This window comes from Crotalus tigris, unplaced genomic scaffold, assembly GCF_016545835.1.
Source record: "Crotalus tigris isolate CLP2741 ecotype Arizona unplaced genomic scaffold, ASM1654583v1 scf7180000019411.436016, whole genome shotgun sequence".
Lineage (NCBI taxonomy): Eukaryota > Metazoa > Chordata > Lepidosauria > Squamata > Viperidae > Crotalus > Crotalus tigris.
In genome coordinates this window covers 1-288,358 of record NW_024097524.1, presented here as the reverse complement: position 1 = coordinate 288,358, position 288,358 = coordinate 1, and the positions used below count along the sequence as shown (strand labels likewise).

Genomic DNA, 288,358 nt, shown 5'->3' with positions numbered 1-288,358 from the left:
TCGTTATAAATTCAACTGGCGGTAAACTTCAGGTTTTTGCCCACTTAAACAACGCTGATGCCCACTTCAACATCAATCTCTTTCCTGCCAAACACGAAAGAGATAAGCCTCAAGGAAAGGGCCACAGTATGAGATTTGCGGGAGGGGCAGGGGACTGTTAGGTGCACATTCGAAGGCGGAACACAGCAGGCCAACGGCAACTAAGAAGCTGGGAAAGCTCAACGGGTGAGCCATAACCAACTAGGAGCACAGCGAATTGGAAGTGAAGAAACGTTGCACAAAGAAGGAACGCGGCATTCGGTAGTCGGCGCGCAAAAAAGGTTGAGATTAGGGCCTAAAGGAAGAAAAGGAAGAGGCCGCGCTGCTGAGTGCCTCTTGGAGTTTTGTAATGCTCTAGAAAAGCGGGCCGAAGGTGATGCAGTGTTAATTGCCGGCTGCCGGCAAAGACGACGACGCCGCCACATTGCGTCGCCGGCCTTCGTGAGGGGCCTACAATGGAAAAGGAGAAGCGGCCGCGGCGCGAAAAGACAGGCGTTCTTATGTCCCCCTCCCTTTTTCCCCTCCGCCGATTCAGAATACCCGAAACAACACCCCGCCACTCTGCCAACAGCACGCTCAACCTCACTTGACCCGGTTCAGCCTCGCTGCGCCACAACCTGGGACTGGGCCTGCTATGTCCGTCTTACTTTCATGACGTCTCGTAACCTGTGGCTCTCTGACCGTCTTCGTCCCCTACCTTCCCACACAGAGAAGAGGATTCCCGCCCCTCCCGCCGCTGCTCACCCCCCACATCGCTCGTCCTGCAGTCAGACAATCATCCAGACAGGCCCCGGCTCCTTCGTCCATCCACACTCGCGAGCCCGCCTCTTCCGGATCCGCCACCGTAGAACTAGCGTCATCCGCCTTGTTGGCTCGGCTTTATTTCCTAAACGGGTCGCGATCGTGGCCCCTCCTCAGATGCTTTCTATGTGCCCTTCCCCACGTCCAGCCAATTGTTAATTGTTCCGGATTACTTTCGTTGCCATAAGTGAATGGGCGAATAAGGAAAGAGTTAATTTGTTCCTTAATTGGACTGATTCCCTTTTCCAGATGAACCGCGAGAGATATGCGCAGCCATTAAATCTTGTTGCTTAAACTCCTTATGCCCATTTATCTCTTTGCTCTCATCAATAATTAAACCGGTTTAAGCCGGAATAAAGCACCCAATTTCAATAAGGCCCATCATCTAATTAGAGCACTCTTGAAGCTGAGACAAGCCAAATAACCCCGTTTACATCGATTAGAGCATAGCCTGTCCAAAATCTGTTTAAATCGTGAAGATAGAAAAACAAAACATTTCTGTTACTCTTCAATTATCTTTGTAAATATTGGGTACTCTGCCAGTATTTTTAATTGTTAGTTTCCAAACGCAGTACTTTGGGGATATATTAATAAATGCTACGTACTTAGTATGGCTGGCTATTCAGGAACGTTCCAGGGTACAGACCTGGCATGCTAAGGGCCACTAGACTTTCAATTCCTCAATAAAGCATTATCTCTTATTTTTAACAAAATAAGGACAATCTTCAGGCACCTTTTGAGGCAAACATTACAGATGCCCGTAGGAATTTTTCCCAGAGAGGAAGTAATAGCAGTAGTACGTTTTTATATAAGATTGTTTTAAAACAGGTAAGTTTAGATGGTTCTTCAAGGGCTAGAAAAATAAAGAGATCAGGCAACCATAACTTGCTCGGTTCTTACCTGATAATAAATGTGGAGTTTTGAATTACCAATTCATTGAATGAAGGAAATGGGATGTTGGATTAGCAAGATTTAAGATTCAAGTACCAAATATTCATAACGGACAGTGTAATTGTTTTCCCTAAACCTGTTTCATAAGTTTTTTACTGTGTATGTTGCCTGCAAACTCAGGCATCCGAGTTTGGGTGGAGTTGATAAGAATTTGATCCCTGAATTTGAGAAGATAACTTTTATCCTTACAAAGAGGCGTTTTGTCCAAAAATATAAATCACTACAATTCAGGCAAAGCAAAAAGCATTTATTAAGGAATATTAAGTATTTTTATAGGGTACACAAATAAATGATACACACATTTGATATATGTGATACATCAGAAAGCAAGTGATCAAACAATAAAAGACATTAATTACATGTGACACTTGAACAATAGAAAATATTCATTCTAGATAGCGTTCCCCAAGTGACAGATTTAAAGATTACATTACAGTTTCCCATCTGGGTTTATATCTTAAAACTTGCAAGCTTATTCATCTCTATTGTTTAGTGCTGAAACTGTGAGTTCTCACATACCAAAAGAAATGGCTTTGGCAAAGAAGAAAAAAACATGATTTTCTGAAATTAAAAATAAAGGCCTAAACTGTCATGTTAAAAGTGCTAATATCATCTTTTACAATGCTGTTAATGAAGAATTCCTGATAACAATCCCCTCATTTGGTTCTAAAATTATTTATACTGTGTTTCCCTAAAAATAAAACCTGGTCTTACATTTTTTTGACACCATAAAACACATTAAGGCTTATTTTATGGGAAACATGGGATGATCAGCCTGGCCGGGCTACCCACCCCTCAGCGCATGCACAAGAGGCAGCGAGCGCCCAGATGCCAATGGTGTCTGGTAGCAGTCACAGCTTACCAGCCCCTTGGCACAGCACAGGTAAATCAGAGCATGGAGGTGTAGGCGGAGGGAAGCAGGTGATCTGGATGCGCAGTGCGGCCATCTGGCTCGTGGGAGGCTTGTGGCAGCACCAGCAGAGGCACAAGGGGGGGGGGAAGCAGGCAATCCCGACCTGTCACCCACTCCGTTCCACCATTTCTTTGCTTCCCTGTGTCCGTGCCAGGGCAGGTGATCCCGACACATCTCCCACTCCATCCCATCGTCTCTTGGCTTGCCTGTGATCACACTGGGGCAGGTAGCCTTACAGCACAATGGGATTAAAAGTATTCAGTTCACAATGTTCATAAACATTCTTTTTTTAAAAAAAAACAAATTTTATTGTTTTTTTAATTAATACAAAATGCTCAAGACACACCATGGGGCTAGGTTAATCAAAAATCTAAAAACAAAACATATATAAGTAATTCAGTCAATGCATCAAATATTCCCTCTCTATTTCCCTCAAATAGCTTATATATTTAAACTAGTCTATTTCTACCTTAAATTTCTATTAATCCTAAACCTGTTTTAAATCTTTATGCAATTACAAGACCATAATCAAATTTAACTTCAAATACACACATCAGTTCAGGTATCTCTTCTAAATATGTCCTAATTCTTTAATTTCATCATAGATCTTATTTATTTCTTCTTCCACAAATCTCTCCCAGTTAAAATAAACATTAATTTATCCTATACATATCTAATCCATCAATCCATCAATTTTTTTGTTAATAAAATAATAACAACCTTAAATCATTTGAGTCCCTTAGATAAGGATCTATTTTCATCCAATTAATTATAAAACCTAATATCATCCATATTATCAAAGAGAACACATCATCTTATTAAAATCACATTCAATTAACTATTAATTCAATCCCGATCTAAAACATCTCTTCATTTTCCTTCTTCCCATTATATAGTAATTTTCATACATTAATCACCCATTTTTTCTTATTTCTATTCAAAAACCTAATCCTTAACTTAGTCCATAATTCTAAAATGCCATATTTCCAATATATATAATTTTAAATTTCTCTTTTCAGTTTTATTCTAGGCTTTTTTTTCTGCCAAGCAGGTTTCCACAACAATACTTCCCTTCCAACCGGTAAATCTCTCTTTGTTGCTTGTAGGGTTATTTGAGGCAGTAATAAGCTTCCTGTTGTCTGGACTGGACCTCCATTTCTCTTATTCTTGAAGCCTCGCTGCATTAAAGGTTCAAACAAAGGTTCTTTGTTTTTTCTGGTCCTCACAAATATAGATAAAATGCTTGTAGGATGAAATAAGTTCCTCTGTATCCTCAATGAAGTCATCTTTTAATGTATTTTTGGTTTGTAGAATAGTCAGGCATAATCTGAAAATTACTTTTAAAATTTGAATCTGTGATTCTTAGTTCTGTGGTGATCTCTTTCATTGTAACAAATTCCTCTTTAATTTCCTTTAATTCCTCTTCTGGTATGTTTTGGTTTATAGCATAAACAGATGTAATCTGAAGATCAGTTTGAAAGTTTGGAGTAGCATCAACTCTTCATTCTGTAGTAATCCTTTTCCTTATAGCACATATTTTTTCAGAAACCTCATAAATCTTTTCCAGTATAAGCTTGCAATTTAAATGAGAATGGAGTTTCTCCATTTTAAAAGTAATCAAAGAAAGTATTTTCATTATTATTATTATTATTATTATTATGGATCATTGCAGTCAGCCAGATGTTCAGACTGGATTTGGCATTTTGTCTACCTGTCGAGTCCTTACCCAGGACTTGGATAGGCAGATGTGGATGTTTGATGGTATTACAGATATCGTCGCAGGATGGAAGCAGTTCCTAGTAAGGCCACCTTTTGCAATTGACTAATAGTGAATTTGTCAATGCCAATGGTGTTCAAGTGGTGCTCCAATTGTTTTGGGATTGCACCCAAGGAGCTATTATTATTATTATGGATCATCGCATAGTCAGCCAGATGTTCAGACTGGATTTGGCATTTTGTCTACCTATCGAGTCCTTACCCAGGACCTGGGATAGGCAGATGTGGATGTTTGATGGTATTACAGATATCTTCGCAAGATGGAAGCAGTTCCCAGTAAGGCCGCCTTTTGCAATTGACTAATAGTGAATTTGTCAATGTCAATGGTGTTCAAGTGGTGTTCCAGTTGTTTTGGGATTGCACCCAAGGAGCCTATTACTATTGGTACTACCCTTGCTTGCTTTTGCCACAGTCTTTCTATTTGTAGGTCTTTGTATTTTTTTATCTTCTCCAGTTCTTTCTCGTCTATTCTGCTGTCTCCAGGCACTGCCACGTCCACTATCCAGACTTTTTTGTCTTTCTTATCGACAAAAAAGGGGTGTTATGTTGCAGGTGCTTGTCTGTTTGAATTCTGAAGTCCCAGAGCAGTTTAATTTTATCATTTTCTATGACTTTCTCTATTTTATGATCCCACCAGTTTTTGCTTACAGGCAAATGATATTTTTTGCAGATCTTCCAATGCACCATTGTTGCTACTTTGTCATGCCGCTGCTTGTAGTCAGTCTGTGCAATCTTCTTGCAACAGTTTACCAGGTGGTCCACTGTTTCTTCAGCTTCTTTGCATAGGCGGCACTTACTGTCTGTTGCTGTCTTCTCAATTTTGACTTTGTATGCATTTGTCCTTAAGGCTTGGTCTTGTGCAGCCAGAATTAGTCCCTCGGTCTCTTTCTTCAATTTTCCTGCTCTTAGCCATTGCCAGGTTTTATTATTATCTGCTTTCCCAGCTATTTTTTTCATGTATTGGCCATGTAGTGCTTTGTCTTCCCATGCCTCTATTCTGTTCTTCATTTGGTCTTTCTTGTAGGCCAGTTTGGTCTCTCCAGTAGTTAGTAAGCCTTCCTGATATACTAATTTCAGTGCATCTTCATCATTGTTCTTCAGATATTCTTCCAAAGCCATTTTTTCTTCTTCAACCATCTGATATACTTGTAGCATTCCACGCCCACCTATTTGCCTTGGTAGATAAAGTCTATCAATGTCACTGCGTGGATGAAGGGCATGATTCATTGTCATTATTTTTCTGGTCTTCCTATCCATTGCTTTTAGTTCTGCTTGAATCCAGTCCACTATTCCAGCTGTGTACCTAATGACTGGGATTGCCCAGGTGTTGATTGCCTTTATGGTATTTCCTCCATTGAGTTTGGACTTTAAGATCTTCTTCACTCTCTTGATGTATTCACCTCTAATCTTTTTCTTGACTTCAGTGTGCTTGATGTTGTCAGCTTGAAGGATACCCAAGTATTTGTAGTACTCTTCCTCATCCAGACTCTTAATGTTATTTTCGTGGGGCATCTTGATTCCTTCAGTTTTGACTATTTTTCCTTGTTTGATAGTAAGTGTGGCACATTTGTCCAAGCCAAACTCCATTATTGTTGTTGTTGTTGTTATTATTATTATTATTATTATTATTATTATTATTTAATGAGGGCTGTAATTAAACAGTGTCCACCCCCTTAGTTCCCACATCTGCTCCAGCTTATCTCTTCCAGGAATATTTTGAAGGTCAGATTTCAATCCAAAAAATAGTTGCAACATTAGCTTTTCATCACTAGATGTCCATAGTAAATAAAAAAGAAACTTTTCCAGACACCATTTTTTTCCTTTTTTTTTTCTCTTAAAGGAAAGAGTGGAGAAAGAAATATTCTTCCAATGTTAGCTCTTAATAAAATTCAAAAGAGCGTTTTTTTGGGGGGGGTTGTTTTTTTCTATATCCCAAAATGAGTAAAAATAAAGTATAATCTTTAAGTTTTTATTCTCAACGCCTCTCTTCCCACACATACAGAAGCCGCCCTTTCCAAATGGGGAAATAATTCCAACCAAGTTTTTTCAGGCAAAAAAAAAACCAAATAAGGGAAAGAGAGGGGCTAAAGGGGTCTCACCCAGATCCTCCATGGTGGGTCTAATATCATTTAGCTGTAATTGTGACTTCGGCTGGTGCAGCAGGATGATCGGCCCTCTTGCAGGACGATTGTTGCTCCGTTGGCCCTAAGGAAATAGCTGGAGCCACGGGAAAAGCTGCCGCTCTCCTGCAGCCACCAGCAAGCCTCCTTCTTAGTGGTTGCCCCTCCAGGGCAACTTTTGACCCACTGGGGGGTCTACCGATGCAGAAAACCCATCCGGGTTGGAGATGTCCCCAGATGTGACCCACGTCGCTGCATACCGGAACCAGAAGTCCAAAGTTCATAAAGATTCTTTTTAAAGTTCATCAGGCAAGTTCCAAGCGTCTTAACAATCTTCACCTGTACAGAATCAGTGTCACAGGGGCCATGAAAAGACTATCCGGTTTATTGTAGCCCCAAAGATGACTGAGGCAATGATATTGGGATTGTCATGGATGAAAAAAATGAAATCCATCAATTGACTGGCAAAGCAACAAGTGGTGGCTAAAGATTAAATATGAGAAAGGACTGGGTGGAAAAGCCATCGAAGGTTAGGTGAGCAAGATCAGTTATGAAAGTGAAAGAAGAGACAATCAGCATGTTAGCTGAGATCACTTTAGTAGAGCCAAGTATTCCAAAGGTGGAAGTCTTTAGCGAGTGGGAGTCAGATGCGCTGCCTCCTCATCGCTCCACAGACTGTGCCATTGAGTTGCTACCTGGGGCAAAAGATATACTCCATAACCCTAGGGGAGATGGAGGAACTTTGAGCCTTTATGGAAAAAAATTTAACGAGGGGCTTCATCTAGCCAGCAAAATCCAAGGTGGCAACACCAATGCTCTTTAAGGAGAAAAACATGGATTGCTGAGATTGTGCATGGATTTTAGGGGGATTAATGGTGTGTGCATGGAGAATATGTACCCCTCTTCCTCATGACAGACATGCTGGGGCACCTGTCCAAGGGGAAGGTATTCACCAAGTTGGATTTAAGAGAGATGTATTATTGGGTGAGGATCAGAAAGGGAGATGAAGGAAGACTGCTTTTAACTGCCCCTTAAGATGCTACCAGTTCAGGGTGATGCCTTTTGGACTGCAGACAATGCCAGCAGTATTCATGTAGCTGATTAACGAAGTGCTGCATGATCACCTGTACAAGAGGATGCTGGTTTACTTGAATTATATCCTCATCTATTCAGAGACAATGAAAGAGTACTTGAAATGACCATGTTTCTACGAAAATAAAACCTGGTCTTTTTTTTTTGCCTTCAAAAAAGGCATCAGGTCTTATTTTCAGGGCGGGGGCTTTTCCACTCAACTCACGGTGGTGACACTGACAGCCCTGTCCAGCTGGCCCACTTCTGCAACTGAAGGAACAGCTTCATTCTGCAGGTGAGAATGGAGCTCTGGCTTGTATTTTGAAGTCAGAGGCCTTCTGGAAAGGCCTCTCCAGCCAAGAACCGAGCTATGGATTGAATCCATAGCTCGATTCTTGGCTCAAGAGGCCTTCAGGAAAGGCCTCTGACAAAATACGGGCCAGAGCTTCATTGTCAGCTGCAGAATGAAGCTGCTCCTTCAGCTGCAGAAGAAGTGGGCCAGCGAGGCAAGGCAAATGTCGATCCATGCGAGGCCTTGCTACAATTGTAAGCTCCACTCCCATCCCACCCTACCTTGATTTTTAGGCATGCGCCTCACCCCAGAACTAGGGCTTATTTTTGGGGTAGGGCTTATATTAGGTCCACCCCCAAAAATCAGGCTAGGGCTTATTTTTGAGTAGGTCTTTCGGGGAAACATGGTAATGAGGGAAGTGCTGCAGAAGCTACTGAGAGCCAAATTCTATGCTAAACTATCCAAGTGCAACATCCATAAAAGTAGCTTGGACTATATCAAGCTACTATATCAAGCTACCACATATCAAGCAAGGGGGTGGAAATGGGCCCTGGAAAAGTGAAAGCTATATTAGAGTGGAAACCCCCATGAACTCAGAGGCAACTACAGAGCTTTCTGGGGTTTGCCAACTTCTACCAACAATTCATCCCCTCCTTTGCACAGATAGCTTTGCCTATTTCAGAGCTGTTAAAGATGGGAGGGGGAAGCCTGAAGACCAAGGCGAGCCAGCCGCTCAACTGGACTATGGACTGTCAAGAGCTTTTGAAAAACGTAAGCAACTTTTTGCGACTGAGCCAACCCTTAAGCACCCAGACCCAATAATGCCCTATGTAATCCAAGCAGACGTAGCGATGTAGCCATGGGGATGGTCCTTCTACAAAAGAATTTAGAAGGGAAGCTCCAGCCATGTGCCTACACCTCTCACAAGTTAAATGACACCGAGAGGCACTGGGCAGTATGGGGAAAGGATGCTTATGCGGTCTGTTACTTACCTGGAGGCAGTTCTTGGAGGGTAGTAAAATCTCTTTCAAGGTGTGGATGGACCACAAGAATTTGGAAGCCCTGAAGATCTAAAGAGGTCCAATGGACTCAGTACTTCTATCAATTTAATTTTACTCTTTAGTATCTGCCAGGGAAAAGATCCAGGAATGAATTATTTAACTTGATCATTCTCTCAGGGCAGCTAGCAGTGCAAGGCTTTATGAGGCTAGTTCTGCCGTCTCCCCCTCAGCTAGCTGATAATGAAGTCACCCAAAAGCTGAAAGAGGCCCTGGAGGGAGATGAATGGATTAGGAACCATAAAGGGGACATGATGATGATGAAAGAGGATCTGTGTAAGAACCCACCCCACTTTGCATCTTAAGAAGACAGAACTCTTGGAATATTTCTTCCAACAGGCATCATTTATTAACATAAAATGGTTGCAGGTGTTCTAGACAGGACCTGGGATCCAAGCCCTACGGTTCAAGGTTTTAAGAGGTTCCCAGCAGCCCCACCCACCCCACCATCTTTCCAGCAATAATCCCAGGCGTTACATTTCCACCCCCTTTTTCCTCATTACTGGTGGAAGGGAGACTTCAGAGAGGAATGGATGAAAGCTGATGGCCCCATTGTTATGATTTAGTCCTTTTGGTGGTATCCACATTCAATCCCTTTGAAGTTGTCTGAAGGAAGTGAGGGCCATAAAACCCCTTTGTTCACCTCTCTTCCCCTTCATCGTATGACAGAATTCAGAGAGGGCAGAAATGGGGTTTTCCATAGTCAATAACTAGAGATTAAATATAATTGGATTCTGACATCCTGCCCCCTTAAAAATAAGATAGATCCACCTGAAAGAAAACAAAACAGGTATAAAAGTTAGTCAGGCTTGTTAGGATACTCTGTGTGAAACTTCTTTAATAGCTTCGGGGCTCTGACATGACGTTTATGGACCCACTCGTTTTGTGAGACAGGGAGGTGTTTCCATGCAACTAGGTACTGAGTCGTTCCATAATATCTCCTAGAGTCTAGGATTTCCTTTATTTCGTTCGCCTTCCACCATGAATGGAGGTGGTGGTGGGGGGATTTTTGGCTGTAACGATGACTGATGCTCTCTTTTCAGCAAGCTGCAATGAAAAATTGGATTTTTGGGTAATTCTAATTCTACTGTTACTGGGTTTATGATTCTTTTAATTAGAAAAGACCCTATATATTTTGATCCAAGTTTTTTACAGGGTTGTAGGGACTTTAGGTATTTTGTAGATAAGTACATCATTTCTCCTATAATGAATGGTGTAAGCTCAACCCTTTTTTAAATCGGCTTGTGCTTTGTATGCCTGCCTAGCTTCATCTATTGCTTTTCTAACTATTGGCCAGGTGTTTTGTAATTGTTCCATCCATTCTTTCAGTGATGGGATCCCTGGTTCGTTTGGAATTAATTGTGACAACTTTGACTGTTGGCTATTTGAAAAGGAGTGTAACCTGTGCTGGAGTGGACTGCATTATTGTAGGCAACTTCTGCAAAAGGGAGTAGGTCCGTCCAATTTGTTTGCTGGAAATTAATAAAACATCTTAAATATTGCTCAAGTACTGAGTGATAGCGTTCTGTTTGTCTGTCCAACTGAGGGTGATGGCTAGATGTCAGTCCCTGAGTGGTCCCTAAGAGGGATAAAAATTCCTTCCAAAATGCAGACGTAAATTGCTCTCCCCTATCAGAGATGATGCATTAGGGTGCCCCATGCAATCTGTAAATGTGCTGGATGAAAAGTTTCGCTAAGGCTTTTGTGGTGGGAATCTTTTGGCAAGGGATAAAGTGCACCTGTTTGGAAAACAAGTCCATGACCGTCCAGACAACAGTATTCCCATTGCTTTCTGATAATTCCACTATAAAATCCATGGCTATTTCCCTCCAGGGGACTGAGGGATTTGCCACTGTTTGTAATAGTCCGGGCAATTTCCCTTGCAACCTCTTTGCAGTTGCACACTTTGGGCAGCTGGCCCCGTAACTTTCTATGTCCTTTTTTATGGATGGCCACCAAAATTGCTGTTTGATTAAGTGTAATGTTTTTACAAATCCAAAATGCCCTGCTGATTTTGTGTCGTGGCAAAGCTGCATGAATGTGACTCTTTGGATTGTTGGTATATATAACTTTTCCCCCACCCAAGGCAGCCCATCTCTCATTGTGCAAACATTTTTTTTTCTGGAACCATTCATCTGTTTCCAAACTTTTCCAGAATTCAATTCCGGTTTGGCTGCCCAGCTGTGGTTTTAATTTAGCTTGGGCTCTGGTGGTTATTGGCGCTGCCAGTTGTGATTCTACTATCATCGGTTTAGAGTCTGTGGCTCGCGTGCTGTTATATTGGGGCATGCGAGATAGTGCATCTGCCAGGAAGTTCTCCCCCCCCCCGGCAAATGCTTGAGCATAAATTGGAACTGGTGAAAATGCTGGGACCAGCGGGCTTGCTTGGGGTTGAGCTTCCTGGGTGTTTTCAGGGCTTCAAAATTTTTGTGGTCAGTCCACACTTGGAAGGGGATTTTGTTGCCTTCAAGGAACTGGCGCCACGTGAGTAATGACCAACGTATCCCGTATGCCTCTTTCTCCCATACAGGCCAGCGCTGTTCTGTTTCCGTGAGTTTCTTGGATGTATATGCACAGGGTTGCAATATCCATCATTTTCTTGTAATAGTACAGCCCCCACTGCCACATCACTTGCATTTACCTGTATTATGAAGGGCTTATCCATGTCTGGGTGCCTCAGTACTGGTTCAGCAGAGAAAAGTCTCTTTAATCTCTCAAACGCTGCTCGGCACTCCATTGTCCATGTTAGTGGCTGAGGTTTTACTGAGGATGCTCCCTTCGTTTTTAGTAAGTTTTTGAGGGGCAGGGCTATCTGGGCAAATGAGGGGATGAATTGGCAGAAAAAGTTTGTGAAGCCCAGGAAACTTTGCAGTTGCTTTCTTGTGCGGGGTGATGCCCATTCTAATACTGCTCTGACCATCTCTGGGTCCATTTCAATGCCCTGTGGGGATATGCAATAACCTAGGTAGACCATCCTTTCCTGGTGGAATTTGCATTTCGAGAGTTTGGCATATAGGTGGGCAACTCGCAGTTACTTTAAAACTGCTCTGACTAGGTTGACATGTTCCTCTTTTGATTTGGTGAAGATAAGAATATCGTCTAAGTAAACTCCCTTAAATAGGTGCTCCCTTAGAACGTCATTGATTAATCGCATAAATACTGCGGGGGCCCCTTGTAATCCAAATGGCAAGACTTTGAATTGGTAGCACCCCATGGGGCAGTTAAATGCAGTCTTCCATTTATCCCCTTCCTTAATTCTTACACGATAGTAAGCTTCCCTTAGATCTAGTTTAGAAAAAAAAATCCCTTTCAAGAGGTGTGACAACATGTCCTTCATAAGGGGCAGAGGGTATAGGTTGCTTTCACTGATTGTATTCAGGGCACTATAATCCACACATAAGTGTAGAGAGCCATCCTTCTCTCTAAAGAGGACTGGGGCAGCCACTTTAGGCTTGGCTGGCTCAAAGAACCCCCTTTCTAGGTTTTTCTTTATTAATCTTTCCATTTCCTCCTTCTCCTTTGGGCTCATGGAGTATAATCTGGGCTTCGGGAGTTTTGCCCCAGGCTTGAATTCAATGGCACAGTCTGTGGGTCGGTGGGGGGGAGCTCATCCACCCTCTCCTCACTGAAAACCTCAGCAAGGTCTCTGTATTCCTCTGGTTTTTCTGGTAGTCTCTTTTCCTCTCCCATGGATGCTTTGTCTGTTCTTGATTCTGGTAGGCCCCCTTAGGATTTTAAGTCCATAGGGTTCCCCTTCAGGAATTTGATTTCTGCCGTCCTCCAATTCACCCAGGGGTTCCATTTTTTTTAACCATTCCATCCCTAGGATCATTGGGCATTCCATGCCTGGGGTCACCACAAACATTATGTCTTCCTCATATTTGCCCAGGGAGAGATGTATTGGTAAAGTGGCTAGGGTAGCTGGCACCCCCCCTGCTATGGACCCATCTAACTGGCCAAATGAGATTGGTTGTTCCAGTCTCCTAGACAGAATGCCCAGATTCCCCACTAGCGTCGGGCTAATGAGGCAGCGGATGCAGCCAGAGTCTATTAAGGCTTTCACCTCCACAGCTTCGGGCAAGGGGGGAATTAATATAGTCACTGTCTTGAGGATGGGTGTGATGTGTCCACTTACCAGGAGTTCGCCCTCTGAGCTGTTGTCTGAGGCATCCACCAGCCCTGTGGTGTAGGCTGGTGTTCTTTCCCCCTGATGAGCAGAGGTGGGGGATTCCACTGCCTCCTCCATTCTCATGGCAGGTTCTTTTGGCTTAGCTGGAGACTTTCCGGATTTTCTGGCCGGTGATCTGTCTGGGTTGTGCTGGGGGGCTTTTGAGTGGCATTCTACAGCCCGATGCCCTTCTCTCCTGCACTTGAAACACCCCATTTGCTTCTTGGCCGTACCCGATGGTTTCACTGGTTCGCGTGTCAACTCAGGCGGTAAGCGGCTCCATTGTTTTCTTCGGCGGTGCCTCTTCAATATGTCAATCTCTGCTTCCTCTGCCAAGACTGTACCATTCCTCAAGTTGATGTGGGTCCCCTCAGGGCAGGCAAGCGTCATATAGGTCATAATTTAGTCCGCCTTTGAAATGGCTAAGGAGGATGTCAATGGCCCAGAATTCTTGCATATATTCGGCTAACGGGCGTTTGCCTTGACTCATTGTTTTTATCCTTTCGTGGGCTTTGCGATCAGCCAGGGGGTCCTCAAATCACCTTCTCAGAGAGGACATGAAACGGTTGAAGTCATTGAGCTCTGGGGCATTGGAGTCATGCAAGTTCACGACCCATTCTGCGGCCAGCCCGTCCAGGGCAGATTGCACGATCCGGATATGGGCTTTGTCGCTGGGGATGTCCCGCCCGTATTTCTCCATGAGGACTTGGGTTAGGAAAAACCCCAAGCATGTTGGCTCCCCCTTGAATTTCAAGTCCAGTGGCGGGAGTCTTTGAATGGACCGGTGCCTTTGTTGTCGGTGGTAGTATCTTCCATCCAGATCGCCATCTGTGGGTTGGCGGGGAGTGGGGATCAGTAGATTTCCCCGGGGCTCAGGTTCCACTTCCCCCTCGGTGACTCTCCCTTTGTGGCTTCAGGAGCTGGGGCGGCCGTAGGGCTCAGAATTCTCCTCTCCTAGGGAGCTGAGAGTTCTCTTCATCAGGTCGATAGCTTTCTCTAGGATCCAGCCCGAGTACGGTGCCCAGCTCCCTTCCTCTTCACTTGCGTGCAGGGATTTCTCCATCTCCTGCTTCCATTCTGGTTGGTTGGCCCCCTGTCTCAGGGTCACCTTTCTTGATTTCTTTTCCCACTCGCCTTTCTTTCCAACGCCCATTGACCACTGAGGTTTGTGGTCCCGTGTCTCCATGACCTCTTCTTCTGAGGAATCTGACCTCTCAGATCCCGACATCTGGCAGGATTTCAGTTGGGGCAGCGGCTCCCTTTCCGGCGAGTTTTCTCCCTTGCTTGCTCCATAGTCTGACATGGTAATTTTTGCAAAGTCCCCCAGCAAGGTTCTCCCTTCCAGGTGGACTAATTCTGCAGGTCCTGTCTAATGTAAGGACCCACCCCACTTAAGAAGACAGAACTCTTGGAATGTTTCTTCCAACACGCATCCTTTATTAAGAGAAAATGGTTGCAGGCATTCTAGACAGGACCTGGGGCCCAAGCCCTATGGTTCAAGGTTTTAAGGGGTCCCCAGCAGCCCCACCCCACCCCACCATCTTTCCAGCAACAATCTCAGGCATTACATTTCCACCCCCTTTTTCCTCACTGCCGGTGGAAGGGAGACTTCAGAGGAGAGTAGATGAAAGCTGATGGGCCCTTTTGTTATGGTTAGTCCTTTTGGTGGTATCCACATTCACTCTCTTTTGAAGTTGTACCGAAGGAAATGAGGGCCATAAAACCCCTTTGTTCACCCCCCTTCCCCTTCATTGTATGACAGAATCCAGAGAGGGCAGAAATGGGATTTTCCATAGTCGATAAGTAGAGATGAAATATAATTGGATTCTGACAGTCTGGCTTGGAAGGGTTTCAAACAGTACATGCCGCTTTACCTAAGAACCCAAATTTTGCAAAGGTGTCACGATGTGAAGCCAACTGGCCATTTTGGGTTTTTGAAGATTCTCCATCTAGCCAGGAGGCAATTTTGATGGCCCAAGATGAATAAAGACTTAGAGAATTACGTTGCACGGTGCCTGACCTGCGCTTCTATGAGGAGACTGCCAGGAAAGCCTCCTGGATTGTTGCAGCTGGTGGCTAACGCTCACTACCCATGGGAAGAGATAGCCATGGACTTCATTGTGGAACTGCCTGAGAGTTCTGGGAATACCATAATCTGGACTATGGTTGACCTGTTTTCGAAGCAAGCACATTTTGAGGCATGCCCAAAGATCGCATCAGCTTGGATCTTAGCCACATTGTTTCTGCAACATATAAATAGGCTGCATGGAGTCCCAAGGTCCATCATATCTGACCAGGGGGTGCAGTTTACCGCAAAGTTCTGGCAGGAATTTATCAAATTAATAGGGTCCTCACAGGGACTTAGTTCTGGGTTCCATCCAAGTACTAATGGGGGCAGAGAAAGCCAACTGAGATGGGTGCTCTTAACTTGCAGGCAATTCCTTGAGGGGAGTAAAATCCCATTTGAGGCTTTGAAACACCCCCCCCCGCAATCTTTCCCCCAAGCGAATACAGTGGGCTCAGTATTTTTACCGATTTGACTTTGAGTTGAAGTACATTCCAGGGAGGAAGAATTTCCTAGTGGATATCTTGTCCTGCATGCCTCACTATAAAAGTAATTGAGAGATGGTGGTGAAGTCCATCATTCCCACGAGGCAGTGAATGGCGTAAGCCATCACCAGTGATAAGAGAAGAAAAGACGCTCACCTCCTACATATGCTTTTATCCAGCAACTAAAACTGGAGCTACAAACTGATGCATGGTTTGGGGCTCATCAGAGAGAGCTAACCCTAAGGGAGGAATTGGCATGGAAGGGGGACAAGCTGTATGCCCCAGACAACTTGCAGCTACATGTTTTGCAACATAGCCACGATGCCAAGCAAGCGAGTCACTTTGGATTTCTAAAGATTTTGCATTTAGCCAACCATCAGTTCTGGTGGCCAAAAATGAAAAAGGACATTGAGAGCTATGAGAAAAGCTGTGCTTGTATGCACAGATAGCAAGAGAATGCCAGGGAAGAGCCTGGGGTTGCTTCAGCAAGTTGTCAACCGACCAGATCCTGGGAGGAGATAGCCATGGACTTCAGCATGGAACTACTAGTGAATGGGGGGAACACTGTGATTTGGACTGTCATGGACCTGTTTTCTAAGCAAGCCCATCCAAGTATGGATGGGGCCACAGAACAAGTCAATGCAGTGGTGGTACAATACCTGCATTGTTATGTAAACTACCAGCAAACTAAATGGGCAGGACTCCTACCATTCGTTGAGGTGGCATATAATAATGCAGTATACATTAGCACAGGGCTAGAATTCACACCTATGCCAGAATACCCTCAGGAGCCTCCGTCCTCGGGCACTTTAGCCGAGTAGGTAGATTTGTTCTAAAATGTCTGGAGCAATGCAAAGAAAGACTTAGACAAAGCAACCAAGAGTCAGAAGAAACAGGCAGATAAAAGGTGAACTCCGCAAAGGCTATTCTTTGTAGGAAATAAAAATGTATCTATCTGCAAAATATCTGAAGTTGAAACTATCTTGCAAAAAGCTAGTCCGAAGTACATAGGGCCTTTTCCAATTGGTCATCACTCCGGTCACAGTAGAGGTAAAGCGCCCCAGAATATTGGGTAAAGTACATCCGGTGTTCCATTGCAGCGTGCTGAAACTTTTTCAGGGCTCTAGGATGAGGCTAGTTGATAAAGAAGTCCCCAGCTCAATAATAGTGTATGTGTGAAGGGGGAGACACATTATGAAGTCAACAAGGGGAAGTTGCAGTATCTAATGCAGTGGAAGGGCTATCCGATAGCGGAGGCTAGATGGACAAAAGCTCATAACAGATCGCTTAATAGAGAAGTTCCATAATAAATATCCCTGGAAACTGGGGCCCTCATAACAGAAGTAATGTGTACTTATTGTTTTTAAGGTTCCTTCTGATTTCTAGAGGCCATCCTGTCAAACATCAAAGAAACATTATTCTGCTTCAGCCATTATTCTTTCTTAGCTTGTCTACAGATGCAGGGGGGAGGGGGATGTTTGGAGTGCTCAGCACACCTGTAAATGGTCCAGTCTGGGAACCAAGGTCATGGGAGAACTGTTTGGCTGGGAACTGAAGATTTTCCTCATAACAAATGTCTGACACTTAATTGGGGAATGTGACCTGCACTATCAGAGGCGAAAAGAGGTATGACACTTTTAATGTATTATTCTGGTGCCATTTTCATATTCTGGTTTCTCTCTGCTTTTGGACATGTCAGGTAAAAGAAATGCATGCTTTATGCATAGATTTCCTTAACATCGTTCATTTTCCCCCATTTCAATTATCCTTCCCAATCCCTGCAATTCAAAATCAGCTTTCCTTGGATGCACATCCAACAAAGAACAACTGCTTCAAATACACACCTGTAATCTTTTGTCTCCAATTATAATGTAACATAAGACCCACCTCTATCATAATGTTCAGTAGGAAAAATTGTAGGTTCATTAATGAGTTCTTTTCCTTCCCACAGGGTCTAGGACACAGGTCGGCAACCTGCGGCTCCGGAGCCGCATGTGGCTCTTTGAGCCTTCCATGCGGCTCCCAGCCTCCTCTGCCATTTTGCAGAGACAGAGACAGAGAAAGGCACTTGCGCTTCCCTTCTCTCTCTCTCTCTCTCTCTCTCTCTCTCTCTCTCTCTCTCTGTGTGTGTGTGTGTGTGTGTAAAAAAAAAGAGAGTGGACTCATGATGTTCTCCAAAAGCTGAAAAACTTATTGGGCAGACCTCCTCCCTTTGCTGCGTCTCTGCAGGAAGCAGGAAGCAGGAAGGGCAGGAGAGAGCTAGCTAGCCCAGCTATGCTGGCTCAGGAATTCTGGGAGTTGAAGTCCATGAGTCATAAAAGAGCCAGGGTTGCCTACCCCTGAGCTTGTTGGAGAACAGTTTGAAGCCATCTTGCCAGGTGAGCAGAAGATTGGAGGGGGGGGGAGAAAGAGAGAGGAGGGGAGAAAGAGAGAGAGAGAAAGAGAGAGGGAGAGAGAGAAAGAGAGAGAGAGGAAAGAGAGAGAGAAAGAAAGAAAGTGGGGGAAAAGGACTGTCAGACCAAGGGCAGAAAGAGAGAGAGATGTATGTATGCATGCACGCACACACACACACACACACACACACACACACACACACACACACACACATATTGGTAAAAAAGGATATATGCAGTGTTATCTTCATTTTAGATATCAAAAGGGTTTTGCGGCTCCCAGTGTTTTGTTTTCGGTGGGAAATGGGTCCAAGTGGCTCTTTGAGTGTTTTGGGTTTCCTACCCCTGGTCTAGGACAACTTACTGCTGCCAGGTGGATATGGCCAGCTGGACTGCGTGCTGGGTCAGCACAGAGAATGGATCTAGCTCAGTGGTTCTCAACCTGTGGGTCGGGACCCCATTTGGGGTCGAATGACCATTTCACGGGGGTCGCCAAACAACGCAGTCCGCCATTTTTTTCCCCTTTTCCTTAGCTGTGCTATTCCCTTTTATTCTATTGGCTTTTGAAAGCCAATAGAATAGACTGTCTTGAATAGAGTCTAATTCTATTGGCTTTCAAAAGCCAATAGGAATTGTCCAGGCTGTCTCTGCCCTGCCGAGCCCGCCAAAAGTCCCATTCTGCAAACGGTGCTGCACCAGTTGAGTAGTCCTCGACTTACGACCAGTTGAGTAGTCCTCGACTTATGACCGGTTGGGGGTCGCGGCATTAAAAAGGTTGAGAACTACTGATCTAGCTGGATCAATGCAGATGACTTGGCACAGATGGCTCAGCACAGCCAGCTTGGCACGAAGGGTGCACATGGCCAAGTGGGCACAGCTTGGTCAGCACATAACAAGTCACCCCAGCCAACTGGATGTGGGGGGAATTTGGCGCCCCACCAGAAGAACACCTTCATATGCTAGCTGACAGGATGTGGGGACAAGGACATTTTGTGATGAGGGGAATCATCGCTGTGGGACAATCAAACCAAATGGGCAGGGAAGAGACATTTCCTCCCCCACCAGAAAAGACATTGTCCCATTCTGGGCCCAAGGTGCAGTGGGCTTGTGGAGCTCATAATTAGAGCTGGCTTATCCCAGCAAATGTCTTCCCAACTCCCAGGATGGTAAGCCTAGCCTGGCAAGTACCTGGGCTGCACACCATGGTGAGCCTCCATCCACTTCCAGATTGTGGACCTGCTGCTGCCATTCTGGGGATGACTGCTCGAGATGTCAGCCAGAGAGCTCCATGAATGGGTTGTCCCTCTACCTGCAGCATCTCCTACAAAGAAACAACAACCCATGTATTCCTTGTCTTGAGACAGAGAGAAGGAGGTGCTCCCCCAGTTGCATAAATGTTTGTGCTTTCCTTCCCCTGATATTTATGATTTCAATAAATACTCCCTTCTCCATTTTCCAAATTGAGGGGTTTCCTTTCAAAGTTTGAGAGATGGGTTCATAATACTGCACAAAGGGAAGAATGAAGAAACACATTGAGCATGTGAGGATGCTGAGTTCTGAATGTGAATTCTACATTTATTTTCATAAATCCACAGAACTGGGGAAGGAGAAAGAGAAAAAGAGAAGGAAGGGAAAGGCGAAAAAGAGGAGGAGGAAACACCCTCCAATTGCACAAAGCCTCCATTCTCATTTTTTAAATGAGTTTCCTTTCAAAGTTTGGGGAATGTGTTGACAATACTGCACAAGGGGAAGAGTGGAGAAACTGCATTGAGCATGTGAGGATGCTGAATGTTGAATGCTGAATGTGAGTTCTATATTGCTGAATGCTGAATGTGAATTCTACATTTAGTAAAATGTAGTTGATCATAAATAAACTTGAGAATCTTACAACTTTTGAATACACTGTGTTTGGCTATACATTAAACTTATGATTACCTGAGTGTAAGAAAATGGAATATTGTAGGAAAATAGCATCAGGGCGATAGGTTACAGCATGAATCAAATGGTCTATAACTGAGGCAGTGTACTGCTCAGAGTTGTACTGATCATAAATCTTTCACAACTTTAGTTCTAACTAGATGTGTCATTATGCTGTAAGACTTTAATATACTGTTATCTGAAAGTAAGCCATATTGAATTTAATGTGTTTATTTCAGAGTAGATATGCCTAGAGTTTTCTTTTGTTATTAATTGTGATTTGTAGATGAAAAGGATGGTACAGGGGGAACTTCCGGTGGTGTAGTGCTGGCGATGGTGGCTACTTTGTAGCCGTCCTCCTGAGACAGCGTTAAAACCGCTGAGAACAGCAGGCATCAGCTGTTCCGCGGTTTGAAACCTCCTTCCCGGGCCAAGGGAGGGAGGGGGAGTTTCACCCTGAATAGTGGTTGAGCCTCTGAGATCCCCAAAGGAGTTTCTTTTGGGGTGAAAGGAGTGCTCCCACAGAGTTCAGGGTGTCTCCGCTTCTCAGGTGCCTTTGTCCCTTGTTGTTTGGGACAAAGCAAGACACCGCTCCCACCTCCGCGTTTAAAGAGAACTGGTGAGTTATTTAAAAAGCGGACAGAGCTGATTAGAGGATTTTATTTTTTGATTTTACTTGGATTTTAAGTTTGGATTTCAAGTATAAAGAGTTACTTTCATTTTCCTTTTTTTCCCTTTGTTGAGAGGGAAAGTAAAATGGCGATTTGAAGTTTTTTCTTTTAAGGAGACGGAATGGATTGTGTCTATTTAATTATTATTATTTTTTTTCTTTTCCTATTTCTCTTTTTCTTATTACAATGATTTTTTTTGAAGGAGGATTTGGGTTTTTGGAGTTAATCTCCCTCTCTTTTATTTAACTCTTTTTTTCTTTTTTTTTTTATTTTTTAAGAAGGAGGAAAGAGGAAAATATTTTTTTTTCTTTTAAGATGGCTTCAAAACCCCCAGTAATTTCTACAATTCCTAAGGTGGTTTCTTCTTCGGTGATATTACCAGTGCAACAACCTAAATCAATATTATTACCCTCTTCTTCTGTATAGTCACTAACGGTAAAAGATTTGCAAGATGTAATGGGAAATGCTATATCTCAAATTAGGGGAGAACTGAAAGAGATTTTAGTGGAAAATAACAGGATCTTGAGGCAAGATATAGTTTTGGCTTTAAAAGGACTTGCCTCTGTTGTTGAAAAGTTGGATTTTCGTGTTGAAGAAGTTGCAGATAAAGTGGAGGTCTTGGAGGGAAAATTTGATGGCATGGAAAAAAAGATGGAAAATTTTCAAGATGAGATTCTTATGTTTCAATATAGAGAGATGGAATTCGCTTTAAGAATCAGAGGCTTGAGTGAACATCTGCAAGGAGATCTGAGAGAGATGGTTGCAAATGATTTTGCTGTGATTTTGGACAGAGAAAAAGAGGAAATATTCAGAGAAATTGAAAAAATATTTAGAGTTAACTCTTGGGTTGCAAAGCAAAGAAATCTGCCAAGAGATGTGGTAATTTACTTTGGGAAAAGATCCCTACGCAGTGAAATTATGCAAGTTTTTTATAATAAGAGGTTTCAGATTGCAGCACAAGATGTTATAATTTTAAAGGAGATTCCATCTAAAATTTTAAGAAGAAGAAAGGAGTTTGCTTTTTTAGCAGATGAACTTAAAAAGAGGCAGATGCCGTTCAGATGGGATATCCCGATTGGAATAGTGGTGAGCTATGCGAGGACATGTTATAGACTTAATACTGTTTTTAAAGCAAAGGAGTTTTATACTTCGGTCCTGGGAGCATGCTCATCGTCACCTATAACGTTTAAAGTCTTGGAAGAGAAGAAGGTAGAATTGCAGCCTGAAGAAGCTGTATTGATGAAAGTTGGAAAATCACAGACTGAGGGGTCTCAACAAGTGGAGATGAAGGAGCAGAGAATGACTCGGGCAGCATATAAACACAAGGAAGAGGAACAACAGAAGAAGGAGGTTAAGGATGTTTTACAAGAATTTGTTTCTGAGTCTGTGGGAGAAGCAAGACCTAAGAGTTCTTTGGCACAATTTTCAATGGTAGATCTTCAAGCAGTTTTTTCGAGGTTACTGGTTAAGAGAGATGGGTAAAGAATGTACAGATTGCTTCAAAGTTATTTATAGTCCATTGCGGATGGAACTGATCATTGGAAAAGAGGAGAGAAGATTATGGAGAATGAAAACTTTAGATAAGAAGTATATGTTTAGAAATTCAATGAGCATTTAAAGGAATGTTTTGTTTTAAATATGTATAAGGGAATTTCAATGGTACAATTAATGTTTATATGTGTATTTTGGATTGTGATGATAAAGAAAGAGGGATAAATTTTATATAATATATGTATGATATTAGGGAGATTGAATGAAAATTTTAGATAAGTAGTGCATGTTTAGAAACTTAAGGAGCATTTAAAGGAATATTTTGTTTTAAATACGTATAAGGGAATTTTAATGGTACAAACAATGTTTATATATGTGTTTTTGATGGTGATAATAAAGAAAGATGGATAAACTTTATATAATATAGGTATGATAATGGAAAATATTGTTTAGCTTTTTGAATAATTTATACTTAAAGTTTATAATATTTTAATGGTGGATTAGATTCTAACTAATTCACTTTATATGCAACATGATATTTTGTAATGTTATTAACTTAGAGAGATGATTGGTTTATTAATTGTGAAAGAAACGGAAGTTTTGAATTATAGATATGGATAAATTTTATACAATATAAGTATGATATAAGAGAATACCATCTAGCTTTTGAATAATTTACATTTAATTTTCCTCTTTCTGTTCTTTATATATAATGGAGTTAAAGTATTTTACAATTTGTTTATTGATTGTAATTATATTTGTTTAAGGTTTATTTGGGTTTAAAAAAATTTTTTTCTTTCTTTTTCTTTTTTTTCTTTTAAGTTCTAGTTAAGCCTGTATTCAGCTCTGGGAAGATTGGGGAAGGGTTTTGGGGTGGGTTGGGAGGGACTGGGGAAGGGGATTTTACTGCAAAAATTTTAAAAATTTTCAATTAAAAAAAAAAAGATGGTACAGGAGAAGTGAGGTATTATTTTACATTATGGACCATGAATTAAAGGAGAAACACTGTTACATCACCCGTCTTACTGTATTTGCAGATTGTTGTGCAGTGGCTATATTTTAAGCTGTTAATTCCCTTTTAGGGAAGAGCTAACATCAAAAGCTCATGTCTGGATCCTGTGATCAATCAATGCATTTTACTGACAAAGTTTCAAGATTATTTAAGTTTTTACTTCATATGGGCAGGATCCTTCCAGGTATATACAGAAGCCAGGAAAGATAAGGTTCTGATTGGCAGTGACAACATTCTAGAAAATATTCTATCCATTTCATTGAGAGTTATAGGCCCAAAAGAACTCAGATAAACAAGCAAGAAAATATCATGGTAATCATTCTAGAGTCTAGACCCTGTTGACACGGAATCACACTTAAGAAATCTCTGACTTTGCCAGTGAAATGCTCTGTAATTTATTCCAATTGACTTTATTACCGTAATTGCTTCAGTGATGGGAATAATAGAGAGCAGCGTGATGGTTACATCTTTATGTCATGCCACAGGGGCTGATCATCTGCCCACTTTTATTTTACAATTACATGAACCTTTTGGGAAAAGTCATACAATGGTTTGGTGTTCAGTATCATCAATATGCTAATAGTATCCATCTTTGTGTTGCTACCAAATTGGTGGAAGTGGCCAGACTGGTGATGCCATTGTCTTGGTGCCTGGAGGCTGTAAGGATCTAGATAACAATCTTAAACTGAATGCTAGCAAAATGGAATTCTTGTTTGTCTGCAAAAGTTCTATATCTTTTCCAGTGATAGCATTACTCATAAAGGAACTAGTTTGCTCCCTCTAGAGCAGGGGTGTCAAACTGGTGATCTGCAGGCCAGATGCGTCATGTGTAGGCCATGCCCACCCTAGTTCCGCAAAGGCAAAAAATATAATATGTCATGATACATCACGTGATGCGATCAAGTTTGACACCTGTGTTCTAGAACAAAGATCACCAACCTTTGTCAGTTGGCAGACTGGAGGAAAAAGGAGGGGGAAGCAATTTACATGTGTGCATGCATGCGCATACGGGGCAGAGAATACATGCGTGCCACAAATTGGGCGGGGCTAGCACCCACATGATACTAGCCCTGCCCTGTTCCTGCGTGACGCAGCACCTTGTTTCTGCACCCCACATGCAGCGGTGACTCCTTTCCGCACCCCGAGGTATGGCAGCGGCAGCCTGTTTTCATGCCCTGAGGCATGGCGGTAGTGGCCCGTTTTTACGCTCTACGGCGTGGCAGTAGTGGCCCATTTTTGGGCCCAGCTGTGCTAGTGCAAGGGGGGGAACCTATGTTCTAGAGCAACAGATGAACTCAGCAATCAGGAGGAACTTTGCCCAGTTTCAGCTGGTTTTCTATCTGGAATTGGAGGACCTTGCTGTAGTGATTCATGGCCTTATCTTTTCCTATTACTGTAACATGCTATGCTTGGAACTACATTTGGAGACCCCTGAGAGGCTGCAGGTGATTTAGAGCGCTTAGGTCATATTCTTATCAACATCGTTGTGGGAATGCACTATACCAGTACTGTCAGATTGTAAAGGACTGCAAAAAGAAAATTCTGATGGACAAACAATAACTTTGTCTTGCTCAGCCAATTTGGTCTACAGTGGAGAAGCTACTAGTGAGTCCTCATTCTGGGGAAGTAATACGGGCAGGAATTCAGTATTGCTGCTTTTCAATAGTTATTTTGGTCCTTTAGTAAAGTCTCCCAATGAACACCTAGTTGGCTCTCATTCTATTACCATCTAGAACAGTGGTTCTCAACCTGTGGGTCGGGACCTCATTTGGGGTCGAACGACCATTTCACGGGGGTCACCAAACAATGCAGTCTGCCATTTTTCCCCCCTTTTCTTTGGCCACACCCCTGGCACCCGGTGATGTATAAGTAGTTGGGGGTCACCACAACATGGGGAACTGTATTATGGGGTCGCGGCATTAGAAAGGTTGAGAACCACTGATCTAGAAGCAGTTCAAAACTAAGCTTCATTGGAAGGCATTTGGGACTATGGTTTTAATGTGAATGTGTTACAATTTGTCATTGTTACTTAATGTTATTCTTTTTCAATTTGATATGTCCTTTTATTTGTATATATTTATTGTATAATGCTTGTTGTGTATTTCATTGTGTAAACCACTGGCAGTCCTTTGATTTCAGTGGTCTATACATTGAAACAAATATACACAAGACAACATTGTCTTTCCTTATTTTAACCAGTCTGGGTGGGTGCCTGCTCCTAGTATCTGGTTCACTTGTGCTGGTAGGCATTCATGAACTGCTGTTATCCCCTAATAAAAGTTTCCTTTTGAGACAATGCCTGTTTCAAGAGTTCTGCTTTCTTGTGTGATTAGCTGAGGTGGTCCTTACAAATCGGCATACATTAAAATGAAATTTTGTTGCATACAGCTCTCAAAGGGTCACCACTTCCAATATACACTACATAAATATGACAAAAATAAATAAATAAATACAGAATTATGCATGTGCCCACATAAATGACACAGAGAAAGAACAGTCTAGTTCAGATTAGGTATACAAGTGCATGGCGAGAAAAACGAATCTTGCGAGTTTACCAGATGGATGACATAGGGAACAAAGCTATTACAGAATTGGATAGTCCCGCTAGAAATACTTCAAAACCTCCTCCCAGAGGGGAGCAACAGACCATAAAGTGGGTGTGTGGAGTCTCTAACAATGCTTTGAGCTCCAGGCACATAGCTTTTCTGCCATATGTTCTTCCAAATCTATTCAGTTTCTGCTGTTGTTGGTTCAAATGTTACAGTGTTGTTGCACTGCACCTTGGATGGTTATTTGGAGAGCAAGGCATTTCTCTTCATGACCTCTGCTTCTCTACTGTACCTTAGCCTTCTGGCCAGTATTCTAAGTTTTGTTTAGTAGTCTCTTGGGCTTCAGATGAAGTTGGACCCTTGTATTTTTTTTTCAGTAGCCAAGCCTTATTCCCAACTTTTACACCCTTCTGTATTTTTAGCAATTGACTAACCTCTCTCCAAGTTGATGACTTTCACTTCTAACTTCATTTTACACATAGGAGTGCGGGTAGTGGGGTGGTATGTATTGCTGTTCTTCTTGATTGTGTAGTCAAACATCTCCAAAATTATAGCAACTATAATGTATATCACCTTGTTATTTGAATTACGGTGGTAATAGGGATTGTCGTGAAAGCTATATTGGCATTTTCTAGTATACTGTTTGGTATTTCTCCACTGAACCTTGGTAACAGGCTTTGAGGGTTAATTTTATCTAGTTTATCTATGATCTTATGCCTCATTTCAGCAGTTGTTCTCTATAATGGAGAGAGTAATGACATGCCAACTTCAGGTATTGACTACACACCCAATTATTTTTCTGGGTCTTCTTTATTCTGGGATGTAATGCATAGTTGGTCTTTCTCAACTTGTGAGAGAGTTTCCTTTCCACTGTATTGAAGCATTGGGAAAATTTTCGTCATTTAGTGTGGATATAGGTCTTCTGTCCATCCATAGTTCCCTCATACATTTAATATATCTCTTCTCATTAGTGACTTCTGGGTTAGATGTGGTGTGACCGGCCCAGGAAAACAGGGCTTCATTTTTCACATCTGATTTCGCTCTGCTGGGGATCCTAAAAAGGGTCTAAAGTTGCCCCAGAGAGGTGATGAAGAAGAAGGGGACCCTCGTTGATCGCAGAGGGGCAGTGGCCCTTCCGTTTGATCCAAGGAAGCCCTTCAAACTGGCAGAAGAAAGACTGGCCACATTTATGTGGCCTACCAGAAGCCACCAACAACCCAAGATAAGCACTAACTAGCAACCTCTGAACAACACAGATGGAACTGGATGAGAACGATCCTCTCTTTAAAATTTTAAAACCTCTTCCTTGAAAAAAAAATACCAAAGCAAAGAATCCCCCAGATGATAGACAGAAGAGGAATTTCCACCCCATTCTCTCAGGAAAAGAGAAGCGGTGAATAACTTTCTTTGGGGGAAAATTAGAGAAAACTACAAGATTAATTTGGATTTAATATAGAGGCATAGCTTTGACAAATTTGGGGACTAAAAGTATTTTTAAGATTTTCTTTTCAAAAAGATATTTGGAAAGTTGGTGAAATAGGATTGGATTTAAAAGCTGGGAGATCGATGGTAACGACATCTAGTGGCTTTACAATTTATTATGCTTAAAGAAAATTTGGCATGAAGCCTGGGCATAGATAAGGCCCTTTGTGGTTCCTGGAAACTTTCACTTTTGCAGAATTGCAGCTGAGTAAAGGGGGGGGGGAATCCTTGGGCTGCTTTATCTGTATGAAGGAGACAATAAACCATTCTAAATTGGCCAGCCTGGATTACAAATATTGTCTGACTTTTAGTTTCAAGAATTGTCAAGAAATATTAAGAAACAGTGGGAAAGTTGCTTCTGGACTATTTCTCTTTGGAAGAAACATGGACAACCAACAAGAAAATGTAAAGGGACTTCAGAAAGAAATTCTTTCCATGATGAAATCAATTCAAGAGACAATTGTTTTAAATTATGAGAAGACTAAAAATAATTTAAATAACATAAATGAGCAACTCTCCAACTTAAACTTACAAGCAAAAAATGTTCAGAAAATGACCATAAAGAATGAACTAGCAACTCAGAAACCAGAAGAAAAAAAAAAAGGAAACTGACATAAAGATAGAGGATTCGAAAGAAGAAATCAACAGATAGGCACAGATAAATAAAAATTTGGAAGACCCAGATATAACCCCAGAAATGGGAAAGATATTTTATTTTTCAAAACTTCAGATCATATTTGAGGACAAGGAAGAAGAATTGATAGAATGGATGACAGAGCTAATAGGATAAATGCTGAAAACTGGGGAACAAGAAACTAAAAGAGAAACTGAAGAAGAAAGAAAATAGAGGCTGTTTAATGAATATAAATGGATTAAAATGTTTTTAAAAAACATTTTAATTAAATTGTCTTTTTTATTCTAAATAATATATACAGAAACAGAGGGAGAAATACTTAGTGACCTAAATGCACTGACTTGCAAAGTTATTTGGCAAAGGAAGAAAGCTAGAGTAAGACTGAAGAAAATAGAGGTCCTAACTAATTAGATGAGGTATTATACCATCTAATGCAGAGATCCCCAACCCCTAGTCTGCAGACTGGCACCGGGCTGCAGCATGCCAGCAACTGGGCCACATAAATAAGTGAAGCCCCATCCATGGGATGCAGGCAGCACACAAAACAATGCCCTCTCTGGTCAATGGAAAAATCTTTCTCCACAGAGCCAGTCCCCTGTGCCCAAAAGGTTGGGGGCCTCTGATCTAAAGGATGTTTGAATATGATTAAAAGAATAGACAATTGTTAGAAATAAAAGAACTATTATAAATTAGAAAGATGTGATTTATAACTAGGAAAACATAATTTTCTATAAGATAGGAAATATGAAAATACTAAGAGGATTGGTACAAGGAAAGCTTTTAGTTACCCAAATGTAATTAATTATGAGAAAAGTGATCATTGATAAAGTTATTTTGAATATTGATGGGAAATTAAAGTTAAAAAAAGAGAAAAAAACAGGATATGGATTGGATAAGGGAACTCTGATTGCAAATACATTTGAGATATGTTTTAGCCAGAGAAGATATTATAAACTGGTATTATTGACACTATCACTATGTATAACATTAGAAACATGTGATGAAGATGTTTATATTTAATTGTATAGATATTAATAGCAGTAAGAATTATACTTGCATAGGGCTTCTGGTTTTGTACAGTAATGCAAGTAGCCAAGGGATCGTGGGGCTCTGCACCCTACGGCCAATTCTTTTCTGTTTGGGGACCTTAAATGGGCCAAAAGTCACTCTGAAGAGGCAGCAAAGAAGGAAGGAAGCCCTCCAGAAAGGCTAGCATCACTCCAGAGTCTAGCCCAGGGGTCTGCAAACTTAAACACTCAAGCAGCCACTTGAACCCGTTTCCCAGAGAAAACAAAACACTGGGAGCCGCAAAACCTGTGCACACCTGCACGAGAGAGGGGGAGCTTGATTGAAGAGTTTAATTAAAAAGAAATAGAGGCTGCTGTGCATGAGTTCTCTCTCTCTCTCTTTCCTCTCCCTCTCTTTCTCTCTCACTCTCTTTCTTTCCCTCTCTCTCTCTCTCTCTCTCTCTCTCTCTCTCTCTCTCTCTCTCTTTCTGTCTATTCATTCATTAATCCTGTCCAACTGCCTGCACGCACCCACACAAACAAGTTTTTCTATCTTGCTCTCGCGAGAATTGAGAGGAGGAGGAACCAGCCCAAACGGAATGGGACAAATGAACATGGCTGCCTTAAGACGCCTGCTGCATCTCAGGCACCCCACTATGGCTGACATACCATAGACATTCTTATTCAACTGGGTCTCCCCTGGCGCTTCTCTCCTGCCCTCTTCCTTCACTCAGTGTGTGTTTTGTGTGTGTGTGTGTGTGTGTGTGTGTGTGTGTGTGTGTGAGAGAGAGAGAGAGAGAGAGAGAGAGAGAGAGAGAGAGAGAGAGATAGCAAGAGGCACTTGTGCTTCCCTTTTTTATCTCTCTCTCCCTCCCTCCCTTGGTCCCGCCCTGAAGTCGCACTTGGAAGCAGTTGATGTTTTGGTTCCTGAGCAGCAGCAGTGCCCGGTGTTCCCACCCCCTCTGTGAGTTTTCATGCTAGGCTTTGGGTCATGATTACAGCCCCATGCTTTCTGCTGTAAGAAGTATTCAGTGCAGAGGAGGAGGAGGAGCAGGAGGAGGAGACACCCAGAGCTCAGCAATGGCAGAAGCAGCAATGGAGTTGAGCTACCTTGGCAAAGCAGACTTGCTGAGAACCTTACTGGTGGTGGCGGCGGTGGCAAAGCTTTCCTCCATGCCATTCCCCCTTCAGACCCTTTGTGCCAAGCCAAGCGTCTATCCATCAAAGTCTTGAAAATGCTCATGGCATGAACTGGACAAATTTTGCACCCCGAATAAGGGGGGGCGTTCTTTGGGGGGGGGTTGAATCTTTTGTAGAGCACTTGCTTCAGTTCAACAACTCTCTCTACCCCACCTTACCCCACTTTGATTCCTGACCCTGTCCAGACTTTGGGCAATTGCAATTGCCGGGCAGTGCGATGCTGGGGGCAGGTTGGCTGAGCAATGAAAGCTCTCAGGGCATCACCAGGATGGTCTTCCCACCAGCTCTAAACCTTGGTGGAGGAAACAAGCTTTCCATTTTGCAAACCTTCCTCTGCTTTGCACCAGCATTCTCCATGCTAAATAGGTTGCTCAGTTGTTCCAGTGGAATTTGCACATTTAATTGGCAGGGCTCATTCCTGCCCCCTCTGCCCCCAACCTCCCCCCCCGGCTTGTTGATTTATGGAAGAAGATTTACCATCCAAGAGATGGTAATCTGAAACTGAGCATCTTTTTGTGTGTGTGTGTGTGTGTGTGTGTGTGTGTGTGTGTGTGTGTGTGTTAGAGAGAGACAGAGACAGAGAGGCACTTGCGCCCCCCCCTCTCTCTGTCTCTCTCTCTCTCATTGGCACTAAGATCTAGTCACAAGCATGTCCTGAGCAGAAGCTGGCTACCTCTGTCGTGTTTATTGCTTTTATATTCCTTGTTACATGCACAAGCTTCTTTAATCATTCAGTGATTGACAATTGTTTATTCATTGTACAATTCTTTCATCTAACCAACTATTTTCCAGTTACATATTATATGGTCAACAACTAGATAAGGATCAAAGTAGAAGGAACTAACAAAGACAGGAAGATAGAAGAAGGAACTAAGTCTGTTATCTATTTCAGTACATGAGGCATTAAGTCAGAGGGGACTCCGGACCCTTTACCGGCAAGTGGGGCCAATGGTAACACCGACTGAGGATTGCAGGGGCTGCGCTCCCTCAGGGCTGTGGCTTGCTGGAGGGCTGGCTTGCCCAGTGGAGGGTCCGGTGGGCTGCTCCCAGGAGGGATCCCGGGGCTGCCCCATGTGGCTCCCTGACCACGTGCACCTCGGATAGGGCCAGCCTGGGAAAGGGATTTCCTGGCCACACTTCTCGGAGGGAGCGGGGAGTCTGGTCACTGGCTGGCCAGGTGAGCAGAAGATTGGAGAGAGAGAGAGAGAGAGAGAGAGAGAGAGAGAGAGAGAGAGGCGAAGCGCAAGTGCCTCTCTCTGTCTCCGTCTCTCTGAAAATGGTAGAGGGGGACTTGAGCCTGGAGCTGCAGGAGAAGGCTGAAAGAGCCACATGCTGCTCCAGAGCCATGGGTTGCTGACCCATGGTCTAGCCCAAGCTACAAGCAGCTGAAGTCAAAAACCACTAAGTCAAGCTTGATAGTAAAAAATGTGTTTGGAACAGGGTAAGAATATTGATTCTCTCTTCTACCTGATTGATTTCCTGAAAGAAAAACACCTCAAGAAGCAAAAATCCTCTGAAAGTGAGAGGAGGGGGATTTTTGCTCTACCCTCCCACACACGGAAATGGCGAATTAAATTTGATGAATTTCGGCCATGGTGATGAATAATCTCACTCAATGGTTCATGTATGGTAGATATTAAACAAGAGAAGAAAGAGTCTCAAGCTCTGTGGGACACCATCAGCAAGTGGTTGGGTACTGAATCTCACATTCCCTACCAACATCGATTGGGACCAATTTTGGTGTCTAAAACTGTCACCCAGTCCCAACACACATGATTGGCCCCAAAAGATATCATGACTGATGGTACTGAAGACACTGAGAGATCAAGGAGAGTCAGAAAGCTTGCACTACCCTCATCCTGCTCCCACCAGAGATCATGCATGAGTGCAACCAAGGTTGTTGAATAGCCAGGCCTGAATTCTAACTGAAAGACATTCAAGAAATCTGTTTCATTCAGGATCCCCTGGAGCTGTTGAGCAACCACATTTTCTACCACTTTTCCCAAAAAGGGAAGATGGAAGACTGGATAAAAATTGTCTAGGTAGGTGAAGTCAAGTGAGGACAAATCAGAGCCTCCTTAAAAAGTTCCAGGCATGTCCTGTCTTGAAGTGAGAAATTTATCATTGCATGAATCCACCTGCTGGTCATTATCCTGGAGGCTTTCATCAGCCAGGAGGGACAAGGGTCTAATTGAAGATGGTTGCATTATCAGTGCAGAGAACCCTGTCCACTTGTTTAGGTCCAGCAAAGTCAAATCACTCCTAAATTACTTGGCAAGACAGAATCCTAAACATCTTATAAGATTAGCACGTCGCAATGCTTCTAACTGGGATTAAATCCAAGTGATTTTATACAATAGGCGTTCATCAAATTCTCCTCCTTGGCCCTGAAGATGATTATTGAGTCTCCTGGCCTAGAAGGGGGATTTTATATGCCAAAATAATGGTTGATAATAAGAGCAGATTCAAATTATTTTTTTTGTTAAGGGTTATTTCTTGCATTTTGTTTCCTGATAAACAGAATATATTCAACAAATAGGCAATCAAGCCTGATGTGCCCTCTAAATTCATTTCTAAAGATTATCAGTCAGGGTCAGAGCAGGGAATGCTTAAAGCTTTACATTGCAAAAGACCTGGCTACTTAATGGAATATCTATCTCCTATAATATTTCATATATATATAAAATCAATAAAATATATTTTTATATATAATATATTTTATTGATTTTTTACAATAACAATCTTTAGCGCTTAATAAACAGTGTGTTGTCTGGGTTCATATATTTAAAAACAATCAATAATAATTTCTATAATTCCATAATCAATAATTAGTTAATGATATTTCTTTGATCTTCTCTTCTTCCAGTAATATTCTCCTTTGTGAACATTAAGCAAATATATTTTTTAATATTTTAGATGTAAACATTTTTCTTGTGTTTGCATAAATAACAGTAACATCCACTTATAACATCTTTTCTGATTGGCTTATGTTTCAATTGTATTGATAAAAGTCATCTTATTAAGTCACTATGTGTCCTGTTTCAAGATTCTTATTTAACCTTAATTTCCCCTCAGTATTCAGACCATTGTTATCAGTCATAATTTTCTCAAAATTAATTACCTTTAAATATCCAAACTTTTCATTCACATACACCATCCCAATAGTTTTACATCTCATATATTATAAAAATATTATACTACTTATATATCTTATCCCTCTTACTGTAAGGCCCTTTTATATTCAAAATTTATCTGTTCTTTTAACCATATTCAAACAAGAGTTTAATCATATAGTACTCCATCTGGTCTCTTAAATATAACTCTAGCCTTCTTTTGCCATGTAGCTTTCTGCTTGCCAGGGAATTGTTCCTGTATTTTTGTGAATATTGTTGGGAATAGGAAAGACAAGTTAAGTAGAATGTAGGTTTTTTGTTTTCCAAATTCTAATGATTCTTGTGGCAGCTCTATAATCCATTTTGTTAGATCTTCTTTCTTAACCTTAAATTTGTTTTGAAGATCTGAAAGATAAAATATCTTTTTCGTTTTCATTGTTGTGGCAAAATCTTACAAATTTTCTTTTGTTTGTATTAAGCTGTAGTTCTCTTCATTTGTAGCTTCCCCACTTTCCTCTGGTTTATGTTCTGTTATCTGATTTGTTTGTTCATTCTTTATTGTTATTTTTTGAGAGTTTTTTAATTGTAAGTTTAGGTTGGAGATGTGCTCATTTATATCATCAAAGATGTTTTTAATCTCATCGTGGTTTGAAACATGACAAATTGTCATTTGAATCTGTCGCAGCATTACCTACATTTCCTCCTGGAAAGTATTTGCCTTGTCTTGGAATATTGCTTCTGCAGATACCCGATGTTGCAGGCTGGGGCCTTTAGAAGGGAATGTTAGGTGTGGTGTCCTGTCACTTTTAGTTAGGTATGCAACATCCATTTTGTCTCCCCCCCCCCTCCAGATAGTCTTTTACCAGTACCATAGTCTCTGTAATTAGCTTGGTTAAACCAGCCAATTTTAAAATCCAAACAATTAAATCTTATGTAGTTCTTATCTTTATATATGGTTTTTGTAATCCAATGTGTTGCCAATTGTCAAAGCACCATCGAAGGCAGTACTTTATAACAATTCTTCCGTTCAGGGGTCTTACAATTATCAATCAAATCAGTCAAAATTGCAATCCAGAATATTTAGCCACCTAAGAGTTTTCCAGTAAATTCCCCCCAAGAAGATTAGCCAAAAGTCAAAGTTTTTTTCTCTGCAAACAGTTCTTGAGTTTACAAATCACAGCTCAGTAAATATTTATAATCCCTGAAGGTCAGCAGTTTTTAAAACAAATGTAATTCTCACTCTGTAGTAGATAGCTCAGTTTATTTTCTTTCCTCTGTACAGCTGTTTTTTATTTGACTAAAAGTCACTGAGGTTCAAAAGAACAAGTTTTTCTTTATTTCTGGATGTCTTGCCAATTTCTGAGTCAATGCAGCTATAGTTTTATATTCTAATCCTCCACTAGATATCAGTAGTTATTCATTTTCCAACTTTTAAGACTAAGAATTATTTTCTTATAATTTTATCAATTCTCTTTGAGATGTGAAATCTTAATAGTTTTCATAACTTTTAGATTTATTCAGACTGTAGTATTATTAACTTCATTTCAATGTATTTCTGTCCCCCATAAACATTAAGTCGCTGCTTCTGCCTACCTGATCCCCTACCTTCTTACTTTTGGAGGATTTTTTGCTTCTTGGAGATCTTACAAAATAGCAGAGAGAAGATCGATATTCTCACCCAGTTCTAAGCACGCTGTTCACAGTTGTTCTGGTTAGTGCTTTTGGACTTCAGCTGCTGGTAGCTTGGGCTAGTCAATGAGGTGTGGCTAGTCTTTCTCCTGTTGGGTTGGAGGGCTTCCCCCAGATCAAATGGATTGACTACTATCATTCCGTGATAAGCGGGGGAGGCCCTCCTTTGTTGCCTCTCGGGGGTGACTAAATCATATCCCTGATGAATATACAGTAGAGGTGACAAATAGATTTAAGGAATTAGATCTGATAGACAGAGTGCTTGAAGAACTATGGATGGAGGTTCACAACATTGTACAAGAGGTAGCAACTAAAACCATCCCAAATAAAAAGAAATGCAAGAAAGCAAAATGGCTGGCTGAGGAAGCTTTGCAAATAGCTGTGGAAAGAAGGGAAGTAAAAGGCAAGGGAGAAAGAGAAAGATACTGTAAGGACCCACCCCACTTTGCATCTTAAGAAGACAGAACTCTTGGAATAATTCTTCCAACAGGAATCCTTTATTAAGAGAAAATGGTTGCAGGCATGCTATACAGGACTTGGGGTTCAAGCTCTCCCATTCAAGGTTTTAAGGGGTTCCCCAGTAGTCCCACCCAATCAACCCCCCTTCCAGTGATAGTTTCAAGTATCACAATTCCATCCCCTTTCTTCTTTCTTCCGTCTGTATGGAGACTTCAGATAACTACATGAAAGGCAAATACCCTTCTTTGTTACAATAAACACACATTCAGCATTCAGCTCTTTGAAGTGTACTGAAGGAAGTGAGGGCCATAAAGCCCCTTTGTTCTCCCCCTTCTCTCCCTCTGATGGCAGAATCCAGAGAAGGCAGAATTGGGAGCTTCTATATCTGATAATTAAAGATGAAATATAATTGGATTCTGACAGATACACACAATTGAATGAAGAATTCCAGAGAACAGCTAGAAGAGATAAGAATGCCCTCTTAAATGAACAGTGCGAAGAAATAGAAGAAAACAATAGAATAGGGAGGACCAGAGATCTCTTCAAGAAAATTGGAGATATGAAGGGAACATTTCATGCAAAGATGGGCATGATAAAGGACCAAAATGGCAGGGACCTAGCAGAAGCAGAAGAGATTAAGAAGAGGTGGCAAAATTACACAGAAGAACAATACAAAAACGAGCTTAGCATCCCTGATAACCACAATGGGGTGGTCACTGACCTCGAGCCAGACATCCTAGAATGTGAATGGGCCTTAGGAAATCTGAGCAACAACAAAGTTAGTGGAGGTGACAGTGTTCCAGCTGAGTTATTTCAAAATCTTAAAAGACAATGCAATAAAAGTGTTAGACTCAATTTGCCAACAAATTTGGAAAACTCAACAGTGGCCACAGGATTGGAAAAGGTCTACATTCCAATTCCAAAGAAAGGCAATGCCAAAGGATGTTCAAACTATCGCACCATTGCACTCATTTCACATGCAAGTAAAGTTATGCTTAAAATCCTACAAGTTAGACTACAGCAGCATGTGGATTGAGAACTTCCAGAAGTACAGGCAGGATTTCGAAGAGGCAGAGGAACTAGAGATCAAATTGCCAACATACGCTGGATCACGGAGAAAGCTAAAGAGTTCCAGAAAAACATCTACTTCTGCTTCGTTGACTATGCTAAAGCCTTTGATTGTGTGGATCACAACAAATTGTGGCAAGTTCTTAAAGAGATGGGAGTACCAGTCCATCTTATTTGTCCCTTGAGAAATCTATATGCGGGTCAAGAAGCAACAGTGCGAGCTGGACACGGAACCACTGATTGGTTCAAAATTGGGAAAGGAGTCTGGCAAGCCTGTATTCTGTCAACCCACCTATTTAACTTATATGCAGAGCACATCATGAGAAAGGCAAGGCTAGATGAATCAAAAGTTGGAATTAAGATTGTCGGGAGAAATATCAACAACCTAAGATATGCAGATGATACCACTCTAATGGCAGAAAGTGAAGAGGAACTAAAGAGCCTCTTGATGCGGGTGAAGAAGGAGAGTGCAAAAGTTGGCTTGAAACTCAACATTAAGAAAACCAAGATCATGGCATCCGGCCCTCTCAATTCCTGGCAAATAGATGGGGAAGAAATGGAGGTAGTGACAGATTTTATCTTCTTGGGCTCCAAGATAACTGCAGATGGGGACTGCAGCCAGGAAATTAAAAGACGCTTGCTCCTGTGGAGGAAAGCTATGGCAAATCTAGACAGCATACTAAAAAGCAGAGATATCACCATGCCAACAAAAATATGTATAGTCAAGGCCATGGTTTTCCCAGTTGCAATGTATGGCTGTGAAAGTTGGACCATAAGAAAGGCTGAGTGCCAAAGAATTGAGGCCTTTGAACTATAGTGCTGGAGAACACTCCTGCGAGTCCCCTGGACTGCAAGGCGATCAAACCGATCAGTCCTAGAGGAGGTCAACCCTGACTGCTCTTTGGAAGGCCAGATCCTGAAGTTGAAACACAAATACTTTGGCCACCTAATGAGAAGGAAGGACTCACTGGAGAAGAGCCTAATGTTGGGAAAGATTGAGGGCAATAGAAGAAGGGGATGACAGAGAATGAGGTGGCTGGATGGAGTCACTGAAGCAATAGGCGTGAGCTTAAATGGACTCCAGAAGATGGTAGAGGACAGGAAGGTCTGGAGGAATGTTGTCCATGAGGTCGCGATGGGTTGGACACGACTTCGCAACTAACAACAACAGGGTCCCCTGGTAGGGCAAAAACAATCATGGGATATGGAGCTCCGCAATCCCTCAGTCGCATCGTTATGATGCAAGAGCAGAAGTTCCTCCTATAATATTTCTCTGGCCATAGAGTTAATGCAGTCTGGGTTCTATTGATTAACCAATGTCATCGATGGCAACCTTGAAAGTGCAGCTTCTCTATAGAAGTGCTTGGCTCTTGGAATGAGATTCCCTCTAATCTAGATGACCTCCACACTGCTGTTGGTTGGAAGAATGTTGAAGACATGGCTGTTCATTAAGTTGTTTGGTGAAGAAGATTGGGATTCTTGCTTTATTTCCTTCCAGTCTGTCCTTTTGTCATTGTTTATCTATTTTTTTCTTTTTAGCTGGTTTTATTATAATGTCTTTATTTTGACTATGTGAGGCACTGAAAGTTGTTGAAAGTTGGGTGTCATACAATTTAAATAAAAAAATAAAGGAATGTTCTAATTTTTAAACCTAAAAGAATTACAGAATATTATGTAGAATACTGAATAAAACAAAGATCAAACTGGTGTGCTATACATGCCTAGCAATTTCTTTGCTGACCAAATTAAAAAACTTACCCCTAAATAAATAAGGGAATTCTAATAAAGCAGAAGTAATACATGTAGATGTTGCATTGCCTGATACAATATTATATTTCTGATTACAAGACAGCATAATAGTGGTCTCTATTGAGATCAGGAGTAGCACATTGAATAAATAAATAAATAAAACAAGAAAAAAATGGCATGTAGGAATTGTCAGTGAATTGTTTCAAATGATGACTTGGTTTGAAATTCTGTTTTCAACAGATTTGAATTTTAAAATATACTGTATTTTTGTATGTTAATTCTAAATATAATGGTTAAAAGCAGTTGATATAATATTTTCTATGCACATTGATCAATTTTAACTACATTTAACATTGTAGTTAATTATAAATTTTATTGCATCTATTCATTATATAGAAAGTACCAGTCTACAACACAGTCCTTTCAGCAGTTCCAAGAAGGCTCATGTCAGGTCCGCATACTGTAGATCCCTATCAGGATGCTGCCTTTCTGGTGGTGGTGGTGGTGGTGGTGGTGGGAAACCTCAAGTCTTTCTGTGATGTATCCATTTTACTTTGTTCCTCTTTTGCTTTGATGTATTTTCCTTGGAAATGGGAGGGGGAAGGGATGAGCCTGAGGCCATTTGCTTTGTCTCGTCTCTGGACAACTAAGGTCGTGGCTCCTGAGAACAATTTCTTATCACCATCTCAGTTTGGAGTTCTCACAACACCTTCATACCTCTGGATTGGGCAGTTGGGAGGGGTCTGAACAATGGGAATTTAATCTAATGTTTTTGCGTGGGAATTTTACATCATGCCTGTCTTCTCTACAATCACTATCTCTCCATAAAAGATCCTTTTGAAATGCTGCTTGTTTCAAGAGTTTGACTTTCTTGAGGGAATAGCTGAAGTGAGACCTTACACCTATTTGCCTTACTCAGCTGACCCTGACAACACAAATAAACCTCCAAGTGGCCTCAATGATTCTCTAAAAATGCAAATTGTTGTGTTCTGGGCCTGATGAGGAAACTCAGCAGGCCCAGAATTGTTGCAAATGGTCCCGGGCATTCTAAAAGCTGCCCAGGACCAGACAGAGTGGCGCCAGCCTTGTGCGCATGCGCAAGGCGTGAAGAAAGAAGAACTCTTATTGGTTCATGCTGTCCGGGGTTCAAGCCCTATAAAAAGGCCTGCGTGCCTTTTGTGCTTTGCTTGGAGTTGGAATAGGAGAATAAAGCATTGATTATTGCCACCATGTCTCTTCATCATTCAAAGTGAACGGAGAACTCAACACTGGCAACGAAGGTGGGATCCTTTGCAAGCTGAAAAAAAAAAGTTTTAAGGACTCATCAAAAAGTCCTGAAGAGGGGAAGACGGCATCTGAATCAGTGTCCCAGCGTGCCAGTATAGCGTCGCTGGAGAGTGAGCTCGGCTACAAGACCCTTTCCCCAATAGAAGTTTGCAGAGGAGCGAGTGGCGAAGGTTGTAAACTAGAGGATGGCGAAGATTGGCCGCTTATCTGATTTTTGATGTCTCACACCCTGAGAGATGGGCTTCATACATAACACGGGTTGAGAATTACTTCAGAGCAAATCAGATAAGAGAAGACAGCCTGAAGGCAGAAACTCTTTTGTGGGCCTGTGGACAAGAAGCTTTTGACATCGCAGAAAATCTGGTGGCCCCTGGTCCTCTGGAGTCAGTAACATATGCTGATTTAAAGAAAATGTTGAAGGAACACTTTCAGCCATCATTGCTTGGAGGCACGTGTTCCAGCAGAGAGACCAAAGGCCGGGTGAATCTGCTGCGGACTTTATTGCGGCATTAAGGCAAGCAGCCAGACCTTGTGAGTTCAAGGATCTGGAAGAGAGGCTGTGAGATTGCTTCGTATGTGGTTTGAGGAGCAGAGACTTACAGCAGAAGATTTTCGCAAAAGAAGATGTCTCTTTCCAAGATGCCCTGCGAGAGGTGACAGCTGAGGAAGCAGTAGGCAGGGCTGTGAAGGCCTTACGGCCCACCAGGAACTCTCCAGAAACAGCTATAGTCCATCAAGAGGACACTCGAGAAGAATCGGAAGCGGATCCTGAAGAAGAGGTGGATAAGCTTCACCAGTCAACTGGAAAGAGGCAGAAGGAACATCCGGACAGGGTCCCAGCATCTCTTCAATGCTTTGGGTGCGAAGGACACCACAAGTGATTTTGAAGGTTCTCTAGATGTGATGGTTGTTGGGGGTGAACGCACGAGTCTTATTGGACTTGATTGGTTCGAGACCCTGGGAATCCAGGTCACGGGGCTGCACCATTTGCAAACATTAAGTCTTGCAGAAGTCTGCAAGGAATTTGCAGATGTGTTTAGCTCAGAGTTAGGGGCCCCCAATTTCACTACGATTAGATCCAAACATCACGCCCATCAGGGTTAAACCTAGGAGGGTACCTTTTGCCCTCAAAGGCAAGATAGATGCTGAACTGGACAAATTGCTCCAGCAGGGCATTCTAGTCCATGGGACATTCCCATAGTAACGTCTCTAAAGGCTAATGGGGAAATACATATATGTGCAGACTACAAGTGTACACTGAATAAGGCATTGCAACAGCACGCTTATCCAGTCCCTGTTGTAAGCCACATCCTGACTTCCCTCAAGGGGGGGGGGTGCATTTTTGTGAAACTTCACCTGGCACAGGCCTATCAACAGGTACCTGTTGATGAGGCAGCTGCAGAGGCCCAGACTATTGTAACTCACAGAGGGGCATTCAAGGTCAAGAGACTACAATTTGGGGTAAACGTAGCCCCTGGCATATTCCAATGTGTCATGGAGAGCACACTTAGAGGTATTCCTGGGGTCTGTCCCTACTTTGATGACGTCCTCATTGCTGGGGAGTCATCTCAAAATTTAGCAGAAAGATTAAGGGCTGTCTTGCTTCGTTTTAAAAAAGCAGGCCTTAAGCTAAAGCAGGATAAATGCAAGATAGGAGTCACTTCCACTGACTTCTTAGGTTTCAGGATTGATGCCCAAGGCATTCACCCTGCTGAAGTTAAACTACAAGCTATTCAACAGGACCCAAGCCCCAAGTCCAAGAGTGAGCTGCAAGCCTTCTTGGGGCTATTAAATTTTTACCATGCATTTCTCCCACATAAAGCTGCAGTGGCAGAGCCGTTACATAGGCTCTTAGACAAGCAGGCTCCTTGGCAGTGGACTAAAGTCCATGACAAGAGCTTCAATGAGATTAAGTCTTTGCTCACTTCTAATGCTGTTTTAGCACATTTCAATGAGCAACTGCATGTTTGCATCGCATGTGATGCATCTCTTTATGGGGTGGGAGCAGTACTTAGCCATCTGAAGGCTGATGGGACACAAGTCCCTTTGGCCTATTATTCAAGGACTCTGTCATCTGCAGAATGGAATTATGCTCAGATTGACAGAGAAGCCTTGGCCATAGTAGCTGGCATAAAGAAATTTCATGAGTTCTTATATGGCCGCCATTTCATGGTCTATACAGCCTCTGCTAGGGTTATTTACTACTAACAAACAGACTCCACATATCATTTCTCCTTGTATGCTGAAATGGTCCATTTTCCTGTTAGCATATGACTACACTCTAGTTCACAAACCTGGAAAAGAAATGGGCCATGCAGATGGCCTAAGCAGATTGCCTTTAACTCAGGAAGAAGCAGACCGCTCCTGCCATAAATATTCTTTTCATTCAGGAGTTGCCTGAATCTCCCTTCAATGCTAGGGACGTGGCTGCTGAAACTGCCACTGATCACACGCTTGCATGCGTGCTGACATGGGTGTTGTCAGGATGGCCTGACTCGTGTTCAGATGCGACATTTCAAAATTTTTGGCAAAGGAGACGTGCACTGTCTACTTTTAATGCGTGCCTTTTATGGGGTAGCAGGGTAGTCATTCCAGCCTCATTGAGGTCTAGAATCTTGATCTCTCTGCATGAGGGACATCCAACGATAGTCAGGATGAAAGCGCTTGTGCGCAGCCATCTTTGGTGGCCTGGACTCGATAAAGCCATCGAGGCCCAGGTGCACGGGTGCCAAGTGTGCCAACAGTCTCGGCCTGAAATGCCTCAGGCACCAGTTCATAGGTGGGAGGAAACTCAAACCCCATGGTCTAGGGTGCATATAGATTACGCTGGGCCCTTTCAGGGGCAATTCTTCCTGGTTGTGGTTGATAACCATTCCAAGTGGCTAGAGATTGTTCCTGTTTCCTCCACTACTACTGCCAGGACCATCCAGGTACTGAGAGGAATTTTTGCATCACACAGTCTTCCAGATGTTCTGGTTTCAGATAATGGCCTTCAATTTACCTCTTCTGAGTTCCAGGCTTTTCTTCAGGCCAACCTGAGCTGGTATGCGCCATCGGCTCCTTTCCATCCATTCTCCAATGGACTGGCAGAGAGAATGGTGCGCACCACCAAAGATGCCCTCAAGAAACTGACTTACGGTAACTGGCATCATAGGTTAGCTGACTTTCTTCTTGCACACTGCACCACATCTTGCACGTCCACAGGGAAGAGCCCAGATGAACTCCGCTGGGGTCGCAGACTCATTACTAAATTGGACAGGTTGCACCCAGACTGGGTGGCTTCACAGGTGTCACATCCGCAGGCACCAAGGAGACTACAGTTGGGTGATCCAGTCTGGGCTAGGAACTACGCTCCTGGTCATCTGTGGGTTCCTGCTATCATCTGTAAGATCTCTGGACCTCTATCATATGAAGTGACCTTAGGAGATGGCTGCGTCCTGTGGTGTCACATCGATCAACTGTGTTGGGACTTCCGATGGTGACATCAGGGTGGTGTGGAGGAAAGGAGACAACCTCTGTCACCTACCTCTGATTTTTCCATGTTTGGAGACCCTTTGGGGGTGTGGGGAAGTCTGGAGGACAGCGCGTGAGAAAGGGGGATGCCGGAGGAATAACGAGGCGAAAGGCGATCTCCCGTTAGGACGAAGGAAACCTCCTAAATTCAACATGGAAACTTCTGCCATCAGCTGATGGCGGATCTGAGGCCCTGATAAAGCCACAGATGATGCGGAAGCAAGAAGAATTCTAACAGATGGTGCTAAGTAGTAAGCTCTAATAGCCTATAATATTTCTAATAGTAAAGAATATGAGGAGAGTCTAACAAGATTTAAGTGTCTATTAGGACGGGCGTTGAAAGGAAGCTCAATCGGTGAGGGAATCCTCAACGCAAGCAGCGACCTGGTGGGGGAGCTGTGAGTCGATAGATCTAAAGAACCAGAAGATTAAATAATAGAAGGAAGACACAAAGAAAGATAGTGTATTAAATCTGTGAGCTCAGAAGACGAAGAGATTTGAGGAAGAAGCTGGGAGCTGAGAGATCGTGATAAAGTTGAAGCTGGTAGAGCCTGTGGATCGAGAGAACTGGATAGAGAAGATTGTGAGTTGAAAGAAAATGGTGGTTTAGAAAGAACGAAGCAGCGATCAAAAAGCGGTTGGAGAAAAGCTTGAGACAAACCTGATGGCTCTGAAGATCGGGAAACTCAAGTAAGGTGCTGCCAGTTATGGAAAAGTGTGGTCTGCTGTAAAAATCCGAAGGTGGAAAGAGAGATCAAGAGGACACGATACCAAAGGAAAGTGAAAGAACGGACTGAGGTTGGAAGGAAAACCTGGAGCTTGAGAGATCCCACTCAAAAGAAACAAGGAAGGAGATGAGAGTGAAGGAGCGGAGTGACGATTGGATAAAGTGACAGGAGATGAAGCTGAAAAAGATGGGCTGACACTGAGAAAGACAAGGCTGGAAGATTTATAGCTTGACAGGGATGGTGCTTTTAATTAAGACAGTGTGAACGGAAGGGAAGGAGACAATGGAAGACGATGTTGGGAGTATCAGGAGAGTAGACGAGGTTTGAGAAGAGATAAAAATGGACTATATAACTGGTGGCTTCGGGTGGATCTGCCGCGCGATGGTGGCTACTTTGTAGCCATCCTCCTGAATAAGTGTAAGAATCGCTATGAACAGCAGACATCAGCTGTTCAGTGGTTCAAAACCCCCTCCCGGGCAAAGGGGGGGAGAGAGTTGTCTGAATAGTGGTAGAGCCTCTTATGCACCCCCCAAGTTTTTTTGGGGGAGGGGGGGTGAAAAGAGTGCTCCCACGGAGTTCAGACTGTCTCCGCTTCCCAGTTGCTTTTGTCCTTAGGGACAAAACGAGCCGCTGCAACCACCTCCGTGATTAAAGTGAACTGGTGAGTTTTTTTTTATAAACGGACAGAGCTGAGTAGAGGATTTAGTTTTTGCTTTCTTTGATTTATTTGGATTTTAAGTTTCAAGACTTGTTTTTACTTTTATACTCCCTCTTTTTATTTTTTTTCCCCTTTGTTGAAAGGGAAAGTAAAATGGCGATCGGCAAGCCTCTCGGTGGTTTTTTTTTTTTTTGGAAGCTAGAATGGTGACCGGCAGGCTTTTTGGTGTTTCTTTTTTTCCCTTTCCTTTTTTCTTTTTTGTTTTTTTTTATGATTGGAATGGAGTGTTAGCATTATTATTTTTGTTTAATTTTCGTGTTTTGTTTTTTGTACTTTTCGGTATTTTTAAAAAATGGAATGGATTTTTTCTATTTAATTTTTTTTTCTTCTCTTTTTTCTTTTTTTTGGGACTCCTTTCTTTTTAAACGTAAAGAAAAGGAGGTTGAGGAAGCTTCACAGGTATTGGTTCCTGAGACTTGTGCAACATATAAATGTAAAGAAAAAGTAACATATAAATGTAAAGAGAAAGACCAACAGAAGAAGGAGGTTGAGGAAACTTCACAGGTATTGGTTCCTGAGTTTGTGGGAGAACTAGGAGTTACAAATTTTTTGGAGGGACCTTCAAGGGCAGATTTTAATGCATTTCTTTCGATGCTTATGGGCAAGAGAGACTGATAAGGATTGTGTTTATAGTGGACGCAACCGGCTATTGGACAGAAGATTATGGAGACTGAATGAAAATTTTAGATAAGAAGTTTAAGTTTAAGTATTTTGTTTAGGTATTTCGAAGATTATTGAGATTGCGGGAGAAGTAAGATTTATAATGTTTTTGAAAAATGTCTTAAGTAATGTTTAAATATGTGTTCTGGGATAATAATATAAGTATGACATGAAAAGGTTTAGAGTATATTATAAAATGATGGATAATAATATAAATGATATGAAAAGAGTCTAGAGTATACCATAGTTTGTTTAAAGATTGGTTTTGTTTTTTATTATTATTATTATTATTATTATTATTATTATTCTTAAGAGAAGTTAATTTGTTTAATTAAATTTTAGATAAGAAGTTTAAATATAAGTATTTAGTTTAATTAATTAAATGAGTATCCAGTCCTAATGGTATAATGAATGTTTATATGCTTATTTTTGTGTTTTAGAGTAAAGAAAGAGGGAGATTAGATTAGATTTTATAGTGTAGGTATAGATATTTAAAGAAAGTAATGTTTAAATTGGTGTTTTGGTGATTCTTTATAGAATGATGGGTAATAATATAACTACAATATTAGAAAAGATTTAGAGTATACCATAATATGTGTCTAAAGCTTGTAATTATTATCTTTTAGAGAAGACAATTTGTTTAATTTAAGGTATTTAGATTTGTTCAGGATTTATATGTGTTTTAAGTTTTTTTATCTCTTATCTTTTTTGAAAAATTTTAATTAAGCCTGTACTCAGCTCTGGGAAGGTTGAGGGAGGGTATGGGAGGTTTGGGGAGAAGGGGGAGGGTATGGGAGGGTGGGGGGTTTGGGGAAGGGATTTATTTTGTAAAATTCAAAAACTTTCAATAAAAAAATGGACTATATAACTGTGAAAAATTGTTGGTTAAATAAGTAAGAAAGAATAAGAAAGTGAAGAAAGTTTGTGAAGGTAGAGAGAGGTTGGAGTAATTGGGGTAGTGGAGGAAAGTTCAGAGAAGTTGAGGAAAGAGAAGTTTAAAATTAAAATAAAGTTAATTAAGCTTTTGGTTAATTAAAGGAATATTTAGAACTCTAGAGAAGTAGGAGATAATTATGGCAACATTGAGGACAGGAAAAAAAACGGTATCAAGTTTAACATTGACACCTTCATCCCCACCTGGCCAAAGATCAATAGAAGGAATGTTTGGCACAGATAAACAAAATGCAATAGCTAATATGCAAACTATGCAATCTACACTCCTCCGTATCCAAGAAACAATGTTAAAAATGCAAGAGACTATATCGAAAAATCATGTGGAAATGAGAGGTGATATAAATAAATTGGACAATAGAATTGAAATGATACAACAAATGATGGAAAAAAATGAAGCAAGAATTCAATCAGTAGAAGTGGGATTAGATAATGTTGTGAAAAAAGTTGACATATTAGACACAGAAATGATAGCTTCCAATAAAAAAATGGAGGAAGCAATTATTTATTTGGAAATGGATAAGGCGGCATTTTATCTACACTTGCAAAATGTGATAGAGGAGACGGAAGAAGATCTGGGGGATATTATGGCAGATTTGATTTCTGATGCATTGCAAAGGGACAAGCAAGAAATTCTAAAAGAGATAGATGAAACATATAGAATTCAGACAAATTATGCTAGACATAATAGACTCCCATGAGAGGTACACATTAGGTTTGCCAGAAAAAGGGTGAGAGATATAATTTATAAAATTACAAGGGAAGAGCCAATGATCAATAAAGGTGTAGAAATACAAACTTTAAAACAGATACCGAAAAGGATAAGAGATCGAAGAAGGGATTATAGATTCCTCAGTTCCTATTTAATGAAAAAAGTATACCCTTTAGATCAGTGGTTCTCAACCTTCCTAATGCCGTGACCCTTTAATACAGTTCCTCATGTTGTGGTGACGCCCAGCCATAAAATTATTTTTGTTGCTACTTCATAACTGTAATTTTGCTACTGTTATGAATCGTAATGTAAATATCTGATATGCAGGGTGTATTTTTATTGTTACGAATTGAACATAATTAAAGCATAGTGATTAATCACAAAAACAATATAGCAATGCTCGCTGGAGAAGCTTACTCTTCCTTGCTCAAAAATGTTGGGAGGGAGGGAAGGGGAAGGAAGGAAGGAAGATTGAAGGGGAAAGGAAGGAATGGAGAAGGAAGGAGATTGAAGGGGAGGAAGGAAGGAAGGAGAAAGAGATTGAAGGGGAAGGGATGGAGATGGGAAGGAAGGAAGGAAGGAAGATTGAAGGGGAAAGGAAGGAGATGGAGAAGGAAGGAGATTGAAGGGGAAGGAAGGAAGGAAGGAAGGAAGGAAGGAAGGAAGGAAGGAAGGAAGGAAGGAAGGAAGGAAGGAGAGAGATTGAAGGGGAAGGGATGGAGATGGAAGGAAGGAAGGAAGATTGAAGGGGAAAGGAAGGCGATGGAGAAGGAAGGAGATTGAAGGGGAAAGGAAGGAAGGAGAAAGAGATTGAAGGGGAAGGGATGGAGATGGAAGGAAGGAAGGAAGGAAGATTGAAGGGGAAAGGAAGGAGATGGAGAAGGAAGGAGATTGAAGGGGAAAGGAAGGAGATGGAGAAGGAAGGAGATTGAAGGGGAAAGGAAGGAAGGAAGGAGAGAGAGATTGAAGGGGAAGGGATGGAGATGGAAGGAAGAAAGGAAGATTGAAGGGGAAAGGAAGGAGATGGAGAAGGAAGGAGATTGAAGGGGGAAGGAACGAAGGGAGAGAGAATGAAGGGATGGAGATGGAGATGGAAGGAAGGAAGGAAGATTGAAGGGGAAATAAAGGAGATGGAGAAGGAAGGAGATTGAAGGGGAAAGGAAGGAAGGAGAAAGATTGAAAGAGAAGGGATGGAGACGGAAGGAAGGAGATGGAGAAGGGATTGAAGGGGAAAGGAAGGAGATGGAGAAGGAAGGAGATTGAAGGGGAAAGGAAGGAAGGAAGGAAGGAAGGAAGGAAGGAAGGAAGGAGACAGAGATTGAAGGGGAAGGGATGGAGATGGAGATGGAAGGAAGGAAGGAAGATTGAAGGGAAAGGAAGAAGATGGAGAAGGAAGGTGATTGAAGGGGGAAGGAAGGAAGGAAGGAAGGAAGGAAGGAAAGAAGGAGAGATTGAAGGGGAAGGGAAGGAGATGGATGGATGGAAGGAAGGATTGATCTTTGGAGAGTCATGTTTTCCCAGATGGTGATGAACTGCAACTCCCAGCATTCCCCACTCTTCCACAGTGCTTTTTAGGGCTTCTGGGGATGGTAGTCCAGTAAGGTCTGGAGACACATATAGATGCCCTAGCAGGGAAAATTGGCCGGGTAATTGCTGCGGCTTTACGTGGAGCTCCTGAAAATCACTTTAACCAATTTTCCCTGGTTCAGCAAAGGCAACAAGTAATAAAACAAGCAACAGGTACCAGTAATAAAATAGCCCAAATTGTCCTTTCCAGTGCAGATGAAAAGAACCAGGGAAAGGGAAATTGCATCTGCCTCTTTGACCAATGGGAGGAGAAGCGGTAGGAAAAGCGCTGCATTTTGGCCTGGACACACAGCCTTGCCCACAGGCAAGGACGCACAAGCAGCTCCGCATAATTGTCTGAGGAGGGGGGAGGCTCTGGCGCACAGCCTGGCGGACAGCCAAGCAGCGGCACCTCCGGGGCCTCGGAAGCCGCGCGGAGGATCCGCGTGCCTCAGAGCTGCTGGCCGCCCTCTCACACCTGCCAACCTGGAGCCCCCCATCCTCATCCTGGCACCTCTTGCCCTCTCCCAGCTGCCCCCAGGACCTGCCTGCCCCTCCAGCCTCCTGTGCCATCGCAGCGGTGGGGTCACGGGAGCCCCTTTCCACGCTGCACAGCCCTTTACTGCCACGACCCTTCCCTGACTCATTGCATGCAAGGGGTGTGGCCAGAGCACCAGCTCCCACTCAGAAGGCACCACTTCTCCCCTCCCGGCCCGGCCGGCTGGCCTCTGACGCACATATGGGCATCACCTCCACCTTGCCCTCTTCCCCACCACCTGGCCGCTTCCGAGGCCCGGAGCCCAGCGAGCCAGGAAGGAGATGCTCTTGCCCACCAGCCCCAGAACCGCGTCGGGCACCAGAGGGCCGAGGCGGCCTCCGACGGCAAGGGAGGCGGGCCGGATGGCAGGGGGAGGTACCGGCGCAGCATGGAGGGCAGCCAGGGGTGGAGCACGGCTGGGCAACCAGGAGGCGTGGGGACCAGTTTGGTGCCTCAGGTTAGCTAGCGGCAGCAGTGGAGCAGCCCAGAGGCAGTGCCAGAAGTGGCCCAGATTTGGTTCGGCTTGGCCTGGCTGCCCACGCAGCTGAGCCGGCCCGGGGCAATGTCGGGGGCAAGTGCGATGGTGCTGTGGCAGCAGGAGCAGGTGCTGTCGGAGAAGGGTGCCCTGGAGGCGGAGGAGCCGGTGGAGGAGGAGGGCAGCTGTGGTGGCCGGATAGAGGAGCGGTGTCTTGGTTTCTAAGGTGACCCCTGTGAAAACGTCGTTCGACCCCCAAAAGGGTCGTGACCCACAGGTTGAGAACTTCTGCTTTAGATGGTTAATTCCAGAAGGAGTGTTGATAACATGGAGAGAGAGGAAGATTAAAATAGATAATCTAGAGAAAGACTGGGAATTTTTTGATCAATTGGAAGGAACTGAGGAAGAGAATAGTAGTAAGGAAGAATTGGAATCCAAAAGCCAGGAAGACCGACAACAAGAAGTTAGGGAAAGAGAACGAGGAACAGAAAGTAAGGGAGAAAACGGACAGAGGGAGGAGAAAGGAACAGGCCCTAGAACAAGAAAAGCTCACAAGTAAAACACACAAGTAGAAAATAGAAAAGGAAATTAGGTTATTATCTATTAATATTAATGGATTAAATGCACCAGTAAAGAGAAAACAAATATTAACAAAACTAGCCAAACAACACATAGACATTGTCTGCTTACAAGAAGTACATATTAAACAGCAACCTAAGAAATATTTAGAGTTTCCCAAATTAGGATCACTATATACAGCATTAGCTGAACAAAAGCAAAGAGGAATAGCAGTTTATATTAAAAAAGAGATAAATGCAAACTTAAAATATCAAGATACAGATGGAAGGGTATTGATAATAGAAATACAAAGTGAACAGAAAACCTGGTTGTTAGTAAGTAATATATGCACTGAATGAGAATCAATATGATTTTTATTATAAATTACATGAGAAATTGGTAGAATTGGGTCATTTATATAGTTGTATTGTGGGTGATTATAATGCGGTGGTGGATGCAAAAAAAGATTACATTAGTGATAAGAAAAATAAAAAGAAAAGGAAAATATTACCAAAGACCTTCTTTGATCTGGCACATGAACTTAATCTATCGGATCAGTGGAGAAAGAGAAATCAAGGGGGAAAAAGGATATACATTCTTTTCAAACCCACATAAGTCATGGTCTCGAATAGATATGGTATGGGTAAATGAAGAATTGGGACAGGATACAGAGACTATAGAAATAAAACCAAATGTATGGGCAGATCATAATCTGCTGGAAATAGTTTGGAAAGGTCGTGAAAAAGTAAGAAAAAGATGGGTAATGAATTCTTATATTTTGAAGGAAAAAGAATTTATTGTACAGACTAAAAGGGAAATGGTCTTTAAAGAAAACACACAAAAAAATAAACATCAGTACAAATTATTTGGGACACAGTGAAGGCGTATTTAAGGAGGCTAGCAATAGCTTATATACAGGAGGAGATTAAAAAATTTGAATCCAAACTACAAAAAGAGCCCCAGGATGAATCAATTAAAATGGGAATGGCATTAGCCAAACATAAATTAAATGTGTTGGAGCAAGAAGAAAGAGTTAAAGAATTGAAATTAGCAAAACAAAATTTTTTTGAACATGCAAATAAACCTGGGAGATGGCTTTCTTACAAATTAAAAAAAGAGAAAGAGGGAAAAATAATTCAGGAACTTTATGATAGAAATGGAGAGTTACAATATAAAATGGACAAAAGAAAGAAATAATTCAAACCTACTTTGAGTCATTATATAAAAAAGATGAAATAGACGGGGAAAAGATTAAACAATATTTGAAAGTTAATGATCTGCCAGAATTAAAAGAAGGACAAAGATATATACTGAATGGGAAAATAACAGCTATGGAATTAAAAAGGGCGGTGCAAAAACAAAAAAAAATAATAAGACCCCGGGACCGGATGGCCTTCAGGGGAGCTATATAAAATCTTCCACGAAGATTTTGAAAAGATATTACTAGAGGTGTATAATGATGTGTTGGAGAAATCTAATCTACCAGACTCCTGGATAGATGCCATCATATCTCTTATCCCAAAAGAAGGCACAGACCCCAAACAGATTAAAAACTATAGGCCAATCTCGTTGCTAAATACGGATTACAAAATTTTTACTAATATAATGGCTGAAAGATTAAAGTTAATTTTACAAAATATAATACATCCAAGCCAAAATGTTTTTTTACCCCAAAGACAAATCAGAAACAATATTAGAACGGTGTTAAATGTCCTAGAGTATTACGAAATACATTTAGGAAAACAGGCAGCTTTGATTTTTTTTAGACACGCAGAAAGCATTTGATAGCCTCAATTGGCAATTTATGTTCCAACAGATTGAGGATATGAAATTTGGTGAGAAATTTAGTAACATAATAAAGGCAATATATAGAACACAGAGAGCTAGTGTGATAATCAATGAAGAGAATACAAAAAGTTTTGAAATAAACAAAGGGATAAGACAGGGATGCCCAATTTCACCTTTACTTTTCATTTTGACGCTTGAAGTATTATTAGTTCAAATTAGAGCAAATAAAGAAATAAAAGGAGTACAGGTCAAAGTAGAGTAATATAAGTTACAGGCATTCGCTGATGATCTGGTTTTCTTTACTGAGGAACCTATAGAGAGAGGAAATATTCTTATGGGTGAAATAGAAAAATTTGAAATGGCAGGATTAAAAATTAACAGAGAAAAGACTAAATGTTAGCAAAAAATTTAACTGATAAACAAAAAAGAAAATTGGAAGAGAATTTGGGATTACAAGTAGCAAAAAAGATTAAATATTTAGGAATTTGGATAACCTCAAGGTGTTCCTCAATAAAAGAAGACAATTATACAAAATTGATATTAAAAATGAAACAAGATCTTGAGACTTGAGGGAATTTCCAATTATCATTATTAGGCAGAATCGCGTTGACTAAAATGAATATTCTACCAAGATTATTGTATTTATTTCAAACAATTCCAATAAAATTAGAGAAAGCTTTTTTTAAAGAATTGGATAAAATAATAAATAAATTTATTTGGGCAGGCAAAAAATCTAGGATAAATACCAAAGCATTACAAGACAATAAGAGTAGAGGTGGTCTTGGACTCCCTAAATGGGAAATCTATTATTATGCGGCAGGATTATTATGGATTAAAGACTAGATAAACTTGGATAATGAAAGGATATTAATGATTGAAGGACATGATCTACATGCAGGTTGGCATGAATTTCTATGGGGGAAACAGAAGAAAACATCAACATATTTCCAGCAACATCAGATAAGAGGAGCATTGATCAGGATATGGGAAAAAATAAAAAAAAAGACACTATGGGAAAATTTCAAATTGGTTCTCGCCGATGGAGGCAGTGATTCATCCCAATACATTAGAGAAAGAAAAGATAGGTATAAAGAATTACTGGATAACCGAGGAAATCTCAAGTCAAGAGAAGAGTTGGAGGAACAAAGAATACCCATAGATTGGTGGCCGTATTTACAAATTCAATCTAGATACAATAGGGATAGGAAAGAACATGGAATTAGTCAGACCCCACACCAACTTGATAAAATTCTAATAAGTAAGGAAGGAAAACTATTATCAAAAATTTATAAATACTTATTAAAGATAGAGTTAGAGGAAGAAATAGTGAAGGGGCCAATGATAGCGTGGGCACAAAATGTGGGGCGAAATATAAATTTAGAAGAATGGGAAAGATTATGGAACATAAATTGCAAATTGACTCTATCAACTGCATATAGAGAGAATCAATATAAAATGATTTACAGATGGCATTTAACACCGATGAGATTGGCTAAAATGTATAAAAACATAGACCCGAAGTGTTGGAAATGTAAAATCAGAAAAGGAACATTTTATCACATGTGGTGGCTGTGCCCCAAGCAAAAAATTATTGGGAACGAATAAGAGATTGGATACAGGAGATAATTGAGATACAAATGGATTTCAAACCAAAGTTATTTCTTTTGGGCATAATAAATTTAAAGATGGAAAAACAACTCCAACACATCATTATACACATATTGATTGCAGCTCATATAGCATATGCTCAATGTTGGAAGGGTGAAAATATTCCCACAAATGATATAATTATATACAAAATCTTGGAATGCGCAGAAATAAACAAACTTATGTTAGAATTAAAAGACAAGGAGGCGACAGAATTTTATGAAATTTGGAATAAATGTTATAATTGGCTAGAACAGAGAAAGAAAAAGACATAATTATTGATGTACATAAAATGTAAATAAGATGTAAAGAATGCTTAAAATGTAGAGTACTGTTCTGTGAAAAGAAAAGATTTATGTTTATGTATTTTAAGTTTGTTTTGGTGTATGGTATATGGTGAAAAATAATAAAAAATTAAAAGTTGAGATCAACTGCATTGGCGGTTGTCCCTTGTGGATTCCACCCCTGCCTCTGCTCTTGGGGGGGGAGGGGGCCCAGGAATTAAGTCGCACTTCAGGTCAACCTCCTGAGACACAATTTCACACTTCAGGGCAACCTCCCGAGACACAATCTCACCGTTCCTGGGACATACCGCAGGTCGCTAGGGATTTCCCGGGGGAGGTGCAAGGACATCCTCAAAGTTCAGCTATTGCGCCGAACAGGGAGTCATGCGTATCCACAAGAGCTCCAAACAGGAATTCACCTGAGGCGGGGTTTGCCATGGAGGCAGCTCCTGACTCTGGCACCTCGGCCACAGGGGATTGGGAGTATTGGGGCATACCTGCAATGCAGGTCACGTCCGAGACTGGTCATGGGCTCGAGGGACTAAGTTTCCTGGAGCCATCCAGAGTAGTTGGGGAATCCTCAGCCAATTCAGAGGGTTGGGGAATTTCAGCTGCTCTCACGGGGAGAGCTCTTGCAATTCTGCCAGCACGCCTCACCAGGAGCCACCTGCAAAACGTGTGCATAAAAGTCCTGGTCTAGCGAGCTCAACAGATGGGCCAGTAGGCCAGGCGCCCTTAAGAACAAGTCCTGGTCTGCCTAGCCGGGCAGGTGAGCTGACAGGCTAGGCACTCTCCCTAACCTTGCATAGGTCACAATGGCTAAGGCCCCTCCTAAGCATCTAGGTGAATATGTGAGGTCAGTAAAAGGGACCTTACAGGTCTAGGTTGAGGAGATGTGATCTTTGCGGGGTAGAAGATAGACACACAAATTCCATATTAGAAAGTGGGTTGGTTGACTAACTCTGTTAGTAGAAGAAGGGTGTCTGCATGGGAGCAAACTATTATTTTCTTTTGATTTATTTTATTATGATTGTAAAGAAATTGGAATTGTATGTGTTCTATCCAGGAGGAGGGATGTTGTGTCCTGGGCCTGATGAGGAAACGCAGCAGGCCCAGAATTGTTGCAAATGGTCTGGGGGATTCTAAAAGCTGCCCGGGACCAGACAGAGCGGCGCCACCTTTGTGCACATGTGCAAGGCACGAAGAAAGAAGAATTCTTATTGGTTCACGCTGTCTGGGGTTCAAGCCCTATAAAAAGGCCTGCATGCCTTTTGTACTTTGCTTGGAGTTGGAGTAGGAGAATAAAGCATTGATTATTGCCACCATGTCTCTTTGTTGGAATATTCATGAGCAGGAAGAGTCATGTGGTAACTCAGTCAGCCAATGTGAAGAAAGTCCTATTGAGTCTATGCAAAAGGTATTGAGTTAGAAGCTGAATTTTCAGTCTCAGGTTTGTCTCTGTATCTTGCTGTAAGAAGTCTTCATTTGTGCTATGTTGCTGTAAAGAAGAATATATGGTATTGTAAATATTTTGATATAAATATAAAGAAGTTATTTTGAATCAGCTAAATGCGGTCAACTGTGAGAGCTTCTGACTTATTTTTTCACCAGTAGAGAAATTAAAATTGTCTAACAGGTTATGGGCCCAAAGCTTATTAAGGACTGCATTGTAATTTAAATCTGGAAGAAATTGCCTGTGTTTAGAAAGTATAAGAACAAGACAGAATTAGCAGAATGGCTGCAATGGAATTTAAGGAAAGCTCTGTGCCTTGTTTGGGCTAGAAGAATTACATTATATGGGCTGCTAAAATGGAATGTTTGCTCAAGGCTAAAGAGCTGTGATATATTGTAGAAAATCCAACACAAGTGTTTGCAGCTGCTGATCAGAAAAGTCATGATCAAGCAATGGCTTATCTCATCTTGAATTTAGATGATGAACAATTTCTAAATGTTGCAATTTAAAGACTGCAAAGGAGATTTGGTTGAAGTTGAGAGCTGTGCACATGAATGTTTCTGCATGCAATATAGTGCAATTATCAAGAAAACTTTACAGGGCCTGTTTGCAACCAGATGAATCTGTGGAACAGCATTTAAATAAAATGCAAAGTTTATTTTTGGACTTAGAACAATGTGGGATTAAATTCCTTGAGTCCCAGAAGGTTTTATTAGTGTTGAACAGTTTAGATAAAACCTGGGACACAGTTTCTGCGATATTTGAGTGTAAAGAAGAGCAAGACTTAAATTTTGAGGCTTTAAAGGCATGTTTGCTTAATGAAGAACAAAAGCAACATTTTAGAAGCAGCCACTAGGAGGTGAAATTCCTGAGGAGGGAGTCCAGACTGCAAGTCTCCGAAGAAGAAACATTTTGCAAGCAGAGGGCTCAACAAGAAAAGAATTGCTACATTTGTGGAGCAAACACATATCTGAAAAGGAACTGTTTGCAGAGGAACAATTTGCAGCAAAGGATATTTGTGCAAGCAAAAAGAGACTGATTTACAAAAGGAACATTTTGGTGTTGAAAAAAATTGCTATAGCAACAACAGAAACAAGTGGCTAATAGATAGTGGGGCAAGTCAAACAATTGTTAATGATTCTGAATTATTTTGCAGGTTTGTTCCAGTAACACAAGAAGCTGTTGCTTTGGTAAATGGCCAGAAAGCAAAAGTCATCAGAAGAGGCGATGTAAAAATTCCATATTTGGAATCAAAGTTTACCAATGTGCTTTGTGTACCTGAGATGGAACATAATTTGTTAAGTGTGTCTAATTTAGACAAACAAGGTTTTGAGGTCATTTTTGTAAATGGGAAGTGTCTCATCAAAAGGAATGGGAATATTTGTGCAGAAGGCATAAAGGAAGATAATCTATATGTATTGTAGGGACAAAAGGTTCAATGTTCCCATATATTTAAGAATGCTGCACAGCATGATTCGTGTGTTCATCTATTACATAGAAGACTTGGCCATGCAAGCTTTAAAGTTTTGCAGCAAATGCAAGATTTTGCAGAAGGGCTAAATTTGAAGGGATGCAAAACATATTTGGACTGTGCAGTATGCAAAGCACCGAAGTCAAAGGCATTCCCAGTTAGTAAATATAGCACAAGACAAACAAAAAGAGCTCTAGAGCTGGTCCATGCAGATCTGGTGGGACCTATGCAAGCCAGTTTGGGAGGAGCAAAATATGCACTGGTAATTGTTGATGATTATAGCAGGTATTCGTTTTGCTACTTGCTTAGAGGTAAGTCAGAGGTGCTACAACAGTTCAAACAGTGGGTCAGTTTTGTAGAGAGAAGGTACAGACAACAAGTGTGTCAGTTGCAAACTGACAGAGGTATTGAATTTATGTCAACTAAATTCCAACAATGGTTGGGGCAGTTGGGGATAAGACACAGACATACAAATCCTTACACAGCAGCAGAGAACGGTGTAGCTGAAAGAAGGAATGATGTTTTGCAAACAATGAAAGATTCATTATTAGAGGATTCTGATATGAGTAGGTCATATTGGGGAGAAGCCATATTGACTGCCAATTATATAGTTAACAGGCTGTGGAGTTCCTCCATTAATAATACTCCATATGCCATTCTATATGGGAGAAAGCCATCACTGACACATTTGAGAATTTTTGGAAGTACTACATGAGTATATATTCCAAAAGCAATCAGAAGAAAGGGACAGCAAAAGGCAAGAAAGCTCAGGTTTGTGGGCTATGAGCCAGGGTCAAAAGGATATCGCTTTAGCGATGGAAGTAAAAGAATTGTAATTTCAAGGTCTCCTAATTTTGCAGAACAAAATTGGGACAGAATTAATGCAAATTCTGGGTATGTCTCACTTAATGACAGTGATCTATTTAATGACAATAACTCATCTAATGATAAAAAATTGATGATTGAAGATGTCAATGTTCAGGGAGGAGAGGCTGAATAAGACATGAAACCAGAAAGACTTGAGACACAGGAGCAGTTAATACCACGTAGGTCAGAGCGATGTAATAAAGGAATTCCAACTGACAGGTATTCTGCCAGCAAGGTAAAGGTTTGCAATGTGTGGTATGAGCCAAGAAGTTATAAGGAAGTGTTGGCATTATCAAAAGCTGAACAAGAAAGATGGAAGGAGGCCATGGATAAAGAGAAGAAATCCATGGGAGACCATGAAGTATTTAAATCAGTGACTTTGCCACAGGGAACCAAAGCTGTGGGTTGTAAGTGGGTATATAATGAAAAAGGTGGTTATATTCTCAGTGAAAGAAGAAAAATTGAGCAGTTATTGGAGAAATATAATATGAAAGATTGCAATACTGCTCCCACACTCATGAGTATGGATTTTTATAATAGTTTAAGTGTGGACAAAGGTGAAACCTGTGATCAAGAGATATATCACTCAGCAATAGGGCGTTTGTTATATCTATCACAGTGGTCCAGACCAGACATAGCTTGTGCAGTAATCATTTTGAGTCATTTTACTGCTGCACCTACAAAGTTACATTGGATGGGTGTAAAAAGGGTTCTCAGATATTTAAAGGGAATTATAAATTTGGGTCTTCAAATACAGATTACTGAGGAATTGAAATTGAAGTGTTATGTTGATAGTGACTATGCAAATGACATAAACACAAGGAAATCAAATTCTGGGATTATTATATTGTTTGGAGGACTCTGATTGGATGGAAGTCCAGAAAACAAACAACTGTTGCTATTTCAACAGCAGAAGCAGAGTTTATTGCTTTATCTGAATTGTGTTCTGAAGTAACATGGTATGTACAGTTGTTGCAAGATTTAAATATTAATGTAAAAGAATCTGTAAAGGTATTTGAAGACAATGCTGTCTGTATAAAAATGGCAACTGGTGACAGGGTGAAGAACAGAAGTAAACATGTAGACATTAAGTATTGTAATGTCAGGGAAACTGTAAAAGGAAAATTGATTAGTTTACATAATTGTTCTTCTGAGGATAATTTGGCAAACATGATGACTAAACCATTGGGTAGTGTTCACTATGGAGAATGTATTAAGTCAATAGGTCTGATGTCTCTTCCTGTCATGAAGGGAGGAGTGTTGGAATATTCATGAGCAGGAAGAGTCATGTGGTAACTCAGTCAGCCAATGTGAAGAAAGTGCTACTGAGTCTGTGCAAAAGGTATTGAGTTAGAAGCTGAATTTTCAGTCTCAGGTTTGTCTCTGTGTCTCTCTGTAAGAAGTCTTCATTTGTGCCATGTTGCTATAAAGAAGAATGTATGGTATTGTAAATATTTTGATATAAATATAAAGAAGTTATTTTGAATCAGCTAAATGCAGTCAACTTTGAGAGCTTCTGATTTATTTTTTCACCAATAGAGAAATTAAAATTCTCTAACACTCTTCATCATTTGCAAGTGAATGGAGAACTCAACACAAATGACTAGTTGTCTGCAAAAAATATAAATCCTTACATTCCCTACATCCAGTCAAAGCTGAAGACATTTCTTGGATGAGAAGCAAAACATCTTCAAAGAAAAACAAGAAAATCCATTTGCCTCTTGGAAAAGCACCCTTGGGACGTTACATTGGAAATGTGGAAAACATGAAGGGTAATTTTTATCCCATATGGTGGACTTGTAAAAGAGCTAGAAAATTCTGAACCCAAATACATACAATGATATAAATAACTTTAAAGATTAAAATTAAGTTGAAAACAAAAAAAATTCATTGGAGTTTATGAATAGTTAACTAAAAAAGGCTCATAGAAGATGTTTTTTTTAACCTAATAGCATTTATTTCTTTAATCTTTATGAGCAGCAGCTAATGAAATAAAGCACTAACAAGGAAATCTGCAGTACAATCAAAATCATAGCAAATATATTATTGACATTCTTAAATGTTGCAAAAACAAAGAAAAAGAGCCATATTACTGTGGAGCCCAGAGCCTGGCCTTGCATAAATAATTCATTTCTCAAGTGATTTTAGAAGCAGAGAACCTGATTTCCTACTTGCAGTCTTGTTGCTGAGAAAAAAGTTATCTCTGTTTAAGCAGCAAATATCCAACTTAGCACAACTTGATATACTGTAGTACTATCAAAAGAGGAGTAAGGCAGACCTGTATTCTTCTCCTTTAATTTAACTTTCATTTTGGACCAGCCCACGTTGACTAAAGATGCCAAGTGAGTTAGAGAGCGGTAACAAATAAAAACACAGTCTACTAGTTCAGCTGAGGATCTGAAAGATATAGAAAAATATTTAGCATAAGAAACCTTGCATCAGAAATCAAGGCATTAATTCTTGCTGATGTGAAAATAACTTTTCCTGATCTGAACAATTCAGATTTTCAGAACTGAATCAATAGCTGTGCTAACTGGGAATTCTGGAAAGTGAAGTCAATATATCTGGGCTGGGGGGGGAAATACAAAAAAAGCTGTGTCAAGTCCCCAAAAGAAATGTATTGTTTCCCTCTTTATATTTTCCCTGCCTTTGTAACCAATTTTTGGGGCCTATTATTCTGTTGGGAGGGAGAATACTTCACACTGTCTTGCCATTTCCCCCTAGGACAGTGGTTCTCAACCTGTGGGTCGGGACCCCATTTGGGGTCGAATGACCATTTCACGGGGGTCGCCAAACCACGCTCTCCGCCATTTTCCCCCTTTTCCCTAGTTGTCCTACTCCCTCTTATTGGTGGCCACACCCACTTGGCCACACCCCTGGGGGTCACCACAACACGGGGAACTGTATTATAGGGTCACGGCATTAGAAAGGTTGAGAACCACTGCCCTAGGAGAAGGAATGCATCTCCCTTATCTAGGAGATGGTTGGGGCTTGGAGACAGAGGAAACGAAAGTGAGAGAGATACCAATGGAGCCAGTTACCAAAACATTATGCCACTTGTGGATTGACTGGAATTCAAATGGACCCTGGGACTCTGGGGGGAGGAGTAATAATATTGCTTTTAATATACTGCTTGTGTTAGTTTTTCTCCAGATCTCGCCTTGTTTTCCCTGCTATCATTAGACCCTAATAAAAGTTCCTTTTGAAACAATGCCTGTTTCAAGAGTTCTGCTTTCTTGGGAGGCTTATATGAGTAGGTCCTTACAAGCTGAGATGATATGGCAAAAGATTAAATGGATGGGACTTCCATTTCCTTATAATTTGTCAGTCGAATGGAGTTGAGAAATTGCCTAACCTATACACTGTATTGCCAATTGTGGAAGTTGCCTTGGAAAGAAAGGTTTGAATAAAATATCTGAATTTTGAAATTGTAGAGATAGGGGCCAGGTAGAGGTCGTGAGCAGCAAACTGCCCCTCCAAAGCCTGTGTGCCTCTTCTCTCTACATTATCTCATCCCTTCACATCACCATGGCAATGTGGGAAAATACCCCAGGCAGGTACAATGATCTCACCTGCCTGATATCAGCTAGCTTACACCAACAGGATGTTGCAACAAACTACACCCTGTTTTGGGTCTCTGGCTTTCTATCCTTAAGGATTGGTAAGGAGTTTAACCAATGAAATGCTATTGCTACGCTATTGCCATGTTAAACTTTTGCTGCTTGGAAAACTGTATAAAAAGAATAAACGCTGTGAAGGCGGTCAGCCATATTTGCACCCTGCAATGACTGAGCACTGATTACTACAGCTGGCTGCCTGAACAGGGAAGTTTGGGATCCCCTCCAGGGAAGAGCAATAATCAACATACTTACCATCGTCTGGAATAGACCCCTAAGTGCACTTTCGTCTTCTGAGACCCGTCAGTGGTAAGTATGGGTCGCAAGTTATCTCAGCACCAGCAGAAACAGGCACAGGAACTCAGATTCCTGTTACATAAATCAGGCGTGACAGAGCCTGAAGCAGATGTAAGGAAGCTGGTGAATGAGGTAGGGAAACATTGCCCTTCGGAAAGATAGGACATACTTTACATCTTGAACCTTGGGCTTCAGTACAGACATCGATGGTATTCAGTGCCATCAGGCAGTGGAAAAATATGGCTCAGATGCTTCAGAAGGGCAGCAGTTAACTACCAGCCCCCCTTTTGATTACAACCAAGTAAAATTTATTCCTCATAAAGCATCTTTAACTGGATTTCCAGCTCTTTCTGAAGAAGCTAATTCTTTTGCTTCTTCCCAGACATCATATACCCCCACAAAGAAAATATTAGAGGAACTATCTTGAAGTAGAAAAAAATAATAAGGGGAATCATCAGAGTAATTTAAAGACATAAATTAACTCAAAATGTACTCCTCTGCAATGTGTTTTGAACAATTGGAATGTTTTGAAACTTCATGTGGCTGTTAAGTTTAACCCTGTCAGACAATGTCTGGTGGTGCTTTGTGTTGATGTGTATTGTATTGTGTGTGTGTGTGTGTGTGTGTGGCCACTCAGAACATTATGCTTGGGCTTGGAATGGTGAGAAAAATAGGAGATGATTAAGGGCCCTATTAAAAAAACCACTTTTGGCTGAAATCACCTCATGATTTTTCTCGCTTCTTGCAGGACAAGTCATATCTTTACATAAATGTTGTCTTAATACTATTTGTGTATATATGTTTGTCTGTGTTGTTCTGTGTTATTTCCAAGACTTGGAAGAGGGTCAAAACCCTCGCTGATAACAACATACCAAAAGGCCTTATTAAAAATAAATGGTTTGCCTGGAGAAAAGTATGAAATGAAATATTTATACGTGGAATTGTTTATGCAAGCAGTTAGCATGAATGAATTAATTTGTTGATACCTAAGTGTGTGTTAGCCCTCAAACCCCACCCCCCGCCCACTCTCTCCCAGGCTGTGAAAGAAATAGTAAGTGTTTGCATGAGAAGAGTTTCATGGAAGATGTGTGAGAGAATTTATGGAAAATACATATGAAGGAGAGAAAACTATTTTTTTGGTGGTGAGATTTTTTTTCCTGTCTCTTTCGTCTCTTCGATGGCTGTGTTGCTTCAGAGCAAGAGAGATAGAAAGAAGAAAGGGGAGCTGTTTGTTTAATTTTTTTCCCTCTGCTTAGAATTGCGATTTGAGAAGGGTGGAATGAATCTGAAATTTGATACCCACTCTTGCAGTTTTGGCTTGCAAATTTTTTACTCGAAAGAGGAAACAGTAATTATTGGACAATATTTTTTTGGGGGGGGGGAAATTGTTGAGTTTAAATTGTTTTGTTAGACCTAGATATCCAACAACCAAAAGAACTGACTCTGAATTGTTTTGCTTAGATTTGTAAATGTTTCACTTATTTTTTGGAAATTTGTTTCCATCTGAATGGAATTTGATAAATTGGATGCCCACTCTCAGGCAAAGTTTGCATTTACTGTGCCTGCAGTGAATCATTCAGAACCTAATAAATGTTATCACTGGACAGTTTTGCCACAAGGAATACTAAACAGTCCCACATTATGTCAGCTTTATGTGCTGCAACATTGGCTCCTTTTCACAAACGCAAAGATACAATCTAATTGGCTTTCAGAAATAAAAAATGATTTAGGATTGTAAGTTGCCCCAGAAAAAATACAGTTGCATTCTCCCTATCTTTATTTAGAGCATAAAATGTTGCAATCTTATTCTGCCCCAGCTTTTCCTCATTTGAGCCTACCCCAAATTATTTCATTGATCAATTTACAACAATTATTAGGCACCCTTAATTGGGTTCACCCATATTTTTCTTTGCCTACAAATTTGCTCAGTCCACTATTTGTTTTATTGACCAAAGGAAAACAACCTGGAGATCTCATTGTGGTTCCACCTGTAGCACTTACCACAGTTGCACAAATTAATGACATCTTGAATATTCAATTTGTGGACAGAATTCCATATAAAAATTGTCAGTAACACTTTTGATTTTTCCTACTAATAAATTATCTACTGGAGTATTAACTGTGATAGAAGTGCAAAAAATATATTGTATTGAATGACTTTACTTACCCCACACCCCATCTCAAAATGTTTTATTTTTTATCAAGGTGGTTGCTGAAATAATAACCTTAGGACGCACACGAGCTTGCCATCAAAATGGAACGGATTTAATTAATATTGTTCTTCCTATTTCAAAATCTGATTTTCAATTTTGTTTTCAAGAATAACTTATCTTTTCAGTGTGCTTTAACTGACTATATAGGCTGTATTTCATATCATATGCCTAAAGATCCTTGACTTGCTTGTTTAATGACTTTTTCCTTTCCTGTCTGCTCACTACTTTCTCCTCCCTTGCCACAAGTTCCTATTGTTTTTCCTGATGGAGAGAGAACGAGAGGAGCAATTGCTTACAAGGATCCTCATGATGATACCTGGAAAGTGTCCTACACTGCAATGCAGTCCTCACCACCACGCTCAGAATTAGCTGCTGCTATCTTGGCTTTTCACACCTTTTCTCAACAGCCTTTTAACTTAATCTCTGATTCTCATTATGTGTGTCAATTTATTTTTAATCTTCCAGGTGCTTATATCATGCCCAGAATCGACCCCAATCTTATGACTTTGTTTTTCCCTTGACAATAGTTGCTATAAGACTGAAAACATTTATAATTTTATTTCTCATATACGCAGTCACTCCTCCCTTCCTGGGCCTAACTTTGTTTATGTCTTTCTAATCCCTGTGGTTTTACCTCTAATTAACTATGACAAATGGATGTTACCCATGTTCTCTTTTTGGCTTCCTGGAAATATATTCATTTATCTATTGATACCTATTCAGGAACAATTTCCCCCACCTCTACAAGGGGAAACAGCTTCATATGTTATTTTTCATCTTTTTTTGGCCGTTACAGCCATAGGTAAGCCCTCTTCCTTAAAAACTGATAATGGGCCAGCCTATTCTTCAGTGGCCTTTTTGCAATTTTGCACAACCTGGAATATTGTTTTTATTCATGGTCTTCCCTATAATTCCATGGGTCAAGCCATCGTGGAACGTGCTAATCGGTCCTTTAAGAACTGCCTTCACAAACAAATAAAAAAGGACGGATCTAGGGTACCCAATTTGTCGTGGGTAATACAACAGATTCAAAAAATATTATTTACATTACACCAATTGAATATTTCCATTCAAAATTCAGCTGCTTATCAGAGACACTTTCAACAGAAAACAAGCTTGTCTCCACCTCTGATATATTATCGGGCATTACCAGACAAAGCATGGTTGGGACTGGTCCCTCTGATCACTTGGGGGCAAGGCTATGCTGCTGTGCTTACTCCTACAGGATCTTTGTGGATTCCAGCACATTACGTTCACCCAGTCAGGGATGTCGTGGCACCAGTCCCTGGACCTGGTCCCAGAAATGGCAAGGGTGACACTACAGATCGCACAGCAACCAATCCGATCCTGACATGCCAGTTGGCCAGTGATGTGCGGAGATGTAGAGAACTTGAACGCCAAAGCACAGACAGTGCTGCAGCAGCAGCAAGTAGAGCAAACCCCCGAGAACCTGTGCGCTGCCATTTTTGCGGTTTTAACTGCAAATTCCTTATCCATCATTTGTTTGTGTCTGATCGTTAACATTTGCCCTTTGGCAACAGCAGCTGTCATTCCACCCAAACAATCATTTGAGCAACGAATGAAGCAAAATCTAACATCACACAAAATGATGTCTTTTGTTTATCTGTGGCATATGACATGGAAAATTTGCTTTCTATATGTTTAGTCCTTGTTTGCACCCCTTTTGCAATAATTCAAAACTTCACTGACTATAGCACAATTTCAATGGGAACTTTAACTATAAGGCTATATCTAGCTGGGGGGTTACTGCTTATTATCCACCCCCGGATGCTATTGCTTTGCACACCCCGGTGGTAGCTATCCCTGCAAATATAACATGTGCAAAAATAGTTAATTGTACTTCTTTAAGTTAAAAACCTCACTGTCATCGCATTAGCTCACCTGTTTTAAACTGCACAGCTTTTGAAGAGACTTCCTTTCATTTTGGACATGTTTGGCTACTGCAAAGATGGTTTTTTACATGTGGCCAAGAAACTTTTAATTATATTCCTGCTAAGATTTGAGAAGCACAATGTTGCCTCAGCCGGCTGATTCCTGTTTTGCTTTCCAAACAAGTTCACTCGAACCGTTCTCGATGTGAAGTCACGCTAGACAGCACTTGTGACTCTGAGACAACCTTACTTAATAAAGCAGAATATGCAGCATTGGCTATGTCTCTAGTGGGTGTGCCAGGACTTTCATGCTCACCTCAACATTAATGCTATTGCCTGTAATTTAGCAAAAACAATTAATTCTACTTTTTCAGCTATGTTAGCAATCAACCATGAGCTGCAAGATTTGAGAAAAGCTATCTTGCAAAATCACTTTTATCAATTATTTGCTTCTACATCAGCATTTGGGTTGTGAAAGTTTTGAGGGGATGTGTTGTTTCAATATTTCTGATAATTCACGAACCATCCAGCACCAGATTAATATTTTACATAATTTGGCCTCTGATCTGAAAATTGATACTTTAGGATCTTGGTGGGAAAGCCTTTGGGCTTGGTTGCCCACAGGATTACTGGGAAATATCCTACGCTATTTGGTCATAAATTGTACTATTTTGATTGGTGGATGTTGTTTTGTTCAAGTATATTCCTTTCTTTTGCAATATATGTATCAGAGCTTTTAACCCCAAATTCTCTCCCACATTGCATCAAGGTCAAGTTTTGGCCCTATATAAACAACTGCAAGGATGTTCCTCTCCTGATTATGATCCTTTTACTAGACAATGTTTCATCTAACAAAACAAAAAAGAGTGAGATGTAGAGATAGGGGCCAGGTAGAGGTCGTGAGCAGCAAAGTGCCCCTCCAAAGCCTGTGTGCCTCTTCTCTCTACATTATCTCATCCCTTCACATCACCATGGCAATGTGGGAAAATATCCCAGGCTGGTACAATGACCTCACCTGCCTGATATCAGCTAGCTTACACCAACAGGATGTTGCAACAAACTGCACCCTGTTTTGGGCCTCTGGCTTTCTATCCTTAAGGATTGGTAAGGAATTTAACCAATGAAATGCTATTGCTATGCTATTGCCATGTTAAACTTTTGCTGCTTGTAAAACTGTATAAAAAGAATAAACGCTGCGAAGGCGGTCAGCCATATTTGCACCCTGCAATGACTGAGCACTGATTATTACATAAAATGCTAAACTGATTAAAAGTCATAATGGAAAAAGAAGGGGTTTAGGAAGAGACATCAACACCATGGCACTAACTTCAAAATTTTGGGCATGATCAGGAGATCTATGCCCCTTTCCTTTTTAAATATCTTTGTCAACTCTACAATGAGCATGTCTGCAGCCATTTTTTCTTCTCATTCTAGGTTGCCACATCGAACAGAGAGAAGGGGGTTGCCCAGGTGCTTCATTAGTCAAAATAATCTTCTGTCCGGTGGGAACCAAGGTCATCTAATGCTCCTGGGATCAAGGTCTGGAGGTTGCATAAAAAATCCCGACAAATAAGTATATTGCAGAACATAATTGCTTGCATAGTTTTGTGGGTAGGACATTAAACTTTGTAATTGGGTAATTGCTATTTGTGTATTCAGACTTGGTTTCACTTTTGACCGTGCTGATACTTTGTACTTAATAAACATGTTCTTTGAGGAATTTTTAAGCCTTGGATTTCTACTTTATTCATTTTTATCTGTCGGAACCATGACAATCTGCAAGGCAATTAAAAAGTTGTGAGGTTTTAATCATCCAGTCACACCCACCATTTGTTTCTGGAGCCGCAGATGCCAATGGGGCTTCAGATCTGTGATACAACCACCCAGCATCCTTAGGGAGCTCATTTGGTGCCAGAGGTATTTTTGAAAATAAAGTTAATGCTGGAGGGCTGGTGTTATGCCTTGCAGCAGGTCAGATTTCCTTTAAAAAATTGTTACATTATATAGTCACCCAAGTGAAGGGAGAGCCTTATGGGTACCAAGAGAACATCTGTAAGTTCAGTGTTGTACCTGCATGCCAAAAGAAGGAATTGAATAGAGAATTGGTGCCATAGATAAGGATAAGGGACATCTGTTTTCAGAAAAAAAAGTCCATAAAGTTCCTAATAAACTGAAAAAAGAAGAGAAAAGAAATTGAGAAAGAAAATTTATGAGGGTGACATTGTGTTAATAAATAGTGAGACTATTCAGAGGTCCTTTCATAATTTTTATACTAACATATAAAAACAGGAAGTGAATTAGGAGATGATAGATGATTATCTATGAAAACAATTCCAAAATTTGCACAAGTCCGAAGATAAACAATGAATGAACCTATAACAACTTTTGAAATATCAGATGCCATTAAAAAGGCAGGTAAAGCAGCAGGACTTTGGAATTAGTATTATAAGTGTTTTGGGGACCAGCTTTTACAGCCATTTAAAGCTGTAGTGCATTCTACCTTGCATGGATCTGTGATGCCAACATTCTTGGAAGGAAGCCAATATTGCTTTACTGCCAAAAGAAGGTCTGGACACTTTTTAACCAAAATTTATAGACCAGTTTCATTGTTAAAAATGATATACTTTTTATTGTAATATTGGCTGAAACACTGAAGAAGGTTTTACAAATTCTTATTCACGAGGATCAGCCTGGATTTTTGCTGAAAAGGACAATATGAGAACTATCTTGGATGTTAGTAAATATTCACAATATCTTACTTAATGAGAAGCAAATGACATTAATATTTTTGGACATGGAGTAAACTTTTGAACAATTTAAATTGGATCTTTATGTTTAAAGTTTTGCAAGATGTAGACTGCGGTGATAACTTTATTCAAGGGATAAAGTTGATACAAATCAGTAGGCTTATATTATTTTTAATGGAGATTTGACAAAGTCATGTGAGATTCAAAATGCTCCAAGAAAAGAATGTCCTTTATCTCTGTTACTTTTTACTGTAGTTTTGAAAGTTTTTACTAGTGATATTAGACAAGATAAGAAAACATTGAGTTTGAAGATTAAAAAAGAAACATACAGATTGAGAACTTTCGCTGATAACCTAATTTTGATTTTACAAGACCCAAAAATGAATTGGAATATTTAGTGAAGAAACTAAATGATTTTGATGCACTGGCTGGTTTTAAGATAAACAAAAACAAAAATTAAGAACATAAATAAGAAAGTCAGGTTTTAAAGTGGATAAAAAGATCAAATATTTTGGAGGTATATTAATTAATACAAATTCTAAGTTATTTCAAGACAATTATGTGATTGTTTGAAATGACATTAAAAAAGACCTATTAAGGTACAGCTATCTTTGTTGGAAAAAAATTATATAATTAAGATGTATGTTTTTATTCCAGATGTTATCCATATTGATCACAAATGTTCCATTTAAGCAATAGCAAAAAGATATTTCTAAGTTTATATAGTAAAAACCCTCAAGAATTAAATATAAATTGTTTTAGGCTGCTACAGAAAGTAGAAGATTGATCTACCAAATATAAACATATATTTTTACATTTGCTTTTGGTTTGGATGAAGAAAGGGTGACCTTGAAGAATAAGAGGGTATTAGATTGGAGAACCATGATTTGAGATTTGTTTGGTATGATAAAGCCAAAGTGAATACAGATTTTAAGAATAATTTTGTTAAGTTTGTTTATTTGTGTCAGAAGCATCACAATTAAAATAAGGCATACTATACAAGAGTGGTGGCGAACCTATGGCACGCATGCCAGAGGTGGCACTTGGAACCCTCACTGTGGGCACATATGCCATCGCCCCAGCCCCACCTCCCTCATAGCCCCCTCCTCACCAGCATCCCCCTGGAGGAGAGTCGCCCCCTGGCATGGCCCGCACGGAGCAGCGCAGCCAAGGACATAGCCAAGCAGTAGGGACAAGACTCTGCCCTCGTGTCCCATAGCATGAAGATGATGCTGCAGGGTGTGGATGGAGGGCGTGGCTGCTATGGCACTGCAGGGCTGCCTGGGCGATCTGCTGCAGCAGGCCATGGAGGCAGTGTGTGGCCCTGCAGGTGGTCAGGGCAGGGGGCAGGCAGGGGTGGAGCAGGCAGGGTGGGATACGGAGTGGGGGTGGGGGCGGTTTTGGGGCACTGGGCCGCTAAAAGATTTGCCATCAATGGTATAGGTAGTACCTTGCTCAATAGTAGTAACTGTGAGAGGGATCTTGAAGTCCTAGTGGACAATCTCTTAAATATGAGCTAGCCGTGTGCTGTAGCTACCAAAAAAGCCAACACAGTGCTGGGCTGCATTAACAGAGGGATAGAATCAAGATCATGTGAAGTGTTAATTCCACACTTGGAATACTGCATCCAGTTTTGGTCACCATGATTTAAAAAAGATGTTGAGACTCTAGAAAGAGTGCAAAGAAGAGCAACAAAGATGATTAGGGGACTGGAGGCTAAAACATATAAAGAACGGTTGCTGGAATTGGATATGTCTAGTTTAATGAAGAGAAGGACGAGGGGGGACATGATAGCAGTGTTCCAATATCTCAGGGGCTGCCCCAAAGAAGAGGGAGTCAAGCTATTCTCCAAAGCACCTGAAGGCAGGACAAGAAGCAATGGATGGAAACGAACTAAAGAGAGAAGCAACCTAGAACTAAGGAGAAATTTCCTGACAGTTAGAATAAATAACCAGTGGAACAACCTGCCTCCAGAAGTGGTGAATGCTCCAACACTGGAAGTTTTTAAGTAGAGACTGGACAGCCATTTGTCTGAAATGGTATAGGGCAATGGTGGCGAATCTATGGCATGTGTGCCACAGATGGCACACATGCTACAGGTGGCACGCAGAGCCCTCTTGGGGCATGCGCACCATCACCCCAGTCCTAGTCCTTCAGCTGGGTTTTATAAAACCTTTTCGCTTTAGGCCTCTGCCGCTGTGTGCAAAAAAAAAAAAAAAAGGTTCAATCAATCACTCAATTTCAACTTCTTGTGAAAAAAAAAGATCTCGCAAAGTTGGAATTGATTGATTGAACTTTTTAGTCCCACCCAGTCTGCCATTACCACGGCAGCCACGCTCTCCTAATGGGCCACACCCACCCAATGGGCCATGCCCACCCGGCACCCAACAATACATAAGTGGGTTTTGGGTTGCAGTTTGGGCACTTGGTCTCTAAAAGGTTCGCCATCACTGCTATACAACATAAAATTTAAAATATAAGATTAAAATATGTAGATGTTAAACCAATCTTGCTCACAAACTAGCAACATTAATTGTGTTCTGTCATGCTGCCATGGGGTCTTCAAATGTACACTGATCAGGACACAAGGGACAGATATAAATATGTGCTGTTGTTTGCATGTTACCATAATCACAAATGGCAGAAGTCACCAGATAGCTTCATTTGTTTAGAGTGTCTCTGGATCTGTTGTTTCTGTGCACAATCTATTCAATGATTTCCATATTTTCCAGTTTTTGCCAGACCCAGATACCAACTTTTCCATTGGTTTTGTGAGAGGACAGCACCCCCCAAGAAAGAAATATTTGGGGAATGTTAAATAAGCAGAATATTATATTTCCCCAAAGGATCTGAAAGGCAGAAAAGCAGGCCCAGTTTTTCTTAATAGCCCCAAGCAGAAGCTAGGCAGAGGCCAGGTCTGTAGAAATGCAGATTTGATAATCCTATTCAGAAAGGTTGGAGTCAGGAAGCTTGGAGCTGATGAGATTAGAAAGACAAAGACCCCTAAAATTTACATCCCCCACCCAAACTCTAAAAACATGACCTTTAGGACATAATAGGATTAACCCACCACCATCAGAATACCAAAAGGACATGCTCAAAAGCTCAAGTCAAAGTTCATGCCATAGGAACAGGAAACAATTCCAAATACAAAAGCTCAAGAAGGTATAAAAACCCACCACTCTCAGCTACATGTGGTCAACTTTCCCAGAGCCACATTTCTGTTTGGCTCTGTTCTTCAATAAACTACAATCTTCTTTCTAAAGCAGTCTTCATTTTGTTTATTCCCGGCTTGGACTGGACCCCATTGAAGATTTTTCTTTCAACAGTTTCATCCAGCATTGGTTCTTTGTTGCTTTCCATAGGTCCATTCTGCTTTCAATTTTTTCAAAGTATTCTGTCGATCTAAGAAACTTTTTCCTGGATTTTAATCTCTGATGAGCTGGTGGTAGGCCATAGAGCAGGAATGTCAAACTCACGACATCATGAGATGTCGCGTGATGTATCGTGAATTTTCCCCATTGCCGGCAATGGGTGCAGTTTCGGTATGACACATCTGCCGGCAATGGAGTGGGTGCAGTTTCAGCATGACACATCTGGCCTGTGAGCCGGCAGTTTGACATGCCTGCCATAGAGAGATTACCTAGATATAGATGATCTAAGTTTGTCTCTATATGCTTCTTCTTCTTTGCAAATAGCAGATGGGGCAATGTTGGCTAGGTGGTAGATGTTACTAGTGAGATAGCTTTAAAGCATCCAGTAATAATTCTGCTAGCTTCATTTAGAACATCTATTTTCCCAGCATGTATGCTGATTTATCTCTGACTGGGCAGGCATATTCGCCCAGTCAATGAGTCAAAGCTGCTGTTTTAAGGACCTTTATTTTGTACCCCAGGTCAAACCCCAGGGAGAGCTCATTAATTTCCTGAGGATGTTGTTTCATCCACTGACCTTCAGTTTAATGTTGGTACAGCATTTCTTATATGTTAGGGTCCTATCTAGAGTGACCCCTAAATATTTAGGGCTGTAGCAATATTCTAATAATGTCCCTGTCCTGCTTATTGTGAAAATGAAAGGCACGTATCTGAGTTTTTGCTGGATTTGGTCTTAACTGGTTATTATAATAATATTGATGCAGCTGTACCTGGGCTTCAATTAAATGTTGTTCCATCTCCTCAAATGTTTCTTAAATGCAGACAGGCCCTTGATGTTTACTGAAATTATACTAATCTGTGGACCAGAAAAGCTGCTTTGTGGGATACACATATTGTCACAGCTAGAAATGAGCACCTCACTATGCTTTGCGTACTACTAGATTGAATGGATTTTCTTTTCTTTTTTCTTTTTTGTAAGTGTGCCATCCTAAGATTCTGAATTAAATACAAACAAGGCTTTCTTCTAAAATACTTTTTTGGTTGTTATCCAAGAAGGTTTTTTTTAAGCCATGAGTAAGCAGAGATGGCAAAACTGTTTTGATTAAAAAGAAGAATTTAGATAGTTTTTTTTTCCATTTGGAAACCACTTTTGTACTTTTTGCATCATACTGAAAAAAAGGAAACTTTGATTCTAGGTGTTGACGATTAGAATGATTTTGTTATTTTAGAAATAGCTTGAAATATTATGAAGTGTAAAGGAAAAGGTTGAGAGTGTATTTTTCTGTGCTTTTTTTGCATTTTATGGTACTGAAAAAAGTTGGAAGTTACAAACTTTTTTCTTTTAGCACTTCTTCCTTCTTTTCTCTTAATTCTCTAACTTTTGTTTTTTGTATTATATTTTTTTATTGAAACTTAATAAAAATATTATGGCAACCAATTTTAACTTTCTTTTTAAGAAAAGATAAAACACCACCACAGAACATGCTCAATCTGACAAGGCTCCTTTAATGTACTTTTACATATATCAGATAAGGCCTTACAGAGTTACACTCTTTAGAAATTTACAAACCATTCCCCTAAAAGAGACATATTTTTAAATTATTCTTGTGTACTGAAGTAGGCATGATTATTATAGCATAATAGAACAAACATTTTATAGAAGACATGCCCAGAACTGGAGGAATCCAAGATATCTAATATTCTTAAATCTAGTTGTATGAAGAGGCCACATTCTGATAGATAAAAAGGCATAAATTTTGCACAATGTGAATTTATTCCCTTAAAGAAAAGAACTAATCAGATCTTTTATTGAAGAATGCTGAAAACATGGGGTTTGAGATAAGTTTTTCCTTTTTTAAAAAAATCTGTGAGATCTTGAGTTAATTTTTTTTTAATTCTTTATCAGCTCTTCATGGCAGTATCATTGAAAAACCAACTGAATCTCAAACATTTCTGGAAAATTAAGCTAATGTGTTAAATGTGTTCATTATTCTATGTTCATCAGAGTTAAGAGACTCCATGCACAATTGATCCAAATCTACTTCAACATATGTATCATCTGATTAATATACAGTCCATGTTATAGCTAGTAGATGACAGAATTCTAAAAATCCCACCATTGTTCTGAAAATACTGGACAAAAGAGAAAATCAAAAGGCTAAAAGAGGGCAAGTAAAAAGGCTACTGAAATGGAAAACTTTTGCTGCCTGAAAACTCATTCAGAAAAATACTTATTTCAAGTATAGACTACTGCTCATTTTAACTCAACCCCAGTAAATTCTTATCTAACAAGAGTTCTATGCAAATAGTGATGCTAAGCAAAGATTAAAAGCACCTTAGCCTCACAAAATTCCAGTTCATTATGAAAAGGAACTATAGAATGAATGTGTAGAATGAATGCCTGAGAAAGCTTCTATAATGAATCTACTACACCTGAATCCTGGATTGTGACACTACCTCTGCACTAGACATAAGGTTATCTTATTTCTGGATTCCTCAGAAAGGTAGTCTGAGGGGCAGGCATTAACTTAAAAAGGAAAAGACTGAGTTTAAAGAAAAATTCAGAACATGCAAATTGCTGGTGCATGAGCAAGCTTGCCTTCTCAAAGAAAATATTTCCCATGTAGCCTAGAATTGATGGTCTGGTCTGCAGCTATTTTGTACTTCTAAATAACTATGATTAGTCAATGTGCAAAATAAAAAGCTAGAACAGAACAATGCAAAGGACACTTATAAACATTTCCATAAAAATATCTATACATTTAGCAATAAAATGGAAGCCAGCATATTTGCAGTCTTCCTTCTCTACCAACACTTTGTCCTAATTATTTTCATTACCAAAAAACTAATAAAAGTTTCTGTGTATTTTTGAATGAAATGAAGTGGTTTAGCATGCATTATCATCTTTCCTGGAAGGATTTATTTTGCATAAAATATTCAGCAGGAGTTGACCATTTTTCACTAAGTTTTACACCTGAAGAAACTCAACATCTAAAACTTTTTTCCCCTTTCTCAATAAATGAAATTCCAGTTTAGTCTAATAGTTGAAGCTACAGTCTAGAAACAGGGAGATTGTGAGTTCTTGTCCTGCTTTAGGCATGAAAGATGGTTGAGTGATCTTGTGCCAATTACTCTCTCTCAGCCCAGCCCACCTCAAAGGGTTGTTGTGGAGGAGAAAATTGGAGGAGGAAGTAATATTAAATATGCTTTTTACAAAAATAATAAATAAAACAAATCCCCATTTTATGATCACATTCCATCTACAATTTGTGAGAGTTTAGAACAGGGTGTCTAGGGATTATCTTATTTGGTGCTTCAACAGTCTGGGTTATTTTTGTAGTGACCTACCCATTGTCACCTAGTGTTGTTCTTCATTCAGCTGTCCAAAGTCCTCCCATTCTGTCCACAGAACTACTTTTAGTTTGTTTTTGACAATAAATGACATACTAAGCATGTTAATCTTGAACTTTCAGATGAACAGATAGTGTCTGACTATATTGATCTTCTGCTCAGGAGGTGAAGGCAAAGTGGGTTCTGAGATTTAGCATCAGGCACTCATGATACATGCATTCCACTTGATATAAAAAGATCAATGGCCCTAAAATCCCATTTACCAGAACATCCTAACTTTGCCAAATTAGGACATGATGTTAATATAGTACAGTGCATTTTCTCCCATTTCCATAGTCATTTTAAAGAAATGATTGATTATATAAAATCAACACTGTAAAAATACCCGATTCCTGATCTTACCAAGTTTTACAGAGAAAAAATCATTGTCTATGTGATTATCACTCTTAGTGCCTTCCCCCCCCCCTTTTTCTTTTAGGCTTAATTGCCTATTTTTTTCCTATTTTCCTTTTCTTCAAAGAGGAGGTAGAGGTGTTATCACTGATTTAAAAGGCATTATTTCCCTTAAGAAACTCAGAGGTTTGTGATGGTATAAAAGAATGGTCACTTAGGAATCCTTCCTTTCCCCCTGCCCAAAATCTAAAATATTCACAAAATGTTACATGCATAATTACTAGCACAGATGGAAGTTTAGGAATAATTACTATACTTTAAACAGAATTATAATGTGCACTGCTCTGTTGTATTTGTTTCAGTTGCCCCTGTTACATTTATTTCCTATTTATCAGCTTGGGAGATTTTATAGTAGGTGATTTCATTTTTCTAATTGTTTCCTCCTAATCTCTAATGCAGAATTAGTTTCCCAGCAATATTTGTAATGGAGCCAGTGCCATAAAACAGTTTATAATAAAAAGTAAATAAAAAGTAAAAAGGAGAAGACTGACTAGGTTAAGGCTGGGACAGTTCATACTTTTTTAAAGACATAATCTACAGAAAGCATTTATTGCCATAACTTAAATAACTCCCACAGTGCTACGGACATGCATCTTAATTCATTGTTTGACTCCATCTTTTTCTGTTCCTGTTCCACTGAAGTCAGTAGTCCAGCCATGTGTCTTCAGTAGATGTGCTAATAGATATCACTATGGCCATTCCTGGCTTTTACCAGGTTTTCATAGGTGATATATGGATGTTACCAAGTATATTTTGCAATCACAAATAGAAATCTTCCTCTCACTTTGTAATGTTTGTATAAATTTTTAAAAATGTGCATAAAATGGATTAATGTGAATCACATTCCAGTTTAGTAATGCTTGGGACATAGATAGATGTGATCTTTCAAATATGTGAAGCAGGCACACACATGTATAATTTAGCTATAAAATTATAGCTGTCCTTTTTGATATTCAGGATTAAAATGAGGGATAGAAAAGCCATAAAAGCTAGGTCAGTTCCTGTTCTCAGCTTTATAGAAATGGAGCAATTTGTTTCAATCTACTCATTCTCTATTCTCTGTGCCTACTTGAACAAAATAAAACAAAACAAAATTAGTCACCTAAATGTGTTATAACTATGTCAGAAGCAGTTGAAATTTCTAAAGATAAGTAAACAAGTATGTGCAGAAGACATATGTGTGTCTTAACTGATCACATAAGTGGGCTGTACCATATCTTATTGTTAAAGGAGGCAATGTGTCAGTGAGTAGTAAGAATATCAGTGGTTGATAATTCTCTGTAACTACCAGATCATCATATGCTAGTGGTGGCAAACCTATGGCACACGTGCCAGAGGCGGTACTCAGAGCCTCTCTGTGGGCACGCATGCTGTTGCTCCAGCCCCACCTCCCCCTGCAGCCCCCTCCTCACCAGTATCCTCCCTGAAGGAGAGTTGCTCCCCAGTGTGGATGATGTGGAGCAGCACAACCAAGCAAATGGCAGCCAGGCAGCGGGTGCAAGACTCCACTCTCATGCCCTGTCACGCACAGATGATGCGTGGAGTGTGGAGGGCGTAGCCACCATGGCGCTGCTGGGCCACCTGGGCGATCTGCTGCGAGCCGTGGAAGTGGTGAGTGGCCCTGTGGGTGGGCGGGGTGGGGGGTGGGGCAGTTTTTGGGCACTCAGTCTCTAAAAGGTTTGCCATCACTGCCATATGCTGTGGCAAGACATAGCAGCTCAAGTGCCATCCCTCATAGACATCATTAGAACCTCTCCCACCCAGTGTTATACTGAAATATGGTACCAATAGCTGTGGTTGTTTTTTGTCCTAAACCCAAAGTTACTCAGTGAACTTCAAGACATAGCAGTACATTTTAGATTTTTCAGTGCCATCTATTCTTGATGTTCATCAAAAAGGCATTTTAATAACTTAGTAATGCAACAGTCAATTTATAATAGCTATAATAGCTATTTGTGGACAATTTTTACCTCAGAGCTAAAAGCTCTGTGAAAATATCATATATTGTGAATAAGGGAAAAATTGATCATGCTAATGTTATCTGTAAATTTTGGTAGTACAGATGGTTGGATCTAACTAGATAATTTGGACATTTGCTTGTTTAGTAGGGAACTAAACATGTAACTTATTAGACTAAATCACAGAAAGGAAAAGATGGCCACATCACCACAACAATAATTCTCCTTTTACTGTGCTATAACATACTAAAACTGACTAAATAAGAATTTAGAAATAGTAAATATGCTAAATGTGGAATTTAGCATGTTTATTTTAGCTCACGTATGTGAATGTTTGCTGCTGAACTACAATTCCGATAAGCTGACTTTTGTTAATTTTGTTACAGCTGCTGAAAATTGCTTTTGAGATGTTGCTATTCCTCCATAAAGGGTTCTAGGCAAACTGATCTCCATCTGGTGTACTCACTATGCAGTTGTGACTATATAATTATATAGGAGCCAGTTTGGTTTAGTGCAGAGGTAGGCACGTTGGCTCTTTTATGACTCGTGGACTTCAAATCCCAGAATTCCTGAGCCAGCATGGCTGGCTCAGAAATTCTGGGAGTTGAAGTCCGTGAGTCATAAAAGAGCCAAGGTTGCCTACCCCTGGTTTAGTGGTTAAGGCAGGCATGTCAAACTGTCAGCCGGCGGGCCAGATGCGTAACGACAAAACCGCACCCATCCCATTGCTGACAATGTGGAAAAAGTCATGATACATCATGTGATGTCATGTGATGTCGTGAGTTTGATATGCCTGGGTTAAGGCATCAGGCTAGAAAGCAAGAGACTGTGACTTCAAGTCCTGCCTTAACTATGAAAACCAATTGAGCGAACTTGGACCAATTACTCTCTTTCAGATCAAATCACCTCGTAGGATTATTGTTGTGGTTGGCAAAATAGAAGGAGGAAGATGTGGATTCTAAAAGGAATAAAAGGCAGGATATAAACAAACAAATAAATAAATAAATAATAAAAATATCATCATTGCTATTATCATCACCATTACTGTGGCTTTATATGTGAATGTGTTTTGTATTGTTTAGGTGACATTATGGTCAGATAATTATTACAACAGACTGCAATTATTTCACTAGTCTTTTTTTGTTGAAGGAGAATATTATAAAGAATTAATGTAACAAAACAATAAACCCTCACATATGATAAAGACTTTTAAAAGTCTCAAAAATATAGAAAAGAAATATTAGAAAAGTCATTAACATTATATATCTATCAAATTGTAAGTGTTTACATAAAACATATTTGTTGATTGTTCTCTTCACATCCATTTTTAACATGGTAGTCTATGCTTTGTGAGAGCCATGCTGGTTAGCGGAATGCTAAAACAATAAAGGGAGCTGGCATAATGGCTGCTATTCTCACAAAGGCACTGATGGCTTTCTAAAACTGAGGAACATCCCTCGCTCATTGGATGGAAAAAGGCAGACTGGCAGACAGATCTACAGGCATGTATAACATTTCTAACCCCTCCAATTTGCAAGAGTGTTGAAATATGGAAGTAATTTTATTCGGTCTCCTATACATTCCCCCCCCCAAAAAAACTATAGACTCAGATAAAAGAGAATAGGATTTTTTAGTATGTTGAACTACAGTTAATTTGGATTACCAATATTTCTCAAGAAGATGATATAGAAATGTTTCAAAGCTATGCATACCAAAATAGTGAGCAGATATATTACATGGATTCACAGACATATGCGTGAACCTTATCACCATTCATTTTCTTAAAATACATGATAAGCAAGAGACTATACAATTGTATTATGTTCACTGGGTGCAAAGTACAATTCTACAAAGACTGCTAGAGAAGGACTTTCTTGATCAACAATGGCATTTTTTAAAAAAGCCACCATATTGAATTAGATTCATACTAGTTTAACAGCTATGAAACTCCTCCAAGAAACCCAGGAAATTGTAGTTCAGTGAACTTGCTTTTGCAAAATTATAATTATGTATCAACAATTATGTTTTGCTGATTAAACCAATTAGAAATTGATTAACATTTGTTGTATAAAAGTAATCTCCTTTGTCATAATTTGATAATCCAAAATGGCCCAGTTTATGTTCAATTTATAAGAAAGCTCATACCAAAATATTAGATCTGGTTCAATTCTTTCACATACTGTAACTATATCTGCTAAAACATAGATGCATGTGACTTGTGAGAATTGGTTCCAGAGCTTTCTCTTTCAGGGATATGTACATTTCAATTCAGCAATGTGACTCTTATCCCTGAATAACAGATTCAACAAACCTGCCCATAAGAAAAAGTCATGCTTTGGAATATGTAATTCTGAGCTCTCTGGTGACAGGATTATTCAGTCCTTTCATTTTTGCTTTTCCACTAAAGCAGCAGTTCCAACCAGGGGTGCTTGCACCCCCTGGGGGTGTGAGACGATATTGCAGGGGGTGCAAAAACTTGAGTTTTCAAAATTATAGTCTATATGCATAATTTGTTGCAGTTATTTTGAACTTTTGTAAGGGGTGTGAAAATATATCAGAAGTGTTCTAGGGGTGCGGGGTATAGAAAAGGTTGGGAACCACTGTACTAAAGGGAAAATTGTTTCAAAAATCTATTTCAAATCAGGATTTATGAAGATTTAAAGAACAAAAAAAGCATGTATTGTGTATTAAATTTGTTTGTTAAATAGTAATATGCCTATAATGTTGTGAATTTATGAGAATCCATTTTCAATGAACATATAAATGTGGTTCTAATTCCCTAGAATGTATTTATGTACCTACATAAATCAGTTATGTCACAAGTGGAACAAATGTCACATGGTGATCTCAGGTCAGAAGAGTTGTAACAGAGCTACAGCAAGGAAATTAATAAGGCTTTTTGTGCATTAATGTGTGCCTTTCTGACAACAAGAATGAAAATAACAGTATGTCTTCATTACTCACAATATTATTATATATACCCAAATCAGGTGGAGATTTCAAAATGCTAACAGATTGATGGCCTGTCAAAAATATGGAAATCTGGTTTTATCCCAGGCATGTCTTGAAGCCTGAGTTCTTGCTTTCTGAAGGGCCATTTATTGTAAGTAGGTTTTTAAGATAATTTCATAGTTATGGCTTCTCCCAAAGAGAATAATTCTGTGAGCTGTCCCCATAGATTGACAGCCACTGAAATATTATTTTCTATGAAATTTGTAATTCAGTAATGTTGGAGATTACTGTGGGACAAAAGCTTTCTGTGAAACGCCAATATTCTTATTCTCAGAAAATGGAGCAATGCTGTTTATTGGCACTTTGTATCTTATTTCAGATAGGAAATGAGACTAACATGTTTACATCAATAAAAAAACGATATACTTGGGATTCCTGGCTTTTTCAAACAATTACAGAGAATTCTGAGAATTTATAAAGCCATTTGAAAGTACCCTGCAATCTAATACTTTTAATGTTCAAATCAAATCAAATGACAATGTATGTTTCAATTATTATCACATCCTTTTTAGAACATGATATTAAAAGGCTAGACAAGAATGCTCCTAGCCTTCAAAAACAGAAATCTTATTGTTTAGAGAGAAATATTTGTATTCTAAAGGGATTAAAAAACACAGAAAAGTGATCCTTGTAGTGATAGGTATTTTTAAACAACTCTAAGCACAGATAGACAACAATATTTATTGGCAATGGTGAACTGCTTAAATTACTGAACTGCTTGGATTATTTTCTTGGATTGAATGTGTACAAAAAGGGCAAATCAAGATAAATCAATATTCTTTTCTGCTTGCTTGGGTTTGCAGTCTCAGTGTTTGTCTGTCATTTGCACTTTGAGTTGTGCTGATCTCCTCCTTTTTAAAATTAGATGTGCTCAAGAGTCCATTAGAGAGCTTGTTGAAAAAAATGTTCCGCAACCCCATCCCAATCCCTGCTGTTTCCTCCTCCCATCTCATTTTAGATAAGCCACTCTTTTTTGCTCTCATCAATGGTTTCTGTAAAATTGGGATCATTGTTCATAATAGCGGCATCTGCACTCTCAGCAGATTCTGCCCCCTTGGCTTCATTGGTATGGTAGGTTCCCTTGTGGCGGAACATATATCGAATGAGGAACACCAGGGTGCAGAGAATGGTGAAGATCACAACAGCAATAATACCTAAGAGAAATGTGAGAGTTTAACAAATTAAAAATAAGGGGGGAAGAAAAATTCATTCAATAATATATTGTAATTAAACATACTTGCAGTTATTTTTCAAACATTTTTGCTAAATTTGACATTGCTAAAATATTTATTTTGTCAAGCCACCTTATGAAACCATTTAGTAAGAAAAATCTCACCAATGAGATTTAATTATTTTTATTAATAAATTAATATATTTTAAGCTGCAATTAGACAAAATGTATATGATTTTGTGGTTCAGATATACTTTAATAATTTCTTTATTTCACACACTGAGAATTATGTTCATTGTGCAATATTAATATTTTGATATAACCAATCCAGTTCTTTATATGTCAGCCACCTTCCTGTAACATTAGAAAAGATGGATTATGCTGAAAACAATGACTTTAACTGCTCATGCTGTCAACTGCCCACCACCTCAGTCTGAAAATTGTCATACTGAGGCACTAGAAAGTCCACTAGCAGTTACCACAACATGAAACCAATAGGCCCAATTGTTCTGGATAGTTCTCATTCAGAATGAGGCATAATGGGAAAGGTAATAATTGCATTTCATCATTGCAACCTTTTTTTTTATTTCTCATACAAATCTCCATAGTCATCTTGCCTCATCCTGAAAGGCCTCTTGATGAATTGTAATCATAATGCCATACATTTGAAGTTGCATGCATGCACATATCTGTGTATGTAGGGGGAAAGAGAAAGAATGTGGTGATTAATGAGCTAAACTATGATCACAGAAATTAGAAAGACAAATGTCAGATGAGATAGGAATATTGTGTTTATATATCAGCACAACTTTAATTATATTTATTATTAAACTTATATTTCACCCATCAAAACCAGGGGTAAATCTACGTAGCTTACAATTATGAAAAATCAGAAGATAAAACATTAAAGCATTGAACAATAAATATTAATAGTAACACAGAGTTAAAATTGACAAGAAGGGAAGGAAGGGAACAAAATGCATATGGGGAGGAGATGGAGTCTTATCTTAGTCCATTAATCAGCTCCAGAATGACATATCCCCATTAGACCCTAGACCAGTTGGCAGAGTCCTTCAGGCCCTTTCAGAAGACCAAAAGTGTGGGTACAGATATCATCTCAGATGGCACCAGGTTCCAGAGGATGGCAGCCACAGCAGAAAACATTCTTCTTCTGAACCCCAACAGCCACAATTCTTTGACCAACTGGCTCTCCAGCATGCAGCTTTTGTGATGCAGGTAGATGGGCCAATACCATTGCGGTGAGATAATTCCTCAGAAAACCTGGACTCATACCATGAAGGGTTTTAAAGGTAAGAACCAACACATTGAATTGGACCCAGAAGTTAAATCAATGTAGTTTGTGGAACAGCGGTGTAACATTAACTACCCCAGTGTCTCTAAGAATTGTTTGTGTTACTGTATTTTGCACCAGTTATAGCTTCTGAATATTTTGGAATAGTCGAAGCAGGAGATGACCAGGCTTTGAGTGACTGAGCACAAGGATTGCTGATTCAGGAAAGTGCATAACCGGCACACAAGTAAAGTTTAATCTACTCTACCGGCTGCCTTTGTATGGGGAAATGGATACTATCAAGAAATGGGACTTAATGGAGGAACATTAAATAACCACCATACAGATGGACGAATAGGATAGAATTTCCATCCTAAATTAGATTATATTATTGTTAACCTGGAATTACAAATTGTAGATTAGACAAAAGCAAGGCAATATTTGTTATTAACATTCCTTCTGCTTGATTTAAGTATTCTATTTTTTTCTTTAATTGATTTTAGATTCTGATATTACTGTTTTGTCCCAAATTAGTTTTACATATGCCTAATGAAAACAATCTCTGGACCTGTTTGTTTGCTCTCATTCTTTGTTTAGCTTCTCTTTAAGCATGAAGATAAATTTGTTCAAAGCAATGTATGAAAAGGTAAAGGATCTGAATCTGAGACTGTATTATTGGTTGAAATTGGCTTATTGCTGAGTATACTTTGCAGAAACATTCTAACTTGAGACAAGCTAGCAAAAATCAGTCATGAGGTTTATCCATATGGACACTACATTCTTTTGGCAAATGAGGTTAAATATTCTGTTATATTTTTACTTAGTAATCAAAATGAATTCATTATGTTATTTAATTTTTTACCTCTCAGTTTAATCACAAATAATTGTTCATCAGCACCTTATATACAGAAAGTCTCCCTAGCATGGTGACTGATAGTGGCTTAGTAAATTCGTTAAGTGAATTTACATAGTTCCTAATTCTAACCCAGCATCTTAATTATTAGATTATACTTGAATATTATGAAAAGAATGTTCACATATTATGATCACTCAAAGAAGTTATAAAATTTTCCAAAATAATTTGATCAACCTTAGGTAACTATGTACTCATACTGAAACTTATATTAAACTAACTGAATATACTTATTATCAGTTCATATATATATAATATATATATATATACTGCTTCCTTACCTCCAATAATTGCTGAATTTCTGTTAACACCACTTCCTATTACTTGACCATTATAAGGAAGTTCAGCACCTGATGTAAAGTGAAGCATAACATTTAGGTTCTATTATTTTCAAAGTTTGTATCAATCTAGACCAAAACTAAAATTAAGATAACCTTGAATATTAATACTGTAATACTCAATATTAGAAGCATAAAAGAAATAGAAATATGAAATAACAAAGTTTCTAGTATGGCATTAGATGCCAGAAGGCCAGAATGAACTCAGTCAATCCATAGGAAATTCCCAAAGGGAGGGTCTCAATTTTGCAATAAACTTACTGGGCAGTAGAATGTCCTTACTTCCATGTGGACTGCCAGTCATTCCAAGTCACTACAGGTTTTAAGGAAGACCATAGGTTAATAGCAAGCTCAATGACAGACACTAGTAACTAAAGGTATATAGATAAGAGAACATTGAATTATAGATGAGTTGGAAAATGCATACTTCCGTTCAGGATTTTTGTTCATAGAACACACCGGAACAGAGTTCCGGCACCTTTTTTTGATGGATTTTCCAGAGTTGCGATCTTTTCCTATTGTTGCCCTTCCTATCCTTGTTTGTTTTTGAAAATGCCCTGCTGGTGGTACAGTTTGAGCGGGGTCCCGTCTGGTGCTGTCTGCCTCCTCTAGGAGGAACCATGAGGCACCAGAGCTCCAGAGCCAGAGTGTGGCTTGATTGGCTGGGTCGGATGATGTGTTGTGGAAGCTGATGGTGGCGGTGGGAGATACATAAACATGGAGGCCATCTTTCACGAGAGGGTGAGTGAACCTTTTGCTTTCCCTTACAGAAGATGGGGTGTGAGATTAAAAAGAGGTGAAGTGAGAAGAAAGAAAGGTGGCTGGTGTGGAAGCTTGACCAACAGCGAAACTTTGCTGCTTCAGTTCCTTGGGTAGTTCAAAGGCTGGGATGTCTTCAAAAATCTCTTTTTAGTCTTTTATACTTTAAATTCAAACTGCAGAGTTTGAATATAATAAGAATAAAGAATAAGAATAAAGCCAATGTCTTGTGATTTGGAGGTATTATTAATAATAAAATATATTAATTATGTATTGGTCAGATGTAAAGATAGACCTACAGTATGAGGTTTAATCAGATCTATTTATTAAATTGGGTTTAACTTAAAGATAAATTAAAAGTAATCTGTTCACTGACAAAGTTTCAACTTTAATTTGTTTCAAGTCAATATCTGTATTAAACTCCAAATGTAAATTTTTCCACCTTGTTTGACAACTTCTTAAAAATAATTCAATCTTTTGCAAGCAACTAAATTTTATTTATTGGGCCAATTTCATTCCACATAGAAAACTAACGTTTCCACTCATTAAACTAAATGGGTATGCTAGTGATAAATGTCACAAAAGATTAATAAAATGCCTTCTTGTAATTTAAAGCCACACAGTGCATGGTAACATTAATAGTATTAACTTACCTTGAACAAAATCCTAGTCGTTTAGATACACTAAAAATTGAAGGGGTTGTTTTTCAACTACAAAGGTAAACCTTGTAGGATAGGCAAGGTGAGTTATATGACGTGTATGAGTCCTGGCACCTTTTCTTTTTTTTTTTTTTAACAAAAAAAGCACTGCTTCCATTGCTTAATGCTAGAGTTACTTTCCTTAAAAAATCTGCATAAAGCAAATTTGTATGAAGCATAACCTTGAGCCAATAGAAAAAAAAAATGATCAGATTTGGTTTCAATAACTGTAACTCAAATATATTGACAAATGTACTCATTTATATTTAGAGCTTTATTCTTACACTCTATAGTACTTAAACATTTCCTTCTTTGTTTGGTGTTCTATGTACATTACACTTATCCCATCCTTTGTATAGTTAGATTTCTAATGTATATATTTATCATGTGAGACAGAATGCAGAATGCCTCTTACATTTTTACCAGAATTCTTTAGTAGAATACTATGAATTTTATTAGCATTCTTCATTATATTGCACATAACTTAAAACTGGTTGTTGGACTGAGGGTTCTTTTTTTTAAAAAATATATATATATTATTGGGTTTTTTTCATATCACCATTAATATTTGGTAAACAGTCTGTTGTCTAGGTTTATATTTTCAAATAATCAATAACATTTAATTTTTATGGTTCCATATTCCACATAGTATTTTTCCTTGATTTTCTCTTCTTCCAATAATATTCTCTTTTATCAACCTTAAATTAGAACATTTCTTGGTAATTCTTTTTTAAAAACAAAATTAAATGTCTACAAATATCCTCCACTTCATTATTAAGCTTCTTTTCTAATTAATAATCTAGATCACCTTGTCATAGATCCTGTTTTAGAGTTCTCATTTAAATTTATTTTCCTCACAATATTCAAAAGAAAGCATTTTTACTTGTTAAAACTTTTTTAGAGTTAATTACACTTATATATTGAAATTTTTTTCCTCATATGAACCACCCCAACACTTACATTTTTCATATCTTGAAATAAAAAGAAAGGACAGAAATAATATACTATCTTAAAAAAAAACTCATATCTCTCTTAAACTAAAATACCTTAATAATCAATGTTTCATTTTTAAAAACATGTTCAAATCTTCAAAATCCATTATATTTAAATATTTAATACATTTCCCTCATAAATCTTCTGACACATTTTTATATTTCACATATCATAGGCAAAAATACTGTATTGCTTAAGAATCCTATCCCTCCTAAGCTGAGATTCATTTGTATTCAAAATGTTATTTCTTTAACCATATTAAAACAAGTGTTTAATTTTTAAATATTCCATCAAACGAATCCCATCATCTAATTTCTTAATTCTGACTTTAGCCCCCCCCTTTTTTTGCCAAACATTTTTCCTAGTCAGTATGTTCCATTGAACACACTGGTTTTGTAGATGTTGTTGTCAGTACAAAAGCTAAGTCAGTTAAAGTGTTTTTGTAAAATATTCCTCAGAAATCTTTTTTCTTTTTTTCTTTCTTAGTTTCTCCCATCACCTTTTTTCTCTCAAATTCTTGAATTCTTGATGTATAGGTTGTTTTTTCCATGTCCAGTATTTCCTGGAAGTTTATAATAATAATAATAATAATAATAATAATTGTTGTGTCCTGAGCCTACAAAGGCAGGCTCGGGACGTTGCAATGGTCCCAGGCAGTTGCAAGCTGCCCGGGACCAGACTGGCTGGCGCCAGTGCCCGCGCACATGTGCGAGGCACGCTGCACGCCTAAATGTTGCTTTTTGGCCCGGGGATTGTCTTTAAGAGAGGCTGAGAGGTTTGTTCTGCTCAGAGTTGTAACAGGGGCTACTGAAGAGCAATAAAGAGTTCCTGAAACCACAGAATGTCTCGCGCCGTCATTGCCATTCACCGAGGACTCAATACTGGCGACGAAGGTGGATGGCCTTACAATTACACAAAGAATTGTAAGCTTACCTGGAGTCCTGAGACAGCGAGGAAACGGCGTTAAATTCAGCAACTGCCTGCCAATACAGCTTTATTGGAGGTAAGCTGGCTGATAGACCCTTCCTGTTTTACTGAAGATGGCAAAGATAGGGAAACTTTCTGAGTTTGATGTTACACATCCAGATAGATGGGAGTCTTATGTGGCCCGAGCAGAAAATTATTTCAGAGTTAATCAAGTAAGAGAAGATGGCTTAAAGGCCACCACCCTACTGTGTGTTTGTGGTCAAGATGCATTTGAAATCGCTGAAAATTTAGTAGCCCCTGCACCTCTTGAATCTGTTACCTACACAGATTTAAAGAAATTATTAAAAGAGCATTTTCAACCCAAGTTATCTGTTATTGCTTGGAGACATACTTTTGTACAGAGGGATCAATGGGCTGGCGAATCAGCTAAAGAATACATTGCTGCATTAAGAAGAGCAGCTAAGCATCGTGAGTTTAAAGACTTAGAGGAAAGGCTGAGAGACAGATTTGTATGTGGACTGAGAAACAGAGATGTGCAGCAAAGACTTTTCGCTGAAGAGGACATATCGTTCCAAGATGCCTTGAGAGAGGTTACTGCAGAAGAGGCAGCAAGTGGGGCAATCAAGAATATGAGGCCTATCAGAAGTACTCCAGAAGCTGTTTCCGTGCACCACGAGGGAGTCCAAGGAAGCTCGGAAGAGGAACCTGATGAAGAAGTAGATCATCTCTACCCATCCAAAGAAAGGAAGCAGAGGGAAGGCAAAGAAAGGTCTTCACCTGTACCCAAGTGCTTCGGGTGTGGAGGTCGCCACAAGAGGACCGACTGCAAGTTCCGTTCTGCAATCTGTAGAGCATGTGGGAAGCAAGGCCACATAGCAGCTGTGTGTCTGGGCCGTCAGAGGGTACAACCCCGAGAAGAATTGCGCCTGAAAGGTACCAGGGTCCCCGGCCAAAACAGGATGGGTTTCTGTGCTTCACGAAGAAGCATTTATAGGACAGGCACACACAAGCCACTTAAAAAGAAATTGTCACTTAAGGTGAAGTTGCAAGGGATTCCATTGGTCATGGAACTAGACACTGGGTCTGCAGTTTCAATCATTTCCATTCACACATTCAGAAAGATTTGTTCTGGTTGTGGTTTTCAGGCCAAGCTTAGGCCTTCTAATATAGTGCTAACAGACTTCCAAAACTCCAAGTGTGTGTTAAGGGGGAGGCCACCCTTAACGTGCAGTATAAGGATTTTGAAGGTCCATTAGATGTATTGATAATGGGGGGTGAGCGCACGAGTCTCATAGGACTCGATTGGTTTGAGGCCTTGGGAATACAAGTTACAGGGCTCAATAGCATGCAAACAGTAGATTTACAGGAAGTCTGCAAAGAATTTGCGGATGTTTTCAGCCCACAGCTGGGCACATACAAAGGGCCCCCAGTCTCTTTGAAGTTGGACCCCACTGTCACTCCTATCAGAGTAAAAGCAAGAAGGGTGCCTTTTGCTTTAAAAGGGAAAATTGATGCTGAATTGGACAAATTAATTCAGCAAGGAATCTTAGAACCTGTTGACTCCAGTCCTTGGGAAACTCCCATAGTTACGCCTCTTAAGGCTAATGGGGACATTCGCATCTGTGCAGATTACAAATGCACTCTCAATAAGGCATTGCAACAACATGCTACCCTGTACCTGTAGTCAGCCATATTCTGGCCTCCCTCAAGGGGGGACGTGTTTTTGCAAAGCTTGACTTAGCACAGGCTTATCAACAGCTGCCTGTTGATGAAGCTGCTGCTGTAGCACAAACCATTGTAACTCATAGGGGGGCATTCAAAGTTAAGAGACTACAATTTGGAGTAAATGTAGCTCCTGGAATTTTCCAAAGTGTAATGGAAAATACTTTGAGGGGCATAACAGGGGTTTGCCCCTATTTGATGATGTCTTAATTGCTGGAGACTCCACCCAAAATCTAGCTGAGAGATTGAGGGCTGTCCTGCTGCGGTTCCGGAAAACAGGACTCAAGCTTAAAAAGGACAAATGTAAAATTGGGGTGCCTTCTACAGATTTTCTGGGATTCAAAATTGATGCCAATGGGATTCATCCTGCTGAGTCCAAATTAAAAGCTATCTTGCAAGCTCCTAGACCTAAGTCCAAAGCTGAACTGCAAGCTTTTCTGGGACTTTTGAATTTTTATAATTCATTCATTCCTAATAAGGCTAATGTAGCTGAATCACTTCATAGGCTTCTGGACAAACAGGCAGTGTGGCAGTGGTCACAGGCACATGAAGCAAGCTTCAATGAGGTTAAGGCCTTACTAACGTCCAACAATGTGCTTGCACACTTCAATGAAACTCTTCCTGTGTGCATCGCTTGCGATGCTTCTCCTTATGGAGTAGGAGCAGTAATCAGTCATCTCAAACCAGATGGAACTCAGGTTCCTGTTGCATATTACTCCAGAACATTGTTCTCTGCTGAAAGGAATTATGCCCAGATAGACAGGGAGGCCCTAGCTGTTGTTGCTGGAATTAAAAAATTCCATGATTTTTTTGTATGGCAGACGTTTCATGGTCTACACTGATCATAAGCCTTTGTTGGGGTTGTTTACCACTAACAAACAGACTCCCCACATCATCTCCCCCAGGATGCTCAGATGGTCAATATTCCTGTCAGCTTATGACTTTTCTCTAATTCACAAACCTGGCAAGGAAATGGGCCATGCTGATGGCCTCAGTAGATTACCCTTACAAGTAGTAGAGGCTGATCCTGTCCCGGCAATCAACCATCCTTTCAATTCAGGCACTGCCTGAATCACCTCTAAACGCCAGGGATGTGGCTGCTGAATCAGCCACGGATCTCACACTTTCTCGTGTCTTATCCTGGGTTTTGTCTGGTTGGCCAGAGAGTTGTCCAGGTACTGAGTTGCAGAGTTTCTGGCTGAAAAGGAACGAGTTATCCACTTTCCAGGGTTGTCTGCTGTAGGGCAGCAGAGTTGTCATTCCTATCTCAATGAGGTCTAGGGTCTTAGGTTCCCTTCACGGGAGTCATCCTGGCATTGTACGAATGAAGGTGCTTGCACACAGCCATTTATGGTGGCCTGGGTTAGACAAGGAAATTGAGGCTAAGGTGCACGCTTGCCACCTTTGTCAGTGCTCACGCCCAGAAATGCGTCAGGCTCTTGTGCATAGATGGAAAGAAATACAATCTCCATGGTCTAGGGTGCACATCGATTATGCTGGGCCCTTTCAGGGTCAATTCTTCTTGGTCCTGGTTGATAGCTATTCAAAATGGCTTAAGGTTGTACCTGTCTCTTCCGTCACCACTGCAAAGACTATCCAAGTACTGAGGGGGATTTTTTGCTGCACATGGGCTTCCGGATGTTTTGGTGTCTGACAATGGCCCTCAATTCACTTCTTCCGAATTCCAAGCTTTCTTACAGGCCAACATGATTCGTCACGCCACCTCTGCGCCCTTCTACCCTTCCACCAATGGGATGGCTGAACGGATGGTCCGCATCACCAAGGATGCTTTAAAGAAACTGACCTATGGGGACTGGCATCATAGGTTGGCTGACTTCCTCCTTGCTTACCGCACTACACCTTCCACTTCTATGGGGAGAAGCCCAGCTGAACTTCGCTGGGGGCGCAAACTGATTACTAAACTTGACCGGTTGTACCCGGACAGACTGCCTCCTAGGGGTACACAACCCAGGGCACCGAGGCAACTGCAAGTGGGTGCCCCTGTATGGACCCGTAACTACGGGCCAGGTCACTTGTGGGTTTCTGCTCTAGTTTGCAAGGTTACAGGTCCTTTGTCCTATGAGGTCTCATTGGATGACGGTCGTATCCTGTGACGGCATATCAACCAGCTGCGTACAAGACTGGACTTACCTTCAGAGACTCCTGGTTCTTTTCCAGGGGGGGAGGGGGACCCCTACAGGCAAAGGGAGGGGTGTTGGCAGCAACCAGGCCCCAACAGAGAGGCCACAGATGGCCTATCACAAGATTCCGCGAGTGTTCCGAACAGGAATTCAGGGGAACCAGCTAGCGCACAGGCTACAGTGCATACTCCAGCCAGGGAGTCACCCCGGGGGCATAATATTACACACTTACACCTTTCAGCACTCCAGTCAGGGAGAATAACCGGGAGCATCCTAATAACTCAAACATTGCAAGAGAGCTGGCACACAATCAACGCAATTGGCCCAACATCGCCACCATCCCCAGAAAAGGACACTTCCACAGGGAAGTGATAGAAGGGCCAAATCCAGATCCTGAACCCTCTGGCTCAACGGAGGGGGCAATTGAGTTTTGGGACAGTACTGAAATTACAGACAGTCCTACTATGGAACTGGGGAGGAAGGCAGCCACATGCTAGGTCCAGTGTGGGCTCGAGAGGCTTTTCAGAGTTGCCCAACAGTGGCAGCCTTCTAGAGGGGACAGAACGCCTGCAACTAGGCAGGTCAACCAGGTTAGAGAGAAAGCATCTGACGAGCCCGGTGGGCAAGCAAGCAGGCCAGGCAACGGGGCATGGTCCACGGGGGCCACCAGGTCTGAGAAAGGGGGTGAACCTATAGCCTCCTCTGGACAAGGTGTACCTGGGAATTATCAGGGCCTACGCAGATCACAGAGAGATAAGAGGTCTCCCAAATATCTTGAAGATTTTATAACTCTGCTGGCCAAGCAGAAACAGTAAGAGGGTGTTTCTGTGGAAGCCAGAAAAGGGGACACTGGGGAATTAATCCCCAGAACAATAGCATGGTACCATTGAGCAAGGGTGGACACACCACGCTCGTGTTGAGGTTGCGTGAAATTATTCATGTAGTCTTAGGCGGGGGGGAAGGGGTGTTGTGTCCTGAGCCTGCAAAGGCAGGCTTGGGACGTTGCAATGGTCCCGGGCAGTTGCAAGCTGCCCGGGACCAGACTGGCTGGCGCCAGCGCCCGCACTCATGCATGAGGTGCGCCGCACACCTAAATGTTGCTTTTTGGCCCGGGGATTGTCTTTAAGAGAGGCTGAGAGGTTTGTTCTGCTCAGAGTTGTAACGGGGGCTACTGAAGAGCAATAAAGAGTTCCTGAAATCACAGAATGTCTCGTGCCATCATTGCCATTCACCGAGAACTCAACAATAACAACAACAACAACAACAACAACAACAACAACAACAAAGTTGGAGGGACCTTGGAGGTTATCAAGTCTAACCCCTTGCTCAGGCAGGTAACCCTATACTATTTCGGACAAATGGCTGTCCAGTTTCTTCGTAAAAACTTCCAGTGTTGGTGCATTCACCGCTTCTGGAGGCAGGTTGTTCCACTGGCTAATTGTTCTGTCAGGAAGTTTCTCCTTAATTCTATGTTGCTTCTCTCTTTGGTTAGTTTCCATCCATTGCTTCTTGTCCTGCCTTCAGGCGCTTTGGAAAATAGCTTGACTCCCTCTTCTTTGTGGCAGCCCCTGAGATGTTGGAACACTGCTATCATGTCCCCCCTTGTCCTTCTCTTCATTAAAGTAGTCATACCCAATTCCAGTAACCGTTCCTTATATGTTTTAGCCTCCAGTCTCCTAATCATCTTTGTTGCTCTTCTCTGCACTCTTTCTAGAGTCTCAATATCTTTTTTACATCATGGTGACCAAAACTGGATGCAGTATTCCAATGTGGCCTTACTAAGGCATTGTAAAGTGGTATTAATACTTCACGTGATCTTGATTCTATCCCTCTGTTAAAGCAGCCTAGCACTGTGTTGGCTTTTTTGGAACCTGAAGCATACTGCTAGCTCATATTTAAATGATTGTCCACTAGGACTCCGAAATCCCTCTCACAGTTACTACTATTGAGCAAGGTATCCCCTATACTATACTTGTACATTTGGTTTTTCTTGCCTAAATGTAGAACTTTACTTTTTTCACCATTGAATTTTATTTTTTTAGATAGCACCTAATGTTCAAGTCTGTCCAGATCCTCCTGTATCCTAAGCCTATCTTCTGAAGTGTTGGTTATTCCTGCCAGCTTGGTGTCGTCTGCAAATTTGATGAGTTCCCCATTTATTCCTCGTCCAAATTGTTGATGAAGATGTTGAACAGCACTGGGCCCAGAACAGAGCCCTGGGGCACCCCACTACACACTTCCCTCCATGTAAATGCAGTTCCATTGAGGACCACATGCTGAGTAGGGCCGGTCAGCCAGCTACGGATCCATCTGGTGGCGATGCTGTCTAACCCGCATTTTTCTATCTTATCAATTAATACATTGTGATCTACTTTGTCAAATGTCTTACTGAAATCCAAGTAAATTATATCCACAGCATTCTTCTGGTCCACTAATTTTGTCACTTGGTCAAAGAATGCAATAAAATTTGTCTGGCATGATCTGTTTTTGACAAACCTGTGTTGGCTTTTAGTAATGACTTTGTTTGCCTGTAGGTGTTCGCTGATTCGTTGTTTGATTATCTTTTCCAGAATCTTCCCAGGTATTGAGGTCAGGCTGATAGGTCTGTAATTTCCTGGATCCATTTTTTTCCTTTTTTGAAAATGGGAACTACATCAGGTGTTTTCCAGTCCTCTGGTAGTTCCTTAGTGCTCCAGGATCTTTGAAAAATATAGTTCAGTGGTTCTGAGATCACATCTGCCAGTTCCTTGAGAACCTTGGGGTGTAATCCATCTGATACTGGTGATTTGAACTCGTCTAGGCTGGACAGGTGCTCACTTACCATTTTCTTGCCTATCTTAACTTGTGTTTCTACTCTGTTTTTTATGGCACTATTTTTGATAGGTTGGTCTGTTTTTTCCCTTTGTGTATAGACAGTTGCAAAAAACAAGTTAAATAGTTCTGTTTTCTCCCTGTTGCTTGTCACCTTCTTGCCACTTTCACCCACTAATGGACCAATCGTTTCCTTCACTTTTTTCTTGTTTTTTACATGTTGAAAGAAGGTGTTTTTTTTTGTTATTTTTGACTTTGGTTGCAAGCCTTAGTTCATTTTGAGCCTTAGCTTTCTTCACTTCATCTTTGCAGACTCGGGCTATTTGCTGATATTTTGACTTAGTTATGTGTCCCTCTTTCCACTTTCTATACTTGTTCTTTTTATCTTTCAATTTATCAGAGAGTTCTTTATGCAGCCATGCTGATTTCTTTTGAGAGCTGTTATTTTTCCTCTTTGTTGGTATTGTGCTAGACTGGGCTTTTATTATCTCAATTTTCAAAATTTCCCAAGCTTCTTGAGTTGTTTTCCCCTGGAGGATTCTCATCCATGGAATCCTTTCCAAACCCTAAGTTTATTGAAATTAGCTCTCTTGAAGTCCAAGACTCTAGTTTGACTGTGTTCTATTGCTTGTGCTTCCATAATATTGAATTCCAATATTGCATGATCACTTCCTCCCAAGGTTTCTATGGCTTCAACACCTTCTATCGTTTCATCTCTGTTAGTGAGAATTAGATCCAAAATGGCTAATCCCCTAGTTCCCTTCTCTACTTTTTGGGAGACAAAGTTGTCTGCTAGGTTTGTCAGGAATTTGTTTATCTTCCACTTGGTGCAGAATTTGTCTCCCAGTTGATGTCAGGGTAGTTAAAGTCCCCCATTACTATTGTGATGTGCTTCCTACATACCTTAGTTAGCTAACTAGCAAAAAGTTCATCTATTTCTGGTGTTTGGTTGGGTGGCCTATAGTATACACCTATGGCAATGTCGTTTCCCCCCCTTTTATATTGATCCAAATGCATTAAGACAGTTTTCATCATTATTGTGCTCTATTTCTATAGAGATGTAGTTATTTCTTATATAGAGAGCTACTCCACTTCTTCTTTTATTTGGTCTGTTTCTTTTAAAAATTTAAATCACTCTAGCTGTGTGTTCCATTTGTGGGTTTCATCCCACCATGTTTCTGTAATGGCAACAATATCATATCTGCCCTCATTAACCTGAATTTCTAGTTCACCCTGTTTGCTGTTCATACTCTGTGCATTGGTGTATAGACATTTGAGTCCTTTATGACTGACCCTGTATTTACTTTCTACATAACCCGTGTGGTGCCTGACTTCCCCTTTTGTCTTACCACCTATTTGGTTAGTGCACTTTGTGTGGGACTCGCTATTAAGAGCTTGATTTTGCTTGACAGCAAGTTTGATGTTCTTGTCCACACACACATCTATGTTACATGCACTGATAGCCCTATAATTTTTACATTGCCACGGACAGAGATGTTCTGTATCAATTAGCTCACTGTCCCTACTGTTTAGTTTAAATATTCCTTCAGAAAATCTGTGAATTTATAGCCTCAGTCCCTTTCTTTGATGGATACAAACCATCTCTTTTGTACATTTTTTCATTGGACTAGCTGCTGACATCATGACTAATATATCCAAAGCCTTCCCCTTTATATCATGACTAATATATCCAAAGCCTCCCCCCTCCTTTAGCCACATATTAAATTGTGCTATACGCTGGCCTTTTCCATTTTGGTCCTTATGCACTGGTAAGACCTCAGAAAAAATAAGCCTACAGCCTATTCTGCTAAGTTGCTGCCCCAGGTTCTGGAAATCATTCTGCACAGAGAGTACATCTTTTTGGGAAAGACCTATCAGCCTGACCTCAATACCTTGTCCTAGAGGACAATCATTTAAATATGAGCCAGTAGTGTGCTGCTGCTGCCAAAAAAGCCAACACAGTGCTAGGCTGCATTAACAGAGGGATAGAATCAAGATCACATGAAGTATTAATACCACTTTACAATGCCTTGGTAAGGCCACACTTGGAATATTGCATATAGTTTTGGTCACTACGATGTAAAAAAGATATTGAGACTCTAGAAAGAGTATAGAGAACAGCAACAAAGATGATTAGGGGAACATATAAGTAACGGTTGCTGAAATTGGGTATGTCTAGTTTAATGAAGAGAAGGATGAAGGGGGACATGATAGCAATGTTCCAATATCTCAGGGGCTGCCACAAAGAAGATGGAGTTGCTATTCTCCAATGGCAGGACAAGAAACAACAGATGGAAACTAATCAAGGAGAGAAGCAACCTAGAATTAAGGAGAAACTTGCTGACAGTTAGAACAATTAACCAGTGGAACAACCTGCCTCCAGAAGCGGTGAATGCTCCAGCACTGGAAGTTTTTAAGAAGAGACTGGACAGCCATTTGTCCAAAATGGTATAGGGTTACCTGCCTGAGCAGGGGATTGGATCTGATGACCTCCAAGGTCCCTTCCAACATTATTATTATTGTTGTTGTTGCTGTTGTTGTTGTTACATCTCTATTATTATTATTACATCTCTATATCCATATGGGTCAATATAAAAGGGTATATATATATATATATATATATATATATATATATATATATATATAGGCATATACTACAGGCTACCCAACCATTCAGAAGAAATAGATGAACTATTTGCTAATCAATTAACAAATTTATGTAGAAAACATACCATAGTAGTAAAGGGAGACTTTAACTACCCTGATATCAATTGGGAGACAAACTGCAGCAAATGGGAGATTCCTAATAAATTTAGCTGACAACTTTATCATCCAAAAGATAGAGAAGGGAACTAGAGGAAAAGCTACACTGGACCCATTTCTTACTAAATGAGAAGAAGTCATAGAGTGAGTTGAAATTGCCAAAATCTTGGGCGAGAGTGACTACATCATACTGGAATTCAATATAATGCAAACACAAGCAATAGAATATAATCCAACCAGTATCTTAAACTTTAAAAGAGCTGTTTTTAAAATCTCAGAGAGATCCTAAGCAAAATTTCATGGATAAATTTCATCTTAAAGGGAAACAACTCAAGAAGCGTGGGGAGTTTCCGGTGATATCACTGCAAGATGGGTTCTGGGGAATGATTCTCCTCTTCCCAAGTCTGATTTCTACCAGCTGAGGAGTCCAACCGGACTGAAAGTCACCCCGTAGAGGCGACTGGCCAAAGGGTAAAACTTTGCAGATTGAGGGTCAGTGGTAGCTGGCCCGCTGGATCCAAAAGAGCCCTCAGACCGGCAGGAAGAAAGGCTGACCACATCCATGCAGTCTGCCATTAGCAGCTGATCATTGGAGACAAAGAACTTCAAAGTGAAAGCAAACAGCTGACCTGGGTGAGAATACTTTCTTTATCTCTCTGCAAGTCTCTGTAGAGACAAGATTTTGAGAAAAGTAAGAGATGAACCGTAAAGTACAAAGAAAAAGAAATTGTTGTCCTTAAACAAATTCCTAGGAGAATAAGAGAGTCTTGAAGAGAATATCAGTTCCTAACTAGGAAATTAACTGAAAAAGGAGTGAATTTCAGATGGATGATTCCAGAAGGGATCTTAATTTATTGGGACATGAAAAGATACAGACTGGACGCATCACTTAAAGCAATGGGGTTCTTCAATAACCACAGAGCATTTCTGGAAAGAGGTGACCCTGAAGCAAAGAAACAAGATGAAATGGCAGTAGAAGGAGCAGCTAAACAAAGAGAGGAGGAACAAATTAAAAACACATATGCAGAAGAAGGAGCAAGACCAAGAGACCAGAGACAGATAAGATCAGCTAGAAGACTAAGACCTAGATATAACTGAAAAAGATGGAGAAGAATGGGATTTTGTCAGTAAATATAAATGGACTAAATTCTCCTTCAAAAAAGAGAAAAATCTTTTCATGACTATAAAAGTTAAAAATGGATATAATTTGTCTTCAAGAAACACATATTACACACATTACAAATTGTTAGAACAACCGAAAATTGGCAAACTTTACTTTGCATTGCATCTCAAAAGAAAAGAGGAATAGCTTTATATATTAAAGAAAAGATGAACACCAAACAAATTTACGCAGATGAAGAGGGGAGAATATTAATGGTGGAATTAATGATGGATCAAAACAGACATTGATGGTAGTAATATATGCACTTAATGATAAACAAGAGCAATTCTATCAAAAACGATATAAAATATTAGATTTAAACTATCAAAATCTTTGTAAAATGGGAGATTTTAATGCAATAGTAGATGGAACTTTGGACTATAAAAGCACCAAAGAAGGGAGAAAAGGAGGAAATATATTACCTAAAGCGTTCTTTAAAATGATAGAAGAACTCTGCATTCAAGATATATGGAGAGAGAAAAATCCAAAGAAATTTCAATACACATTTTATTCAAACAGACATAAATCATGGTCTAGAATCGATATAATATGGACATCTTTGGAATTGAAAATGATGATACAAGAAGTTGAGATAGAAACTAATGTTTGGGCAGACCATAACCCAATAAAAATGACTTGGGGGGACTTCCGGCTGTGATGCCATCGTGGAATGGGTGAAGGAACAGATCTCTGTTCCTAAGTCCCAGGAAAATCTTCGCCAAGAGCCCAGCAAGGGCTTTGCCGATCCCGGAGAGATCGATAAATTAAAGAGGAAGCTTCAGAGAAGCCAGGTGGAAAGCAAACACCCGAGCAGAATGAAGCAGCACTCTTAAAATTGGGGGAGATGAAACCGGTCTTTCAGACCGGCCTGGAGCAATGGCAGCAGCCCAAAAGGGAGTGAAAATTGAACCGACAGCTTTGTAACAGGAGACGAGGAAACCCCTGAAGGAGATGAGGATCATTTGGCTGACAGAAGGCGCAGGAAAAGTAAAGCTATAAGGAGAGAAACACAGCGGCAACTGAATTGAAACAGAGCGGAGAAGGGAGCAAATAGAGCAGAATGAGAACAGCGTGAAGAATGCTGAGAGTCCACTGTAAAGTTTTACAAAATGTGAGAGACTGGAATTTAAGAACAGCAAGATGGTGTGAATGAAATCAAAGAAAGGACTGGAGAAAGGACAGTTGGAGACAATTAAAGGTGATTAAGAAGGACTTTGAAAAATTAACATAAGGACTAAAAGGTGAAGGGAGACAATGGAGAAATTTAGCTTATTTTTGAAGAATAAGTAACATTGAAACTTGGACTTTAATTGACATATATCTGGACAAAGTGATGAGTGGATGTTTTGGAAATATTGGATACAGAGAAGAAGAAATAAGAGGTGATATTTGGTGGATTGGTGGACGTATTAAATTGAGACTGAGAAAAAAAAGGCTGATGCAATATTCACTCACATACAAGCAATGTTTAAGCTACAAGTAAAAAAGTGGACTCAGGCAAATGTACTAAAAGTATTGAAGTAAATGAATTGTATTAATGAATTGTATTAATGAAATAGAAATAAGTATAATTGAATAATTGAACTAAATAGAAGTGGAAAAGTAATTATAGCATAGTAGAGAAATATAAACAGGTAACTAACTATTCAAGTAAGAGTGATAGTGAATGAAATTAAGAGTGGTGACAACACTTAGAGAATAGTATACGTATATGTATCGTGTATAGTGTTATAGAAATATATATATATATATATATATATATATATATATACGTAACAGATGTTAAGAATATTATAAAGTGTACAAGATAAATAGTGGGATAAGGAAAGGTACAACTTTACTTATAATTTTAGTTGTTAAGGTTAATGTTATACAATGATATTATAGTCATATATATTGATTTATAATTAGAAGTATTATATATATTCTTTATGCAAAAGTGGAGAAATATTATTCAAGTTATAAAAATGACAAGTACTGTAACTACAACTAAAGAGCAAAAAAACCAGTTACAAATCCCACAAATACAATGGCCTCTCCTTCAGGCCAAAGAATCATGTTGGGGAAAGAAAAAGAAAAAGTAGAATTGGCAATGAACTCACAGAATTTGCAGATAACATTACAAACAATTCAAGAAACAATGATGATGACCCAAGAGGCAGTAGCAAATAATCATGAAGAAATGAAAATACATCATAAAGAAATTAAGAATGATATTGGAAAAATGAGAGATGAAATTAAAAATATGAATGATAAGATAGGTAATATACAACAAACAATGATGGAAAATGAAAAAAGAATTCAAAAAGTTGAAACAAAAATGGAGCTTGTTGATAGTAAAATAGAAGGGATGATATAGAAATTTGATCAAGCAAATAGGGAGTTGATTGAATCTATTGCTTTTCTGGAAATGAACAAAGCTTCGTTTTGTTTAAGATTTCAAAATATTGTTGAGGAAAAGGAGGAAGATTTGGGAGAAAAGATGGCAGAGATTTTGGCAGTGATTTTAGGCAAAGAAAAATTGGAAGTAAAAAGAGACATGGATGAAACATATAGAGTATACACAAATTATGCATGAAGGCATAGATTGGCGAGAGAGGTTCATATAAGGTTTACTAGAAGATCAATAAGGGATAAAATATATAAAAAAACAAGAGACAAATAATGTATAAGGGTAAAGAAATAATTGTATTAAAACAAATACCATGTAGTATATGAAATCAGAGACAAGAATACCAATTTTTAACGACTCAATTAATTAAATATAAAGTTAAGTTTCGTTGGTTAATACCTGAAGGCATACTTTTAACTTGGCAGGAGAAAAAATACAAGATAGATACACTTGAGAAAGCACAGGACTTTTATGAGAGTTACTTTTCACAAGGAGAAGAACAAGAAAGTAGGGAAGAGCCGGAGAGTAAAAGTTATAATGAAGATCTATTAGAGGAAGTTGATCGAGAGCAAGAAATACAAAAGTTACAAGAAAGAGAAAGATTAGAAAGAGAAGCAAAAGGAAGACTTATAGAGACAAGAAGTATAAAACAAAATAAAAACAAAAAAATAGATCAAGTTAAAAATGGGAGACGTAATTAAGCTCTTTTCTATAAATATTAATGGATTAAATATATCAAGAAAAAGAGTTTAGATGTTTAACAATTTAAGTTAATTGGATGTAGATGTGATGTATCTTTAGGAAGTTTACATAAAATAGGATTATAGAAAATTACTAGAGAAAGTAAAATTCAAAAACATTATACACAATATTAGCATAAAACAAGAAAGGAGGAATTATTATATATGTCAAAGAAAAATAAAATTAAATAAATATACTTGGATGAAAAGGGGTGAATTTTAATGTTGGAAATAGTATTAGAGTAAAAACAGTATATGCACTAAATAATATGAGAATATTTGAATTCCATGCTTAGACGAAATTCCGGTCGAGTCTTATAAAAAATATGAGTGTTACTACAATGAATAATGTTGGATTCCTAGTAAGTAGTAGAATATGAAAGAAGGAAAATGTAAATAAGAAACAATGGGGCAATAAGGACAAACGTTTCAAAGAAGAAAAAGGAGGGAAATGTAAAGAATAGAAGAGTACTGTTACAAACTGCTGTTAACAAAAAAGGATATATTACGTTTGTATATGTGTAATGTTTGTTTTGTTTTGTTTTGTTGGTCTAAAATAAAAAAAAATTAAAAAAAATGACTTGGAAAGGAACTAAGAAAAAATCAAGATGGTCCTTGAATAAATCTATATTGAAAGAAAAAGAATTCTTACAATTAGCGACACAGGAAATGGATTTTTTCTTCAAAACAAACAAGAAAGAAGAAACATCACTTCAAAAATGTGTGGGACACAGCTAAAGCATATTTTAGAGGGTTGGCTATAAATTATATCACTAAAAAGAATAAAGAAAAGGAACAACTATAGTTAAAGTTGAAGGAAGAGCTCAGAAAGTTAGAATTAGAATTACAAATAGATCCACAAAAGAAAATACTTAAATGGAGATAATAAAACATAAATTAAATTTAGCTGAGATGGAAATAATGGCCGAACAGATTAAAAGGACTAAACAGAATTTCTTTGAAAATGCCAATAAGCCGGGTAGATGGTTAGCATATAGACTGAAAAAAGAAAAAGAGAAAAAATGGATAAATAAGCTGCAAGATCCAAAAGGAGAATTACAGTTTCAAAATGATACAATTAAAAAAACATTAAAGATTACTATGAAACAGAGGCAGAGGAAATTTCAAAAGAAAAAATACAACGGTACTTAAAAAAAGCAGACTTATCAAAAAATCTGGAGAATATCCGAAACATATTAAATGGAAAAATATCAATGATGGAGATTATAGAGGCCATAATAAGGCAAAAAAAGGGATAAGACTCCAGGCCCAGATGGATTACCTGCAGAATTCAATATATCACTACAAGATGTATTAAGTCCGATTTTGAAAGAATTGTGTAATGAAATTCTCCTGGAGGCTAAAATATCAAATACATGGATTGAAGCCAATATTACTTTAATACCTAAAGAAGACTTTGAATTGACACAAATAAAAAATTACGGACCAATATCATTATTAAATGTAGACTACAAAATTTTTGTTTCAATAATGGCAGAAAGAATAAAAAAAATTTTGATTGAATTTCAGATCAAAATAGTTTCTTACCTAAAAGACAGATAAAAATAATCTAAGAATGATCCTTGATGTGTTAGAGTATTATGAAATTCATCCAGGGAAACAGATGGCTTTAATATTCCTTGATGCACAAAAAGCATTTGACAATGTAAACTGGCAATTTATGTTTCAGCAGCTTGCAGAATGGGCTTTGGAAAAAACTTTATAAATGCAATTCAAACAATTTATTGTAAACAGACTGCCAAAATAATTGTAAATGGAGATTATACAGAAAACTTCAACATTTAAAAGGGTACAAGATAGGGGTGTCCATTATCTCCATTACTATTTATATTAACATTGGAAGTATTGAATAGAAACATTAGACAAGATACAGAAATTAAAGGACTGGAGATAAAAGATGAAAAATATAAATTACAAGCATTTGCAGATAACTTGGTTTTTATACTAGAAGATCCATTGGAAACAAGCACTAACTTCTGGAGAAAATAGAAAAATTTGGAGAAGTGGCAGATCTGACAATAAATAGAGAAAAGACTAAAGCGCTGACAAAGAACTTAACAGGAAAACAAAAGAAACAACTAACAAAAAAACCCCCAAATCTTCAAATAGTTAAAAAAGTCAAGTACTTGGGAATTTATCTAACAGCAAGATGTGTAACAGTAAAATAAGATAATTATGTAAGACTGCTGAAACAAATAAAATTGGATTTGGAAAAATGGAAGAACTTCCAACTTTCAATTTTGGGGAGAATAGCAACAGTGAAAATGAATATCTTACCAAAAATACTCTTTTTATTTCAAACGATCCCTGTAAGGCTGGGAAAAGCCTTTTTTGATGAACTGAATGCAATAATATTGAAATTTATCTGGCAAAGAAAAAAAGTTAAAATCAAAGTGAAAATTCTCCAAGAAGCAAAAGACAGTGGAGGATTTGGACTGCCAGACTGGAGGTTATACTATCAAGCAACCATTCTAACATGGCTTAAAGAATGGATAATCTTTTCTGCCTTCTCACCACTCTCTATACACCTTCCTGTCTGCAACAGTGATGCTTCCAAACCAGACTGTAATGCAATATGACAGTATGCTCTTGATCGTCCCTCTATAGAAAGTGGTAAGGATAGGGGAAAGAAGATGTACTTTTCTCATGTGACACAGAAAATGCAGTCGCTGCTGTGCTCGTTTCACCAGTGCCTTGCTGTTGAGTGATCAAGTCAGACTTGGTCATTAGCTGCACGCCCAGAAATTTGATGCTGCTAACCATCTCCACAGGTGAATCATTAATACATAGAAGCATGCCTGTTTTTTCTGAAATTGACAATGATCTCTTTAGTTTTTCCAATGTTTAAAACTAGGCTGTTTTTCTTACACCAATTCACCAAATGCTCTACCTCCTTGCAGTAAGCACCCTCATTATCATCTTGAATAAGGCCCACTACTGTTGTATCGTCCGCATACTTCACAATATGGTTGGTGGCAAATCTTGCACAACAGTCTTCCAGTTTTGATTTATTTGGTTTCATTAGTCAGAACCTTGACAGTTCCTTTCAAATGGGCTAGTTAGAGAAAGGAAACTTCTCCAGTTCTATGGAAGCTTTTGAGAGTCAGCAGTATGGAAACCTTTCAAGGACATTCTAATAGATGTGAAGAAGATAGCAGATGGGTCCCATAAGAAAGAGAATGTGTTTACATGAGCTATGTAGATATTTGGGGGGGGGGTTGGCTGGGAAAGTCATTGTTATATGCTATGGTCTGATACATTGGGACTTTAGAATTGGTTTTTCCTTGCCTTTACCAGGTCATGTATGCAATAAACAGTAAGCTTTTCAGAGATGAAAATAATCCTGGACTTTTATTTGGATATTTTAGCTAGAGGTTGACACAGGCCTTGGCTGTTTCACAGCTCCATTCTGATCCTCAGGGCTACTTCCAACCTTTGTTGGATGCCAATCTCACCATGCTTTTCCTTTGTTGCCACAGCTCTTTACATTTTGTGATTTTCTCCATTATTTCTCTTCACATTTTTCAATGTCCAATATCCAATTTCTATTAAATGTTAATTCTTAGTTTAACAATGGCAATGGGGACTGCTGGTGGCAACAGATTATGGTTAGTAAACAATGCAGTCAGATGATGTATTGCTTTATGACCACATGACTTAAAGATGGAAATTCCATTTCTGACTGTGGTTGAAAATAGTGGATTACTTGTATTGTACTGTTTGCTTGTAATTCCTTTTCTTATTAACGGTTTTGGCAGTTATAACCTCCCTGGTTCCCTTAAGTGACCTCAAAGAAGATGACTGCTTTATTGTATCTGTTTGCCTAGGTCAGTGGTGGCGAACCTATGGCATGCATGCCAGAGGCAGCACTCAGAGCCCTCTCTGTGGGCACGCGCGCCATGCCCCGGAGATGGCAACTGTCCTTCTTCAACCAGCCACCTGCTAACTCGTCAAGGTCCCACATGGCCGGATGCATCCCGGCATGGCTGATTTCTCTCCCTCCCTCCCGTCCTGTCCCATCTATCCTGGTCTTGCATGCTCTCCTTTTCCCAGGCACAACCCACTGCATCGCTTCCTCAGCTGTCAGCTGGCCATCCAGCTCAGAGGCTGCTTCTTTAAACTACTGGCGGCAGGCTGTGGAGCCCCAGAATGTGCCAGGCCAGGGGCCAGCAGGCTGTGGCTGGTGATGGACACTGTTGGCCCCCATGCATTCGCTGGCCTCTGTGTGCGGGGGCCAATGGTGTCAGGCAGCAGCCGCCCCACCCCTTGCCTTGCCCCATGGCAATGGCACCCCCATCCTGCCTCACCTCACCCTGCAGGATAAGCCTCCTGCCCAATCGCCCCATCTGCCAGAGACCCCCTGGATCTCCCCCAACCCTGCCCACCCCCCACAGGCATCCCTCCCCATGAGCAACACCTTGGCCACACCCACCCAATCTGCCATGACCACCACAGCACGCTCACCCAATGGGCCATGCCCACCTGGCACCCGGCAATAAATAAGTGGGCTTTTGGTTGCAGTTTGGGCACTTGATCTCTAAAAGGTTCACAATCACTGGCCTAGGTTATTGTCTCCATGAAAGTTTTGTGAGCAAGTTTATGTTTTACTTGTTACAAGAAAGAAAAGCTAATTCCCTTGGTAACTAGCAGGGAATATGAAAAGCATTGTGGGGCTCAAAGAAGCTGCGAAGTTTTGTATTCAGCATATCTAAGCACAAAATTGTATTGTATTCAGTGATGGATCCAGAGGATAATTTGTGTAAAATTATTAGGGAACATAAAGAAATAAAGATACATGCATGTATCTTGCTTGCCAGATTGTAGGCTTGATCACATAATCCACATTCCTGCACTATCTGAATTTCCATGAATGAGACATTTTTTTTTTTGGCTTTCTACAAAAACCATATCTCCCTTTACTGGACAGATAAAATTTTGGGGAAAACTCAGCAGAAGTCCAGAGAATAGAAAAGAATAACATTTTCTATCTCTCCAACAGCCTCTGAATAAAGAATGAAAATTTCAGCATGAGTGTCTAGGAAGCTGAGATATAGGAACTACTGCTTTAGTAGGCTTTTATTTTATCTAGTTTGGAATTTATACTAGGATTTTTATTTCTGGGTTGATTAAGTCACCTAAACATATGGGCCAAGGGTAGCAAAAAATGGTCCATATGTCTATATTAAATGGCTTCTGAAAAAGACACTTTGAGATTTCCAGTCTTCATTGGGGCTACAAGAAACCCAAATTGATTACATTACTAGATTTGGAAACCACAGCTGTGAATACACAACAAAAGAGAAATTTGTGAGAGAAAATTGAGGGAAAATATACACCAGTCTGGACCTGAGTAAGAAGCAGAGCAGAGGTAGGAAATCCCTCCAACAAATTATTACACTGAGCCAATTGTATTTTGGCATGAGCCAATTGTATTTTTGGCATGAGCCAATTGTATTTTAATCTCATCAGCCAAGAATAATTAGATCTGATAGACATTCGTAAGATGGAAATAACACAATTTCCACATTTTCTTCAATGTTTCTTTTCAGGGCTCTGCCGTTCTAGCGGGAGGGTGAGGCTTTTCTCTGCTGGGAAGGATACTTGTGGTTGTATTTCCTCCACTTTGTTCTTCCTCAACTTTGATATGTATCTCTTAGGGTGTGAAACGGGGAATGGAATGTGCCAGGGGCCATCTGCCTTATCTTCACTCCACTGCGAGATCCGGTGAAGCACTTAGGAGTCCTTTATCAGCTCTGTTTCCCATACTTTGCACTTGTGGATTGGCTGTATGCAAACTAGACAGTTGGACTTTGGGGTGGGGTTTTGTGAAACAAAAGTTTTAATTTGCACAGGAAATCTTTAGATTTTGCCTTGCTCTCTTCCTATCACTATCTCTCAATAAAAGTTCCTTTTGAAACAAAGTTCTGCTTTCTTGGGAGGAATAGTTGAGGCAGGACCTTACATTAGGCAAAATCTGAACAAAGGTCAATCTGGAGAGGCAACCGCCCTATCGTTTGGACTGTGCACATCATGTGCCTTCACGGCAGCGAACAAGACATGACCAAGTGCTGGGAGAATCCACTATAAAGACCCACCCAGAAGAAAGCTCCTCTGGATGGATAGAGGAAATGGTCAATGCAGAAAGCTCCACGAAACTGAGATGGTCGGTTGGATTAGGGAAAAGAAAAGAGAGGGAAGAAAAAGCCCAACGAGTAACATTCACCCAAGGCAGCTGGAAGAAGAGCTGAGAACAGGAGTTGGAGCTGCTCTCTGATGATGGGGATAAATCCAAATAGGAGTCAACTAACCAGATCCTTAAACAAGCTATGCAATACATGGTGGAGGCCTTTCAGACAAAATCCAGGTGATGCAGGAGCAAAAGAAAGAATCAACCGGAAGAAACTGAGTGCAGGGGAAGTGAGTCAGGAGTGACCAAACATGTGGCGAGGGCAACTGGATCTGTGGAAATGGCAGCCACCCCAGGGACACAGCAGTCTGCAGCCCCTAGAGGGGGGGGGAATGCTCAATTAGCCCCTAGAGGGAGAGCCCCATTGGAGAAATCAAAGCTGGCTCCCCTAGGGGTGAAATTTGATGGAGACCCCCAGCAACTGGGCTTCTTCCTGGCTCATATGTTCACCTATATGCAAGTGTATGGGAGAACACTCACCAGTGAGGAAACCAGAGTCAGGGTAGTCACCCTAGCTCTGGAAGGAACCACAGTTTGGTGGATGGTTACCCTGCACAACTGCAACATGCCAGAGCTCCAAAATTTTAACCGTTTCATGAGACGGAGGTTCAAAGACCGCCTGGTTGATCAGAAAGCATGGGAGAGAATAAAGACTATGAGGCAGGGTAGAATGGGACCTTTAGGTTCCTACCCTTGGCCACGCCTTTTCACCTTAAGCCTACCATCTCCGCCCATTTGCCTGCAGCATTCCTCCTCGGCTGAGCCACCCCATCCATTCTTCCACCCATTCTCCCCCCTTGGCTGGGCCACCCCTGCTCATTTTCCCTGGCCAATGGGCCCCTGGCCCTCCGCCTTGCACCCTTTTGCCCGGCCCATTTGCCAAGCCCCCCTTTGCTTATGGCCACTTGGGACAGCCATCAGCCAATTAGATAGGTGGCAGGCAACAACCATGTTTCTGTCAGGGGGGCAGTGTGCAATGGGCGATCACAAGGGCTGTGTTGTGGGGCAGCAGGCAAATGGTGGGGCTTGCACAGCTTCTCTGATTGGAGGGGGGAGAAGCTTGGCGTGGGGCAGGAAGGAGGCAAACGGCACTGCTGTGGCTCCTCTGATGGCAGTGGGGAGCCTGGTATGGGGCAGCAGGCCAACTCCCCATTCAGTGTGAGGCCAGAGGCCAGGAGCAGAGGGGAGGGTGGAAGAAAAATAGGAAGCCAGTGTTCTCCAGGCTTTTTTTTTAAAGTTGCCAGAGGCTCCGGGTAAAGAGGGCAACAGGCAGGCAGCAGTGGGTGGGGGCTTCCCATTTTGACCCCTTGCCTCTGTGCCTGGACTCCAGCTTCTACATGGCTCTCAGCTCACCTCTCCCTTCCCCCTCCCCCCCATTCATCCAGTCTGATTTCAATCCCCTTTCCTCCTAGCCAGGTCCTTGGTCCCTTGGCTCCACTGGGAGAAATGCATCTAAATTATTTTTTTCTTTCTCCACCATTTGCTCTCCCCTCCCTTCCCAATGATTGATCACCTTGCACCTCCCATCTTGAGGAAGCAAATGAGAGACAGGTTTACAGGTGTGTATGTATGTTTGTGCATGCAACTAGCCACAACACCCATCGGGGCTGGCCTATTCATCCTCCCCAAACTTTTTTCCATTGTTTCTCAATCTTGGGAAGGAAGGGAGGGAGTGAGGAAGGGAGAGTGAGAAGGAAGGAAGGAAGGAAGGAAGGAAGGAAGGAAGGAAGGAAGGAAGGAAGGAAGGAAGGAAAGAAGGAAGGATAGCTGAGGGCCTGGGTGTAGGGTTTTGTGGCAGGGATCTCTGGGGTGCTGGGTGGGACCTTGGGCAACAGCTGGATCTTGACATGTAGGCTCTGTTCAAAAAGAAAATAAAAGAGACTGAAAAAAGACAAAAAATCACAAAAGGCTGCAAGAGGGGCGTTGAGGAGGGAAAACATAGAGGCAAGCATTGGGGAGGAACATTGGGGAGGAAAAGAATGGGAAACACAAGAGAAGCTGATATGGAAGCTTCTTGTAGCCTTCCATGCAACTGGGGGCAGGAGCTGGGGGGGGCAGGCTGCATCAGGTTGGGGGAAAGTTGCAATTTACAGTCCCAGATGTGCAGTCCACAGTTCTTTGAACACATACCACTGAAGTAGTAATAGGTAAGAAAAAGAAACAAGCACTCCAAAAACCCAGCTTTCATTAGTTTATTTGATATTGATATTTTCTCTCATCTGCAAAGGGGGATGGTTCTATCTCTCAACCCTCAAAGTTTCAATTTCCTCTTTATATCTTGATATCAAAATATGTAAATTGAGGTTCCTGCTGAAGGCTTTTCCTTCCTTCCTTCCTTCCTTCCTTCCTTCCTTCCTTCCTTCCTTCCTTCCTTCCCTCCCTCCCTCCCTCCCTCCCTTCCTCTCCTTCCCACTCTCCCTTCCTTCTCCCTCTTGTTTTCCCCAATTGTGTCTGAGCCTGGTGCTGAGGCCAATGAAGAACACCAGACACGTGGTGCAGGTTTTGTTTTCTTTTAGTGAAGCGCTCCAAGAAAAAAGATCCTGGCCAAAATGCCAAAGAACCTCAAACCATAGAATTAAGAAAGCTTTATGCATTTTTACTAAAGCAAAAGGCAGGATAAGGCAGGATATATAAGAAATATCATCTAATAAACATTTTAATAAATTATTAAATTATTTGTTGGTCTCTAGCTGTCCCTATTGCTAAGCCTTGGCTTATGAATGCTTCAGGAATTCTCTAATACACATTCTGTTTGCTCCAGCCATCTCTATTCCTAACTTTTAGCTGAGGTTGCAAGATGCCTAAGTCTTTTGTTACTTTTATCAGTTTTTTAACCATCTAGAATTGTTACAAACTTTACACATGCCTATTTCCTGTGAATAAGCATTCTTTCTTCTTGCCAGACAAACTCCCCAATTACAGACTTCCTGATCTCTTTTCAAGCTGGACACCCCCTCCCCACCCCAACAAAGAAATAATCTAGGAACACCCCAACTAAACTGGGTCAACAGCAGCCTGAGGCTAAATGGCAAACACTTGACACACACAATGAGGAACCAACTAGCAACAATCAGGACAACAATAAAGTAATTAACACCTTTCAGGCAGATTAGCAAAGACATTTAACCAACAATAGTCACTGACCAACAAATCAGAAAAGGCAGATTCAAATTCACCAATCAGAAATGACAAATTTGGAAACCACAAAAAGGTATAAAACCTCTGTTTAAAGATCATTCTGTCTAGCTAGCCGGGGACTCGAGCTGAATTGTCACTCAACTTTGATCCTCATGATTAAACCTCTCTTTCCGGTAGTTGGCTTCATGATCTATTTCTTTCACACTGCGCCATCAAGGAGAATCCCGGCTGGAAGAACCGAACAGGGGGGAGTTCCTCCCATCTATCTGGCGACCACGAAGGGACTTCCAGCTCACCCAGCCACCGGACCGGGCCCGGAAGAGTCGTCACCCAGCCGGCAGCGGACACTTTGATCCACGGGGAAGCCTCCTTGGACCCTGCCTGGTCGGCATCAGGTAGTAAAGGGAGTTTTTGAGTCTTGCACTCGAACAGCTACCGAGAAAGAGGGTAAGTGCCATCAATTTTAAATTTATTAAGCTAGAGGGTCTGGGGAATGAAAGGAAGAATGTATGAACATGTGTGTGAGGCACCCTCTTAGAACCAGCTGGAGCTTGCTCCCTCCATGTGCCCTCTAGCCGCACCCTGACCTGCTGCTAGCTCCAGTGGAGCCGTGACCGGCAGAATTCGGGAAAGCAAGGGGGGCATCGGAGCTTGAGACCTTCTGGTGAGAGAGGACCGAGCGGGCAGAGAAAGAGGACCCTATTCTGGGCAAGCTAGGACCCCTTCTGCCAGTAAATATTTAAGCAATAGCCCTGAGTGGGAGCGGCTGCTTACCTCCGAGAATCGTGGTGTTAGGAAAGAAGACTCACAAGGAGACTTCGACTGTGTTAGGAAAGAAGTCTCACAAGGAGACTTTGACTGTGTTAGGAAAGAAGTCTCGCAAGGAGACTTCGACTGTGTTAGGAAAGAAGTCTCGTAAGGAGACTTCGACTATGTTAGGAAAGAAGTCTCGCAAGGAGACTTTGACTGTGTTAGTGCCCTTTAATGTTGAAAAGAAAACCCCATTATAAAAGAATGGGGAGTTCCAATTCAAGGGCTGAAGTAGGTTTCCCAGTTGAGAGCTTGCTCGAAGCCTGGGACAGGAATCAGCTTCCTGTCCAGGCTGGAATGAAGAAGAAGCGATTAAAGGAATTATGTAGGAAATAGGCTTTGCTTAAAGATGACCTCAGAAGACAAATTTGGCCTGAAGGTGGCACCCTAGAAATCAGAACACTAAAAGCACTTAGGTCAAGGATAGAACCAACCCAACTACCCTACTGGTATTGCTGGGCTGAACTGTCCAGACAGAAGAACCCGATCCAAGTCAACTTGGACCCCCAGCCTCCCTTAGTTAACCCTGAACCGACCTTCATGGCCCCCCTGTTAAACAGGCCTGTACCCGGGCGACAGAGGGGCCAGACTGAACACATATTAACCCACACCCCTTTCTCCCCGTCTGATTTGGTCATTTGGAAGAAGGATACTCCCACCTTTCGAGCTGACCCCCAGACCGTTATTGAAACCATAAAGTCTATTGTAGACACTCACAATCTGTCTTGGGCAGACATGACTCAACTGCTGCACGTGTTTCTGACCAAAGACAAATTAATGAAACTTTTTGAAAAAACGGAAGAAATAGCCAGGCATCCCGTAATACCCGCGCCTGGGCAAGTAGCCCACGCCAAGGTTGCTTGGCCTCTCAACCACCCAGATTTGGATTATAATAATCAGAACCTATCTGAGAAGAAGGTAAAGTCCCTTTCTTCCTGGTTACGTTCACGCCAATAGTCTCTCAATTCCCAATCTTCTTTCATGTCAAAGAAGGCTTTAGGTAGTTTAGCCTGTTTAAAAAAAGTAGAAGAGCCTTTTTTATCCTTTTGTATATCTAAGACACCATTCCAGTCTCCCATTAAAATCACAGATCTATAGTCCAACAAGGTTATTTTCTGATGTAGCAACCTGTAGAATTGCTCCTGTTGCTGGTTTGGTGCATACAGCCCCACGATAAGAATTTTCTTACCATATAAACCAAGTTCAAGCATAACATATCTTCCATGAGGATCTGATTCTAACAGGATAGCAGATAAATTCTTCTTAACATAGATTACCACACCCCCTTTTTTCCCAGGGGCGGGAGATACAAAATGAGATCCCAAACGAGGATTGTTTAAATATTTTTGGTCTTTAGATGTAATATGAGTTTCTTGCAAACAGATAATATCATTGTTGTGTTGCTTTAAATAATGGTAGATTTTTTTTCTCTTTTGAGGAATATTTAATCCATTAACATTCCAGGTCAGGAGCTTTGCCATCTCCCTTGGCCTTGAGCCTGGAGAAGATCCCCTCAAATTCTGCTACTGAAGAGTATGTTGCAGAGCTTTTGGGTCTTGCTCCTCCCACCGGCATTGAGACAATTTGCTGAGTAGATTCTTTAATTTCTTTTTCTTTTTTCTGTTGTTCTTTTTCTTTGCGTTTATGTGCTGCACGGGTCATTCTCTGTTCTTTAACCTCTGCTTGGGACATCCATACCACCTGTCCAGCAGTCATCACACCTGTACCTTCAGGTTTCTGTTCCATCTCTTTATCACTCAAGACTTTGTGCATCATGGGCAGAGGTGAGCCTGCACCCAGGACCGTTTTGTAAAAATCCTTAGCTTTAGCAACTGTATTAAGTCTGTAACGTGTCCCCGCATGGCTCAGGACAATACCCATCGGAATCTCCCATCTAAATGGCATCAGTCTTGCTTTAAGTTCATTTGCTAAAAAAGCAAAATCTTTTCTGCTTCTTAAAATTTTAGGTGGAATTTCCTTTAATATAATAATATCTTGGGCAGCAATCTGGAATCTTTTATTGTAGAAAATTTGCAAAATCTGGTTTCGCAAAGACTTCTTAGCAAAATATATCACCACATCTCTAGGCAGATTCTTCTGTTTTGCAATCCAAGAATTAACTCTATAAATTCTTTCCACTTCCCCACGTAACTCATCTTTATCTATGTTCAAAATAACAGCCAAGTCATTAATCACCATTTCCATCAAGTCTTGGGTTTTATCTTCTTTCAGGCCTCTTATTCTCAAAGCATATTCCATCTGTCTATACTGGAACATAAGAATATCATCTTGTGAAGCTTCCACTTTTTTCTCCATATCTTGGAATTTATAATCCAAAAGTTCTACTGTTTCTTCAATTTCCTCCACTCTAGAGTCCAGCTTCACGACCACTGAGGCCACTCCAGATAAAGCTAAAAGTATATCATCCCTCAAAATAGTATTATTCTGTTCTAAAAGTTCCTTCATCTCTTGCTTCATTTCTTCCTTACTTTCAGATTTATTCTGTTCCAACAATTGCTTCATTTCCTCCCTAAACTGTGACACAGCATTTACCATTATTTCTTTAATGTCTTGTGCTGATGTACCAGATGGGGGAGGTGAAGGTGGAGTAGTTTTAGGTTGCTGCACTGGGGGTATTATTTTAAGTTGTTGTTGCCCAGTAGAAGTAACAGGAGAAGAGATTACCTTAGGAGCTGTAGTGGCTGGTTGTCGTTTTGAAGCCATTTTAATTTATCTTCCTTTCTTCATAAAAATACCAGTAAAAAATAAAAAATCCAAAAGATTAAAAATAAAATAAAATAGAATAAAATAGAATCAATTTAGAAAACTCCCAGAAGATAAAAAAAAACTTAAAAAAGAAAACAGTATTAAGCAATAATTCAGCCAGTCCGTCTTTCAAAAGAAAAACTTTCAAAACGCCATTTTACTTTCACTCTCACTTTTCCGCCCGCGAGAAAAAAAAGAAAGCTCAAAAAATAAAAAAAAATCAGCACATACTAAATAAACTAAGTAAACTAAAAAAAAATAAAATAAAGCTAAACTATAAATAAAGTCCTTTAAACAGTTCTGTCCGGTTTAAAATTACTCACGGTTACTTTAAATACGGAGATGGTAGCGGCGTTTCGCTTTGTTTCCGAAGAAACAAAGACAGCTGAGAGGCGGAGAAGGCAATGAACTCCGAGGGAGCACTCTTTCTACCCCCCTAAAATAAAAATCCAGGGAAGGTTAAGAGGTTCTACCTCTATTCATGCGATCTCTACCCCTTCCCTTCGCCCGGGAAGAGGATTGCGAGCCGCGGGCCAGCTGATGAACGCTGTGCTCCGCGGATCTAACACCATCTCAGGAGGACGGCTATAAAGTAGCCGCCATCTCCACCGCCTTAACCACCGGATAGATAATCTCAGATAGACACCAATCTTTCTCAAGAATTGATTTTTTTTTTATTACAACAGATTTATACAACAGGGTGAAGAATGTAAAAATTTTTCCTAGGACATTGTCTGATCATAGTCCAGTTTGGATGGAACTGTTTGCCAAGAAAGAAGACAGGAGATCCTGGAGGGTGAATGAGAATTTATTTAAACAAGAAAAAAATGTCCATAAACTAAAGGAATGTTTAAAGGAATATTTTGCTTTAAATATGAATAAGGGAACATCAATGTCAATGGTGTGGGATGCAAGTAAAGCTTTTATGCGTGGTATTTTGATAAAAATGAATAACTTGCATAGACAGAAACAGATTCAGAAACGTAAAGATTTAGAAGAGGAGATTAAATTAAAAGAGAAACTCCTAATTTCAAATCCTTTAGATGAAAAGGTGAAAGGAGCTATAAAACTGTTAAAAACACAATTTAACATGTTGATGGCTGATCAAGCTGCAACCAATTTACTATTTATGAAACAAAATACATTTTGTAATGCTAATAAACCAGGGAGATGGTTGGCTTATCAGTTAAGAAAGAAACAGAAACAGAGGAATATAGATAAAATAAATTATAATGGTAAATTGGTTTATCAGAAAGAATTGATTAAGAAATCTTTTTTAGAATACTACCAAAAATTATACAAGAGTACTAATATTCAAACTACAGATATAAACAATTATTTAGGTAAAGTTAATTTTCCTAAATTAACAGAAGATCAGGAAAAAGAGATTAATGGTTTAATTACTAAGGAAGAAATTGTTACAGCTATTAAACAATTGAAATTGGGCAAAGCGCCGGGTACGGATGGGTTGACATCTATTTATTATAAAACTCTAGTAGAAGAGATGACTCAACCGTTGTGTGAATTGTTTAATAACTTATTACAGGGGTTAGAGATCCCTCCATCTTGGCGTAATGCATTTATATCACTGATTCCAAAAGACAATCAAGATCTTACATTGCCTAAAAATTATAGGCCTATATCTCTTTTAAATGTGGATTATAAAATTTTTGCAAAAATTTTAGCTAATAGGTTTATGGGGATTTTGCAGCAGATTATACATTAGGATCAATCGGGTTTTATAACTGGAAGGTATATGAAAAATAAAGTTAGACAAATTATTAACTTATTAGAGTATTTAGAAAAGAATAACCAAGTCTCTGCAGGCTTGATATTTTTGGATGCTGAAAAAGCCTTTGACCAAGTGAACTGGCAGTTTATGTTATGTTTAATTAAGGAGATGAATTTTGGACAAAATATATTACAAGTACTATCTAATATATATCAAAAACAGACTGCTCAACTTATTGTAAATGGGGGTTTGTCAGAGGCTTTTGTAATAGAAAAAGGTACAAGACAGGGATGCCCGTTATCCCCGTTATTGTTTGTTTTAACATTGGAAATATTGTTGATTAAAATTCGGGAGTCTCAAGAAATAAAAGGAATAGAAATTAATAAAAAAGAATATAAATTAAGAGCCTTTGCAGATGACTTGGTTGTTACTTTGTCTCAACCTATTTGTTCGGTGGTAAAATTATTACAATTGATCCAACAATATGGACGTGTTTCTGGTTTTAAAATTAATAATAATAAGACCAAAATATTAGCTAAAAATATGACTAATGGTGATAAACAGGTTTTAGTTAAGTTAACAGACTTTGAAATTGTTGATAAGGTAAAATATTTGGGGGTTACATTATCTGCTTCCAATGCAAAACTGTATAAAAATAATTATGAAAAGTTGTGGACGGAGATACAGAAGGATTTAAAAAATTGGAACAATTTACAGTTATCCCTTATGGGTAGAATTGCAGTTATTAAAATGAATGTCCTGCCAAAGTTTATTTTTCTGTTTCAAATGTTACCTATTTTAAAGAGTGATCGTAATTTAGATGAATGGCAAAAAGGTATTAATAAATTTGTTTGGGCAGGGAAAAAACCAAGGGTGAAACTTAAAATAATGCAAGATTTTCGTGAGAGAGGTGGACTCAAGGTACCAAATATGAAATTGTATTATGATGCTGTAGTACTAACATTGATCAGCGATTGGGTGAATTTAACAAATATAGAAATACTTCATTTGGAAGGTTGGGATTTACTTTTTGGATGGCATGCCTATTTAATATTTAATAAAAAAGTGGATTGGGTTTTTAAGTCTCATATTATAAGAATCTCTTTGCTTAGAGTGTGGAGGAAGTATTATAAATTTGATTTTAAAATACCATTATGGGCTATACCTCGGCATGCCATAGAAGGTATAAGGAAAGGGGTTAATATGGATATGGTTTCTTATGCACAGTTACTTAGATGGGATGGCCAAGACTGGCAGTTAAAATCTTTGGAAGAACTAATACATGAAAATCTAACTTATTCATGGTTCCAATATAGACAAATAGTGGACAGATGGAAGATGGATTGTAAAATGGGCTGGCTTAGAGAAGATGAAACTCTCCTAAAACAAGTAAGAGATCAAAGGCCAACCCATATTAAGAGAGTTTATGGGGTTTTAGTGGAATTGGACTCAGAATCTGAATTAGTTAAAGATTGTATGATTAAATGGGCACAGAATATTGGTGAATCGATTTCAATGGATACTTGGGAACTTATTTGGACAAGAAATGTTAAATTCACACAAGCGCAAAATTTAAGAGAGAATTTTTATAAGATGTTTTATAGATGGCACCTTGATCCAAAGAAAATGTCCATTATGTACTCTAATTTACAGCCGAAATGCTGGAGATGTGGACACTTGGATGCTACTTATTATCATATCTGGTGGACGTGTAAGCATATAAAAGCTTTTTGGATTAAGATATGGTGGAATATTCAGAGAATTTTTAGAAGGAGGGTAAAATTTACTCCGCAATTATTTTTATTAGGTATTGTTACTGATTGTGATGCTAGGGAGGTTATATTGATGTTAAATTTGATTACAGCCGCTAGGCTGTTAATAGGACAATATTGGAAGAAGGAATCCTTGCCTACTTTACAAGAGTGGTTTTATAAAGTTTCGTATTTGGCAGAAATGGCAAAGATTTCGGCCTTTTTAAAGGAGCAATCTCAAGAGAAATTTTTTGCGGTATGGGAAAAATGGATAAATTTTATACAACATAATTTAGATATGGAAAAATATTATTTAGCCTTTTTATAACTTGTAATGATTGTTTTTTTTTCTTTCTTTCTTTCTTCTTCTGTATTATTATTTATATACTTTTCTATATATGTTTTACTTTTCGCCTACCTCTTTCTTTTTTCTTTCTCTCTCTCTTTTCTTTTTCCCTTTTTTCTTCTTCCTTTTTTTTTACGTATATTATTATTATATATATATTATTATGATTTTTATTATTATTATTAATTATCTTATAAATTGTATACGTTATTTTTTAAAATTTGTTAAATAATCCTATATTCAGTTCTGGGAAGTCGGGGGGGGTGGTTTGGGAGGGGGGGTGGATGTTTATTTGTAAAATTTTTGAAAAAAATTCAATAAAAAAAAATAATAATAATCAGAACCACTGGGACGACTATACCAGGGCAAAAATCAATCTAATGGAAGCCCTCCAGGAGATAGGGAAAAAGCCCCTCAATTGGGCTGAATTCCAAAAGACAATGCAAAGGGACAAGGAGACCCCGGACGCCTTCTGTGTCCGCCTCTTAGAGGCCGGGACCACGTTCGCACATTTAGACATAGGCTGCTTGAAGGATAGGAACATTCTTGCAGCCGCTTTCATTAACCAATCTGCGAGCGATATCTGGGGGCACTTCCACAAGATAGTCTCCAACTGGTCCACTTTAGATATCTTAGAGTTGTGCAGGATCGCAAACTTCGTATTTGATCAGAGGGAAAGGCTAGCAGAAGAAGAGAGAGAAAGAAAGGAAGCAGAACGAGAAAGGGAGAAAGAGAAAAGGCGCAGAACGGAAAGGAGAGAGGATTTGCAAGCTTTTGCTATGATAAATAGGGAAAGTGGGAGCAGATATCATAAACCTACCTCAAGGGAAGCAATGTGCCAGCAGTGCGGGATTGAGAGACAACCCTTTTGCCGGCATTGTTTCCATTGTGGTAGGGAAGGGCATCTTATGAGACACTGCAGGGAGGAACTGGAGAGGAACACCTGGAACCAACGTCACAAGCTAAGGCCCCCCTTCCCAAGGATGGCCCCTCATCGTCAGAATGAGGAAAGGGACCAAAGTATGCCCCGATGGGGATAGCCAGAAGGCGATCTAGCCTGACTAGAAATTGATTATAAGGCTACGTTTCAGGGGTTAGCTATTCCCTTAAAGGGCGGCCCTGATGGAGAACCCCTGTTAACCATCATTGTAGGGGGAAAGACATATGAATGCCTCATTGATACTGGAGCCACCTCCTCCCTTCTCACAATGGCACCCTTTAAGGATTCGATAATGCCTGGGGCCAAAGATAATGTAATGGGGGTTGGAGGAAAACTTATCTCAGTTGAATTTACAGACAACCTGAAGGTAGAAGTTGGCCCCTTCTCCTTGGAACACCCTTTTACTGTTTGTCCTCAATCCTCCTTATCCCTCATGGGTAGGGATTTGCTTTGCAAACTTGGAGCGGCCATTAAATGTACTGCAGAAGGGCTCCACTTAGACATCCCAGTCAAACGGGCACATTTTTCCATGGCATGTTCAACCAGCAAGGAGATCCAGCTGCCTATGGATCTCCGAAGCTTGCCGGCCTCTCTGGGGGGGTGGGACCCGGCCGAAGTAGGGCTGCTAAAAGCGGCTATCCCGGTTACTATCCAAGTTAAGCCAGGACCACTACCATGTATTCCCCAGTACAAGATACAACCGGAAGCGATAAAGTCAATTCAAAAACTGATAACAGCATACTTAGAGCAGGGGGTGCTGCATAAATGCACTTCCCCTTGCAACACCCCAATCTTCCTGGTTCGAAAACCAAAGGTAGACAGCAAAGGGAACCCCATTTACCGCTTTGTGCATGATATGAGGGCCGTGAACAATCATATAATACCCAGAGCATCAGTAGTGCCAAATCCAGCTACTATAATTACCGAAGTGCCGGCGTCAGCCACCCATTTCACAGTAATTGATCTCTGCGCAGCTTTTTTTCAGCATCCCTGTGGACCCTGCCTCACAATACCTCTTCGCTTTCACATGGGATAAGCAACAATACGCCTGGACTCGATTGCCGCAGGCCTATGCGGAGTCTCCCATTTTGTTTTCACAGATTTTAAGGGAAGACCTAGCTTCCATCCTCCTACCATACAAATCCACACTCATCCAATATGTGGATGATCTACTGTTAGCTTCAGAAACTGAGGAAAACTGTAGGGCAGATACCTACCATCTACTGAAATGTTTGGGGGGAAAAGGGCATAAAGCGTCCCCTTTTAAGTTACAGTACTTAAAAAGGGAGGTGTCCTATTTAGGGTATATTATTGCCCCTGGGGCCCAAAAATTAGCACCTGAGAGAGTCGAGACCATCCTAAGAATGAAGCACTCACAAACGAAACGCCAGGTGTGCGCCCTATTAGGGGTCTTAGGATTTTGCCGACCATGGATACCAGCCTTTGGGGAATTAGCAAAACCTTTAGTCCAACTAATAAAAAAGGACCAACCTGATCCTATTGAATGGACAAAGGAATTGGCAAATACCCTAGAGGAAATAAAGCAAATCCTAGCCTCAGCCCCAGCTCTGGGTCTCCCTAACTACATGAAACCTTTTTTCCTTTTTATCCATGAATGCAAAGGTATAGGTTCAGGGGTGTTGGCGCAGAAATTTGGTCCAAACCTTAGACCGGTAGCCTATTATTCAGTCCAGCTAGATCCAGTAGCTAGAGGAGCCGTTCCATGCTTGAGAGCCGTGGCCGCCACGGTAGAGCTAGTTAAGCGATAAAGGACCTGGTTTTGGAATGCCCCCTCACTCTGAGGGCTCCCCATGATGTGTTTGCCATACTCTTAAAGTTGCAAACCCAGGCATTTACCCAACATCGCCTGGCCCAATACGAAGCGGAACTATTTACTTTGGAAAATATTTCCTTTGAATGCTGCAACACGCTTAACGTGGCAACATTGTTACCAACTAACCTAACGGATAAAGCATTACATGACTCCCTGCACCTAGTCCAGGACACCGAACTGCCACGTCCTGATTTAACAGATACTCCTCTCCCTAACCCAGACCTAGAGTTATTTACCGATGGCTCTTCCTACCTTCTGGACGGGACCCGCATAACGGGAGCAGCAGTCGTTTCTCTGCATAAGTCAGTCTGGGCTTCCCCCTTGCCTCCACATTACAGCGCTCAAGCAGCCAAACTCATTGCATTAAAAAAGGCATGCGAAATAGCCAAGGACCAGCCTGCCAATATATATACAGACTCCAGGTACGCTTTTGGGGTCTGCCATGTGACCGGTGCCCTTTGGAAACAGAGAGGGTTTTTCACATCCAGTGGCCAGCCAATTGCTCACATGGACCTCAGATCTGATCTGCTGAGAGCTATCCCTCTATCCTCACCCCTATCAGTCATCCATTGCAAAGCACACCAGAGGGACGATTCAAGGGTCACAAAAGGGAACCACTTTGCTGATGTTATGGCTAAGTGGGCTGCCACTCAACCCCTGAAAACATTTACCATGCTCCCCACATTACAATTAAGACCAAAAGTACAGTACTAAGACTTACTGGAGCATGGGGAGGGAAAAGCATGGGAGGAAAAATGTGAGGCAATATACAGAGAAGGATGTTGGTGGGTCCCGGATGGAAGACCCATAGCCCCTAGATGTCTGCTATGGCTGATCTGTCAACAGATACACTCTAAGGGGCACTGTGGGACACAAGCAATGGTAGATGCCATAAGAAGGGTATGGTACGCCCCAGGGGTCTATAGTGAGGCCACTCGTATAGCTAAGACCTGTCAGACATGCCAAGCAAACAATGCATCCTCAAGGAAGGCCACACACACAGGGGGAAGACCATGGGCCCAACACCCCTTTGAAAAACTCCAGCTGGATTACATTCAGCTGTCGGGCCTTAGAGGAGGGCGCTCCCAATCCCCGTTCCAGATGGATACTCACCTAATGGCCAGCAAGCTTCCTGACTTGACTACGGCAATCTGCGAGGCCCGACATCCAGCTAACAATGGAAGCATGCGCGGTCCAATTGCCGTGCATGCGCAGATGATGCCTGAGCAGCCAATTGCCACACATGCGCAGTTGGGATTTTGGACAAAGCCACGCATGCGCAAAAGACCCGGACAGCCTAGACCACTGACTGCGCATGCGTGGCCACTGAACTGAAACTGACAGAACAACCGTGTTACAGCTGATCATAGGCAGCGTCGGGAAGCTTCGGGATTATGGCCAGTTATGCGAGAACGGGGCGGGGCAAGACATAGGGCTGCATGGGCGTTAGCATGGGTGGTGCTGCATGGGCGTTGGTGTAGGTGTGGGAAAGGTGGGGCAACAATGAATTGTATATAAACACACGTGGGTGAAATGAGCTTTAGTGCTAACTTTGTGTGTTTGGTGTAAGAAGCATATTAAAGCATTGTTCCTTGTACTGGCATGGTGTTTGTGTGGTGGTACTTGGAGCCAGAGTCAGGACGAGGTTACAGTAAGTTAGCACTCACACCTAATCCTAGTTTACTGGGGAGTGTGCAAGGAAGGTATGGCTGAAGGGGTGCAAGATGTTGCTCCAACGGGAGACGTTCCTGAACAGACAGCTGAGCAAGGAGTGGTTGCAGAACCAGCTGTAGTGGTGGATGTGCCAATAGTGCCAGTAGTACGTCCGAAAGAACGTCCACGTCCAGCAGTGATGGATGTGGGAACAGAAGCAAGACAGAAACCAGCGTTGATGGAAGCAGGGGAATGGTGGCTAAGTCCTGCCCTACAGCGTTTGGAGGTTGGCCAACAGTCTGTGATTGGTGAGAGAGACTCTTTATCAGCTTGGAGGGAAAGGCGGGTAACAGGAGATGAGGAGGAGGAATGGAGTTACTCCACCGCCCCCGGCCAATATACCCTGGACGTATTGAGAGATAGGTTCGGTGAAACTGGATTCCTCCCTAAACAGGAGACGGTCCCTGGTTCCCAACCTCCCATTGCTTCCTCTGGATTCAGACTGGCAAGTCCACGATTGTGGTTGACAACGGTGCAGCAGAGACAGGGAGCCCAGGGTGGCACAACCGCACCAGCTGCACATGCCAGTCGTACTACCCCTCTTTCTCTGCCTTTAGGGCCAGGAGATCTAGGACGTCAATCTGATGCGGATAGCGGACAGCAGGCAGGCCAGCCGGCTGTAATGTGGCCTACAGGCATGCCATGGATACCTCCCCCTATTGGAGTTACCTTCGATGGTGACCCAGATAGACTAGCTATGTTCTTGGGACATGTTTTGAACCATCTAGATCGTTTTGCAGCCCACTATACATCGCAATGGGCTATAGTCATAGCAGTCATCACTAACTTACAGGGTGAGGCAGCTGCTTGGGCGGCCGACCTATTTAGTGACCATGCTAGGGAGGTAGCGGATATTGGCTCATTTCTTGATGCTTTGAGAGCCCGGTTCGAGGATCCTACTAGGGTTCAACGGGCAGAGGCGGAGATTGTTGGTTTGAAGCAAGCAGGTAGACCTATACGAGAATTCATCAGAGAATTCCAATGCATGGCCGGCCACCTAAGAACCTGGCCCGAGAGATTGTTAGTACACCATTTTCGTAACGGCCTAGATAAAGAGTTAAGACAGGCCTGTATCGTGAGAGGGGTACCGTGCCGGTTACACGACTGGTTTAAAGTAGTAACAGAATTGTATACTGGACTGCAAGAGTTTCGGCCAGGCACGGGCATCCCCGTACCCTCCCGGCAGGCAGGTAGTAAGCCAAAGGACGTGGGGGATCAGTTCCGGGCGGCCGTACCAACTGCAGCCAGAGGAACGTTTCGATGTTTCCGCTGCAATAAACCAGGCCACCGGGCAGCCCAATGTCAGATTCCTGTAGGAAAGGGTTCCTCTCCGGGGCCAGCCTTACCGACGGTGCCACGAAGACAGGATGTTACACCACCCCGGAGTGCTGATCAGTCGCGAACCTTACGACAGACGGAGGAAGGTACACCATACCGACAACCAGGCGGGACAGCAGTGTTCAGTCCGGAGGTGCTGCTTGAAGACTACGATCAAGGAGATCCTGACGAGGATCCAATGGTAAGCCAGCCGGTTGTACCGTTTGCCGTATGCATCTCCTTGGCAAATCTTAGCACTGGACAGCGAGTGGAATGTAAGGCACTTATAGACTCCGGCTGTGCCAGATGCTTGATAAGCCAGGAGTTGGCATCTTTGGTGGGACTGAGAACAAGAAGTCTGGCTCGTCCAATTAAGTTTGAGCAAGTGGACGGATCCTTATTGGGCGGAGCACCGGTGACTCTAGTAACCAAGCCAGTGCGGTTGGAGATGAGTGGCCATTGGGAGATAGTACGGTTCATTGTAGTACCATCTATGACCGAGGAGGTGATATTGGGGTTGGCTTGGCTCGATAAGTGGCGCCCAGTTATTTGGTGGGGGGGTGGATGTCGCCATATACGACTGGCAGTTGGTCCTCAGCCATCAGAGGAGGATGATAAGGTACTACCTACACAGCCACCTAAGCATAGATTAGTTCGTAAGGAGAGGATCAAGGTGGCGGTGGAACATAGTGAGAGGGAGCGTTCTTTCCCAGCTGTATACGAGGACTTGAGGGAAGTATTTAGTGAAAAGGAATGAGATGTGTTACTTCCGCATCGATTCACGGATTGTGCAATTGATATTATTCCGGGAGCGAAGATGCCGAAGCCTAGGATATATCCAATGTCACCCAGGGAATTAGACGAGCTATGGAATTACATTGATAAAAATTTGGCACGTGGCTTTATATAGCCGGCCCGATCCCGAATCGCTGCTCCTGTAATTTTTCAAGAAAAGAAAGATGGTGGCTTAAGATTCTGCGTGGATTTTAGGGGTCTTAACGTGGTCTGTACAGAGTATATGTATCCATTACCGCTATTGAAAGATATGTTAACTCATCTTTCCCAAGGGAAATTTTTTACTAAGCTAGATCTTCGAGAGGCTTACTACCGCATTCGCATTAAACCAGGCGATGAATGGAAGACTGCCTTCAACTGTCCCTTAGGTAGCTTCCAATTCAGAGTTATGCCATTTGGATTGAAAGGTGCTCCTGCTGTATTCATGCAGATGATCAATGGAGTCCTGCATGAATATTTATATCGCGGGGTGCTACTTTACTTAGATGACATCTTAATTTATTCAAAAACTATGGAAGAACACATAGAATTAGTTAGGGAAGTTTTAGATAAGCTCCTCAAGGCTCAGTTATTTGTGAAACTCTCAAAGTGTGAGTTCCATAAGACCCGCATTGACTACCTGGGGTATAGAATATCAGCCTTGGGCATAGAAATGGACCCAGCGAAAGTACAGGCAGTAATTGAGTGGCAAGCACCTAGAACGAGATGTCAGTTGCAGAGTTTTTTAGGGTTCGCGAACTTTTATAGGCAGTTTGTTCCTAACTTTGCAAAGGTAGCCCTACCCCTTACAGAGTTATTGAAAACCTGGAAGTCATCTATAAAGCCATGGCCTGGGCAAACATTAGCATGGACCAAAGAGAGCCAACTGGGGTTTGAACAGTTAAAATCCTTATTTTCCAACGAACCCATTCTGCTGCATCCGGATCCGGATAGACAATTTATAGTACAAGCGGATGCAAGTGATGTTGCAGTAGGAGCTGTTCTACTGCAACGGAATGCCACAGAGAATTTACAGCCCTGTGCATACATATCATGTAAATTGACAGACACAGAGAGGGGATGGGCAATATGGGAAAAAGAGGCTTTCGCCGTTAAATGGGTGTTGGCTACATGGAGACATCTACTGGAGGGGGCTAAGCATGAGATAGAAATTTGGACAGATCATAAAAATGTGGTGGTGCTGCAGATGCCTAGACGGCTCTCACCAAAGCATGTGAGGTGGGCACAATATTTCAGGCGGTTTAATTTCCAGCTCAAATATGTGCCAGGGGGTCGGAATTTTCTAGCGGATGCCTTATCAAGAATACCCCAATACGAGAGTAAGAGGGAGGAAACAGTCCAAGCAATTCTACCTCCCTATATGCAGGGAACAGTTAAGGTAGTCTCCCATCCGACTAATAGGGATATAGAATCTGAACTGAGGGCAGCGGTTCCACAAGACCCCTGGTTTAAAACCCATCAAAATTTGTTGACACAAAGGAATGGTTTGGTGTGGTACGGAACAAAGTTGTATGTACCACAGGTAATGCGAGATAAGGTCCTTAAAAGATGTCATGATATGAAACAGGTGGGGCATTTTGGATTTCTGAAAACCCTGCATCTGACTAGACGCCAATTCTGGTGGCCCACATTAAGGAAAGATGTGGAAAAATATGTGAAAGGCTGTTCTACATGTGCCACATGTAAAACCTATCCAGGAAAACCTCTAGGGTGTTTACAGTCAGTAGCTGATCCGGAATATCCATGGCAGGATATAGCTATGGATTTCATTGTAGAACTCCCGGAAAGCAAAGGGTATACGGTGATATGCACAATAATTGATTTATTTTCGAAGCAAGCCCGTGCAAAAGATTACCAAGTTAGCCCATATGTTCCTTGCCCACATCTACCGTATACATGGAGCCCCTTGACGAATAAGATCTGATTGAGGAGTTCAGTTTACAGCTCGATTGTGGAGGGGTTTCATGGCCTTACTCGGGTCATCACAAGGACTTAGTATGGCATATCACCCGGCTACTAATGGAGCAGCAGAATGGGCCAACGCAGCAGTTGAACGGTATTTAAGGAGCTATGTGTCGTATCAACAGAACGACTGGGCTGACCTACTCGTATTTGCAGAAGTTGCCTACAATAATGCCGTACACAGTAGTACCGGGTATGCACCATTTCGAGTAGTGTCTGGAAGGGATTTCGTTCCTATACCTGAGTGTCAAAAATTCGAGCCACAGCCGTGCCTGCCGAAAGAGTGGAACAAAAAATCAGCGGTGTATGGACTACAGTAAAGAAAGCATTAATAAAGGCCAGTGAAAAAAATGAAAGAACAAGGAGATAAAAAAGACAGCCGGTCAAGCCGGTAAAACCAAGACAATTGGTTTATCTGTCAACAAAGTATATACGAATGAAGGTGCCATGCAAAAAACTAGGGCCCAAATATATTGGACCCTTCAAGATCGTCAAAGTGATCAACCCGGTTATGGTAAAACTACAACTCCCCCGGCTACTAGGAAAAATACATCCTGTATTTCATAGTAGTTTACTAAAACCAGTGCCTATGTATCGTAGAAAACCCCAACCCGGTCCTGTTGCCAATGATGAATACGAAGTACAAGAATTACTTGATTCACGTATTAAACAGCGTGAACTGTACTACTTAATTCGGTGGAAGGGTTATCCCTTATCGGAAGCCACCTGGGTATGAGCCACTAATGTGCAAGCTCCCTGGTTAGTTAAACGGTTCCATTTACAGAACCCTGGAAAACCAAGGGCAGGACTCACAACCGGGAAAGGGGAGGCTGTAGCAAATGTCTAAAAGTAACATGTTTGTCTTTCTTCCAGGGAGAACCCTGGTGAAGGGGGGCGGTATGTCGGGCCTTAGAGGAGGGCGCTCCCAATCCCCGTTCCAGATGGATACTCACCTAATGGCCAGCAAGCTTCCTGACTTGACTATGGCGATCTGCGAGGCCCGACATCCAGCTGATAATGGAAGCATGTGCAGTCCAATTGCCGCGCATGCGCAGATGATGCCTGAGCAGCCAATTGCCGCACATGCGCAGTTGGGGTTTTGGACAAAGCCACGCATGCGCAAAAGACCTGGACAGCCTAGACCACTGACTGCGCATGCATGGCCACTGAACTGAAGCTGACAGAACAACCGCGTTACAGCTGATCAGAGGCAGCGTCGGGAAGCTTCGGGATTATGGCCAGTTATGCGAGAACGGGGCGGGGCAAGATATAGGGGAGTGCTGCATGGGCGTTAGTGTGGGTGGTGCTGCATGGGCGTTAGTGTAGGTGTGGGAAAGGTGGGGCAACAATGAATTGTATATAAACACACGTGGGTGAAATGAGCTTTAGTGCTAACTTTGCGCGTTTGGTGTAAGAAGCATATTAAAGCATTGTTCCTCGTACCTGGCATGGTGTTTGTGTGGTGGTACTTGGAGCCGGAGTCAGGATGAGGTTACATCCCTAAGAGCAACGGTTACCAATATGTGCTAGTCTGCAGGGACCAGCTGACCCATTGGATGGAGGCTTATCCGTGCCGCCATGCCACAGCTCTGGAAAATGCCAGACACCTGCTAAAAGAACTTGTGCCCAGGTTTGGAGTCCCAAGTGTTTTAGACATGGACAGGGGCACACACTTTGTATCACAGGTAATAATGTTCTCCAAGCATTGGGTATCAGGCAGGACCTGCATGCACCAGGACACCCCAGTTCCTCATGGGGGTTGGAAAGGCAAAATAGAGAATTAAAGATTCTCCTAGGCAAACTCTGTCAGGAGACCCACCTGCCCTGGCCCCAAGCATTACCCATAGCATTGTTCCATCTGAGAACCTGACTAAGCCGAGACATAGGCATTTCCCCCTTCAAACTGCTGTTTGGTCGATCACCTGACACACTCAAAGGCCTGGACCCCCAGTCCATCTGCTTGGAGAAAGGGGAGGTAGTCTTATCATCCTATCTTACAGCTCTGCACCAGAGACTCAGAAAACTGTGGAAGCAAAGTGCCTTGACACAGACTTTACCATTAGAAGAAAACCTACACCGTTTTGAACCAGGGGACTGGATTTGGATAAAATCATATAGCCGCAAGTCACCACTGCAACCAAGGTGGAGTGGACCCTTTCAGGTTCTACTAACCACCCAGACAGCAATCAAGGTAGCTGAAAGGAATGCTTGGATCCATTGGACACATGTTAAACCGGCAGTTGTAGACCACAGTGTTATACCTGAGACAAGACCCAAGGTTCCACCTCTGAAGCTCAAGAAAAACCCAGAAACTGAAGAGTGGACACTAAAATTTTTTTGAAATTGAAACAAATGGGGGAGGGGATTAAGCTTACCTTTATTAGAATCTTATATGTTATTTGTATTACATCTTTATATTTGAAATGTATCTCTGGGTTCATAGAACCAAAACTATTTCAGGAAAAGGGAAACATGTGGGAGTATTTAGCGAAGGAAGTACTGAACACTACAGAATTTTGCCTTGCTGGAGGTAGGTCAGTGAAAGACATTCTAACCACATGCTTGATGGGGGTAGCAATAGCACCAAAAGCTATCACCAATGACACTAAATTAAGGGAACACTCATTGATAGCCTCATACTACAACATTTTTGACTGGGGAACCAGTACAAACATAAAAGACAACAGCATGTACACATTACAAGTAGCAGCAGTAACCCAAGCAGCTACTTGTTTCACACTGACTGGATGCCACCAGCCTAAAGTTTCCAGCTGCTACAACCTCACCAACACTGAACTGGCCTGTAACAACATCAAGGTCATCACCTTCTCATACGGCTATGTAAAACTTCCTACGGGATGGTTTCTATTATGTGGCCTGAGAGCTTATTCCTACCTGCCTGCAAACTTCACTGGGGGCCCTTGCATGTTAGGACAACTAACCATGCTAATGCCCTCCCTACAAAGGCAGCAAAGAAGGAGCTTCCACACATTACCTGCGATTCCAAAACCTCCCTTCTCACAAAAACTGAATATATTGCATTGGCTGTCTCTCTAGTGGGAGTGCCAGGGCTCGCAGCACAAAACTCAAGGAATATAAACAGCCTGGCATGTACCCTAGCTAAAAGTTTAAACACCACTTCCCATGCACTGAATGCCTTAAATAGAGAACTAAGGCAAATCAGAGAAGCCACCCTCGAAAATAGAGCAGCCATTGACTACCTATTATTGAGGCACAATCATAGCTGTGAAGAATTCAGAGGGTTCTGCTGCTTCAATTTATCCGACCAATCTGGGCTAATTGAACAAGATATCAAACATTTAAAAGAACTAGCACAAAACATTGGGCACAACCAGTCATCCTGGGACCTTTCCTGGCTCTTTTCATGGTTACCAGACTTCCATTGGTTGAAAATTCTTATCGGTAGTATAATCACAATCATAATAGGTGGAGCCCTCCTTTGTTGCCTATGCCAATTAATTCCTTTAGGGTTAAAATGCCTAAAGATCTGCACAACTCCCATCAGGAGCAAGGAACAAAGCAAGAAAACATCTCTCATGATGTGCCAAATTGATCACCACTACCATATATATGAACCAGTTGGGCTAATCACTGATACTCCAGTGATAGCCCAAAATGGGGGAATTAATGAGAGCTGGACACACCCTCCCCACCCCAACAAAGAAATAATCTAGGAACACCCCAACTAAACTGAGTCAACAGCAGCCTGAGGCTAAATGGCAAACACTTGACACACACAATGAGGAACCAGCTAGCAACAATCAGGACACAACAATAAAGTAATTAACACCTTTCAGGCAGGATTAGCAAAGAAATTTAACCAACAATAGTCACTGACCAACAAATCAGAAAAGGCAGATTCAAATTCACCAATCAGAAATGACAAATTTGGAAACCACAAAAAGGTATAAAACCTCTGATTAAAGATCATTCTGTCTAGCTAGCCGGGGACTCAAGCTGAATTGTCACTTAACTTTGATCCTCATGATTAAACCTCTCTTTCCGGTAGTTGGCTTCATGATCTATTTCTTCCACACTGCACCATCAAGGAGAATCCCGGCTGGAAGAACCGAACGGGGGGGAGTTCCTCCCATCACAAGTGTATGTCATAATCTTGTTTTGTTTTTCTTTCCTTCCTTCCTTCCTTCCTTCCTTCCTTCCTTCCTTCCTTCCTTCCTTCCTTCCTTCCTTCCTTCCTTCCTTCCTTCCTCCTTCCCTCCCTCCCTCCTCCTCCTTCCCTCCCTTCCCAAGATTGAGAAACAGTGGAAAAAAGTTTGGAGAGGGTGGAGAAGTCAGCCCCAATGGGTGTTGTGGCCAGTTGCATTTCAGACAAAGAATGGAAATTGGGGGGGGGTCATGTTGTGTGTGCCTTAGTGTGTTAAACCAATGCAATGTTTATACAGCATTACCTTCCCTGTGTGTGTGTGAATAGAGTACAGAGATTCTTCCGCCCCTCCAGTCACGAATGTGTTACAGTTCTCACGTACGGACAAACACACACGCACACACACACCTGCAAACCCGTCTCCTGTTTGCTTCCTCAAAATGGAAGGTGCAAGATGATCAATCATTGGGAAGGAAGGGGAGAGCAAACTTGGTGGAAATTTAGATGCATTTCTCCCAGTGGAGCCCCGTGTTGTAGAGGTCCTACAGGGGACCAAGGACCAGACATTGGCTAGGAGGAAGAGGGACCGAAACCAGACTGGATGAATGGTGGGGGAGGAAAGGGAGAAGGGAGAGGTGAGCTGACAGCCATGTAGAGGCCCGTCAGGCTGTAGTCCAGGTGCAGAGGCAAGGAGTCAAAATGGGAAGCCCCCACCCACTGCTGCCTGCCTGTTGTCGTCTCTGCCTGAAGCCTCTGGCAGCTTTAAAAAAAAGCCTGGAGAGCACTGGCTTCCTTTTTTTCTTCCACCCTCCCCTCTGTTGCCTCTGCTCCTAGCCTTTGGCCACACACTGAATGGGGAGTTGGCCTGCTGCACCACGCCAGACTTCCCTCCATCCTTCCTGCCCCATGCCAGGCTCCCCGCTGCCATCAGATGACCCGTGCCAGTGCCATTTGCCTCCTTCCTGTCCCAGTCCAGGCTTCTCCCCCCCCAGTCGGAGAAGCTGTGCTGACCCTGCCCTTCGCCTGCTGCCTCACAACACAGCCCCTGTGATCATTCATTGCACGCTGCCTCCAAGAGCAACATAGCTGTTGCCTGCCACCCATCTGATTGGCTGGCGGTTAACTGTCCCGTGCAGCCAAAAGCCCAGAACAAAGGAGGCCTCAGCGAATGGGCCAGGCCAAAGGGTGTGAGGCAGAGGGCCAGGGGCCCATTGACCAGGGAGAATGGGCAGGGGTGGCCCAGCAGGGGAGGAACACTGTAGGCAAATGGGTGGAGGAGGTAGGCTCGAGGCGAAGAAGATGTGGCCAAAAGTAGGAGCCAAAGGATCCTAGACCCATGGCAGGGGCATTGAATGTTGGTTGAGTACATGGAAAAGTTCCAAGGCCTGGCATGCTGTCTTAATTGACCCAAAGACATCTTGATCAGCTGTTTCCAGGACAGGCTGAATGATGACCTGTACAATGCATGCATGACTAGGGGTGCCCCAGTTCAATTACATGACTTGTGCCTCCTGGCCGAAGAGATGAAGATCAATCAACACCACAGCCCATACCACTCCAGAAAAACATGGAAATGGTCCTCACCAGAGTAGAAGTCAGAAGCAGCAAAACCCTCAGCAGAGCCCCTCCCTGCTCAACAGCCTGCTTCAAATACAGAAAAGAGGGTTATCATGCCATTGAACGCCTCAGCAAAACTCTGGCCAAAGAAGAGGACTTCTGGTTTTGCATGGTAGTGACCGGTCGCAGGCTTGCAGATTCTCTGCACCCCGGCAGCTAATTGTGTCCTGCCAGGGGACTCTAAATGGGTCTAAGTCGCCCCAGAGAAATGGCAAAGAAAGAAGGGTGCTCCAGCAATTCTGGAACGGTAGTGACCATTTTGTTCAACTTGGGGAAAGCCTTCTAACCTGACAGGAGAAAGGCTGGCTGTGTTGCATCGACCAGCCCAAGCTACTAGCAATCGAAGTCCAAAAGTACTAACCAGCACAACTGTGAACAGCATGCTTGAAACTGGGTGAGGAATTCGATCTTCTCTTTTCTATTTTACATTTAATTTCCTGGAAAAGATCCCCAAGAAGCAAAATATCTCCAAAAGGGAAGGAGGGGGATTTCTGCCCCAACCTTATACTAACGGAAGTGGCGAATTAATCTTTTTATGGAGGATCAAAATATATAGAAGTGAAATAAATATAAAACCTGAAATTTAAAATTTAAATCTAGATAAATCTAATATTGTTGAATGGTTAAGACTCTTATTCTAAAGATAATTGTTCATTTTGGAAATTGAAAAACAAATAGTTGCTGACACCTAGTGGTGGATGAAGACCATGACAGCTATGACTTTAATACAAGACTTGGCAAAACCTGGGAAAATCTAATCTGTGTTTGTGACCTTCAAAGTTTTAACAACAAAGAACAGCTGTGACAAAAAAAGACAATAATCTGGGCTGTAAACAAAGAGAGAATTATAATTTTCAGAAAAAAATCTTTTTTGAATTATTTGGATTACAAATATCTATTTAATTGGGATTCTAAAGCTATTTGTCGAGAAAAGAAAGGAAGAGAAAAACTCAAATTCTTGGCCATCATGGATCAATGTAGAAAGAACATATCAAGAAAACATAAATACTTCACAGGAGGAGATATATAGTATACTGCAACTAATTCAAACAACAACGAGTTTAAACCACAAAGAAATCCAAAACAACTTTGAAAATATAAATCAACCTATTTCCAAGTTAACTTTACAACAAAAAAAATTCCCAAAAAACAACAACAGAGAAGGAGCAGATAAAGCAGATAAATGGATATAGAATTGAGAACAGAGACTTAAATACGGAACTTAACAAAACAAGGAAACATGATTTAATCCTAGTGGAAAAAAATTCACAAGAATTGGAAAAAAACAACTTATCCCTTAAGACTACAAAATAAATCGGAGGACAAGAAAACAGATTGAATAAAATGGACTGTAGAGATGTCAGGAACATCGGAGAGAAAGGAAATGATAAGAGAAGCAGAGAGAAAAAAAAGAAAAAGATTTTCAACAAACATGGAAAGGCAGAAGCTCTGTACACAAACACTTCACCTGATTTACTTTTTATATTTACGGTAACATTTATGAACATATGGAAAAACCTTTTGAGTCAGCAAAATACATTGATTAAGAAAGATACAGGGCAAAGGAAAAAGACTAAAATGGAAACTAAGAAAATAGATGATGGGACTTACCAGAGAGAATACTTAAAAAAGAAACATTTGTTTGAACATGGTTAAAGAAACAGAAAAGATTTGGAATATATATGTCATTCTAAGAGGGATGAATTCGCTAAATAATATACTATGCTTTTTTCCCTTTTTTATTCTCTTTCTTGATATGAGTAATATAAAAAAGTTGAAATGACTTAGATAAAGGAAATGTTTTAGATATTTAAATGTGATTGAATTTAAGAAAATCATAATGGATAAAAATGTTTTGAATAAGAGTTAAAGGACTAAATGACTAGATGTATTAAATGGAATATTTAAAGATTCAACATATTTTAATTATGGTTTAAAAGAATAAGAAATTTTGGAAACAAATATATATTAGCTTAGGAGGAATATATATTTTAAATAATATGTTATTTTTATGTTTCTTTATTCTTGCTCTCCTTTCTTTTTTTCATTGTTTTATCTATTCCTTAAGAAATGTAAAAGTCTGGGATGGTTCATATGGAAAAAATAGAGTTAAATTTTAAATGTAATTAACTTTTGAGAAAATCTTAACCAGTAAGAATACCTAGTATTTGGTGGGAAAAACAAGTTAAAATAAGGACTGTAATAGGATCTATGATAAGGCAACAAGAATGATTGGATAGAAAAGAAATGTTATATTGATGTAATTATTATTTTTAGGAATATTGGGAAAATATATATTTAATTGTTATCTATCAAAACAATAAGAATTATATTAATTCAATATTTGCAAAAGAAGATATTTTGAGAAAAGAGGAAATCAACTAAAACCATTATGTGGATTATGGATTATAGAAATCAATTGTTAGTGATTGTTTTACAAATGTAAACCCAGACAACACACTGTTCACCAATTATTAAGTTATTTATGTTTTTTAAAAAATCAATAACATATATTACAAAAAAACCACCTCTGGCTAAAAGAGGTGATTGGCAATCTGGAGGGAAGCTAACTAAGTCCAGCCAATTCCAGAAAGACACGGCCCTGCAGAGGTGGAGATTGTGGAGTTCTGTCCAACCCCAAAACCAGAAGATGAACCCGGGATGCCAGAAAGTGACTATGATGATGACTTGTTGGTAAGTGGGCCCATCGCACTGATGACCATGCCATAGAACTGTTAATTCTGGGCAGAAAAGGAAAAGTGACCCCCGACCACCCTTTTAGACTCTGGATGCACCAGGTGCCTAGTCAGCCCAGCCCTGGTTGGGAAATTAGGGATCTGGCTAAGGAGGTTAAAAAATCCCATCTCCTTCTGCCATCAGGGTCCATCACAGGGGGCATCCCAGCTACAGAACCCCTGGGATTAAACATTGGGAGCCACTCAGAGACTTTAATTTTCATCACGGCACCTAGAATGGAGTGGGCTCTTGCCCTGGGGTTGGTGTGGCTGAAAAAATGGAACCCGCTAATAGACTGGGAAAAGGGACATTTGAAATTCTTCAAAGAAAAGAACCCCTCATCGAGCGAATGAATCTGCTTGGGAAGGGAACAGATCAAGGAAATAGTGGACACTTTAATCAGTGAGGACATGCAAACCATACCCAGGGAGTACCGGGATCTGGCTGAGGTTTTCAGTAAAAGGGGTTTGGATGAACTGTCTCCCCACCGGCCCATGGACTGTGCTATCGAAATCATTCCTGGGGTGAGGTTATCAAAACCAAAGCTGTATTTGATGTCCTGTAGGAAGTTGAGCGAACTATGTAAGTTCATTGACAAAAAACTGGCCTATGGGTTCATACAACCAGCCAGCAATTTATGTGGGAAACCTTTAGATCTTGCCTTGCTCTCTTCCTATCACTATCTCTCAATAAAAGTTCCTTTTGAAACAATGCCTGTTTCAAGAGTTTTGCTTTCTTGGGAGTAGTAGTTGAGGCAGGACCTTACAAAATAGTTTTATGATTAACATGGAGAATTCAAGAATAAAGAAATGGAGAAACAAAAATGAATCTTGAAGAACTCTAATAACAGTAACAGAAAAAAGAATAAGACCATTCCAATCAGAAAAAGAATACAATCTAAAAGAAAAGTTTGAAAAAAACAATTGTGCCAGTAGGAAAAAGAATTTGATAGTGTTCAAGAGAAAATTTTTATAAAGGAATATAAGAAGGAAGATACAAAACATCAAGAGAAGTTGAAAACAAACAGACGAAAGAAATATATTCTATGAATTAAAACAGATTGCTTTTTAGTAATGAGCATTTCATCATCTAAATGAGAAAAGATGCATATCAAAAAAATAAGTGAAAATGATTTTTTAAAAAAAATGAAAAAAGAAAGAGGGACATATAAAGGAAAGCATGAAAAGATAAGAAGACACAAATATATAGAACTAGCAATATTGCCCTAGGTGCTACTTTTTCATATAGTTCATGAAATTCAGAAATAAAATAATTTATGATTAAGTAACTATGTACTTCAATCCTGAGCACTGCTATACTAGGTAATACAGCATACAACAGTGATGGCAAACCTTTTAGAGACCGAATGCCCAAAATGCAACACAAAACTCACTTATGCATTGTTGGGTGCCAGGTGGATGTGGCCCATTGGCTGGGTGTGGCCCATTGGGTGGGTATGGCCAATTGGGTGGGTGTGGCCCATTGGGTGGGCATGGCTGCAGTGGTAATGGCAGACTGGGTGGGACTAAAAAGTTCAATCAATTCCAACTTTGCAAGATCTTTTTGTTTCCCGCGAGAAGTTGAAATTGACTTGCACACGGCGGAGGAGGCCTAAAGTGAAAAGGTTTTATAAAACCCAGCTGAAGGCCTAGGACTGGGGCGATGGTGTGAGTGCCCACAGAGAGGGCTCTGAGTGCCGCCTCTGGCACCCGTGCTATAGGTTTGCCACCACTGGCAATGTTTTTTTCAAAGTATAAATTGAAAAGATAAAGCTTAGATATATGTTTTCATGAACAAATCAGTCACAATAGTATGTGTTTGGGTTTGTGATGTTCTTAACAATAAGAAAAAGAATGATATGCCCTCCTGAGAGCCTTGGCAAAGCTTTTGATCTTCTACAAACTTCCTGTTTATAGAAGATATAATAAAGGACTTCATCATGGCCTTTGTTATATATTACATCTTTCAGAGCTGGCCAAAGTATTTTGCTGCCAGAAATGCCATATATTCCCTTGTATTTGTTCTTCCTGGAGCAGGTACATTTATCAATGGGTGGGATGAAGTAAACAAACTCTACTATGGTTTCAGGTCTAACTACTAAGGAAAAGGATGGTTCAACTGCTATTTCCAGTTTAAAAAGATCACATAAGAAATGATGTCAAAATATACTTTCCGAGTTTATCAAAGGCTACTCCTTTTTCAAGTAGATAGATCTTGGAGATTGTTTGACCTGGTGTAAAGAAACATCTTATTTTCTAATCTAGTCTAAAAGATTAATGCTACATCTGTTTCACGGCAGAGAGATGATATATAATTGCTTCCATTCTGTTTTCGGTCCAAACCTTTGTATGTTTTTTTCCAGAACTGAACTCCAAGGAAAACAATTCTGGAGCTAAAAAATACAAACTGGCCATGAACCTTTTTTCTATGTCTCTGGTTTGTGATTTAAAAAATCCATTATTAATATCAAACCTGCAATGAATCTGCCTGAAGCCATCTTGTTCATTTTCGGTTGCCACAAGATTGGGGGGGAGGAGATATGGGAAGTTCTATGCTAGCCTAAACAATTCTCTGTCGCGTGGGAACCAAGGTCATTTCTGTTCCCTCAGCTGGGGCGCTGAGCCTAATGTCAGAAAGCCTGCCAAACTATTCTATTGGGAAACGCTGATTGCATAGATTTAGGGTGGGAATTTTAACTTTGTAATAGTTAATTTTGGAGGGAACTTTAGTCTTTGTTACATTTTTGATCGTGCTGATACTTTGTAGCCAGTAAACATGTTCTTAGAGGAAAACTCAAGCCTTGGAGTTCTGCTTTAATTGGTCTCATCTATCGGAACCATGACAATTAATTTATGAATAAAGAAGTTAAAATTACTATGGCACTTTTTAAAAAACACCTGAAGTATGACACCTGGGAGTAAGGGAATAACCAATTCATTGTTATGCACATTAGGCACTGAAACTCTCATTGCTTGTCTTTACCATAGTCACTATGAATTTGAATCATGGCTAATTATGTTTACAGATAATCCCCAATTTATGACTAAAATTGAGACTGGGATTTCAGTTGTAAGTTGTAACAGTCATAAGTCAAGGCATTCACACTGCATCTAATTTTACAGCCATTTTGGGATAGTCATTACAAATTGTGTTTTCTCCCCAAAATGGCAAAAAATGCAAAAAATTGGCAAAAAATGTTGCCTATTGCAGTCATATAACTATGGATGCTGCTATCAGTCATGAATGTGAGTTGGTTGCCAAGCACCTGAAATGTGGTCATGTGACTTTAAAGCAGGTGTGACACAAGATTTTATGTTGTCTGGAAATTCTTCATAAGCTATATAGACCCTCTCTGAGGCCACCGTAAATAAACTGTTCTAAGTTGAGGACTATCTGCAATTTATTTGGAAGACAATATTAGATCATTTTGTTTTCTTAATAATTAGCAGTCTTTCTTTTTCTTATTTTGATTTTTCTTGAAGTAGTATATCTAGTAGATCCTTATACTATAACCTTATAACAAAATAGAAGTTAAAAGGTGGACACATATTGTTTTTTCCAATTGTAGATGTATATAGTTTGGGGCTATACCAACACTTTTTGAATCATTAAATAGTCAAAGAATACATACAGAATATTGATGTGCAAATATATGGACATAAATGTATCCCTAAGATGTACACTAAATCCCTAAGATGTACACTAAATCAAATATTTTAGAAGCAACCAGAAGTTATTGCAAAAAATCTCAGTTTTTGCAATAAAAAGACTGCATGAAAAAACTTCTTCCTAGCATCATTCCCGTGCTATGGCAGGCTCAAATAACTTCTAGATAAAGTTATAAAATAATTAAATAATTAAATTTTAAAGGAAAGTAAGGTGAAGAGAGTTTTGAGTAGTCTTAGTATTATATCATTAGTATGAAAAGTCACCATGATAACAGAGCAAAATTGTCAATAATGAAACGATTAACAGCTAGCACACAAGATAATGTTTTAGGTAATTATTTGTCATTTCAGCAAAGTAACAATGTGAACATAGAATCAGCATTATATAGTTCAGATTAGATGTTAACTCTACAAATATCTGTTTCAGTCCCTAACTGTCAAGAAAACAGAGATACTTTCTGGATCAAAACTGTGCAGTAAATGGAAGCAACCAGTAGTGGGATTCAGCCAGTTCGCACCACTTCGCAGAACTGGTAGCTAATTTTTTGTTGCCCAGGCCCAGAATGGATTTCCAGAAGCGGCATCCACACAGAGAACCAATTGTTCACATATCTGAATCTCACCACTGGAAGCAACTCTAAAATATTCTCATTAGTAATAAGCACCCACCTATTCTTCATTTCACAAGTAAAATAAAAGTGTGTGAATTCCAAAGTGCTAATATCCAGTTTGACTCTAATTTCAATAATGGATTTCATTGGAAATGGAAATGTCACCTATATACTTAATAGAATTTAACACATACCCATATTTAGGCAAAATTCTTATGTATTTGTCAGTTCTTTTGTCAGTTTCTTTTATCCCTTTCACAAAACTAAAAAAATAAAATGTTTATCAGGGGGCAGTAATTAAAAGTTTTACTGCTTAGTACTCAGAAAACTCTGAAAAATAAAAGCAATAACAAACTGGGAAAAACTGTATTTTTATAAGCAGTCCTACATCTTAAAAGATGTTGAATGTTTCTGCTAACATTTCATTCCCACTGTACCTGAATCTGGATGCCAAGGGTCTGTCGTAGAAGACATTGGTTGGATAGTTTGTGGATTTGCTCCGCAGTTGGATTCTACAAGTTCTCCTTCTGTGTAAATGTCAGAGGAAATATTGGTCTGTCTCAAGGCTGCCTTGAGTGGAGTAATCTGGTTGAACTTTACACGTGACAGGCAACCAGAAAATCCTGGTGTGTTATATTTATCTATGTCTTGATCAATCTTTCCAAGTTCTAAAAGGAAAAAACAAACAACAGAAATGAGTTTGTAACAATTTGTCTAGCACAGAAGCTTCATTGATACTAGGATCTTGTAAAGATATTGTTTGTGAATGCAATCAAAATACTTTCTATCTCTTGGAATTTACTTTACTATAAGCCCAAGAATGAATCATTCTACATAGGGGTGTCAAACTGCTGGCCCGCAGGCTGGATGCCCCAAAACCGCACCTACCCTATTGCCGGCAATGGGAAAAAAGTCACGATACGTAACAACCTTGCTTTTTTCTTTTTATCTATCCTTTTATTTTTTTATTTTTGAAAATAGTATAGATGCCTTAAAATGCAGAAAGATATATCTTCTATCAAACAAAATCAATGCAAAATATAAAAATAATTATTAAAAACATGAAAACAAATAAAATGAACTTTTTAAAAAACCAAAAGTTTGTTTCATTTTTATTTTTAAAATGTTTGGAATGCAGATATTTACAAAGGATAATTTCACTCTTAAAGCAAATCAGTTGATGTGACTGCCTTTGCTACAATGATTGATCATGCATAGGAGATTTAAAATATGCAACAAACTATATTGTCCAGCTTGTTTAGGACCCTGAGGCATCATTATGCAGCAACAATTCAAACTTTCATGATTGGCAAAAGCAGAGAGACTATATGGATGACAATTAGAAAACTGTCTAGAACACAGACTACTGAAGTTGATGTCTTTTTCTCATTTCTATCCAGTCAATAATATGCTAATGGTATTTTCTCATTTAAAACAGCAAGCATGCAAAGAGAAAAACAATCCATCAGAATAAATTCATTCTTAATTAAATAAAAACCATACTACAAAGGCTGTTCTTCATAGTTGAATTAAAATACTACACATCAATTCCTGGAATCTACAGCAGGAATCTACAGCACAACATTCACTATAGTGATGTCTATTCTGTTTATACCCTATCCTGTTTACCTTAACACTGGCAAGATTCTGCCAAATTGAACCAGACTGATAGAGTGTGATGTTAAGGGTTACAATCTATCATTAATATGTTAAGAAAGTACTCCTGAAGAGAGGATGGTCCTGATTTTCATAGCCTTGAAGAAGTTGGTAAACATTTTGGTCACTTGTGCAAAAGTGGAGTCACTTGTGCAAATATTTGTTCTTTCTTTATTATGTCAAATCAAATAAATCCTTTGCTATGGTTTTTGTGCCAGAAAGCACAATAATAAAATACATAGGTTGTAATTATTTAAAAAGTGTTAAAACAAACAATAAAATTATATAAAATATATTATTATAGTACAAATAACAGTGGCAGCAAACAAAATTTGTGCTAAACCTCAAACATACGATGTATATAACAAATAATGAGCAGCCTGGAAAGATATCTCAAGATTCTGGTCAGATAGAAGTAGTGACAGATAGCAATAACAATAGCACTTAAATTAATATACTGCTTCACAGAGCTTTACAGCCATCTCTAAGTAGTTTAGAAAGTGAGCATATTGCAGATCCTGGGTCCTCATTTTACTGATCTTGGAAGGATGAAAGGCTGAGTCAATCTTGAGTTGCTCAGAATCGAACTCCTGGAGTGAGCAATGAGTTAGTCTGCAATACTGCATTCTAACCACTGTGGCCCCATGGCTCAAATAGGCATGGTGCTCCCTACCAGATAGTTCATTATTGTATCATTATTACATTTCCAGCTCTGCATTTTGCCTAAAGAATATTTCAAGATGAAGAGAAGAACGTGTCATTTTGTGATTGATACTTCAAGTTTGTACACACAGTGAGTGATGTTTCCTGGTGCTTCTAATTGCAGTTTCTCAGGGAAGGATATCAAAATCCAAAACAGCACTAGTATTACGTCTCCCGGCTTCTTTTGTCCCTTCCTTACAGGAGCAGAAAAATTAAACTTTAAAGCAACTAACTTTTCATGCTCAGAAAATACAGCCCTTCTTTTGCCACCACTTGTTCTCTATTATCTCTATTATCAACCAGCACATCCTCTCACCCAGTGTTGGATTCAGACAGTTTGCACTGGTTCGGTATTATTTTGTAAGTTTGGTGAACCAGTTATGATAAATCTGTGTTTTCCACATCACGTCTGGTTTTCATTCAACTTTCTTTCAGGTGGGAAAAAAAAACCCTTCTCAAAAGTCCAAGAGAGGAGTGATGAAAATCCAATGGAGGCATAATGCCTTCAATCATGTCACTCAGGTGAAAACTAGGTGGTCCCTGTCAGAGGTAATTTCAGGAATAGAATAGAATAGAATAGAATAGAATAGAATAGAATAGAATAGAATAGAATAGAATAGAATAGAATAGAGGTGGAAGGGACTTTGGAGATCTTCTAATCCAGCCCCCTGCTCAAGCAGGAGAACCTGTACCATCTCAGACAAGAGACTGTCTAGCCCAGTGGTTCTCAACCTTCCTAATGCCGTGACCCTTTAATACAGTTCCTCACGTTGAAGTGACCCCCAACCATAAAATTATTTTCGTTGTTACTTCATAACTGTAATTTTGCTACTGTTATGAATCGTAATGTAAATATCTAATATGCAGGATGTATTTTCATTGTTGCAAATTGAACATAATTAAAGCATAGTGATTAATCACAAAAACAATATGTAATTATATATTGTGAAATATTTATTTCTAATTACAAATAAATGAAATTTTGTCTTGAAGCATGGGTGCCAAATCACACCTTCAGCTGCTCCACCTATGGCTCTGAAAGGAGACCTGACCTTTTCTCTTCTCCCCTTGCCCTACAACACACAAACATACACAAACACATTTTCGGGGCTCCAGTGCCAAACCTGCCAAACCTGAGCAGAGGCCCTCAAGGAAACTTTCCCTTGCCTACCTGGCTCACCACCCGGGAGAAGGCGGCTGTTGGATCCGGGGCGAAAAGGCTTGGTGGCAGCAGAAGGAGCCCTGCCACCAGTCTGAGCAACTCGCCAGTTGGATGCTTGGCAACTGGTATGCATTTATGATGGTTGCAGCATCTCAGGGTCATGTGATTGCCATTTACGACCTTCCCAGCCAATTTCCAACAAGCAGAATCAATGGGGAAAGCCAGATTTGCTTAATGACATGATTCACTTAACAACTGCAGTGATTTACTTAATAACCATGGCAAAAAATTGAGTGCAACTCACTTTTTTTAAAATAATTTTTTATTTTTTCAAGCTCTCCCCCATACATATACCATAATATTTATCAGATGTTAACATACATTCTTTTTACATTCATATATAAGATACTTTTAATAAAATGAAATAAATACATACACATGACTTTTGGTGTTGCTCGCCCATTTCCCCTTTCACCGTATCGACACTCCTTCTTCTCTACCTTCTTTCTCTCTTTCTTCTTTTTCTTCCCTACTTCCCTCTTCTTCCTCTCCTCTTTCCTTCACCACTCTCCTCCCCTTTCTCCCCATTTCTCCTCTTCTCCTCCAACCTTCCTATTTTCTTCCCCCCTCCTTTACTCTTTTCTCTCTCCTCTCCTTTCTCCCCTCTCATCCCTCTTCAGATACAATTCAGGGGTAATGTCCGAGCAACTCCTCCAAATTTCCCTATCTATATTATATACAATAAGATTAATACTTCTATTTATCTAACTTTCTCGGTATATACTTCTATAAACATTTATACAACCTCCAGTTATTCAATACTGTGTCGCCTGGGTCCCCCTCCTTATCTGCTCCTTCTTCTTCCATCTAAATTGATGTTAACTATCTTTTAACCGTATTCTCTTTCCAGCCAATCATAAAAAGTTCCCCAGATTTCATAGTAGTCTGACTCTGTCTTATCTTTAATTGTCATTGTTAGTCTATTCATTTCTGCACATTCCAGTATTTTCCCAATCACCTCTCCCTCGGGGGGGGGGGGCTTTCAGTGCTTTCCAATTTTGTGCAAACACAATCCTGGCTGCCGTAATTACATCAATAATTAAATATGTTTTTTCTTTATTGTATTTCTCTGGTAGAATATCCAACAGGAATATTTCTGGTCTTAGTTCTATACGTTGTTGTATCATCTTTTCTATCCATGTTCTAATTATATTCCAATAAGCTTTAGCTTCTACACACGTCCACCACATATGGTAGAAGGAACCTGGTATCTGATGACATTTCCAACATTTCATAGACCTGTCCTTAAACATTTTAGCTAATCTTTCAGGAGACATGAGTGCAACTCACTTAACAACGACCTTAGCAATGGAAATTCTGGTCCCAGTTGTCATAAGTTGAGGACTACATATACACGTATGCATACAGTCAGTCTGCCTCTCTGGCTATTTTTATTAAAGCAAATTTATTTCACTAACAGGAAACATTACATTCTATTCCTAGTGATTATGTGGAGAAATGCTTGCCATTCCAAGCATTAAAACATTTAAAGATGCTCTGCTTCCTTTCGAATAGGCTCCATGGGCTCTTAAAATGGCCAGTCTTCAGTCTCCCTTTCATTATAACAGGAAATACTGTTTTTTGCTGAAGGCCCCTAACCTCAGGTGTAATGTATTACAGCCGAATGATAGGTAAGAGAGAAACAAAGGAACAGTGGGATCAGAGACAAAAACAAATCTTTTTTGGATTGTGGACTAGGATTTAGAAATTAGGATGAAAGTTTCCTATTTCCCATCCTCATGTTAGCAAAATTAGGGCATATATATATCTTCCAAGAGTATTTCAGGTTGCAGTGAGGAAGTGTAGGAGTGAATTTAATTTCTCTTGTGCATCAGTTCACCTTTAATAGATGTTCCTGTGGTGGTTTAGCTGTTGGTATCCGTCCTTAGTCCTAGAGAAATTAAGAAAATTAAGGAATTCTCTTAATCCTGGAATTCCCATTAAATTCTTCATGAATGAAGAATGAATGAAAGCAAGCAAGTTCACACCCCTGAATACCCCCTCTATCGCGTGTCCAGGAATCTACATGGGTTCCATTTTTTAAGCCATGCCAGTCCTAAGATGCGAGGCCATTCCATGCCACGTGCCGCTATAAAGGTTAGAGTCTTGGACTGACGGGTGTTATGGCGAGAGTGGCTGGAATGCCCTCTGCAACGGATCCATCTATCTGGCAGAATGAGATCAGCTCTTTTAGTCTCCTCAAGCAAATCCCCAATTTCTCCACTAGGGTTAGACTTATTAAGCATCTAGTGCAACCCAAGTCCAGTATGGCTTTCTTCTCCATGCCTGGGATTAGCAGTTTTATGGGCATGGTTACTGGGCCAATCAGCCCTCTTACTAAGGGTTCGACATTGTAGTTGCTGCGAACATCTCTGGGTCTTTCTCCAGCGGGGTCGGAGTTCCCCCTCCCAATTTTATGGAGGAGCTGAACTCTACGACAACTCTTCAATGCCATCTCCCTGGGGCACTGGGGGAGTTTTAATCAACCTTCCTGGGATACTGGAGGGTTTTAATTGACTTTCCCCCCCAATCAGTATCCCTTCCTCACTGGGGTTTTCAAATGGCACTCTGTGGCCTGATGGTCCTCCTTGCCACACTTAAAGCAGGCAGTTGAGTGCAGTGCTGCTGCAGGGGTCTTTGACATTTTCCTCTTTCCTTCTAGTGGGGACCATCTCCATACTTTGCCGGAATGATGTTGGTTTCAGGCTTGGTTGATCTCTGCCTCTTTGGCCAAGATGCATCAATCATGGAAGTGGGCTGGGACTTCTCAGGCTCGGCGGCCATCTCCTCTGGTGGGTGCTGCTTGAGCTGGGGTAGCTGCCACTGCCATTGCCCCCCTAACAGAGTCTGTGGCACTGGTTGATGCCTCAGGGATGGAGAGGTCACTTTCCCCACTTACAGCTTCCTCCTCCAGCTGCTCCTCACTCGATTTTCTGCAGGTGTTAACTTCCTTCTCCTTCAAGTTTTTGAAAGCTTCCACCATCAGGTCTATGGCCTGTTTTAGAAAATGATCGTCCTGGTTTGATGCTTCATCCTCTTCCTCATCAAGGTTGAGTGAGCACTCCATCTCAAGTTTCCACCCTGGCTTTCTGCTGTCCTGGGTGATGGTCACCTTCTGAGATTTCCATTCCCACTCTTCCTTCTTCCTTCTTCCCTCACCAATCAACCATCTCAATTTTGGGAGGCTTCCTCTCCTGAATCGCTATCACTTAGGCATGCCCTTGAGGAAGCCTCTGCCCAGCACTCAACCTCTTCTTGCTTGCTGCCATGGTTGGATATTGTATGTATGGTCTCCACACTAGCATTTTCCTCCTCTCTGGGTTGACTATTTTGTAGATCTTGCCTAATGTAAGGACCTGCCTCAACTAGTGCTCCCAAGAAAGCAGAACTCTTGAAACTGGCATTGTTTCAAAAGGAACCTTTATTGGGAGATAGTTATAGCAGAAGAGCTAGGCAAGATCTAATTTTTTCCTGCATGAACTTACTTTAAAACTGCCCTTTCAATCCCTCCCCAGTGACCAACCATTAGGTTTGATTTTGGCCAATCCATAGATGTGAAGTTGTTATGGGAACCAGGTAATAAAGTGCAGTTCCCAGGGTTTCAGTTCTGCTGTTCTATCTCATCCAACTGGAGATAAGGCAGATGGCTGCAGGCACATCCCTCCCTCCTTTCACACCCAGAAAAAGTTACTTCAAAGAAGACAGAACAAAGCAAAGGAAACACATCCCAAAGCCTGCAGATCTTTTCCCCTCCCGACAGAGCAAACCTTCCCCCTCCCAACAGAATGGCAGAACCCAAAAATGAAATTCATAAGTAAATGAAATGGGTATAGTGCACTGAGGGTCTGACAAGAGTAGTCAATATAGATATATGGATATATAGGTATATGACAGATATATCTCTATCTATCTGTCTGTCAGTCTGTCTGTCTGTCAGTCTGTCTGTCTGTCTATCAATGGATGATAGATAGATAGATAGATAGATACTAGTTAATATAGTGAGGTAAAAGAGATTAATTAGAAATTGTAGCTAATTTTTTTAATATACTTTTTATATTTACATTACATTATAGTCTGAAAGAAAACTTTTATAAAATGTCGTATTGCTGGTACTTGACCCCAGATAGATTAGCGAAAATGTACAAAGGGATTTCTAATAAGTGCAGGAAATATAGTCAGAATCCAGGTTCATTTTATTGTATGTGGTTATCTTGCAAATATGAGAGAACATACTGGAGAAACATAACAATGACAATGCAAAAAATATTTAAGATACAAATATTAATGAAGTCTGAAGTTTTTCTTTTAAGTATGATGGACAAGCCAATTGAAAAACAACTTGGGGTACTATTCCTTCACATGGTGATGGCTGCGAGGATTATACTTGTCAAACACTGGAAAGAAAAAGAGATGCTGACTATTGAAGAATAGATTTTGAAATTGAGTGAATTAGCAGAGATGGTGAAACTAATTGCTCTGATTAGAGATAATGGATTAGACAGCTATATAAGAGACTGGAAACCATTTGTGGACTTTCTACATGCTAAATATAATAACAATGGTTAACAAAGAGATTTGAAGATTAGTGTAATTTTTAGCTCAACATGTTGCCTGCTTTTTCTTCTTTTTTCTTATACACACACACACACATATAAAAAGGGATGAGAATTTATTGCTTTTTTTTTCTTTCAGCACTCAGCCAGGATGGCTCTTACATGTTAAATGTTAAATTTAATTGACCACTTTTTCCTACTTTTTTGTACACTATTTTTTTGGAGTAATTAGGGTTGAATGCAAGTTTTTGTTTTGTTACATTTTGTTTGTTTGTTTTACTGTTCTTTATGATAAACAATAAACTTAAAAAAGAAGAAGTAGCTGAATTTTCATTTCAATTTTTAATTTTAAGTAGGTCTCTGAATTCAGACATATTTATATTTGTACTTTAGAAAATGCTAAGCACTAACTCACATTCATAGAGTGTATTTATGACAATGTTAAAATTTTAATAAAAGCTACCTTGAGGTTTAAGAATTTCACGTTTTCCTATTCTCCAATAGAATAGGGAGTTATTTTTCTATTTCCTCTTTTGAAAACCCAGCCCTATTATCAGAAAGTTCCACAACAATTAGTTGGGTGACATCACAATTCTTTCATAATGTTTATTTTAAAAAAATCTTTAGAAAATGTTGAGGAAAAGGTTATTTCATAAGAAACAAGCAAGATTTATAGAAATATAACATTCAGAAATACATTAAACAAAACAGTATGTTTATATGTTCAGATTTCTCCCTCATTCTGAGAACAGCAGAGAGAGAAACCTATTATTAGTGTACTAATCACTTTAATGAACAATTTCTTTTAAAAATATGTAAGAAATTGACAATCAATGCTATTTACAATATGGAATATAATTTCTTTTCCCATATGATGTTTACTAATGGAGTGGAATTTCATGTGAATATTATGGATGACAAATATTAATCTGTGCAGATCCTTCAATCTCCCTTTGAATCTGTCATGCAAATCATGATTATCCTGTCTATGCCTGCAAATAAAAGCACTTCCACCAGGATCATTGGTGAAATGAAGCAGCTGCATAGCCCAAGTAATTTACTACTTTCGCTACTTATTTGGTATTGGTCTAATACTTCTAGGGTAGCAACATTAAGTAGACTAAACATCTTGGTGACTAGGATGACTATAGAGATAAAGAAATTGTCTTAATCGTTAAAAAGTATAAATTCTATTAAGTGTGCTGCTTAATTTGGTTCTATAATAGGACGGTAAGTCAAACCCATAGTTTATAAAATCTTAGATTATTGGCTACTAATATGATTGATGCTTGTCCAATTCAAATGAGGCCAAAAGCAAGAAGTAGCAAAAAAGGGTAAGTAAATATTTACTGCAAATAGCTAGCAGAACAATATTATTTTTGTTAAATGAAACCAAAGAAAATGGTTCTTCTCCTTATGAATAAAATATCAAATTTATTTGACCTCCTTATTTTTTTATGTTTTATATTTTAATATATATGTTCCACTTATTAATGTAGGAGATGAGAAGCAGAGCCTGAGGGCAGAGTCAAGAGAGGAATCAGTTTGGAGGTATTATGTTCCCACCACTGATCCAAGTCCAGCCACCCTTTGAATTCCACTGATTTTTATTTAGTGCCAATTTAGTGCCAACTGTTAGTTGACTAGATTCTTATATATAGGTTTGGTAAATCCACCAGAGGCATTGCAATCTCTAATGTAAAGCTTTATTAGGCATAGCATACTGGTAGAGTATAAAGAATACCAGCTCTGGAAATATGGTGGGAAAAAGTTAATTAAAAGATTAAAACCTTCCCTCCCCTCTCTGACTGTTCAGGTCACATTGTCCAATTAGTCTTCAAATGTCTGTTATGAGAAGGAAGCTTCAATTTGCCAAAACATCTCTTCAATGATCTTGGCTCTCACACTGATAACATCCACCTGTGCATTCCAAACCTTCTCCCCCCTCTCCCTGGGCTGGAGGCAAGCTAGAAGGTTCATGGCGGTTCTAAAGCAAGGGGTCTTCGTAGCTTGACATACTGCTCCATGGTGCTTTATAGTACTCTCTGAGTGATTTACACAATGTCAGAATATTGCCCCCAACCATCTGGAATCTCATTTTACTGAGTTTACTGGAAGGCTGAGTTAACCTTGAGCCCTGTGAGAATCGAAGTCCAGGGTGTGGGCAGAGTTTGCCTGTAATATTGCATTCTAACCACGGTGCTACCAGGCCTCTTTATGATATGTCACAGTACAAGGGCAAAATCCTGGAAGGATATAATGGCAATTTGGTTTTAAAAACACAGTAACTACCTGATTGGATCAGATTATGAAGTTTATCACACATGAGGAAAGCCCTATGTTTGCTGTAGAGAAACCCTCCCCCACCCCAGAGCTCTTATATTATCAGTTGCAATTTGACAGTGGCAAATGCTAATATTCAAAACAAAATGTGTTTTTTAAACATCTCAGAGAATGAACTTTTTGGGCTTCTGGTTTTGTGCAGTTAGTACTATAGCTGAAGGATCATGGGGCTCCGTGCCCTACAGCTGATTTTTCTCTCTTTGGGAAGAGGTGGCAAGGAAGCAGGGAAGCCCCGACAATTGTGGGAGACGGCAGTTGATCCGGATGTCCGGGGAAAGTCCTCCAGAAACTGACAGAAGAAAGGCTAGCATCATTTGTGAGTCTAGCCCAAGCTACATGCAACCAAAGCCAAAAAGCACTAAATTATGCATGATCATAAACAGCATGATTGAACTGGGTAAGAATATTGATTCTCTCTTTTCTACTTGACTGGAAAAAAAAAAGAAAAAACCTGAGAAGTAAAAATCTTCTGAAAGTGAGAGGGGGGTTGCTCCACCCCCCTCTAAACGGAAGTGGTGAATTAAATTTATGGGAAATAAAGATACAGAAATAAAAGTAATATAAGATTTAAACCTGGAAAATGTGAAATCAATGGAATTTATTAAGTTTCCTGGCAAAGGATTATTGATGGAGATAAAAGGCTTATTTGTTTTGAAAATTGAAAGATGGACTGGTGTTGACATCTAGTGGTGGATGAAAATACTGCCCTAAATATACAGCCCAGAAAAAAACCCTGATATTGTGACCTTCAAAGCCTTAACTAAAAAAAGAAAAGCTGTAATAATAAAAGAAGAGAACACTGTGGACTATCTACATAGCAAGAACTATAAAACTTAGAAAAAATTGACCTTCCTGGACTATAAATACTTTTTAAACTGTGACTTTAAAGCGATTGGTAGAGAAAGGATTTTTGGTCATTATGGAGCATCTGAGGTCTGCAGAAAGAATGTACCAAAAAATAAATAAATAAATACTTTCCAGGGGAAAATGTATGTTATGATACAACAATTACAAATGACACAAATTTCAAACCATGAGGAAATTAAAAATGAATTTGAAAACTTAAATGAATGCACCTTTAATTTAACGTCACAACAAATAAATGATCAGAAAACAAAAAAAGAAACTTTATGTAAAGCAGACAACTGAATATAAACTAGTGGAAAGAAATTTACAGATGGAGACTCAAGTTGAGAAGAACTCACAAGAAACACTGGACATGGAAAAGAAAATTCTAAGACCACAAAATAAATTTGAGGACAAGAAAAAAGATTTGTCAAGATGGATTGCAGAGCTGTTGAGAGTACTACAAGAAATGGGGAGACAAGAGATGATGAGACAAATCTTCAATGAATATGAAGGGCAAAATCTTTATACAAAGACATGATGTTTGATTTGCCTCTTATATTTACAACAACATCTACAAGATTACGGAAAGACTCTTTGATTCAATGGAATAGATTGATTGGGAAAGATGTTTGGCAAAAGGAAAGGGCTAACGTGAGAATTGAGAAATTAGATGACGGGGCACATCAGAGGGAATACTTAAAAATTAAAAACTTGTTCGAATATGGTTGAAGAAATAGAAATATTTCAGTTTAAGAGGGATGAATATCCCAAGTAAGATAGTATTTATTTTCTCTTATTTTCTTTTTTTTAGTTTGTTTTTTGATATGGGGAAGTATAAAAATGTTTGGGATGGTTAATATAAAGAAAATATTTTAGATATTTAAATGTAATTGATCTTAAGAAAATTTTAATAGGTAACTAAAAAGTATTTTGAATATAGTTAAAAGATTAGATGACTGGATTTATTAAGTGGAACATCTAAAGATTAAACATAGGTTTAATTATGGGTAAAAAGAACAGGAAAAAACTTGGAAATAAATGTATACTAGTTTAAGAGGAATATGTAAGAATATGTAAGAAAAACTTTTTTTCTTCTCTCTCTCTTTTCTTTTCTTTCTTTTTCTTTTTCTTTTGTCTTTTTTCATTTACTTTTTAAGATATGAAAATGAATTTAAATACATAAATGTAATTAACCTTGAGAAATGTTTAGCTAGGCATGTCAAACCCGCAACATCATGTGATGTCGCACAACGTATTGGGCTGGTTCTGCCATTGCCATTGCCCACCGACTGGCAGTTTGACACCCCTGGTTTAGCCAGTAAGAATGTTTTGAACATTTATTTATTTATTTATGAGACTTATATACCGCTTTTAGTGCAAGCACTCTCTAAGCGGTGTACACCAGTAAGCAATGTATATATATATTTACATTGCCCCCAACAATCTGGGTCCTCATTGCAGGGAAAACAAATTTAAATAAGAATTATAAACAGGATTCATGACAAGGCAACCAAGATGACTAGACAGAAAAGAAGCAGATCTTGATGTGATTATTATTGGTAGAAAATTCAGGAAAAATATATTTTAATTGTTACCTATTGAATTAATAAGAATTGTATTAATTGAAAGTTGGTGAAGAGAATATTATTGGAAGAAGAGGAAATCTAGCAAAGCTATTATGTAGGCTTTGGAATATATAAACTGATTGCTAGTAATTATTTTGTAAATATAAGTCCAGACAACACACTGTTTACCAAATATTAAGGTGTTTGTGTTAAAAAATCAATAAAATATATATATTTTAAAAGAGAATGAAATGTTTTGTTATTGTTCCACCATATTTGTCTGCCATGGTCACTCTGTAACCTCACATTTCACACTACCAAAGGGGAAAATGTATGAAACATTTACCTTCTCTAGAAGGCATATGTAGCTTTCTAGTCCTCCAACATAGTTGCAATTCCTTTGCTAAGAAATTACCATACTGATAGAAGCCTTATAGAGTTGAGGCATATGAGGACAAAGATAAAGATACAGAAGGCTTGGAATAATTTGGGTGTGTAACAGCAGTGAACCAAGTTCTATGAATCCAATAGTTTCAGAACTATATTTCCAACAATTGCTGACAAGGTACTGTTGGAAAACTAAAAAGCAGAAGGAAGATTCACTGTCATGTTGTGTTGTTTGCTCAAGAACTCAGCAATTTGGCTTTCCTGCCTCTAATAGGAAACTCCATTTAGCATGTCACTTCCTAATCTGTTTTAAAACCACTGAAGTAGTAACCCTCATCAAATTTTATAGCATTAACTTTGACACTGAATTGAAATTTAGGCTAGTGCACAATGGATATATAGAATAGTTTAAGATTATTGGTTTTTATCAATACTAGGTTTATTGTTTCTGGTTTTCCATACTAAGGCTGCATTTTTCTAAAAAGTCTGACATGTTACTGTGGACATTTAAGATGTACTTCCTGAGAAAATGTATGATAGGATGTTTTAGCTAATTATTTTCTTACTAGATGATTTTAGTCTATTTCTCTTAATTTTCTATGTTAAGTTTTGATCAAATATTTTAATTTTTTATTGGAATGTCAATCCAAAAAAATTGCACTTGAAAGCAGTTAATTTCTGATAACTGAAACAAAACTAACATATATATTAACAGAGCTTTTTTTAATCATAGAACGCCAGAACAGAGTTCCGGCACCTTTTTTGGATGGAACCTTGTAGGATAGGCAAGGCAGGTTGTATAACGTGTGTGAGTTCTGGCACCTTTTTTTTTTTTTTACAAAAAAAGCACTGCATATTAATGATTTTATCCCCTTATTACATATTCTTATAGTGTAGAAAACTTACAGGTGAGAGAAAATCTGTGGCAGCTGTATTCTTTTTGTTCCTATGAGCATCATCTGAACAAATCTTTCATCTTCTGAGCAAATTAGGATGATATTCTACATTATGCATGCCAAGGATTTAATAAGTTCCAACTTAGCCAAGGTATATATATATACAGTTTTATTTAAACCAAAGACTGACTTCAGCTGATTTTCTTCAATGAAATCTCGTATAACAATATATGTGTTAAGTCTTCAAGGCTCAGAGAGCCTGTCATTTTGCTTTAGGAGACTCAAATTGCATCTTTTTTGGTATTTTATTCCTATGTCTTGGTAAAACAAATTCTAGCTGCAGTCTGGGGAAGAACAAAAACAAAACAAAATCATTTTTGCTAAAAGTGAAATAACCTAAAAGAGCTTTGCACACAAAATAGAATTTATAGATGAATAAAGCCTCTTCTAATTAAATGTGTGGACAATAGCAATTGTACAGTCTACGGCTGGTAACAGATTAGGATCAGAAGAGAGAAAGAAAGCTCATAAAATAAGAACAGTTGAGAATAATTTCCTATACTCTTACCTGATTTTCTTTCCTTTACTCACTGCTGTTCCCTTCGGTAATCACTTCTTTCATGTGGAGATAGCCAAGTCTTGGAAAACCTTTGTATATAAACCTTTTGTTGGCAAGAGGAATTTTCTGCTGAATGATTGCAGCCAATAGTAAACCAAGCAGAAATATACACACATACATACACTCATAAGTACATGGACTTATTGAGTACAGAGAAATGCAGGTGAAGAGCTGATGGCAAATCTGGGCTGGATTTTTTAAGTAATTGGAATACTATTTATTTTAGTAGAAATTCAGTATAAGGGGGAAAAATACAGCACCAGAAAAGTGAAAAACATGGATTGGATTTTTGTTCTTTAGGTATAACTATAATGCATGCACTTTTAAAAATCTTAACATTTAGATGGAAATGAAAACTAATACTTTATTCATGACATTTCATATCAGATTAGAAGATTTAGTTACAATCAAATGCAACACTTTAGTATTTGAGTACTAATATTTCAGAATTTTAGTGGGAAAGCAATATTTAGAAATTGGAACTTTTTCTATATTTTTAAAGTAGTTAATTAAGTACTTAAAAACACTTTGGTGTTGTGGTTAAACCAGGGGTCTTCAAACTTGGCCCTTTTATGACTTGTGGACTTCAACTCCCAAAATTTCTCAGTCAGCGTGCCTGAGTGAGGAATTCTGGGCGTTGAAGTCCACAAGTCATAAAAGGGCCAAGTTTGAAGACCCATGGGTTAAACGATCAGGCCAAAAGCCCGGAGTCTGTGAGTTCTGACCCCTCCTTAGCTGTAAAGCCAGCTGTATGACTTTGGGCCAGTCACTCTGAGAAAGACCCTATGATAAATCACTTCTGAAAAACTTTGCTAAGAAAACTGAAGGAACTTGACCAGGCAGTCACCAGGAATCAAAAACTGATTCAAAGGCAGAAAAAACAAAACAAGCAAAAAACATTAGAAGTTAGGTGTCCCTTTCTGAGTTCTTGTTAAGCAGGAGAATCAATATATTATTTCCATTAAAAATAAATGTTAAGTGCATTATTCCACAAGAAATAAGTACAGGAAGTAGAAATGTTTTATGTTCAGCCAATATTCTTTGCGTGGGAACAATGGATTTACAAGTACACAAGATTACCCCTGTTGCAATGCCTCCTCTGTAATATTGGAGTCCAATACTGTTTTTGATTACAGAAAAATTGGAATGTCATCAGTGAGGCATCAGTTGTGCTTCATTTCTTATATAAACACATAACTAAAGAATTAAAAAGAATGAAGGCATAGAGCCACAGCTATATTTGAGTGCAAAAATCTAACCCATATCTTTAATCAGAGAAGAGCAACTAAAACGATCAAAGGCCTGGAGACTAAAACATATGAAGAACGACTGCAGGCCTTGGGTTGATTAGTCTAAAGAAAAGAAGAAACAGAGGTGATATGATAGCAGTATTCCAGTATTTGAGGGGCTGCCACAAAGAAGGTGTCAAACTATTCTCCAAAGCACCAGAGGGCAAGATAAGAAACAATGGTTGGAAACTGACCAAAGAGAGAAGCAACCTGGAATTAAGGAGAAACTTTCTAACAGTGAGGACAATTAACCAATGGAACAGTTTGCCTTCAGAAATCGTGGGTGCTCTATCACTGGAGGTTTTAAAGAAGAGACTAGACAGACACTTGTCTGAAATAGTATAGGGGCTTGAGCAGGGGCTGGATTAGAAGACCTCCAAGGTCCCTTCCAGCTCTATTCTATTCTATTCTATTCACTTTGATTCACTGTTTTTTTTATACAGTACATAATTTCAAGCAAGGTGACCCAAAGATACCTGCTTGTGAGGAAATACCACAAAAGATGAGAAGGATAATAGTAATACAGATCTACTACATGGGTAAATATCTTTATATGTAAAATAGTACTATGGGAATTGGGTGTTCTGCAGAGTGATGGCACGAGGGGAAAAAAAATTGTGTCTAGTTGTTTTGGCATGCAATGCCCTATAGCAGCATCTTGAGGGGAGGAGTTGAAACAGTTTACATCCAGTTTACATCCAGGGGCTTGTAGATAGTTTCTCAGCCCTCATTCTGGCTTGTGCAGTATATAGGTCCTCAGTGGAATGCAGACTTGTTGCAGCTGTTCTTTTTGCAGTACTAACTATCCATTGAAGTCTGTACCTGTCCTGTTTAGTAGCTGTACCAAACCAGACACTTACAAAAGTACTAATAACAAATTTAGATGCAACTTATTTTCATATTTGGTGGACTTGTAGAGATATTACAGCTTTTGGGATTAAGATTTGGTGGAATATTCAAAAGATTTTTAAGAAAAAGATAAGGTTTACTCCGCAATTATTTTTGTTGGGTATTATTGTAGATTTTGATGTTAAAGAAATCAATTTGATGTTGAATCTTATAACAGCTGCAAGATTACTGGTGGGGCAATATTGGAAGAAAAACTCACTGCCTACTTTGGAAGAATGGATACTTAAGGTGTCTAATTTAGCAGAAATGGTGAAAATCTTCGCCTACTTGAAGGACCATTCACAAGAAAGATATATTATGGTTTGGAGAAGATGGATTGATTATATTCAAAAGAAATATGAAACTGAAAAGTATTACCTTGCTTTTGAGTAGATTTTAGATAATTATTAATAGTTTTAATTATATTATTATTTTTGTTTTAATTTGTTAATATTTGTTTTGAGACGGAGTTAAAGCGTGTTATGGTTTTGATTGATAGTATAGTTGGTTTATGTTAGTTAGATTATGTTTGTTTATTTGTTACCCTGTAATCAGTTCTGGGAAGAGGGGGAGGGGGGAAGGGGTGGGGGGTTTATATTGTAATAAATTTGTAAAACTTTTAATAATAATAATAAAAAAGTACTAATAACAGAATCAATAATTCCTCTGTAGAGCTGTGTCAATTCAAGCTGAATCAGTCTGAACTTTCTGAGTTGACACAGGAAGAACGTTGTGAGGACCGGACTCAAGTGTCCCTTCAGAAAAGCATAACTCGGGAAACAAGCATTGTTTAAAAGAGGATCTTTTACTGAAAGAAAGTGATTGCAGAGTAAAAAGGTGGAATCTGAAATTCCTGTGTAAAAGCATTAAGCTAAAAGTCCAATTTCTTCAGCCCCACCCCAATACCCAGTTTATCCAGAGCCAATCCGGCATGAATGTGTAATGAGAACTTCGAGCCGAAAAGATGATAACCAACCATTTCTCAGGCACCTTGTCCTTTCCAGCCAACAGGAGTAGAAACAGATGGCCCTGAGGGTATTCCTCCCTCCCTAATTCCCATGCAGACATCAAAGTGAAAGCAGAAAAACATACTAGTAATACAGAACCATCCTCAATCCATACCTATGTGTGCTCCCCTCCCCTTTCTCATGGCAGTGTTCCAAAGGAACCTGATATACTTCCCAACTAAAAGAAGGGAAGATCCACCTGAAGAACAGAAAAAAATAACAAAAATGGGAACAGAAATAGTGGTTCAGTATTTATTTAGGTTTATCGGAGTAGCAGTCATGAAAGTGTTTAATTAGTCTAGCAGCTTTCACATGGTTCTTTTGCACCCCAGGGAAATCTTTCCATGTTACTAGGTATTGGGTAACTCAGTGATGTGTGTGTGAGTCTAAGATTTCCTTAATCTCAAAATACTATTCTCCCTCCACCATAATAGACTTGGGGTTTTGAGGGGGTGCTGGCCTTAAGAGCAAAATCACTTCTGGTTTGAGGAAGCTGCAGTGGAACACCTGGTGGACTTTTCTTAATGACTTGAGTAAATCTAATTCCACTGTGACTGGATTAATAATTCATTTTATAGAGAAAGGCCCTATATATTTTGGTCCTAACTTCTTTGAAGGTTATAAGGATTGTAGGAACAGAGTAGACAAATATACATGGTCCCCAATTGGAATGGTTTAGATTCCACTTTCTTTTTGTCAGCTTGTGCTTTATAAGTCATTCGGGCATCTGCCAAAGCTTTGCGCACCACAGGCCACATATTTTTCAATTGAATGATCCACTGTTTTAAAGAGGGGATTGTGGACTCCTGGGCTTGTAGTTCAGGCATTGGGTTAAAATCTTGCCCAGTCACCACTCAAAAGGCACAGCGTTGTTATATGCTATTTCAACAAATGGCAAGAGGTCATTTGTCCAGTCATCTTGCTGATAGTTAATAAAACAGTGTAGATATTGCTCCAGTACTGAGTTCAATCATTCTGTCCTGCCATTAGTCTGTGGATAGTGACTAGAACTGGGTCATTGGTCGGTTCCTAGGAGATCCAGAAAAGTTCTCCAGAACTTTGATGTGAATTGGACTCCTCTGTCTGAAATAATGCGTTGTGGTGCTCTATGTAAGAGGTAAATGTGATGGAGGAACATGCTTTAGCTGTGGGAATTTTCTGGCAAGGGATGAAATGGACTTGTTTGGAGAATAAGTGAGACATAACCAAAATTACAGTGTTTCCTGAGCTTTCAGGGAGTTCTATGATAAAATCCATAGAAATTCTTTTCCAGGGTACTGAAGACTCAGCTATTGGTTGGAGTAGACCTGGTGTTTTCCCTTGCTTCCATTTGGCTGAAGCACATATGGGGAAGCTGGACACATAACTTTCAATGCCTTTTTTGAGTGAGGGTCACCAGAATTGTCTTTTTTTAATACACATTTTATTGGGTTTTTTAATTTTTACATCAAAGTACTCAGGAAAACACCATGGTGAAAGGGTAATTAATCATAGCAAAACAAGTCATATATATATATAACTAAAATTAATACCTTAAAAATTCCCCCCTCTATTTCCCTCACATGATATAACAAATTTAGTTTAATCTATTTCTTCTTAAAATTCAATCAATCCACAGAATCATCCCTACTATTACATCTATATAAATCACTCCTGCTTTTAAGCTCCACTAATTTCAATTAACATATTCTAATTAAACTTAAACAAACATATTAATAAAACTTTGGGTATCCCTTCTACAACACACATAATATTCCAAGAATAACATTCTAATATTTTTACATATATTCTATCTCTTAATTTAATACATCATTAATTAATACCCTTTCTTCTCTTATCATAGATCTCTCTAATTCTTCTGCTATTACAAAATAGTTTTATATATAAACAGAGTAAAAAAAAACAAAAAAAGAATCATTTCGACCTGTTAAGTAAAATTTAAATCTCAACCAAATTAACTATCGTATCTAAGACAAACATATTATTACACCAATTATTATCTTACTGCTTTCATTTACTCAATTAGATTGTCAAATCAGTCCAAATCTCTAAAGCCTTTCTGACCAATAATTAAAATTTTAAATCACATTTTTAAATCTAACTCTGGCTTTTTTTCTATACCAAGCTGGTTTCCGTAATGTCACATCTATGACAACAAATCTCAGTACTTGAGTACTAATATTTATCAACAAAGCGATCTGATCAAAATTCTCTTCCCCTTCTTCCAATATCATGTAAGCAATATAGTCCATTTTATTCCATTTTATAATTTCAGTTTGATTATCCAAGTTGTCATAACTTTCAATCGATCACGTCTGGCTGTCAATTTCTGTTTATTTTAGCAATGGGAGTATTTCACTTATAATCATTTTTTGATCTTCAAAGTTCTCCACCATTTGTACATAGACTTGTGAAGTATCTCCCTGTGTAGTAATTGGTTGATTTATAGAGTAGTCATTTAAAGTCTCAATCTGGGATTTTGGGTCCAGAATTTTTCTAAAGTTCAATTGATCAGTGAGTTCTTCCATCTCAAATTGTTGCATATATGCTTCTTCTTGGCCCGTAGATTGGTCTTTTAAAATTTGGGGCCCAGCTTGTGATTCTACAAAACAGTCTTTAGTTTTTCTTCATGACTTCTCTGTCATTTACAATATTTTTTCCAATATCATAATCCAGCTCATAATCCAGTCCAGAATTCAATTGATCAGTAAATTCTTCTTCCATCTCAAATTGTATACACCGCTGCATATAAGCTTCTTCTTGGCCTATAGGTTGATCTTTTAAAGTTTGAGGCTGAGCTTGTGGTTCTGCAAAATAATCTTTAGTTTTTCTCCATAACTTCATCTCCTCTGTCATTTCCAATATTTTTTCCAATATCAGCTCATAGTCAAGCTGTGGGTAAAAGTCTTCTATTTCCATAGTAAAAGAGTCTTTTAATTTTTTTGTGGAAAATATATTTATTAAGAGTCCATATACATTCGTCTCCACAATTTTTAAATCACAAACACAACCCATAGCTGTTTCCAAGCCTTTATCTTTTCTTCTTGTTAATTTCTGAAGGTCAAAACCATCTTCAAATACCAAAGCAAAGACATTACAATTGCAGTAAATATTTTCACCACAAGATGTCCTCAGTGAGCTATATAAAGTTTTTTCTTTACACATTAAAAGTCTTTATCTTGTTAAGAATAATGAAGAAAGAAACAGAAAAAAGCAAATATCTTCAGTATAGTAAGTAGAATAATGGTCTATATTACAAATATTTCCAGGGATGCCCAATATCCAAAAAGTTCAAAATATAATAAGTGTTATTCTGTAGTTTTGTTTAAAGTATTTTTCCCCCAAACAGACAGACGCCGCTTTCTTAGAACAGGGAAGTCATCCAAAAAGCAAGCTCTTTGCAGGAAAAATAGTTGGGGATAGGTGGGGGAGGGAAAAGTCTCATCCAGATTTCTCCACAGTGATTTCTTCACACTTAGCTGCTCTTTTGACTTTGGCTGGTGCAGCTGAGTGGTCGGCCATTTTACTGGCCAATCTTTACTCCATCAGCCCTAAGGAGTCAGCTGGGACTGTGGGAAAAGCTGCCGCTTTCCCGCAGTCACCAGCAAGCCCCCTCCTCAGTGGTCACCCCTCCAGGGTGACTTTCAACCCCCTCCGGGATCTACCAGTGAAGGAAATACAGCCGGTGGGGAGACAAGTCTCTTTCACATGAGACATGAACCAGAACCGGAAACGAGAATTGTCTTTTGAGTGGGGTAAGATTTTCATGAACCCAAAATGTCCCACTAATTTCAAGTCATGTCATGTTTGCATAGTTTTTAGCCTCTGGTTGGCAGGCATGTATAACTTTCTACTTACTCATGCCAGTTTATCTTGCATGAGCAGAGCTTTTTGTGGCTGCAGAATCATTCATCTGTTTCCAAGGCTTTTAAAAAATTGGCAATGATAGTGTTGTCTATGGGCATTTTCCCTTTATGTTGTGCTCATGTGGTCACTTGAGCCACCAGCTGATAAACAGGGAGAAGTGGCTTGACTATTTCCACCTTGGAGCTGTTGTATTGTGGCATTCTTGACAGCATTGGCCAGGATGTTTCCCCCTCAGTAGATAGTGTAGCGCTGGAAATATTGAGCCCAATGTGCTTGCTTTGGAGACACCTTCCAGGGTTTTTCAGAGCGTCTAAGTTTTTGTGATCAGTCCAGACCTGGGATGGGATTTTGCTACCTTCTAAGAAGTACCTTCATGTGTGGAGAGCCCATCTAACTGCAAAAGCCTCTTTTCCCCACACTGCACACTGTTGCTCCATTTCGCTCAGCTTTCACGATGTGTACATGCACAGTGGCAGTTTTCCTTCCTTGTTCACTTGCAACAGTATAGTTCCTACCACCACATTGCTGGCATCTGCTTGGATGATAAAAGGTCTTCCTGGGTCTGGGTGTTTTAGTATTGGCTCAGCAAAAAAAAGTCTTTTGAATTTTTTGAATGCCGCCTGGCATTCCATAGTCCGTTTCAAGGGTTGGCTGGTTTTTGGTTTGTCTCCCCCCCTTTGTCTTTAGCAAATTGGTAATGGAAAAGGCTATTTGAGCAAATGATGGGATGAACTGCCAGTAAAAATTGACAAATCCCAAGAAACTTTGCAGTTGTTTCCTGGTTTTGGGAGGTGCCCACTGCAGCAGTGCCCACACCTTCTCAGATCCATCTTGAACCCCTCATGGGAGATTGGATAGCCTAAGACCATGGTGGCAAACCTATGGCATGTGTGCCAGACTGGGCATGCTGAGCCCTTTCTATTGGCACATGTGCCAGAGGGATGCACCCCTTCCCCTCTCCATGTATGCCTGACTAGTGGGAACTGGAGAAGGCAGGGAAACCAAATCCATCAGCGCTCTTGCGGGAACAGCTGCAAGAGCTGGGCGGGGAGAGGGGAACCTATAAAAGCAAGTTTTGGCAGGAGTGCAGCGAGAGAGTGAGTGAGCGAGCAGATGGCCTTTGGAAATGATAGTGGGCATTAGTTTGGAGAAGACAAGTAGGATGTGGTGTCCATTTGCACTTTGCAGAAGGCTAGCGGGGGAAGGAGGACATGTAAGTTTGGACTTTGGAGAAAGGGAGATAGAGAGAGAGGGAGGAGGAAGGAAGAAAGGAGGGCAGGGAGAAGGAAGGAAGAAAGAAAGAAAAAAGAAAGGAAGGAAGGAAGGAAGGAAGGAAGGAAGGAAGGAAGGAAGGAAGGAAGGAAGGCAGGCTGGGCCCACCAACGCTACTGAGCAGATGCATGGCCAGGCCTGCCCAGATGATGCCAAAGCCATCCAGCCCTTCTGCAGGACCATGGGGGGAGGGGGCAGAGCGGCTACCCCCGAGCACCACACCTGCCTCCCTTTAGCTTTCCTTGGCCTCTCCCACTCCCAGGCTGGGGCTGGTCAGACTCCACCCCATGGGCAGCGCTGCGCCAGTCCCCAGCCAGGTCTCCCCCTCCAACCCCCTCCTCCTTCTGTGGGCGGACCATGGTTTACTGAGCCGGCGGCGCCTCTCCCCGCATGCATCCTCAGGCAGAGGAGCTGGGCAGCCACGGCTCTCTCTCCCTTCTGGCCTTCATCTGCCCAAGGCCCAGCTGGGGAACGATGGGCTGGAGAGCGTGGGATGGTGACAGCTGCCCTGGGACAAGGGGTAGATGGGGTGGGCACTCCTGATGTCCACGGGGGAAGAAGTGGTGTGGAGGCTCCGCGCCCAGTTCAGCCCAGCCCCGGCATGGCACAGAAAGCAAGGCAGCAGCCCCACATGCATCCCCGTGCATGAGTGCACACCTGCCCTGCCAGGCAAGCGGATGAAGGCCGAAGGGGAGCAAAAATTGTGCTGCCCACCTGTGCTCTTCTGCCGCAGATGCCATGGCTGCGCTTGCCTGGCAGGGCGGGGGGCGGCACTCGCACACAGGGATGCACACGGGGCTGCTGCCTCGCTTTCCATATCATGCTGGGGCTGGGCTGGACTGGTGTGGAGCCTTCACGCCACTTCTTCCCCTGTGGAATTGGGAGCGCCCACCCTGCCTACCCATCCCAGGGTGGCTGTCACTGTCCCACACTGTCCAGCCTGTCACCGGCCAGCTGGGCATGCCGAGCTTGGGCCTCAGGCAGATAGAGGCCGGTGGGGAGCAAGAGCTGCAGCTAGCTGGCTCCTCCACCTGAGTACGTGTGTGGATAGAGAAGCCGCATGGCTCGGTAAGCCACAGTCTGCCTGCAGGAGGAGAAGGATGGAGGAGGACAATTGGCTGGGGATGGGCACAGAACTGCCCACATGGGGAATCTGATCAGCCCCAGTCTGGAGGGAGGGAGAAGCTGAGGGAGCCTGAAGGGAGGGATCCTGATGCGCCTGGCTGGCTGGGGACGGGCTGGAGAGAGCTGGACAGTGGCAGCTGCCCCAGGATGAGCAGTAAGTGGGGTGGGGGGCTCCTGATATCCATGGTGTCACACGTTCCGACTAATGAAGCACTTCAAAGAACTTTCAGGAATGTTTCCTAAAATCTTTATTCGTAAGAGCTACAGTTTTGCCGGTCACCATGATAGACTGGTTTATGCCAGAATCTGAACTTCCTGTCGCTGGCATCAAGCTTTCCTTGCTCAACCTCTCCCTTCTCATGCAGTCACAGGTCACATTATCCAATTAGTGAGAAGGTCAAAAGTTTACTTCCTCTTTCTTTCCCAGGCTTTTCCCCCCGCCCAGTCTAAGCTAAGTATTAACCCAATAAATGCCAAACAGTTTGCATATTGTCAAAGCAAGAATATACAGTATTTGCAGCATTGACATCCGGCCCCCCTTGCACGAAGGACAGATCCTGTAAGGAAACAAAAACATATGTTAAGGGTTATCTTTCGGTTTGTTGGGGTTTTCCACATGAAACTTTTCGATCAATCTGTCAGCGTTCACTTCACTAGATTTCACCCAGGTGGCTTCAGACAATGGGTATCCCTTCCAGTGTACCAAGTACTGTAATTTCCCTCTAAAGATTCTGGAGTCAAGAATACGTTTCACTTCATAGTGGGTCTGCCCTGCCACTACGAGGGGTCCAGGTGCCTTCTTTGGAGGAGGTCTCAAAGTGGAGCCCCGATAAGGCTTCAACAAACTACAGTGGAAAACTGGGTGAATTTTCCCCAACAGTTTAGGGAGTTTTAGTTGTACTGTGACTGGGTTGATGACCTTTACTATGGGGAAAGGTCCCAAGAATTTTGGTCCCAATTTCTTGCTGGGCAATTTGAGGCGTAGATATTTAGTTGACAGATAGACCTTTTCCCCAACTTGGAATGTTCTTTGGGGAGCCCTCTTTTTATCAGCCTGCTTTTTATAGGTTTCAAAAGTCTTTTTTAAAGCAGTTTTTGTGTTTTTCCAAACTTCTTCCCATCCTCTCACCCATTGATCAAGTGTCTGTGAAGCGGAGGGCAACTGAGGATATTCAGGTATTGGGTTGAATTCTTTCCTTGTGGCTACTTTGAAAGGCGTGTAGCCGGTGCTGATGTGCACGGAATTATTGTATGCCACCTCCGCAAAAGGGAGGAGATCAGTCCAGTTCGTCTGTTGGTAAGAAACGTAGCACCTAAGATATTGCTCCACCATTTTGTTAGCAGCTTCAGCGGCCCCATTGGTGGCTGGATGAAAAGCAGATGATAACCCTTGAGATGATCCAATCAATGTAAGGAAATTTCTCCAAAACTTCGCTGTGAATTGCACCCCCCTGTCTGAGATTATTCGCTTAGGGGCACCATGCAGCCGGTAGATATGTTTCAGGAACAATTTGGCCAGGCGTTGGGCGGATGGGAGTCCTTTGCAGGCGATGAAATGAGCCTGTTTCGAGAACAGGTCTATCACAGTCCAGATGACAGTATTTCCCTTACTTTCAGGTAGGTCCACTATAAAGTCCATAGCTATTTCTTCCCAGGGTTGAGAAGGGTCTGCCACGGGTTGCAGTAACCCAGGAGTTTTCCCCGGGATTCTTTTCATTGTAGCACATACAGTACAACTTTTTACATAGTTTTCCACATCCTTTTTCAGCCCCGGCCACCAGAATTGTCGGCGGGTGAGGTGTAGGGTTTTCAAATATCCAAAGTGTCCAGCCTGCTTTACATCGTGGCTGTGGTTGAGAGCATTTAGACGGAGCGCTTCTGGCAAATATAACTTCCCCCCTTTGTAAGCCAAGCCATCCCTGCATGTTAGGGACGCTTGATTATCTTTGAACCATTGGTCAGTGAGGAGCTCTCGTTTTATTTTCTTCACTCCAGGGTCATCCGGATTGGGGATCCTGCGAGGTGTAAGTTGAGCGACAGTTTGTGGATTGGGAATAATTGCCTCGTTAACCTGCTCTCGTTCACTTTTGTACTGGGGTAACCGGGATAGCGCATCAGCTAGAAAGTTCTTTCCTCCTGGTATGTACTTTAGAGTGAAGTTGAAGCGGTTAAAGTACTGTGCCCACCGTACTTGCTTTGGTGACAATTTGCGAGGAGTTTTCAGTGCCTCTAGGTTCTTGTGATCCGTCCATACCTCAAATGGCACCTTGCTCCCTTCTAGATAGTGTCGCCAGTTCAATAGCGCCCACCTAATTGCGAAGGCCTCTTTCTCCCAGATTGCCCATCTTCGCTCGCTCTCAGTGAATTTCTTAGAGGTGTAGGCACAGGATTGCAGGATCCCATTTTTGTTCTTTTGAAGTAACACTGCTCCAACCGCCACATCGCTGGCATCGGCTTGAATCACAAAGGGTTCCCCTGGGCAGGGGTGCTTTAGAACCGGTTCAGCGGCAAATAGTCTCTTTAAATTCTCAAAAGCTGTTTGACAGCTCATTGTCCATGCTAGTGGTTGGCCCGGTCGTGGCTTCCCTCCTCCTTTGCCTGTTTTGAGTAGTTCTGTAAGAGGAAGGGCAATCTCGGCAAAAGAAGGGATGAATTGACGATAAAAGTTGGCAAAACCCAGGAAGCTCTGGAGCTGTTTGCGAGTCCTTGGGGGCTGCCATTCGATTATAGCTTTCACTTTGGCCGGATCCATTTCAATACCCTCATTGGAAATTCGGTAGCCAAGATAGTCTAATTGGGTTTGGTGAAATTCACATTTTGACAATTTGACATAAAGCTTGGCATTCAATAGTTTCTTTAACACTTCTCTCACTAGCTTTATGTGATCAGTGATGTTTGTGCTGTATATCAGGATATCATCAAGATACACCAAAACCCCTTTGTACAAGTGATCATGTAGAACCTCATTAATCAACTGCATAAATACAGCTGGGGCCCCCTGTAGTCCAAATGGCATGACTTTGAACTGATAGCTCCCCATAGGGCAGTTGAAGGCAGTTTTCCACTCGTCTCCCTCTTTTATTCTCACCCGGTAGTATGCCTCTCTTAGGTCTAACTTAGTGAAGACACTCCCCTTAGCCAGATGGGTCAATAAATCCTTTAGAAGGGGGAGGGAGTATTTATTTTCCACACTTACAGCATTGAGTCCCTTGTAGTCTACGCAGAGACGAAGAGACCCATCTTTTTTCTCTTTGAACAACACAGGGGCTCCCACGGAAGATTTGGCCCGTTCAATAAACCCCCTCGCTAGGTTCTTGTTCACATATCGCTGCATCTCCTCCATTTCGAGGGGGGACATAGCATACATCCTCGGACGTGGGAGTTTGGCTCCGGGCACCAGTTCGATGGAGCAGTCATTGGGTCTGTGAGGGGGTAGGGCATCACATTCTTTTTCACTGAACACCTCCGCCAGGTCCAAGTATTCTTTGGGGATGACTGGTTCACCTGGGGTCAGTGAGGCGGCCATGTGCGCTTGCTCATTGGGTGGCCTAAGATGCCCGGTAACATCTGTTGAATCAATGGGGGGATCAGGCCCTATAGGTAGTCTCACAATTCTCATTCCTTTCTCCCACCAGATAAATGGCTTCCATTTGTCCAACCAGGCTAGTCCTAGGATCACTGCCTCGGTCATCTTTGGAGCCACCAGGAAACGAATAAACTCCCAGTGTGCACCTATTTCTAGGCGTAAAGGCTCAGTTAATTGTGTAATAAGAGTCCCTCCCATCAGGGAGCCATCGGCTTGCTCAAATCTCATCGATTTGGAAAACTGTTTTGCCCTTATGCCCATTTTCATGGCAAACGCCAGACTAATAATGCAGCAGGTACATCCCGAATCAATTAGTACGTTTAAGTCTATTTGTGCTCCAGACGTAGGGATTACAAGTTTGGCGGGCAGTGAAAAAGGCAGGATTTGTTGACTCACCATTGGGTCGTTTTCTCCTTCATCGTCGCTATCAAAGAAGGGAAGACCAGGGGCAGGTCCACCTGGAGTCTTGGCATCCTCCTGTGTGTGGGGTGTAACCTGGGCAACTGGTTCTTGCGTGAGTCGATTGGATTTTTCTCTTGTTAGCCGCTGAGCAGGTTTCTTTTACATCGCCGGTCCTGGCTTGCTCTGCAGTCGAGGGTAGGGGACTGGACAGGTGGCCGCTCGGTGTCCTCCTTGTCCACACTGGAAACACTCGAAGGAAGGGCGTGCAGGTGGCCTGGGTCTCTCAGCCCTTGCAGCGGTTGAAGGCTTTCGTGGGGGTGATTGCTGTTCAGGTAGCTCTGGTTGCTGTTCGGTTCCTGTGGGGGAGGCTTTTTATAGCGAGAGAGCTTAACATCCAGCTTCACGGCCGTCTGGTACTACTCCTGCAGCCGATCAGGTACTTCTCGATAGATGCAAGCCTGGGAGAGGTGATCATCTAATCCCTCTATGAAGTGATGGATGAGGGACTGCTCAGGCCACCCCTCTATTCGACCTGCCATCTTGCGGAACTCTCGCACGTACTCCAGGGCAGGCCTCCCTGCTTGTTTTATTTTGTGAATTTGTCCTGCTGCTTTGAGGCCGATGGATGGGTCTTCAAATCGTTCTCTCAGTCCTAAGAGAAAGAGATGGGGATCCTCCAATTCGAGGGCTTGCTCGCTATATAGATTGTTCAGCCATTCAGATGCTTCTCCCTCCAGGTTGGCCCCAATGACGTCAACCATGGCCCCTGGTTCTGGATAGAGATAGGCCCAGCGATTTAAATGAGAACGCACTTGGTTGAGGAAAAAAATCAGCTTCTCTGGGTCCTCATCGAACGTTGCATTGAAGGGTGGTGCAAACACAGGCTGCTGTGGCCCCCACTGGGGTTGGTTCCATGGCTGCTGGGCCCTCTGCTGCTGCTGATCATTCATCTGCTGGGGAAACCGATCTACCCATTGCTGCAGATGCCTCAGACTGGAACTCACCCTCTCTTCAGGGTTGGGGTCTCTGGCCGGCAAAGGCAGGGTCTGACAGGCTTCCTGCTGGGCTCCCCATCGCTTTTGTGGCCACCCCAGTCGCTGTAGGCCCCAACCTGGCTGCAGATTTATGCCCAGGGGTTGCACATTTGGGGGCTGTGGCCAACCTCCTTGCTGTGGCTGTTCTCCCCCCAGCTGCTGATTTCCGGGCTTCTGTACCACCCCAAGACATTGCAAGGCCTCTATTGGCTGTGGTACGTTCAGAGGACATGGATCAGCCACTTGCTGGGGAACCCAATTTCCCCTTTGCTGCAGAGGATTCAAACTGGGATTCTCTCTCTTAGGGCTGGAGACCATGGCAGAAACATTTGTATTAGGAGGTTGAAAGTTTCACTTTGTAGGAACTGTTTTCTGTTTCTCATTTCTAAGTTTTGAAATCTTTCCAATGACTCACCCATAACTGTGTTATCTGTCCATTCTGCTTTTGAAGTCTTCGCTCTCAGCTGGGAAGTCTGCCAAATTTCTCTCTCCCCCAGCTTGCTGGCTGTCGCTTTCCCCCCCGGGGAAACTGTTGCAGCTACGGGGCTGGTTTCAGGCAATATTTCTTTCTCCATAATGAGATCTCCCCCGAAACTTTGCCAGCTCCTCTCAGGCATAGAGGCAACTGTTGATAGATCGGGACGTAGATCGTTTGAAAAGAGTGTTGGATTCTGGCATGATGTCACATGTTCCGACTAATGAAGCACTTCAAAGAACTTTCAGGAATGTTTCCTAAAATCTTTATTCGTAAGAGCTACAGTTTTGCCGGTCACCATGATAGACTGGTTTATGCCAGAATCTGAACTTCCTGTCGCTGGCATCAAGCTTTCCTTGCTCAACCCCTCCCTTCTCATGCAGTCACAGGTCACATTATCCAATTAGTGAGAAGGTCAAAAGTTTACTTCCTCTTTCTTTCCCAGGCTTTTCCCCCCGCCCAGTCTAAGCTAAGTATTAACCCAATAAATGCCAAACAGTTTGCATATTGTCAAAGCAAGAATATACAGTATTTGCAGCATTGACACATGGGGGAAGAAGCGGCAAGGAGGCTCCACACCCAGCTCAGCCCAGCCCAGCCCTAGCACGGCAGGGAAAGTGAGGCTGCAGCCCCATGTGCATCCCTGGGCACGAGCGTGCCCCCGCTCTGCCAGGCAAGGGGATGGAAGGCCACAGGGGAGCGAGAATTGCTTCAAACAGGATTTCTTTTTATGGAGACAAAGTGATTTGCAGAGTAAAAAGGTGGAATCTGATGTTCTTATGTAAAAGCATTACGTTAAAAATCCAATTTCTTCTGCCCCACCCCAATATCCAGTCCGTTTGGAGCCACTGGTATGAGGGTATTATGAGAACTTCGAGCTGAAAAGGTGATAAGCAGCTGTTTCCCAGGGCCTCCTCCTTTCCAATCAGCAGGAGTTGAAATAGATGGCCCTGAGGGTATTCCTCCCTCTCTAATTCCCATGCAGAGACATCAAAGCAAAAGTAGGAACAAATGCTAGTAATATAGAACCATCTTCAATCCATACCCATGCGTGCTCCCCTCCCCTTTCTCATTGCAGCATTGCAAAGGAACCTGACAAATATTCTTTGTGCCTTTTCAATGATGGTTCTAATGTTTGGTGTCTATTTTTAAAGTAATTAAGTCTTAAAATAATTAATAATTAAGTCTTATGGTAATTAAAACCATGGTCTTGATCTGATTTCTCCCCTCCCCTCGAACTGCTATCTAAAAACTGAAAAGTGGAAGACAATCAGTCAGTTTAAATACCATCTGTTTTAACAAATTTCACTCTAACTGATAAACATATGGAATAATAAAGGGATACCAGAAATTCTTAAGATAATATGATCTGTTTTTAACAAACCCATGTTGGCTATTAGTTACTTTGTTTCTAGTTGTTTGCATATCTGTTTTTTGATGATCTTTTCTAGGATCTTCCCAAGTATTGGTGTTAAACTGATTGGTCTGTAGTTTCCTGGGTCCGTTTCCCCCCCTTTCTTGAAGATGGGAACCACATTAGCCCTTTTCCAATCCTCAAGATAATTCCCCAGTGCTCCAGGATTTATGAAAGATATGGTGCAATGGTTCTGAGATAACATCTGCCAGCTCCTTCAGAACTTCAACTTCAACAGGAATACCTGATCTCCTTTTCTAAAAGCAGAAAGAGTGGAGAAGATGCTTTTCTGCTATGGCTGCTGCCCATTGGAATATCATGCCTCTTGAGGTGAGATCTGCTCCCATCCTCTCAGCCTTCTGAAAGAACCTGACTCTGCCAACTGGCTTGGGGTCCTGATGGGGGCATCTTATTTTGGAGGTGGCTAGTAACATAATAACAGAATATTGGAAGGGACCATGAAGTTCTTCTAGTCCAACCCCCTGCTCAGACAGGAAATCTTGTACCATTTCAGACAAATGTTATCTAATCTCTTCTTAAAAACTTCCAGTATTGGAACATCCACTACTTTTGAAGGCGAGTGGTTCTATTGATTAATTGTTCTGTCAGGAAATTTTTCCTTAATCCTAGCCACAGGACCTGATGATATCCTAGTAGAAATTTTAAAATTGCTGGAAGACAATGGGAAGAATTTTTTACTGCAGCTCTTCAATCAGATATATGAAACAGGAAAGATACCAAATGATTGGCTAAAATTAACCTTTGTGACAATCCCACAAAAAATAAATGCAAAGAAGTGTACTGAATACAGAACAATAAGCTTAATGAGTCATGCTCTGAAAATATTCCTGAGAATAATTCACACAAGAATATACAACAAAATTGAAGAGCATCTAGGTAATACACAATTTGGTTTCAGAAACAATCTTGGTACATGAGATGCGTTGTTTAGCATTCAGGTTCTTGTACAGCATTGTAGAGATGTCACTCACAGTGTTTTCATATGCTTCATTGATTTCAAAAAAGCTTTTGATAAAATAAGACACAGCAAACTATTAGAAATCCTGAAACAAGATGACAAAGACATCAAAATAATAAAGAATCTGTATTGGCATCAGGTAGCAAATGTGAGACTAGGCCAAAAATACTCAGCTGATGCAGAAATAAGAAGAGAGGTCAGACAGGGATGTATTCTGTCTCCACTGTTGTTCAATATCTACTCTGAGTCAATCTTCAATGAGGCACTGGAGAACATTGATGCTGGCATCAAAGTAAAGGGTGTTTGGATCAACAACTTAAGCTATGCTGACGATACAGTTCTGTTTGCCAGTAAGCATGAAGACCTTCAGCTCCTCATCAACAGAGTCACAGAAATATCTGAAAAATATGGCTTGAAGCTTAAAATCTCAAAAACCAAGATCATGGTCATCAGCAAATAACCTGTTAATTTACCACCAATAAATTCAGAAGGAATACCACTAGAAAAAGTTGAAAGGATCACACACCTCGGTTCTAATCTACATGAAAGCTGGGACATGACTGTTGAAGTAAAGACAAAGATAGAAAAAGCCTGAACAGCATTCTTCAAAATGAAAAAGATCTTCTGCAGTCACGACATAAGCCTAAGACTGAAAATCAGGCTTGTGTCAGAATCCAATTATATTTCATCTTTAATTATCAAATATAGAAACTCCCAATTCTGCCTTCTCTGGATTCTGCCATAAGAGGGAGAGAAGGGGGAGAGCAAAGGGGCTTTATGGCCCTCACTTCCTTCAGTACACTTCAAAGGGCTGAATGATGAATGTGTGTTTATTGTGACCTCTAAGCGTTAGAATATCTAAGAAGGGTAATTGCCTTTCATGTAGTTATCTGAAGTCTCCATCCAGACGGAAGAAAGAAGAAAAGGGGTGGAATTGTGATACTTGAAACTATCACTGGAAGGGGGTTTGATTGGTGGGACTACTGGGGAACCCCTTAAAACCTTGAATGGGAGAGCTTGAACCCCAAGTCCTGTCTAGCATGCCTGCAACCACTTCTCTTAATAAAGGATTCCTGTTGGAAGAATTATTCCAAGAGTTCTGTCTTCTTAAGATGCAAAGTGGGGTGGGTCCTTACATTAGACAGGACTTGCAAAATTAATCCACCTGGAAGGGAGACCCTTGCCGGGGGATTTTGCAAAAATTTACCATGTCAGACAACGAAGCAAGAGAGGGGGAAAACTCCCTGGAAAGAGAGCCGCTGACCCAGTTGGAACCTTGCCAGATGTTGGGATCCGAGAGGCCAGATTCCTCAGGAGAAGAAGTGGTGGAGACACAGGACCACAAGCCTCGCTGGTCGATGGGCGTTGGAAAGAAAAGTGAGTGGGGAAAGGAATCAAGAAAGGTGACCCTGAGACGGGGGACCAAGCAACCAGAATGGAAGCAGGAGATGGAGAAATCCCTGCACGCAAGTGAAGAGGGAGGAAGCTGGGCACCGTACTCAGACTGGATCCTAGAGAAAGCTATTGACCTGATGAAGAGAACTCTCAGCTCCCTAGGAGAGGAGAATACTGAGCCCTACGGCCGCCCCAGTTCCTGGAGCCGCAAAGGGAGAGACACCGAGGGGGACATGGAACCTGCAACCCCAGGGACATCTACTGATCCAGGAGCCCCCACCCCCTACCGGACCACAGATGGTAATCTGGACGGAAGACACTACCACCCACAACGAAGGCACCGATCCATTCCAAGACGTCCACCGTTGGAGTGAAATTCAAAGGGGAGCCAACACGCTTGGGGTTTTTCCTAACCCAAGTCCTCAGCTACATGGAGGAATATGGGCAGGACATTCCCAGCGACAAAGCCCGCATCCGGATCGTGCAATCTGCCCTGGATGGACCAGCTGCGGATTGGGTGGTGAACTTGCATGACTCCAATGCCCCAGAACTCAGTAACTTCAACCGTTTCATGTCCTCTTTGAGAAGACGATTTGAAGACCCCCTGGCTGATCGCAAAGCCCGTGAAAGGATAACAACGATGAGGCAAGGCAAACGCCCAGTGGCTGAGTATACCCAAGAATTCCGGGCCATTGCCAGCAAACTGAATTGGCCAGAAGACATCCTCCTTGGCCATTTCAAAGACGGACTAAACTATGATCTATATGATGCTTGCCTGCCCCGAGGGGACCCACATCAACTTGAGGAATGGTACGTCTTGGCAGAGGAAGCAGAGATCGACATATTGAAGAGGCACCGCCAAGGAAAACAATGGAGCCGCCCCCCGCCTGAGCTGACACACCAACCGGTGAAATCATCGGATACAGCCAAGAAGCAAATGGGGTGTTTCAAGTGCGGAAGAGAAGGGCATCGAGCTGTAGAATGCCGCTCAAAGGCCCCCCAACACAACCCAGACAGATCCCCAATCAACAAACCCGGAAAGTATTCAGCTAAGCCAAAAGAAACGGCCATGAGAATGATGGAAATTGCAGAAACCCCCACCTCTGCTCACCAAGGGGAAAGAACTCCAGCCTACACCACAGGGCCGGTGGATGCCTCAGATGACAGCTCGGAGGGCGAACCCCTGGTAAGTGGATGCATCACACCCATCTTCAAAACAGTGACTATATTAATCCCCCCCATGCCCGAAGCTGTGAAGGTGAAAGCCTTAATAGACTCTGGCTGCACCCGCTACCTCATTAGCCCAACACTAGTGGGGAATCTGGGCATCCCATCCAGGAGACTGGAACAACCAATCTCATTTGGCCAGCTAGATGGATCCATAGCAGGGGGGGTGCCAGCTACCCTAGCCACTCTGCCAATACACCTCTCCCTGGGCAACCATGAAGAGGACTTAACGTTTGTGGTGACCCCAGGTATGGAATGCCCAATGATTCTAGGGATGGAATGGTTGAAAAAATGGAACCCCTGGGTAAATTGGAGGACGACAGAAATCAAATTCCCGAAGGGGGACCCTATGTACTTAAAACCCCAAGGGAGGCTACCAGAATCAAGAATAGAAAAAGCATCCATAGGGGAGGAAAAAAGATTAACAGAAATACCAAAGGAATATAGGGACCTTGCTGAAGTCTTCAGTGAGGAGAGGGCGAATGAGCTCCCCCCCCCCACCGACCCACAGACTGTACCATTGAATTCAAGCCGGGGGCAAAACTCCCGAAGCCCAGATTATACTCCATGAGCCCAAAGGAGAAGGAGGAAATGGAAAGATTTATAAAAAAAAACCTGGAGAGAGGTTTCATTGAGCCAGCCAAGCCTAAAGTGGCTGCCCCGGTCCTTTTTAGAGAGAAGAAGGATGGCTCTTTACGTTTATGCGTGGATTATAGGGCCCTGAATACAATCAGTGAAAGCAACCTATACCCGCTGCCCCTCATGAAAGACATGCTGTCACACCTATCGAAAGGGAAAATTTTTTCTAAACTAGACCTAAGGGAAGCTTACTATCGCGTGAGAATCAAGGAAGGGGACGAATGGAAGACTGCATTTAACTGCCCCGTGGGATGTTATCAATTCAAAGTCTTGCCATTTGGATTACAAGGGGGCCCTGCAGTCTTTATGCAATTAATCAATGACGTTCTAAGGGAGCACCTGTTTAAGGGGGTCCTTGTTTACTTGGACGACATTCTTATCTTTACCGAAACAAAAGAAGAACACGTCAAACTTGTCAGAGCGGTTTTAAAAAAGCTGCGAGCCGCTCACCTATATGCCAAACTATCAAAATGCGAATTCCACCAGGAAAGGATAGACTACCTAGGCTATCGCATATCCCCACAGGGCATTGAAATGGACCCGGAGAAGGTCAAAGCAGTACTAGATTGGGCACCACCCCGCACAAGAAAGCAACTACAAAGCTTCCTGGGCTTTGCAAATTTTTACCGCCAATTCATCCCCTCATTTGCACAGATAGCCTTGCCCCTCACTAACTTACTAAAAACGAAGGGAACATCCTCAGTAAACCTAGCCAGCCACTAACATGGACAATGGAGTGCCAAGCAGCGTTTGAGAGACTAAAGAGACTTTTTTCTGCCGAACCAGTACTAAGGCACCCAGACATGGACAAGCCCTTCGTAATACAGGCAGATGCAAGTGATGTGGCAGTGGGGGCTGTGCTATTAGAAGAAAATGATGATGCAGTATTGCAACCCTGTGCATATACATCCAAGAAACTCACGGAAACAGAACAGCGCTGGCCCGCATGGGAGAAGGAGGCTTATGGGATACGTTGGGCATTACTCACGTGGCGACAGTTCCTGGAAGGCAACAAAATCCCCTTCCAGGTGTGGACTGATCACAAAAATTTAGAAGCCCTGAAAACTTCCAGGAAACTCAATCCCAAACAAGCCCGCTGGTCCCAGCATTTTCACCAATTCCAATTTAAGCTCAAACATTTACCAGGAAGAAAGAACTTCCTGGCAGATGCACTATCTCGCATGCCCCAATATAACAGCGCACGAACCACAGACTCTAGACCAATAATGGCAGAGTCACAACTGGCAGCACCAGTAACCACAAGAACCCAAGCCAAATTAAAACCACAACTGGACAGCCAAACTGGAATTGAATTCAGAAAAAGTTTGGAAACAGATGAATGGTTCCAGAAAAACAAAAATGTGTGCACAATGAGAGACGGGTTGCCTTGGGTAGGGGAAAAGTTATATATACCAATAACTCAAAGAGTAACTTTCATGCAGCTTTGCCATGACACAAAATCAGCAGGGCATTTTGGATTTGTAAAAACTTTACACTTAATTAAACGGCAATTTTGGTGGCCATCAATAAAAAAGGACATAGAAAGTTATGTTGCCAGCTGCCCAACCTGTGCATCGGCAAAGAGGTTGCAAGGGAAGTCGCCAGGGCTATTACAACCAGTGGCAAGTCCCTCAGCCCCCTGGAGGGAAATAGCCATGGATTTTATAGTGGAATTGCCAGAAAGCAATGGGAATACTGTTATCTGGACAGTCACGGACCTATTTTCCAAACAGGTGCACTTTATCCCTTGCCAGAAAATTCCCACTGCAAAGGCCTTAGCAAAACTTTTCATCCAGCACATTTACAGATTGCACGGGGCACCCCAACGCATCATCTCTGATGTTGTTGTTAACTGCGAAGTCGTGTCCGACCCATCGCGACCCCATGGACAACGTTCCTCCAGGTCTTCCTGTCCTCTACCATCTTCTGGAGTCCATTTAAGTTCTCACCTACTGCTTCAGTGACTCCATCCAGCCATCTCATTCTCTGTCGTCCCCTTCTTCTGATAGGGGAGTGCAATTTATGTCTGCATTTTGGAAGGAATTTTTATCCCTCTTAGGGACCACTCAGGGACTGACATCTAGCCATCACCCTCAGACAGATGGACAAACAGAACGCTGCCATTCGGTACTTGAGCAATATTTGAGATGTTTTTTAAATTTCCAACAGAGTGATTGGACGGACTTACTTCCTTTTGCAGAAGTTGCCTACAATAATGCAGTCCACTCCAGCACAGGCTACACTCCTTTTCAAATAGCCAACGGTCAAAGTTTCAACCCTATGCCAGAGTTAACCCCAAAAGAACCAACGATCCCTTCACTGAAAGAATGGATGGAAAACCTACAAAACACCTGGCCAATAGTCAGAAAATCACTAGATGAAGCTAGGCGGGCATACAAAGCACAAGCCGATAAAAAAAGGGTTGAGCCTACACCATTCATTATAGGAGAAATGGTGTACTTATCTACAAAATACCTAAAGTCCCTACAGCCCTGTAAAAAACTTGGACCAAAATATATAGGACCTTTTCCAATTAAAAGAATCATAAATCCAGTAACAGTAGAATTAGAATTACCCAAAAATCTCAGGCAAATACACCCAATTTTTCATTGCAGCCTGCTGAAAAGAGAGCATCAGTCACCTCTACGGCCAAAAATCCCCCCCCCACCACCTCCAATCATGGTGGAGGGGGAACAACACTTCGAAATAAAAGAGATCCTTGACTCTAGGAGATATCATGGAACAACTCAGTACCTAGTTGCCTGGAAACACCTCCCTGCCTCACAAAATGAGTGGGTCCATAAACGTCACGTCAGAGCCCCGAAGCTATTGAAGAAGTTTCACACAGAGTATCCTAACAAGCCTGACTAAATTTTTTACTTGTGTTTTCTTTCAGGTGGATCTCTCTTATTTTTAAGAGGGGCCGGATGTCAGAATCCAATTATATTTCATCTTTAATTATCAAATATAGAAACTCCCAATTCTGCCTTCTCTGGATTCTGCCATAAGAGGGAGAGAAGGGGGAGAGCAAAGGGGCTTTATGGCCCTCACTTCCTTCAGTACACTTCAAAGGGCTGAATGATGAATGTGTGTTTATTGTGACCTCTAAGCGTTAGCATATCAAAGAAGGGTAATTGCCTTTCATGTAGTTATCTGAAGTCTCCATCCAGACGGAAGAAAGAAGAAAAGGGGTGGAATTGTGATACTTGAAACTATCACTGGAAGGGGGTTTGATTGGGTGGGACTACTGGGGAACCCCTTAAAACCTTGAATGGGAGAGCTTGAACCCCAAGTCCTGTCTAGCATGCCTGCAACCACTTCTCTTAATAAAGGATTCCTGTTGGAAGAATTATTCCAAGAGTTCTGTCTTCTTAAGATGCAAAGTGGGGTGGGTCCTTACAGCTTGTCAGATGCTGTATTTTTTCTATCCTGCTCTATGGAGTAGAGAGTTGGTCTCTGACAGAAGGCCACCTGAAGAGACTAGAAGCATTTGAAATGTGGATTTACAGGCAGCTGTTATGTATAAGCTGGGTTGACAAGATCAGAAATGAGGATGTGATAAGCCACCTGGGAAAGCCAAGGGAAATCATCAAAACAATTAAAAAACGAAAATTAGAATATTTCGGACATGTGATGCGACACCCAGAAAAATATGGCATACCCCATTTGATCCTCCAGGGAAAGATTGAAGGCAAATGAGGTCCAGACAGAAGAAGAAGATTACGGCTTCAAAATCTAAGGGATTGGTTTGGACAAAAAACAGCAGCACTTTTTCGTGCGGCTGCTGATAAAAACAGGATTGCTAACATGATTGCCGATGTCCAATAACGGATAAGGCACAAGAAGAAGAATTCTAAGTTGCTTCTCTCCTTGATTAGTTTCCATCCATTGCTTTTTTAGGTGTTTTGGAGAATAGGTTGACTCCCTCTTCTTTGTGAAGCCCCATAAATATTAAAACACTGCTATCATATCACCCCTAGTTCTTCTTTTCATTAAACTAGACATACCTAATTCCTGAAAACATTCTTTATGTGTTTTAGCTTCCAGTCCCCTAATCATCTTTGTTACTCTTCTCTGTTCTCATTCTAGAATCTCAATACTGTATTTTTTTTAACCTTGTGGTAACCAAAAGTGGCTACAGTATTCCAAGTGTGGTGATATACTTCTACAAGTAGTAGACTTGCTGAAGATCCCATTTCTGTCCTGTCTATGCATTGGTTCTTTGTATCTGTTTTAATATTAATTTTAATGTTTTTGACAGTTAATGTTTTATGTTTTAATGTTTTACAATAATAATAATGAAGTTGGAAGGGACCTTGGAGGTCATCAAGTCCAACCCCCTGCGCAGGCAAGTAACCCTATACCATTTTGGACAAATGGCTGCCCAGTTTCTTCTTAAAATCTTCCAGTGTTGGAGCATTCACCACTTCTGGAGGCAGGTTGTTCCACTTGTTAATTGTTCTAACTGTCAGGAAGTTTCTCCTTAATTCTACTATGTAGAATTGACTATTGTTCATCTTTTCCCCAAAGGTTCAAGGCAGCATCTATAGTGCTTTAACAGCCCTGTGAGTTAAGAGAGGATGACTGGCCCCAAATCATTCAGTGAGTTCCAGAACAGATAAGGATTTGAACCTCTAGGACTCTCTAAATCCCACATTTTATTAGTTCAAAATACTGCTGGTTGATTAATTCTTCTCTTATACAAAACTATTATTTTAACATCTTATATACAACATTAATTTAGATATAGAATTAATTTCTCTGATAGAATTGTGACAATTGGAAAAAAGCATTTGGCTGAAAGACAATAGGAAATTGCTAAGATACAGTATGAATTTTTATTTCCCCAGGAAACCCACATTTCACACATTGGCCTAAGTCAATTATGAATTATCATGACAGCATAGATTCTTCCAGGAACAGTCTGCTATTATAAATCAAAATGAGGAGATACAAATGTTCATAAGAAAGACGATAAGACGGCAATCGCTTCGTTTGATTCCGGGAAAGCCCTCTGAACCTGACAGGAGAAAGGCTAGTGTGAGATCAGTGTCTAGCCCAAGCTGCTTGCAGCCGATGTCCCAGAGCACAAATTTAAACATCGGTGAACAGTGTGCTTGGAATTGATGAGAGTACTGATCTTCTTTCTTTCATCTATTATTTAAATCCTTGAAAAGGTCCCCAAAGCAAGAAAACCTCCAGAAGTGAAGGGAGGGGATTATATCCCCATTTCCTTATAGACAAAAGTGGTGAATTAACATAAAGGGCTGAAATAAATATACTAAAATTTGATTTAAAATATTTCAGTTTGGACAAATCTAGGAACTAAAAAACTGTCAAGATTATACCCTAAAAAGTTTAGATGGAATTATAAAAATATATAATAAAAATAACTTTTTGATAGAAAGAAAAACTGAAAAAAGAAATAACTGCTGACACCTAGTGGCGAATCAAAGAATAGAATACTAATAGTAAGGATTCAGAAATTGGCAAAATGCCTAGAAACAAAGAAAAAGTTGTTCCTTTGAATTGCAAATAAACTTGAAGACAGCTGGGAACAAAGGAAAAGTCAGCTATAAGATTAAAAAGTGTTTGAAAGAAAAACAACAACACCTGGACTGTTGCTTAAACCTAAGAACTGTTTATGAAAAAAAAAAAAACCTTTGGCTTTTTGGCTAATCTTTTAGAGGAGAATTTGCAGGATTTAATGTGGCTTAATATACTGAATCTGTAATTTTGACTGACTGATAAATTGACTTTTGAATTAAAACATTGATGAAAGATTATTTGAAGGGGGGAGACAACATAGATATCACATACATATCAAAAAATGACAGGATGCCACATTCAATGTTTTCTCCTGAAGGACTTAGCCTGGAAAATCAAGGGCCTCCAGAAGCAATACTTCAAGGCAAGATAAATACTTTTCCAGAGGAAATATATGTAATATTAGGACAAATACAAATGACTATAGATTCAAACCATGATGAAATTTGAAACAGCTTTGAGGATTTAAATAAGCATATTTCCAATCTAAATCTACAATTAAAAAATACCCAGGAAATAACAACAAAGGAACAAACAAATCAGACAGCAGATTACAAACTGGAAGAATATGATCAAATTGATGAAATAACAAAGGAAAAGAATTACAATTTGACATAAACAGGAAAAAATCTACAAGGTTCTGATACAACAAGAAAAATGGAATTATTAGGAGAATTATTAAAGTTTGGGGGACAGAAAGAATTTATCTTACTTACTTCATCTTTTGTATTCCCAACAACATTTGTAAAAATACAGGAACTATTGGGTAAGCGGATTACATCAATTTGCAAAATTACTTGGCAAAAGAAAATTATTAGAGACAGATACAAGAGATTTACTTGCCCTACTAGATGGACTATTATGTGAATAAACATTTCTTTGAATATGGCTAAAAGAACAGAGAAGTTTGAACATAAAGGGGCCTTATAACAAGAAGGATAATGAGATTTAAGTAATACAGTATGTTTTATAATATATTAAATGTTAAAATTGTAGATTGATGTAACTTTTATTAACATATATGTAAAATATAAACTGATTAAAAAGGATGTTATATCTAGATATTATAAGACAGATAAAAAGTATAGTATTTTTATAATGTATGACATAAAGTATTGGGATGATGTACCTAAATGGGAAAATTTAGACAGTGAGATGACTAATATGAAGAAATTATGATTGAAAAGAATTGGATTGAATATAAGGGAATCTAAGCGAACAAAAATTATAAAAATAGGATGTATGCTGAACTAATGAGATAATGGTTATAAGGATAATATAAACTGAAAAAAATGTTATATAGAGAGATTATTATTATTTGTATAAATATAAAAAATGCCTATACCTAATCATTTATATATTGAAAACATTAAGAATTATATTTTGGCCAAGTTTGAAGAAGGAAAATACAAATGGGAGAAGGGAAGATCAAAGAAATGCATTATTAATTAATGTATTAATTATGGAATTATCAAATTTAATTATTATTGACTGTTAATTAATTATTACTGTCCTTTTTTTCTTGTTAAAATATAAACCAAGACAACATGCTGTACACCAGGCATTGGAGATTGTTATAGTTAAAAACGAATAAAATATCTATATATATATAAAAAAAGATTGTCAGCCTCCATTTCAATTTTTTTGCAGTGGATATTTAGACATATCCTTGAGGTAACCCACTGCATGCTTCCCTCCATGTAGTTCCACTAAGACTACATGCTGAGTGTGGTTAGTTACTTACTATGGTTGGTTACTTACAATGGATTCATGTAATTGTGGGTATCACAGCATCCCTGCAGTCATGCAATTGTCAGTTATAATCATTCTTAATTATGCAGTGTTCCCCAGACACATGGTTGCCATTTACGACTTTCAATACCAGCTTCCCAACAATCAAAATTAATGGAGAAGCTGGTAGGACTCGACAAATGGCAATCTTTTGATTGTGGGATGTTGCAGCAGCACAAGATTTGCCTTATGATATACCAGAAATTCTATCATAAGTCAGTCTGGTCTCATGACATTGCATCTTCTGACTATCACTTAGTGACAGAGTTCCTAGTCCCAATTACCATTTGTAAGCTAAGACTCCTATAGGATACAATAAAGCATCTACAACTATAAATATAGTAATAAAATATACCGGAATTATAAGCATTAACTTATAAAATCAGGAAGAGTAATTAAACCTAAAAGGAATTTGTTATCCTTATAAGTTAGCATAATGTTTATGCTAAGATCCAACAAGAATATCAACAATGTAAAAAACAGAATACCAATACTTAGTTATAGTTAGTGACTAACAAACTAAAGTACAGAATTATAAAACATGGACATGAAATGATAGGATATTATGATCTTGTAAATAATCATACAATTGTTCTTTTTCTGCAGACAATGTAACAGATAATAGATAATTAAATAAATAAAATAAATCCAGAAGGCCTGGATTATTTGCTATTACTGATGACAAATAATGTGAATATCAAGATAAAAAGAATGATACAGAAGAAAATGAGCAATACTTTTAACATGTACAGTTCCAAATGGGAAAAGCTGCTCAATATGAGGATTTTTTAAAATACCTCCCTACCAAGAGAACTTGGGCAAAACATTAAATCATGTTAATGTCATATTTTGCCTATACAGTATCTGGCTATTTCAATCTGCCTCTAGATATCTGGCTAGAGTAAGCTTAAAGATTGAGCATCTAGATGGGCCTTGATTGGCACATAGAATTTAGTGTCTTGATTTTCTATATCTATTATTTTCTGCCTTAACTTTGGCTTGATCATGACCTAAGGTTACCATGGCTTCCAGAGAGTAGTCACAATGATTCAACTTATATAAGATGGAACATTTCCATTTGTTCATAACTTATCAGAGATAAAGAGACCATGGGGTAGAATACTATTTTTTAACTAATAAGGATATTTTTTTGACTAACAAGGATATTGAACTACATCATGGTATCAGAGTACTGTACATTAGTTTCCATTTGAAGATTAACATTAGAAACAAATCTGTATTGTTATTAGATGTATAATGACTGGGATAGGTAGGAATAGTTTCAATAGCAACCCTTCAGAAGCTACTGTGTTTCCCCGAAAATAAGACCCGGTCTTATATTTTTTTGGGTTCCAAAAGACACATTAGGCTTATTTTCAGGGAAACATGATATCAGGTTGATCAGCCTGGCTGGGCACCCCATGCGCTGGTGCAGGCACAAGAGGCAGCGAGTGCGCAGCAACTGCAGCCCCTTAGCCGACTCACTCTGGGGCTGCACACTCTGGGGCTGCAGTTAAGTTGATTACCTAGTCCAAGCAGCATGTGGAGGTAGATGCGTGTGGGGCGGGAGACAAGCAATTGGGACGTGCCACGTAGCCACCTGGCTGATGAGAGGTTCATGGGAGGCTTGCGCAGTGGCACCAGCACAGGGGGAAGCAGAGGCACAGGGGAGAAGCATGGATGTTGTTGAGTCCTTAGTGAAAAGCAGACGCGAGAAGCAGTTGTAGTTCTCAGGTTTCCTTTTATTCTGTGTTCAGCTTACAAGTGAAGGCTTCAGCAACGCCCAAAAGCTCCTAGCCTCTTATATAGGCAGTTCCCGGGTAATTGTGTTACTTTTCCCGTGCCAGCACCCGCGCATGCGCACAGGCGCTGGCGACAGCCTGTCTGGTCCCGGGCAGCTTGCACCTGCCCGGGACTGCCTGCAAACGCCCCGAGCCCGTTTGCAAGGCTCGGGACATAACACCCCTTTCCCCCGGGCTAAGACTACTACCAACATACAATTATTTCTTGATGCAGTGTTCTACTCCCCAGTGCTCCTACTGTTTACTGGCTTTTGTTTGGCCAGCAATGTTATGTAATCCTCTAAGTATTTAGGAGATTTCCTTGCTCTCTGTGACCTTCTCAGCTCTGGGTTTCTGACAGGTGTTTCCTGACTGAGGGGAGACGTGAGCCTGTTCTCCTTATCATGCCTTGGTGCCTTCCAAGGACTGTGCCCCGATGCCTGGCCTGCTTGCTCGCCCACCGGGCTCGTCAGGCCAGGGCTTCTGTCACCTTGTGACCTGGTTGACCTGCCTAGCTGTAGACCCTCGGGCCCCTTGAAGTGATAGCCACTGCTGGGCGTCTCTATAGAACCTCCTAGGTCCGTCCAAGACCTGTCAGGAGGCTGTCCAATCCCTAAGCCCCGTTCTGTGTCCGGGCTCGTGTGGGTCTCTATACCTTCCCAAAACTCAGTTACTCCCTGATTTGGGCTAGAGGTGTTGCGGTCGGGACTTGGTTCCTCGACCACCTCCCTGTAGTTTGACCCCCTGTAGGACTTGGGGTAAGGTCAGGCCAACTCTGGGGATTATGTGCCAGCTCTCTTGCGGGGTATGATTTATTGGGATGCTCCCGGGTATCCTCCCTGACTGGAGTACTGTGCTGTGCAGGTGAATAGTGATTGTACCCCCGGGGTGACTCCCTGGCTGGAGTAGGCGTGAATGCCTGGTAGTTGGACAGGCTCCCAGAATTCCCGTTTGGGGCACTCGCGGAATCTTGGAATGGGCCGTTTGTGGCTCCATGATTGGAGGTGGGCAGCAGCTCGTGCCCCTCCCTTTGCTCTAAAGGGTCCCCCTCCCCCCTGGAAAAGACCCAGGAGTCTCATCTGAAAGGTCCCGCCTAGGGCGGAGTTGGTCGATGTGCCGACGCAGGACACGACCGTTGTCCAGGGCTACCTCGTAGGAGAGAGGACCTGTGACCCTGGAAATAGAAGCGGGGACCCATGTATGACCAGGCCCGTAATTGCGAGTCCAAACCGGGGCACCCACAAGTAGTTGTCTAGGTGCCCTAGGATGTGAGGTAGATGAAGGCAGTCTGTCCGGATGCAACCGGTCAAGCTTCGTAGTAAGTTTGCACCCCCAGCGAAGTTCAGCTGGGCTTCTCCCTGTAGAAGTGGACGGTGTGGTGCGGTAAGAAAGGAGAAAGTCAGCCAACCTGTGATGCCAGTCCCCTTAGGTGAGTCTTTTCAAGGCGTCCTTTGTGAAGCGGACCATGCGTTCAGCCATACCGTTGGTGGACGGGTGGAAGGGTGCAGACGTGGCATGACGAATCATGTTAGCCTGTAAGAAAGCTTGGAATTCGGAGGAAGTAAATTGAGGGCCGTTGTCAGAGACGATGACATCTGGGAGCCCGTGTGCAGCAAAAATCCCCCTCAGTACCTGAATAGTCTTTGCAGTGGTGGTGGATGAGACAGGTACAACCTCAAGCCATTTTGAATGACTGTCAACGAGGACCAAGAAGAACTGGCCCTGAAAGGGCCCAGCGTAGTCAATGTGCACCCTAGACCATGGGGACTGTGTATCCTCCCATCTATGCACAGGAGCTTGGGGCATCTCTGGGCGAGAGCGCTGGCACAGGTGGCATGCATGCACCTTAGCCTCAATGTCCTTATCTAAACCAGGCCACCACAAGTGGCTGCGCGCAAGGGCCTTCATGCGAACAATGCCAGGATGACCCTCGTGGAGGGACTCTAAGATCCTAGTCCTCATTGAGGTGGGAATGACAACTCTGTTTCCCCAAAGCAGACAACCCTGAGAAGTGGACAACTCGTTCCTTTTGGACCAGAAACTCTGAAACTCAGGACTAGGGCAGTGCTCAGGCCATCCAGACAAAACCCAAGAAAGGACACGTGAAAGTGTGTGATCTGTGCCTGTTTCAGCGGCGACATCCCTGGCATTCAGAGGGGACTCGGGCAAGGCTTGGATGGATAGAATGTTGACAGCTGGCGCAGGGTCAGCTTCTACTACTGGCAGGGGCAATCTACTGAGGCCATCAGCATGGCCCATTTCTTTCCCAGGCTTGTGGAGTAAGGAAAAATCATATGCAGACAGAAAAATAGACCACCTAAGCATTCTAGGGGAAATGATTTGGGGAGTTTGTTTACGTGTGGTAAACAGTCCCAGCAGAGGCTTATGGTCAGTGAAGACCGTGAAATGCCTGCCATACAAGAAATCATGGAATTTTTTAATTCCAGCAACAACAGCCAGAGCCTCCCTGTCTATCTGAGCGTAGTTGCGCTCAGCAGAAGACAGTGTTCTGGAGTAATATGCAACAGGAACCTGAGTTCCATCAGACCTGAGGTGGCTCAGGACAGCTCCTACCCCGTAAGGGGAAGCATCACAAGCGATGCACACAGGAAGGGACTCATTGAAGTGTGCAAGTACACTGTTAGAAGTGAGTAAGGCCTTGACCTCATTGAAACTAGCCTCATGTGTTTGTGACCATTGCCACACTGCTTGTTTGTCTAATAGCCTGTGAAGAGGCTCAGCTACACTAGCTTTATGTGGAAGAAAGGAATTGTAGAAATTCAGGAGGCCCAGAAAGGCCTGAAGTTCGGCCTTAGACTTTGGCCTAGGTGCTTCTAAAATGGCAGTTAGTTTGGATTCAGCAGGGTGAATCCCAGCAGCATCAATTTTGAATCCCAGAAATTCAGTAGAAGGCACCCCAATTTTGCATTTGTCTCTTTTGAGCTTGAGGCCTGTTTTCCTGAATCTTAACAGAACAGCCCTTAGCCTTTCAGCTAGAATGTGTGTGGAGTCTCCTGCAATTAAGACATCATCAAAGTAGGGGCAAACCCCCGGTATGCCCCGTAGTGTGTTTTCCATTACGCTTTGGAAAATCCCAGGAGCGACATTCACTCCAAACTGTAGCCTTTTTACCTTAAAGGCTCCCCTGTGGGTCACAATAGTCTGAGCTATAGCAGCATCATCATCAACAGGCAGCTGTTGATACGCTTGAGCTAGGTCAAGCTTTGCAAAAACGCGCCCCCCCTTGAGGGAGGCCAGAATATGACTGACCACAGGAACAGGATAGGCATGTTGCTGCAATGCCTTATTCAGAGTGCATTTGTAGTCAGCACAAATGCGAATGTCCCCATTTGCCTTTAGAGGCGTGACAATGGGGGTCTCCCAAGGACTGGAATCAACAGGTTCTAGGATTCCCTGTTGGATCAGTTTGTCTAACTCAGTGTCAATTTTACTCTTTAAAGCAAAAGGGACCCTTCTTGCTTTAATTCTAATGGGTGTGACAGTGGGGTCTAGTTTTAAGGACACAGGGGGTCCCTTGAATGTGCCCAGCTGGGGGCTGAAGACATCTGCAAATTCTTTGCAGACTTCCTGTAGGTCGAGTGTTTGTAAGCTGTTGAGCCCCGTGACGTGTATCCCCAAGGCTTCAAACCAATCGAGTCCTATGAGACTCGTTCGTTCACCCCCTACTACTAATATGTCTAGTGGACCTTCAAAATTCTTATACTGTACGTTAAGGGTGGCCTCCCCCTTAACACACACTCTCGAATTTTGAAAGTCTGTTAACACAATGTCTGAAGGCCTTAATTTAGCCTGAGTTCCACTGCCGGAACAAATCTTCCTAAATGTATGTAAGGATATGATTGAAAGGGCAGACCCCGTGTCTAGTTCCATAGTTAATGGAACCCCTTGTAGCTTCACCTTGAGTGACAGCTTTTTCTTGATGGGCTTGTGTATGCCTGTCCTGAAGATGCTTCTTCGCGAAGCGCAAAAACCTATCCTAATCTGGCTGGGGACCCTGGTACCTTTCAGGCGCAGTTCTTCCTGAGGTTGTACCTTTCGTCGGCCCAGACACACAGCTGCAATATATCCTTGTTTCCCGCACGCCCGGCAGATAGCGGAGCGGAACTTGCAGTCGGTCCTCCTGTGGCGACCTCCACAGCCGATGCACTTGAGGGGAACTGCAGAGCTTCCTTTCTGATTCCCTTCCTTCGTGGGGTGGAGACGGTCGACTTCCTCATCTGGATCCTCCTCGGAGTTCCCTTGGACATCCTCTTGGTGCACGGATGCAACATCTGGACTGTTCCTGATCGGCCGCATGTTTTTGACGGCGCCACCTGCTGCTTCTTCTGCGGTGACCTCTCTTAAGGCATCTTGGAAGGACAATTCTTCTTTGGCGAAAAGCCTCTGTTGTAGATCTCGATGCCTTAAGCCGCACACGAATCGGTCCCTCAGTCGTTCTTCGAGGTCCTTGAACTCGCAGTGCTTGGCGGCCTTCCTCAATGCAGCGATGTATTCTTTGGCCGACTCTCCGGATCGTTGATCCCTCTGCTCGAAGGTGTGGCGCCATGCGATGACGGACATCTTGGGCTGGAAGTGCTCCTTCAATAGCTTCTTTAGATCTGCATAGCTGACAGACTCTAACGGGACAGGTGCTGCAAGGTTCTCTGCGATTTCGAAGGCGTCTTGACCGCAGACACAAAGCAGGGTGGCAGCCTTCAAGCTATCTTCCCTCACTTGGTTCACCTTGAGGTAATTTTCCACCCTGGCTACGTAGGACTCCCACCGCTCTGGATGTGAGACGTCGAACTCCGAAAGCCTTCCAACCTTTGCCATTTCAGGAGACGGGTCTATCAGCCAGCCTACCCCCGAATGCTAAGGTTGGCACCAGCATCACCACCACTACCATTAACACAACCACTACCACTACTACCATCATCACTAAAAATTTACAATTTCAAGCCAGAAGACTCTCTCTCTCTCTCTCTCTCTCTCTCTCTCTCTCTCTCTGAAGTGTTGTAAGTTGAGGACTATCTGTACATGGGTCACTTGCTTTAGTGTTATCAAAAAAGGAGCTTTGTATACCACAAATCATTCAGAACTTTTAAGATAAATTTTAATTTGCTAAAAAAATAATGTCGAAATCCTAAAAGTTGCCTCCTCCTCCTCCTCTGTACACATTGTTGAACTTTGCCTTCCAGCCCCTGCTTCAATAGATTTGCAGTAGAAAAATATATTTGCCCCTACTTGCCCAGTAATGGCTGTTATTTTTTCTTTCTCCTGCCCTGCAGCAGGGTTCAGAAAATATTGAAGTGATTCATTGTCAGTTTCTGTGGCTTAATGATAGGAGCTGATTTAATAATTTATTTATATTTTTTATCTGCCAGATGACTATCTTTGCTTTCTTTGAAGCTCACTAGCAACTGCTATAACCAAGGGGGCGAGGCATATGGGAGGGGAAGAGTGCTGGAGGCATGAAAGAATGCTATGGGGATTTGGGGAGTATGGACAGTAACAGGAACCAGAGGCGCCAAACCAACCTCAGCCCTGGGAAAGGAATTAACAATGGTGCCTGAGGCACCAGGTTCCCAAAACATTGGAACAGAGCCTGATTGGACTACTCTCACTGGGGGCAGGGTTTTGGACATTGGGGATTGCTTTCAATATATGATTTTTGCACAGTTTTTCTTCAGAGCTTGCCTCCACTCGAGCTGCACTCAGCACCTCTAGTGAAAGTACCTTTTCTCTAACACCTATGGAGTTAAGGGCTATTCTTTCCTAGGGAGTCCTTGCTCTTCAGATTTACTAAAAAATTAAATCTGACTTCCATTTTTATATCACAATTACTTTAACAAAGCAGGCCCTTTGAAGAGTGAAGGATGAAAATAATAAAAACTGAAATCATTGATTTTTTTTTTGAAATCTGATCATATATGGGACTTACTGTATATCAGAAAAGCAACTGGCATTGTATGTATGTTTTATTTATTTTGTAAACTGGAGTTTAACTCTAAACTCTGGATAACTTATAATTAAAAAGAGTTGAATAATGTACTAATTAAAGCCAGAATCCATATAAACATAAACAATTTCTGAAAGAGATTTTTACCTATTACTTTTCCTAGAAAGAGTGACTTCAATGAGCTGAACTGAAGGCTCGAAGGTCCTGGTATGGTGTAGCTTACTGGGGGATAAAGGTCCAGCTAGAGAAACATGAAAACAAAGATGTCATACTTTGAAGATTGCAGGCTAATAAAATTACTGAAATGGATCTTCCCTGATGATATACATGCTTTCAGATGTTCTTGTTTCATCCCTCATAAGCAGTTTACCACCATTGTCATACTTAGAGAACCAAGATCAGGCTATTCCTTTGAAAAGGTGCTTCCTAAATATGGTATCCATATAATCCCACTCCACCTCAAATTCACTTGGTCACATAAAATCACAACCATCAGGAGGCTAGTAGCACCTTTACTGACTAATACATTTTATTAAAAGGCATACGCTTTCATAAGCTGCCACCATAGATTAATACAGTTGTCCATCTATAAGACACACAATAATTTGTATTATCCATTAAATGAGAAGCTGAAGTGAGAGACATTTATTTAATCTCTCATTATATTTTTGGAAGATTGCAAAAAGAAATTTATTCAGATTTGACACAGATCCAAATGGTAAATTTGATATCAAATTTTGCTAAAATTGAAATGAGAATAAGAGAAAAAAGACAGCATTTAAAATTCATTTTCAGTTTTTTGTTTTCAACAAATTTGATTTGTTGAATTTGGATTTCTTTATTACAAAATAAAAAACACCCCATATTTATTTTGGGATACTCTGATATTTCTATTATTTGAACCATAGAAATATATAAAATCTGTTGAATTCAGATTTAAAAGTTGTTTAAATATTTTTCACTTTAATATAAATTGATATTAGAGGTGAAGAGGAGCTAGAAATAGGGATGTAGAGAAAAGAGTATAAATTTCACAGCCCAATAAATTTTGGTATATTGTTATAAATGCAATCTTCTGATATTTAAACTGACATTTTAGTTTGCTTATATAACTATACGAAAGTATTTAGATATTCTTGGGCAAATGCTGAAATTGGTTAATGCCACAAATAAAGAAGAAAGTTGGATGCAAATTATTACCTTGGCTAGAAAACTTTAAAATACAAAGTTAAAAATTCAGTGTGTTGTTATCCTTTGACAAAAATACACTATAGTATTAACCTTTAATAACCAATCTGACTTTTAAAGAAAAGTTATCCCATGGTCAACATCATTAAAAAAAAACATTTATTTTTATACAGACCTATCAGAGTTGGTTTATTACGGTATACTGTGGTGATATTGCAAGCAAATTTGTCCATTGGATTTACAGGAATATCCCTGTGAATATTATTATTTTCCACTATTACAGGAATGTGGATATCTTTTCTCAAGGAAATAAATACAGTCATTACTAATGTGTATATGGACGATTAATATGCATATCATAGATCTCACAGGCTCAACAGTTCCAAACCCTCCCCTACTGTCTCCATATGAAATGGCTGGCAGACTCAACAGTTCTGGGAAAATGCACTCGGAGCATGACTGATTGGCCTGGAAATATAGACGTTATTGTTATGCTGGCAGGAATCTTTTTGGAAGATGTGATAAGCTGCCATCTCGTGGCTGTCAAGGAGTAAATCAATAAAAGAGAAAGATTTGCACTACACCCATTTTTGGTATAGTTTTTTTCAATAAACTTAAGGGCATGACTAACAATGACAAAATACTACATGGATGTGTTACTTGCAGAGACATGTAATAGCATAGTTGCAATTTATAATTTTATTGTACACCATTCTGAGTCTTCTGAGTGATATAAAATGGTTAATAAATAAATAAGCAAATTTAATTGTAGTTTGAGATTTTAAAAGATGTTGCATTTAACAACTTTTTTTAAAAAAGAAAAATGATCTAGAAAAAATCTGTAAAAATATCTATGAAGATAATGAATATAAAATAAAATATAAAATATATTTAGAAATTTCTTTGGCAAGAATATCTAAATATATGCTATACTATAAAAAGTTGTAAACTCAAAATTCAGTACTATGGTAGTGTTTATGCACATTATGATTCTGTATCACAGTAATATTTCTGTAGGAAAGGTGGGATTTAAATCTAATGAATAATTGAATAATAAATATAATATTTCTTTAAATAAAATCTGACAAGGGACACAGAATAATCATATTTAGCTTTAGAAAACATGAAATAGACTAGGAAGGAGAGAGGCTAGGTTCACATAAAATAAAGCAAAATGAAACAATTGCTCTGAAGCTCTACATAATTTTCACTGTCAAATATTAAGGCTTTTTTAAAATAATGGTATATAATGATAAAAATTAAAATTTTAACCTTTTCCAAGCCCTGTAGAATAAATAAATCACAATTTTCATTCCTTCTTTGATATTCAATTGTACTGTGATGCAATTATAAACATAAGCCAAATTCTTTCTTGCTTGAAAAAAATGATAGGAAATAAGTAATAAAAATCTATTGATCAATGTTAATCCTCTATTTTAAAAATGGAATAAATGTTTCATATATAATTCATTCATATATTACTTAAGATTTCTCCACATTTTGTCTCCATTTAGTCTGTAAATTTGCATTTTCCCAGGATATTTAATACTTAGCAGTGATGTTATTATTCAGCTTCATCACTTATAAAGTTATTGCTATGCATTTACCTGGAGAATTATGTCTTTTCCTGCCCGCGTGATATTCACACTGTGTGGCTGCCCATTAGACATATTCCTGTGATCTATATTGATGTTGTATGGTTCTTTAGCACCTCCAAGTTTGTATCGAACCTGTAAACTTCCTACAGAATGAAGTAATAAATAATTGAGTTATTTTTATTTCATTCTTAGATTATTCCATTAAAAATCCTACTTTTAAATTTTTATACCCTTCACATTATAGAATATTATGTAAAATTAACTTAAAGCATGCTGAACTCCTGATTATTGCATTCAAGCAGGGTTTTTTTTGGTTGCCTTGTAGTACCACTTGTACGGTCTAAAATTTCTAGAATTTTTCAATAGTCCTGGAAGGTTGTTTTGCCTCTGATTAGCAGGGCCAATCCTTCTTAGCTTCTGAAATCAAGCAAGACTGACATTGTACTATCACCACTGGTTGTTATAATGAGTTGAAATCCAAGAAATAGTTTTCATCCCACAGAGACAACTGTGTGAGAATTCAGCAGTAAATAAAGGGTAACTATGGGTCTCTCCTGGCTTTTTCTTGTCCTATATACAAAACATGTTCTCAAATATCACTTTTAAGTACCATCAATTTTTTTGCAGTATGTTGGAGAGGTGAAATAGCAGGAAAAAAAGGACAAATTATTTACCAGCTGGAGTCACTAGCACTGCCATGTAGTCTTGAGAATAAGCACTGATGTAAAGCAGGATACAAGGAGCTTTGCTAGTGCTGAAGCTAAAACTGATTTCTTCTTTATTGAGACTGAGGTCTGATACAAAGTTCTCTGATTCTTTGGAGCTCAAGGGAGTTTTGCTCCCTGAATCCTTCATATTATTTCCTACAGATGAAAAATTATACTGGAGCCACATTCCTTCTTCAAAAAAGGCTCCAACATCTGGTGGAAGAAGAAACAGAGAATACTAAGATAAAAAATGACATATTTTGATAAGCATATGGTATAGATGCTGTTTTTAAAGACATGGGCAAATGTGATTCACAGCTTCATACATTATATTGCAATGGATTGGTATATTTCTCTTTTCTTTCCTCTCATCATAAGCCATTTTACCTGCAGATTATATCCTGGCTTAATATCTTGGTGAGTAAACAGACATTAAAAAAGGTCCCCATTTTGTTAAAATAAATTAGCATCTCCATGTTTTATGAGGCTGGGATTATAATGTTCACACTTCCTGAATGACTTTCAATTTGTATATTTTTAAATTTATCTACCAATAGATGCATAATGCAAAAATATAAAGTTAGCTGTGGCCTTCAGTCTCTTTCAGAGATTCTAAAACAGGGGTGTCAAACTGCCGGCCCACAGGCCACATGCATCATAGTGAAATTGCGCCCACCCATTGCTGGCAATGGAAAAAAAGTCACGATACATCACAACATGTCAAATGACATTGTGAGTTTGACACCCCTGTTCTAAATGATCCAGGCTTTTTCCAGGTTTCAGGCATCTAGCCAAAGTATGAATGAAAATTCCGGGTACTTAAAAAAAAAGTGTTACCTCAAAGAATGAGATGAAATTCTAATATTTTAAAGTTAAATATTAGGCAAGTACCTACAGTTGAGCCCTTGCTTTGAGTCTGAGCCCAAGCCTGATGCTTTCCTAAAGGCTCCAGTTGGCTTTACAAAGGTTACTACACCCTCTGCTTATCAATCATTGAAATCATTCGGCTATGTTTTAGTAAGACTGAAAAGGGTAATGTTAAAAATGGGAGGATAAATGCTAAGTAAAGACAGGGCTTTTTTCCTCATAGAATACCCAGAACAGAGTTCCAGCACCTTTTTTGGATGGAACCTTGTAGGGTAGGCAAGGTGGGTTGTATGATGTGTGTGAGTTCCGGCATCTTTTTTTTTTTTATAGAAAAAAAGCACTGAGTAAAGATAATGTAAAAGGAGCAGTATACACATTTTAAGAGACTTCTTCAGAATTCTAGCATGTTTCTATGTTTTATTCTATTTCAGAAAAAAATATGTCAGAAGTATCTCTGGTGAGATCTGGTAAAACAACCAAATCTATTTTCAGAGTTGTCAGGTCCCTAACGGAATGTTGCCATTCCAAAGGGGAGGGGGAACACGTACTATTGTGGATTGAGGATGTTCCTGCATTCTTTCTACTTTCACTTTGATGTATCTGCAGGGGAATTAGAGAGGGAGGAAAACTCTCAGAGCTATCTGTTTTAATTCCTGCCAGCTACCAAGGAAGAAGCACCAGAGAACAGCCGGTTATCACTTTTTCAGTTTGAAGTTCTCAAAACATCTTCATGCCAGTGGATTGGGGCATTGGGGATGGGGCTGGAAAAATTGGACTTTTAGTTCAACACTTTTGTGTGGGAACTTCAGATTCCACCTTTCTTCTCTGCAATCACTTTCACTCAGTAAAAGATCCTTTTTGAAACAATGCCTGTTTCAAGAGTCATGCTTTCCTGAGGGGATAGCTGAGGTAGGACCTTACAAAATCTCTCTGTGGTGAATTTATAGCTATCATTCTACAGTAGAAATAATAAAAATTATTCAAACTATTCAAATAGGAAGCAATCACATTATTTCTTTCTTTCTTGCAATATCCAATTTGGCTACTTTATTAAAAATTAAAGTTTTATTTACATGAGGGTACTATCAAACATGAGCCAAACCCTATCTTACTTTATGTTTCAATGGCATTCTGCCCACAGCATCACACTTCTCAGATTACCAACTTGGTATTGATTGTACAGGCATTTTCTTAATACATTCAATATCCATAGGTTTATAAGTAGACCTCAAGGATTGCCCTAAATTCAGAGCAAAGATATTTGTCCCCCCCGAAGACCTTAAGATTAGTTAGGATTGCCAAAAATATTTAATTATTTATCTTGAAACTACATAATTTATTAATAATGTGATTGCTTTTATATATTAAAAATTAATAAAGTAATAAGATAATGTTGAAATATTATAGAAAAAACATCCACATTCTAGAATCTCCCTGTCTTTTCCCAAGGAACTCTTATGATCATCATAGGCTGTATTTATCTTTATACAAACCAAAGAAAAGGAAAACTCTTTACGAGTCACTTCTTGACACATTTACTTTTCAGGATGGGTAGGAATAACTGTGGCAGCTTTTGAAGCTGCTAAGTGGCCTCAAAAAATCATATAGTTTTTTTTTAAGTAATAAAGGATCAATCACAGTTTGTATTTCCAGCCATCCCAACAGTTAAAATATGTTTTTTAATTAAGGTTACTAAAAAATAAAGGGTTTCACAAAGAATGAGGGAAATTGAAAAGAACTAGATCCTGGTGTAAAGTAGCTTGTGTGGAAACTGGGGAGAAGGAAGAGAAGAAAGATAACTAGTGAAAATTGAGCAGTCCTGGCTGCTGAAGAGATACAGGATACAAGATCACTCAAGTTCATTAAAAAGAGATTAGGATAGAAGTGGCTATATAACAAGGAGAGTGAGAGAACGAGAGAGCGAGTGAGCAAGAAAGAGAAGGGAAAGGAGGAAGAAGGGGAAGAGGTTCCAAATACTAGGTCAATCCACATGCTATGTCCATGACATCTTCTACATGTCAAGATTCTTCCTTTGGGAGAAAGGGAAGACACTGAAACTTTCTTTGGGATGTATAAGTGGCAAAAAAGAAGGAGGTAAGTCTGGCACATGATGTCACTGGAAAAACCTTGAGATCTTATTCTAGATTTTTGGAGAGTATGAGAACATGAAAAAAAAGTGATTCTATGTAGATGGAGTATATAACTGACAACGATTCAGAGAATGCTCCCATGGTTCACAGGCCTGAGTTACAGAATTTTGATCTAGGTTTCTGAATTCAAGATTCAAAAAACAACAAAATGGCAGAAAGACAAACAAACAAACAAAAATATTAGAAGAAATAACTTGCAAACAGATCTTGTAATTCTACAAGTTCAGCCGCTGCTGAATTCAAGAGCACACTCTAATTCACAAAAGATGTAGAAGAAATAATTGAGCTTTATTTTGTATCCTGGACAGCCTTCTCTCCTTTGTGGAACTCATTGCTTAAAGAAAATACAGATAGTCCTCAACTTACAACCATAATGGAACCCACAATTTCTGTTGCTAAGTGAGACAGTTTTTCAGTGAGTTTTGCCCCATTTTATGTTCTTTCTTGCACAGTTGTTAAGTAAATCACTGCAGTTGTTAAGTTAGTTACATGGTTATTAATTGAATCTGATTTCCCCATTGACCTCACTTGTCAGAAGGTCACAAAAGGTGATCACATGATCCCAAGACATTGCAACTATCATAAATGTGAGTCAGTTGCCAAGCATCTGAATTTTAATGAAATAACCTTGAAGGTATTGCAACAATCATAAGTGTGAACAGTCACTTTTTTCAGCGACATTGTAACTTCGGTCACTAAACAAATTGTACTTCGAGGACTACCTGCAGTTAAGCTACCACTCTCTTGGATTTTGCTGAGTGTGTGTGTGTGTGTGTGTGTGTGTGTGTGTGTGAGAGAGAGAGAGAGAGAGAGAGAGAGAGAGAGAGAGAGAGAGAGAGAGAGAATAAGAGTAGGGATGGGGAGACAGGAAAAAACCCCTGATCTGTGAAGTTTTTGATGAATTTGATTTGCTGCCAAGGTATCTTTTGTTTTCTTTTGGTTACATAGTTTAGTTGCATTTTTAACTAAATGCATTGGATGTTCCAATTGCTCCAAGAGGCTTAATTGCTCTCATTATATACATCAACTAAAAAATTATTCTGAATCAAATTATAGGAAGGGATTAAGGAAATAATCCAGGTGAAATAAAATGTTATTTATTTCAATGGAAATTAAACATTTATTTTTCTGTATAGGGACCAAAAACTGCAATCACGTTTATCTGTCTATCTATCTGTCATCTCTCTCTCTCTTTTTATAAAATTTGTTGGTCACCCATTTTACCATAAAGTAACTCTGGGCAGCTTACAGTTATAAAAATATAACTACGTTAATACCTGAATAAATTAAAACCAGAGATTAAAATCAAGGACCCGGGAGGGCAGGGACAGAATGGGAAAAGATGGGATGTTGCAGCTGGAATAATTGGGCTGATGAGACCTGCAGAATGCCACCTCTGCCAGCATGAATGGGATGAGCCAATCCCAGGGGACTGAGACAATTCCTCAAATAACCTTGACCCATGCCATGAAGGGCTTTAAAGGTGATCACAACACCTTGAATTTCACCCAGAAGCAGACCAGCAATTAACGCAACTCGCAGAGCAGTTGTGTTACAGGGGCCATTCTTGGGGCACCCAAAACTGCCCATGCTGCCACACTCTGCACAGGTTGTAGCCTCTGAAAACTCTTCAAGGGTAGCCCCAAGTAGAGCGCATTACATTAGTCCAACCATGAGATGACTAGGGACTGAACGGCTGAGTGCAGGGAATCCTGATCCAGGAAAGGCAGCAACTGGTGCACAACACAAAGTTGTGCAAAGGTTCTCCTAGCTGCAACTGCCACCTGCTCCTTAAGCAGGAGTTTCAAATCTAGATGAACCCCTGTTGCGAACTGGATCTATCTGAGGAATTGCCACCCCATCCAGAGAAAAATGATTGCAAAGATATTGCTTTTCTCAGCAATAGCTTTATATAAGCTTTATTGTTTAGTTGCATTAATCCATTTCAACAATTAAAGAAATAAATAGCTTATTTTTTACATATTTTAAAATTTTAAATATTTTTAATATTTTAATTTGTTTTTATTTTTATTTATTTAATAAATAAAAAGCTTAAATAACTAAGATGACGGCAACAGAGATGGTTGTTTCAGATCACAGGGAGACAAGGAACTTAATTTAGTGACTTGTCTCCCTGTGATCTGAAACCACCATCTCAGCAGATGAAGAGGAGGAATAAAACTCAGGAAAATAGAAAAGGTAGACAGAAAAGGGAAAATAAGAAGTTTGAGGAGGGGAGGAAGAAAATATCAGCAAAACAGCAGCACAGGAAGTGATCGGTTGTATGGCTGGTGGCTTCCTACCTTGGAGGCTGCTTCCCAAATTATTAATACAGCCCTGCAGACGAACCCACCAACTATCCACCCAGCCCAGCCTGACCCAAGCATCCTGCTCAGCACTTCCAGCTATCTAGAGACCCAGCCTGGCAGCTTGAGACTGAGGCTGCCCGGAGAACAAAAGACCTAGCCCAGGAGCCCATTTAAGTAGCCCAACACAGGAAAAGAGGCAGCTGAGGTCAGCAAACTGATAGCTGAGAAAAATGGCGGCTGGAGGCAGTGCAGCAAACTGGTGGGTTAAGGTGGACTGTAGAGCATGGAAGACTGGAGGCTGGGAGCAGTGTGGCTGGGAGCCAGCAGTTGGAGGCAGTGCATCTAGAGGCAGCATGGCAGACTAGCAGTGTGGTGGCTGGAAGCAGGCAATCAAGGGCAGTGAGGGTGATGGCGGTTTGAAGGATCAGCATGCCTGGAGAGAGTAGACCATTGTGGCAGGAGGCAGGCTATCAGGGACAGTGAGGGTATGGCGGAGCAAAGGGCCAGCTTGCCCAAAGGCAACAGAACATCACAGCCAGAGACACACTGAGGACCCAGCAATCAATCAGTCCCAAAGACTCAGGCAGGCAAGAGCAAGAAGGCAGGGAGAGACTAGGACCCTGGCAGTGGTAGTGGCAGTGGCAAGCAATAAGGAGGAGAGGCAAGGCAGGGAAGAAAGGGACTGTTGAAGGAAAAATCTTCACCTGGGTCCAGTCCAAGTTGGGAATAAGCAAAATGGAGACTGCTTTAAAAAGAAGGTTGTAGTTTATTGAAGAGAAGAGCCAGACAGAAAGATGGCTCAGGGAAAACTGACCACATGTAGCAGGGAGTGGTGGGTTTTTTAAACACCTTCTGGGGCTCTTGAAGTTGTTTCCTGTTCCTGTTTGAGGCTTTGTATTTCCTGTATCGTGTGTCCTTTTGGTATTGGTGGGTTAATCCTATTATGTTTCCTGTCCTTAGAATTTGGCTGGGGGTATGTAGATTTTACGGGTCTTTGTCTTCTTAATTTCTTCAGTTTCTAACTGGAAGGCGCAAACCTTTCTGAAAGGATAATTGAATTTGCATTTCTAAATGCTGGCCTCTGCTGGCTGATTTCTGGGGGCTGGTTTCTGTCTTTTTAAAGATCTTCTCCATTATTCCTTTGAGGAATATATTCTGCCTTTTTTAATATTTCCCCAAATATTTCTTTCTCTGGATTCTTCCCATAGGACAAATATGGAACACAAGAAGGTAGGGAGAAAGCAGGGAAGATAGGAACATTTTTTTTAAAAAAATCAAGGCAGGAAGTTGAGGGCTAAGAGCAAAGTATCTCCTAAAAAGAGATTTCCTAAAAAGAAAATCTTCAAAGCATAAAGTTGAGAGCTAAGAACAAAGCACTTCCTAAGAAGTAGCCTGAGAATTCAACACTCTTTGTGGGGAAAAAGCAATCCTTCTTTTGTTAAGCAGCCCCATCCCAGTAACAAAACAAACATAGTCATGAAAACAGAAACTGACACTATTGTGATTTGTAAAATATGTTCCATGTATATACATGCCCATGGAAGATTCAAGCTACATATGTACCAAAAATAAACTAGTTGAATTACTGGAAGAAAAAGTAAAGGATCTAGAAACAATTCTAATCACTCTGAAACTAAACCTACAAAATGAGAAACTCCAAACTGAGCAAGAAGATTATATCCAAACTGAATATAATAAGCAACAAACAACTTCTAAAAGAAATACATGAATATATACATGAATATATGAATCTTTAGACGAAGACAGATGGAAATATGTAAGTCATAGAAAAAAAAACAGCAACCAAAAACAATGCCCCTGCTACTGTCTAATCCAGTCCACTCAGTGCAGCCCCACTGGAGTCGATTTCATAGCATCCCCCTGAAATACAGCATGCAGATACCTAGAAAAAAGACATCATCAAATGTACCTAGAAAAGAGGTATCATCAAGTATCCTTAGAAAAGAAGTATTGTCAGAGCCCCTCAAATGTATTTGGCTTAACCCCTTTTTCTTTTCCCTCTCTTGCTTTTGCCTATGTATTTTCAGGCCTTGCCATACTATGGGGTGAGGGAGCTTGCAGGGGAATTGTTATTTGCTTTGTTCTGCTTTATATGAGATGTCCTCCCTCTGGGTGAAAGGAATGCGACCTGAAAAATATCTGCCTTATCTCCAGACAACAGAGCCTGGGACCGTTGGGAAATGAAACCAAGAGAGACTTTGAGAAGCCCGCTGAATCTTCAGCTTCTCATAACACGGTGGCACCTGTGGATTGGGTGGAATTGGACACATTTAGGTGGGTGGGGAGTTGTAAAATGCCTTTTTGATGTAATCCTTTGTGAGCCAAATCTCTCTTGCCATCAGTAACTCAATAAAAAGTTCCTTTTGAGACAATATCTGTTTCAAAAGTTCTGTTTTTTTGGGTGATCTAGTTGAGGCAGGTCCTTACATGAAGCAAGGTCTGCAGTAAAGCCCAACCCAGAGAGGCATCTGCCCTACCAAGGGAGACTGTGCACAGCATGTCTCTGCATGGTAGTGAAATGGGAGACATTGGAACTGAAGATTGCAGTGAGGCAGCCATTCGGATTTATCCCAGAGAAGGCACCTCTACCAGGGTGGAGGAAGTCACTGCCCTAGAAGAAACATCAAGACCGAGATGGTCACTTGGGGTTGGGAGAAAACAGGATGGAAGGAAAGATCACAGAAAGTGACCCTCACCCAAGGAGGAGGGAAAAGGACTCACAAGTAAAAGATGGGAATGCTGTCTGATGAGGAAGATCTCGACCTGCAGAGAGCGGAGAAGGAGAAGTGGTGATAGCAGAGATGGCAGTGGGGACCACAGGTGCCACACAGAAGGCAGAGACAACTCCAGCTGTGCGACAGCGAGCAACCCCCCTGAGTGCTCAGACCCCATGACTCCCCAAAGAGAGGACTCCCCCAAAGAACACGTTCTCACCTACATGCAAGTATATGGGAGGTCTCTGCCCAATGCCACTGCCAATATCTGGGTCATCACCCTAGCTCGGGAAGGAACTGCTGCCTGGTGGATGATCACCCAGTACAACTGCAATACTTTGGAATTTTAATTGTTTCATAACCGCGCTGAGATGTCATTTTGAAGATTGCCTAGCAGACTGAAAAGCCAGGGATCGGATCAAGACCATAAAGCAGGAGCATTGTCTGGTAGCTGAATATACAGAGGAGTTTTGAGATTTTGCTTGTCGCCTGAACTGGCCCGAAGATATCCTGATAAGCTGTTTCCAGGACGGGCTGAATGATGACTTGTACAATGCCTGTGTGGGGCATGGAGTGCCTGCTCATCTCTACAAATGGTGTCTCCTGGCTGAAGAAGTGGAAATTGATCAGACTTGGAACCTATACTGTCCAGTAAAACCAGGGAGATGAAGCCAGCCCAAGAGAAAGGGAGAATCTGGCAGAGCCTCTGCAACCCAACCGTGTTTTACCACCTGCTTCAAGTGCTGCAAGGAAGGGCATTGCGCCATGGACTGCCACAGTAAGACCCCAGTCAGAAAGTCAGATTGTGCCCCGGGTGGAAGCCGAGCAGCAAATCTACCCAGCTCTTGAAAGATACTTTTGTGATTCCGTGCCAGCCTGTGTTCCCAACAGCTGAGTTTGGGGAATCTGAGGAGGAAGTGGAGGAGGCATTTGAAAGGCCATCAGGGTCAGAGGGAGGCTCTGATGAATTACAAGACTCATGGTTTGATGAAGAGCCTGGGCCCTCCAGTTGTGTTCCTGATGAAGTTCAGCTGTGTGGGGAGAATGAGTCAGACTTGGAGGACTCACACCTGATTGATGCTCATAGACACCGGCAATTAGCGAGAGCCGATCAGCAGCAGTCAATACGACAACTCCAGGGGAAGAGCAGAAGGCACTGAGAGGTAATGCCTTGGGACTGCTGTATAAAAAGGGAAGGTGTGGGTGGTGCTGGTTGCTGAAGGCAACCGTTGCAAAGTACTTCATGGGATCATGTTCTGTTAGTATTGATGATGACTACTTTTCTGTTTGCATCGTGTTTCGTGTGGACAATTTCCTCCATTTGGATTGTGTTTTGCTGCTTTTGTTTCTGGACTATTTGGCAGATTGGTTACTCATATTAAAAGGGGTTTGTTTTGTTTTGAGTCTCCAGCCTATTTTCTCAGCAGGGGTTTGGTCCTTGTGCCTTTAACAAGGATGGCTATAGGCTGGGATAGAACAGATACTGTCTTGAAGTCTTGGAGCTCCCCTGAGCCCCAAAGTCAGGGGGTAGAGCTCCGACTCCACCAGATGATGAGTTGGGAATGATCCATTGGTAAGTGGGCCGACTGACCCCATAACCATGCCCATAGAACTGACAGTCCTGGGCAGGGGCAGGAAAATAGCCCTAACTGCTCTGCTGGATTCGGGTTGCACATGATGCTTGGTAAGTCACAACTTAGTTGGGAAGTTGGAGTCTCCCCTAAGAAAACTCAAGACCCCATCGCATTTTGCCAGCTTGATGGGTCTATAGCCAGAGGCATCCTGGCCAGTTTTGTAACCGAGTCCCTGGGACTAACCATGGGAAACCACTCAGAGACTTTAGCATTCATTGTGGCTTCTAGCATGGAATGGCCCCTGGTACTGAGGCTAACTTGGTTAAAGAAATGGATACCCCCTAATTGACTGGAGAGAAGGCTGGCTAAGGTTCTCCAGGAGGAGAGCGCCTCCCTTGGGATTGTTTGGAGATGAGATGGTGGGTCCAAAGCAGGAACCTGCCTGCACAGTGAGTGAGCACGAGCTTCAGAGCATCCCGAAAGAGTACCAAGACCTAACTGAGGTTTTCAGTGAGAAGAGGTCAGCTGAGCTCCCCCCTCACCAACCTATGGCCTGTGCTATTGAGATCATCCTCTGGGCTACGTTGTCAAAGCTCAAGCTGTATTTGATGACACCTAGGGAATTAGATGAGCTCCACAGGTTCATTGGCAAGAACTTAGCCTGGGGTTTCATCCAGCATGCCAAATCCTGGGGGATAGCTCCTGTCCTATTCAGGGAAAAGAAGGATGGGTCTCTTCATCTTTGCCTAGATTATAAATGTTTGAACACAGTATCAATGGAAAATGCGTACCCCTTGCCTCTCATGAGGGACATCTTAGCCCACCTGGTGAAAGGGAGAATTTTTTCTAAGCTAGACCTGTGAGGCCTATTATCACATTAGGATTAAAGAGGGAGACAAATGGAAGACTGCTTTCAATTGCCTTTAGGTTGGTTCCAGTTCAGGGTGCTCCCTTTTGGGCTGCAGGGAGCCTGTACTGTATTTATGCAACTGATCAATAGGTCCTCCATGAGCACCTGTATAAGGGGGTTCTGGTGTATTTGGGTGACATCCTGATCTACACCAAGACTAAGGCAGAACATGTGAAATTGATCTGGGCAGTTTTGAAAAAACTCTGAGCTGCTAAGCTGTACACTAAGCTTTCAAAATGTGAATTCCATAAGGATAGAATTGACCCTCTGGGCTACCTCATTTCTCATGAGGGGGTAGAGATGGAACCAGAAAAGGTGCTGGCTGTCATGAAATGGATTCCTCCCTGCACCAGTAAGCAACTGCAGAGCTTTCTGGGGTTTGCCAACTTTTACAGACAATTTATCCCCACATTTGCTCAGATTCTACTCCCTATCACAAACTTAATAAAAAATAAGAGATGGAGTAAACCAAAGCCTGGCCAGCCACTAAAATGGACCGCTGAGTGTCAAGCAGCATTTGAGAATCTTAAGAGACTTTTTTCTACAGAACCAGTACTGAAACACCAGACCTGGAAAAGCCATTTGTGATTCAGGCAGATGCTAGCGATATGGCAGTGGGGGTGGTGTTACTGTAGAAAAATCAGCAGGGCCAGTTATAGCCCTGCACTTACACATCTAAAAAGTTGTCGGAGACTGAACAATGGTGGGCTGCTTGGGAAAAAGAAGCACACACAGTAAGATGGGCCATTTTAACCTGGAGGCATTTCTTAGAAGGAAGCACAGTTTCTTTCCAGATTTGGACTGATCATAAGAAGCTGGAAACTTTGAAACCACCAGGAGGTGGTCTCCTAAACAAGTGTGCTGGGCCCAGGATTTCCATCATTTTAATTTCTCCTTCCATTACCTGCCTGGAGGGAAGAACTTCCTAGCAGATAATTTGTCACAAATGCCACAATATAATAGTGTAAAGGCAGAGGTGGTTAAACCTCTACTTTCATCACAGCAATTGGTTGCCCCAAACATGACAAGAGTGCAGACAAAGAAAACCCCTCCATTAGACAATGCGGTGATCACGGAGTTCAGGAAGGCCTTGGAGAAAGATGAGTGTTCAACAGCCATAAAAATCTCTCTTCAGTGCAAGATGGGTTAGCTTGGGTTGGAGGGAAGTTGTATGTCCCTGCAAATCAGAGATTGAGAATCATGCAGGCCTGTCATGATTCCAAAATGGTCAGGCACTTTCTGTTCTCTCCACCTGCTCAAAGGGCAATTTTGGTGGACTTCCTTGAAAAAGGGCATTGACAGTTATGTGGCTAGCTGCCCTACTTGTGCTGCTGCTAAATGTAGGCAGGGAAAAACGCCTGGCCTCCTGCAGCTTATAGTGAATCCTTCAGCACCTTGGAGAGGGATCTCTAAGGATTTTATAGTTGAGCTGCCTGAAAGCGCAGGAAACACTGTCATTTGGGTGAACACCGACTTGTTTTCTAAACAAGCCCACTTTATCCCATGTCAGAAGATCCCAACCACAAAGACTTTGGCTAAGCTGTTTGTGTAACATGTCTATTGCCTCCATGGGCCCCCAAAACATATAATATCTGATGGGAGTGTCCAATTCACCTCTACATTCTGGAAAGACTTTTTGGGTTCAGTTCAGGGGCTGTCATCTAGTCATCATCCTCAAACAAATGGGGGACAAAATGAATGAACTCAGTTCTAGAACAATACCTTATTAATTATCAGCAGGACAATTGCACTGATTTGTTGTCATTTGCTAAAGTGGCTTACAATAATGCAATGCACTCCAGTATTGGGGTCACTCCTTTCCAAGTGGCAAATGGCCAGAGTTTCCTTCCTATGCCTGAATTACCAGCCAATGAACCTGCCATTCCTTTTCTAAAGTGCAGAATATCTGGCCAGTAGTTAGGAAAGCCCTGGATGAGGCTAGGGAAGCTTATCAGGTGCAGGCTGACCAGAAAAGGATGGAACCTAAACATTTCCATGTCGGAGATGAAATTTATCTCTCCACTAGATTCTTACAATCATTGCAGCCATCAAAGAAGTTGGGCCCAAAATTTTTTGGTCAGTCAATCGAGTTGGAAACCCAAACAGCCTTGCGGCATTCTGGCAGAACTCGCAACCCACCGGTCTACCTCAAAGACTATGTGCATCAAGTATACAAGAAATCGCTTTATCCAGGGGGAAGGGGTGTTATGTATTGATATCAAGAGTTAATGTGTTTTGGTTCAAACATGTCTCCAACTGTTTTGGAGGGAAAGTTAAGTTTAAATTTGAGCGGGAAAACAGCTTATGATTTGATTGGTTGTCGCCTAGAGGCAGCAAGTATAAATAGCTGTCATTCTGTTGGTTAATCTCAGTTCTGTTTCTGCTGCAATAAATCGTGTTGTATTAGACCGGTCTGGTTAATGCCTCCAAAAAATCCACTACACAATAGTAGGACTGTATTGTATTCTTTCAGAAACACTCTTTTTAAAAAAAATAATAGCAATTCAAAGCAATTATTTCCCAATTTTATCTTTCTTTATGTTTTTAGAGTAGAATAGAGTGGAGTGGAATCATAGGCTTAAGGGGACCTTGGCAATCTTCTAGTCCAAGGCAAAAGACTTTATACCATCCCAGACAAATAGTGTTCAATATTTTCTCCAGTAATGGAGCACCCATAACTGATTAATTATTCTCACTGTCAGGAAATTTCTTCTACTTCCAGGTTTAATCTCTGTTTGACATGCTTTCCGCCATTGCTTTCTCTCTATACCAATGATTGCATCTCAAAGAATCCCTCTGTTAAAGTACTGGTTTGTAGATGATACAAAAATCATTGATCTCATTCAGGACTTTTTTTGTCATAGAACGCTGAGAGTTCCAGCACCTTTTTAAAATAGAACCTTGTGGGATAGACAAGGTGGGTTGTATGACATGTGTGAGTTCTGGCACCTTTTTTTATTAAAAAAAAAGCACTGGTCTCATTAGGGATGATTATGAGTCTGTATACAGACAACAGGTTGAACAACTGGTCCTATGATGCAGCCAGAAGACTCTGGAGCTGAACACATTTAAAATTGTAACACACATAAAATGCACAGTTGTGTATTCTCTCCATTACTCTTTTCTCTCTATACCAATGACTGAATCTTGAAGGATCCCTCTGTTAAAGTACTGAAGTATGCAGATGATACAATAGTCATTAGTCCCATTTGAGATCATGATGAGTCTGCAAACAGCTGGGGAGGTTGAAAAACAGGCCCTATGGTGCAGCCAGAATAATCTGGAGCTGAACACATTTAAAACTGTAGAGATATTAGTGGACTTTAGGAGAGCCTTCATATTCTACCAATTCTTACAATATTAGACAAACAGTATCAACAGTAGAGACTCCCCCCATCTGACAAAGCAGTTACGCAGGATCACAAAAGGGATGTTGGAGACATCTAGGTCTATGAAGGCCTACCTGAAAGGCCCGGCAGCCCAATGACCCAACAAAGCAGAGACCGGTGCAGCAAACCAGGTGACATAGCAGCTCAAGTAGTGGAGAAGAGGCAGCCAGTGGCAATGCAAAGCTACTAACTGGTGAAGTGACTGGGGACAACACAGAGGTGGTAGCCAATGGCAACACGAAGCTATGGATGGTCAGGCAGCTGGAGGCAGCACAGATGGAGTGACAGATGGAGGCAGTTGGTGGCAAGGCCCAGTGAAGAAAACCCAATTACTAAAACTGCTCACCAGAAATGGCTGGAGGCAACTGGGGGCAGCTAGAAAGACTGGCTGAGCACAGAAAGGCAGTCAAAACCAAGGCAGAGAGGGCAGAGATAAATAAGGAGCAAATTAAGAAAAGGAAGGATAGTGAAGAATTTTTAAGCAGAGTTCAGAAAGCTAAAAGCAAATTCCTTGTGGAGGAGAAAGCAGCCCTTCCCTTCATTAAATAGTCCTATTCCAAAACCCAAGGGCATACCACCACATACTTATCTAAACCAAATACCAAGGCAGAAAAATAAGCATAATCAGGCAGAAAAAAGGACAGAAAAAATAGGCATAATTACCCAGAACAGAAAAGCTAGAAACAAGGCTAACAGCAAAGCACATCCACCAATCAAAAAGAAGGATTTTCAAACAACATACTCATGGAACAGATGACTGACAGTATTGTGGTATGCAATAAATGTTCCATGTATGTGTTCATGCCCAAAAAACACTCAAACTACACATGCATTAGATGTAAACTATGTGAACTGCTACAGGAAAAGATAAGGAAACTAGAGGCAACTCTAGCCAAACTCCAATGTACAAAAGAAAGACTTCAAGAGAGCTAATTTCAATAAACTTAGAGAGGGCTTGGGAAGGATTCCATGGATGAGAATCCTCAAGGGGAAAACAACTCAAGAAGCTTGGGAAATTTTGAAAAATGAGATAATAAAAGCACAGTCTAGCACAATACCAACAAAGAGGAAAAATAACAGCTCTCAAAAGAAACCAGCATGGCTGCATAAAGAACTCTCTGACAAATTGAAAGATAAAAAGGACAAGTATAGAAAGTGGAAAGAGGGGAACATAACTAAGTCAGAATATCAGCAAATAGCCCGAGCCTGCAAAGATGAAGTGAAGAAAGCCAAGGCTCAAAATGAACTAAGGCTTGCGACCAAAGTCAAAAATAACAAAAAAAGCTTCTTTCAACATGTAAAAAACAAGAAAAAAGTGAAGGAAATGATTGGTCCATTAGTGGGTGGAAGTGGCAAGAAGGTGACAAGCAACAGGGAGAAAGCAGAACTATTTAACTCATTTTTTGTATCTGTCTTTACACAAAGGGAAAAAACAGACCAACCTATCAAAAATAGTGCCATAAAAAACAAAACAGAAACACAAGTTAAGATAGGCAAGAAAATCGTTAGGGAGCACCTGTCCAGCCTAGATGGGTTCAAATCACCAGGACCAGATGGATTACACCCCAGAGTTCTCAAGTAATTGGCAGATATGATATCGGAGCCACTGAACTATATTTTTCAAAGATCCTGGAACACAGGGGAACTACCAGAGGACTGGAAAAGAGCTGATGTAGTTCCCATCCTCAAAAAAGGAAAAAAAATGGATCCAGGAAATTACAGACCTATCAGCCTGACCTCAATACCTGGGAAGATCCTGGAAAAGATAATCAAACAACGAATCAACGAACACCTAGAGGCAAACAAAGTCATTACTAAAAGCCAACATGGGTTTGTCAAAAATAGATCATGCCAGACAAATCTTATTGCATTCTTTGACCAAGTGACAAAATTAGTGGATCAGAGGAATGCTGTGGACATAATTTACTTGGACTTCAGTAAGGCATTTGATAAAGTAGATCACAACCTACTACTTGACAAGATAGAAAAATGTGGGGTAGACAGAACCACCACCAGATGGATCCGTAGCTGGCTGACCGGCCGTACTCAGCGAGTGGTCCTCAATGGAACTGCATCTATATGGAGGGAAGTGTGTAGTGGGGTGCCCCAGGGCTCTGTTCTGGGCCCAGTACTCTTCAACATCTTCATCAACGATTTGGATGAAGGGATAGATGGGGAACTCATCAAATTTGCAGACGACACCAAGCTGGCAGGAATAGCCAACACTCCAGAAGACAGGCTTCAGATACAGAAGGATCTGGACAGACTTGAACACTGGGCACTAACTAACAAAATGAAATTCAATGGTGAAAAAAGCAAGGTTCTACATTTAGGCAAGAAAAACCAAATGCACAAGTACAGCATAGGTGGCACCATGCTCAATAGTAGTAACTGTGAGAGGGACCTCGGAGTCCTAGTAGACAATCACTTAAATATGAGCCAGCAGTGTGCTGCAGCTGCCAAAAAGGCCAACACAGTGCTAGGCTGCATTAACAGAGGGATAGAATCAAGATCACGTGAAGTATTAATACCACTCTTCAATGCCTTGGTAAGGCCACACTTGGAATACTGCATCCAGTTTTGGTCACCACGATGTAAAAAAGATGTTGAGACTCTAGAAAGAGTACAGAGAAGAGCAACAAAGATGATTAGGGGACTGGAGGCTAAAACATATAAGGAACGGTTGCTAGAATTGGGTATGTCTAGTTTAACGAAGAGAAGGACAAGGGGGGACATGATAGCAGTATTCCAATATCTCAGGGGCTGCCATAAAGAAGAGGGAATTAAGCTATTTTCCAAAGCACCTGAAGGCAGGACAAGAAGCAACGGGTGGAAACTAATCAAGGAGAGAAGCAACCTAGAACTAAGGAGAAACTTCCTGACAGTGAGAACAATTAATCAGTGGAACAGCCTGCCTCCAGAAGCAGTAAATGCTCCAACACTGGAAGTTTTTAAGAAGAGACTGGACAGCCATTTGTCCGAAATGGTTTAGGGTTTCCTGCCCGAGCAGGGGGTTGGACTAGATGACCTCCAAGGTCCCTTCCAACTTTACTACTATTACTATTACTAATGAACAAATAACTCCCAGAGGATTTGACCCTACTGATAAACCATTAGAGGAAGACAAATGGAGGTATGTCACTCACAGAGGGAAACACAATATTCAAAGAAAGAAGCAACATACAACTAACAAACCCCTTCTGCCTAATCCAACCCAACCAGAAGCAGCCCCACTAAAACTGAGCAATTGATTTCTCCCCCTAGATGGAAACATGTAGACCCACATCCTTCCCCTAAAAAAAAACACGCAGAAACGTAGCAAGTAAACAACTTCAAATATTTCTAAAAAAGTCACCTCAAACATGTCTAAAAAAGTCACATCAACAAACACACCAGAGACTTTTGGATTAAGATATGGTTGAATATTCAGAGAATTTTTAGAAGGAGGGTAAAATTTACTCCACAATTATTTTTATTAGGTATAGTTACTGATTGTGATACAAAGGAGGTTATATTGATGTTGAATTTGATCACAGCCGCAAGGCTGTTAGTAGGACAATATTGGAAGAAGGAATCTTTGCCTACTTTGCAGGAATGGTTTCTTAAAGTGTCTTATTTGGCGGAAATGGCAAAGATTTCGGCTTTCTTAACAGAACAATCGCAAGAGAAATTTCTTGCTGTTTGGGATAAATGGATAAAGTTTATACAATTTAAATTGGATATAAAAAATATCATCTAGCTTTTTTATAACTTTTATTTTTATATATACATATATATTTTAGTGTTATATTCTTTTTTTTCATATAATTTTTTTTTAATTTTTTTTAATTAAACCTATATTCTGCTCTGGGAAGCTCCGGGGGGGGAGGGAGTGGGGGTTTTGGAGAGGGTTGGGGAAGGGTTGTTTTGTTTTGTTTTGCTTTGTTTTGTTTTGCTTTGTTTTTGTATTGTATTGTATTGTTTTTTTTTGTCTTTTTGTAAAAATTTATAAAAATTTTTAATAATAATAATAAAAAAAACACACCAGAGATAAACAGAAAAGCACCCCAGACTTCACCGCCCCCCAAAAAAGAAGGTGAGTGTCGTTAATAGGAGAGTCTGTTCTCAAAGGAATGAAATCATCCATCTGCAGACCAGACATACAATCCAGGGAGGTATGTTGTCTCCCTGGAGCAAAAATCAAAGATGTGACTGAGAACCTAACCAAAATAATTAGGCCTACAGATTACTACCTCTTCATCCTCCTCCACATTGGGACAAATGACACAACAAAGAACCTGAGTACAATAGTGAGTGATTACAAACAACTAGGCAACAAAGTTAAAAAGCTAAGAGCACAAGTAGTGTTCTCATCAGTACTCCCAATGAAAGGCCAACACACAAAGAATTCTAGAAATAAACCACTGACTAAAGGTTTGGTGTCACCAAGAAAATTTTGGTTTTCTGGATCATGGACTGTATTTCTTCGTGAAGGATTCCTGGCAAGGGATGGGCTGCACCTCACGAAAACAGGGAAAAATGTACTGGCCCAACTCATCAGGAGGGCTTTAAACTAAAATTGAAGAGGGAGGGTGACCAATCTTCAGAATTACTAGAACCCAAAACCAATCAGAAATCCGAAGAAAACAAATCAAACAATGAGATGGGCAGAGATGAAAAAAAGAGAAAAACTCAAAACAACATTCAGAAGGTGCAGGAAACATACCCACGCACAGGCATGATATACAAATGCTCAAAGCTTGGGGAACAAAGAGGGTGAACTAGAAGCAATAGTACACAAGGGTAGGAATGACATAGTTGGCATTACAGAAACCTGGAGGGCTGAATCCCAGGAATGGAATGGACTGATGGATGGATACAAATTGTTCAAAAGAAACGGGGAGTTGCACTATATATAAGAGAACACTACCTATTTACAGAAACACACATGATCAAAGGTAAAATCTCTCCAGAATGTATATGGAGCAGTATAAAAGAGAAAAAAAGTGACATTACCATAGGTGTATATTACAGACCACTCAACCAATCAGAAGAAATAGATGAACTCTTTGCCAATCAGTTAACAAATGTATGTAGGAAGTATACCACAATAGTAATGGGAGACTTCAACTATCCAGATATCAACTGGGAGACAAATTCTGCAGCGAGCAAGAGATCAAACAGATTCCTAACCAACCTAGCTGACAACTTTGTCATCCAAAAGGTAGAGGAAGGAACTAGATGTAAAGCCATACTGGACTGATTTCTAACTAATAGAGAAGAAGTGATAGAGGAAGTTGAAATTGCTGGAATCTTGGGTGAAAGTGACCACGTCGTACTGGAATTTAATATAATGCAAACACTAGCAACAGGAAACAATCCAACCAGTGTCTTCAACTTTAAAAGAGCTGACTTTAAGAAACTCAGAGAGAACCTAGGAAAGATCCCATGGATGAAAATCCTAAAGTGGAAAACAACCCAAAAAGCATGGGAAACTCTCAAAAAAAGCCCATATAAGCACAATACCACTGAAAAAGAAAAACAAGAAATTTAAGAAGAGACCAGCATGGCTGCACAAAGATCTCTCTGACAAAGACAAAAAGGACAAATACAAAAAATGGAAAGAGGGGCACATAACTCAGGCCGATTATCAGCAAACAGCCAGAACATGTAAAGATGAAGTCATGAAAGCAAAGGCTCAGAATGAACAAAGACTTGCAACAGAAATCATGGATAATAAAAAAAGTTTCTTCCAATATATTAACAACAAGAAAAAAGTCAAGGAAACTTTAGGCCCACTAAAGAGAGAAGATGGCAAGGAAATAACAGGCAACATGGAGAAAGCAGACCTGTTTAACTCATATTTTACATCAGTCTTTACACAAAAAGAAATCATAGCCCAACATACCAAAAAAAAAAAAAAACATTGCAAAAGACAAATTAGAAACAAAAAGTAAAATAAGCAGGAAAATGATAAGAGAACATCTATCCAACCTTGATGAATATAAATCACTGGGGCCTGACAGATTATATCTGAGAGTTCTGAAGGAGCTGGCAGATGTTATTTCAGAACCACTGCACCACATCATTCAAAAATCCTGGAGCACAGGGGAAGTACCTAAGGATTGGAAAAGGGCTGATGTGGTGCCTAAGTTCCCCTATTTTCTTACCACCTGTTTGATTAGTGCACTTGGTAGGGCACTCACTGTTAAAACCTTGATTTTGCTTGACAGCAAGGTTGATATTCTTATCTGCACACACGTCTATGTTACATGCATTGATAACCCTATAATTTTTAGATTGTCAGGGAAAAGAATGTTCTGTATCAATTAACTCACTATCCCCGTTGTTCAGTTTAAATATTTCTCCAGAAAATCTGTGAATTTATTGCAAAGTAACTCAGTTTCTTTCTATGATGAATGCAAACCATCTCTTTTGTACACTTTTTCATTGGACCAGCGGCAGACATCATGACTAATATAACCAAAGTCTTCCCCTTTATACCACTCTTTTAGCCACTTATTAAATTCTGCTGTATGCTGGCCTTTTCCATTTTGTTCCTTATACACTGGTAAAATCTCTGAAAAAGTAAGCCAACAGCCTATCCTGCTAAGTTCCTGCCCCAAGCTCTGGAAATCCTTCTGTACAGAGGGTACATTTTTTTGGGACAGATCATTGGTGCCAAGATGTACAATAGCATCCACATCACAGCCCTTTGCTGGCATTCTTGACTATCTTAAAAATATGCTTCTTGTCCCTACTGGCAGTAGCACCTGGAAGATACCTTACCTCTTTCAAAACCTCTGTATCCTTTCCTAAATTTACATCCCTTATAATTGAATCACCAACCAGAAGGTGGCTTCTCATTTTGGATGCCTTGCTCTTCTTGCATGACTGATATGTAATACCTGATTCACACTTTCTCCTGTCCAAAACAAGTTCTTCATCTCGGACCACAACCTCATGCTTATTTGAGTTATCATCATCACAACTACCTTAACCTGTCTCCTTAGTGTCCCCATTAAGGTCAGCAAGGGCACTGTATCTGTTATGGAGGGACACAACAAAAGCTTTGTGTTTATGGTTCACAGCTCTCATCCTGCCAGATCCCATGGTTGCCCATACTGCCCTTCTCCTGCAGGATCTTTGTGGTAGAGGGGGCTGATAGTGTGGCAGCTCAGTGGAGCAGAAGGGCTGAATTGGACACCTAATTTCTGCCTGAAGAGCACAGATAACAGACCCTAGATAAGTAATCTGCCCTTGTAGACTAGTGATTTATTTACAGATATGACAGTATCCAAGTTCGAAAAGAGTACTGCGAAAGATATCTGCAAAATATGTGTTGCACTGAACTAAGCCAGACATTCTGAAATAAAATGAAATCACAATCTCAGACGCACTTGCTCTGAAATTACTACTACTATTTTAGATTTTTAGTGATATGATTTGTGTGCTGTTTAGGCACACGGGCTTCTACCTTTCTCTTCTGCACTCCTCCTTAACTCACAGCTAGCAGCTTTTCCCAGCAGCCTCTAGGACAGAGATGTCAAATTCACAACATCACGTGACCTGTTGCAACTTTTTTTCCATTGTCAGCAATGGGGTGGGCGCGGATTTGGCATGATGCATCCAGCCCGCGGGCCAGCAGTTTGATACCCCTGCCCTAGGAAGTAAGTTCAAGTGCAATGGAGATCCAACCAGCAGCTCAGCTACCTTTCTCCTCTGCCTATTTCCTATGTTTCTCTAAGTACAAAATAATAGGTTTTTCTTTCACATGTTAATTTTTCTGATTGCTAAATTCTCTCTCTCCTTTCCCCATTTGTATTTTCATGGTGATAGATTCAAGTATATATTTTTCATATATCTTTCCATGTAAATTTATGAATTTAAAAAGGTGATTCTGCAGATAATAGCAAGCCATGTTTCATATATACCAATTAGGAAAAGTTACGAGCGTGTTTTGTTTTGAAGTGTTTTAAGATTTAATAGATGGAAAACAGTAACATTTTTGCATTATTCTTGGAAATAGTACAATGATCATGCATTCTTATTGTCAGTGACTCAAGAATAATCATATTTCAGCTCCATTTATTTTTCAGACGGTATGTCTAATTAACATTATGAGCTGTTTACCTTTACTGCAGAAAGGACCATCATAAGCTGTCTGGGAGCAGTCACATGAGTATCCATTATATTTTTCAACACATTTGCCATGATTTTTGCAATGTATTCCATAGCTTGTGCAATGGCCAGAACAACCAGGTTTCACGCCTGGGGTAATTTTTGCTCTCTCTTCTAAATCCAGAGTCAATCCATTCATTCTTAAAGAGCGAATGCAACCCAAAAATCCTTTCTGTTCACCTGCAGCACCTGAAGAACATAAATTAAAAATAAACAGAATGAACAGAAAATTACCACTTAATGAAAAATAGTTTCAGCTGAAATCCAGAAGCCAAATAAAGCTTTGTAAATAGAATCTTGTTCATTCTCAGTTACCCTCCCAGAGATATCAGGATATGGATGGAAGCCTATCTATTTCAATAGGTCTAATTGAGATTCTATTAAATTTTGGAGTGAGAAAACAGATTTGCTCTCTTCAAAATTGTCTTTCTAAATGTGCAAACATAGGAGAGCACATTAACCTGAGAGAGAGATTTTTTTTTTTTTTTGCTAAATAGTGACTGGGTAACCTTTAGGCCTTAAAATAAGTCTAGAAAAAGAAATAGGCAGTATAGAACTCAAATTAAATTAATTAAATGCAGCAATATTAAAAAATAACAGTTGCAATTAATATCAGATCTGCCCCAGCTGGTCCCTCAGGAAAGTAACACTCTTGAATCCATCGAGTTGAATCAAAAGAACTTTTACTGAGAGAAACTGGATGAAGTAAAGTCAGCCTGAATCTGAAGATCCTGCATAAAGCCCAATGTGATTCTTTTGGTTTCCCAGTCCCAACCCCACTGACCAGTCCACCAGCAGCCAAAGTAGTGCCAAGACAATGTTTGAGAATGCTGAGGTGCTAGGCAGATAACAGTTCATAGTCAGGCATGACAGCCTTGGAACCTGGTGAAAACTGGCTGGGAAGGAGTCCATCCAGTCTCCGAAGATAACCTCCCTCCCTAATTCTCAAGCAAATAGCAGAAGCAAAATGTTCCAAGCATGGCACCCTCTCCCCCTTAGCACAATGGCAGGACACCAGAGTACAGATGGTGGACCTGACATGCTGCCCCCTGAACAGCAATGTTAGTCCTACAACACAAAACACAATAAAGAAGGTAAAAAAGGGGTTAGAGTTAATAGCTTACTTAGGTTTATTAGGATATTGATTATGAAACTGTTTAAGAAGCCTAGTGGCTTTAACATGGTGTTGATCAACCCATTCATTTTGGGATTCAGGAAAATCTTTTCACGTAACTAAATATTAAACCTTATCCTGATTTCTGCGTGAATCTAAAATGTCCTTAATTGCAAGTGTTGTTCCCCTTCTATCATTAAAGCGCTCAGGTGGTGATGGCAATTCAGGTCTAAGATAGGTGTGTGTGAGGTAATCTTGGTCTTTTGCAAACTGCAATGGAAAACTGGGTGAATATGTTGAAGAGATTTGGGCAAATCTAATTCCAGCATTACTGGGTTAATAATGTACTTAATGGGAAAGGGACCTACATATTTAGGCCCTAACTTCTTTGATGTTTACAGAGATTGCAGGTATTGGATGAATAGGTAAACGTATTCACTGACATTAAAGGTTATTGGTTCCATGCACCTAGTACTAGTAGCGCCAGAAAGAATGAAGCGACTGGGCCAAAGCCGAAAGGACGCTCAGCTGTGGATATATCTGGTGGTGAAAGGAAAGTCCGATGCTGTAAAGATTTTTTCTCCATAGGAACCTGGAATGTAAGATCCATGAATCAAGGCAAGCTAGACGTAGTCAAAAAAGAGATGACAAGACTGAACATCGACATCTGAGGAATCAGCGAACTAAAATGGACAGGAATGGGTGAATTTAACTCAGATGACCATCAGGTATACTACTGTGGGCAAGACTCCCTCAGAAGAAATGGAGTAGCCTTCATAGTCAATAAAAGAATAGGAAAAGCAATACTGGGATACAATCCTCAAAATGACAGAATGATCTCTATTCGAATCCAAGGCAAACCATTCAATATCACAGTAGTCCAAATCTATGCCCCAACCACTGGTGCTGAAGAGGATGAAATTGACCGGTTCTATGAAGACCTACAGCACCTTATAGAATTAACACCAAAAAATGATGTCCTTATCATCATGGGGGATTGGAATGCTAAGGTAGGAAGACAAAAGATAACCGGAATAACAGGCAAGTTTGGCCTTGGAGTACAAAATGAAGCAGGGCACAGGCTGATAGAATTTTGTCAAGAGAATACGATGGTCATAACAAACACTCTTTTCCACCAACCCAAGAGACGGCTCTACACATGGACATCACCAGACGGTCAACATAGAAATCAGATTGACTATGTGCTCTGCAGCCAAAGATGGAGAAGCTCTATACAGTCAGTAAAAACAAGACCAGGAGATGACTGTGGCTCAGATCATGAGCTTCTCGTTGCAAAATTTAGGCTTAAATTGAAAAAAGTAGGGAAAAGCACTAGGCCACTCAGGTATGAACTAAATAATATTCCTGATGAATATACAGTAGAGGTGACAAATAGATTTAAGGAATTAGATCTGATAGACAGAGTGCCTGAAGAACTATGGATGGAAGTTCGCAACATTGTACAAGAGGTAGCAACTAAAACCATCCCAAAGAAAAAGAAATGCAAGAAAGCAAAATGGCTGTCTGAGGAAGATTTGCAAATAGCTGAGGAAAGAAGGGAAGCGAAAGGCAAAGGAGAAAGAGAAAGATACACCCAATTGAATACAGAATTCCAGAGAATAGCTAGAAGAGATAAGAATACCTTCTTAAATGAACAGTGCAAATAAATAGAAGAAAACAACAGAATAGGGAGGACCAGAGATCTCTTCAAGAAAATTGGAGATATGAAGGGAACGTTTCATGCAAAGATGGGCATGATAAAGGACCAAAATGGCAGAGACCTAACAGAGGCAGAAGAGATTAAGAAGAGATGGCAAAACTACACAGAAGAACTATACAAGAATGAGCTTAACATCCCAGATAACCACAAGGAGATGGTCACTGACCTCGAACCAGACATCCTAGAATGTGAAGTGAAATGGGCCTTAGAAAATCTGAGCAACAACAAAGCTAGTGGAGGTGACAGTATTCCAGCTGAGATATTCAAAATCTTAAAAGACGATGCAGTAAAAGTGCTACACTCAATTTGCCAGCAAATTTGGAAAACTCAACAGTGGCCACAGGATTGGAAAAGGTCAGTTTACATTCCAATTCCAAAGAAAGGCAATGCCAAAGAATGTTCAAACTATCGCACCATTGCACTCATTTCACATGCTAGTAAAGTTATGCTTAAAATCCTACAAGCTAGACTCCAGCAGTATGTGGATCGAGAACTACCGAAGTACAGGCAGGATTTCGAAGAGGCAGAGGAACTAGAGATCAAATTGCCAACATACGCTGGATCATGGAGAAAGCTAGGGAGTTCCAGAAAAACATCTACTTCTGCTTCATTGACTATGCAAAAGCCTTTGATTGTGTGGATCACAACAAATTGTGGCAAGTTCTTAAAGCGATGGGAGTACCAGACCATCTCATTTGTCTCCTGAGAAACCTATATGCGGGTCAAGAAGCAACAGTGAGAACCGAACACGGAACCACTGATTGGTTCAAAATTGGAAAAGGAGTTCGGCAAGGCTGTATACTGTCACCCTGCCTATTTAACTTATATGCAGAGCACATCATGAGAAAGGCAGGGCTAGATGAATCAAAAGCTGGAATTAAGATTGCCGGGAGAAATATCAACAACCTAAGATATGCAGATGACACCACTCTAATGGCAGAAAGTGAAGAGGAACTAAAGAGCCTCTTGATGCGGGTGAAGAAGGAGAGTGCAAAAGTGGCTTGAAACTCAACATTAAGAAAACCAAAATCATGGCATCCGGCCCTCTCAATTCCTGGCAAATAGATGGGGAAGAAATGGAGGTAGTGACAGATGTTATTTTTCTGGGCTCCAAGATCACCTCAGATGGGGACTGCAGCCAAGAAATTAAAAGACGCTTGCTCCTGGGGAGGAAAGCTATGGCAAATCTAGACAGCATACTAAAAAGCAGAGACATCACCCTGCCAACAAAAGTGCGTATAGTCCAGGCCATGGTTTTCCCAGTTGCAATGTATGGCTGTGAAAGTTGGACCATAAGAAAGGCTGAGCGCAAAAGACTTGAGGCCTTTGAACTGTGGTGCTGGAGAAGACTCCTGCGAGTCCCTTGGACTGCAAGGCGTTCAAACCGGTCGGTCCTAGAAGAGATCAACCCCGACTGCTCTTTAGAAGGCCAGATCCTGAAGTTGAAACTCAAGTTCTTTGGCCACCTAATGAGAAGGAAGGACTCCCTGGAGAAGAGCCTAATGTTGGGAAAGATTGAGGGCAATAGAAGAAGGGGACGACAGAGAATGAGATGGCTGGATGGAGTCACTGAAGCAGTAGGTGTGAATTTAAATGGACTCCAGAAGATGGTAGAGGACAGGAAGACCTGGAGGAACATTGTCCATGGGGTCGCGACGGGTCGGACACGACTTCGCAATTAACAACAACAACACCTTTTGTCAGCTTGCTTTTTATATGCTTTCCTAGTATCTGCAAGGGATTTCCTCACAACTGGCCAAGTATTTCTTAATTGGGAGACTCATTCTTATAAAGAAGGAATAAGGGGATCATTCAAATGTGGCTTAGGCATGGGAGTGAAGTCTTGTCCCATAGCCACCTTGAAAGGGTGAATTGAGTTATTGTATTCTGCCTCTGCAGATGGCAAAAGGTTTGTCTAGTTGTCCTATTAATAATTAATGTAGCATCTGAGATATTTTTCCAATATAGAGTTTGTGTATACGCACCTCCCATTAGTTTGAATATGGTGATTGGAGCTAAGCCCTTGATCAGTCCCCAGAAGGTTTAGGAGTGCTTGCCAGAACTTGGAAGTGAATTGCACCCTGCTATTGGAGATTATGCATTGTGGGACTCTGTGCAGTTGGCTGACATGTTGCACAAAAAGCTTGGCTAGCACATGTGCTGAGGGAATTTTTGGGCATGAGACAAAGTGTACCTGCTTGGAAAACAAATCAGTTATAATCCATATAATCATATTCCCTGAACTTTTTGGGAGTTCTACTATAAAATCCATGAAGATTTATCTCCATAGTGCCATTGGCTCAGCCAACATCTGGAAGAGCCATGGGGTCTTTCCTTGCTGCTGCTTGGCAGAGGCACAGATCAGGCAACGTGCCACATAATTTTCAATGTCCTTCTTTAAAAACAGCCCCAAAACTGCCTTTTAATTAAATATAAAGTTTTCACAAAACCATAATGCCTAGCAGTTTTTTAATCCCAGGAGGTAGCGCAAAGTAAATCAGTTGAAGTACTGTGCCCATTGGACTTCCTTGAGTGACAGCCTCTGTGAGGTTTTCAATGCCTCTAGATTTTTGTGGTCAGTCCACACCTCAAAAGGCATTTTGCTTTCTTCAAGGAAATGCCTCCATGTTAAGAGTGCCCCTAAGCCTCCTTTTCCCAGACCACCCATCTCCATTCAGTCTCTTGACAGTATAAAGCACAGGGCTGTGGGTTCTCTTGTTTGTTTCGTTGCAATAGTATTGCCCCTACAGCCACATTGCTAGCATCTGTCTGAATGATAAATAGGGCATTTGGATCTGGGTGTTTGAGGACAGGTTCGGTTGCAAATAAGTGTTTAAATTTCTTGAATGCTGCCTGGCACTCCATAGTCCATTTTAGAAGTTGACTGGGCTTGGGCTTGTCTTCCCCTTTTTGTCTTTAAAAGATAGGTGATGGGGAGAGTGATCTGGACAAAAGATGGGATAAATTGGCGGCAAAAATTGGTGAAACCTAGCAAGCTTTGCAATTGCTTTCTGATGCATGGTAGGGCCCAATCCAATATTGCTTGGGCCTTTTGGGGGTCCATCTCGACTTCTTCATGCAATAGGTGGTAATCTAAATAGTTTATTTCACCCCTTTGTATAGGTGCTCATGCAGCATCTTATTAATTAGCTGCATAAAGATGGCCAGAGCACTCTGGAGGCCAAAAGGGAGGACTGGAAACATCCTAGTGGACAATTAAAAGCAGTTTTCCATTCATCCCCTTCTTTGATCCTCACATGATAATAAGCCTCCTGTAGGTCCAACTTAGTAAAAATTTTGCCCTTTGCCAAGTGGGCTAGCATATCCTTTATTAAGACAAGGGGATAATCTTTTCCATGAAAACTCCATTTAACCCTCTACAGTCTGCACACAGGCAAAGCGATCCATCTTTTTTCCCCCTGAAATAAAATGGGGGCAACTACCTGAGATCGCAGTGGTTGGATAAATTCACTGATGAGAGTTTTATCAATGAAGGAACACAATTCCTCTAATTCCCTTGGGGTCATCGAGTAGAGTTTTGGCTTAGGTAGTTAGCCCCCTTGTAAAATCTCTATAGCAAAGGGTGAGGTGAGATGGGAGCTCTTCCAACCCCTTTTTACTGAACTCCTCTCTCAAATCCCAGCATTCTTTAGGGATAGAGCCAAGGTTTCTTTCCTGCTCTTGCACTGTGGCCCCTGCCTTTTGGCCTGCTGGATTAGTTTCCTGAATTTGTCCTGGGCCATGTGCTGGCAGGCTTGTCAGATTTTTCAGCAGCTCCTTCCTCCAATTTACATAGGGGTTCCACTTCTTGAGCCAGGACCAAGGGGCACTCCATTCTGGGAGCCACTATAAAGCTTAGAATCTTGGTATGCCCTCACCATCTGCATTTCTAAAGACCATCTAGCTGGCAGAATACCATAGGAACCTTCAGCTGTTTTAACTGTATCCCCAATCATTCCAGGAGGGCTGGGTTAACCAAGCATCAGGTACAACCTGAGTCCAGGAGGGCTGGTAGGTTGGCTTTTAGCTTGACAGCTAGATAATTAGCTCTATGGGGGACCATTACCAGGGTCATCAGGCTACTTACCAAGGGAATATCATTGGTGTCAGTGTCACCCAGAACCTGGCCCTCGGTTGGCAGGATCAGAGTTCCCTTTCGGGAGATGGAATGAACTCAACAACCTCCACTCTTTCAATGTCATTTCTTGGGATCATTGTGGAGGTTTAGCAACTTTCCCTATAGGACTAGGGATGGTCTTCTTGGTGGGTCACAGCTCTTGCACTCTGCTACACAGTGCCCCTCCTGACTAGATTTGAAGCAAGCTGTCTCTCACACCAAAGTGATGCTCCACATCTTAGCACCGTCACTAGGTATTTTGTGGCCATACCCCTGCATGTAGGTCAGGACATGGGCAAAGAAGAACCCCAGTTGTTGAAGATCCCCATCAAATTTCACTCTGAGGGTTGGGGTATTCTGACTCTTCCCCCAGGCTGGGGCAGCTCTGGCAGGGGTACTGGTTATGGCGGCTACCCTCAGTGTTGCTCCTGCAGCCATGGTGTTGGTGGCATCAAGGCATCTGTCGTGGAAGCTGTCAATGATGTCCTCTCATTGCTGTCTTCTGCTGCAGTCTGCCAGGCCTCACTGGTGGCAGCCTTGGTAAGGACCTCACAAGATTTGAGGGTTTGGAAGGTATTCATCATGAACTTTATGGCTTGCCTCATCACCAAGTCAGCATGGTTGGGTTTTCTGCCTGCATCCTCCCCTTCCTCGAACTATTCCAGCTTCAGTTGCCACTCCCGCTACCAGGCTCTGCAGCTACCATAGGTAAGGTACTCCCTTGGCCCTTCTGTCCCAGTCTTCCTTCTTTATGATGTCTATTGACCACATGGGTCTTGACGAGTCTCCCAGGCCCCCAATCTCCTCCATCCATTCGAAGAGATCCAGTCTAGGGGGGGAACCTGAATGAGGCTTCCCCTCAGCATTTGGCTTCCGCCTAGTCTGAACCAACATCATGTGTATGGTCTTCTCAGTAGAATGGTAGGTATCTCTGGGTTGACCAATGCTGCAGATTCCACGTAATGTCAGACCTTCCCCAGTCGGCACCTCAGGACTCTTGAATCCATCAAGTTGAATCAAAAGAACTTTTACTGAGAGAAATTAGATTCAATAAAGTCAAACGGAATCTGAAGATCCCATGCAAAGCACAAAGCAATTCTTCCAGTTTCCCAATCTCAATCCCCCTGACCTTTCCACTAGTGGCTAATGTGGTGCTGAGAAGATGTTTTGAGAATGTTGAGGTGCTGGGTGTTATATCCTGGGCTGGCAGGCACAGGCTGCAGCGATTGGCCCAGGCACACCATGTGGATGCCTGGGACAAGAAAGGCTGCTCCCAGTCTTGCGTGTATGCGCACGGCAGGAAAAGATCCTTTGAAATGATTGGCCAGAAAAGGTATTGTGCAGGGGAGCTATAAAAGGGGCCACACCATTTTAAAATCGGTACTGTTGGTGTTTGCAATAAAGGAGAACTGTTGGAACTTGTTGCTTCGTCTTGATGCCTCTTCTTCTGAAACAGAACAAGCTGACTCACCACAGGGGGGCTTGCAGCTTGAAGAAGTGTGGTGCCTGGAGATCGACTCAGCCTGCCAGCACAGAAACGCTGGAGGTGAGCTCAGAAAAGGGGGTCCCTTCTCAATCCTTGCAGCAGGAGGCATGGATGAAGTTCCTGGGCTGAAACAATGGCAAAGATAGGCCGGCTTTCAGAATTTCACAGCTCACCCAGAATGCTGGAGCTCGTATGCGGCCTGGATGGAGAACTACCTCCGGGTGAATCAAATTCATGAAGATGACCTCAAAGCTGCCACGCTGCTGTGTGTGTGTGGGCAAGAGACCTTTGAGATTGCAGAGAATCTGGTCACCCCAGCACCACTGGAATCAATCACCTACACAGAGGATGCTTCGAGAGCATTTTGAACCCAAGCTCTCAGTGATTGCCTGGTGACCCGCATTCGAGCAGAGGGACCAGAGGCCTGGTGAGTCTGCAGCAGAGTTTGTTGTGGCCTTATGGCAAGCAGCTAGGCCCTGTGAATTCAAAGACTTGGAGGAGAGGCTGAGGGATCAGCTGGTCTGTGTCCTGTGAAGCCGGGAGTTGCAGCAGAAGCTCTTCGCGAAGGAAGGCCTCATGTTCCAAAATGCCCTGAGGGAAGTTTCAGCCAAAGAAGCAGCAGGCGGAGCTGTGAAGGCCTTGTGGCTCGCCAAGCCCCCTCAAGTTCCAGCCACCGTCCATCAAGAGGTTGCTCATGAAGAATCCGAACAGGATCCAGAATCGGAAGTGGACTGGCTGCATCAGATTCCAGTGAGAAGGCCTCATGGAGGGAAGGCCCAGCCAGCATCATCCCCTTGATGCAATGGGTGTGGAGGCTGCGATCACCATGCAGACTGCCGTTTCCACTCCGCCATTTGCAGGGCCTGTGGGAGGCAAGGCCACATTGCCTCTGTCTGTTTGAGTTGCCAGAAGGAACGTTACCCAGAAGAAATGCCTCAGAAAGGTATCAGGGTCCCCAGCCAGAACAGGGTGGACTTCTGTGTGTCACATAGGAATGTTTTTTAGAACGGGGGTCCACAGGCCACTTAGGAAGAAGCTTCACATTGACGTGAAGTTGCAAGGGGCCCTCTTGTCAATGGAGCTGGACACTGGGTCCACTCTAACAAACATCTCCCTAGACCAGTGGTTCTCAACCTGTGGGTCGGGACCCCATTTGGGGTCGAACGACCATTTCACGGGGGTCGCCAAACAAGGCTGTCCACCATTTTTTCCCCCTTTTCTTTGGCCACGCCCCTGGCACCCGGTGATGTATAAATGGTTGGGGGTCACCACAACATGGGGTACTGTATTATGGGGTCGCGGCATTAGAAAGGTTGAGAACAACTGCCCTAGACACCTTTAACAAGATCTGCAGCAGAAGCATCTACAGGTTAAACTCAGGCCATCAACCCTCATCCTCAGATTTCCAAAATTCCAGAGTCAATGTGAGGGGGGAGGCCATGCTCAAGGTGCAATGTAGGAATTTTGAGGGGCCATTGAATGTAGTTGTGCTTGGGGGAGACTGCACGAGTCTCATTGGACTCAACTGGTTTGAGGCCCCTGGAATTTAGATGACTGGAATGCACGGCGTGCAAACAACAGGCCTGGCTGAGGTCTGCAAGGAGTTTGCAGATGTGTTTAGTCCAGAACTTGACTCCTACAAGGGCCCTCCTATTTCTCTGAGGCTAGATCCAGCCATAGCCATAGCCCCCATTAGAATCAAGCCACGCAGGGTGCCCTTTGCCTCAAAGGGTAAAATAGATGCAGAGCTGGATTCAGCAGAGTATCTTAGAGCCTGTGGACAGTAGTCCATGGGAAACTCCCACAGTTATGCCACTGAAGGCCAATGGTGAAGTTGAATCTGTGCAGACTACAAGTGCACACTTAAAGTTCTGCAGCAGCATTCATACCCAGTACCAGTGGTCAGCTACATTCTAGTCTCCCTCAAGGGCCGCCAGATCTTTGCTAAGCTTGACCTAGCTCAGGTCTATCAACAATTGCCAGTTGATAAGGAAACGGCGGAGGCCCAAACTATAGTGACTCACAGGGGGGCATTCAAGGTAAAAAGATTGCAATTTAGAATAAACGTGACCTCTGGCATCTTCCAGAGTGTAATGGAGCGATCGCTCCAAAATATTCCTGGAGTTTGCCCATACTTTGAAGATGTCATCGCTGGGGACTTAGCTGACAATTTAGCCAAAAGGCTGAGAGCTGTTTTGCTACGTTTCCGCCAAGCGGGGCTGAAGCTTAAGCAAGACAAGGGCAAGATTGGGGTTACCTCCACAGAGTTTCTAGGATTCTGCATTGATGCTCAGGGCATCCACCCTGCTGAATCCAAGCTGCAAGCAATTCAGCAGGCCCCAAGTCCCAAATCCAAGGGCGAACTTCAGGCCTTTCTGGGACTGCTAAATTTTTAGCACTCATTCCTTCCTCACAAGGCTGCAGTGGCTGAGCCATTACACCGGCTCAAGTCACTTGAAGGCTGATGGAACGCAAGTCCCAATAGCATACTACTCTAGAACCCTATCATCAGCTGAATGCAATTATGCACAGATAGATAGGGAAGCCTTAGCCATAGTGGCTGGCATAAGAAGTTCCATGACTTCATATATGGCTGCCACTTCACGGTATTTACAGACCATAAGCCACTGCTGGAGTTGTTCACAACAAACAAACAAACCCCACACATAATATCCCCACAAATGCTGAGGTGTTCTATATTCCTGTCTGCATATGACCATACACTGGTTCACAAGCCAGGCAAAGAAATGGGCCATGGAGATGGTCTCAGCAGGTTGCCATTGCAGCAGATAGAGGCAGATCCAGCACCTGCCAACCGCATCCTATCTATTCAGGACTTGCCTGAATCTCCCCTCAGTGCTAGGGACGTGGCTGCAGAAACAGCCACCGATCATACGTTAACACGTGTGCTAACCTGGGTGTTGTCTGGATGACCTGACCTATGTCCAGGCTCAGAATTCCAGAGCTTCTGGCAGAGGAAGCACGAGATTTCCACCTTCAAGGGGTGTGTCCTATGGGGTAGCCAGATAGTAATCCCAACCTCATTGAGGACTAGAGTCCTGCAGTCTCTGCATGAGGGACATCCGGGAATAGTCGGATGAAGGCGTTAGCGCACATCCATCTTTGATGGCCTGGGCTCAACAAAGACATCGAGACCCAGGTCCACAAGTGCCCTGTTTGTCAATAATCAAGGCCGGAGATGCCCCAGGCCCTAGTTCATAGGTAGGAGGAAACTCATACCCCATGGTCGAGGGTCCATATAGACTACGCTAGAGGTCATGCCTATCTTCTCCACTACCACTGCTAGGACCATCCAGGTGCTGAGAGGGATCTTCGCCGCACATGGACTCCCAGATGTCCTTGAATCTGACAACAGGTCCCAATTCACATCGTTTGAGTTCAAGGCATTCCTCCAGGCCAACATGATCCAACATGCCATATCTGCACCATTCCATCCAGCTTCCAACAGTCTGGCTGAATGAATGGTGTGCACAATCAAGGATGCCTTAAAGAGGATCACTCACGGGAACTGGCATCACAGGTTAACGGACTTTCTTCTTTTCCACTGCACCACACCTTGCACAGCCACTGGAAAGAGCCCAGCTGAACTCCGCTAGGGTCGCCGCCTCATCACAAAACTGGACAGATTGCACCCAGACCGGGTGGTTTCACAGGTGTCACAGCCGTGGGCACCTAGGAGACTACAAGTGGGCGATCCAGTCTGGGCAAGGAACTATGGATCAGGACATCTCTGGGTCACAGAAGTGGTATGCAAGGTCTCTGGGCCGCTGTCATACGAAGTGGCCTTGGACGATGGTCGTGTGATCCGACATCACATTGACCAACTGCGCTGGAGGCTTCCCAGCAACTCTTCCACTCCTGGCTCTGCTCTCGGGGGGGGAGGACCAAAATTACGATTGTGGACCATGGTCTCTCCAACATTCCCAGCTATTGCTCCAAACAGGGAGTCCGCAGAAAGGGGGTTCGCCATGGAGGCAGCTCCGGCCTCTGGCACCTCTGGCACACAGACGGGAGCCATGGTGTATTGGGGCACATCAGCCACTCAGGCCACTCCAGCTGCTGGTCTAGGGCTCGAGGGACAGTGCTCCCAAGAGGAGTCCATTGTGGACTTGGAGAATTCCACCCCACCACTAGATTTGGGGAATTCTACCCCCCCAAGGAACCCTGGCTTGGATTTACTGGATCCAGCCAGTCAGCAGCTGGGTGAGTCCCCTGGGTCCTTGGGGCAACAAAGTCCTGGTCTGCCTAGCCTGGGAGGCGAGCTAGCAGGCCAGGCACATACACCGGCCATGAGAAGATCAGGGCAGGCCAGAGGTCCTCCCAAATACTTACAAGACTATGTACGGTCCTTGTCAGTTCATGGGCAGGCTAGTAGTCTGGCTTAAGTAATGCAGCTCAAGTGGAGTGGGGAGCATGGCTGTAGCAAGACTGTAGTGCTGTATATGTATATAGATGCAACATAAACAATGTAATAGTGTTGGAGTATTTAAAATAATAAGTGTGCCTTATTATTTTAGCCAAGGAGGGAGGGGTGTTATGTCCTGGGCTGGCAGGCGCAGGCTGCAGCGATTGGCCCGGGCAGACCATGTGGATTCCCGGGACAAGAAAGGCTGCTCCCAGCAAGGTATTGTGCAGGGGGGCTATAAAAGGGGACCACACCATTTTAAAATCGGTTCTGTTGGCGTTTGCAATATAGGAGAACTGTTGGAACTTGTTGCTTCCTCTCAATGCCTCTTCTTCTGAAACAGAACACTGGGCAGATAACAATTCACACTCAGTGTGCAACAGCCTTGGAACCTGGCAAAAACTGGCTGAGAAGGAGTCTGTCCTGTCTCCGAAGACAGTCCCCCTCCCTAATTCCCAAGTGAATAGCAGAAGCAAAAAATCCCAAGCATGCCATCCCTCCTCCCCCTCAGCACACCAGAATACAAATGGTGGACTCGACAATTAATAATCTGCAAAAGGAAGAAGCAAATAAAAGAAATGTTCATTTTATCTGCAAATGCATTATTGTTAAACACGAAGAGTGGGAATTTTTCTAAAGTTATTCCTCCAACAGTTGTTGGATTGATTCTTTGCTTTCCATTATTAGAATATTTAGTAATATAATCCAAATCAACATGATCCCAGATTGCTATCAATAATTATTAGATAATTATCTAATATTGAGCTGATGATGATAATGCAATAATAATGTACTTGTTGTTGTTAGTTGCGAAGTTATGTCTGACCCATCGTGACCCCATGGACAACATTCCTCCAGGCCTTCCTGTCCTCAACCAGCTTCTGGAGTCCATTTAAGCTCATGCCTACTGCTTCAATGACTCCATCCAATCACCCTTCTTCTATTGCCCTCAATCTTTCCCATCATTAGGCTCTTCTCCAGTGAGTCCTTCCTTCTCATTAGGTGGCCAAAGTACTTGAGTTTCAGCTTCAGGATCTGGCCTTCTAAAGAGCAACCAGGGTAGATCTCCTCTAGGACCGACCAGTTTGATCACCTTGCAGTCCAGGGGATTCGCAGGAATCTTCTCCAGCACTATAGTTCAAAGGCCTCAATTCTTTTGTGTTCAGCCTTTTTTTTTTTTTATTGAAAATTTTTATTTTTTAAAACATACAATCATTTATAAAAATACAATAAAATTTTAAAATAGAGAACCCCCCCCTTACCCTCCCTCCCACCCCCACCCCCCCTCCCTTCACTTCCCAGAGCAGAATACAGGGTTAAGAAAAAAAAAGAAAAAGAAAATTATAATAATTAAAAAAAAGAAAAAAAAAGAGAAAGAAAAAAAAATATCATAATTAACCTTTAACTCCATAACTTATAAAACAATTCTCTATAATATTTGATATTCATTCATAAAATAAATAAAACTTTTTAATTCCATATTTTTTCTGAATATAATCTATCCACCTTCCCCATACAGTAATATATCTTTCTTGTGTATGATCCTTTAAATAAGCAGAAATTTTTGCCATTTCTGCAAAACTAGATACTTTAAATATCCATTCTTCTAAAGTAGGCAAAGAATCTTTCTTCCAATATAGACCTACTAGTAACCTTGCTGCAGTTAATAAATTCAACATCAAAGTAGTTTCTTTTTCATTTAAGTCAACAAAAATACCAAGTAAAAATAGTTGAGGAGTAAACTTTATCTTCTTTCTAAAAATCTTTTGAATGTTCCACCAAATCATAATCCAAAAAGCCTTTACTTTTTTACAATTCCACCAAATATGAAAGTATGTCGCATCATTATTGCCACATCTCCAACATTTGGGCTGTATGTTGGAATACATACAAGATAATTTTTTAGGATCTAAATGCCATCTATAAAACATTTTATAAAAATTTTCTCTCAAATTTTGAGCTTGTGTAAATTTAACATTTCTTATCCAAATTATCTCCCATAAATCCAATGAGATCGGCTCCTGTATATTCTGAGCCCATTTAATCATACAATCTTTAACCAATTCTGTTTCCGAATCTAACTCTAATAAAACATTATATATTCTTTTTATATGAGCCGGACCTTGGTTTTTAATCTGAATAACCAATTGTCTATCTTCTAGTGTTATTCCCTCTTTCTTGTCTACAGTCCATCTATCCATTATTTGTAAATATTGAAACCATGACTGTAGAATATTTTGCTGCCTTAATACATCTAGGGATTTCAAATGCCAATTCGAACCAGAACAAATTAACAATTCTTTATATGAAATTTTATCAAAATTTGTCCCCTTAGAGGTTCCCTCAATTGCATGTCTGGGAATCCCCCAGATAGGTATTTTATAATTTAATCTATAATAATACTTCTTCCAAACACGAAGTAAGGCATTCCTCAAAATATGTGATTTAAAAGTCCGATCAACTTTCTTATTAAAAATTAAATATGCATGCCAACCATATATTAAATCCCAACCTTCCAAAAAAAGAATATCCATATTTGTTAAATTAAGCCAATCACTTAACCAAGTTAGGGCGGCTGCATCATAATATAATTTCAAATTGGGTGCCTTAAGTCCCCCTCTTTCTCGAGCATCCTGTAATATCTTAAATTTAACCCTTGGTTTCTTCCCGGCCCATATAAAATTATTGATACCCTTTTGCCATTCCTCCAAATTTGCCTCTTTTTTAAGAATAGGTATCATCTGAAACAAAAAAAGAAACTTTGGTAGAACATTCATTTTTACAGCTGAAATTCTCCCCAACAATGACAATTGCAATTTTTTCCAATCTATTAAATCCTTTTGGACTTTTGCCCATAGTGGTTCATAATTGTTCTTGTACAATTTTCCATTTGAAGCAGTTAGATATACTCCCAAGTATTTAACCTTTTTTACCATCTGAAAACCTGTGGCTTTAATCAAACTTTCCCTTTCTTTAACTGACATATTCTTAGATAATATCTTAGTCTTATAATTATTAACTTTAAAACCAGAAACATTCCCATACTGTGTTATAAGTTCTAATAAACCATCAATCGCCTGATTCGGCTGTTCCAAAATTAAAACCAAATCATCCGCAAATGCCCGCAATTTATACTCATTCTTCCTTATCTTTACACCCTTAATTAACTTCGATTCCCGAATCTGAATCAATAAAATTTCCAATGTTAAAACAAATAACAATGGGGATAATGGACATCCTTGTCTTGTCCCTTTTTGAATATTGAAATTCTCAGTCAATCCCCCATTTACAACAATTTGTGCAGATTGCTGCTGATATATAGCTTTAAGTGCATGTAAAAAATTATCCCCAAAATTCATTTTCTCTACCAAAGAAAATAAAAATTGCCAGTCCAATTGATCAAAAGCTTTTTCAGCGTCCAAAAAGATAAAAGCCACAGGAATCTGATTATTCTTATCCAAGTACTCAATTAAGTTAATAATTTGTCTAACATTATGTTTCATATATCTCCCTGTTATAAATCCTGCTTGATCACTATGAATCAAGTCTTTCATAACCTGCATTAATCTATTTGCCAAAATTTTTGTAAAGATCTTATAATCAACATTCAATAATGAAATTTGCCTATAATTCTTAGGCTCTGTAAGATCTTGATCTTCCTTCGGAATCAGTGATATAAAAGCTCTTTTCCAAGAAGGAGGAACTTGCATACCCAACAAAATACTATTAAAGAGTTCCTTTAGTGGCTCTATCATTTCTTCAGATAAAATCTTATAATACCTAGAAGTCAGTCCATCTGTTCCAGGAGACTTTCCAACCTTTAACTGCTTAATAGCTAAGCCAATTTCCTCCACAGTAATTAAACTATTCATCCCATTTTGTTGTTCCTCTGAAAGTCTAGGAAAATGTACTGATTGTAAATATTTATCTATATCCAAACCCCTTATATTATCACTTGAATATAATTTTGTGTAAAAGTCCAAAAAGCTTTTTTTAATCAAATCTTGCTGAAAAACCTCAGTACCTTTATATTTTACTTTCTCTATAATTCTAGCTTTCTGTTTCTTTCGTAACTGATAAGCCAACCACCTCCCAGGCTTATTCGCATTGCAAAAAGTATTATGTCTCATATACGACAGATTGGTAGCCACCTGATCTGCCATCAACATGTTAAATTGTTCCTTAAGCATCTTTATAGATACCTTTAAATTATTATCAGTAGGGTTAAGAACCAACTCTTGTTCTTTTGATTTGATCTCTTCTTCTATTTCTCTACATCTTTGTGACCCTTTTTCCCTAAAAACTTTATTCAATTGAATCAAAATTCCCCTCATATATGCTTTACTAGCGTCCCACACCATAGACATCGATGTTCCCTTATTCATATTTATAGTAAAAAAGTCCTTTAAATGTTCTTTACACTTTTGTACGAACTCCTCCCGATTAAATAAGTTCTCATTCAATCTCCAGGATCTTCTATTCCCGTCTTCCGAATATAACTCCATCCACACCGGACTATGATCTGACAATGTTCTAGGAAAAATTTTCACCTTCCTCACTCTAGGGAGGAAGTCACTAGTAATCAAAAAAAAATCAATCCTTGAAAATGACTGGTGTCTATCAGAATAAAAGGTAAAGTCTCTATCACTTGTATTCCTTTCTCGCCAAATATCAATAAGCTCCAATTCTTCCTTCAAATCAAAGAAAGTCATAGGTAATTTAGTTTGAATAAAAGTTTTAGAGGAACTTCTTTTGTCTATAGTTGGGTCTAAAACCCCATTCCAGTCACCCATCAAAATTACCGATTTATAATCCAACTGAGATATCTTGCCATGCAGCAACTTATAAAATTGTTTCTGTTGTTGATTGGGAGCATATAGTCCAACAATAAGAACCTTTCGGCCTTGTAATAATAATTCCACAAAAAGATATCTTCCTTCAGAATCAGCCTCAATTAGTTTAGCTGAAAAAGTTTTCTTCACATAAATTACCACTCCCCCTTTTTTCCCAGGGGCTGGAGCAGTAAAATGTGTGCCCAGACGGGAATTCATCAAAAATTTAGAATCCTTTAAAGTTATATGAGTCTCCTGCAAACATATCAAATCATTATTATGTTGTTTCAAATAATGGAAAATCTTTCTTCGTTTCTGGGGCACGTTTAAGCCATTAACATTCCAGGTCAGGAACCTGACCATCTCCACCGGCCTGGAGCCTCTGGAGCATGGCCTGCAGATCTGCTGTCGAAGATCTTTTTGGTTTTGCCCCTCCCACAGGCTCTGTAACAACCAAACTTTCACCACTCTTCTGCAACTGCTCTTTTTCTTTACGTTTATGGGCAGCTCGTGTCATCCTTTGCTCTTTTATGTCAGAATTCGGTGCAGCTTGTTCCATAACCATCATTGATGAGGCTCCTGCCATAAGAGACTCTTCCGTCATCCTTATTTGTGGAGGTGGTGACAATCTTGCTTTTAAGATAGACTGATAAAAATCTCTTGCTTTGGAAACAGTAGTTAATCTGTGACGTATCCCTTCATAATTTACTATTATTCCTCTTGGAATCTCCCATCTGAACTGAATTTGACGATGTTTCAACTCATCAGACAAGAAAGTAAAATCTTTTCTGGCTCTTAAAATTTTTGGAGGTATCTCTTTTAAAATTATCACGTCTTGATCAGCAATTTGAAACTTTTGTTTGTAAAAAGCCTGTATAATTTCATTACGGATAGATCTTCTAGAAAAATAAATAACCACATCTCTTGGTAGATTTCTCTGTCTAGCAACCCGTGAATTAACTCTAAAAATTTTTTCTATCTCATTCTCAATTATTTCAGGCCGCCAACCAATATTAGGAGCAATATCTTTCACAATAAGCATCTTTAAGTCTTCCTGAGGGTTCTCCCTCAGGCCTCTGATACGCAATGCGTGTTCCATCTCCCTATATTGTGAAATGATTTGTTCATCCTGTGTAATTTCTATCTTGTTCTCTACCTCCTGCATTCTAAATTCCATCCTTGATGCATTTTCAGTAATCTTTTCCATCTGGTCATCAATCCTTTCTATGTGCAGGGCTAGGCCCTGAAAGGCCAGAAGGATATGGTCTCTTACTTGTTTGTTCTTTTTCTCCAATAATTCTTCTGTATTAGCCCTCTCTGCAATTATAAGATCTTTTACCTCCTCCTTAATATCCAAGGCATGCTGTTTTAAAGCATCTTGTAAATCATTAAGAGAAATTGCAGGAGGAGGAGGAGAAGGTGGAGGTGATTTTGGTTTCTGAGATGCAGGCTGAGGCATTGGAGAAGAAATAGGAACCTTAGGGGCGGGAGGCAGACGTTTTGAAGCCATTTTCTTAAGTTCCAAGAAGAAAGATTCTTATTGAAAAAAAAAAGGGCACAGTTCTTTTAAGTGTTCTTAAAAAAAAGAGAAAAAAAAATAGAGAAAAAAAGAGGAAAGAATAAAAGCCAAATTCTTACTTCTGTATTTAAAGAGTTAATCTGTATCCAGGTTTTACTCTGTAATGCAAATCAGGCAAGAAAGACGATCGCCATTTTAGTTTTCATTTCCCTTTCTTCTAAAGGGAAAGTGAACAAAAGAAAAGGAAGAGGAAACTTGCTGAAGTTAAAGGCACCATCAAACTTAAGCACAGTCTCTCCTGGTCTGCTCCGTCTGCTTTCAAATACTCACAAGCAGCTGGAAAAAAAAGCAGATGTGGAAGCGGCAACTTGCTTCATCCCAAAAACTTCGGAATGAAGTCTCCCTGGAACGCGGAGTTGCTCAGGCTCCGAGGGAGCTCTACCCTCCGATCCCCAAAATAACAGGAATCCAGGGGAGCTCTTACCTCTACCTGAGAGCTCTCCTCCTCCCTTTTTCCCAGGGAGGAGATTCAAGCCGCGGGACAGCTGATTGTCAAAGTCCCGCGGCTTTTACACGCACCAGGAACGGGCGGCTTTGTAAAACGCCGCCATTCGTCATCGCTGGAACCACCAGAACGCGCTCAGCCTTTCTTATGGTCCAACTTTCACAGCCATACATTGCAACTGGGAAAACCATGGCCTTGACTATACGTACTTTTGTTGGCAGGGTGATGTCTCTGCTTTTTAGTATGCTGTCTAGATTTGCCATAGCTTTCTTCCACAGGAGCAAGTGTCTTTTAATTTCTTGGCTGCATCATCTGTGGGGATCTTGGAGCCGAGGAAGATAAAATCTGTCACTACCTCCATTTCTTCCCCATCTATTTGTCAGGAATTGAGAGGGCTGGATGCCATGATCTTGGTTTTCTTAATGTTGAGTTTCAAGCCAACTTTTGTACTCTCCTTCTTCACCCGCATCAAGAGGCTCTTTAGTTCCTCTTCACTTTCTGCCATTAGAGTGGTATCATCTGCATATCTTAGGTTGTTGATATTTCTTCCGGCAATCTTAATTCCAACTTTTGATTCATCTAGCCCTGCCTTTCTCATGATGTGCTCTGCATATAAGTTAAATAGGGTGACAGGGTGACAGAATACAGCCAATTTTGAACCAATCAGTGGTTCTGTGTCTAGTTCTCACGGTTGCTTCTTGACCCACATATAGGTTTTTCAAGAGAAAATAAGATGGTCTGGTACTCCCATCTCTTTAAGAACTTGCCACAATTTGTTGTGATCCACACAATCAAAGGCTTTAGCATAGTCAATGAAGCAGAAGTAGATGTTTTTCTGGAACTCCCTAGCTTTCTCCATGATCCAGCGTATGTTGGCAATTTGATCTCTAGTTCCTCTGCCTCTTCAAAATCCTGTCTGTACTTCTGGAAGTTCTTGATGCAGAATCTAGCTTGTAGGATTTTAAGCATAACTTTACTTGCATGTGAAATAAATGCAATGGTGTGATAGTTTGAACATTCTTTGGCATTGCCTTTCTTTAGAATTGGAATGTAAACTGACCTTTTCCAATCCTGTGGCCGCTGTTGAGTTTTCCAAATTTGCTGGCAAATTGAGTATAGCACATTTACTGCATCGTCTTTTAAGATTTTGAATAGCCTGGGCTATTCAGCAATTTATCAAAGACAAACAGCACAACTTATAGTTAATGGAGGTTTATCTGAGGTATTTCAAATTGAAAAGGGGACTAGACAGGGTTGTCCATTGTCGCCCTTGTTGTTTGTTTTAACTCTGGAAATTTTGCTGATTAAAATTCGTGAATCATCTAAAATAAAAGGAATAGAGATTAATAAGAATAATTATAAATTAAGGGCCTTTGCAGATGATCTGGTTGTTACATTGTATCAACCAACTTATTCAGTAATGGAGCTGTTACAATTGATAGATCAATTTGGACAAGTTTCTGGTTTTAAAGTTAATAATAATAAGACTAAAATATTGCCAAAGAATATGAATAATTTGGATAAAGAGACTTTAGTCAGATTGACAGGTTTTGAAATTGTTAATAAGGTAAAATATTTAGGGGTATTTTTATCCACTTCTAATGCAAAACTGTATAAAAATAATTATGAGAAGTTGTGGCTTAAAGTACAAAAGGATTTAAATGATTGGAAAAAGTTGCAATTATCTTTGTTGGGGAGAATAGCAGCGGTTAAAATGAATGTTTTGCCAAAGTTTCTTTTTTTATTTCAAATGATACCTATTTTGAAGAACAAGGTAAGTTTAGATGAATGGCAGAAAGGTATTAATAAATTTATCTGGGCAGGGAAAAAACCAAGAGTTAAATTTAAAATTATACAAGACGCACGAGAAAGAGGTGGACTCAAGGTACCAAATTTCAAATTGTATTATGATTCTGTGATTTTAACACTGGTTAGCGATTGGATTAATTTAAAAAATGTAGATATACTCCTTTTGGAGGGGTGGGATTTATTATATGGATGGCATGCCTATTTAATTTATAATAAGAAGGTGGATAGGGCTTTTAAGTCTCATATTTTAAGAATTTCTTTACTTCGAATATGGAAGAAATATTGTAGAATAGATTCAAGAATTCCATTATGGGCTATCCCGGGGCATGCAATAGAAGGAATAAGGAAAGGAGTGAAGATGGACAGTATTTCTTATAAACAATTACTTAATTGGGATGGGAAGAATTGGCAACTAAAACATATAGATGAATTAGCACAAGAAAATATTATTTACTCGTGGTTTCAGTATAGACAATTATTGGAAAGGTGGAAGATAGATTATAAAGTGGGTTTGATTAGAGAGGATGAAAATTTGTGGAAACAAATTAAAGATCAAAGTCGATCTCATATAAAAAGAATTTATGAAGTATTAGTGGAGTTGGATTCAGAAACAGAATTAGTTAAAGATTGTATGGTTAAATGGGCTCAAAATTTTGATGAGCCGGTTTTATTAGAAACATGGGAGATAATTTGGGTGCGGAATGTTAAATTTACACAAGCTCAAAATTTACAGGAAAATTTTTATACAATGTTTTATAGATGGCACCTTGATCCACAAAAGATGTCTCGTATGTATTTAAATTTGCAACCTAAATGTTGGAGATGTGGTTGTTTGGAGGCAATGTATTATCATATTTGGTGGTCTTGTAAAAGTATAAAAGCTTTTTGGATAAAGATACGGTGGAATATTCAAAAAAATTTTAAGAGAAGGATAAAATTTACTGTACAATTGTTTTTGTTAGGTATTATTGTTGATTGTAATGATAAAGAAATTATTTTAATGTTAAATCTAATTACAGCGGCAAGGTTGTTGATAGGACAATATTGGAAGCAGGAATTTTTGCCTACCTTGGAGGAATGGTTTCTTAAAGTTTCTTATTTATCTGAAATGGCAAAAATTTCTGCTTATTTGAAAGATCAATCGCAAGAGAAATACCTTTTGGTGTGGAAAAGATGGATAAATTTTATACAGTATAAGTATGATATTAAAAGATATTATTTAGCTTTTGAATAATTTATGTTTAAAGTTTAAGACAATAAGTATTTTTTTATTATATATATATATATATATATTGGACCTTTTTATTATATATATATATTGGATTTTTTTAATGTAATTTTTGTTTTAGGTTTACTTAAGTTTAAATGTTTTGTATTTTTAATTCTTGTTAACCCTGTATTCAGCTCTGGGAAGAGGGGGGGGGGGTTGGGAGGGCTCGGAGGTAGTGGGTGAGGGATATTATTGTAAAATTGTAAAACTTTTAATAATAATAATAAAAAAGATTTTGAATAGCTCAGCTGGAATACTGTCACTTCACTAGCTTTGTTGTTGCTCAGCTTTCCTAAGGCCCATTTCACTTCACATTCTAGGATGTCTGGCTCAAGATCAGTGACCACCCCATCGTGGTTATCAGGGATGCTAAGCTCGTTCTTGTATAGTTCTTCTGAGTAATTTTGCCACCTCTTCTTAATCTCTTCTGCCTCTGTTAGATCCCTGCCATTTTGGTCCTTTATTATGCCCATCTTTGCATGAAACGTTTCCTTCATATCTCCAATTTTCTTGAAGAGATCTCTGGTTCTCCCTATTCTATTGTTTTCTTCTATTTCTTGGCACTGTTCATCTAAGAGGGCATTCTTATCTTTTCTAGATATTCTCTGGAATTCTGCATTCAACTGGGTGTATCTTTCTCTTTCTCCCTTGCCTTTTGCTTCCCTTCTTTCCTCAGCTATTTGCGAAGCTTCCTCAGACAGCCATTTTGCTTTCTTGCATTTCTTTTTCTTTGGGATGGTTTTAGTTGCTACCTCTTGTACAATATTATGAACTCTGTCCATAGTTCTTCCGGACTCTCTGTCTATCAGATCTAATTCCTTAAATTTATTTGTCACCTCTACTGTATATTCATCGGGGATATGATTTAGTTCATACTTGAGTAGCCTAGTGTTTTTCCCTACTTTCTTCAATTTAAGCCTAAATTTTGCAACAAGAAGTTCATGATCTGAGCCACAGTCAGCTCCTGGTCTTATTTTTACTGACTGTATAGAGCTTCTGCATCTTTGGCTGCAGAGCACATGGTCAATCTGATTTCTGTGTTGATTGTCTGGTGATGTCCATGTGTAGAGGCGTCTCTTGGGTTATTGGAAAAGAGTATTTGCTATGACCATTATACTCTCTTGACAAAATTCTATCATCCTGTGCCCTGCTTCATTTTGTACTCCAAGGCCAAACTTGCATGTTATTCCAGTTATCTTTTGGTTTCCTACTTTAGCATTCCAATCCCCCATGATGATAAGGACATCATTTTTTGGTGTTGATTATATAAGGTGCTGTAGGGCTTCATAGAACTGGTCAATTTCATCCTCTTCAGCACCAGTGGTTGGGGCATAGACTTGGACTACTGTGATATTGAATGATTTGCCTTGGATTCGCACTGAGATCATTCTGTCATTTTGGGGATTGTATCCCAGTATTGTTTTTCCTACTCTTTTATTGACTATGAAGGCTACTTCATTTCTTCTGAGGGATTCTTGCCCACAGTAGTATATCTGATGGTCCTCTGAATTAAATTCACCTATTCCTGTCCATTTTAGTTCACTGATTACTAAGATGTCAATGTTCAGTCTGGTCATCTCATGTTTTGATCACGTCCAGTTTGCCTTGATTCATGGATCTTACATTCCAGGTTCCTATGGAGAAAAGATCTTTACAGCATCAGACTTTCCTTTCACCACCAGATATATCCACAGCTGAGCGTCCTTTTGGCTTTGGCCCAGTCGCTTCACTCTTTCTGGCACTACTAGTACTAGCCCTCTGCTCTTCCCCAGTAGCATATTGGACACTTTCCGACCTGAGGGGCTCATCTTCCAGTGTCATATTTTTTTTGCCTTTTGGTACTGTCCATGGGGTTTTCATGGCAAAGATACTGGAGTGGATTGCCATTTCCTTCTCCAGTGGATCACATTTTGTCAGAACTCTCTGCTATGACCTGTCCATCTTGGGTGGCCCTGCATGGCATAGCTCATAGTTCATTGAATTACTCAAACCCCTTCGCCATGACAAGGCAATAATCCATGAAGGAGAATAATGTACTATTTTCAAATACTAAAGAGAAACACAGATTTGTTTATGGAATTTATGAAATAAAAGTTTAAAAAGTTAATGTAACACAGAGACATTAAGTGGTATGTGGAAAGAATATGTTTAATATGTTGATTGTTTTTTTCAATGTTTATTTTTTCATTTACTTTTTATAATATGCTAACTTCATCAGTTGTAATCCCCAAACCAATTGATTTGGTTTCTCCCAGAATCAATGGATTCCTCCTCTTTGTCAGACATGCAACAATTACTTTTCGCTTATTGTGAATCAATAGACCTAGATATCTTAATTATTTTGAAAGATACATGATAAATCCTAAAGTATTCACCTGGCAACAAATATAAGCAATGGTATAACCACAAAATATACTCTTTTTATTGCACTTACATATCCTGTGCAGTTTCACGTACCCTTTGAAAATGAGATTTGATTCCCAAAGCATCTATAAATATCATATGTTTTCAAACTTTATGACATTCACTCAGTCCTAGAAAAATAATGCTTAAAATATTTTTCTTAGAAGTGATACTTCTCATCATCTCTTATCAGCCAAATGTACATGAAAACTAAATCAGGGAGGTTCTGCATATATGAGAAGTTTAGGGTTCCATTCATAGAATTTCTTTCCATGTGGAAGGGTCCAGGTTCACTTCCAAAACCCGAGTATAGCAAAGTCTTCTATTTCAGAGCTGAAGAGTTGGTCCATTTCAGTATAACACAGCTTTCAATGCTATCCTGAGCAATTTATTTGCATACTATTACCTGTATAAGATAAGGGCCAATGTGTTATCCTAGCACCATATCGAAAAATTGACCAGCCACGTAAGTGGATTTCCTGAAAGTAGATATATGTTGAGCTATAAAACCAGCACAGTGTAAAATGATGAAAAGAGTAAGAGAGAAAATTCATTTTCTCCCATATTAATAGAAGTGGAGCAATGAAATAAATTAAAATTATGTATAAGCCTTCAGCACCTTGGCAGATACCAGATCAAGACAGCTGAAATGGTAGCAGTTTCCTCAATTGTATAGTCATTATTCATTAGATTTGTTCTTTATTTTTTTCTTGATCTTATATAACAATCTTTTTATTAAGTATAAATCTGTGATTTGTTTGGCATTGAAGCAGACCTTTCTCTTTTAGGTTATACCCAAAGTCATTTAGATATAATGTGCAATTGTAACAAGTGACTGAGGATTTTCATCAGCAGGCTTCGTTGGCATTTGTCATAACTGGGCTTATTGGGATACTAGCTTCTGCCATTTGAATTGTTGATTTCATCAACATGTAAATACAGCTGTTGTATCACATTATACAGAATTATACAAGATAACTATTCTGTTGAAACTTCTCCTCCCTTCTTCAAAGAACTGGATCAGTGTTTAAAACTCATCTTTCTTGTGGGATTAATAATTTGCTTCAGAGGACTATGTTAATTTTTGAAGTGGTAGTCTGCTATTTCGTTGCTTCCAAGTCTTCATGTTTTGACAGACATCAATTTGCCAGGATTCTGTTAGCAACTGCTTCTTGAAATCTTTTGTGCTTATGCTTGTGTCAGCATCGGTGGTATCTAGTCAGGATAATCTTTTTTATTATAAATATTTTATTAGATTTTATAAGGATAAAGGGGAAGTAGGGTCAATAAGGGTATAACAAGGGGTGACAAACAAAAAAGGTTAGATCAGGGGAAGGGATCAGTACAATAGTGGGGTTATCCCCCACATTAAATCAATGCTTCAGCAAGTAAACCGGTCCGGGTATACATATTCAATCATGATAATTAATATAAGATAACAAAACTTGATATAATATTACTAATTATATTACTAATTAATCAAATAACTTTAATACATTAATATATTATTTATTAATTATAGTTACTTATTGTTAAAATCACAAAAAGAAAAAGGAAGAGGAATTCATAGAAATAAACATAAAATTTAAATACAAAATAACATTCCATTGAATTTCATAACCTTTTCTCATTCTATCGTGTTACTACCCATTGGTAAAATTTATCCCATATTTTAAAATAGATTGAGTCTTCTTTTTCTTTCATTTCTAAAGTTAATCTGTCCATTTCAGTACATTCAAGTATTTTTATTATTATAATCTATTATAATTAGATTTTTGTTTTTCCAAAATTGGGCAAATACTATTCTCACAGCTGTTAATACATGTTGTTCTGAAACCTAAATCAAGATGCTTTTGTAATTCAAGCACAGACAGATGACTCAATAAAGATGATTGTAAAACAGACATTTATTCAGGAATACTTGGTCAGAACTCATGTTTCTGTAGTTTCATCTAAATGTTCCATATCTGTTCATCTTTATAGGTAAAAAAATCAATAATTCCTCCACATCAACTTCTAACGTGGGTTAAGATTGTGTGTGTCCTCTGGTGAACTCATGCTTAACTCAGACAAAGACATTCCAAACTGGCACGTAGCCAGGATATCCTGTTATGAACTTAGTAGCCCCTCCTACTGACCTATTAACATGGAATTTACTGAATAGCTAAACTACATTTCCCATAAGCCATCTCTTAAGAAGACAGCACTTAACCCAATAAAAGCCAAACATTCTAACATATAATTCTCATCTAACTAGCTGATCCAGAACATTTCCTGCTTGGAAATATAATTTTCACTACTAACTGAAATAAGCAAAAATGTAGCATTGAGGCATGCAATTCTCATTGCTAACTAACTAGTGCAAAATAGGCAAAACATGGTATCAAATATGCATAACTATAAGGTAAATACAAAACATGCACAACTATATCAGAGATAAATGTTACATCAAACAATGCAATCATAAGGAAACACAAATACATAGTTTGAGGTTCAAACTTCCAGTTCAATCTTCTTCAGCAATGGGACCAAATCAGTGATCAGTTTGTGCAAAAGTCTTTGAGTCACGATCTCACTCATGTGGCTTCATGATCTGGATTTTACCTTGGCGTACTAGTCCATCAAAACTGGGTGGGGCCTGGTGCACAAGTCCCATGGGGCAATAGTTCTGGTATGCGTACTTGTCTCTCAGCAAGACAAGGTCTTCTTCCTGTAGAGGAAACTGGAACCAAAGGAACTTCTGGAGCAGAAAAACTGGAACCCAAAATATTTCAGGAACAAAGGAACTTGGATTCACAGGATGCTCAGGAACAGAAGAAGCTGGAACCATAGGAAACTCAGGAACCAAAGAATCTGGAACCATAGGAAACTCAGGCACAGTAGGAGCTGGAAAATCAGGAACAGCAGGAGCTGGAAATTCAGGAACAGCAGGAGCTGTCAGCTCAGGAACAACAGGAGCTGGAAACTCAGAATACTCAAGCACTGAAGGATCTGGAACCACCGGTGGAGCATTGAAGATGGCTGCTACTGTTGTCATGAGGGTAATGAGGACTTCATGTGTGGGCGTGGGTGTCTTTGACGACATAGAGTCCATGATTTTGCGGAGTATGCCAATCATGTGCTCCCACGTTTCGCCCATGTGAGATGCTTCAATAGTCTGTAAGTCCTTGCAGGCTCCTACAAAGCTAGTTCTTGGGATGCTAAGACAAGTGATCAGGATTATCAATACTATGCCCAATCTCACGTATCTCCGTTTAGAGGAGGGTTTGAGACTGGCTGGTTCTAGGAATTGGCTCAAAGGTGATTTCTTTGTCTCTTTGCTCATTGAGGACAAGCAGATGGTCTGGATGATCATTCTTTTGTCCTGTCTGGGAAATTTACTGGGTGCCTGAGGTTGGACATTGGAATGTTGATCTGGAGCTAGAAGCATATAGTGTTTTGGTCTCTGTGGCATCAGGTTGTCTAGACAAGCCAAGAACTCAGGACCTTTTAGCCAGATCAGTTCTGTCAACTGTGTTGCAAGGATGGCCACTTAACGTGGTCCACAAGGTTCTTATCTGTTGGCACATGTTGCTATTGTTCAGAGCTTAGAGATGTTTCAATTTTTTCTGCTCTATTGTCTACATATATGTAGAAGTGTCTGCTTTGTTTGCAGATGTAGCTTGACGTCACCTTGCTGTCTGTGTAGAAGGTAGTGGCCTGTAGCTCAAGGTCATTTTCATTGTCAACTTGGTGAATTTTGCTGTCAATGTGGTACCACAGAGTTCTAACCTTGGTACGTTGTGGCCTTGTTGTATTGATAATCTCGCTTTTCCAAAGACGACACCAAGACTGCAGCTCTCCCCGCTGTAGACTCTGATATATCTTATGATTGCAATCAAAATGACATAAGTGTGGCTCTCGCTGCTGTAGACTGTGGTGTATCTTAAGGCTGCATTCACCTTCATTGACACATCTGAGGAAACATACAATTCTTTCTTTTGTATGGTGGCGGGTGAGCTGGAGGCATACACACATTGCACATGTATGCTTTGGAGACATCTTAGGAGTGCACTCCATGACTCCCAGTCTTGTTTCTGTTCTGGCAGATGTGGCCCATCCCAGTGTGTGGTGCTCAGGAAGAACGCGCGTAGCTGCAGAAATTGTTTGTCCTCCATGGACAAGGCTAAGTTGTTGTAATTCTTACTGGTCTGGAACACTGTTGCTTCCAAAACAGGTTTGGTTGTCACAAGTGTGGTCACAAGCATGAAGTGTTCTTGGTGTGGTTTTAGGTGAGGTGCTCTTCCATTACTGGGAATGGAGGTTGTTGAGATATTCACTTGGGTTGGAGTCAACACAAACCGTTCCTGGGATGACCCATTCAGGTTCCATCTTAAAGGCAATTGAGGAACTTGTTGGGCCTCTGACCATTCCGTGGTAGGCAAAGGTGTCAGGGGTGTCTACTCTCAATGGAGCCAAAATTTCAGCTTCAGGAGTTAGGAACCATAAGGCAATTGGGGGGAGCTGGTCGACACAGAACGATCCAGGATTTAGGAACTGTGAGCTCCCATCTAATGGCTGGATGCAGAGTCCAGTGGCTTTCCTCCCCGCTGTGCTCTGTGGTACAAAGCACATTTATTTGCTTGGGGGTTTGCTGGGGACTGGTGGGTCGGTACACACTAATGTGCAGTTGACCTTGGTGGGTGCTTCTGAGCGCTCTTTGGAGCTGTGCTGTGGCTCCTTGGTTGAAGGAGGAGTAGAAGGTGCTTGTTGTGGTTGTCCAGAGTCTGGATGCAGGGTTTCTGGGTGCTTGTCACTCTTGTTTGGGCGACACTTCCCTTTAGCTTTGCCAGCTTTGGCCGTGTCTTCCAGAGACTCACAGCATTTAAAGCCTACCTTGTACTCTCCTAAGTCCAACTTTCTTCCCCAGGGTTTTGGAGGTTCTGATGGTGCTGTGCAGGATTTGCCATCAGGCTGGGTTGCTTCATCTGGTCGTCGAGATTCTTCTTCTTGCCTACCTGGTGTTGGGAGGCTTGTGGATAACTGTGGCACTCTTACTTGTTCACGTTGAAACGCACTCTGGTTGTCAACGTAGGCCTGCACATGGTTATGGGAGCGACATGTGACATGCTGGAATATTCCTGGGCTCGTGGTGAGTTATGGTGAAAGGATGAGGCTTTTCCAAAAGCGTGAGATGGAGCCACATGTGATCACTGGGATGCTGCATGTGAATGGCAGGAAACTTCGGACTCGACCTTCTTGACTGGTCTGTCTTTTGGTTGAGGCTCGGCCTCTGGGAGGTGTTTTAAGCTCTCTAGAAGCTTATTACATTCCTTGTTTTTTAGTTTGAGGCTTTGCATCATTCTATTGATTGTTGGTCTCCTAGTTGTGACTGAATCCTTTTGAGGCGGCATTTGGATTCTGTCCATTTCCAGAGAGCCTCTGACCTATCCAGTTCTAATAAGATCATACATCTGGGGGAGAGCTCCTCCTTAGGCACTTGGTAGAGTTTGTGTGATTTCTCCCAGTGTCTTTCATGGCATTCATAACTCGACTCCCATCTTTACATCAGATGTGAGCTCATGGCTTCTGTAGGCTTTCTTTGTTGCCTCAGGTCATAGGGTACCTGGACGTCTCTGGCCTCACTGAGGCTTGCTCATCAGCCTCTGTGTACAGGTCAAGGTTAGCTGATTGCAGCATTTCTCCTTGGCTGGCTGGTTGGGGTGTCTCATCTAGGCTGGTTGGTTGAACCCCTTCTTCTAAATCAAGGAGACACTCCGCCATGGCTAGGACAGGTTCAGTAAACTTCCTAGCTATTTTAAAGTGAATTTGATGAACTTTGCTTTTTGACCACTAGGGGTCACTCTATCTGGGTTGGCTGTTCGGGGAAATTCTCTCTTTGGCCACAGGGTACACTGAGTGAGTGAATGCTTCAGCAAAATTCACCCTTTGTCCACTAGGAGTCACTGCTTGCGGGTCAGTCACCAGGGTGCTCTTCCTTCGAGGTTCACCCTTTGTCCACTAGAGGGTTTTCTCTGTGCGTGATTAAAGGCTTGCGTGGAGTTCCTTCTTTAACCACTAAGGGGTGCTTGGAGAAAGGCCAGCTAAATTATTCCTTCTAAGAATCACGTTGCAAGCAGTTGGCCATCTGGAAAATTACTGAACTCCAATTAGCTCCCATAAATCCCCACTTGGTCATTACGGCTTTGTGATAATAAGCAAGGTTGATTTGCTGCCTTTTTCTCTTTAATTTGCCCTCAGCAAAGATACCACTAGGGGTGACTGGTTTGCTCTCAGCAAAGACACCACTAGGGGTGATTACTTCAGGTGAAGTTCACTCTGTGCCCACTAGGGGGTGCTGGTTACTTTGGATGAATTCAGGGAACTTGCTCTTTGACTATCAGAGACACACTCTGCATAGTTAGAAATTTCAATGAAGTACCTTTTTTCACCTCCAGGGGGTGCTCTTAACTTGGGTTGGTACAAGCCTGCTACTTGCTGATCAATACCAAGGTGAGGTGGGGTGTTGTACTTCCAGCAGAGATAAAAGACTATATAGGCCTTGTGTGTAGATTGGCCACCAGGGGATGCTACTGCATTTGCTAGTGGAGTTGGTTGTGCTTCTGAAATCCTTCTCTTCCATTGCTCAACTTCCAAGGGGAGGGGGGAGTGAGTCAGTTTTCCCTCACCAGTTGCTGGATTACTATGACAACAAATGGGTTAATGGCTTCAAAGGGGCCTGTTTCTTTATGGTCTTCCACGGCTGGCTGAGACAAAGAACAGAATTCTCTTAGATGTGGTTTTGTATAGAGAAGGGAAAGAACTTCTCTCTCCCTTTTAAAATAGCACTTTGCAATAGGCAGTAATCTTTTTTCCTCTTTACTCAGCAAGGGAGCAGCCTACTAGCATGCTGGCATTTTTAGAGCAGACATAAAGAATATTACTTTAACCTTCAAATGCGAAGTGCCATAGAAAGTGTCTCTCCTTTCCGTTAACTTCTTCCAAACAAATGCTTAGGGATCTTACAAACGAACAATTGCCTTTCAAACAAGCGGAATTGGTGGCACCCACACACACATTTAAGTTGCAGGCAAATGGGGGGGTGGCTGCCCCAACGCTTTTCCCTTCCCTTCACATGCGAGGTAGTGACAGAAAGGTGGAGGCTAGGTTGCATTCCAATCTCTCCCTTTAGCTTTGCGTAAAGATACAGCTTCAGTCTTTCACTCCATTCAACAGGGCAGAGAGTATAAACAAGAGGGGGGGAATCGCCCATTCTGAACATTTCTCTGATCTTTAGAGGCAGTCTTTACATGAAACGTTGGCTGGCAAACAAATCCAATAGCATTTTAGAACAAATATATTTGCAGTCCTTTACTCTTAGCAAAGAGAGATGCATGCAGATGGAAAGGCAGTTAGAGGAAAATTAGCCATATCAATTTATTTTTCTTCCTTTAAAGCTGATACATAAATAATGCTGATTTTACTGATAAGAAGAATAATATTGATTTTTTACTGTTCTGAAACCTGAATCAAGATACTTTTGTAATTCAAGCACAGACAGATGACTCAATAAAGATGATTGTAAAATAGACATTTATTCAGGAATACTTGGTCAGAACTCACGTTTCTGTAGTTTCATCTAAATGTTCTATATCTATTCATCTTTATAGGTAAAAAATCAATAATCCCTTCACATCAACTTCTAACATGGGTTAAGATCATGCAGAAGATGACTTGCCCCACTATCTATTAGCCACTTATCTCTGTTGCTATAGCAAACTTTTGCAACACCAAAATGTTCCTTTTGCAAAGCAGTCCTTTTTGGTTGCACAAATGTCCTTTGCTGCAAACAGTTCCTCTGCAAACAGTTCCTTTGCAAATGTGTCTTCGCTCCACAAATATAGCAATTTTTTCCTTGCAAAGCTCTCTGCTTGCAAAATTTCTCCTTTGTTGCAATTTGGTCCGAGTCTGATCTGCTTGTTTCTTCTCCTCTGGAGACTTGCAGTCTGGACCCTCTCCTCAGGAATTTCTCATCATGGCTGCTTCTAAAATGGCGTTTTTCTTCTTCATTAAGCAAACATGCCTTTAAAGCCTCAAACTTTAAGTCTTGCTCTTCTTTACACTCAAATATTGCAGAAACTGTGTCCCAGGTTTTATCTAAACTGTTCAACACCAATAAAACCTTCTGGGACTCAGGGAATTTAATCCCACATTGTTCTAAGTCCAAAAATAAACTTTGCATTTTATTTAAATGCTGTTCCACAAATTCACCTGGTTGCAAACAGGCTCTGTAAAGTTTTCTTGACAATTGCACTATATTGCATGCAGAAACATTCACTTGCACAGCTCTCAACTTCAACCATATCTCCTTTGCAGTCTTTAAATTTGCAACATTTAGAAATTATGCATCATCTAAATTCAAGATGAGATAAGCCATGGCTTGATCATGGCTTTTCTGATCTGCAGCTGCAAATACTTGTGGTGGATTTTCAACAATATACCACAGCTCTTTTGCTTTCAGCAAACATTCCATTTTTGCAGCCCACACAATGTAATTCTTCTGGCCCAAGCAAGACACACAGCTTTCTTTAAATTCCATTGCAGCCATTTTGCTAATTCTGCCTTGTTTTTAAACTTTCTAAACACAGGAAATTTCTTCCAGCTTTAAATTACAATGCAGTCCTTAGTAAGCTCTGGGCCCATAACCTCTTAGAGAATTTTAATTTCTCTATTGGTGAAAAATAAATCAGAAGCTCTCACAGTTGACTGCATTTAGCTGATTCAAATAACTTTATATTTATATAAAAATATTTACAATACCATTCTTCTTTACAGCGACATAGCTTAATGAAGACTTCTTACAGAGACAGACCAGAGACAAACCTTGAGACTGGAAATCCAGCTCCTAACTCAATACTCTTTTTTGCACAGACTCAGTAGCACTTACTTCACATTGGCTGACTGAGTTACCACATGGCTCTTCCTGTTCATGAATATTCCAACATATTTCCTCCCTTTTTTCCTTGTTTGTGGCTTTTATAATCCCGTGTTGCATCAACTATTATATTAAAATCACCAAGTATACAGAGATTTTGGTAGTTTAACTCCACCAATTTATCATATAATTGCTGAAAAAAAATGATCTTGCTTCTCATTAGGAGCATATATCTCAATCATCAAAATTTGTTTTTGGTTCCATGTAATTTCCACCATTAAAATTTTCCCTTCTTCATCAGCATAAATGTGTTTTGGGTTCATCTTTTCTTTTATGTAGAAAGCTATCCCTCTTTTCTTTCGCTGTGCCAGAGAAAAAAAAAGTTTACCTATCTTTGGTTGTTTTAAAATTTTAGAATGTTGTCTTTTAATATGTGTCCCTTGAAGGAAAATTATGTCCATTTTCAACTTTTGTAATCTATTAAATATTTTACTCCTTTTTGATGGGGAGTTAAGACCATTTATATTTATTGAAAAAATTCCAATCTCCTCCATAATTTCAATTATGTTTAAACCTCAATCTTCTAGGGGAGCTTATCTGCCTCTGGTCTTTTGATCTTACATCTTCCTGTTAAGATTCCGACTAATGAAACACTTCAAAGATCTTCCAGGCATTGTTTATCCTAAAAGCTGTGGCAAGTTCAGGTGTCGTGGACCATTTACCTGCTGGGTTTGCCAATCTCCCCATTGCTGCAGAAGCCTCAGACTGGGATTCCCTCTCTCTTCAGGGCTGGAGTCTCTGGCAGGGGAAGAAAGGATCTGAAAGGCTGTCTAATCTGCAATGGAAGGGCTGTAGGCTCTTCTCTGCAGGAATTGATTTCTGCTTTTCACCTCTGGGTTTTGAAATCTTTTCAGTAACTCACGCAAGGGTTGAGTGGCAGGTAATTCGTTAGCTGTTCACCATTCTGCTTTTGAAATCTCTGCTTCCAGCTGGGAGATCTGCTAGAGTTCTCCCTCCCCTGGCTTGCCAGCTGTCGCTCCCCCCCCCCGGGGAAGCTGTTGCTGCCGGGATGCTGGGTTCAGGCAATCTTTCTTCTTCCATAATGAGATCTTCCCCAAATCTTTGTCAGCCTATCCCTTTAATTCAGGAATAGTGACCAGGGCTCGGGGCCCCTTAAATGGTTTAAATTTTTTGTGGATCTTGGCATGTTGTCAAGTTTCCCACTAATGAAACACTTCAAAGAACTTCCAGGCATTGTTTATCATAAAAGCCTTTATTAACAGTATAACAGATTGTCAGCACATCATGGATGGATGCCAAGATCTGAAGTCTCCACCCCCAGAGCATTTTTGCTAGCATTTTCCCTCCCTCTTTTGCTGTCATGAGTCATGTTCTCCAACCAGCCTGGGGCGGGGTAAAGGTTCACTTCCTTCTGAAGCCTGCACAAATTGCTCTCTCTCTCCATTCTCATTTGAGTTAACTCTAAAAGTGCCAGACAGTTCTGCATATTTTATCAAAACAAGAATATTCAATATTAGCAGTGTTGACACTTCCTCTGATTGAGTCTTTTTTGGTTTTCCCTCCTCCATTTATTTCGGTGGTCCTCCGGTTTCTTGGATTCAAAATCACCTTTTTCTAAAAAAGCTCTGTGACTGTTATAAAATTCCTCTGCTTGAATTGGAGTATCCAATCTATATCTTTTCGAGTCCCAAAAAATTAATAAGCCTTCTGGGACCAGCCATCTAAAATTCACTCCCTTGTTAAACAGTTTCCTCGTTAAAAATTGATATTCTCTTCGAGCTTTTCTTATTCTTCTGGGAATCTGTTTAAAACTACAAGTTCTTTATCTTTGTATTTCAGTGGTTGGTCTCTTATTGCTCTCAAGGTCTCATTACGTATAAATCTTTTAAGAAATCTTACATAGACTTCCGTAGGAACACTATTTCTTCTTGCATAGCTTGAATTAATTCTAAAAACCTGATCTATTTCTTGTTTCATTTGGTCAATTTCCATTCCAAGCAATTCCGCTAATAACTCACTCATCAGCTCTAACAGGTTCTCATCCTATAACAGTGGTTCTCAACCTGTCGGTCGGGACCCCATTTGAGGTCGAACAACTATTTCACGGGGGTTGCCAAACAGTGCAGTCCACCATTTTTCCCCCTTTTCCTTAGCTGTGCTACTCCCTTTTATTCTATTGGCTTTTGAAAGCCAATAGAATAGACTCTCTTGAATAGAGTCTAATTCTATTGTCTTTCAAAAGCCAATAGGAATTGTCCAGGCTGTCTCTGCCCTGCTGAGCCCACCAAAAGTCCCATTCTGCAAACGGTGCTGCACCAGTTGAGTAGTCCTCGACTTACGACCGGTTGAATAGTCCTCGACTTACGACCGGTTGGGGGTCGCGGCATTAAAAAGGTTGAGAACCACTGTTCTATAATATTTTGAAACTTAAAAAGTGTGATGCGCTCTCCATCTCCATAACAGCCATGCTGCCTTCCAATTCCGTGTTAGCTTGCACCAATCTCTGATTTTCCTCTTGCAAAGCTTCAATTTTCTGATCCACCACCACTGACTTATCTTCTACTTTTTGCATTCTTTGTTGGGTATTTGCCATCGCCTGTTGAAAGGTTTCCATTTTTTGATCCATTTTAAGGAGATCATTTTTCAAATCTTCATAATTTTTTTCCAAATCTTTTTCATTTCCATTTTAGAATCTGCAATTGCTTGAAGTATGGCTTGAGTGTCCTTTTGTTGAGTTTCCTGTTGTAAAAATGTAGTAATAGATTTTGTGGGGGCTGGACTCACCGAGGTTGAAGCGGGGGCTTGAGTCTTTCTTAGTTTCTTTCAATTTTTGTAAGCATCTGGTTCTTCTTCAATGAGTTGCTTCAGTGTTATTTTAAGCTAAATTAGTTTCCTAATTAGTACTATCAGTGAACATTTGCTGGAAATCAGAGGTGTGTCAGTGGCAGGAATCATATAAAATGTGAATTAAACTATAAAGCCATATGATAGCTGTTTTTATGCTGTTTAAGAACAAAAAAATCCAACTCTTGCCTTTAAAGTAGGGGAAAATAGCCCCAAATCCCAGGCCCATCCTTGCACATGATATGATTATCTCCAAATTGCACCATTATGTATTGTAGATTCTGAAGCAGTAAAAATATTAAGTGAAGTCCCTGATCACCAAAAGATTATCTAATCATATCTTAAATTAGATTTGTGGTTTGAAGGTGCTTACTGATATATATTGTAACTAAACAACTAAATGACAGCCATACATAAAGTACTTTGTTTTGGCTGACATGAGACAGATACATTTGAATACTGCTATTTGGTGGCATCTGGATTAGATTTATACAGTGCATAATAACAGGGCAAGTTGCCAATTGGAACTGGTTTTTAGATCTTTTACATTTCTTAAATTGCACAACATTTCTCTAGTAAAAAAACCAAAATACTAGTACCTGTATTCAAAACTCCAAATGTATTTTGAAGGAAACTTCTGTTGCATGAGCCAGCTTAAATACTAAGATTGCAGTGGCAAACTTGTCTGAATATTGTTTTGTCTGATGGGAATGGAGCAAAAATAATATTTTCATCTATTGTGTTTTGTTTATTAAATGTTCTGTCTAGGAAACCTGAAGTCAGGATTAGTGTTCTATTTTGAACAGATTGGGAAGTTGTAGAATTATTGAATAGAATAGAATAGAGAATAGAGCTGGAAGGGACCTTGGAGGTCTTCTAGTCTAGCCCCCTGCTCAAGCAGGAGAACCTATACCAGTGACCTTTTAGAGACTGAGTGCCCAAACGGCAACCCTGTACCCACTTATGTATCATCGGGTGCCGGGTGGATGTGGCCCATTGGGTGGGCATGACCAATTGGATGGGCGTGGCTGTGGTGGTAACGGCAGACTGGATGGGACTAAAAAGTTCAATCAATTCCAACTTTGCAAGATCTTTTTTTTCCTCGCGAGAAGTTGAAATTGATTGATTGAACCTCTTTTTTTTTTACACACAGCGGCAAAGGCCTAAAGTGAAAAGGTTTTATAAAACCCAGCTGAAGGCCTAGGACTGGGGCGATGGTGCGTGTGCCCACAGAGAGGGCTCTGCGTGCCACATGTGGCACACATGCCATAGGTTCGCCACCACAGATCTATACTATTTCAGGTAAGTGACTGCCTAGTGTCTTCTTAAAAATCTCCAGGGATTGAGTGCCCATGACTTCTGGAGGCAAGTTGTTCCACTGGTTAATTGTTCTTACTGTTAGGAAGTTTAATTCCAGGTTGCTTCTCTCTTTGGTCACTTTACAACCATTGCTTCTTGTCTTGCTCCCTAGTGCATTGGAGAATAGTTGCCCTCTTCCTTGTGGCAGCCCCTCAAATACTGGAATACTGCTATCATGTCGCCCCTGTTTCTTGAATAGAACAGAATAGAGCTGGAAGGGGCCTTGGAGGTCTTCTAGTCCAGCCCGCTGCACCAGCAGGACTATACCATCTCAGAAAGGTGATTGTCCAGTCTCTTTTTAAAAACTTCCAGCTATGGAGCACCCATGATTTTTGGGGGTAAGCTGTTCCACTGGTTGACTGTCCTCACTGTCAGGAAGTTTCTCCTTAATTCCAGGTTGCTTCTCTCTTTGATTAGCTTCCAACCATTGTTTCTCGTCCTTCCTCTGGTGCTCTGGTGAACAACCTGGCCCTCTTTTCTTTGTGGCAGCCCCTCAGATATTGGAACACTGCTATCATGTCTCCCCTATTTCTTCTTCTTTTTAGACTGGCCAAACCCAAGTTCCGCAGCTGTTCTTCATATGTTTTGGTCTTCAGGCCTTTGATCATCTTAGTTGCTTTTCTCTGAATTTTTTCCAGATTCTCAACATCTTTTTTGTGACATGGTTACCAAAACTGGCTGCAGTATTCGAGGTGTGTTCTTACTAGGACTTTATAAAGTGGTACTAATACTTTGCGCGATCTTGATTCTATGCCTCTGTTTATGCAACCCAGGATTGTATTAGCTTTTTTGGTTGCTGCTGCACACTGCTGGCTCATCGTTAAATGATCATCCACCAAGACTCCAAAGTCCCTCTCATAGTTACTGCCTCCAAGCCAGGTCTCACCCAATCTGTTTTTGTTCCTTTGGTTTTTCCTGCCTAAGTGTAAAACTTTGCTTTTCTCCACTTTGAAACTCATTTGTTGGATAGGGCCCATTGTTCAAATTTGTCAAGATCATTTTGGATCCAGAACTTGTCTTATGGGGTGTTGGCTATTCCTGCAAGTTTGGTGTCACCTGTAAATTTGATGAGTTCCCCTTCTATTCCCTCATCTAAGTCATTTATGTAGATTTGAAGAGTACTGGGCCTAAGATGGAGCCTTGTGGTACCCCACTGCTTACTTCTCTCCATGTTGATATAGTGCCGTTGAGGATTATTTGATGAGTATTGGATGATATACAGATATTTTAAATAAGTAAGTAAGTAAATAAGTAAGTAAGTAAATGTAAGTAAGCAAGCAAGCTAGCAAGCAAGCAAACAAACAAACAAACAAATATGAAGCATATACAGTATGAACAGGATCTGAAGTGACCACAAGTATACAGGAAAGACGCTGCATTTTCAGTTCAACATATAGTTTCTGCTTACCAACATACAGCTGGCTATAGAGTTCTAGTCGAGTGTGGCCTTCAGTGGGAGCCTTCTGGATCTCTCTGGGGAACTGATCTACTTGCAGGCTGGCTTCTTTGACATTGCGCTCTGCAATCACTTGATGCCACTGATCGTCAGTGAGTGGATGGGGTGACTTGATAATAATTTCTACTGGGCCATTTCCAACATTAAATGAGAAAGATACATCTGTGGCAGCTGATGAGAGAAGGTTAGAGAAATATAATTTAATACAGATTCTGCTAATTTTATTATTTTTTTTAAAAAAAGATCTCTACTTGCAATTAGGTTTATTTTAATGGAATTTACAGTATAGATTTTGAATAATAATCTACTGAACGCAATATCCATATAACAATTAATTCAGGTGATAAAAATGGCTTTAGTTATTTAGTTATTAAATAGGATGATTGTTAGAACTTGATCAGGACTAAGTGTATTCCAGGGGAAGTACATCCCAATGTAGTAACCATCAGCTGGCCCTTCCTGTATGTTCAGACCATATAGGCTCTCACATCACCAGTGTTATGTCTCATTGAGCCTCAGAGTTGATAACCAACACCTTGAATTAGACCTAGCAATCAAGACAGCAACCTCAAAATGGGTGTGTCTCTTGAGGGCCACATAGGATGTAATACTCAAAACATGGGTTTTGTAGTACTGTTGCACTGGCTAACTAACATGAGCTTTCTTGTATTTTAAATTTGCTTTTTCAACTGTATTGCTAATAATTTCCCATAAGCCTTAACCTTCAAAAATGCCTCTCTTTCAGAAACCAGGACTGGCAGGAAAGCATTCAATACATTGTAGATAACAGCTTCATTTTTGGCTGTTCTCAAGTCTCCATGAACAAAGAAAACAGTCCAGCTCAGCCTTGAGAAGTACTGAGAATGTATCTTACCCATGCCTATTTTGATGTTTTTCCTTTGCAAATGTTTCTTTTACTCAGAATATAATGCTCTTTTCTATGGCTATACTCACATATTATGAGATGACTTAATCCTTGAAATGTAACTGAACAGATGACTATTTCTAAACTAATCAACTTTTGCTTTGAAGTTCTTAGATGTGCTGCCTATAAAAGTAATTGTATTTCATTTTCCCTGGTTCCCCCTTTTCATAGGGAGACCCCACTTTATCTAACAAATTGGTTTTAAATGATCTTCTGCTTGGTTACTTATTGGAAAAGATAAACTGAGGCAGAACCTAGAACCAGATTTGACCAACATTGTACAGTTCCACTAATTGTCCTCCCTTAAAGAAGCATTTACTATCTCTTAGCCACACACAATATGCCATCTGAAGAAGGAAGGAAAGCGTGGATCAGTTCTTGATAGGGAACCCTATCTATTTACACAAGTTCTAAAGACAGCATTACAAGACACTATTCTGTTCACCACAATTGGCATGCCCAATCCACATAAAAAATGAAACAACCACTTTATCCACATGAAAATCTGCAATATTATCCAGATCACCCCTATATCCTTTCCTAAAAGAGCAGAGTTGCCTGTTAGGAATCTTCAAGCATAGAAAGTTTGAATGTGAGTGTTATCACTGTTCAGTTGCATCTAGTTTGCTTTAATTTACTGTTAAAATATAGAAATAAGATTTTAATAGTATGAAATCTTCTTACACATTAAAGTAATGTGATTATAAGACAGACACAGACTTCAACCGATAGTTAGAATTGCAGAAAAAACAACTGCTACCAGCCTGCCTTCCATTGAGGATCTATATACTGCACAAGCCAGAAAGAGGGCTGTGAAAATATCTATAGAACTTCCACATCCTGGACATAAACTGTTTCAACTTCTTCCCTCAAGATGACATAACTAGACACAAGAACTGTTCCCTCCCCCATGCCATCACTCTGCTAAATAACTAATTCCCACAACACTGTCAAACTACCTAGTAAGGCTGTATTACTATTCTTCTCATCTTTCCTATTTCCTATCTCCCTATTTTGTTGTTTGTATCTTACAATTTATATTAATTGTTTTATTTAGAATCCTATGATCTCTGTTGATTGCTTATTTAGTATTCATGACCATCACTGTTGTATCTTATGATTTATGATGAATGTTTTTATGATTATAATCATGATTTATCACTTGTTACTTATATGTACACTGAGAGCTTATGCACTGGAGACAAAATTCCAGACAGGTTGGGCTCTGTCCAGGGCCCCAGTAGCCATGTCTTGGACATAAAGAACTTGGACTTGGTGTCACCCTGCCGGTTCATGTGGACCTTGGGCGCCACTTTGACCATGAAGACCCGTATCTGACGGTCCCTGATCTAGAGCCACAAAAGGCAAAGATCTGAATTGATGGCCTTGAGCTCCAGTCAATTGCTGTTGTGTCTCAAGTCTGTGTGGAACCAATGGCCCAGTGCAAACTGAGACCGTAGAAGGGCACCTCAACTGAATGGATGTGCGACCGTCTTGATGGTGGCGTGGTCTGGCTCCTTAAAAGGTGACCCTTTGAACACCACTTGTGAGAGCCACCCTCATAGATATCTGAGGGTGAGGATCAGGAGCCTGACCTGGCAGTCGGATGCGCTGGCATTCACTCGTTGGAACAACCGGAGGAACCATAAAGGATCCCGCAAGTTGAGTCCGGCCCAGGGAACTATGGCTATGCCAGAGATCATCTTCCCAGAAGCTGGGAGATCCAGACCGGTGAAATGGTGCAGTCCTTGTACACCTGGCAAGCCAGAACCCTGATGCTGACCAACCGCACCTGGGGGGGGGATAGACCCTGCAGTTCGTGTGTCTATTATGGCTCCCCGGTGCAGAAAACTGGATGAGAGAACTGTCTGGCTTTTCTGGAAATTGACCGAGAACCCTCACTGTTGGAGGACCTGAATAGTTAGTAGCAGGTCCGACTGAGCTACCCGGAAAGATGACCCTTGGGTCAAGATTTGGTCCAGTCAACACTGGACATATACCAGTACCTTCCGTATGTGGGCAGCCAGTACAGTTGGGATCTTGATGAATATCCTGGGAGCCAAGGAGAGGCCATACCAACGGGCCTTGTACTGGATGTGCCTGTTCCTGTAAGAGAACCTGAGGAACTGCCGGTGAGCTGGAGGGATGGGGAAGTGGAGATACACCTCCGTGGAATCTATTGACACCAGGGAGTCTCCCTGACTGATGCCGTCCAGGATGGACTGGAGTGATTGCATCGTGCATGTGATGTAATGAATCAGACCCTGAGGTCCAGAATTGCTCTCCATCCTCCTAAGGATGGGGAATCACAAAAAGGATGGAGTAGCATCCCCTTCCCATGTGATTCGGAGGTACCGGCTTTATGGCCTGACCCTCTAGAAGATGCTGAATGGCTTCCTGCATGAGTCTCTGTGTAAGTGGATTCCAGGAAATGGGATAAGAGATGAAGCGGTCCGGAGTGCTGGCTAGGAACCCCAGGGACAGACCAAACCAGATGGTTTGTAGGACTCAGGCATCCCTGGATGTGAGTTCCCACTGATGGAAGAAGTGGGCAAGCCTTCACCCGATGGGAAATGCAGTGTAACAGTCTCTTGGACCCCTTATAGGGGCAACCTGCCCCTTGAAATGGCCCCATAGATTGGTTCTGTTACCGATGCTGAAAAACCAGTCTGTCATATGGACGGACATATGGCCTGTCCTGCCTGGGTGTACAAGGACCAGGGTCTCCCCAAAAGGACTATAGTCCAGATATGAAGCAGTCGACAGATGCCATTGTTTTGGTGTCAGCCTGCCAGTGTTGCAGCCAGTGTCCTTCTGTCTGTGATGTTGTCTGCAAGGGACCTAGATGCAAAGGTGGCCGACTGAAAAGTCGTGTCTGCAGCATCAGTTCCTGCTGAGTCCGATTGTCCTCAGCAGGGATTCTGGCCTGAAGCTGACAAAGCCAAAGTAGGGTGGTCCGCACAAAAAGGACGCACAAGTGGCCGTTTTAATTGCCCATGCTGCTGATTGATGGGTCTTCTGAAAAGCGAGGTCCCATTTTCTGTCATCCGCTTTAGGTGCCTCCGCCATGTCCCTAGTGACCGCCTTCCCAGTGAGATCTGAGGAAGTACTAAAAACCCATTTATCAGTCTCGCTTACTGAAGGAAGGAAGGAAGGGGAGGCCCACTTTTTTTATTTCTTTAAGAAAAATAGAGGAACATGGAATGAACAAGCCTCCCGAAGGGGGGAGTTCGGGGGGGAGGTTCCTCCTCCTCTGATAGATTAATTTCTGGCTGTTCCTCACTCTGCGAGGGTGAGGATCCGCTCATGGAGGAGTGTGCAGGAAAAGTGGGTTCCTGAAGCATAGGGAACTGCATAGGAGGGACATAAGGTGGCATGCCAAACGAAGAAGACCCCTGCCCAGATAGAAAGAAAGACTGTTCTCTTAGTATGCGATCTACAACCCTGGATTGGCAAGGCCTCAAGGTGGCCATCGGAGAAAATGTCTCCGATGTCTGCTCCCCTGAGGCCTGCGGCCGTTGTTGTGAAGGTGTGATTTCAGGTGGAGGACTAAGTGTCGAGGGTGTTCCTGTGAGGGACCACACACCCTGGGATGATGTTGAAAGATCTAAAGGAAGGTCAAATTCTGAGGCCACCAATAAATCCTTCTTCCAATCCGGTTTGTCTCTGCTCTCTGGAGAACTCCTTCTCCAGAGCCTGGTGCCTACGGCTGACTTGCTTTTCCACCATCTTGGAAGGCTTCTTGAACACCGTATTGGCCTTAGATTTGGGCTTGCCTGCCGCCTCCTGTTCAGAGGATTTGTGGCAGCTGTAACTGGACAGAGGGACAGTGCCCACTGGGTGAGGCAACATGGAGTCCTCCATCCAAGTTGAGCAGTCTCAGGGAATCTGAGATTGAAGCTCTGGCAGACAAGCCATTGGCGGGAGCAAATTGGAACAAGTAACAAGACTGTTCCCCTGACCACCTGACCAGCAAAAAAATTCTCTCTGGGCTTCGGTCATGGCAATTGAGTCAGATGCCGAAGGCACATTTGGGACCACTCTCTGGGTCTCGCCCGGAGGCCTTAGATGGCCAGGCAAGGTGCACCAGCAAAAAAAGGCCCCAATGAAGGGCGCAGAGGCCTGAGATGAGGCCTGCCAGAGGCAATGTGAATTCAAAATGGCGATTCCAAAACAAGGTGGTGGCCTGAGAATTGGGCCTAGTTAGTTAATTACCGGCTGTAAATAATGTTACAGTTGATAAGGCCTAATGGTAGTCGCTGTGTAGGGCTAGAATGGTTTCTCAGCTATGCTGAAATTAATGGTCAGAAGGTCTGTTGGAAATGGCCTGTAAAGTGCTGAGGCCTTCGGTTAATTATTTGGCTGATGGCAATGCAAGGCCGACCACGTAGCGCGCCCAAAATGGTGGCCGCGGCAAATTCTTTTAAGGCTTCCTGAGATCGATTAGGGGACTGCTGTGAAGACCCCTGTCTCGAAAGGCAGGACCCTAGTAGTTTTGCTTCAGAAACTGATTGCAAAGGGAAGGAAACCTCTGCACAGCAATGTGCTGTGCAGAGAAAACAGGGCTCTAATTAAAATTTTTCAGAAGCTGCTTGCCAAGTGAGGGAAAAAAACCTCTGTTCGGTTTTTGAGCTCCTGGGTCATCCAAAATGGCGGCCATGACTTTTAGCTGTTTAAAAACGGCCTCTGAAGGGGAAAAAACTCTGGGGCTGATAGTGGCTGCACAGCTGAGCGTTGCAGAAAAGCCCACGGGGAATTGGAAAAAAATTTTTCCTCCCCCTCCCCAGAGTCCTGGGAAAAGAGTGGAGAAGTGTTTCCCCCCACACACACCCAGGAGCCTCGAATCAGCCAATTAGAGGCTGCGCTGAGTCCAGTGTCTTAGGGAAAATTTTGGGGGAAATTAACCTGCTTTTGAGAGAGAATCACTAATTAGGGAATATAAATTTTAAAGGCAAGGAGAATCCAACAATGGTATCTGACCTGCTAATGAATTGAAGATCTCTAAACCTGAGAGCCAGCCTTGATATGTCTTCAAGACCTTGAGACCAAGTCAAGACTGGATCTCCTAGCAAGAGGGTGTGTGACGAGTTTGGCTACTTGGTCTCAAGAGCAGGCAGACAGTGAAAACCATTGGTGGATTCTCCATCTCCTGTACTGGAGAACTCTCCAGTCTTATGAAGTAACTCATTTACTGCTTTGACTAAGTGTTCTTATTTTTGTTTTGTTTTTTAAACACTGGGCTTCATTTGTTTTTGGCATTCTAAGATATACTGTGTTCCAAATAACATGCCTCAAAGTGTCCATTTTTCCTGTTTCTTTTTTTGGAGTGGGGACAGACAGTGACATAGATTAGATAAACTAAATAATGACTTGCTGCTTACAAGCAAATGTGTCGAGCTCTATCTGTGCATTGCTAACATGATGTTCAGCCTTGCAAAGAAGTAGAAAACCACTTGCATGCATCCAGGGTCCAAACACTGGCATCTACCTAACTGTATTATAGAATGTCAGTGAGATCTTAAATACATCACCATCATCTGTACCATGTGGGATGCTAAGTCTGGCCAGTCCTAAAATATCTCAATATTAAAGTCAATTATTTTGTCTTTTAAAAACTAGAAACCTTTTCTAATATGACCAGGGTTCTTCTCCTCTGCCAAGTTGTCAGTTGTGAAATTTTTGCCATTTTTTTTTTACTGTTCATAAACTTCTGAGAAGTTTATTTGTTATTTATATTATACGATCATAATGATGAGCTCAAGGCAAATTTTATGACAATGTTTCATGGTATAATCTGAGCATTTAAATTCATCATTGGGAATCATAGATCAAAGATGACAGAAAAAATAGATAAAAGAGAGTCGAATCCATTGCCAATAGCATTGCAATAGGACTCAGGAATGTCTCAGATCAGTATTCCCTTTATATTAAATCAGTATGACATGCAGTATTATTCTATATTCAATTACTCTTTCCCAATATAAGTTTGGTACTTTAGCCTGAAACTTGATTTTTATAATGGCAATAATATTTTTTGTGCAATTCATTTGCATTTTATATTATTTATTGACCTAAAACTACAATAGGAATTCAGAGAATTGTAAGTCTAAAGTAATGCTTCATGAAAGATTTATTGAAACATTTTTGAGTGCTAAAGTATTTTATGTATATTATTACAGCAATTATTATAGGATAATATATAGCAGACTATTATTTTTTATTTCTCCATCAGAATGTTTAAAGCTATCTGCACCACAAACTTTGATATTTTATTTCATTGCTGCTAGCTTTATATATTTTAAAAATGCATGCATTTTATTTTGTATTTAATTGTATAGACATTTCCTTCTCTTATTTTTTCTTTTTCTTTTTTTGTATTTAGGTGTCTGTTGATTTTGTGCATAATATCCTTTGCTGCCAGATTACCAGAGCAAGCATCATCATCATCATCATCATCATCATCATCATCATCATCATCATCATCATCATAATAGTTGGCAGTGAAGGAATCTAGCAGAGATATACAACTGTTCTCATTTGGAAACCAGGCACCTCTACCTCAGGAAGAACAAAACCCTCTAACTAAAGAAATAAAAGAATTGAAACAAAGAATAACTGAGCATCTAGAACAGCACAAAAACAACAGAATAAGGCTACCTGCATTGAAGCTTGTTCCAAATAAACAGCTAGCACAAGCATTAAAAGATGCAAATACTGCAATATCAAGTATAAGCACCAATTCACTGCAAGAAACAAATCAACTAATGTACAGCACAGCTGCAGTTATAACAGAATACCTGGGATGTAAAATCAACAAAAAAGAAAAACAAACAAACAGTGCACCAAAAAATGGAAGGTTAGACTAGAAAATAAGATCAGCAAGTTAAGATCACATGCAAGCAAGCTAGAACAGATGAAAGAAAAGAAGCTGAAGAACAAGAAGACCAAAGAATACCTAATCAAGAAATACCACTTAGAACCAAGGAAGATCAAGGAAGCACTGGAAATAATAAAGCAACAAATAACCGCTATAGCCAGGAAAATCAGTAGATATGAAGCTCGAATTGCAAACTATAGGCAGAACCTCCAATTTCAATCCAATCAGAAACGTTTCTACCAATCCATCAATGGAGAAACGGCAAGGAATCAGTCAGTACCTGACAAGGAAGAAACAGTGCAGTTCTGGAAGCAGATATGGGATAACCCAAAGAAATACAACAAGGATGCGGCTTGGTTAAAAGAGGTGGATGCAAACAAAACAGAAGTTGAAATGAAAGAACTAGTAATAACAACAAAAAGGGTAGAAAAAAGAGCAAAGAAAATCAAAAATTGGTCAGCACCAGGTGAAGATGAACTGCATGGGTTTTGGTTGAAACATCTAACTGTTATACACCCACTCATTGCCAAACAGTTCAACAATATACTACAAGGAGGAGAAATTGAAATTGGCTAACAACTGGGAAAACCTACCTAATAATAAAAAATCCAGCAAAAGGGGCAACACCAGGCAACTACAGGCCAATTACCTGTTTACCAACAACTTTCAAATTACTAACTGGTGTGGTAGCTGATGCAGTACAACAGCATCTAGTTGAAAACAATTTCTTTCTACCTGAGCAGAAAGGAAACCGCCCCAATAGCAGAGGAACAAAAGATCAACTCCTAATAGACAAAATGATCTTGGAAAACTGCAAGAGAAGGAAGGCCAACCTGAATGTGGCATGGATTGACTACAAAAAGGCATCATCTGAAATAGAATCGCTGCTCAACACTGTCCGTATATATAGCCAAGATATTGTAATGGAGTTTGGCTTGGACCAATGTGGCACACTTACTATCAAACAAGGAAAAATAGTGAAAACTGAAGGAATCAAGATGCCCCACGAAAATAACATTAAGAGTCTGGATGAGGAAGAGTACTACAAATACTTGGGTATCCTTCAAGCTGACAACATCAAGCACACTGAAGTCAAGAAAAAGATTAGCGGTGAATACATCAAGAGAGTGAAGAAGATCTTAAAATCCAAACTCAATGGAGGAAATACCATAAAGGCAATCAACACCTGGGCAATCCCAGTCATTAGGTACACAGCTGGAATAGTGGACTGGACTCAAGCAGAACTAAAAGCAATGGATAGGCAGACCAGAAAAATAATGACAATGAATCATGCCCTTCCTCCACGCAGTGACATTGATAGACTTTATCTACCAAGGCAAATAGGTGGGCGTGGAATGCTACAAGTACATCAGATGGGTGAAGAAGAAAAAATGGCTTTGGAAGAATATCTGAAGAACAATGATGAAGATGCACTGAAATTAGTATATCAGGAAGGCTTACTAACCACTGGAGAGACCAAACTGGCCTACAAGAAAGACCAAATGAAGAACAGAATAGAGGCATGGGAAGACAAAGCACTACATGGCCAATATATTAAAAAAATAGCTGGGAAAGCAGATAATAATAAAACCTGGCAATGGCTAAGAGCAGGAAAATTGAAGAAAGAGACCGAGGGACTAATTCTGGCTGCACAAGACCAAGCCTTAAGGACAAATGCATACAAAGTCAAAATTGAGAAGACAGCAACAGACAGTAAGTGCCGCCGATGCAAAGAAGCTGAAGAAACAGTGGACCACCTGGTAAGCTGTTGCAAGAAGATTGCACAGACTGACTACAAGCAGCGGCATGACAAAGTAGCAACAATGGTGCATTGGAAGATCTGCACAAAATATCATTTGCCTGTAAGCAAAAACTGGTGGGATCATAAAATAGAGAAAGTCATAGAAAATGATCAAATTAAACTGCTCTGGGACTTCAGAATTCAAACAGACAAGCACCTGCAACATAACACCCCAAACTTAACAATTGTCGATAAGAAAGACAAAAAAGTCTGGATAGTGGATGTGGCAGTGCCTGGAGACAGCAGAATAGAAGAGAAAGAACTGGAGAAGATACAAAATACAAAGACCTACAAATAGAAATAGAAAGACTGTGGCAAAAGCAAGCAAGGGTAGTACCAATAGTCATAGGCTCCTTGGGTGCAATCCCAAAACAACTGGAGCACCACTTGAACACCATTGGCAGTGACAAATTCGCTATTAGTCAATTGCAAAAGGCGGCCTTATTAGGAACTGCTTCCATCCTGCGACGATATCTGTAATACCATCAAACATCCACATCTGCCTATCCCAGGTCCTGGGTAAGGACTCGAAAGGTAGACAAAATGCCAAATCTAGTCTGAACATCTGGCTGACTGTGTGATGATCCATAATAATAATAATAATAATAATAATAAAGTTGGAAGGGACATTGAGGTCATCAAGTCCAACCCCCTGCTCAGACAGGAAACCCTATACCATTTCAGAAAAATGGCTGTCCAGTCTCTTCTTAATATATTAGGTTATTGTCAGAATCCAATTATATTTCATCTCTAGTTATCGACTATGGAAAACCCCATTTCTGCCCTCTCTGGATTCTGTCATACGATGAAGGGGAAGGGGGGTGAACAAAGGGGTTTTATGGCCCTCACTTCCAAGGTACAACTTCAAAGGAATTGAATATGGATACCACCAAAAGGACTAAAGCATAACAATGAGGCCATCAGCTTTCATCTACTCCTCTCTGAAGTTTCCCTTCCACCAGCAGTGAGGAAAAAGGGGTGGAAATGTAATGCCGGGGATTGTTGCTGGAAAGATAATGGGGTGGGGTGGGGCTGCTGGAGACCCCTTAAAATCTTGAACCGTAGGGCTTGGGCCCCAGGTCCTGTCTAGAATGCCTGCAACCATTTTCTCTTAATAAAGGATGCCTGTTGGAAAAAATATTCCAAGAGTTCTGTCTTCTTAAGATGAAAAGTAGGGTGGGTCCTTACAGTTATTTTTTAAAGGTACAATACAGAAAAAAATCTGAAAGAAGTGGATTTTTAGGCAACAAGTTGTCTTTACATTAGTGTATGAGTAGTATTATGGTATACACCTCTTACACTATTTACTTTCTGGTTCAATTTTTTTAGATAAGCCAGAGACCATCATGGATTAAATTAAGGACAATCCTTGACTTATGACCACAATTGAGCTCAAAATTTTGGTTGCTAAGTAAGAGAGTTGTTTTGCTCCATTTTATGACGTTTCTTGACACAATTATTAAGTGAATCACTGCAGTTGTTAAAATAGTAACATAGTTGTTAAGTGAATCTGCTTCCTTATTGTTTTTGCTTGTCAGAAGTTCTCAAAAGGTGATCACATGACTCTGGAACGCTGCAACCATCATAAATATCAACCAATTGCCAAGCTCTGAATTTTGATCATGTGACCATGGGGATGCTGCAATGGTCGTAAATATGAAAAATGTTGGACTTCCTGTGGTGACGGCGGTGCCGATGGCGGCTTTTTTCAGCCGTCCACCCTGGAATGTGTCAAAGCCAGCTGAGACAGTGAGCAACAGCCATCTCGCGGCTTGGAATCTCTCTCCCTGGGTGAAGGGGAGGAGGTGAGCTTCCCTCGGATAGTGGTAGAGCTCCCTGAGAGATCCCAAAGTTTTTTTTCTTTGGTGGTCGGAGGGTGAGAGCTCCCACGGAGTTTGAGGTGTTCTCCACATTCCAGGATGCCTTTGCTCTAATTTTTTTTTAGAGCAAAGCTAGACGCTGCTTTCACATCTGCTTTCAAAATGAACTTGTGAGTAAAATTTAAAGCAGACAGAGCTGACCAGGGAGATTATATTGGTGATTATTTTGAGACTTTAACTCTGGAAAAGATTTCATCTTCTCTTTCTTCTTATTTGAGAGGGATGAAAAATGGCGTTGAGATGTTGATTTTAAGAGTGAAAGGACTGGAACTTCAATTTGAAACAATGTAACAGCTTTTACAAGATATAAGAATTTTCTTTTCTTTTTTTTATATAGAGGGCTTTTGTCTTTCCCCCCCTCCTTTTGTCTCCTTTTTTCTCTCTCTCTCCCTGCTAACTGTTGAAGGTTTTATAAGATTTTAAGAGTTTTTTCTTTTTTATATAAGTGACAAGATGGCCTCAAAGCATCTTGGAGCTTTTGTTTCTAAAGCCTTGATCTCCTCTTCGGTAATGCAGATAGCTCAGCAAGTCGAGTCTAAATTTCCACCATTTTTTTCAGTTTTACCAGCAGTTTTATCTAAAGACTTACAGGACGCTTTGGAAGATAGCATACGATGGATTGAAAAAGAGATAGGTGAAATCATTAAAAATAAATTTAGGAAACTGAGAGAAAATATAGCGTCTGTGATTCAGAAGTTTGTTGATCATATAGATCGTCTGGATCAGCGTATTGATGTTGCTGTAGAAAGTTCTGAAAAATTGGAAGATTGAGTTGATAAAACAGAAAATAAGGTGGAAATAATTCAGGATGAAATTACTATGTTACAAGACAGAAGTATGGAGTTTGCTTTAAGAATAAGGGGAATGCAGGAAAACATTCAAGAGGATTTGAGACAAGTGGTCGTAAAGGACATAGCTTTTATTTTGGAATCTGAGCCTGAAGAAATATTGAGAGAGACGGAAAAAGTTTTTAGGGTTAATTCAAGGGTCGCGAGGCAGAGGAATCTGCCACGAGATGTGGTTATTTATTTTTCTAGTAGATCACTTCGTAATAAAATTTTACAAGCCTTTTATAAGCAGAGGTTTCAAATTGCAGCTCAGGATGTTATACTTTTGAAAGAACTACCTTCAAGAATTCTTAAAGTAAGAAAGCATTTTGTTTTTCTGGCTGATGAGCTTAAGAGGCAACAGGTCCAGTTCAGATGGGAAATACTGGTTGGAATAGTGGTGAATTATAGACTTGATACAATTTCAAAAGTGAAAGAGTTTTACACTTTTGTTTTGAAGGTGGGCTCTTCATTACCCACAGCTGAGATATTAGAAGAAAAGTTGGAAGAGCAGCCGATTGAAGAAGATATTCAGGTTGAACTTTTGCAGCAGTCCTCCTTAACAGAAGATTCATTAAAGAAATTGAGTATGACTCGTGCAGCTTTCAGAAGTAAAATAAAGGAACAGCAGAAGGTTCTCCGCCATTTTCTACACGTTAGACAATAGAAGGAAAAGCTGGAATATCAGCCGGCTAGCTAGCTTTTTTGGGGGGGAGGGAATTATAAAGAGTTTTGTTAAATCTTTGTTATTTAGGGAAAAATTTAAAAGTTTAAAATTATGATCTCTGTTTGGGAGAAGACTTGATAGGTTTTAATTTAGTGATTTAATATTTGGGAGTACTTATTATAATTTTTAATAAATGTATAAAGATAATTACGATATATTATGATATATTAAAAGTGTATAAGAAGCTGATGGGTTTTGATTTAGGAGAAAAGGTTAAATTTATGATTAATAAATTTACTTGGGTCTGGGGGGGAAAGAGTTAAGAGCCAAGTTTATATTGTTTAAAAGAAATATACATCTCGGTGTGGAGAAGGTGGATAAATTATATGAAGAATAAATATGGGATTTAATGGATAAATTATGATTAGAGTAGATATGATTAAAAGTATCGTTTTGATTATGAATAATTTTTTGTTTAAATTTGGAATTGTTTAATTTGCTTTGTATTTGATTTTTATAGTTGATTATGAATAATTTTTGGTTTAAATTTTTTAATTTGTTTGAATTTGTTGTTTAAATTTGTTTCATATCTGAGTTAAAGTAAGTTATTGATTTTGTTATTTGTATAGTTGGATAGGTTTAGTTAGATTCAGTTTGTATTAGTTAAAGTTAAATAGATTTTGTTTAATATGTTGAAAACCCTGTGCCAAACTCTGGGAAGTGGGGGGGAGGGGGGGTTGGGGGTGGGTGGGTGTTCTGGGGAGTGAGGGGAGGGGGGTTGGGGGTGGGTGGGTAAGTAGGTTAGACAATAGGATTAAAGTAAGGTAATAGATGGGACAACTTATGAGAGAGATGTTGCTTGGGCATTTCCCCGGTACTGTATCCGAAGAGGGATGAGAGTGGAGGAGAAAGGTTAGGGAGGAAGTAGGATGGTGAGAGAAGAGGGGGAGGGGAGAGAGAGGTGAGGGGAGGTGAGAAAGAGGAGGGAAGTAAGGGAGAGTGTTAGAGAGGGCGGATGCAGTTTGGGGGGGGGTGGGCAAGCAACACCTATGTGTATTTATTTTATTTTGTCAAATGTGAAATTTTTTCTTTTTTGTTTATGTAATTGATAAATGAAAAATAAAAACCTTTTTTGGAAAAAAAATAAAAAAAATTAAAAAATGTTCATAAATCATTTTTTTCAGTGTCTTTGTAATTTTGAATGGTCACTAAATGAAATGTTGTAAGTCAAAGACTACCCCTTTCCTGGGTTCCTGCTATTTCATTCAGAAAATCACCTGGTTCCATATCTTCTTTTATTTGTACTTTTCTTTTGTAAAAATCTGTGTCACTGAGTTATATTTCTGAATATCATTTTCTTTTAGTGCAAAATATTTGATATAAGAAAAGCCTGTAAGGGGTCCGGCTGATGAATTTTCTTTGTGATTTTTCCCCTTTTCTTCTTTATTTCAAGGATAAAGAAAAGCCCCTTTGAAGTATAATTGTAGGGAGTTGTTATTCTGTTCAGTTTGAACCTTCAGAAATTTTGATGAATGGCATTATAGAAATCATATTAAACAACTCAGATTCAAGCTAAGGATAACCTGCAACAGAGATGTACCAACTTTTATAGAAGTTCAAAATGCCATGCAATAAAGTTACTTTAAAAAATACCAAAAGAAGAATTGATATTGAGGATCCATTTTGGAATACCATAAGTAGGCCAGTTTTTAAAATATCTGGATGGTTTCAGAATCAAACTTAGTTAATAAACATGTTCAGTTTTTATAAACTTTATATATGCAATATGACAATCACAGAGTACACAAACAGTAAAAGTCTGACCAAATCAAAATGTGTGTGCTCATACAGAAGCATTATCAATGCAAGACAAAAAATAATAATAAATAGAACATTGAAAAAAGTGTATTAAAAAAGACAAAAGATAAAAACATATATACAGTATATATATTAACTCAGGAGTCCTGGTAGCACAGTGGTTAGAATGCAGTATAATAAACAAACTCAGTTCGACCCCAATAGGGCTTAAGGTTGACTCAGTTTTCCATCCTTCCAAGGTCAGTAAAATGAGGACCCAGGTTGTTGGGAGCAATATGCTGACATTGTAAACTGTCCAGAGAGTGCTGTAAAGCTCTATGGGGTGATATATAGGTCTAAGTACTATTGCTATTGCTATCTCCCTAGCTGGATACTGATAAATATATTGCAACAATATTAGTCTCCTACCCAGCTTGCAAAGTGGGACCAAAATTTATAAACTTTTATATCTATTTGCAACTTATTTGATCTGTCATTTAGTTACCAGATATAAAGGCAAAACTGTTAAAAAGTAACACAATAGCAGAAATAAACTTCAAAAATCCTCTGTAAATCTATTATTGTATTTAAGATTTAATAAAATCTTTGAAGATCAATTACTTTTTTCGATGAAGGACTTAATGAATTCTTTTTTTTATTAAAGTTTTAAAGATTTTATACAATATATATCCCAAATCCCTCCCACCCCTCCCCCTCCCCCACTTCCCAGAGCTGATTACAGGGTTACAAATAAACAATCATAATCTAACTAACATTACCCAACTATACTAACAATCACATCCATAACATACTTTTTCAAAATAAATATTAACAAATTAAAAACGAAAATAATAATATAATTAAACCATAATACTAAAAATAATATAAATTCAACCATATTAAACTATTAATAATAATCTAAAATTTACCCATAAGCTAGATACTTTTTAGTCTCATATTTATTCTGAATATAATCTATCCATCTTTTCCAAACCGAGATATATCTTTCTTGTGAATAGTCCTTCAAATAAGCGGAAATTTTTGCCATTTCTGCTAAATTAGACACCTTGAGTATCCATTCTTCCATAGTAGCAAAGAATCTTTCTTCCAATATTGCCCACCAATAATCTTGCAGCTGTTATAAGATTCAACATCAAATTAATTTCTTTAACATCAAAATCTACAATAACACCTAACAAAAATAATTGTGGGGTAAACTTTATCTTTCTCTTAAAAATCTTTTGAATGTTCCACCAAATCTTAATCCAAAAAGCTTTTATATTTCTACAAGTCTTATTTTCTATATGAAAATAAGTTGCATCTAAGCTTCCATATCTCCAACATTTGGGCTGTAAATTAGGATACATACAGGATAGCTTTTGAGGATCCAAATGCCACCTATAAAACATTTTATAAAAATTTTCTCTTAAATTTTGTGCTTGAGTAAATTTTACATTTCTAACCCAAATTGTCTCCCATGTGTCCAATAGAATTGGCTCTTGAATATTTTGAGCCCATTTTACCATACAGTCTTTAACTAACTCCATTTCAGAATCCAATTCTATTAAAACATTATAAATTCTCTTTATATGTGCTCGAGTTTGATCTTTAATCTGTTTTACAAAATTCACATCCCCTAAAGTAATACCAACCTTTTGATCTAAACTCCACCTAACTAACAATTGATTATACTGAAACCAAGAGTGTACAATATTTTCTTGCTTCAACTCAGCTAAAGATTTTAATTGCCAATCCTTCCCTACCAAACTAAGTAATTCCTTATAAGAAATCCTATCCAAATTCACACCCCTAGATACCCCCTCTATCGCGTGTCCCCCAAATTGGAATTTTATAGTTTAACCTATAATAATACTTCTTCCAGACACGTAATAAAGCGTTTCTTAAAATATGAGATTTAAAAACCTGATCTACTTTTTTATTATAAATTAAATATGCATGCCATCCATATAATAAATCCCATCCCTCAAGAAGGAGTATATTTTTATTTGTTAAGTTAAGCCAATCACTAATCAATGTTAAAGCCACCGCATCATAATACAATTTTAAATTAGGTGCCTTAAGTCCTCCTCTTTCCCATGCATCTTGTATAATCTTAAACTTAACTCTTGGTTTTTTCCCTGCCCAAATAAACTTGTTAATACCCTTCTGCCATTCCTCCAAGTTGGCATCTTTTTTCAAAATAGATATCATTTGAAACAAAAAAAGAAACTTTGGAAGAACATTCATTTTAACCACTGAGATTCTCCCCAGCAAAGATAACTGTAGTTTTTTCCAATCATTTAAATCCTTTTGCACTTTTACCCATAATGTCTCATAATTATTTTTGTACAATTTAACATTAGAAGCTGTAATGTATACTCCCAAATATTTAACCTTTTTCACTATTTCAAAACCTGTTAATTTAGCTAACATATCCTTTTCCTTCATAGACATATTTTTCGGTAGTATTTTAGTCTTAATGTTATTTACCTTAAAACCAGAGACTTTCCCATACTGGGTTATGATTCCCACCAAATCCCTTACTGAATCTATCAGTTGAGATAATGTCACAACCAAATCATCGGCAAAAGCTCTCAACTTATAATCATTCTTATTTATTTTTATTCCCTTTATTGTAGGTGATTCACGAATTTTAATAAGTAAAATCTCCATTGTTAAAACAAATAACAATGGGGATAATGGACATCTTTGTCTTGTACCCTTTTCAATTTTAAATGCTTCTGTTAATCCCCCATTAATTATAATTTGTGCCAATTGTTGATATATAGCCTTAAGAGCATACAAAAATTTATCCCTAAAATTCATTTTCTCTACAACTCTCAATAAAAATTGCCAATTTAACTGATCAAAAGCTTTTTCAGCATCCAAAAATATCAAAGCCGCAGGGATTTGATTGTTCTTGTCCAAATACTCAATTAGGTTAACAATTTGTCTTACATTATATTTCATATATCTCCCAATTATAAATCTAGATTGATCACTATGGATCAATTGCTTCAAAACATGCATTAATCTATTTGCCAATATTTTTGAAAAAATCTTATAATCTGTATTCAAAAGAGATATAGGTCTATAATTCTTAGGCTGGGTAAGATCTTGATCCTCCTTTGGGATCAACAATATAAAAGCCCTTCTCCAAGATGGAGGTACCTCTGCTCCCAACAAAATATTATTAAAAAGTTCCTTTAATAGTTCTATCATTTCTTCAGATAACATTTTATAATAGATTGCTGTTAATCCATCTGTACCAGGAGCCTTACCAACCTTTAACTGTTTAATCACCCAAATAATTTCCTCAGAAGTAATTAAACCAGTGGTTCTCAACCTGTGGGTCGGGACCCCATTTGGGGTCGAACAACCATTTCATGGGGGTCGCCAAACAATGCAGTCCGCCATTTTTCCCCTTTTCCTTAGCTGTGCTACTCCCTTTTATTCTATTGGCTTTTGAAAGCCAATAGAATAGACTCTCTTGAATAGAGTCTAATTCTATTGGCTTTCAAAAGCCAATAGGAATTGTCCAGGCTGTCTCTGCCCTGCTGAGCCCGCCAAAAGTCCCATTCTGCAAACGGTGCTGCACCAGTTGAGTAGTCCTCGACTTACAGCCGGTTGAGTTGTCTTCAACTTATGACCGGTTGGGGGTCGCAACATTAAAAAGGTTGAGAACCACTGAATTAAACAATTCATCTCATCTCATTGATCATTTGAAAGTCTAGGAAAATGTGCTGCCTATAGATACTTTTCTATATCTGAAACTTGTATGCTTTCACTAGCATATAACTTTGAATAAAAATCTAAAAAACTCCTTTTAATCACATTTTGTTGATAAACCTCTTTACCTTTATAATCTATTTTCTCTATAATCCTTGACTTCTGTTTCTTCTGTAATTGATAAGCCAACCACCTACCAGGCTTATTTGCATTACAAAATGTATTATGTTTCATGTAACTTAAATTAATTGCAGTCTGATCAGCCATTAACATGTTAAATTGATCCTTAAGCATATTTATAGAAACCTTTAACCTATTATCCAATGGACTCAAAATAAAAGCCTTCTCTTTCACTTTGATCTCTTCTTCCAACTCTTCACATTTTTTCATCTGTTTGTGCCTATGCGCATTATTCATGTGGATCAAAACCCCTCTCATATAAGCTTTGCTAGCATCCCAAACCATAGCCATTGAGGTACCCTTATGCATATTCAAAACAAAAAATTTCTTCAAATATTCTCTACATTTCTGCGAAATCCCCTCATATCTAAATAAGTTCTCATTCAACCTCCAAGATCTTCTATTTCCTTCTTCAGCAAATAACTCCAACCATACAGGACTGTGATCTGACAATGTCCTAGGAAAAATCTTGACATTCTTGACCCTAGAAAAGAGATCAGTAGTAATTAAAAAAAATCAATTCTAGAAAATGATTGATGCCTATCCGAAATAAAAGTAAAATCTCTGTCCTCCATGTTCTGTTCTCTCCAAATATCTCTGAGTTCCAAATCATCCTTCAAATAAAAAAAAAAACTTTAGGTAATTTAGAGTGATTGGAAGATTTAGAAAATTCTTTCTTGTCCTTACTTGCATCTATAACTCCATTCCAATCACCCATCATAATAACAGATTTATAATCCAGTTGAATTAGTTTCTGATGTATCAACTTATAAAATGTTTTTGTTGTTGATTAGGGGCGTATAGTCCAATGATAAGAAATCTCTTACCATATAATAATAGATCAATAATAACACATCTTCTTTGTGCATCAGAATCAATTAATTTTGCCGATAAATCTTTCCTCATGTAGATAACTACATCCCCTTTTTTTCTGGAGCAGAGGCTATAAAATGTAATTCCAACCGGGAGTTAATCAAATACTTTTGGTCCTTTGAAGTAATATGAGTCTCTTGCAAACATACAACATCATTCTTATGTTGTTTCAAATAGTGAAATACTTTCTTTCTTTTCTGTGGTGAATTCAGACCAATAACATTCCATGTCAGAAACTTTGCCATTTTTAGTGGCCTGAAGCCTCTGGAACACTGTTTGATGATCAGCTGTCGATGAACTCTTTGGTCTTGTCCCTCCCACAGGCTCTGAAGTAGTCAAGTGTGTTGTAGATCCAACATCCACTTTTTGCTGTTCTTTTTCTTTACATCTATGAGCTGCACGAGTCATTCTCTGTTCCTTTGGATCATCTTTTGTCTCCAAACACTGTTGCATAGATTCAGTCTGCAAATCTCCTACAACTAATGACATTGCACCTTCAACCAGCTGTTCTTCCAGCTTTTCTTCAAGTCTCTTAGATCGTGGAAATGGTGGTGAGCCTGCCTTCAGGACAGAGGTATAAAAATCTCTCACTTTTAAAATTGTATTAAGTTCATAAGGTGTCCCAGCATAGTTCACCACTATTCCAACAGGTAACTCCCATCTGAACTGAACCTGTCATTTTTAAAGCTCCTCAGCCAAAAAAGCAAAGTCCTTTCTTTTTCTAAGAATTTTTGGAGGTATTTCTTTTAAAATTATAACATCTTGAGCTGCAATTTGAAATCTCTGCTTATAAAAAGCCTGTGTAATTTCATTACGAAATGATCTTCTGGAAAAATAAATAACCACATCTCTTGGTAAATTTCTCACAAATCTCACAATCCATGAATTAACCCTAAAAATTTTATCTCTCTCTCTCAAAATTTCTTCAGGTTCACATCCCAAAATGGAAGCTAAATCTGCTGCTATTTCCTCTCTCAGATTCTCTTGCAAATTCTCCTTCAGCCCTCTTATTTGCAAAGCAAATTCCATGTCTCTATATTATGACATAATAATTTCATCCTGTGTTCTATCAACCTTATTTTCAACTTTACCAACTCTATCTTCTAATCTTTCAGCATTTTCCACCACATCATCCACACGCTCATCTAGACGCTCTATATGGGCTGCTAACTCTTGAAGTGCAAGCACTATGTCCTCCCTCATCTCCCTACTTTTATCCTCAAAAAGCTCTGCCATCTCTTCTTTAATCTGTCGTGCTGTTTTTCCCAAAGCATCCTGTATATCTTCAAGTGTAAATGCTGGTAGTGGGGGAGAAGGTGGGGGAGACTTAGGCTTGGTTTGCTGTACAGTCTGAGTTACCGGAGAGGAAATTGAGCCTTTAGGAAGAACGGAAATTCTGAGGCATTTTGAAGCCATTTTCAAACTGTTTAGAACCACCTCTTATAAGTCTTGTATGATCTTATAAAACCAACAATTACAAAAAAAAGGAAAAAAAGAAGAGAGGGGATGGTAAAAACAAATCACCCCCCAAATAAGAAAAGAAGCTTGCTTTTTAAATGAGCAACCAAAATCCATTACATTGTTTAAACTTTGTTGCCAAGTAAAAGTCTTTCTTAATAATGTCCTTTCAGACAAAGAAACAGCATTCCTGTGCCATTTTTCTCTTCCTTTTATTAAAATTAATAGGTGGAGAAGATTCTTTAATTATTTCCTGAGTTAAAGTCCCAAATTCTCACAATTCTGATCCCTCCATCTGCTTTTAATTTTGCTCACAGATCTCTCTAAAATGCAGATGTGGAAACAGCTTCTAACTTTGTTCCTGAAAACAAAGGTGTCCTGGGGTGCGGAGAAAACCTCGGACTCCGAGGGAGTTCTCACCCTTCGACCTCCAAAAAAAAAAAAAAGATTTATGGAGGTCCTGGGGAACTCAACCTCTATCCGGGAAAACTCACCTCCTCCCCTTCTCCCGGGGAGAGAGGCTCCAAGCTGCGAAACAGCTGCTGTTCGCCGTCTCTGCAGGTTTTAACACATTCCCAGGGCAGACGGCTAAAGAAAAGCTGCCATTGGCGCGGCGATCGCCACCAGAAGTTCAAGGACTTAATGAATTCTATTTTACATAGAAACCCAGTGCTGGATTCATGGAAGAATGCCTACATCTCTTTAATAGCTAAAGAAGGACTGGACTTAATCTCTGTGAAGAATTATAGGCCAATTTCTCTTCTTAAAAATGACTACAATATTTTCACATCTATCTTAGTTGGATGACTTAAGTTTTATAGGATTATATACATGAAGACCAGTATGGTTTCTTTTACCCAAAAGACAACTAAAAGATAATATAAGAGTAATCTTGGATATAACTGAACATTTGCATCAATGTAGCAACAAACAGGTCATATTAATTTTTGTAGATGTAGCAAAAGCATTTGATAATTTGGACTTTATGTGGTGGAAAGGATGGATTTTGGTTTGGGTTTTATACAGAGTTTGAAGTCCATTTATACATTCCAGAAAGTTCAGATTATGGTAAATTTGTTTATTCTGGAACTGTTCAGATTATGGTAAATTTGTTTATTTGGAACTATTAAATAGGAATATTAGACAAGACAACAGGGCAAAGGGATTAGAAATTAAAGCACACAATTATAAACTTCATGCTTTTGCTGGTTGGAGGGGGTTGGGTTTCAAAGTGGGAAGAATAGCTTGGTGCTTTGCACGGGAATGTTACATTTCACTTGACTGTACTGCAACCACTGTTTTTTAGTAAAAGTCTTTTTGATTAACCACATTGTATTAAGAATCATGAGAGAGCCAGTTGTTTTTCTGCAATTCTAACTATCTGTTGAAGATTATATGTCTTGTTTGGTTGCAGTGCCAAACCAGACAGTTAGAGATGCAAATAACAGACTCAACAATTCTTTTATAGAACTGTATCAGCAGCTCCTTGGACAGTCTGAGCTTTCTGAGTTGGCACAGAAAGAAAATTCTCTGCTGTGCTTTTTTTATTGAAAAAGTTTTATTGACAATTAACAAAAAAAATTTTAAACCCACAAGGCCACCCACCCCCACCCCCAACCCCCTCCTACTTCCCAGAGCCGAGTACAGGGTTATAACAAACATATTAAACAAAATCTAATTAAATTTAACAAATTATACAATAACTAAATTCATACTTAACCCTTAACTCCCTTTAAACCTTAATATCATAATATTATAAAACAATTATTATAAAGAACCATAATAACAGTAAATAACTAAATAATTTCCATTATAAAATGCTATTAACAATAATTATTATTTAAAATTTAATCATAGAATAAATGGAACTTTTTAGTTCCATATTTAATCTGAATATAATCTATCCATCTTCTCCATACCATAATATATCTTTCTTGTGTATGATCCTTTAAATAAGCAGAAATTTTAGCCATTTCTGCTAAATTAGAAACTTTAAGTGTCCATTCTTCTATAGTAGGCAACGAATCTTTCTTCCAATATTGACCTATCAATAGCCTTGCTGCTGTTACTAGATTCAACATTCTGTATAAAGAATTACTTATTTGATCGGGTACTGACTGGCAATTAAAATCTTTAGACATATTAAGGCAAGAAAATATTTTACAGTCATAGTTTCAGTATTTACAAATAGTGGATAGGTGGACTTTAGATAAAAAAGTAGGAATAACATTAGGAGATGAAAATTTGGTAATTCAGATTAAAGATAAGAGTCAGGCTCATATAAAAAGCATTTATAATGTATTAATAGAATTGGATTCGGAAACGGAATTGGTTAAAGATTGTATGGTTAAATGGGCTCAGAATATCCAGGAACCGATTCCATTGGATTTATGGGAGATAATTTGGATTAGAAATGTTAAATTTACACAGGCTCAAAATTTAAGGGAAAATTTTTACAAAATGTTTTATAGGTGGCATTTGGATCCTAAAAAGTTGTCTTGTATGTATCCTAATTTACAGCCTAAATGTTGGAGATGCGGTAGTTCTGATGCAACTTATTTTCATGTTTGGTGGACTTGTAAAAATATTAAGGCTTTTTGGATTATGATTTGGTGGAACATTCAAAAGATTTTTAAAAAGAAGATAAAGTTTACTCCTCAACTATTCTTACTAGGGATTTTTGAGGATTTTGATGTTAAAGAAACTATTTTAATGTTGAATCTGCTGTGCTTTTTTGATAACATTTTTGATGTTAGGTGTCCATTTTAAGTCATGAGATATTATAGAACCTAGAAACTTAAAGGTCTCAACTGTTGATACTGTGTTGTCTAGTATTGTAAGAGGTGGTAGAATAGGAGAATTTTTCCTAAATTCTACTACCATTTCTACAGTTTTGAGTGTGTTCAGTTCAAGTTTGTTCCGGCCATACCACAAGGCTAGTTGTTCAACCTCCCATCAGTGTCAGGACCCCTTCATAATCATATTTCAGGGCCCTGCCATTCTGATAGCAGGTGGGAGATTTCGCTCTGTTGGGAGGAAGACTCATGGATGTATTTCCTTTACTTTGTTCTCTCTACCTTTTGATGTATTGCTTTGGGTGTGAAGAGGGGGAGGAATGTGTCAGGAACCATCTGCCTTATCTCCAAGCCGTTGTAAAAAGAAGACACAGCACATGGAAACTGTCCCTTATCATTTTGGTTCACATAACAACTTCACACCTGTGGATTGGCTGGAAGACTGCTAGACAGTCGGACACTGGGGGAGGGGTTTGTGAAAGGAAACTTTAATATAGCGATTTACGTGGGAATTCCTCAGATCTTGCTTTGCCTTTCTGTTTTCACTGACTCTCAATAAAAGTTCCTGTTTGGAACAATGCCTGTTTCAAGAGTTCTGCTTTCTTGGGAGTACTAGCTGAGGCAGACCTTACAGTCAGTATGCAGATTTATCATTGTTTCAAATGATACCAATTACTGTTGTATCATCTGCAAACTTCAGTATTTTAACAAATGGGATCCTCTGAGATACATTTGTTGGTATATAGAGAGAAGTGGAGAGAGCACGCAGCCCTCGGGGTCCTATGTGCTAATTGTACAGGTATCTAATGTGATTTTGAGTAGCTTCACCTGTGGCTTCCTGCCTGTTAGAAAGCTTATGATCCACTTACAAATGTGGTCAGGCACAGCTAGCTGAATTAGTTTAGTTAGAAGAATATTTGGAATGATGGTACCGAATGCTGAGCTGAAGTCTACAGAAAGGATGTAGTGTAGAGCCATATTAACAACATCATCTGTCAATCTATTTGCTTGGTAGGCCAGCACCAACCTTTCAAAAGTTTTCATAACTACGGATGTCATAGCAACTAGTCTGTAGTCATTCAATTCTTTCATGGAGGATTTCTTTGGCATTGGAGATGATAGTAGAGTGTTTGAAGCAAGAAAGAACATAACAAATCTCTAGTGATTTATTAAATATGCAAGTGAAGATGGGGGTCAGTTGGTTAGCACAAGATTTCAAGCAAGAAGGAGTTATCTTGTCTGGGCCTGGTGCTTTTCCAGGCTTTTTTCTGTGAAATAGATCTTGCACATTATTTTCTGTGATCACCGGGGGGGGGGGGAATGTCCAAAGGAATGGGTCAGTTGCGGAACGTTTGGCTGTTGTTGGTGCATCTGAAATGGAGATGGTGGTGATAGGTGACAGTGGTTTCTGCTCAAATCTACAGTAAAACACATTCAGATCATCTGCCAGTTGTCAATCAGAATAGAACTGGAAGGGACCTTGGAGTTCTTCTAGTTCAGCCCCCTGCTCAAGTAGGAGTCACTATGTCATTTCAGACAAGTGGTTGTCCAGTTTCTTTTTAAAAACCCTGAGTGATGAAGCACCCACAACGTCTGAAGGCAAGCTGTTCCACTGGTTAATTGTCCTCACTGTTAGGAAATTTCTCCTTAATTCTAGGTTGCTTCTCTCCTTAATTAGTTTCCATCCATTGTTTCTTGTCTTGCCTTCTGGTGTTTTGGAAAATAAATTGACCCCCTCATCCTTGTGGCAGCCTCTCAAATACTAGAATACTGCTATCATGTCCCCACTAGTCCTTCTTTTCCCTAGATTGGCCATTCCCAAATCCTGCAACCATTCTTCATATGTTTAAGTCTCCAGGCCTTTAATCATCTTAGTTGCTCTTCTTTGCATTTTTTCCAAACTCTCAGCATCTTTTTTGTATTGCGGTGACCAAAACTGGATGCAGTATTCCAGATGTGGAATTCCCTTCAGCAAGGAAAAGAGGTTTGCTGTAACTTGTGATATTTTTAAGAGTTTTCCACATATTTGCTGGTTTATTTGTTGAGAGTTGATTCCTTAGCTTTCAGAGTAGCTTCTTTTTGCTGCTCTGATCTCCCCTTTTTTTTTACATTTTTTCTGGCCTTATTATACAGCATTCTATCTCTTTTTCTATAGGCTTCTTCTTTGGCCTGACATAGCTGCTTGAGTTTAGCTGTGAACCAAGGCTTATTGTTACTGTATATTTACAGGTTTCTGATCAGCACATGTAGGTCTTCACAAAAACTAACATATGATGATACAGTATTGTGAGGTAAACAAGAAATGTACATGTTATAATTTTTCATTTCTGATAAAGGAATAGGCATATAGAGGCACTTAGTTAAGATATTTTTAGGAAAGGAGTTGTAGTAAGCTGGAGGAATAAAGAAGAACTATATATACTGACTCTAAGCATAGTGCACATTATTGTAGAATAGCATATAGCTTATGAATAACGTATTATTCATTTATATAAACTGCCTAGAATTAGTATTTTAGAGTATAACTATGAACCAAAGTGCAGCCATGTTTAACTGAAGCATGAACTCTGTTACACACATAGCTTTTAGATGAAAAGCAGGCACTCTTATAGATAAATAAGGGAAGACATAAATCCTTTATAATTACAATTATCCAGTTTGGGTAACAGTTCACCTTGTAGATAAGGCTATATACTCTTAGTTGGCAGTATGTTACAAATCATGACACAGATAAGGGAAGATAAGACAGGAACAACAGGGGCTTTTGATCTAATAATTGGAGGGTTTGGTAATTGTAGTGGTTGCTAGGTGGTCAGAAAAGCATGTGACCAATTGAAACCTATCAATTGGGTTTCAATTGGAAGGATGTGGCATGGTGTATGGGACAGGGTATAAAAACCTATGCAAGTTAGCACTGTTAAAATCTTTTAAACAATGAGGAGTGAAACTGGATATTTTCTTCAGCCTACATAATCTGGTCAGAAAGAGTTTGTAATGCATTGTTTATGCAAGGTTGTGGAGGAACATACACTGCAAATAGAAAGAAGGTGTATTTCAAAGACAAAAGCCTAGAAAAGCACCAGACACAGACAAGATAACTCCTTCTTTCTTGAAAGCTTGTGCTAACCTACTGGCCTCTACTTTATTCTCTCATGGAGAATAAAATAGTTTGCAGTTTATAATTAATGTCTCTAAGTCCATATTACATAATTTATTTAGTGTAGTTACATTTTTGTACCATCGGTTATTGATAAAAAAGCAGAGACTCCCCTCCTTTTTTTTTACTGTATGTTTCTGCAATTCTGTCTGCCCTCTGTATCTGAAACCTTGGGATATATAAGCTGCTACCATTAATTGACTCATTTAGCCAGGTTTCAGTGAAGCAGAGGGCTGCTGAGTTGTAAAAATCAGAGTTGTATCTGTTTAAAAGAAGTATTTCATCCGTCTTATTAGCAAATGAATGTAAATTAGTCAGAAAGAGTGAAAGAAGATGAGTTTTTATTCCATTTTTCTTTAGTCTTATTTAAAATCCCTGTCCTCTTAACCCTTCTCCACCTCCATCATCTTCTCCTTTGGTTTTTGTTTTTCCATTGTTCAAAGAGAGCTGCCACTTCCTGGATGAGAATCTCCACTGCATTTGTATAGATGGTGGGGGGAGTGTAGTCACAGACAGCTGCCCTTTAAAAAAAGGTTGCTTGATGCTTAACAGTTGTTCCGTTGAATATGAAATCCAAAGTGAATCACAAAGAATAATAAAAAACAACAAAATTATCAGAGAGCATTTTACTGAGGCTGCCATCGGTGGTGCCATCTTGAGGAACAAAAAACATTCTGTATAAATATAATAATGATAATGCAGAAAATATTTAAGATACAAATACTAATGAAACCTGAAGCTTTTCTTTTAGATATTATGTATACACAAATTGAAAAACAATTTGGGATGTTATTTCTTTATATGGTGACTGCTAAATACTGGAAAGAAAAAGTTGCTGACAGTGGAAGAATGGATTTTAAAATGACTGAACAAGCAAAGATGGTGAAACTAACTGTTTTATTAGAGACAATGGATTAGACAGCTTTATAAGAGGCTGGAAACTATTCGTGGACTTTCTATGAGTTAAATACAATGACAGATAGTTAACAGAGGGATTTGAAGATTAGTTTAATTAGTTTAATTTGACTTCCAGGAAGACGGCCAACTGGTGGCACGCCTGGGAAGAGATCTCTGAAGAATTTCTTCCTGGGGTGTAGCTCTTCAAACTTTTATCTGAAGGGACTGGCATTTCTTTAGTTTTTAAGACCCACTGGTCAGTGTGGGTCAAAGAACTTTACCCCAGAGCCTTCCAAAACAGCTTCAAGCTGGCAGATGGCTTCCAAAGTCTGTCTGAAGCAATCTGCATGCCAAACGCTGGGAGGGAGGGGCTATAATCTGTTAGAGTTTGAAGAAGCTGATGTTTGAAATGCACCTTTCAAACCGAGAGTAAGTTGTGTCTTTCCCTTAATCACCTTCAAAGACTATTATTCTTTTCAAGCCAAGCTAAAAAGAGGCTCTTGTTAGTTATAGTCTGCTGTGCCTTTTTGAAGACTCATGCCATTTTAGGGATTCCTGTTTGTCTTAAACAACAAGGGGCTATTAAGGCTGTTAAGGTGAGCCAAATTAGGAAGTGTGGTGAAGAAAGAAAGAAAAAGCTGTCCAACACATATAAAGAATAGGCTGTGATTTTAGTTTAATGTTATACTAACTTAGAATAAAACAGAATAGAGCTGGAAGGGACCTTGGAGGTCTTCTAGTCGAGCCCCCTGCACAAGCAGGAGAACCATACCATCTCAGATAGGTGATTTTCCAGTCTCCTCTTGAAAATTTCCAGTGATGGAGTGCCCACAATTTCTAGGGGTAAGTTGTTCCACTGGTTGATTGTCCTCACTATCAGGAAGTTTCTCCTTAATTCCAGGTTGCTTCTCTCTTTGATCAGCTTCCAACCATTGTTTCTTGTCCTTCCCTCTGGTGCTCTGGTGAATAACCTGGCCCCCTCTTCTTTGTGGCATCCTCTCAGATACTGGAACATTGCTATCATGTCTCCTCTATTTCTTCTTTTCTTTAGACTAGCCAGACCCAAATCCCGTAGCTGCTCTTCATATGTTTTGATCTCCAGGCCTTTGATCATCTTAGTTGCTTTTCTCTGAATGTTTTCCAAACTCTCAACATCTTTTTTGTGATATGGTTGAAGGAAATAAATAAAAGTTATTCTTTTATAAAATGTAGAAATGTAATTGTAGAAAGGTAATTGTAGAAACCCCTTTATGGATTACTGCATTGTCGTGGCGAAGGAGCTTGAGCAACTCAATGAAGCTATAAGCTATGCTGTGCAGGGCCACCCAAGATGGTGATGGAAGTTAGCCCAGAGAAAGAAATATTAAAAAGGGCAGAAAAATATATTTTTCCTCAAAAGGACTTTTTAAAACCAAACCTGGCCCCAAATCTATCTCTCTGCCCCAAGCAAGACTTTAGCCCTATACAAATGCAGATGTAAAACTATCAGAAAGTTGAAGCCAGAGCAATCAAGAAGACAAAAGAGAAGATCTGCATACCCCACCCAAACTCTAGGAGTCAGCCCCATCACCTGGGAAGCAGGATATGATAATACAATTAAACCACAGATATCAAGGCCTAGACAAACACTCAGAAACAGCCTCAAGGTTCATGCCACAGGAACAGGAAACTATTCCAAACAAGGCTAGAGGGGGTATAAAAGCCTACTGCCTCATGTGCTCAGCCCTTCTCTCTCCTCTGCACTTTCCTGAAGAACCATCTTTCTGCAATAAACTGTAACCTTCTTCCCAAAGCAGTCGCCATGTTTGCTTATTTATTCCCGGCTTGGATGAACCAGGATGAAGACTTTACTTCTAACAATGGACAGGTCATAGCAGAGAGTTCTGACAAAATGTGATCCACTGGAGAAGGAAATGGCAAACCACTCCAGTATCTTTGCCATGAAAACCCCATGGACAGTACTAAAAGGCAAAAAGATATGACGCTGGAAGATGAGCCCCTCAGGTTGGAAGGTGTCCAATATGCTACTGGGGAAGAGCAAAGAGCTAGTACTAGTAGCGCCAGAAAGAATGAAGCGACTGGGCCAAAGCCGAAAGGACGCTCAGCTGTGGATATATCTGGTGGTGAAAGGAAAGTCCGATGCTGCAAAGATTTTTTCTCCATAGGAACCTGGAATGTAAGATCCATGAATCAAGGCAAGCTAGACGTAGTCAAAAAAGAGATGACCAGACTGAACATCGACATCTTAGGAATCAGCGAACTAAAATGGACAGGAATGGGTGAATTTAACTCAGATGACCATCAGGTATACTATTGTGGGCAAGAATCCCTCAGAAGAAATGGAGTAGCCTTCGTAGCCAATAAAAGAATAGGAAAAGGAATACTGGGATACAATCCCCAAAATGACAGAATGATCTCAATTCGAATCCAAGGCAAACCATTCAATATCGCAATAGTCCAAATCTATTCCCCAACCACTGGTTCTGAAGAGGATGAAATTGACCGGTTCTATGAAGCCCTACAACACCTTATAGAATTAACACCAAAAAATGATGTCCTTATCACCATGAGGGATTGGAATGCTAAGGTAGGAAGCCAAAAAATAACTGGAATAACAGGCAAGTTTGGCCTTGGAGTACAAAATGAAGCAGGGCATAGGCTGATAGAATTTTGTCAAGAGAATACGATGGTCATAACAAACACTCTTTTCCAACAACCCAAGAGACGGCTCTACACATGGACATCACCAGACGGTCAACATAGAAATCAGATTGACTATGTGCTCTGCAGCCAAAGCTGGAGAAGCTCTATACAGTCAGTAAAAACAAGACCAGGAGCTGACTGTGGCTCAGATCATGAGCTTCTCGTTGCAAAATTTAGGCTTAAATTGAAAAAAGTAGGGAAAAGCACTAGGCCACTCAGGTATGAACTAAATCATATTCCTGGTGAATATACAGTAGAGGTGACAAATAAATTTAAAGAATTAGATCTGATAGACAGAATGCCTGAAGAACTATGGATGGAAGTTCGCAACATTGTACAAGAGGTAGCAACTAAAACCATCCCAAAGAAAAAGAAATGAAAGAAAGCAAAATGGCTGTCTGAGGAAGCTTTGCAAATAGCTGAGGAAAGAAGGGAAGCAAAAGGCAAAGGAGAAAGAGAAAGATACACCTAATGAATGCAGATTCCAGAGAGATGTAGCTAGAAGAGATAAGAATGCCTTCTTAAAAGACAGTGCAAAACAAATAGAAAACAACAGAATAGGGAGGACCAGAGATCTCTTCAAGAAAATTGGACATATGAAGGGAACGTTTCATGCAAAGATGGGCATGATAAAGGACCAAAATGGCAGAGACCTAACAGAGGCAGAAGAGATTAAGAAGAGATGGCAAAACTACACAGAATAACTATACAAGAATGAGCTTAACATCCCAGATAACCACAATGAGATGGTCACTGACCTCGAACCAGACATCCTAGAATGTGAAGTGAAATGGGCCTTAGAAAATCTGAGCAACAACAAAGCTAGTGGAGGTGACAGTATTCTAGCTGAGCTATTCAAAATCTTAAAAGACGATGCAGTAAAAGTGCTACACTCAATTGGCCAGCAAATTTGGAAAACTCAACAGTGGCCACAGGATTGGAAAAGGTCAGTTTACATTCCAATTCCAAAGAAAGGCAATGTCAAAGAATGTTCAAACTATCGCACCATTGCACTCATTTCACATGCTAGTACAGTTATGCTTAAAATCCTACAAGCTAGACTCCAGCAGTATGTGGATCGAGAACTACCAGAAGTACAGGCAGGATTTCGAAGAGGCAGAGGAACTAGAGATCAAATTGCCAACATACGCTGGATCATGGAGAAAGCTAGGGAGTTCCAGAAAAACATCTACTTCTGCTTCATTGACTATGCTAAAGCCTTTGATTGTGTGGATCACAACAAACTGTGGCAAGTTTTTAAAGAGATGGGAGTACCAGACTATCTCATTTGTCTCTTGAGAAACCTATATGCGGGTCAAGAAGCAACAGTGAGAACTGGACACGGAACCACTGATTGGTTCAAATTTGGAAAAGGAGTCCGGCAAGGCTGTATACTGTCGCCCTGCCTATTTAACTTGTATGCAGAGCACATCATGAGAAAGGCAGAGCTAGATGAATCAAAAGTTGGAATTAAGATTGCCGGAAGAAATATCAACAACCTAAGATATGCAGATGATACCACTCTAATGGCAGAAACTGAAGAGGAACTAAAGAGCCTCTTGATGCGGGTGAAGAAGAAGAGTGCAAAAGTAGGCTTGAAACTCAACATTAAGAAAACCAAAATCATGGCATCCGGCCCTCTCAATTCCTGGCAAATAGATGGGGAAGAAATGGAGGTAGTGACAGATTTTATTTTCCTAGGCTCCAAGATCACCGCAGATGGGGACTGCAGCCAAGAAATTAAAAGACGCTTGCTCCTGGGGAGGAAAGCTATGGCAAATTTAGACAGCATTCTAAAAAGCAGAGACATCACCCTGCCAACAAAAGTGCGTATAGTCCAGGCCATGGTTTTCCCAGTTGCAATGTATGGCTATGAAAGTTGGACCATAAGAAAGGCTGAGCGCAAAAGAATTGAGGCCTTCGAATTATGGTGCTGGAGAAGACTCCTGCGAGTCCCTTGGACTGCAAGGCGTTCAAACCGGTCAGTCCTAGAAGAGATCAACCCCGACTGCTCTTTAGAAGGCCAGATCCTGAAGTTGAAACTCAAATACTTTGGCCACCTAATGAGAAGGAAGGACTCACTGGAAAGGGGCCTAATGCTGGGAAAGATTGAGGGCAATAGAAGAAGGGGACGACAGAGAATGAGATGGCTGGATGGAGTCACTGAAGCAGTAGGTGTGAACTTAAATGGTCTCCAGAAGATGGTAGAGGACAGGAAGACCTGGAGGAACGTTGTCCATGGGGTCGCGATGGGTCGGATACGACTTCGCAATTAACAACAACAACAATTTGAATGAAAAGTTTGGATATTCCAGGGTAATGAATTTTGAGAAAATTATGACTGATAAGAGTGGTTTCAATACTGGGGGGAAATTAAGCTTAAATAAGAATCTTGAAAGCAGGCTATATAATAACTTAATAAGATGACTTCTATAAATACAATTGAAACATAAGCTGATTAGAAAAAATGTTATATGTTGATGTTATTGTTATATGTATAAAATACTAGAAAAATGTTTATACCCAATTCTGTATGTACTGAAAGTATTAAGAATTATATTTGTTTCGACTTCCGGTTCTGGATTGTGGCGCTCGCAGCTGTGCGAGGAGATTGCTGTCTTCGCCAGTTGATTCTTCGCTGCTGGTAGATCCTTAATCAGGTCGAAAAGCCGCCTTGGAGGGGCAGCTAGCGGTGAGGAGGTCCTCATCGTCCTTGGGAGAGTGGCAGCTTCTTCCAAGGACTGAGA

The 288,358-nt window shown here is 40.4% G+C and overlaps 2 protein-coding genes across 6 annotated transcripts in view; both read right to left on the bottom strand.

Moving 5' to 3' along the window:
• Positions 1 to 932, bottom strand: part of CUL1 (cullin 1) — a 71,928-nt gene extending 70,996 nt beyond the window's left edge. For all 5 annotated transcript variants that reach the window (XM_039362277.1, XM_039362281.1, XM_039362280.1 and 2 more), the window contains exon 1: positions 784 to 932. The gene's annotated coding sequence lies outside the window, so the exon portion shown is untranslated. The remainder of the gene's footprint in view (positions 1 to 783) is intronic.
• Positions 933 to 73,038: 72,106 nt separating this feature from the next.
• On the bottom strand, positions 73,039 to 276,017 carry LOC120316550 (contactin-associated protein-like 2). The gene is made up of 11 exons (XM_039362276.1): positions 275,693 to 276,017; positions 259,254 to 259,320; positions 257,977 to 258,262; positions 257,253 to 257,319; positions 254,998 to 255,216; positions 193,124 to 193,369; positions 192,459 to 192,592; positions 189,811 to 189,904; positions 139,632 to 139,862; positions 83,960 to 84,028; positions 73,039 to 81,457 (listed from the first exon to the last, which is right to left on the bottom strand). The coding sequence occupies exons 1-11, from the start codon at positions 276,015 to 276,017 to the stop codon at positions 81,258 to 81,260; spliced, it is 1,938 nt and encodes a 645-aa protein (XP_039218210.1). The 3' UTR covers positions 73,039 to 81,257.
• Between the last annotated feature and the right edge of the window lie 12,341 nt (positions 276,018 to 288,358).

Coding starts and splice junctions, on each gene's coding strand:
- LOC120316550 (XM_039362276.1), bottom strand. CDS start 276,017: ATGGCTTCAAAATGCCTCAGAATTTCCGTTCTTCCTAAAGGCTCAATT. Junction 192,593..193,123: donor AGTGCTAGTGACTCCAGCTG/GTAAATAATTTG, acceptor TTCATTCTGTAG/GAAGTTTACAGGTTCGATAC. Junction 139,863..189,810: donor CTTTCTAGGAAAAGTAATAG/GTAAAAATCTCT, acceptor TTTTCCTTTTAG/AACTTGGAAAGATTGATCAA.